Raw genomic sequence first — 279006 nt, 5'->3', positions numbered from 1 at the left:
ATTTATCTAAGGAAAGTTTTAACTTAGAACTAACTCGTATTTCCCTTAAGTCAAAGTACCTCACAGAAACTGGACTTTGCCAATAATGTGCAGCTTTCACTAACTCTGGCTGCCCTGTCTCTGGGCCTCTGGTGGACGTTTGACCGCTCCAGGAGTGGCTTCGGTCTAGGGCTGACCACTGCTTTTCTAGCCACCCTCATTGCTCAGCTCCTGGTCTACAATGGCATCTACCAGTAAGTTATGACTCACACAAATTGAGACATTGCAGTCGAAAATAGTTTGTCATGCATCATCAATTACCAAGTGACATCTGAGCCACAGTCTCACTTCTGTATTTATATTACATGTTTAGTCATCAGATATGAGATTTAAGTAAATTCTGAATGGGTCACTTTCTGATCGTAGCCTAACAGTTGTTGGAAGTCATAAGCGAGTTGTTTCAGTGCATTTCTTTTAATGTTTCTTAGGTATACGTCTCCAGACTTCTTGTATGTTCGTTCATGGCTGCCTTGTATATTCTTTTCTGGTGGAGTGACCGTTGGAAACATCGGCCGACAGCTAGCTATGGTAAGAAACGTTTCCCCATATTTTCTGCTCACCAAACCCTTTTCCTGTCATTCATTTATTTTAGTAAAGTACCTGTTAGATTACTCCTGTATTGTCTTTAGTTTCCTGGAGTGCTCTGCATTAAGCCAGTCAACACTTTTGTGTTCAGAAACGAAACTAAAATGGGGCACACCTACAGATGCAAATGTGAAACTGAAATATCTTGGAACGGTGTCATCAGCTATTTACAGCACTTTAGTGTAAATGTATAACCAGGCGGCCTAAATATTCTAGGAAACAGATCAGATTTGGAGCCAGATTATTACACGCAACAATCTGAGTGAGTATTCAGACAAGATCAGTTTTCTAAACCACATTAGAGATGTGGCTGTTACCATAAGAGGTCTGCGATTTCATAAACTGATTCAGATGTATTCCAGCTTTTAACGTTAGCAAAAGGCAACACAGTGACAAATTTAGCTTTTGTATTTGTTGAAGGACCACATGTTAGCTAAAAAAATGGTAGACAGCTTGCCCTGTAACTTTTATAGCTGTTATATGTTCGATTTGGAAATATAGGAAATTTATGTGGAAAACTAGGGATCTAGACTATACTTTTGTGCATTTTTACAGCACACCTAAATTTGACTAGAAATAGCTTTTCTATCAAGTGCATTCCTTTTTAGTGATGAGTTTGTTAATGGTTTCCAGTGCTGGGCTGAAACGTCATGCCTGGACATCTTAATTAGCTGCTGATTGTAGTCTGAGGCATGTTTGTGCCGTCCCCTCCAAGCCTTCTCGGTCAGCTGTGGCTCTTTGTTTTGCTGACATAACCTCGTTCTTTATCAATAAGGGCGTGAAAGCAGATTACGCTCCTTGTTTTTCATGCTAATGGTCAGAGAGATGGTAAACAAAGTGCTTTACTGGCTCCAAGTGGTGCATTGGACATGTTTTTCTCGAGTGCTTTTTGTTTTCGAGTTGGCACCGGATGATGTTGCTTGACCAGCTGGGATTAGTGCTCTGCTAGGATTTTTCTCAACTTTCTTTATGAAGTGGCCAGTTAAGAGATGCAGTGGACTCCCAAACTGGATCTATCTGAATACACTGAATAGAGACAGACCAATGATGTGTCTGTGAATTTCTATTTTGTAATCTAGAGATGGCTATATCTTCTAAGTATAGCTCTAGAGTTAAGATTGTGCAGTAGTAACTAACACTATTCAAACAATGGCAAAGAGAGTATTATAATTACCATTTAAACAGTTTGCACTATACACTGGTTGGCTTTGGATGATTAAATGTTCTCTTTGAGATTGCTCTTTTTGGAGACTGTCCAGCTGCCCATGGGTGAGAGAGTGTTGGCCTATGAAGGGCTATCATATTTTACAGGGCGCCACATCCACACTAGCCTTGTATAATTTGTGCATATACAAGACTCGTCATATATAGTGCATACTAATTATAGCCACAATGTTGCGGGGCCTAGTGGGCTTTAACAGGAGCAGATTCAGCTTTGTGACAAAACGAGTTTTGAGTTGCTCAAAGCACCTTATTGAATGCACACCTGTGGTGCTGGCACATATTCAGGTAGTTAGAAAGGAAGACGAGTGCTCTGACTTCCAATACTTAGTGCATATTAATATTTATTTTTAGGTATTTTGCACAGTGGTACAGTAAATGCATGTTCCTTTATTCTGGGTAATCGGGGGGTGAACGCAAATCAAGTTTCCTTTTTTTTTTTTTTTTTTTTTTTTTCTGTTTGGTTATGCAAGATGTGCAAACACTGCATTTTCTTTACTAACAGACAATCTGTTTCTCCACAGGGCTCAACTGAGAAGCCTCATAATGACTAAGCGGGTGTCCGAGGTCATGAAGTGAGCTTCAAAGAGTGCCAAAACTGAGGGCCTTCAAACTGAGACTCAATATTGGGTGTTCCTGTTTCTGTCAAAGCATAACTTTTGCTGTTAATTATACTCCTCTTTATAATGATGCAAGAAATCAAAGAGCAGGTTGGTCTGAATTGGCCCGGTGTGCCATGAACAGCCAAAAGAATCCCCCTGGCATTCATTACTACCATCAGTGTGTCGGCGTTACAGCTCCTTGCAGTAGTGTTACTGGTAACGGCAGTCTCCTTATTACCTTGCTGCTGGAGTGCCGCTATTGGACTGTACGAAATCATAACTAGCTTCACTTTCACTGAAGGTGAAAGTGTGAAAAGTAGTGGTGAAACTTTGTGTATACGAGTGTTTGTGTGTGTGCTGGTCCCTGTGGATAAGGCCAGGGGAAAAAATGGTGGTGTGCACACAAGAACCGAAAGAGTAATCAAAGGGAAAATATTAAGACCGTGCAAAATACCTAAACTATCCAAAGAGGTCTGTGTACTGTCTATATAGGATTTGTTGTAGTTTTATTAGAAAAAAAGAAAAAGTCTCTCATAAAGACTGACCACCTTGAGTGTTATGTTGAGTACCAGAGAGAGGTTTGATTTGCCAATCACATTTGTGCCGACTGGTTAGTGTAGTATATTGACTGAATTGATTGTGTTTTTATCATACTTAGTTGCTTACGCAGACCAAAAGTAAAACTAGAAACACTGGTTTTCAAGAAATGAAGTGGCACCAAGAATCATACGTAAGTTAAAACATCAAGGCTTCATTTGTATTAATGTAAACTCACAAAAATGGTGTAAAGAAGTCCATTTAAAGGTTTCTAAATGAAAAGGTTGTAAACTTGGGATAACTAAACGTCCAGAAGACATTTTTACTGTGGCCTCAAGGGTTTGCAATCTGTGATTGCCTTTGTATTATAGAATTAAGTGCTTTTGTCACTTCCTCTCCAGTACAGAGTACTCTCTCTGTACTTTATTCATTATGTATTGCTTATCACCTGTAGCTGATTCTGTTTGTAATATAAGAGGAATCAATGGGCTAGTGGGGTTTGGGGGTCTTAGCAAATGAAGTGCAATCAGTTTCTGTGAGTCTGGTATTCTTTCATATTTATTACTTTATAATGTTAAGGTACTCCAGACGACTCATATGCAGTATAGCAACATGCCAGCAATAAACACATTGTTTATACATGTATGTGGAGATGTAATATGACAGCAGACGCTTTTTTTTTTAAAGAAGTCACACAATATAATATTGCAGATGATACCAATGATCATATTCACTGGGAGAAAAAAAAAAACACCATGTTCTGTGTCTTTACTAGCAGTAGTAAATTGGAAAAATAGTTTTAAGAAAATGCTGTGTTGTATTTTGGCAATGTCTGAAGAAGAACATGAGGGAATGTTTTAAAACGTTGCTCTCAGGAGTAAGAGGCTCTTTCTGAACCTCTGTGCTTCAGGGAAGGAGAAACTGAATGAAAGCTTTATTTTGAGGGGAGTGAGATATGTGATAATGTGTTTCTAAGAGGGAGTGTACCCTGTGTGTCTTTACCACTTCATTTATACTGTTTTAGGTTCAATGAATGAAATTCAATAAAATCGTGTGTTGTACAATGGTCTTTTGAGTTATTCATTCACTCTTGACATTTGTGGGCCAGGCATAAAAAATGCATGCGTTTTATTCAATAATACCAAGACTAATTTTTAATGTTTCTTCATAGGGTTTATTCTTATTGTGGTTACATTGAGGTTTTAAAGCAGATGGGATCAAACAACAGGAAGAAGGAGTTTGTGACATTAATTAATATAATGTTCAATACATTTTATATGTGAAACATTATTGATATCTTGTTGCTTTTGGCTAATCTTACTTACATTTGTAATACCTTTGTACAAGTTAAGAATCTTTGTACAGTAAAATGTTGTTTACAGTTATATACATTTAGTGCGTACACAAATAAAAAAACTGATTTTAATTTGTGATGTCAGACATCAAACTCCTCAGAATCCAAATAAATCCTTCTCCCTTTTCTGTCTCTCTGACCTCATTCTCTTCCTCTCGGACGTCTATGAGGAAGGAGTCATCAGAGACAATTCATCCTATCCCCTCACCTATATAAGCCATTAGGATTGACCATACATTTAAAAATGTGTGAAAGCACATACATGATAATCTCTCACCCATCTTTTAATTTATATTTCCAGAATGTATATTCTTACAAAGAAACATACATATTTAAACATATTCCCTGTTACTGTTTAACCTACTACATTGTCTTGCCTTCAAAGTCAAGAGCAAACGTGAACTGTTCAAATGAATGTTTAAAGAACGAACCCTAGCTGGTGCAATGCCACTTGTTGGCAAAGGGGCCTGAACTTGAGATAACAGTGTTAGCATCTTTCAGAGGTTTTTTTTTTTTTTTGGGGGGCAAAAAGCATTTGGTTAAAGTAAACTGATTTAAGCTACTACTATGACTTTTTTAATGATGAAAAATGCATATTTATTTAATCTAAATACATATAGAAGTGTATAGGATGAAATACATACATCCCATCTTCTCTACCCTTTTAAACACTTATTATTCCCGCTAGCATATAAAAAAATACTTGAAATACAGCCTGACATTGTCCAATACAATCAGTAGAATGTTCCTCTTGTGTGTTTGGAGTGAGGAACAGAATGTGTGAATTCATATACCAACAGTAAATTAAGTTGACCAATAAAAGCGAAGAAAAAAGAATTAAGCTGTGTGTTGCACGTACATGAAATGTATTATAGCTATACTGGCTAATTTTGACGCTTCAAAGAACACTTTCATAAATTTGGTTCCAATTTACATCAGCAGATGGCAGTATTGTACATTTTTCAACAGTACCACGTTAGATTGAAGAGGGACCCCTCATGGTCGCATGAACCCTGCCTGCTCCTAGTCAGACTTCAACAGTGACAAGCATGGCATTGTGGATGTCCCTTCACATCTGATACAAAAGCCAGATGTTGGCAAAGGACAAATGAAAATGAGGGAAATCTAAAAATAAACCAGCTTTTTAGCAACGTTGAAAGTACATTTCAGCATTTCTGGTGGTTACTGAACACAAAATCAACAACACTTGTTGAATAAAGACATAAAAGCATAAAGAATGTGTGAAGTTGCATCAGAATTGCACTCAACAGCACTGGATTTCTGGTGGTGAAAGTGTTGTGTGGGCTGAGATTTGAACCTTGCTCGATACATTAAAAATAAATGTTTCTACTATACTTTATTTTGCCCTTGAGCATGACACTTAACCTCGGGTTGCTCTGGAAGTCGGTCCCTAAAAAAATCTGCAAGTTCTTTTCAGTAAAAGTTTACATCAGCTATTCTGTAGGGCAAGAGAAAGGTACAAGCCAAAGATAAAGAACAACAAAATAAATGTTTGTGCGTGTTGGTGGATTTTCCATGTGTTTGTATGGAGATGACTTGCAGAGGCTTTAACAGGCGTTGAGGATTTAGATTGCTCTTTGGCCCTGGGTAAGGCCCCCCACCCACCCCACCGCTCCTCTAATGGAAGATGATTCAGTCGAACGGACGAGAAGACAGAATCGCAATTACCCAGACTTATTGAACTCACCCCTGACATTTCTTTGGCTTCTCACTGAACTAGCACAGGAGTACCAGAGGACAGGGAAGTAGAGGAGAGATGAAGGGGAGTGGGGGGATACAGAGAGAGAGAGAGAGAAGACAGAATATGTTAATGACAAAAGAGACCGAGACACTTAGAAAATATATTAGATTACACAGAGTACACAAGCCTTCTTAAAGGTCTTGCACCTGAAAAGATATAATGCAGCCATATAGAAACATGCACAATTAGACAAAAAAAAAGAAAGAATAAAAACAGAGACAAAATGAATCGCCGCCTTTTTCAACCAACAAAATTATCTTAAATTGGACCGCCAGGCTGTGAAATAATTTCTGCCTCAGTCAACACTGTCACTGATTCTGGGGATTGACGTGTGCATGTTAAACCACAATGGCAATCTCTCTCCATTCTCTCGTTCGGTATCTCTCGCTCATTGTCTCATCACCGTCTCACTCAATCTTTGAGGGTAGCAAGATAATGAATTGAAGAATTAGACCTAATGGGACACAGACCAGCGACGGTGTTACAGGAGGGTGCAAAAAAAAAAAAAAAACAGAGCACCATTTCAGTCCAAATTGCCCGCGATGCCATTCAAATGCCAGTCTGGCATTTAAACATGTCTCACCCCTCACAACTGACCAGGACTTCCATTCGCCTCAGTCAGTCTGATTCAGCCCTGCTTGTTCTAATTGGTTTATGGATTCCATGGTCGATCACAAGACAAGAGCTCTTACAGCAAAGATAGGTGGTGGCAAAGTGCTTTTCGGTAAGGAGGGTCAAGGTCACAGGATTCAACAAGGATTCTGTTATTACAATAATCAACAAGGGTGTAGCTGTGATTATAACAGCATAACAAATATATATTTCTACAATTGATCTAATTTAGGATTCATATCCTAGTTTAACAAATATTAAAGGGGTCTCAAAAATTCTAAATATACTAGTTGTGATATGCAGGTGAATGAAGGGAAGGAGACAATATAGAGATTAGATCAGTCATTTATTACCATGGTACTTTATATCAACAGTGTCATATAATGAAGATTACAACTGATATTCTTTAGGCATTGTACAAAAGAAAATCAAACGCACTTCTCTCTTGTGTGCAGCGGAATGAATTTCACAGTTCTGCGATGGCTGCAGTCAGAAAAGTAAATATCAGGTGATGACACGTGAAGCGTCTGATCCGCACAAATCCTTTACAGTGCAAATGAAATACACATGGCATTACGGTCTGGGATTACCAGTCTGCTGACTGCCGTTAGGCCTGCCACTATTACAACCTAATCAAGCACATGAACACACACTCTAATGGTAGGCCAGTGCCGCAAAGCCTGTTGTCCGGGGATTTTTTTTTTTTTTTACTATATGTCTAATTAACAATGATACAAATGCAAAAAAACCAAACAAATAAAAAATAGGAGAAGGATCATATCATTTGGGAAAAAATGAAAGGGAACAGATTCCATTCCAACTATACTTCGTGTTTTCAGAAATCTGATTTTATTGCCGTTTTCCTTATTGTTAAGACTGGAGTAATACAACTTATTTGGTTTCTTCAAAGCATTTAATTAATTTTTAATTTTATTAAAAAATCACGTAAAATGACATACATTTAGCTTGAGGTCAGTGACCTTGTTATGGGATTCTGCCATGTCACTTTAAGATAAAGAGTTTTTATACTTAGTCATTTGACCTAAATATTTAGCAGGGACTTTCTTTTAATATGTTTCTGGTCCCAGCCCAGCCCCTCAAATGCTTGTATGTACCTGGGACACATAGAAAATTATGATGTGTACTTCCTCAGCGAGCTTTTAACAGTTCACACTCTACTTTTGTGATTACTACAAAACATGTAACCGACAAAAGCCACATTTATGAAAAGAAAATGAATACATTTAGTAAAACAGATATCATTTTAAAAAGCAGTGCAATTTCAAGATAGAATTATTTCCTTTCTTGTGATTCAAAACTGTAAAACCTAAAAATTTACTTGCAGGGAACAAAGACAATTTCATGTCTAGTGTTTTAATTCCAAAATTACAGGCTAATTAATCTCAATTATTATTATTTTTTTTTAACAGTGCACTAATTATTAATCTTTTTTAACCCTGTTTCTAACTCACCCAAGAATAGATCTTTATACAAATAACCAACCATTAGAAAATAATTTAGTAAGCCTAATTACCCAGTCTTTGCATGTTCACCTTTAATACGAGCAGCAGAAGGAAGGAGAAACAGGAGGACTAGATGGAGCACAATAGTCTTTATTTCTAACCCTTTGGGAGCATAACTTGCTCTCGCCCTCAAGTGCGTTATTGCTTTGAACGTTTATTGAGAGACAGTCACGTTCATTCACACATTATCTTTCATCTGTTAGCTCAGCTGAGTAATCTTAAATATTTAGAAAATTCAATTTACGTATATTAGAAGTCGAATTCAGACATGATGACGAAAACGGTTCCATTTATCTTCCAAACACTGTGCAGAGATTCCTCCTTTGAATTATTTTTTGACAAGTGATGTCAAATTTGTGAAGTCAAAGCATAAAGGCATAGGCAGCTTATGTAGCGGAATATTTTAAACTTGAATGAAGAATACGAAGTGCAAAAAAACAGCGAAGTGGAGATAAATAGATTAGTGTGTGTGAAAGATGGCGAAATAACGCATTCCCCGTCACAAAGCAGGAGAGCAGCTGTGGACGGAGCAGGTTCCGCTCGAGTACAGACGCACAAAAGACCACTCCAACTTTCTCAGAGAGGCACTGGAAGGGACACTAGGGGGAAAAAATACCCTATCCGCTCTGAAAATATCTGAGGTAGACATTTCTTCTGCATTCAAACCTTTAAACGTAATCGCAAGAAACACGCTGGGACCTTTGACCTCATATCAGGTCCATGCCTTACATGATTGACAACCTCGTTTCAGGAAGTCCTCTCATCTCAGCTGTGGTCAAAATAAATATCTTAGGGGTTATGTGGTTAGGTTAAAGGTGGGGCACGCGACACAGCCTCTTCTCTATATATACACTTGCTGAACCTGAAGATATGATTAGTGATGCCACACAAGGAGAAAACCCAAGCCCATTTACAAAAAATAAATAAATAAACCCACTATGAAACCTAGATAGAAATGGCACTTAAATTGTGACTGTAAGTCTATCATATTACGTGTTTTTCCTAACCAGCCATACTTTTTTTATTTGATACTTGCTTGTTAGGCTATATATTAATTCGCCAACCCGTCTGACCTTTTGCTGTTGTGTGCACGCGGGGACTTGACAGACTGAGCTATAGTGTAACGTGCTTATTACGTAATAAACATACTAATTGTTTTACAAAATAAGTGACGCTAACGTGAATCAGCCTAAGCAACAAGTGCACAGTGAGGTGGAAGTGAGAATAGTGTTAAGGGAAGTGATTATTGTGCACATGTCACACGCCACACTTGTCGCGAGGGCCGTAAACAATCACAAGCACGCGGAACAGGTGCCAATGGAATTCAAAGCAGCTAAACTCCCGCGAAGAAACCAGGATCACGCCCTGTGACCCACCCAGGGTGTTCAGACATCGCTACAGGTAACCTATTGAATGCGAGCAAGCGCTGTCTAATGTAACTGATTGTTTCCTATTGTTTTATGTAGGTGTACCCATTTATAAGGCTCCTTCATCTCATGCTAGGGGTTAGAATGAAAGAAAAATTAACCCTATAAGCGTATGGCCATCACGTGGTGTTTATTAGCCACTGTCACAAGTAAGATGTCCCAGCACCTGAAGGGTGCATATACATTTACATTTATTTATATTCAGAGAGGGACCAGCATTAGCCTAACTGTGCATTAAAAAAAGAAAGTCGCTATATTCGCTAAATAATTATTTGAACTTATTTTGCACATAACTTTTTCAACAGAACTAGCACTCTGCGTTTGAAATAATTTGTAAGTAAAACGGGAGAATCATCTTCCAAGCAATCAAAGCTTATTTTAAAAATAAATTCGGGACATTTTAAGTAGCCTATATTTTAATAAATCATATTTTGATTTTTTTTAATTGATTACGTTTATTATAAGATAAATTATTAATATGATAAAACTTCTAATAATCATTTTACCTGTTTAGCAAACTCCCAGGTAAATTTACTAAATGAGCGGAAATCGGAGAATAATTTATTGAAACGGCAAATATAGTTTAATGATCATGTTATTCAAATAGGTTTCTTTCTCTTTTTTTCAAATAAAATGGAAATGAGAACATAAAATGGTAGGCTACTAGATATTATTAACGAATTCTGGACATGTTAAAATGTTAAATTGGAATAGATAGACATAATCTGAACAGAAATTCAGAATTCAGAATAATTAATTGTGTTTTTGTTAGTTTAATCAAACATTCAGTAATGTTTACAAAATTAAGATACGCAGTTAAATTTAAACGAAATATATTCATGTATTAAGTTAAAGGAAGTTGCATATACAATTTTGAAGTCATTAATAGAAAAACGAAAACAATTTAAAAATGTTAATCTCGTACCAGTTCTAACTAAATTACTTCAAAATCAGATTACTTTAGTAGAATATTCATTACAATCATGCTAGCTTCGTTTTAATAAATTGAAGGTAAGAATAAACTGAGCATAACACAAAGTGAATATTTAAATAACATGTGTCCCGACTACAACAACTGACCAACATTTAAATGGCATAAATTTAACCACTTGGAACAAAGACGTTTATGCATGGATGTAGGCTTCATTCATGGATTCCTGTCAGGGTTTAACAAAATACAATACAGACAGACTAATGCATAATATTACTCATACATATTTTTTTACAAAAATAATAAAGCTTATATATATATATATATATATATATATATATATATATATATATATATATATACACACACAAATGTTTTTCAATGAGTCAATCAGTTAATTAATCTAAATGAAGTTTAGGCTTCTTATTCCACATCAAACATGAAGGAAATGTATTTATTATAATTCGTAATAGTTTCCTTTCGTAGAAGTTACTGACAACCGGTCACAAACCAATTTGAGAAAATGCGTTTGATCCGTGATGTTAATGAAATATAATCTGGGCTGACACCTCTGAGAGGCACTCTAAATGCGTGTTTTCACGGAGAGAAAATGCTTGGTATTTGTGAAAGTGAAAATGCACCTGTGGCACTTTCTTGCATTTGGAAAGACAACCGACATTAAACGTTTACAAATATTTTAAACATCATCACAGATTTTTTACGTTAGTTGAGGGGGAAAAGGTCTAACCACGCAAAAACGTTTCGTCTCTCCGATTCACTGAAATCTAAGAAGTGGGATGACTGGAGAGAAACAAGGCTAAAGCTTTGACTGTCAATGAAGCCATTTTCTCCAAAAAGGGTCTCAAGATGGGAGCAGCATTCAATTAACTTGATCCCATCTAAAGAGCCTTAATTAGGTTTGTGGAGGACGCCACATGCACGGTGGGTCAGGGACAGCGAGACTGTGTCGACTGAAAGGAGACTTATTTACGCCAGGACGATCAGACGCTTTAGAATTAAAGGCATTAAAACCTATCAACTCTATCCTCCCGGCGTTTTCAAAGTGTCCACTCTGCTAGGATCCGGACCCCGACAGTTCCCTGGCTTTGATGGAGGAATCTGGATTTAAAACAAGAAGCATCAGTCATGCATTTAGACCAATACCCACAGAGGTATTGGTTGCACTTTTTTTGGTATTGGACCAAATATTCAGCGGTGGATTGCAGACATAAGTCGCGTTTCTCAGGTATGGATTCCTTCCAATCGTAACATTTAAAGAGCTTTACAAAAAAAGATATATGTTTGTAGCATCGAAAGTAACTGTCATCGTGTCATTGCAGATCCGAAGTGGTGGTTGGCTGGGTTGGATCCTGCCCTGCATGGTGTCAGGACTCATATCGCTGGTGTGCTTTGACTGACCGTGTTAGGATGAGTGTTTGTGATTTTCTGAGAGCAAGACAGTGTGTGTGTGTGTGTGTGTGTGTGTGTGTGTGAGAGAGAGAGAGAGAGAGAGAGAGAGAGAGAGAGAGAGAAAGCGAAAGAGAGAGAGTTGAGGTGGGTGTGTTATCCTTTGTATCAGGCTGCAAGCTCCATGATCACCAAGGCGCGCGCACACACACACACACACACACACCATCGCGTCCATTCACAAATCGAGTCAGCGCGTCAGCACCTATTGTAGTGACTGAGCCAGTGGCATATACTGTGTGTTGGGAGCACAAGAGAGTCCAAAGACAACACACAGTGGGTCAAACACTAAGCACTTCCAGTCTAAACTGGTACAAAACATTGATTTAAATAAAAAAAATCCGCCCTATACGCTGACTATCACATATTGATAGGCCTAGGAGGCTCTTAGCTTTATACTGGACACTTTGCAAGAGCAAACGGCACATCACCTTCACACCTTTGCTGTGGGACAATAGTTTGAGCTATTTTTGTATTTTTATTTAATAATTATAATTTATATATTTTTTAAGTAGCCTAAGCATATTGACAAGTGTGTCTGTTTGGATATTGCAATTAAAAATAATAATAATAAATAATAGTAAATAAAGAATAATAAAAATTATTCTGAGTTATTTCGTTATTTCCTCTGAATCCGTGCTTGTGTTTACACATTTATGCTTGGAAAACACGTTTGCTTTCCAAGTGTGATTAGTGTTTGCATATTCCTTCTTACAAACAAGAAAATGCTACATAGACTATTCATAACTAATATAATAGTTTAATTCATGTTTAGACATTTTCCCGTTTGGTCAATGTGAATAGCATCAATGAACGATATTTTGTCTATCACGCAAAACAGGCAAACATTACTTCGCATAGCTAAATAAATAAATATAAAAACATAAATTAAACTCTTTGCTAAAGTAGCCTATCCCTATCACCAAAGCTTACTTTAAACAATGTAAACACAGAAAAATATCTTTGATTATCTAAGAACGAAAGTTATTGATTAACCTCAGTAAACAAAAATGTCAGCGAGAATCGGTTTACAAGCAAGGCCGTTATTCTACTTAATTGACACTGTGCCATTAATATTTTCTTCGGTGCTCCAATTGTGGATGTTTTTTAGGTGCAAAGCAAACAGAATGATTCATAAATATATCGCCTTATGTAGAAAATATTAAATTTTTCTGTACGTGTTCAGGAAGATGTAATTGTCAAACAGACCTCAGTTTTGACATAACGGCGCAGTGAAATCTTTTTTTTTTTTTTTGATGAATAAGGATAAGTAAATGAAGTGTCCCCAGGGTGAGCTATATTCTGGAGACCAACATATAGACAAGATGCGCACGTGAACGCCCGTGTGCACGACTGACATGTCACAGACAACACAAAAGACGAAATACTGATGTCATATCAAAGCAAATAAAAACATCAACGTATAGACTTAACCCTATGCACAGGGTTTCACTATTGGTGCCGCTGCTGACATGTTTACCTTAAAGCACCCTAAGAGCCGCTATAGTGTGAAATTAACGTGATATGAAATAACTGCATGAGCCTGCCTGAAATAGCACCATAGTGTAATTCATCATATGATGTAAGATACAGAGCGTAAAATGTTGAATATTCAAGATTTACCCTAGATGCACTTTAGAAAGCTATATTTATTGCTGATGATCTTCTTTTTGCTGTATAACAGCCTCTTAACTGTTATGGGAGGGGACGCCTCATATTGGTTCGTGACATCACAGGATACAGAGGATGAAGCAGCAGAAGTGGAGGGTAAATGAGGAGACAGGGATGCTTCATTTATGGAACATCGTTGATCTAATGCATTGCTGTTTTATTTTAATTAGCCTAGATAAGTTCTGGCTTTAACAATCATAACATGTAGGCTAACTGTTGTGATTTGCATGTCTGATAAGGAATCTATTCTACGCGCAAAACAAATAATTGCGTAAAAAGCAATTCGCTCTTATGCCAGGCCGAGCGTTTCAGCCCTGACTGTAGCAAAAGAGAGACAGTGATAGAGGGCAGGCCAGGGCGCTTGCGATTTGTCAACCGCTCTATTGTCTTTCAACCATTCCGCGCATAGAGTGAGTCTACGAGTCTACGGTGAATTTCTTGCGGGTGATTAAAACCGCTGTAAAAGAATGCTCTCTTGTCATTAAAGCCAAAGCATCCTTGAAGACCCTTAGATTAGAGCCGTGTCCATTCCACTTTTGAGAAAGGCTGTACAACAGGCCAGTGGCTATTGAACCGCCATGGACCATTCACATGGCTGTTGTCGGGGGATCTCCATCATGCAACAATAGGCCATCAATATGAATGTAGCAAATATAAAAAACATGACTAAAAATATTTTGGCCATAGTTTATTCCCCCTAACAAAATAATTAATGTTCACATTAAAACAAAATAACCCACAATGAACAGCAAATATATATACATATATATTCAGACTGTTAATTAAAACAAAAAAATATATATATATTGTTATTAAAAGGTGGGAAATCATGAAAAATATAGAAAAAAACTTGCCTTTTTAAGTGGCATTAAAATAAGGTGGTTAGGCAGATGATATAAACCAATTTGTAAAGAGACTGCACGCTCTTGGCTCGCCACAGAAACTTCCTAATGAGAAATGCAATCACAGAAGGCCTCTTGAGAAACCTCTTTAGTTAGAAAAGCTATAGCTACTGCACTTTCATTATGAGAAGCTAACCACCTAAACCAGCAGCTCCAACAAGGTGATGTCTTTACAAACGTTATACTAAGGGCATGAGGGTTGATGCTAATGTTGATTTCGTTGTGCTATAGGCTGTAAAGGTCACAGCCAGTGTAGCCCAATGTTTAGGCTCCTTAGGCGCGATTAATATACGTAATGACTCTAGGCTGCCTGATTAAGAATAAAGAATGAAATGAATCCGAATCACAATGATGTGCACGATGCATTTGCTGCTCCTTGGTACCTGGAGAGCGCGAGACAGTAACCGTATCTGCAATACAAGGCATTGGGCATTCAGCCGTTGCCAGAGCTCCTAGGCTCTGGTTAAACCTTATGAACGAGTGAAAGAGAAGTTCTACTATTTCTTTTTTGGCGCGACTAAGCGCAAATTAACATTTTTTTAAATACTATATTATGTTTAAAGAGCCATTGGCATCTGTCCAAAGAAATATGCATCCAATCATCATTACCATTGAAATATTGACTGTTCGTGTCTATAGCCTAGATGAAGAACCCTGGGTATGTATTTCTTTTAGTTTACTTTTTCAGTTTTGTATGCAGTGTATAGTGCGTATAAATAGTGCGTAGGCCTACTCATGATTCTGTAACAGGCTAATAATGCCGAAAATCTTTATCGATGTAAATCATGCCAAATTGAATAAAATTGCTCTGAATGTTGAGAAATCTGAATTTCGCCTACTTCTCTTCCATAAAAAGTCATCACACATCAAGAAAACAGTACTGGTTGTTATGGCTTTGGAACACCATGCACACCATTGCGGAACGATGTTGCCTCCGCACGTTTTGGTTGAACACATGGTATTTTAGGCTCCATTACACAAAGCTGCAATGTAAATAATACAATAAGATGTTTTCCCTTCTCAGTAAATTTAACAGAACTCAATGATATCAGTATAGTACAAAAAAATAAAATTAAATAAAAAGATCGGATTTTAAAATCTGTAGGTTCGTGAGTGCATTCGGAGAGTTAGTTGATGACCAAACCTGGGTAAATGATAGCCTACAAAAAAACATGCACAGCACACATAGTTACCCTACAAGTAAACCTCTATGATTAAAACGTGAAGACCGTGTTCAGTATGCAGGCTGCGTTTTTGGCACTGCCTGAATTTGTATTTTGGTGAAGTACTGTGTCTTTAAATGTGCAAGGATGAGTGTTGTCTGTTACTCTCGAATCAGGGTCATGTGACTAGATCTTGACTATTCTATTGGTCAAAGGCACGTGTCTAGGATACCGGAGTGTAACGTCACTGGGGGCTCGTATTAAAAATAAGAACAAAAATCCGGAGTGAAAGTATTTCAGGAGCAGTTAGGAGCCCCACTTCTCTGTCCTCAGAGTGGCCACTAACCTCCCGATAGTTGCATTGCGCAGAAAACAAATAGCATCCAACTGGCAGGTTACGGTTCATCAACCTTAAACAGAAAAAAAATCGTGATTGGAAGGCGTAACTATGTTTTTCCTTTGTGACCACGGTGCGCAAAGGTTTTTTTACTGTCGCTAAAGCTCACTGACAGATTTTCTTGCTCAGTTCTGAAATTTTCCTGAAGTGAACAAAGTGGACGGAGTCGCCCGTGGAGTGGGGTGCGACTGCCTGAGTGCTGGAGAGCGATAAAGGGTTAAGGACGGAAAGTGGAAAGTGTGTCTCAGCATGGATGAGAATGAGCAGAGCGCAAGAGACGCGGAGCAACGAGGAGCGGCGGACGAGTCCAACAGTGCCATACGACCCCTTCTGCAAGCTCCAGGGAACCTGCAGCTCCCGCACCGCATCACAAACTTCTTCATCGACAACATCCTGCGACCGGACTTTGGCCGCAAGAAAGAAGCGAACATCACGCGCGATGAGGGCAATCTCGGCGCGCGAGAGAATCTCAACCCTACGGGTCCTAGCACGGGACAGGTGGTAAGTACTGTACCAGCGGAGGGGACTTCTACACACACCAGCAGCGGAGGAAAGAAGGCAGAGATAGAGAGCGAAGAGCCCCTGAAGACCCGCGGGGAGAATGTGGATCAGTGCCTGGGTTCAGAGTCGGATAGTTCACAGTCCAATTCAAGCGGACAACTTAGCCAGCCTATGCTGTGGCCCGCTTGGGTTTACTGCACACGATACTCGGACAGACCGTCGTCAGGTAGTACGTTTTCCCTTATTTACTTTTGCCATGTGCCAGGAAACCTGTTAAATACATGCAAAGTACAGAAAGTTCTACTCTGCACTATATTCTGATCACGTCCATCCAACATTTAGAGGGCTATGTAATTTAAAACAAACTCAATAAGCTGTAATAGCCTAAAAACCGCCAAATACTTAAACACATGATTAATTTTACTAAAGATATCGGATGAACCAAAATCATATATTTTTTTAAACATTTAGGCCCAATACTGGACCAGTTACGATGGGATTTTATGCTATCTAAAAGTAGCCTGAACGATGCTTAAGATCAAATCAAAACGTGAAGAAAAGTATACAAAAGTAATTCGAACAAAATTTACGTCAAGACGACCAAACTTAGCCTATTGTTTATGAGTTATTCTTAATGGCCTATTTGAATTTTCTTTCATTTCAATTCCATATCGTTTGCTTGCGGATTGGGAATGATCGCCTAATGTTGTCCACCTATTTTTTTTTTATCCTTTTAACGAAGAGATTGAGAAACAGAATGTGTCGAAATGGATCGGCTTTTATAAAGAAGTAAATAAAATATCACAGAAACGCAATTTTAACGTTGAATAGTTGTACAGGAGAGGTTTTGCCCCGTGAGCCTTTCGTCTTTGTTGATATTTCATTAGCATATTTTTGACAATGGAGCAGGCCTCGTATCTACTATATTGTGAGTAAGCAGTTGCTTTTGAGTGCTTGTTTGTAGTAAAGTAGCCTACATTTCCTAACTTTAACATTTAACTAAAATTGTAGTTATATAATTTCAAAACAAAAGAAAGCGATATGTGCGTAGCTACATAGCTAATAGCGCAAACTCGAGCAAGAATCGTCATTTAGACTAGTCTGTCGAAATTTCTTTAGGCTAGTCTACTTTTAAAAATATCTACGTTCAACCTCTAATCGCAACAAAATTATCACCTCTCATTCACGCTACTGCTTAAAATAAAGAGAGGAATGCTGTCTAAAAACCTACTTTTTTTAGCTAAGAGAGGGCGTATTTAATAGCCTACTACCATTCGAAGTCTATCATTTTATTTTCGTTCATAGAAGTGAATCAACTTAGCCTGTTTCGTACATTGTGGCGCCAGATTTCGCGTTGAAATGTATGCTACATTAAAGTCAACGTCTTCTCTTGTTAAAAGCACGCTATTTTTATCCAAATGGTCACGAAATTATTATTCAACTGCATTCGGAGCGTTTTAGCCGTGGTAAAGCAATTTTAATTTTTTTTCTTAGACTGCTCTCGACTAAACACTAGCCTAGTTGTGATGTCGAATGGGTTAATTTCACGTAGCCTTTCATCGCCATATTACCTCACTCATAGCATTTACATACCTTACATACTTTTTTTTTTTTTATATAAAAATAAAATGTCCATTGTGGAGCAAGGCGAATCCCTGATTAATATTTTGCTTCATCTCTGAGGTTTCCCGCATTGGGTTACCTATTAATGTAGCCTCCACTGAGCGACATGCACATGCAGAGAGAGAGAGAGAGATCCATACTGCTCACACCCAAATGTGACGCAAAATAAATTAATAAATAAATAGAGCCTACGTAAAACAGATTTATAAATTATAACTGCGTTGAAAATGTTTACAGCCCCCAACTCTTCAAGACCACTCATGAACACACAGAAAATATTGGTACAATTTGTGTTTCTTTCTTATAACGGTCTGTTATTTCCTCCACACACGCAGGTCCTAGATCTCGTAAACCAAAGAAGAAAAACGCAAGTAAAGAGGACAAACGTCCGCGGACGGCCTTCACGGCGGAGCAGCTCCAGAGACTCAAGGCCGAGTTCCAGACCAACCGCTACCTGACCGAGCAGCGACGGCAGAGTCTGGCGCAGGAGCTGGGACTCAACGAATCACAGATCAAGATCTGGTTCCAGAATAAGAGGGCCAAAATCAAAAAAGCCAGCGGCACCAAGAACACTCTGGCATTGCACCTGATGGCGCAGGGACTGTACAACCACAGCACCACGTCAAAGGAAGACAAATCAGACAGTGACTGAGACAGAGAAAGTGGGGAGGGGTGGATGCGATGGGTGGGGTGGAGGGTTTGGGGGGGGGGGGTGCAAGGTTATATTTACAATGCAATAATTAAAAAAAAATAAAGGGCCAGTTAATAAATATACCAGCATTACTGATGTTAAATAGAGGCTATATCGAATTATGTCAAAAATACATTTATTGAATACAATTCTCTTATAATGTAATGGTCATATAATTTCAAAAATAGGCTATATGGGTGTCGTTTTTTGCACTTGGGCAGAGAGAGTGGCTCTCTTTAAGAAACAAGTGTTTTTATCGTTCTTCTTTGTCATGCTGTCACTAGAACCAAGCGTTTTCCACGATTAACACAACGGCCGTTTATGTAATAGCCTACATTTATTAGTTATGTTGAGAGAAAAAAAGCGAAAACCTTGCTTAAGTCCAAAGAGTCTTTTCTGCTGCATCCAGGCAACTGTGAGTACTATGAAATGCATCTTATTTCCAAGTATATCGTATTTGATTTGATGTTTTATACTAAATGGACGCAGCAATCGTCGGATGTCAGCAGGATTTTTTTAAACAAACAAAAAGAAAAAGAAAAAACACTGTTCTTTTTATTGTAAATAAATTCACAATTTTAGCCTGATTAATTATAATGAGTGAATTGGGTATGATGGGGTGGGGGGGGGGGGGGGGGGGGCTCAAATCCGTCGTTAACAACAGTGCATTATGTTGTATAGGTTGTCTGGTTGGACTACCATGTGAAATAGCCTAACATATACGAAATAACATTGGATTAACCTTCATAGCCTGGGCAAAACATTTCAACTAGGTGCGCTAAATAAATAAAGAAATGTACCACAGCGTCTTAAATCGCATAGGCCTACATAGTTTTTATAAAAGAGCAATATAATCATCTTTTGTAGCAAAGTATGTTTTAATCATCATAATGCTGCCTATAAACGTGTAGCACTGACAATGATTTCGCTTATGCGCACTCTTGACAAAAGCCAGGGTAAGCGCCACAACACATCACAGAAATATAAACAGATATATAGATATACAGTTTTCTCTCTCTCTATATATATAAACACACACAACTATGGAATAAAAAATAAGCAAACCAGCTGTTTACTGTATGACAGATGTTAAAATACTGTTTTAATGTTGACTTCATATTTGTTATGTATTTATATAGATTATATTAAGAAAAAAAAAACTTTATTCAATGACCGGTGTTGCTTTTTATGTGAGAGTAGATTTCTAAGGTGTTTAAATTGCTTATTTATATTGCAATAACTTCTTTATGTGAATGAAGCGGTATTGGGGCCTTTGCATGAAAGCTGCAAATTGTCATATTAGGGCATATTCACGCGTGTTTAGAAAAGTAAAAAAGGAATGATCGAGATTTAAGTTGCAGACTGTATCCATATACCAAATTGTGGAGTTTTTACTTTTTGAATCTTTTTTTTTTTTGTTTTATACCTAAAAGAGTGTGTGACTATATAGCCACCAAACTTAACACACTTTGCCTTACAAGTTCAAGTGCGAACTTAATAACACAGAACTGTGCCGAATCAGAGAAACAGTATTAGTTCAATTGCATACGAGCATATCTATGAATATGGCCTTCTATCTGATATACGACCTAATGAATTTACTCATCAGCGAAGATCTATCTATAAAAGCTATGTTGAAAGCTTAAATGAAAAAAAATAATAGTAAAAAATGAGATAATACAATGCTATTTTTATTTTGTGTTTACAGGTAATGTTTGTTATATGTGTAAATAATTTGTATCACGTACGTATTAATTGTGTAATTAACTGCCTCCTGAAATCTTGATAAGAATTAAATAAACAATAAGAATAATAATTCTCAATGTTTCGTTAGCTTCTTTATTTTCTTCTACTGTGAGATTGAAGAACTATCTCGCGCTCTAGCCTTATCTTGCTCTTTGGTTGAAAAGAACGTGCCACAGTCTAGTCTCATCAAATGGGAGCTGAGCCCAGCGGACATGACGTCACACCGTTGGCACACAAAGCTTTACCAAATCAGGAGTGAGTCGCTAATGCACCAGCAGTAAGGCATTTGAGAAGCACTGCAGATATCCATAAAGCTTATCCAACAATCACCATCAAACACATGTTCCTTTGGGTGTTTTTTCTTTTCTTTTCTTTTCTTTTTTTCTTTTATTTACTTTTTTTGAAATCTCTGCATCTGTAGCCTACTAAATCTCTGCATGGGCGATTTTTTGTTGTAAAACTTTACCCTGTGCATGCACCGTGAATGGGACGAAAGAAACAGAGTCATTGCCAGAGAGACTGATAATTAATGGATGACTTTATTCCATAACTAGCCTTTGAAATCACTCAAAGTAGCCTATCGATGGCAAATTTACAAACACTGTAAAACGTATATTTGCATGTTTGCTTCAAACTTACTGAAATGTTTACACAAGAGAGAAAAAAACTCCCAGCCATGCTTATTCATAACAAAATTAAGAACATCTATGTTCGGGGAGACGGGGACTGTGTACAGCTTTTCAGTTGGGGAAAAAAATCTATTCATTTTATTTTATTTTATTAATAAATAAAAAGTTCCCATTACGTAGCAAACAAATTAGACTATTACTAGTTTTATTTAGACCTGGGGCAGAAATTATGATTTTGGATAATGAATAGGCCTACAGCTTTTTTAGAAAACACAATTTCTAATAATTCCTGCCAAAATATAGCTAATAGGAACAACCTCTGCTTTTGACGAAAGCATTAATTAATTAACAACCGTTGTTGGTATTATTTAAAACCACTGCTACGCATTTATTTTATTTTATTAATTTATTTTAATTTACAGGGCGCTTTATTATAAACCGGACAACAACAACAACAACAACAAAAAAACTAAATTTAGAATTCAGAAAAATTACATTGATCATTTAAAATCACAAACATAACCTTCAATCACCAGACGAAATATACAAGCCTATATCAGCGTAATAAGGAGTGTCTTTGATCAAAAGTGTTCCGCAAATCAAATAAGCTAACTGTAGCCTATATTCAAAATATAAAAGGGTTGAGGGCAGATTTTTTTTTTAAACCATTTGAATGAAATAGTAAAAAGTAGGCCTACACTTTTTGATCAAATAAAAAGTAAATACATTTTTTATTTAATGTAGGCTAATGAAAACAAATGCATTTGTGTTAAAAACTAAATGTCACTTGTATTGTTTAGATGTGGAGTACAACAAACTTCATATAAACTTCTTAGACCACTTAATACAACATCCTAAATTATTAACAAACCAACTATAAACTGAATAGACCATGTGATACAATGCTCTACCATATCTGCAGACCAACAATTATGTTATTTATATACAAAATAAACTGAAAGCAGGAAATTTGCCTTTAAAAAGACAAAGTGACCTAACAATGTTTTTCGGTGACGATTCAAACCAATGTTTGCCTCAGAGCTGCCGGAGATCCCAGCCATTCAACAGCAATCAACACAGCACTCAAGACATGCCCTTTTTATATCAGTTAGGTAAGTCACTCAAACAGTAACTTGACTTTCCCTAAAATATGTAAATGATCTTCATTTAAAAAAAAAAAAAAGAATCATCTGATCATGGTCTACCTGTCCTCTGGGGGGAGGTGAAGGGGGGCACAGACAACTGGCATTTCCCATGCACTGACCTGCTCAATGACAATGCCTCATCTACATTTCTTTTCTAGCGCCACTTGTATGAGGAAGTGATGCCCAATGGTCGAGGGGAGAGGTCCCTGACTGGCTTTCAATAGAGCAGAAGTATGTGTGTTTGTGTGAGCAAAGTAATGAGAGAGACAGACAGAGAGTGAGAGAGAGAGAGGGAGAGAAAGAGATTTAGAGACAGAGAGAGAGAGAGAAAGAAACCCCAAATGAAGGTCAAAACCTCCTGTCATGGCTGCAGGTGGCTCATTTCCTCTGCAAGGAACAGTCCCCAGTCCTGCCCACACCTCCTTCAGCTCTCGCTTTCTTCACCTTACACCCACATTTAACTTCCTCCATCGCACACACATACACTTTATTTATATAATTACCCTTCAACTTTCATCTCAAATTCATATACGCTGCAGAAGGTAGTTTAAGTGTAAACTGCGCACACAGAAAAGCTCATCAGAAGATTGTAGAGTAAGAAAGTACCCTGTTGTCAATGACTGAAAACTGCAGTCACAACAGGTTGTATTTACACTGCTAAGATACAGTTCTGGTCACGTCAGAGTGCTTTCATTAAAGGCGCCATTCATTTATATGTTATCAAATTATACAAGTTTCTATCAAACTTCAAGTTGGCCTGATATCATGGCAACTCAGACAAACAACAGAAAAGCCTGAGGTGGAGGGAAAGTATCAGAATACGGATGTCTACTCGTCTGCTTTCCATACAAAAGATCCACACACCCTCGACCCCCCCAAACTCTCCAAACACTCCCACTGTGCTTTTCTGCCCCGAGTTCTCCAAACCCTTCCTATGGACCACTGAGGAATGCGCCTGCGAGGTTCGGAAACGTCATTAAAGGAGTGAGGGATGCAAATGGAGGACAAAAGGGATGACATCAGGCCGATTTCACACCAGGCCCTCGGATGGCCAGACCCAAGCCAGGGTCCTCACTACGCACGGCAGATCAAAAAGACTGCTGCACATACGCAGACCGGTCCGGCAAAGCAACGAAAGGGATGGTAAAGAATGCTAATCCGCAGGACAAATATATTTTAATCTCGTTACAACACAATGGTTAATGCTGCAGCTAGTTGATGGGAAAAGAGCATCTTATATCTGACCTCAACTCTAGTGTATCTGATACAGGTGCACACCTATATAACAACTTTAACTCTCAGACTACACAAGACTTTCACTGAGATTCAGTGGAAGACCATTCAAGCTACCTTCAGATGCTTCACAGAACTTCCCCTGACTAAATCCATAATGAGAGAATATAGTAATAAGATGGAGTCAGTTCCATCATAACATATTTCCAAAGTAATATCATAAATAAATCCATTCAGGACCATCTTCTTCCACAGCGTACTGTTTTTAGAAAGCAACACACACACACACACACACACACACACACACACACACACACAGAAATACACACATACACAGGGGTTGGTTTTTCATTTAGGGGAAAGCTCCACTGGTGGTGTCAGTGACCTCTACTGAAACCCCAGCAGGACTCTGACATGCAAAGGAAATGAGTCTGAGTGAATGAGTGTGAGTGTGTGTCTGTGTCTATCTCCTGAGCACCTTGGTAACTCTTGATCTCTCATGTATGGAACTCCGGCACTGGGCTCCTAAGAAGTCAACTCAGAGGACAAAAGGAAGCAGAGGCATTGAAACTCCAGTCTCTTGCTCTTTCTCGCTCCGTCTCTCTCTTAAGTCTCACACACACATACCAGCACCACCACCACAAGGGTTACACCAAATAAAATTTTAAAGAAGCCTAATGAGAAATATTAATGTCATGTAAGGCACAAGTATCAGTCACTGAAGTTAGTGACTGGCATGTGCACCCGTTAACAGTGAGTTCAGAGTTAAATCAATATGAACAGCTCCAAAGTTTAAAATAAGTTCATGGAGACCACAATATACAGGTTTTTACCTGTCCACTAAAAAGTTTAATTAATATATAAACAATTGTACTCATGGAGACATAGATGAATATCTATTACACTATGGTTCAAGGGTCAGCAGGATTAAAAAAAAACACTTATTCAGCAAATATGCTATAAAATGGATGTGACAGCAATGAAATTCATAATATATACTTATTATATTATTAATAAGTGATTTCTTAAAATAAATTAAGTTCTCTTGAACCTTTTATTCGTCAGTTTCCACAAAAATATTAAGCAACACAACTGCAATTTTTTCAACAATGATAATAATAACAAAATGCATCATGAAAAGCAAATCAGTAGAACGATTTCTTATGGATCATGTGACACTGAAGACGGAAGGAATAAGTTACATTTTATCATATATTTAAGCAGAAAACAGTTAAGTAAATTGTGAAAATACTCCAAAATATTACTGAATCTGCCTTGGGATTTGGTATTAATAAAACAGCAGTGCTAAAAAATATTCCATAAGTTTCTTTTACAAAAAACAAAAAAACTAAACACTGATTGGGCCTTAATAAATAAAAAATTAAACAAATGTATTGTTATTTAAAAACAAAAGTACAATTCAAGTATTCTGATGCAGACATGTTAACATTTACTGTAGTAAAATCTTTTAAATCACTCAACTGAGCTAGTGAAGGTTACATTTAAAGTTTGTTCAGTGTCTAGAGAAGCACACCACAAAATTATAATTAAAATAACTACAATTTACTAAAAAACTTTCAAATCTGACTTCAATGCAAATGAGACCAGGGCAAATTTAAAATCTTACTGGACAACTGAGAAGATCTGGATGTTCTTCTGTTTACTTCTGTCATTAAACAGGGAGACATATCATTAATTCAATCTAATATAAAGTTAATCAAAAGCTCAAAAGCGTCATTGTGGCACTTCGCTTTGGAAACAAACTGAGTGGCTGACCTTTCCGGAATGGTTACTGTCATCTTTCTAATACAGCACAGCGACTTTTGACCTTATACTGTACAACATTTGGAGACATAATTGGCTGTGACTCCAACTAACCATGAGCAGGACAAAATAACCATTTAACATATTCTATTCAGTTTAAAGGTCTACAAATATTAAGCGAATGATGTGTGTATGCTAGCTCCTTCCTGATATAAAAAACATGTCAGTACATGTTTAAACTTAGTTTTAATGCACATAAAAATCAAAAACTAAATGCCTGTGGATTTCCTTTTTTACAATTGAGCATACACTACAAGCACTCATTATAAATGTAAATAATAAAATCAGTAGAGTGCATCTAAAATGATGGTGATTAAGAAAAGCTGTATTTCTGCAGCATATGGATGAGCCTTTAAGAAATAATAATAGGAAAAAATACACATTTATCAAACTTGAGGCTCAATTATATCTTGATATATTTATCCGGATAATACATAAAGATTTCATTTATTAAAATGACAAGTGATATATATTTAAAGAAGACATTTGTCAAATTAAACAAGCTTGAACAAACAGATTAAATCTGACATTAAGAACAATTCTAACATTGTTTTATCACAGTGTTGATCATTTGGGCAACTTGTCAAAAGAACTATAACTTATTGTAACATCAGCTTAAGCAAAAAACTGTTAATATTATACTGATTTTTACAAATTTCCTATATATCTGTATTGAAGGAGGATAAAAAGGCACAACTCTGTTCTGCTTCAGTGATTGTGGAAATAGTGAGAGAAAGAAAGTAAGAGCAGAGATCAAGTACTTTATAGAAAGTGAGGGAGAGAATAACAGTAAAAAGAGATATACATACAATCACTATTATTATTATTGCTACCTGTATCATCTCTGCAGGCACATCAGCTCTGTTCCTCTTCACTATCCTGTGACAAACAGACAAATTCACAAAAAGAACAGCAGTGAGACACACCAGTGCAAAATACGACCAATGCAGAATTGATATTCAGTAGCACCATATAAAAGTACAGCATTCAAGAGTGTAATTTTCAGTCCGACATGCAGTGATCTGTTCATTTGAACTGTCGAGCTCCATTTTATCATAAACTCAAACTGGAAAACAGGGTGGGTCACATGTTTTCCACAGAATAACCTTCACATATCCTCTTAACATACACGAACACATTCAGTGAGACTCAAAATCAGAGAGGGCAGAGACAACACGTCTGCTCCATTATAGTATAGTCAGGGGGAGTTATATTACATCCTTCGTGGACCTGCCCTGCCTCTCTCTGCTGTGCTGGCAAAGCCAAGCAAAAGACAGGCAAACAAACTGGCTCACTGTTTAGACTGTTTCCTGGTTACTATGATTTAATTAGACACTTTAGTGAGTTAAACTTTGCCATAGTGTCTAAAATAACATGCTTTGTCTACAAATGTAGAAACTTAGTTATAAGGCACATAACTACAATCGGAGTACCTTCATAAAAAGCATAATTAAGGAATTAATGGCTCAGCGAGGCAGGAGAAAATGCAGTAGATGATTCTGCAGTCAGTCAAGTCAATCTAAGGCAATGTAAAGTCTATATGAAGAGTAGATTTGCGAATTTTCAAAAATGCAATTTTTTATTATGTTATGTTTTTATTGCGTTTTATTTAGTGCTGTCGAACGATTTATCGTGAATAATCGCATCCAAAATAAACATTTCGGTTTGGATACTACATGTATATTTATCATGTAAATATAAACACATGCATGTATATATTTAGGAACACATGTTATGTTTGCATATTAAATATTTATTCATAAAATATAAGAATATAAATATATAAATGTATATACACGTAAATATTTTCAAAATATATACTGTTTGTGTGTGTGTGTGTGTATATATATATATATATATATATATATACATAGTTCACACACATATATATTATTTAAAAGAATTTACATCAACAAATTGCGATTAATCGTTTGAAAGAACTAGTTTGATCATGTTAGTTAATGAAAATAAACAAACTGCTGTTTGATTGAGATTAATTGGAATGCACAATTAAAAAACATGATTTTTGAAAATTGTTAAAAACTGAGTTATCCGTTTTTGCAAATAAACTCTTCATATATATATTTAATTAAGTGCAGATGGTGTATATATTTTAACGGCCCCTGCAGAACACAGTCCAGTAAAACAGTTCAGTCGAAGCCATGCTCAGAGAATGGCGGGGAATGTAAACACCTGACCAAATGTACTCGTTTTCCAACAGCAATCCAGATGCTCCGCTCTCAATCATCTGCCATGTGGGAGTACAGCAGTGAAAAACCCTGACTACTTTCATTCATCACAAATGACATACATATGACAGACTTCATTAAAACATTCGTGACGTTTTGACTGCCATGAAATGCATTTACTAAAGCATCCCCCGTATGAGGTAAAATACTCCTATCACATTCTTCATGGTTGCATACAGTGGTGAAGAAAGTGTTCAGAGGTGTCTGATATGCATGACTGAAGGAGAACATCTAGTTCGTTTTTCATGTTTCATTTTAACACAAAGCTGGGCACTTTTCAAAACATGGGCATGGAAGAGCTTGCGTTGATAGAGTCAATGTTAAAGGTTTGAGACATTTAGACTGCAAAGGACACAAGATTCCAGTCCATTTTACCTCAAAAGTGACAAAACATGGGAAAAGGCGAGCGGGGAAGATGGGTGGGGGAATTGGGGAAATGGAGGGGTGGGTGGAGAATCGGTGTTCTCTTGGCAGCTCAATGCGGCTGCCATTTTCTTGGCTCTGAGTGGCTGGTTCGAGGGCGGGGCAGGAGCAGCCATAACGACCCCCCACCACCCGCCTTTCCTACAAACCTCCTCCATATCAACTGTTCCACGGTCAGATTCATCTAATCCGCTCCGAATCAAACCTGACAGAACACTCGACCATCACAGACTCTGGATCTGTTGAGTGAACTGCCGCATGATGGCAAAGCAGCAGGAGCGGTGCATGCACCCGCACAGGAACAACAACAGCGGCACTTCCTGCACTTTCAGTGAGCAAACTATGCCCACCGCCAACCATAATGAAAGGAAAGCCACTGCGTACACACAACATTCACACCAGCATTTCAGAAAGATTTTGAAATTGCAATATTCCTGTGACCAAATTTTTCACCTGTCATCAGGTTTTGTGTATCTAACTCCCAAAAGGCACAATCATCATATTTTACCAGAGATCTTGACTCAGCATAATACAAGAAAATAAGGACAATGATGTCGTTTTTAAAATTCAGTGCCTTCTCCATCTTAACAAATACATATTTTTTCACATTAGATATAAATCCTATATACTTTTTTTCCCCCATCAAATAATAATATAAAATACTAGAAATGACTGACTGATATAATTGACTGTAGCGTAATATTTTGATTAACTAGCATATATTATCAATCTAAATATAATGCATTTGATATGACATTCATAATGAAGGTCATTTAAAACTTTATCCCAAAATTAAAGTTTTTTTTTATCAATACCACCCACAAAGGCACTACAAAAAAAAATATATATATCAAAATCAAATGTAGCATCATTAATTTGTTTAATAAAAATACTTACAGAAAATGGGATGTCTCACAACGTGGTAAACAGGATCATTTTTTGCTGACTTGTGTCAGCCAGGAATGATCCCAGTTTAAAAGTTTCAGGAAAAAAAAAAATTCTAAAAATACTTCTCTCAGACTTCTAAAATCCTCAAACTACAGTGCAATTGTTGACCAAAGTTAACACAAAAAATTTAAGAGAGAGAGTTGAAACACTATATCAACAACATGAAAAAGGTCACATTATCCATTTGTTAACAGCAGAGTCTAGACAGGTCAAGGTGCATTATGTTTCTTCCCAAATGCCCATCTCAATATCTCCAGACTCCTCACATGAATCTCTTCAGAAGGAGGGGTCAGCAGTGGCCAAGTGCAGGCTAATCAGGGCAGAGGGTAGCGTGACCCCCCAGTGTCTCCACTTGGCTAATCAAAGCCCCCAGTGCTGGGTGTCAGGCTCTGGGCTGCAGAGGGCAACGGGGACAAAGATAAATGGGGAGGGGGGGGTTGTGTCCACTGTCCTTTGTCTCCATTCAGAGACAGAGACAAGCTTCCACTCAAACAGATGACATTAGGGCCGGGTTCTTTTACTAAGGACGCCCCTGATTTCAGAACGAACGTACAGACAGACAGACAGACAGACACACACACACACACACACACACACACACACACACACACACACACACACACACACACACACACACACACACACACACACACACACACACAATGCTGCTTTCACACCCCTACACCATCTGGGGCCTTCATATCCCAAAAGGGCTGAGGAGGGAAACCAGGGTTTAGCACACCTCCTCTTTTCTCCCTCCCTCCCTCCTTCCTTCCTTCCTTCCTTCCATCTTCTCTTCTTCATTACTCGGGGCCTGTTTAAACAGACAGCCAGGACAGACACGGCAAACATACTGAAAAGCTTCTCAAAATCCTCATGCAAATCACAAGCCAATCTGTGTAGAGAGAGACAGAGGCATTTTGGGTTTGGGTGAAAATAATTAACTCTCTTTTCTGTGCTATTTCCACCAGACACAGATGAGTCTGCGAGGCCTGTGCTGCGGAGGGTACTGTCCAAGTCTTCTATGCTAAAATTAGTTTTATTAACTTACCATATTGCACAGAGGAAGATTGTCATTACAGCGCAGCCGGATCACGCCGATATTAAAAGTGTATATATATATATATGTTGTTTCTATGTAAATATAGTGAAAAAATAGCATTGATGCTTTAAAGCAATTCATTTGTTTAATCAAGTGTCTTCAAAATTGCATTAAGGCATTGTTAATAATGCAGCGTTTATTTCTATTAAATAGTGTCCAGTTACCAAGAGAAATATAATATAATATAATATAATATAATATAATATAATATAATATAATATAATATAATATAATATTATATAATATAATATAAGAATAGTGTATAAAATAAAACACGTAAAAACACAAAATGATGCACAGATCATTTTAGCTCAAATATTTAGTTTTTAGTTGCTCTGTCAAACCATACAATATATTTTACAAAAAAAATCACAATAAGACAACTTGCATGACTTCTTATATTGAAGTTGACTGTGAAATACTGTTGATTGAAAGTTGCTGTCATTTTTTACCAACATGTCAAAAGTCTGTCAAGTCAATTGCATTACCTCTTTTGAAGTATAATTTTTTTTTTTTGCAGAGTTTGATGGACATCCACACAGCTGGAAGGCCAAAGACAGCATGTGTTTTCTTACTGCATATTTGCCTGAAGCACCCAGTTAATGAAAGTCTGCGGCAGCATCTTTATTAAAGCGGCATGAGCGGAGGGGGAAAACCAATAGAGAACATGAAAATAGCTACAGATCCTTTTTTTGTGTGCTAACTGACATAAGATTTTTTTTTTATAACTCAGGTTGAAGCATGTAATATGTATGTAATATTTAGTTATACATTTCTATAAGCACACACTGTGATAAATGAAACAGCCTTTCATTGATGATTTCTAATACGCTCTCATTAAAAATAAGGATTATGATTGGCTAGAGAGGATTGCGTCATTTTAAGGGCGGTGCCAAACCATCCTCTCTGCATAAGTTTAGAAACTTCTATCACAACATTACAGAATCACTGATATTACAGAAAGCACAAAAGCCAAATTATAATGGATTACCTAAGAGATTGTGGCACTTGATTAAGTGTCACACATATTCTAGACATTTATTACGAAGTATAATTCAGCATGAACAATAAATCAATCAAACCCTTATTTACTGTGATGCTTACTGGTTGGACAGTGCATAGATAAACTATACTGCTAACTGTGATAAGTGCCAGTTTTAAATAGTACAATTGCATAGAAAATTATTCTTTATCAGAAGCACTAATACTAGTTTTAGCTGTGGTTTTGTTCATATAATAGTAAGTAAATTTTTTCCTTACTTGACACCTTTGATTTTTGCCATGTCTATTTTTTCCTAAAGTAACCCAAGGAACAGAAAAAAGTCTTATTTTATGCATATTTATTCACTCATTAGGCACTTTTGACAGTATCTGTTCATAAGTAAAACAAGTACACACATTCCAAAGCTGCCAGAATCACCAAAAAAGTATGTCAGAAATGACGCTAAAGTTGAAGGCAGATGCTTACTGGTTGGACAAATGTAGATAAACTAGACTCTAATGCTGACTATCTTGAGAGGACATTGATGCATGCTTATATAAGACTGCTTGTTATGGAGGACTGCTTGTTAAAGATTCATCAGCAAATAAGTGTCTGCATTTCGATGGCATTTTGGGGGGGAAATTGAGGTGTTGCGGACAATTGTTCTTCATTTTATTTTTTTGTGAGACATACACTGCTTACAGCTCAAAATCACACACCAGTGAAACATTATTTTCTTGTTTGCAAAAACTCATTAAAAAATGTGCACTGTGTAATTTACATTTTCAGAATGGAGATGGAAATCTTTTTAGATGACTATATTATTTCAGTAAAAAAAAAAAAGAAAACTCACACTTTATCCTTAGCATTAAACATTTAAATGAAGCTCGATTTCAAATCGCTTCCCGTTACAAAACTCAGAGATATAAAAACAGACTTCCATCTGCAGAGACCATCTAAGAGTGTTGCATTCTGTTTAAAAGAAAAAAAAAAGTGTTCTTTTCCAACTTCATGGAGCATCGCCCGGAACAAGTTGTTCTTCATGAACTTTCTGCCACAACTAGAGGCCAATTATGAGCACGCAAATGTACTGCTATATATAAGTGTTAATGTTAATTACAGTTCAACTATTTGTATTAAAGTTGACACCTCTTTTGAACTCTACCTTTTAAATATGTGACTACTACAGTAATGAGAATTTAGGGGCAAATGTGCTTAATTGTTCTGAAACTGCAATGCAAACCTTTCTTTAGTGTTTTGCAAATGCAAAATTAAATTAGTCATGTTTTCTTTTGAATTTTGGGTGAAATGTAACAACAAACATTTTGTGTGTGTGTTTAACATATTCACCTTTGATGTCTAAGCACTTATTATTAACATCAAGATTTTAGGTTAAAATGTATATTTTTTTAACAAGGCCAAATAGTAACTTAAGGACCTGTTCACCTGTTAATTTAAAATGGTCTTAGAGTCTGATTTTTTTTTTTTTAAAGACAATTTAAAAGTATAAATATTTAAATGTAGTGTCTCCATTATTACAAGGTCAACAAGCAGCAAGTAATAACAGAATTAGCTAAATGTTTTAGAAGGAATATTTCACACAAAAAAATACAATTCTGTCATCATCTATTCACAGGAGACATACATTTGATTGGCCACCCTAACATTCTAAACATTCATTGGCTATCCTCAAAGTCAGAGATAAAACCATTAATAAAACCATATATTCATTTATATATTTAATGGAAGCAATGACTATTTAAGGTTTGACAATGTTTCAGTTTAATTTTTTTTATTTTACTCTGATCTGTGCATCTCATACCTTTCAGTGGTTTAAAAAAAAAGCATGAAAATATATAAACTGGGAAATGGTAACTACCAATCAGTATTTAAAATATAGAAACCACAATTTACATGATTGTTTCACTGAAATTGATGCGACTGGAAAGTTTTCAGTAACATTCTCGGGCTTAAGCCGACTTGAAGTTATTGTTCTAAAACCTAACTTTCCTGAGGAGATTCGAACGTCAGCACAGGTTCATGAATACAGAGTAAGGTCAGCAGCAGTTTATTCCCCGTGTGCCACGATACACCAACATTAGCCAGACTCAAACTGTGAGGTTCATTCTGCTAGCCTTGTTATAAGAGAAAGGCTGTCAACTCTGAATACATTGCTGATTCACTCTCACCTGAACAACAGCAGCATAACACAACACAGCATGACTAATCACCCAATATCTAACCCTCCTTCCAAAACACATTCATGATAACATGTCCACAAAAACATATCATTCCACTTCCCCCATTAAACTAGTAGTGAATACATAAAAATGACAGACAGAGAGGCAGACGGAAAGAGAGAGAGGTCATCACTAATGAGGGAAGCAGGTGATCCCTGCAGTTCAACAGTGATCCTATAAGCTTCCTCTGTGTTGCAGGGGTTAATCCCCTTTAGGCACTAATTGATAGGAGATAACATGATACTACAGCCAAGGCCCTGTTTGGTGCAAGCCCTGCACTCTCACACGTTGAGTGTCAGTGGGAGACCAGACGTGAAATTGATATTTGGGATGTTTGCGTGCTTAAGCGCGGCTCTTTCTTATCGAAGAGTTGCAGTGCTCATTTGGTGTTTGTGTCACAGACTCTTTGCTGGGATTAACCACTCAGTCTTTAATCACTGTGACCAGTTCAGTTGGTTTTCAACCTATCAACACATGCTTTAACAGAACAGCATCAAAACCAAAAGAACTGTTAATGAGTCCGAACGCTTTGACTGGTTGGCGAGCCTTAGCACCTGACAGAATTAAAATAGGGGGTCAAGGTTAAATCTTAGCGTCACCTTTTGAGATCAATCGAAACAGCGCTAATGCAAGAATATAGGCAGCTAAACACAGGGAAAGTTGAACAGTACGGTGGTATCAAAAGAACAAATGAAGATGACCCTTTAACTGCTCACATATGAAGCAATATTTGACATATCCACAGTCACAGAGGTGTGCGTTTCTCGTGATTTAATGTCAATTAGTGGCATACAAGAACTGGTCGGCATCGTTCAGACTAATTAAAAGGCCATTAAGTGATCAGCAGCTGTGAAAAAGTAAAAGTGTGTGTGTGAGTGAGTGAGTAAGTGAGAGAAAGACAGAGATGAGATTTGATTAAAATACTATGCCTGAAATGGAATAAACAAACCTTCTTTCTACTTTTCCTTCAAAACCTAATAAATCATTCAGACAGCTTAGGAAACATGCATAGAGCAATAAAAAAAAAAAAAAGGTGAACAAATAACATCCTGCATATAAACGGTTTGCAATGAGGAAAAGAAGCTGAATTCATCTGAAAATGATTGTTTTTGAGTTGCACAAAAGCCTGAACAATGTTATTCAATTTAAAGCTTTTGAATTACAGGCTGATCCAAACATCCACATGAAATCGCAAAAGAGTTTAAAATTCACCCAAGGTGGACAATGCGTAATATAATGCGCTCCCAAATAGCATCAGCAACTTTGAAAAGCCATTAAAGAGGAATAATATTGTACAAGGACACAGCACTTTAAAAAGTCATTCACTGTTCACACCTAACAAATACAAGCTGTGTGTTTTGGCCTTGTATTCTGCAGTCAGAAAGTGAGTTGAATCAGTAAAATACCAGGACTTACCAATCATATGTGCAGGAGTTCATCAATTAAACCAAATGAACTACCCTCAGCGTTGACTGGCATTTCATCTGGCATAGCCTTGAATCAGATAACCGCTGGCCAATGCCAGCGTATCGAATCTACAGTTTACTATCCGGTTCAAATCATTATGAATGCTATGAAAGGACTGACATGATGGCATGAAGTTCCTGTGCCAATTCTCAAGATGAATGTTATAACTTTTACCAAGTATCAGCGACAGTCAGACATTAAACATGCTTTGTTTTAGCATTCTTAAATTCATTTAACAGATTTTATTCATAAAAGGATTCATGTAAAATTCCTAAAATGATAGAAAACCTTCAGTACTCTTGAATATCTCTCTAAAAAAAAATAAGTATTAAAGAAACAGTGCTAATATATTCAGTGTAAACAATAATGCAGATATAAAAGCAAAACATTATATATAAACGAGGAACAAATTGCAAACATATTCCCGAGCAAAAGGATGTGTGACCTCCATTGCAGCAGTACATAACATTTGAGCATTTTCACTGATATGTTTAAAAAAACAACAAAACGTCTTCAAAACTGTAACAAACTACATTTTAGAATCTCTAGAGCACTGAAACAGTCATTATTTCCCCCCACTGTTCTTACCATTTCTGTCCTCGCACAGTATATCCAAAATGACTATAAAGTAATAACCTTCACTCTTCACTCTTCAAAGGTTTATACATTAAACGTTTATTATCTATTATCAGCGCTCAATAGTTATACAAACACAGAGGGCACATTTGAACATAAATCATTCCTATATACAATTTGTTTTACAAACATTATGCTCGAACTTAAAATGCGTTTCATAGGGTTTCTCCTAAACGTAGCTCTACCAATAATCACAAAAACACCCCTCGTAAGTTTCGCATTTGAAGCTTTATCAGTTCCGAGCAAGATTTCAGGGCCAATGGGTCACTCAAGAGGCCGAATCTTCCAGAACACTGTGTACCTCAGATACTGAAGCACAAGGCCCCAGACACTAAGACACAAATCCACCCTGCAACACGCGGACACACACACACACACACACACTGTCAGTGCCACCTTTGGGCTTTATACACGCTCTACACTTCAAGCGTCTCGTTCATATCATATTTGTATCACATGAATCCATCAAATGTTTTTTAGCAACACAAATAGACACTGTTACATCAAAGCAATTAAAAGAGGGTTTTTATTACAATAATAACAACAATAAACACAATAATTACGATAAAAAAGTAAAACTTAATTTTACAGCATGAATACAAGACAACACTGATTTATAAAATCTATTTAAAATATATTTATTTAACGTTAATAATAACAACTCCTGTATTAACACAAACTGACAAAACAATCATTTTAACAATCCCGGGAATGGTTCAAAAATTATTGCGAAAACACTTTCAAAATATACTCTTTTTTGCTAAACGCATTTGATTCAATGAACATTTACTACAAACCGTGCACATAATTTTATTTGCCCTGTTCACAATACAAATCCTGAGACACAGTGACACGATCATCTTTAGAGATACTAACTAATGATAGAGATAGGAATAATTACAGATTACTCTAATGCAGGAGAGCATATAAAGATTTTGAAATTGATGCATTAAATAAATACATAAAATTAAGGACACAGTCAAAGGACTCAAATTCTGGACACAAAATAAACAAATGGTTGAATCCTGCTAAAGCAATCTGTAATTTAATATACATTTAAGTTCAAATTTATCTGGCATTTTAGGTATCGTTCGAATTCGCTACCCGGGGGTTTAAAAAATAAAAAACTAAACACAGCATACTTATATGCCTGAGTAATATACAATAAAATAAAACAAATAACATTTCACAGCGGATTAGAGCACATCATCATTTACCAGTGAAATCCCGAGGGCCTGAAGGCACCAATTTAATTGGATATTATGATGTTACTTATATCAAAATCAGAAATGCGTTTAAAAAGCAGATTAAAATCTTTTGGTGCGTGGTCAGAAAAAAGAAAGAAGAAAACAGTATGATCTAAAAATTTACCAATAACACCTATGCAGGAAATCAAAAGTAGAACTAGAAAAAAAGTGCATTTGCTTTAATTTGAGACGGGTAAACTAGTTAAACTATATTCCATTTAATCTCCTATAAACACAACAAATGCAATCGAAGCAAATTTCGGGAAAATGTATCACATTCGGGTAACAAATGCACATCGAATGACAGAACATAACTAAATATTGCAGGCGATGCCTCAAGTCAGAACTGATTCACGCTGCAAATTCTGGTACTGTGGAAAGGGTATCCATCTTCCTCTGCAAAACTCCTCCCTAAAATGGAGGCAGCTGTCCTAATACATCCAATGTCTCGCTCCAGCACTTGGGTAAAGCTTTGAGAAGAGTCAGACGTTACGCTGCCATCAGCACGGGGACATGAGTAAAAGGAAGAAAGCGAGTAAGCCAGGACAGTCACCAAAAAGAGAGAGGCTCTGTGTTTTGGCTGCCTGCCAGTGATCCCTTTAAAATGCCATTGTGGCTTTGATATTGAATATATGCAAGCAATGCAGGAGAGTGAGAGCCTTGTTCTTCCACACACAAAATCCATAAGCTTGCTCCACAAGACCTGGGGGGCGCTGTTGGACATTACAACAAAAATGGCTGCCATCTTCATTCGGAGAGATAGCATTTCTCATTTCTAGCTTTTTTATCTTCCATATGAAATCACAAAATGATTTTTGGAGTCTCTCTCTCTCTCTCTCTCTCAAGAGTCACCCTGTAACCTTCATATTCAAACATTAGGCTTTTTCTGTGCCAGACTGTCTGTACAGTTTTTTTTTACCTGTCTGTTAATCGACCCGTCTAATCATTGTGCTCAAAGAAGAAATGAGTTAGAAATGTATATAAGAAGCGGGTACTAGAAACTTGGTGTGCCAAGCTGAAAGTGTGAATACTCAGCAACATTTCAAACATTAAATATGACAAAGAAAAACAGAGGTTCGTTTCAGTTAGCATAAGCCGTCTGATGCATACTCGTTAGCCTTCGGGCTTTCATAATCGCACCTTTGCACACCTCTCTGAACTCCTGCCTTTCCACCTCTCTCTCCATGACATGCCCAAATGTGCTTCACAGAGTACTGGGTGCGAAATGCCCTTTTAAACCTACCGGCAGCACGGCAGCACAACCGCTGAACACAGGTATCACCTTTAAGTGTAGCTGCATCTGTGACAGCTCCGAGAGGTCATCAGAAGACTGCACAAATGTTATCCTCCTGCCTATAACAAGAGCCCAAACACAAAGAATTAAAATCAGCCAAAGTAAAAATATACATTTATTGCAAAATGACAGCTATGATAATACCACTCATTGTCTGATACACAATTATACTTCAAGTTAACAGGCCGTTGACTATGTTGCGAAATTGCAACATTTATTTTTTACCTTTCTTTACAGATATCATGCAATTAAATACAAATATTACTTTTTATTTCATAATTCTTCATTTTAAATAAATATTGCAATGTACTTAAAATTTATCAGACGGCTGTAACATTTTTTTTAGCACTTTGAAAGCATAAAATGCCTGATAATACTTCACCTTCAAATACAAATACTAGTATAGGAACATATATAGTTTCACCAACAGGTTGTGGATGTGCATGGCAGATTTTTCATTTTCAAATACTAATCATTATTATAAACAAATGTTTAACGGGGCTGTGTGCTATAGCAACATGCACACACACTTACACACACTGCCTGGCATGCAGAAACAGTTAGGACACTGATAGGCCTGTAAGATGAACTGATATACAGAAGTGTGCAGCGGAGCATTTATAATAACATCAAACATTACAGTAATGAAAACTCTGGGTCAAGTACAAGGAACAACGAACACCTTCTACATGCACCATGCTGCTTAAATTTGCTGAAAATATCGGCCCATCAGTTTGTGCTGTAGGAAAGAAAACTCAACAAAAAAGAAAAAAGACACATTTGTGTGCCACACCTATTCTAAACTGACCATGCGCGCCAAATGTAATACTCTGTTTACAAAATATTTAGCAAATACCTTTAACAAAAAGCATAAACTTAAAAGTTTAAATTGATGTACAGTTACAATTACTATTCAAATAGGAGTCATTCAGTGCTCAGTTTCACAAGTATCTTAAGTTTTGTTTGAATGTCGTATAATGCATTTTTATTTTAATCAAGTTATACATAAACAGAATTTATCAAACCTAGAGGCCATCTACCACTACAAAATAAATTAGAAAATAATTTCACAACCTGGTGTGACCTTTAAAGATTTGTTACATCCTTGTGTTTAGATCATATGCATCATTATAATTACATACCTGCACCAAGAAGAATGAGAAAATGATTTATTTGTCTGTTTTCATTGTAACTTGTAACATATATTTGCTTAGCTGGTTTTTTTTTTTTATTACTGTTATTGCACAACCCCTCTGGGTCAGGGCATGTTACTGTTCTGTCCATGCTGTGTCCCGATTTCTTTCACTAAGACTATTTAAACTGACTCGAAACATACTACAAAGGGACCACTATATGTATATAGTCTTGTGCCTCCCGTGAAGCAGCCATCTTGTTTTGCATATGACTGAAAAGCTGAGTCCCTATGACTGCTTATTTGATATCAATATCAAAGAGAGATGTCTATGTCTGCTGTAAAACTATGAAGGCATGAGCATGCAAAGCCAAACCACATGGGCAACAGATTCATGGTGCCCTATCTAATCTGGACCAATATGAACATACAACAGGTCAAAAGAGGGACTATTAGAACAATTTAAGAGGAAGAAATCTGACCTAACACTCAAAAAAACTTATGACCAAAGATAAACCTAAAGGTAAAGTTGAGAAACAAAAAATCCAAAAGACATCCTGAAATCCTGTTCTGAATCTGAACTGTTTTAATCTACACACCATTGATGAATCCTCACAAAGAACTGCATTTTGCAAGATTCTGATCTAAAGAGAAAAGATATGTAACAATCAATTGGTATCTTTTGAATACAGTAAGGGGAATCATTTGTATAATAAAATATGATAAAAATAGCCAGCTTAATTAAATGCCTTATAATGAATGTTTTTATTATATAATATAAAGGAGAACCAGTTGTCATAGTTTTTACTCCAGTGAGTATTTCTCAGTATTTTCTGCATGTTTTGGCACAGACCTTGGTGTCTTGGTGATACTAAAAAGCTACTGAATATATTTACCTTTGTTTTTTTTTTTGTTTGTTTTTTTTTTTTTTTTTTTTTGATGAAAACTGCCCGTTTATTGAACATACATGAATCTTTTGTGGTAGGGTAGCTATGTTGTCATTACAGTACATGAAGCCATTAAACAGCCACTTATTGACAATTACGAAACACATAAGAATTAAACAGCAAGCATGTTAAAGTTAATGTACAATAACTTCGAACCATTGTTTTGAGTGTCAATATTGCAATTTAGAAATAGTTTAGGTTATTTGTAATATTTTCACAATGTAGCCTAAAAACACACCCCAACTTCACATTTATGAAACGTTTAAAAAAATAAATAAATAACTTTTAGCTGAATAATCATTTTCTATTACAAAAACAAGTTAATAGTTATATTTGTCCGTAGGCCTACACTTCTTCACAAAAACGGCTCTAAAATATGCTGACGATAACGGTATTTTAAAATTCACTAAAAATATAACCTTTTTGTATGAATTATGAACAGAACTCTTAGTAACATAACTTTCGTCTTTGCTCCAACTAGCCACCGTCTTCCTTGTATTTTTGTCGGATGATAAAAGTAAATAGTTGTATTGAGTAGATTATTTGGGAACTTATGTTACAACTTAATTGGCTAAGGCAAGCCAGTTTAATTTAATTGAATTTTTTAGGCTACCATACTAGCTACTGGGGAACGAACCATCCCAGCGCGCGACAGAAGTGCACGGACACCAGTTGCGCGCTGAGAGCGGAGATTATCACGCGTTAGCGCCACAGTATGAACAGACACCGACACGCGTGAGGAGCTGTCGCCGCTTTATTTTTTGTCAGTAGTTTTGCCAAATGCCACTGAAGTCTATGTATTTTCCTAACCATACCTTAGGCTACCCAAAACCCCAAAAATATATTTTTTACTAAGAAAAAGATTTAACGCCAAACCACGGTGAATTAAAACGCAGTCATCCACCGGAAGCGAGATTCTCGCGCGCAAAGACGGGCCTTAAATCGCGGATAAACAGCAGCCGTCCTGGCGCATGGCTGCATGCTTTTAAGCGCACCGTGCACAGTCCAGACACGCTGATAGAGACTCGCACTGCAGCAGTGTTTTGTCATCACGAGTTCACGGGGTTAATGAGAAACCGTGCTCACGTGAGCACAGGTGCGTCATCTGTCTGAAGAGATGATCGCGATAAACTCTTTCTTCCTCCCGCCGAACGACATGCGCTAACATGTAATCACATTAAAATGAGCACCCTGCAGCCGAGCAGCGGTTCACATGCGCCGTCCGGTTTGCTCTGATCAAACGACATCGCACTGTTAACTAATATATTCATGAACAACACAATCACCATAACAACGGCAGACTGTATCAGACAAAAAGATTTGCGCCCCGCCACGATCATCTTACCTGTGAATTAATGAACTGTCTGTCTGGTGAAAAACATGGAATAAAACTTTGAAATGCGCTACAACAGAATCTAGTTTTCAAGCTACGATCGGACTACAGTGTTGGAGGATTGTATAATTCCGCTCTGTCTCCTTTTGTTTTTCTAATGACTGTGAGCGAGACTCTGGATGAACTCCATCACCATTTTTATCAGTTTCAGACAGACTCCAGACACTCTCTGGCCACTCGCGTGTCGTGCACTGTCTGCGCGGCGCGTTCACGAGCCTCGGCGCGCCACAGACTGACAAGCTCCAGACCAATGGCGTCCCGAACTGGAGCATGATATCCAATAACAGCAGCCCAAAAATCATAACCTCTGAATGACTCCCCGGATGGATGCAGAGAGAAAATAATCTTTAGGAAACGCAGTCAAAGAAATATGACTGGAGGTGGGGATGGATCGGGTTTATCCTGCAGACATTACGCTTGCTGATATGGATATAAACTCTTGAGTCGAAGGAGAGAAGGAAACGGCATAATAATGCGTTACTCTGCGCGCGACCGTAGCTTTAAACAGCTGTCTGGTTTGCATCACCAAAGGATTAATATATTTAATCAAAATTGTGTACTTGCTGATGCTTCCAGTTTGAGGTGTTTATATAATTTTATTTCTAAGAGAAATATTTTATAATATGTATTATAAAAGAATAGTAGGATGTTGGCCAATTTACAGCATTTGGATAGCTAACTATTACTATACAATACACGAACAAAGATTTGATAAAATGAATTGTGTTTTTAAACACTCTATTATTTGATCTTAATAATAATAATACTAAATAAAAATAATAAATAAAATACGCTATTGAAAATAAAGTCAAACCCAAAACTTTATTGTTCCACTAAGTAGGCTTCTAGCGATAAAAAACTGAATAGATAAATAAATAAAGTTGGGGTAAAAATCAAATGTAACATTTTTCTTTGTCAAAAAAGAATTATAATACTATGATGGAGTAACTTGAGTGAAACTCGTCATTTACAAATCCAAATTTTTTTTTGTAAGCTAATTCTTCCCAAACTAGTGAAAGTGAATTTTGAAATTAATTTGACATTCTTAAAAATCACATGTTATAGGCTAAAAACAGTCAAATGCCTGCAGGGTTATATGGAAAACTGAGAACAAAAACGAGATTCTGCCATTGCCAAAGTTGCGCATAGAAAATAATACAACAATGAAATCAGTGAAAAATGAAAAAAGTACAAACAGCTGCTGGCACAACACAAATTTGTTTGTATAATTTGGAAAGCTTGAAATAATGTTATGAAAATGTATATTGCAACTTCCATAATGCACTATCCAGTAAAAACAATATCTGAAACTTTCAGGGCTGCCAGCTTTTTAGTTCAACTTGGAGTGTATATTCTCCCTGCGGGGAGAATATATACCTTATGTATAACATCTGTCTGAAGAGTTTTGTTTGACATCTTATGTCATAGCCTATGTTTTTATCATAAAAATCATGTAAAATAACTGTTGCAGGGCTGCAAAACTATACATTTTTGTCAAAACGGGAATAGCAATGTAAAGTGAAACAGTTTCAAGCTTTACTAGTCATATAATTGCAACTGCATATAAAAAATATTTTTACTCAAAATTATGTTTTTCTCTGTTAGTCTGCAGTGCACTGATTGAACATCTGTTTAGAGCAATTTTTCCCATTCGAAAATGAATCCCGCATTCATTAGGAATTCATATCTCACTCCAGAAACTTTTCTGATTTTAGGGTAAATGGCTGTTTACAGCACGAAAAAAAATATTTTTTATTCAAATTCTGAACAGATTATATTTAGCCTAGAAAGTGAGCAAATAGCTCTTAATTTACAATCTCAATTTTAATTTTAATTTACTTAAGTTCACCGCGATCTCACACATTTCCTTTATAATCACTGAACCTTATGTTTACATCGTGTACAGTAAGAGGATCAACAGAGTGCAGAGTGAACGCGGTGCAGCCAATCACAGGTGTTCAAGAAATCAACGGATGTCTGTGATTGGCTACACTGCTCAGCGCTACGAAAACACGTTGTAAATAAAATCATTTTGCGATTTCCAAACTGAAGTCCGTCTATCCTTTAGCTTTATTTGGAGTATACGGTAAAGCAAAATAAGTCAGGCTGGTGTGTAGTGACGCACAGCCCTCACATCATACCCATGATGCAGCGCGGCTCAGTCCGGTCGCCATGATTCTAGCGCTGTGCAGATGTTTTCAGCTCAGACTGACGAGGTTTGAAGCTAAGCTAACGGCCTGAAGCTCTGCACTTAAACCAGTTTCAATGCGCTCATCTACGTTATAGAGATTCCAGAGTCTCCAAGATAACACACAGTCTTGGGTTATGGCGACCAATACCGAGGGTATGATATATTTATATATGCAATATTAATTTACACTTAGTTTAGCTCCCAGCTAGTGCTAACGAGGTAGCTGCTTTTGTTTCATAATTTGCTGAGCTCCTGATCTGTTGTTTTACAGATTGAACACAGATTACCTTGATGCCACGACTCTCTGTTAGGATGCTTTTTATCTCTCTAGTCTATATTATTAATGATCGTCAGTTATTAGCAGGCGTGCATTTACACATTTCTACTCCTTTGCGGTTGCTAGCTAAATTAGCCTTCTGAAGGGATGCAATGAATGCGCAGCCCGTGTGTTGATATGCAAAATGCAACGAATGATGTATACTTGGATAGTGATTTTGAAATGTAAATGGCAGATGAAGAACAGTTGTGCTTAGACCCATGAGGTTGGGTCTGTATGGTTATGTAATCATCTGTAAAAGGCCTTTACAGACAGCAGGACTGTTGTTTTATCCAGGCCAGAGATTCAAATGATGTGTTTTGAGAAGATAGATAGATCTGTCACTGGTATATCAAGTGTGTGTTGTAGTGGTTTATTACAGAGACCAGGGTCAGTTCTTGTAAATGCCTTTAACCTGTCAATCGTACACATCACTGTCAGCTGCAGGGTTGCTGATCTGATTTGTTACATCTGTATTTAATTTTGATTACATGCAAATGAGCTTACTAATGAATATGATTATGCTGTTAATTGGTAGTTGAGCGGCCTAGAAAGTAAATATCACTAGAACTGAACTTCATACAATATTTCAGTTGCTTCTTTAGAATAACATTTGTACTGGGTAATGTTTTTTGGAAAACTGAGCAGATTATATGATAAACAGCTGTTGCCAAATTGATGGTTCACACCAGAATTAAAAATCTGTCATAATTTACTCCCCCCCCTCATGATGAATAGGCTGTGACTGACTGCTGTGGTACATAAAAGAAGAGATTTTTAAGTAATGTGTTTTTGTTTATGTAATGGATTTCAGTGGTCACTGTTCACTGATTGGTTTCCATCATCATCATCATCATCATCATTTCTTTTGTGTTCTGCAGAAGAAAGTCATACAGGTTTGGAGAGACATGAGGGCATGTAAATAATCACAGAATTTTTGCATTCAAAGAGAAATTGCTGCTTCAGAATCTTGAACCCTAAAATCTCTATATAATATATATATATATATATGTGTGTGTGTGTGACCCTGGATCACAAACCCAGTCTTAAGTGGCAATTTTTCGAAATTGAGATTTGTACATCATCTGAAAGCTTTCAATTGATGTATGGTTTATTAAGATCGGACAATATTTGGCCGAGATTCAACTATTTGAAAATTTTGAATCTGAGGGTGCCAAAAAAAACAAAATACTGAGAAAATCACTTTAAAAAATTTCCAAATTAATTCTTAGCAATGCATATTACTAAACAAAAATTAAGTTTTGATATATTAACAGTAGGGAATGTACAAAATATCTTCATGGAACATGATCTTTACTTAATATCCTAAAGATTTTTTGGCATGAAAGAAAAATTGATAATTTTGAACCAAACAATGTTTTTTTTTTTTTTTTTTTTTTCTATTGCTAAAAATATACCCCAGTGACTTAAGAGTGGTTTTGTGGTCTCACACACACACACACACATATATATATGTATTCATATATGTGTGTGTGTCGTTTGCGTGTGTAATGAAAGTTTAATGTGTTTCATTCTCTTGTCTGTGTGTAGACGATGAGTTTGATGAATATAAGCCTGGTGCTGAGAGGTCCAGAAGACGGAGAGGAGAAGATGATGATTTGGAAAGGTAAGTCTTCACTGTAGTTTTCATGGCTCTATTAGGAGGGATGAAAAAGACAAATAAAGAGCAAAAGTTTACCAGAAGCACAATAGCATTCCAGCAAGATTCTTTCATAGGGTTGGGTGATGTCTACAGTGAAACATTGCGTTGGACAATGACATCGGGGTGGTGGCGTCATGATAGTGATGTCGTCAGCCATCGGCAATGGCATCATCTAAGGGCCCAACCCTAGTCTTTGATAAAACTCAAAATGAATCACAACAGCAATGATATAGACTTTATTGGTTGGCATGAGGCCAAGCAAATTAAGTTGTTGCTTTAATATCTTGCTTTGCTCTGCTGTAATTGTATCAGGCATTTCAGAGATTTATTTAATCATATATTTATCAATTCACAGTGATCTGGATGAGGGAGACTTACTTGAAGAAGATTGGCTTTCATCTAAAAAGGTAAACAAGTGATTTTTGTCTTTGGCAATTTCTTACCCCTCTGCTGAAACTTATTTTTATATCTGTTGTTATTTCAGTTTTTTTATGCAATCTTAACTAGGGGTGGGAGAAAAATCGATCGAATGATGCATCCCGATCCTCTCCAACGATTCCGTAGAGAGCTTAGTTTTAAACTAGATGTGCGATGATGCTGAGTTACTTTAGAAACACCTGTATTCTGCTTACTTCCAATTCCTTACAAACATATACTACTCGAACCTTCTGTAAAATAATCATTGATAAAGTTTGGAAAGGTTTAAGCGGATCATTCGTGGGCTTCACTGCACAGGATGCGATATCATATGAGAGACGCGTGCTTTACACTTGAAGTGTGCGATCTCGCCCGTCTGTATTTTCCTTACAAATGCTCTACGAAGTCATAATTTATGTGATTTGGAATGGACTTATATATTTAAATTATGAACCTCACTTACAGAAGGCTGCTTTCAATTTCAAATGCTGACGCGCTATTTGTTTGTGAAGACCGTTCGCGCATGCGGCTGTGCGTGACTCCGTGTAAGTGCGTCTCAAAATGGTTTTATGACGCAAATTAAACACAGTTAATTTTGTTTTAAGGGATTAAACGGACAGGACAAACCACATTACTTCTTATATTTCAAAAGAGCTTACAGCTTAACAGATCTCCTGCTGTCTATGATGTCATAGTAAAAAAAAAACAACCACAGTAAAGATGAAGAAAATTCACTCACAGTTCTTAAAAGGAAAACATTCAGATAAAGTTAAATACTTAAAAGCACTCTTTGAGTTGATCTGGTTCTATGCTACTCATTATTTGCTACTTGCTTGTATGTTTTGAAGTTCTATTAGTATAAAATTCTTAACATACAACTGTTTGAAGAATTTATTTTCAATTTGTAATTATTTTTAAAAGTACTTAATTACTTATGTAAGGATATGTAAATGTAAGGATTTTAAAGTCGGTAAACTAATGAATTAATAATTGGGGGAAAAGTAGATCAAGAATCGTTCTGGAATCGGATCGTGAGGTGACTAGATAGAAAGATTCCAACCCCTAATCTTAACTGATAGGAATACATAAATTGTTTCCAGCAGGTGTACTTAATATTCAAGTCTTATAAAGCCAATGACATATGTAACAATCTCTCCAAAATATCAAGTGTATTAAGCTGAAGATTTTTGATTATATACTTTTTTTTTTTTGTCCACCCCAGAACCCCTCAGAGATGTCAGATGAGGAGCTAAACGATGACCTCTTACAAAGTGATGAAGAGGACCAAAACGCAAGGTGCCCTAACTAAAACCTTCAAATAAAACCCCAGGCGTTTCAAAATCTCTAAGTGATCTTGTATTGCTGTTTTTGGTCACTTCTTTAATTTCTGCACTTCTTTGCTTGAAAAATATAAGCTGTTGGATCGTTTAGACAAGAGACATGAATGAAAATTCATTACTAAGATATGTTTTCAGTTGTTGTGTACAGAATTGAGTTTCCAGATAGACCTTTGTTGTTGTTTTAATGGGATTTTTTTTTGTGTGTGTGTGTCTGAGTACAAGACAGTAGGTAATGTTGTGTTTTTAATGTAACCCATTTTATGCTTGAGGTTATATTGCTTGGTTTGATTTTGTATGCAAGTACTTTTGTCACTGTTTTATGAGCACTGACTGAAAGTGCAATATGAAGAAAATTGAATTGCTATTAGTAACTGCCGAATTGTAAGACATGTCTGGTCATATGATCACATTATGGTGACACCTTTGCCTTGGAAATATGTAGATTAAAAAGATTTGTTTAAAGAAGACTGATATGACACTCATATCAGTGTAAACATGTTCAAAATGGTCTTTTCTTTTGGGTTAAATGTCAAATTAACAATTGTGGATCTTCTAAAATGACAAAATTATAATTGGTGTAAGTTATGAGAGTTGATGCTACTGCTTGCTAAATCTAATGATGAGATGCTCTTTATGTTTCTGAGTTCCAAAATAGTCTACAATATCCCAGAATAGCTGATATTAAAAGTATTTTCCCCTTTTTACTTTTTATTATTGTTGCCTAGAAGAACGTATGCTTAAAATGAATCTAAAATACAGCATTACCAAAACTGTTCACTTTTCAATTTGTGGGGTCAAAATTGCCTTCACCCCATAATTTATGCAAAGCTTCAGTGCTCTAAAATCAATAGAGCAGTTCATCCATAACATAATTAGAGATGACTTTGAACTAACTTTGACACCTTCTGCCCTAATCAAACGGCTTGCTTTCTTCCAATATAAAAAAAGAGTTTAGAATTGCAATTTTAGGAGACACGCTTCACTTCAGTCTCTAGTTATCGTTGTAACCCAAGGGCAAGATCAACAAATTCATCACTTTATTGTCCAGAGTTGAACACATGTTTGTCTGTTGGTGTCTGTGTGTCTAGTGCTCAGGGTGAGGTTGTGAGTTTAAACGCCACACTGGGTCTGGGCTCGTCTGGTCACCTGCAAGATGAAGACCCTGATGGAGGCGGATATACCGAATACGCCTATGAAGAGACCGAGGGCAGCCAACCGGGTTTCTCTCAGGGTGGGGAGTATGAGGGAGAAAATGAAGGGGTGGAATACACAGGAGACCAGAACTATGAAGTATATCAAGATGAAGTGCTGGAACTACAGATCGACGAGCCACTGGATGACGATTTCCAAGTACGTAACGCTTTCTCTTGCTATCTCTGTTGCTTACCCACTCTCCGTAATCCCCCAGCACATTTCCTCCACGTCTGCAGCCTGACACCTCATGCTTTGTGACCCTCAGGCTTCAAGGTTTTGTTCAGGGCGAGACTCTTTTCACAGTCTTTGTTCAGCAGATGTCCTGCCAATCCATGCTGGCTAATGGGAAGAGCTCTCAGACAGGATCTGATAAAGTTGGCTGTAGGTGAAAAGATTATTGACCTTCTTTAAAGTAGTCTTTAGCAAGCATGACACGGGCTCATGATTGATGAGTTGTGCGCTTCCTGTACATGTTTATTCATTTATTTTCTAAGATCTTAAAGGCGCAGTTCACCCAAAAATGAAAACTTCATGCGCTATGAGAATTTGAGACCCAAATCATTCAGATCAATTTTGATTTTTTTTTAACTAAATCATTGAAAAGATCCTACTAAAAATGACTTGTCATTTATAAATCGGACATCAGATAAAGTAAGATTAAAAAAAAAGAGGAAAAACAAGGAACTGGAGATTCTTGAGTCTTGAGTAGACTGGATGCTGTCTGAAGAGATTGAGTAAAAGCCAATCTGAGTAAAAACCGATATAACCAGCTGTCATGTAGCCATTTAAGAAAGTGTTTTTTCTTTATATTATTTGTTTAACTATTATTGGTTTGTGGTTTATTTAGTTCAATTTGCTAATTAAGAAATTGTAAACGTCATAAGGGGCGGAAAACCGAATGGCAGAACGCCGGAAGAAGGGAAGTGGGTCAGACATAATTTTTTGACCACTTCATATGTTTTGTTTGTAGAATTCTTTTCCTTGGAACAATAATTTAATTTGCATCTTAATTTTAATGCGTTTTTTGTTGGTCGTTTACTTGTCTAAATAAATGAAACTGAAGAAAAGGCAAACGATTCCCTAAATGAAGTGTGTTCAGAACGAGGCCCGCTGCAATGCTTCCGTGGCCAAGACTAAGGCCGAAACAAGCTGTCTTAGGTCAGATGCAGGGTGTTTTTTTTTTATTTTCTACAAAGTCTACTTCTGTTTCCAGCTCTATGCTAATTAAAGGCATATTCAAAATTCCTTAAAGTGTGATTGTGTCAACAGTCATGGGAAGGGATTTTGTTGTACATATGAAGGTGATAAACTACCTTTGCCAGCTCTTTGTAGCCTACCTGCCGAGGCTAAGCATTTTGTTTACACTGTTATCCAGAGTTAATGTGTGGAACGGTTTAAAGGATTACTATTTGCCCTGTATGTGGTCAGTTCCTGTGCTGTGTGCTGGAAACATGTCATAGTCATTTAGGTCTGTCCCACTTTGTGTTATGCTTGTTCTGAGCACATGAGACCGTGATCACAAAAATAATCTTCCGTTCATCACCAATGTCAGAGCACAAACATTTTGGCTCAAGGCCATCTTCAGTGTGTTGAACAGTTAATCCCTCCTCCCACTTTCTTAAAATCATTAATTCCAATGATGTCCTCATTCATTAGCCAATGTTCAGTCACGGTCAAGTGAAATACTGGACAATTTCCATTTGTAAACAAATCATCACATCCACCTATACACTATACAATACAAACCCATTATATCGGATCCTATATTCATCCCATAAATATTTATTAATAAGGATAAATATGGGATCCTGTATAATTGAAAAAGTGTACAAAGCTTTTTTCTTGTATGTTTTTGTATTACATATCTATTTAATTGAGGCACTACTTATTTGTATGTGTACTAGTATGCATACAAAAATATTTTTTTTGTGTGTGTTAAAAGACACACAAAATAGTCTGGAGCTTAGAAACATTTTGGCGAAGAGTGGTCATGAAGCATCAGGGTCAGTCACTTTACACAAAGACAGAGTCTGATAAAATCCTGCAGGAGTCAGGACTCATCAGACTGCTCCCTTTGTCCTGACTTTCACTGACCTTTAATGCAGGACAGATGTCGTTGATCATTCTGCCTGTCCATGTGATCGCTTGATCATCGTGTCCGGGACAGTGCTGACAGGTGCACGGAGGCCTTGGCCTCATATCACATTTCGCAAGTTTGTCTGTTATGTTTCTGTACATTATTTTAAAGGCTTATTCGTACTACTGAGATCTGGATTCACAGTAGCAAAATGACCTGGAGAGTGTTGTAATAGCATACAGCATGCATTTTCTCAAGGATATGACTGGAAAAAAACTGTCTCTTCAAATATAAGTTTGCTTGAGCACTGTTGACTTTCCATAGCAGTGAAATTTGTGTTGTCTAAATGCGTTATAAAAGCTGCCCTCTGATGATAATTTCTAGTGAATAATGTGCTAGCGCTTAAAGGTGAAAAGTTAGTCTCTTTAGGCATGTTGGCAAGAGTCTAATATGTACATGGCTAGAAGTGAGAAGTAATGCTTTTTGTTAGTTGCATGAGAGAGCAGTGAAGAAACAGACTTCTACAAAAATGCAGAGTGGGACATGTCCCAAATAAGCTAAGAGGAGGGGAGCTTGTTATTTGAAGAGTAGGACACATGTTGGGGTTTGACTGAAAAACAAGTCTGTAATTAAAGTTGGTTGTACGCTTTCTTGAATCATTGGATCAGTGGCTCGCAACCAGGGAGCCGGGGACCAAGTGGTATAGAGGATGACTTTAAAATATTGAAATTAATAAATTGATATTAATATACTAAAATAATCGAACTAATTTAAAATTCTAAAAAAGCTTATAACTACTTTTATTATATTATAATTTTTTTTGAAGAACAACATGAAGTTCTTGAAACTGGAATCACAAAATGAATTGTGGTTAATAAATGTAAAATATGAATACTTTGTTTCTGCTAATAAGAATACAGAAATACAGAAAATCTTAAACAGGGCATTCAGATATTGTATTGGACAATGCAGGATCTTCAAGTAAATAAAGGTTAAAGAGCCCCTGCTTTTAAAATAATTGAATTTATTTGAATTTAATAATGCACATTAATCACATCATTTATAGATATGTTAGTTTATAACATAAAAGATGTTTGATACCAAAGTTCTGGTACGAGGTAAATCTAAATTCACATGAATGTCTAAAAAAAAGGCTATACAGCTTGGCTTTTTAGCTAAAGTATTTGCTGTAAATGTGCAGCAAAAATGTCTGTATTGTGGGTAGTTTTAATTTAATAAAGCCCACTTTTTCTTTAGATCCGTAGGTTTAGTGTGTTCGGTGGGTTACAGATTTTCAGATTCACACACCCAAAATAAATTCTGGATTTAAAGAGTGAAACGTGGACTTCAGCGGAGGGAATGGGCTGCTGGCTCAGTGGGCTTTAACAGGTGGCTTGTAGGTGTAGCAGGGGGAGACAGGACCTGTGGGGGCTACAGAAGCAGGAGCGTAAGGAGCGGGACAAGACCTGTGGTGGTGGAGGACGTGAGGTTCAGCAAGCAGAAGTCGTGTGCTCCCGTCTCTCCGGATGCTTTTGTACATTCTCTGCTCGAGCGTGTGTGAGAATTTGCTTCGAGTGAGATGATGATATTTTCCCTGTCAGTGAGCTACGTGTGCGCCAGAGCTTTCTTTCTGTCTGTTTATGTGTGTGTGTGTAAAGACAACACAGTCAATGATATTTTCACCACCACTGAGCCGTGTGCGTGTTTATCTCCCATTCTCTGTGTATCAAGTCAAACATTTACATCTCATTGAATTTCAAATATCAGCAGGAATGGTAATAGGGCATAGTAATGAGACTGGGCTCCTACTGTTATGCTAATTTAGGAAGACTCCCCTTCAGCGCCCCCCTCCCCAACTTCAGAATGCTGCACTGGGCCTTTCTGGCCTCTCTCTCAGATATGGCATTAACATTTTCATTCCGAAGTGATTTGGCTTCATTCTAATGTTTTATCTTCATCAGTGTCGTTTGTGGCATCGAACAGGTTCTGGTTGTGCCGACCCATGACACGCTCCACAGCAGGTGTTTCAGTGGATGATGTACAAGAGATCAGTTTAGCCCTGATGTTCATGTCCTGCTTCAATTTCCACTGAATGGAGTAAATATTTGATTGCTCTTCACAGGTGGATGAATACCCGACTGAGTATAGTGAAGAGCAGGCTGACCGACAGGAAGTGCATGAGGAGGAGGAGCATGAGGAGGAAACTGAGGAGCAGGACAACTCTCAGCTCACAGAATTAGAGGAGGTAAAGATTGGCTGCGTCGGAGAATGTTTTCTCCTGTCCTTCATGAAGATGCTCTGAGGTTTTGTGTGTGCTGTATGCTTCAGGTGGAGAATGAAAACGATCCAGAAGCTGAGGCCGAACCGGACGCCGACGCGAAGGAGGAGTCTGATGAGGAAGAGGAAGATCTTGAAGAATCTGGCCGTCTGAGATTTAAGACGGAGCGCAAAGATGACACCGTGGTCAGACTGTCTGATACCACCAGTAAAAGGAGGAACATCCCAGACACACTAGGTTAGTCGTTAACAAATGAAGCAGCTTTTTGTGCTATTATAGGTTTAAAAACGTCATATAGTTATGTTTGGGGCATCTGAAAAATTATTCTGAATGCTACAGTTTTTTTAAAGCATTTCTGATCTAAATTCCAATGTATTTTTGTGATTTGGCCACACCACTGTGACTGACTAGTCTACCATTTGATTAGTCCATCGTGGCCCATTCCCTACACTTCACGGTCTTCTTTTCAGTCAATAAAGGAGACCTACCTGGTTACTTAGCATAATTAATTGCATAATGCAATTAATGTTCATGAGCAAAGCCTTTCTATTTTCTATTGTCCCTTTGTTTTTTTTAGTTGATGTTTTTGAAGTAATTTTACATTTGGCGGTTAATATTGTGATTCCAAATTCCAAACTTTCTTTAAAAAAACAAAACAAAAAAAACAACTGTCATTGTCTCCCAATGTTATGTAAGTGCATATAATCAAAAATGTTATTACATTAATATTAGTTTATTATCATTATCCTAAGCAGGACAAAAAATGCTACAGTGATCCTTCAGAAGAACTATTAGATAAACTGTCTTACACGAGCAACAGCTTCATTTTTCAGTATCTAATAAGTCTGTATTTGTATTCGTCTCTCCTTTCAGAGCTCTCTGATGCAGCTAAAGCAGACCTGCGTGAGTTTGAGGAAAGGGAACGTCAGAGGAAGCAGGGCCGGTTTGGAGGACGAGGGAGAGGAGCTGATGGAGGGAGGGGAGGAATGGCAGGTAGAGGTGGGATCAGGGGAAGGGGAGGAGCAGGAGGACGAGGAGCCGGAGGAAGAGGAGATTTCCCTCTGTTTGGAATGGGAGCTTTCCGTGGCGATGGAGTTGGAGGACGAGGGAGAATAAATGAGCAAAGGCCTCCGCTGATGCAAGTGAACTTAGGAATGCAGGTGAGAGATTGATGACTGAAGAGACGCACACGTAATACTGATGCTCCTACTTAACCTGTTCTAATAACACTAATACAGTTGTGTGATAAGATAGTGTTAATTAAACATTAGAGATGCAATAATTATCAGCCAAGTTCCCTGGAAAAGGCCAGAACTATTGTCATTTAAAAAAAACTTTGCAGTCTGTAATTTAAGAAACTCTCTCCTCACAACTAAACTTTATGAAAGTATAAGCATTAGTTTCATGGTGATTACAAACATTTCAATGAGGGTAAATTCAGGCCTAAAATGGTCCAGAAATAATATAAGAGATTTTTCTTTCTTCAGGTAAAAGCAAAATGTATTATAATATTAGGGTGAAAACTAGAGTTCATTAAAGTTATCTTTGAAAGAACTGAATGAAGACCAGGTGAACCAAATGTGTAGAACATTGTGTTGAAACTGTTCCATGAAAATTGGACTGATTAAAGGCTGATTTATACTTCTGCGTCATTTTCCGCGTCGACGTCCAGTACACATGCAATCCGCTAGTCTGCAGTGTCCACGGGCATGTTGCTGGAGTAACCCGCAGACCACGGCAAAAACCGTCGGAGAAGCATTATAGTCTTGAAGGCGGCAAATAAATAGCAAGTAATATATGTGTGTATAAGAAGGTGTAACATTCAAATATATTAAAGTGCATCTATGCGTAGGCTATGGTGTAGGTCCAACGCAGAAGTATAAATCGGCCTTCACTTTAGTTTTGACTGATTTGATAACATTTCCCTTCTACTCACACTGTTGTATTCTGGAACCTTGTCAATTTAAATATCACTGAAGTATTGATTTGTCAGGTTTATGCTTGAAGCTACTGTGGACTAGACAGTGGTCAATGCTATTTCTCAAATGACCGAACTGATAATCAGTTGTCCTTGCCTCTGATCCATATCGTTCCCTCAGCATATTGATGTTGTTGTTAGGGAAGTCATTTAACCCTTAACATTTTTCCTTGTTGGTTCAAGTGCATAAAAAAGGGCAGGGCAGTATGACTGTATGACAGTATGGGCAGTATGACAAGATATCATATATAATGGTTTGCTGTATCATATGTTGCAGCATTTAAATATTCCCATGCAGTTCAGGTCTGCTTACAGTTGCTTGAATGAGAAAATCGTTAAAAGAATTATTAAAGGCTATATTATAGCCATGTAAACATATTACATAAACAGAGTCTGTTGAATGGAGTTCTCTTTCATGGTTTATTACATTTAAATCAAATTCAAGGTCAAATACAGTCAAAAAAAAGTATTCACATAAAACTGTGCAGTATGTTTTAAGTTAATGTAAACATTTGGGAGAAAATGGAATATGTATCATATATTGAATCTACGGGTACAATCACACACAATTTTTGGAATTGACAAAAGCATTTACTTACAGGTGTGAGTCTCTGAATGTCCAGTTCACATAGCAACTTATAGTAGCGTCTCGAATACTGTCTGAATGAACATGCAAAAGGGGTCAAGACTATATTCCTTACCATTAACCACCGCAACAGTGACAGAAGTAACATCAAAGATGGCAATGTCCATAAAACTGAAAGTCTTTTCACTGATTTCTGACACAATAGTCCAATCCAGCTGTGACTTCTTCCATCCTTATCCAGTGGCAGCTTTAATGTTTGATTGGAGAGCAGAGCATGCAGAACACAAAACTAATAGTTTTAGATCCACTCTGTTTTTTTCTTTCACATGACACACAGCTCATTTCTCCATCACCAGGTTATCAAAACCCCACATGAAAACACACAACTCATGGTAGACATGGGTTTGAGCAACACAGCGGCTCTCTCTACACTGTATGACATGATGGACAACTAGTTGTCGAGTCCTGTTCTGGTAACACAGTGCATGTTTTCCACATTAAGGACTGACAGCCGTATTCTGCTGCTATGTGATCGTGTCTTATATGTATGGGTGTGCTGAATCTGAAAATCAGAGAGAGAAAATCACTCACTGCGCTTGATCCTAGCGATCTAACAATTCACTCAGCTCATGATTTTGAATTAATTATTCGTTTTTTTTTTTTTTTTTTTTTTTTTTACAAAATGAGATTGAAGACATTGTATAGTGAATGAGAAAGTATCCTTTTATTAGACTATTGTTGCACGTTTCTTTGTGAAATTGAAATATAAAACTAAACTGAAAAAATCCAATAACCAAGTTACACAAATAAAAGAAATCTCTTTATATAACCAAAATAAAGCTTTGTCTGTGCTCTTTCCATTTAAGATGAATTTGAATCATCATCCAAACACAGATGCTGCATACATGCAGCATGAGCAGTTTTTAATCTAAATTAGATTGTATAATTTCAAAATGTGAAGCAAAAACGGAATGGTCTGATTTTAGTTTTGTGAAACTATATTACATAACATATCATAACATATACCTCTGCCAGCAGGTGGCGCTTATGAACAGCAATGATTTCAGTGTTTTCTTGGTTACCGCTGTAAACAACGCAGAGCTGCTCTCTGAACACTAACTCACTTTAATTTGCTTCATTCAGAGGCAAGATGAAAAGAAAATACCGTCTAAACTTTTCTAAAGACCCCCTCAGAGATACATTCCTATAAATCCTACTCCAATAAACGTGTTGTCACATTAAAAAAAATCATTGTGAAAGAACCTGTCGTGAGATTAAAATAAATTATAAGAGGCTTCGAGGCAGAGGAATCATTTTTTGTAATCAAGTTACTCAAATTACTCGAGGAATCGTTTCAGCCCTATTTATATTACTTTATTATATTTACATAAAACTAGGTCTGCAATATTAATGTTTTACATCATTTTTTTATCAAATACCTGTAGTCTTGGTGATCATCTTACTGACCTCAAACATTTGAAAACTAGTGTATAAACAGTAACATTCTTTACAACCGTTAGAAGTGACACCTTTTCTGTTATTACCTTCCTGGTGGTCAAGCCGTTCTCTTGCGATTGGATTGGGCCTTTTGTGGCTATTAAAGATTATGCATCAGTGTTAGATGATGGTGTGTTGACTGGTGTCTTGTCTCACCCTTGTGGAGTGGAGTCAGTTTGCTTTTGAGTAAAAGTCAATTATCACCGTTCTGACTCCCTCTTATCCATGTTGATATATGGATTATGGCAAATAACTTGGCAGGAGTCCATTGAGGAAGCATTACACCAAATTAAATTTGTACTTTGCTGAAGGATTTAGCTTCCTGTGCTTATTTTATTATTAAATATCTGTCGAGGGTGTAATCCCTTTGCGCTTGAGCTGTTCGTTTCGTTCGTTCGTTCCTACTGCACCTTTTTTTTAAAGCTGATTTCCTTTTACAGAGAAGGCAAGCCTTTTCAGGCTTTTGACATAACCTGTCATTCCTCGACATTGATGTGTTCTTTTACGTTACGCTTCAGACAGCGGTATATACAGATAGCAGCACTTCCAAAATGATTTAATTAAATTCCCCTCCACCCTTGACTATGAGTACAAGTTGTCTTCATCTGGTGATGGGTTAATAAGTCTAGTATATACGCTTTTCTGAAAGAGACTGCTATGTCTATTTTTGAGTTAAAGCAGTCAATCCTTCAGTCATTATTTGAAATAGGATATTGTTCTTTTGCATAATCAATGAGGACACAGGAGCACAATGCATGTTTTTTAAGAGGGTACTTAAACATTTTGTATTCCTCCTAAACTCCTCATTTAATTCAGATTCACTCCCAGTCACATGGCTCGTGTGATTGATTACTTGATTAAAGGGGTCGTCTTGAGAGTCAGGGTCACAACACTACAAGATAATGATTTTTTTGAGGTGAAAGAGAAAGAGCTTATGCTATTGATTGATGGTGTTTTTGTTTCGCCTCTTTTTTTTCCTCTCTCTCTTTTCTTTCTTTTAAAGCAGCAGCTCAGAATGACTCCCCCGCTTCAGCATCACCACCATCAGTCTCGTCTGCCTGGTCCCAGAGGCAGTGGAGGTCCCGGGCTATTCCCGGATCCGGGCACCCCAATTCCTCAGCAGCCACTGCAGCTGATGACGCCTCGTCTGACCCACCATTCCCCAGGGCCCAGAGCACAACACGACACACATGTACCACGCTTGTTGAACTCACCACCGCGGCACTCACGAACACATCCCAACCAACATCAACAGCATCAGCAGCATCACCCCAAAAACATTCACATCAACCCTCACTTCAGAGGACCCTCCTCCTCACCCGTGCAAGGTACGGCCCCAGACACCACCAATCTGATTGTTATATACTTGGGTGAATGAAGGCGCTCTATGTATCTGATCTAAGATGACTTTGCAATTGTAAAGTCATACAAGTTTCAGAACTCCAAACTACATCCCCATTTCAAAATATGAAATGTTCTTCTCTAGCCTTCTTAAAAGCCCAGATTTTAAATCAACAATTTTTTTTAAATGTCACTGTTCTCCTCGACACATCCCTTAATGTGTCATTGTCATATTGTAATCAAAGAGATGTGTTATAAACAACTCATATTTGCAGGTAGGTGAAGGAAGTCTTTTATAAACTTAAAAAACTATCCTCAGAGAAACTAAAAAAAGTGCATTTCATGATCATCATGACCTGTGATGTGTGCAATGTTCTTTGTCCAAAGGGTTCTACTGCTGTCTCTATTTGTAGCTTGAAAACCAGATTATTGTATATACAGAAAACATTCAAAGATCATTGTTTTAAAATAGTTTAATCTTTCAATTCCAAATCAACCTATCAGTTGTTTGATTTCTGCGTTTTCTCCAGAACTCTTGTGTGCAGACACATTTTACACTGCTCGACGAGACAGTATTGGTGAGACAGCAGAAATCATGTTGCAATAAGGAGATCATTGCATTGTGTACTCAGTAGACATGACTTTTTTTTCGGCTACAGTGCAGTACCTTCGTTGGAATGGGAGTAGTTCTATATATAATGCTGTGATCAACACTTTTCATGGTTCTATAATCTTGTTGGCTGTTATAGTAAAAATGCAGAAAACGTTTTCAAGAGAGTTCCAATTATAATGCTCATTTCATATGAAATAGTGATTTCATACTGAAATCTCAGACGGCCAGACAGTGATTCATTATTGGATTGTTCAAATATTGATGTCTGGGATGCTGTGAGACTGTGGTGTACACTATAATTTTTTTTTCTTTTGTTCAAGCTTTGCTTAAATGTGACGCCATGATTAAATAGTGCTCATAACCAGCTGTTGACATGGTATTCTCTCCTGAAACGAGTTTAGGCTTGGACCCGGAAACAGTATTCCTTACGTCACGACTTAACAAGCAGATTCCCTGTTCATTTTTAGGCTGTGCACTTTTGGTTGATGCTTACTCGCATTTTCACTCAAGTCCTTAGAGTTTTTTATTTTTTCTCCTTTGGTATGGCCTTCACTCTGTAGGCAGTCCATCAGCATTAAACCAGCTTTTTGAAATGCACACATCTGCGGAGGTGAAATTATTCACAGCGAAATTACTCCTTTTGACTGTCAGTTTATCTCATTAGGTGGCCCAGTCTGCTTGAGAGAGAGATGCACAGTTTAATCAGCAGAACAGCCCTCTCTCTGTGACCAGCTGTGACAAACCATGGTTTAGACACGTGGCAAGAAGAGACTTCTGTGGTGTCTGTCTTACGCCGCCCCACTCTCTCGTTCTGCTTCCCTTTTTCTGACTCGTGCTTTTTCTATTTCCATTTAATCTTAGTTCCCTCAATGCCTCCTGTGCAGAACCAACCGAGGCCTAACATCGCTTCACAGAGACTCCCGGTAAGTAACCTCACATTGCTTAAAGTTAGAATTAAGTGATTTCACTCTGCAAAGAACTGCGGTGTGTTATGGTCGAGACATCATGGTATTTCTTGGTTTGACTAAAATGTAGCCACCGAAAGCAATGTTTGTCTCGCCGTGTGGATGGCATGTCTCTAGAAACTAGGGATGCACCAAATTTTTGGCCGCTGAAAATCATAAAATATACATATAATATATATGGCGCGTTCCGGCCCAATCAGGATAGTTTCACTCTCCTCGTATTTGTGCAGTTTGACGCTTCATTCAGTTTTCCGCTTTATGAATGTGCTTGTGTACCACCGATCACCGGAAAAGCAAAGTGCGCTCAAATAACGTGGTGACAGGATATTTCTATGCAGTATACTTGTTTCTGTTTGCAGTAGCGCTACTGTGCTGTATCATGCTGTAGTATCAAGGCTGGTAAAATGATCCTTTCAGTGACGGTATGCTCTGCTCACATGCTGATAATAATAGCTTAGGAATATACATTATTTGGATAATTAGTCCAAAAAAACAACTTGTATCTGATTCTTTTGCATAGAAGTAAATACAAATAATATATTGATATTTAATATTAAGATAACACTTTACAAAAAGGTCCCATTAGTTAATATCAGTTAATGTCGTAATTTCGTTGGGGGGGTTCCCCCTTTAGGTGGCTCTTATGGTGGGGGGGGGGGCGATAATTTGAGGGGGAAGTCAGGGTATTTTTTTATTTATTTTTTTATACAAATTTTTAAACTACAATCATCCAACCTAAATGTTTCACGTTTAAATATTTTGGGGATTTCAAGCGCAGAAACTGAGTGAATCGTTAGAATTATGTGCAATCCCCGAAATCCCTGAATGTATTAACTAACACGAACAAACCATGAACATTACAAATATTACAGTATTTTTTCATCTTTCTTTGTTAGTTTTAATGATAATACAGTGTTCACTGTTAATTCAGAGTGCATTAACTGTTGACAAGCACAACTGTTGATTTTAATAATGCATTAGTAAATGTTGAAATTAACATTAAATAAGATTAATAAATGCTGAAGAACTGTTGTTCATTCTTAGGTTTTTAACTAAAGTAGTTAACAAATGTTAACTGATGAACCTTACTGTAAAGTGTTACCAGTATCATTATCAATTCTGTCCAGTTTTATTGTTACTTTCAGTAAAAGTGTGGTTATTTTATTGGCTTGTTTTTTTTTTTGTTGTTGTTTTTTTTTTTAGTATCATTTAAAATGATTGAGCTGAATTAAAAAGTCTTCCAAAATGATTTTATATATTTAATAAAATAATAAATAATCATTACAAAGCATTTTCGGTTTTGGTTTTTGAGTGCATCCAGAATTTTAAGTTTCATCCCAGAATTTTGGTTTCGGTTGCATCCCTACTAGAAACCTAAAAACATCCTCGTATATTGGTTGAATTTGCAAGTTGAGATGGAAATGGAGACCGTGAAAACCCAGAACAGATGTAAAAGCCCTTTACTTGCCTGTAAAATGTAGAGCTGCCTATGCTGTGGCTAAAGTGATTACTGCTGAGGAGGAGACCATCTCAGCCCCAGCTCTCTTCTCTTTCCTCTCTGTTAAAAGTACTTTGATTTTCCCTTTTAATATTGCCATTGCTGTCTAAAGGATGTATAGTTTAGTGTTTCAGTCTGGAATATGGCAGTGACAGGAATGCTGTGTAATGCTAAACTTAGTTTTAATCAAAAAATGTGTTGTAAACAAAATTTTTCTAATTTGTATAGAATTAAGACTACATGGTATATTTCAGCTTTTAAAAATGACCACGCCACCAAAAAAAAAAACATTTAACAGCAAAAAAAAACAATGAGTCAAATCACCAAAAATATACTCTTTCTATTCTGAACTTGAATCTAATTCCTGATTGAAAAAGGAAAGTTCGTGTCCATGTTATTTGTCACCTACTCGTGTACAGTGGCCCCTTGTTTGGACACATTGTGGACACCTAAAATGATTGGTCGTTCCTAATCTTGCTGAATAGGAGAGAAGTTCCACACACACTTCCAGCTGTCTGTCTCCCATAGCCAGTCTGGTACAGACAGGACACCATTTAAAATGCCAATGGCATTTTGCAGAGCGCGGCGTTCATTAGCCCTCTGGGCACTTGATTATCATACATTAGCATATGATCACATCTCATCTTACAATAGGCTGATCCACAATTTTTCTATGAATATTTACTACTGCAGAGTTTTTGAATATTAATCTCCATACTACATATTTATATTGTATTTTATGTTCGATACTGCTCATAGAAGTAGTATCGTAAAACTCTTTAATATAAAAAAAAAAAACCCACATAGCTTTGCTTAATTTTACAAGTTAGAAGTTTAAGTTAGGTTTTCTTAATAACATTTAGTGCATAATGAGGCATTAGTTGGATGGATACATTCCTTTTATTTTGTCATAAAGTAACACCAGTAAAAGGATTTCTATGTGTAAATGCTTTTATTTTAAAAAAAACACACTCGTAGAAAGGAATATGTTTAAAAATAGGGTTTTCATATTTTATGTTTTGTGTGTATATCAGGGTTGGGAATTAACGGGTGTGGGGCAAAAAAACTACCAAAATGGACAAAAATCTGCTTGCTTTCTGTGTATAATTTATTCACTGATAAAATGGTCTTTTTATGCTGATAAGACAACCAATGTGAATTTTTCTTATCTGTAAAAAGCATAAACTAATTCAGAAATGGTTGTTAGTTTTTGTCTGTTCAGCCAGAATGTGAAGAGCCTTTTCCCCAAATACAAACGTGTTTTTTGTGTTTTGTTAATCAAAATTAATAAGCAGCATTAAACAATCTGTGCAAACGGACATAAATGCCATGCCAGATGCTGATGATGTTGATGATTAAAAAATAAAAATAACAGGTAGTGTTCTGAATGATTAAAGTGCTTTTTGACATAAAAGGCAACAAAGATTGATCTTTGAGAGTTTGTCCGATACCTGAAGTGCAGAAATGAATAGGTTTGCCGAGTGTGTTTTGAGTCACATGAGGCTTGTCTCAGAAATGGCAGCAGCCTGTGTTTGGTATTTGTCTTTCCCACTCCCTCTCTATCTCCCAGGCAGATCATAACTGGTTACATATTGAACAGATCCATGGGTATTTACGAAAGATTAGCCCCTCGAAAGGACATGCTGCTTTTATCAAACGAATGCAAACTTGCAAAGGTATTGTGAATGTACTTAAGCTCCCATTGTGTTACAGGAGCTGACCTTTTGAATGGAGCAATGAAGTCCCCAATAACAATGTGATTCTCTCTCGCTCCCTCCTGGCCGCTGCTTAGCTAAGCTGCCTGATTGACTTTCTGTTAAGCAACTTGGCTGGCCTTGGTGACACTCACTGGCCGACTGAAGATCAGAGCTGAAAACCTGGATTAAAAGTTTGATTGCATCTTAAGTCATTTATAATGAGTAAAGAGGTGCTAAGCATCACAATTTGCTGGAGTGTGGCCCTTTTGAACGAAGGCTAATTTCTTAAGAGCGAAGGATATTTTTAAAGAATAAAGGAGAGGGGATTCGTATTCAACCTCAGGATTAGTAAAGATCGTTATCTTTCTTTTCTCTGGAAAGGTAGAGAGGGGATTTTGAGTTTTATGAGCAATGGGTTAGGTAAGGACGGAGAACGGATGAAGATTTATATTCAAGGGTGTATGCAAATCGCTGTCTTTCTGCCTAAAAGATTCCTCGGCGGTGTAAGCTGATGGTTATGATCTTAATATGAAGAGTTACATTTTAAATAAGAAGATAAGATGAGCACAAATAAGAAGCTTTTTAGCTTTGAAAATCATGTCAACAATAATATTTTGGTGCTGGAATAGTCAGTGTGATTTTTGATTTGTTTGTTTTTTGCCTTTTGTCTGTCCCCCTCCAGGCTCCTCCTGATTTCCAGCAGCATCTTCAGGGGAATTTTGGCCCACCTCAACGGCCTCTGCCCCCACAGGATCAATGGAGAGGACCACCACAACATCATCAGGATCCAGAGCACTTCTTCCCTGCTGGTAAGGTCAAGTTAAGTGCATAAACCATACCTGCATGATTTAAGATATCTGTTTTGACTTTAGTTATTCCATCCAGTCGTTTACCAGCGACTGAAGCAGTCAGAAATGCTGCTGTAGGTATCTGGCTGCTCTTTTATTCCTTTCTTTTCTCTTTTCTAGAACCACGTTTTTCAGGCCAGCACATGTTTGACCAGCCAGGCCCTGCCCCCCTCATGAATAACAGTGTTCTTCCGATGTCGTGCCAAGGCCCTCCATCTTTCCCCCCACAAGGGGGGCTCGGAAGTCCTGGATTTGGTTCTCTGGGGATCAGGCAAAACCAAGGGCCTCTGGGAGGAGGTATTTTCCAGAGAGAGCCCCCTCCAGGCCCCCCTGGTCCCCGTGGCTTCGTGGGTCACAGACAGCCCTTCTCGCCCCAACAGCAGGGACCCCCCTTTAACCCCCAGCACATGCCGTTTGGTATGCAGGTACGCCAGAGAGTAAGTCAGTTTACCAGATTCTGCATGGCCTTGCTGGCTTGTTGAATCCTGCATGTTAATTTACAGCATGGCGTGGAACTAGCATGAAAAAAATATACAAAATATTGGGCTTTCAGTCTTTTATTTTGCTTTTAATTCATTTAATGTGCATTTTTGCAGTCCTTGAATTTTTATTTGTATTTCTTTGTAAATAGTCTTGTGCTCACCAGAGCTGCATTTATTTAAACATACATACAGTAAAGCAGTAATATTACAGAATATTATTTCGATTTAAAATAACTTTTGTATTAAAAAGTTAGTTTATTCCTGTGATAACAGCTGAATCTTTAGCAGCAACTACTCCAAACTTTAGAGTCACATGATCATTCAGAAAACAGTGTTTCTTTTTTAAGATTATTTTATGACCGTAAAGATAAAAAAAAAAAAACAGCGTTTAGTTGAAATGTAAATGTTTCCTAACATTATAAATGTCATTACTGTCACTTTTTAATCATTTAATGTGTCCTTGCTAAATAAAATGATTACAAAAAAAATCTTACTGAGCCCAAAATTTGTGAACATCCGTGTACATGACAAAAAGACAAAGCTAAGGTGTTTTGGCTGGGTTGGAAACCATTGTTAGGTGTAGTGGAGAAACTGCAGTCCTCATTTTAAGCAGCAGACAAGACTGCCCTCTTGTGTTAGCACTGTTTCAGGTCATGGTTATTTGAGGTCACTGGGTTAGTTGTTACACATTAGAGGTCTAGCTATCTTTCATGAAAATATTTCCTCGTGATTGTCATCAAACACAACTTGGTATAATTTTTTTTCTTGACTTGAGATATAAACTGGTTTTGGCTGTTAAGTTCAGTTAAATGTGACATTATTGGTTTTTAAGACTACTGAAATATTACACAGGGCTGACTTCTAGAGTACTCCCATTCTCAATCACGACTGGCCTATATTTCAGTGTAAATGTCCTCATTTTGGCTGTGTTCTTTGTGTTTTGTGGTATTCAGGGTCTAATGCAGCAGCCCCTACACCATGATCTGCCACTGTCCCATCAACCCTTGCACCAGCAGCACAGACAGGACTTGCCCCCCCAGGGTCTGCCTCACTCCCAGCCTCCACCCCAACACCAACAGCACCACCAACACCACCCAAGGGACCAACATCCCATGGTGCACCTCTCCCAGCCCCTCTTCCGCCAGTCGATTCAGAGTGGCCACAGACAGATGCAGTCCCGACCACAGGGCAACCAGCAGCGAAACAACCATGCCAGACCCAAAATGGTTAGCCATTCAGATGTGTATATTTTACAAAGATGACGAGATACATATATATTTTAAATAAACATGTATTTAATTAATGTCTGCTCAAAAGGTTTTGCTGTACTTCTATGAATGTCAATGCATTTATCTGACCACCTCGTCCACTTCCTCAGACGCCTCCATCTCCACTGCAGCAGATTCCTCCTCAACGCAACAGCAATCTCCGTGAGCTGCCCATCGCCACAAGCAACAACAATAACCGCCCGCCAGTGCCTGGTGGGCAAGCAAAGCCTGTTACCAGGGCTACACCGAATGTTAGGCAAGGGCAGGCTGCTCGTGCTGGACCAGCAGGAAGAGGAGGATCTGTGGCACAGGGGCAGGGGGCTGCCAAAGCACCAGAGCAGCCCAATGTGCCCGAGATGAAGAAAGAGTGTCCAGCTGCACAGCCAAGCACCACTCCAGAGGTAATACTGCGTGACATGTTCATGTGGGGAGGGGTTAACTCTCAGCATGTTTCCAGACATAGACTTCTGCAGTTGCAAGTATTTTAAATGCAAGAATTGTTCTGTTTTAACTGCATTTTTCCACTGCAATAGCCTCAAGGGTTCGTTTATGTGCAGCATAGTCCTATTATTGTTGTGGCTGATTGTAGGACTGTGCAATTTGATTTTGATTTTGATTTTGGTCATATGGCCAAATTATAATCATGTTTAATAATCATGATTACAATATTGACCAAAATAATCGTGATTATGATTTTTGTACTAATCGAGCAGCCCCAGCTGATTGTCTCACCTTTTTACTGTTTTTGTACTGATACTTGCTGTGAAAGCTTTGTTTTAAACCGAATACAGAAGCAAGCGTAAAATTAAGAAAATATTTTGCCATGAAAATAGCCATAGGAGTTGGCATGCCATTAAAAAACAGACAAAGATCTTTTGAAAATGTATGGCTTAAATTTTAGCCAATTAAAAGCAAAAAAAGAAGTCACTTTTTCAGTCACTTTAGTCCAACTTGTACAAAATCTTATCAGTAAATGTATTTATTTATTTTTGTATTTTATTTTTTTGGAAGTCAGAAAAGCTTGATTTTGTCCTGCATGTAAACATTTGAAAAGGGATAGTTCAGCCAAAAGTTAAAGATTATTCACTCTCATTTCTTTCCAAACCCATACCCTTTGCTCATCTTCAGAACACAAATTAAGATCTTTTTTTGAAATCCGAGAGCTCTGTGACCCTGCATATACAGCAACTGACACATTCAAGGCCTAGAAAGCTAGTAAAAACATCATTAAAATAGTCCATAGACAACTTATGAAGTGACAAGAATACTTTTTGTGCAAAAATACATTGTTGAATTAAATTTTGTCTTTTGTGATTGAAATTTTGTGCACAAAAAGTATTCTCATAACTTCATAAAATGACGACTGAACCCCTGATATGACCTGGACTATTTAAAAGGGTTTGGAATGACATGAGGGTGATTAATCAATGACAGAATTTTCATTTTTGGGTTAACGAACCCTTTAATTGGGTGACAGTTGACCTCTGGTATGTGCACATAAAGAAGTAATGTGCACACTGTTTATTCCTTCAGATATGTTGCGTATACTTGGGCAGAGAGATGAACACTGGAGCTTGATTACACTAACTACACTACACTGATTACACTAAAAATAAGCTTAAGCTTACTGTATTTTGTCAGTGCACATTTTTTGTTCACAGCTTTTTCATCAAGCCCCAAAAAACGTTTTGTTCATCCTGAATTTTTATTTGTCATTGTTAAGGACCCAGATGAAGATGAGGAGACGCGTCAGTACAGACTGAAGATTGAGGAACAGAAGCGTCTGCGAGAGGAGATCCTCAAGCGCAAAGAGCAGCGCAGGCAGATGCAGGCTGGGATGCGCAAAAAAGAACTGATGGAACGGATCAGCGGCCAGAACCCAAACCAGACCCCACAAACTCCGATTGCCACACCCAACCCAACCCCAGCAGCCCAACCCCCACAGCCGGTCCCTTCGCTGATCTCTAACGGAACACCCCAGAACCCTTCGACAGGTCTTAGTTCCCCTCGTCCAAATGTGAAGGCCCGTCTGCAGAACACTAAACCTCTGGCCCAGACTTCAGGTTGGTCTGGGCCGCAGAAGCAGCCGAGCGCTGGTCCTGATGCCAGCCAACAGGGCCAATGGCAACCGCAGCAGAAGAGGACCATGACCCCACAAAACACTCAAAGACAAGGTGCTGCTCAGACCAGCCCACTAGAAGGGCCACTGGGTCAGCCTCAACCTGGAGGAAAGAGAACAGTGATGCAAAGAGCTAGCAGCATCGAATCTCCTCAGGTTCCACAGAAAGTACGTGTAGTTAAGCTTCAGGGAGAGGTGAGTGAATTTGTAATCGGTTTAAACCCTAAATGTGCTCTTTAAAGTTCATATGCCACTTTTTTGTCTTTGTCCTTTGGGGGTTTTCTTGAAGTAGTTGTCAGCAGAGCTCTTTATAGAATAAATCAAAGAACTTGTCGGAACGCGACAAGGAGGATTTCCAATTACTCTAAAAGTCAAGGTGTCTACTTTTTTGACCACTAAAGTTTTCAGCGCTAAAAACTCTTTAAGGCATAATGCGATTTTCTCTTTTTGAAAGAATCGATACAGAAAGTGGTCTCTATGTGATTTGTGACACCACACTTAATTGATGGAACACTTTTACCTTTCAAGTCCATAAATGGCACTATTCTGGCGTCATTAAAGTGAGTCGCTTGGCATTTGCGCCTTTCCTTTGAGTGACAACACATCCAGACGTTGTAAAGGTTTGTGTCTTCTTTAAGTCAAGGCGCTGTTGCATGTGACAACTGGAGAATGGCACAATGGAAGTTTATGTGGAGTCATTTAACACTAAGACTGGAGTTTGAGGTGCTTATTTACAAATCTGACAAGACATTTTCTCCATCTCAACCAAGAAAAAAAGGACCCAAGGATGATTTATGGGCTCTAAGAGATGATTTGCTGCATTGAATGAGGAGAAAACATCCCCTTCCAGTCTCCTGCCTGAAGCAAAAGCTAAATATTTCCTTTGAGTGTCGGATCTCTGTGGATGAAGATAACTGTGTGTCAACTTAGTTAATAGAAAGCTACATGCAGCTATCTGAAGTGCCGTGGCTCTGACTGACAAAGAGGAAGAAGGGGGAGGGGGTGTCAGACCGAGAGAAGCTGATCCTCTAGGTGCTTCTCTTCTCCTGCTGTCAACCTCAGCCGCCTGACAATGTTATCTCTCTTTCTTGTTCTCCTTTCTAACTTGCGCTCGCTCGGTGTTGCTCTCTTCATCTATCTCGTCTCGCCTCTTGCTTTATCCCTCCATCAGCTCATCAATGAAGTGTGTTAGAATAGGTGTCAGTCGGGGGACATCTGCAATTAATCTTCCTCGTCTATGTTGATATCGGTGTAATAATACCTGCGAGAGTCTGGGAGAAAGAGAGATGGCGGTTTGGGCGGATTTGTATTTTTCCCAGCTTAGCCGCACAGATAAGAGCAAATTAAATTTTCATCAGAATGAATACAAAGCGTGTGCCGTACAAAAGCAGCATGGGGGGATGGAGGTGACGGGATGGGTGGGGGAGGGGGAGGTGCTTGTCAAGTGTCGTCACCCCGCCCCGGTTTATCTGATCGATGTAATCTGAAGGTGTGGATTTTGTATTTGGTTAGATTAATCCATTAACCCCCTCAGATGGAGACAAAATTGAGATAATGCATGTGGGTTTGAAAAACACGGATGGGGAGAAAAGGATGAGTGTAGCAGGTTTGGCAATAATGTCTTTGTTGTAGACTGAAGGAATGTGTTTACAGGGCACATGTGACCCTGGAGCACAAAACCGCTGTTGTATATTTGTAGCAATATCCAAAAATACATTGTATGGGTCAAAATTATTGATTTTTCTTTTATGACAAAAATCATATTGAGTAAAGATCATGTTCCATGTAGATAATTAGTAAATTTCCTACCGTAAATATATCAAAACTTAATTTTTGATTGGTAGTATGCATTGCTATGAACTTCATTTGAACAACTTTAAAGGCGATTTTAAAAAAATATTTAATATTTATATTTTCTATATTTTAACAAATCATACATCAATGGAAGATAATATATTCGGCTTTCAGATGTATAAGGGGCCATTCACATATCGCGCCTAAAAACGCGTGGAAAACGCTAGGCGTGTCGCTTTTTCCTTCTTTCCAAAGCGCTCGGGCAGATGCGCTCCTGAGGCGTCTGCCTTTGCTAAGCAACCATGACGTGCTCTCTCCATGAAGATGCGGAAATTTCAGCATAGGATAAATGGATTTGCAGCACTAAAAATCACTCGCAGTAGCTCTGCTTCTAAATTTATTTCAAAATGGCAATCCATATACAGCTATGAACAGCTGTTCCTTCATCTTGGCTCAGTTTTCAACGTTGTTACGGGAAAGGATGAAGCTGATTGGTTAGTTCTTGTCACATGACCCGCGGTGCGCTTGCGGCATTCTGAAAAGTTGAGATGTTTTTAACTCGATGCGGTGCGGACGCGCCTGGAAAAAACGGGCGCGTCGCTTCCATTATGAGCGCGCATGTCGCGCGCCTACATTGGAAATAACGAACTTGCGCGCGCAAAAGACACGATATGTGAACGACCCCTAAGGGTGCTTTCACACTTGGTACACTTGCCTGGTCTGAACCCGAGTTCGATTGATCCCCCTGCCCCCGCTTGACTGTGTTCATTTTATAATATTTGAGTCCGAATCGCGGTTCGCTTGTGTCATCAAGTCAGCAGCTGTTTACCCCGTTGCTTGGTCACGACAGTGCAGGAGAATTTACTGAAAATGCTCTAAAGAACGTTGAAGGTGAACATAAATGAGATGTACATTAAAAGCGGTTCACATGAAGTGTGCCCCAGACCACCGTTTTTAAGCGGACTCGGGTACGGTTCGCGGGTGAGCATCCGAGTACGGAAGACAGCGTTCACATCATCCAAACGAACTGAATTCTGATGTCAATCGACCCTGTGTGCGCACCAAGAGTGCTAGTGTGAAAGCACCCTAAATCTCAGGCTTTACCAGCCTGAATATACGTGTTGCTGTCGGATAAAGAATACATGCTGATGTTTGTTTCTCTTTTGTAGTGGCCGATACTCAATTTAGGGGTGCACCTATACAATACTGGTCTGGCTGATACAGCTAACATACTCGTTTTTGTAAAATGTTCTTATAGCAAAAAGAGATTTTGCACGCTGTATACAAACATATGGAAGCATATGGGTAGCATTATTCAATTTGGGGTGTAATATGCAAAATGACAATGCAATATGTAAAATGGCAATGCATTTCTGTATTTACATTTACATTTTCCAATACATTTGTGCAACGTTTGGTGCAAAATGAAAATGAAAATTAAATTACATAATTTTCATTTGCCATTTACTACACCAGTGTTAATATATAAAATGAATATTAATTTTAACGCTTTATAAGTTGCAAAATTAAAATGAAAATGTATTACAGAAATGATTAGATATGTCTAACATGTTAAAGCAAAAACTGTGGCAAAATGATCATTTAAATGCTATTTTTCTTAATTGCATTAACACTCACAGTCAAGACACTTACGATTGCATTTTCATTCGGTGTCCCGCAATGAATGTAGCAAAATTCAATGAGCACATTGAAAATGCATTCCGAGCCGATCACGTGTCCCCGCCCTCGCGCCACGTCAATCATTGTGTGAACAAGGCGGGGCTTACAGAAGGTCAGAGACTCGAATCTCAAGAAGAGGATTCAATCAAGTGAGACAACATGGACAAAACAGTTGGTCCGTGTATGTTTTGATCATATCGGTTTATGGCTTCAATATTTCATTCGCACTTGTGGGCGGAGCTGAAACGCTGCTTTCATCTGATTGGTCGAATCGGATCGGTTTTCATCTGACAGCCTTCAGCTCGGTCTTGTCATTCTTTCAGGCAGAATAAGAGTCAGTGCGAGTGAAGCACTGAAATGTCTGAAACTACGCTCACTGTTAATTAGCATAATATTTGAATCAGATGTAGCTGGGCACATAATTCGTGCTGCTGAGACCTGCAAATTATTTCTAGGTTGTAGTATTGTATAAATATTGTCCCACTGATAAAAACAGTGCAAATAGTTCTGTCCCTTTGGATAACAGTGAAGTGGAAATTAAAATCAATAATAGACTGAACAGTTCCATGTCTGTAACATTTACCACTCTCATCTTTTAAGTCATAAGGCACTAGGTGTGTGTGTGTGTGTGTGTGTGTGTGACATTAATAAATAATTGTAAAAATTAATATAGTTACATTTCTAAATAAAAATAGTAAAATTAGTCCTTGCTGCTCAGTGCTCATGTAGCCTACCCCAGAGCGCCCTCTCGCGGCTGGAGACGGTAATGTTTTCTCTTGGTCTTGAATAAATGTGACATACAGTCCAGTGCGACTTATATATGTTTTTTTCCTCGTCATGACGTATTTTTGGACTGATGCAACTTATACCGAAAAATACAGTTAACATTATTATTATTATTTATTATGAGAGTAATTGACACAGACTAGAACTTTAATGTTTCACCCAATTCAGCTTATATCTTTAGACTCGTCCGACTCGTGTTGCTTGTATAACTGGCCAGACTTACCTTCCCCAAAAATCCTATTTAATTTTATTTCATACATTTCACTATATTTATTTCCACTTCACTGTTATCCAAAGGGACAGAACTATTTGCATTGTTTTTATCAGTGGGACAATATTTATACAATACTACAACCTAGAAATAATTTGCAGGTCACAGCAGCACGAATTATGTGCCCAGCTACATCTGATTCAAATATTATGCTAATTAACAGTGAGCGTAGTTTCAGACATTTCAGTGCTTCACTCGCACTGACTCTTATTCTGCCTGAAAGAATGACAAGACCGAGCTGAAGGCTGTCAGATGAAAACCGATCCGATTCGACCAATCAGATGAAAGCAGCGTTTCAGCTCCGCCCACAAGTGCGAATGAAATATTGAAGCCATAAACCGATATGATCAAAACATACACGGACCAACTGTTTTGTCCAAGTTGTCTCACTTGATTGAATCTTCTTCTTGAGATTCGAGTCTCTGACCTTCTGTAAGCCCCGCCTTGTTCACACAATGATTGACGTGGCGCGAGGGAGGGGACACGTGATCGGCTCGGAATGCATTTTCAATGTGCTCATTGAATTTTGCTACATTCATTGCGGGTCATTGAATGAAAATGCAATCGTAAGTGTCTTGACTGTGAGTGTTAATGCAATTAAGAAAAATAGCATTTAAATGATCATTTTGCCACAGTTTTTGCTTTAACATGTTAGACATATCTAATCATTTCTGTAATACATTTTCATTTTAATTTTGCAACTTATAAAGCGTTAAAATTAATATTCATTTTACATATTAAAACTGGTGTAGTAAATGGCAAATGAAAATTATGTAATTTAATTTTCATTTTCATTTTGCACCAAACGTTGCACAAATGTATTGGAAAATGTAAATGTAAATAAAGAAATGCATTGCCATTTTACATATTGCATTGTCATTTTGCATATTACACCCCAAATTGAATAATGCTACCCATATGCTTCCATACAAACAAACATGGAACAACACATTTATTAATCCGTGTTAAAGTTGATAAAGACAACTGTTCAATGTTTGTTACATGACATAGTAACAAACAGTGTCTGACTAGGGTCGAGATGTGGGGTGATGATATCATAATTTCACAAAATGAACAGATTGGCTGTACACATGAAAATGCAAGCAGGGCTCAACGCTAAGGATTTTTTTCTACTTTCACTGTAGGGCCAGTGGTTCAAATTATTACTTGCCCTGCCAACATTTTCATTGGCCCTGCTGAAAAAAAGAAATTGCTGCCTTTATCATCATTTTTGATCCATGTTATCTTGGATTCTAATAAATAAGCTTATATGAAACAAATATGTTAGATAACAATTAAAGTTTACAATTTAGAATTTTGATACTAAAACTACTAGCCTGACATATATAAAGTCATTATTAAAGACGTGAACAGTTAGTAAATAAGAACAAATGAACAGTTTAGGAACAATAGCACAACTGAATATATAGAACAAAGATACAAATGAAATGATGCTTTTGTATTTTATGTTTGTAGATGTTCAGGTACATAAACTGAATAATCACATCTAAAATAACATTTCCATATTCTTCACCGTGTTGCACCTTGATTTTTCATAGCCATTTGAAGTTAGTGTAACCACTACATTTTAATCATGAATCGATAAAAAAAATTATACATGTAGCTTGTGCTATGTTTGATTGAAATTAGTCCATATAATTTCAAAATTTGAAGCAAAATCAGAATGATCTGACTTCAGCTTTGTTAAATTATGGTACATAAAACACCTGCATGAAACAGAAACAGCTGATTGAGATGCAGATTCACTCTCTGACAGCAGGTGGCGCTTATATAACAGCAGTTTTAACTTGGTTACTGTTGTAAACAAAGCAGCGCTGTGCATATTAGCACTACTTTAAATGCATTTTACCAAGGCAAGATGCAAAGGAAACACCATGTAAACTTCTGAAAACATTCAGTTCCCCTCAGAAGCACATCTATTTAAATTCAATATTTAGGATTTTCATTCTATATTTTGAAGTGATCTTGCTCTGCCTGCTAAAGTATGTTCTCCTCTTTGCATTCTTTTACTGGCCATTTACAGACTAAATATAATATTAACGTTATATTTCCACATAAATTACATTTTGAAAAAATATTGCGATGCAGTTTGTTTGCAAGCACAGAACAGAGATAACCTGTTCTGGAAAAAAAAAGGTAGGTAATACCTTTACTGCTCTAATAAATAAATTAAATGTGGATTAATCATTGATAAAGCTACAAAGTTACTCGCCAAGATGGGTATTTTGACATACTTTTGTATGTATTTGTCCGTTAGCGCAAGAAAGACGTGGAAAGAAACTGAACTCGGGGCTCGGGCATCAGAGACGCAGATGTCTGTGCTGTACACACAGAACAGCACACGTGTACTGAATATAGTTGTCTTTCACGCCTTGCTGGAATGCTTTTAAGTTGCTTTAATCTTTTCATTAGCAAGGCTTAAAAACAGATACAAATTATAAACTTTTTGTGATGATGCGGCAGTGGCCCTATTGGGCCGGTAACAAATCCGTCAGCTGTCCCGAGTGTCTTTCACGCTGGCCCAGGGCCATCGAGCTGTCCTTATTTTGGAGCCTTGGCAAGATTGTTGGTTTCAGATATATCCTCTCTGGGACCCGGTTTCAAAAAATAGCGTTTTCACACTCCCAAAATGCCAGATCCGCCTGGACGATACGATACAAGATTTTTGTGTATACAGCTAATCCGTGTGGACGGGGCCTGAAACTCAATTCCTAGAGGGCCACAGCTCTGCACAGTTTAGCTCCAACCCTAATCAAACACACCTGATCCAGTTAATCAAGCTCTTCAGATTTGAAGCTGGCTGGAGCTAAACTCTGCAGAGCTGTGGCCCTCCAGGAATTGAGTTTGACTGCTGTATAGTGTTTGTCCACACCAAAAAAAAAACATTGACAACAAAACAAACAGGGAGCAGAATTTCCAATAAGGATGGCTAAGATGTAAATATTAAACCTAAATTTGCATTTAAACAAATTCAATTCTTAAAGCAGTGAGCTGATTGAGTGCACAGTGGCACAGACACGCAAGTGTTTTAGTGCACATCTAAACAGTGTTGGAAAGTTTGTATTTAAATTGTCTTTTTTTAATAGTATATTTGAATAGCATATTTACTAACAAGGAAAGAGACCAAGAGAGACCATTTTTTCACTCAGCACACTGTTCGGATTAAAACTAAACTGTATGATTAAGTAAAATATTAGCGGTTTCATATTTTCTCAAATGGTGTCTCTGTGTAAACCTACTGGCACAGATTTGTTCAACTGTACATTTAAGTTAGCATGTAACAGTCAGATGTAAGTTTAGCACGTGCAGGATTATAATACATGAGCCAATGTGTTAAGTGATATTAACAGATTAACAAAAGTTCATATATATTATTTGTATTTTTTGTGTCATGAATGTTATACTAAATCAACTGACAGCAGGCAAAGCAGAATCCAAGTAAAAGATAATGAGAAAAATGTATTCTGTGACTTGTTTAAAGAACTATACATATTAAATTACAATTAATAAACTGACTTCCCTCAATTAGCCTGTAGGTTTTAATGGATCGAGATGTCAGAAATGAACATTTGACTCATGGGACTGTTAAAAAGAACTTTATAAAAATTTACCATTTTTATATACAAAAATTATTCAAAGTATTCAATGAGAAATATCTTAACATTACACTTTGGTCCCTCGGTGCATCTTACCCCAAAGGTCTAATCTTACTTTTTTAGTTAAAAAAGAAATCTATATATTTTTGCTCACTGTAATGATATGACCTTTGTAAACATCAGGAAGAAGGAGGCAGGAACCGGCGCACAATCAAAACATTTTAATAATTCAAAAATAAATACAAAACAGCACACCAGCCTCTCGCAGACGGCTGGTGCGCACAAAATAAAAAGCAAACATAAATAATGTCCCAGGCCTGGTCCTCTCTCGTCCTTCACGGTCGTCGCTCCAGTTTTATATCCTTCCATCTCCTACGTGGGACTCGATACCAGCGGTGGGGCTCAGGTGTAGCTCATCTCCAATCACTACACCTGGCCTCACTCCTCGTTCCCACGCCTCTCGGCCCCGCCCCACTCGCCACACTCACATATCTAAAAACATTAATGTATCTGTTAATGCAATCCCACATTAACATATAGACACACAATCCGTTTACATTCAACATAACACACTGTCATAGATCAGAGTTTTCCAGTGATCCAGTTTAAACTAGTTAACCTGAGAATTTCTGTGACCAAATACATCTCACAACTGTTGATATTCAGATGACAACATCATTCTTAACTTGGTCATTTGAGCACAGCAGTTCATTCAATGTGCTGAGATTTTGTGCTGTCTGTTGTCAAGTGAATGGGAGACATCTTTCCCAGTTTGTCTTATGAAAAGTGCCCATTTTGTGAGATTTAGTGGTCCTGTGAGCAACTTAAATCTGGCCATTTTCAAGGCCTTCTACACCTAAAGACTGCCAGTGGCCATTCGATAACGCAGAAAAAGGTTTTCCTGAAGATGAGGAAACAGAATGATTGAGAATTTGGAGGAAGAGCCAGAGGCAGTTTATCTCGACAGGTCCACATCCATGGCATTGTGCCCAGAGATGCAGTCATCACTCTTCTCAAAGATGTGTAATGAATTCAGCTGTACCTTATCCTTCAAAAATGATCTGTGTCATCCCGAAATCCGAGCTCTAAGACTGCCGTTTTATTTATTACCTTAAAAAATGGTGGTGCAGTCAGACTTCAGCATGGTGGACTGTAATTTTAGTTATTTGGTGTGCCGCTGGAGATGTTCTTTCTGTGTGGGTTGTAAGATGTGTCTGCTCTGTATTCAGCAGGCAGATGCCGGTCCCAACACTGGTCCCCCACAGCAGCAGCAACAACCAATCGGTCGGCCTGCCCCCCAACAGAGACTTGGTCCCATCAGAAAAGTTACCATGGCAACTGGTGGTGTACAAAATCAACAACAGGCTGGCCATGGCACGGCAAACCAAACGAACCGGGTATGACATTGAATCTGGATTACTCTCGTAAGCCCTTAATTGGACAGGTGCACAATGGGATTTTGCACAGCTGACACTAAGCCCTGATACTAATGGTGCTTTCAAGTCATGTCCACATGAATGTATTTACCACTTTTTTATTTTTTATTTTTTTTTTAAAGCCATGGCTTTCTGAATTGGGAACGTCTGAATTAATGCATTATGGTGGAAGCTAATTGCTGTTAGACTTAAGAAGTTGTAACTGTGAAATGTTTTTATGCATTTTGTGCATAACTGCATTACTGTTGAGGAAAATGTTCAAACTTGCCAGAAAGCAGCACATTTAACTTGTTTGATGAATCTGACCAAAAATTCCCCATCTCCCATCATCCTCTGAGGGGCACCACAAGAGTGAAAAATACACCACCGAATGAAATGTTTGGGGTCAGATTTTTTAAATATTTTTTTTATGATTCATAGAACAAGGACGCATTAAATCATAAGTGGCAAAGTTACAAAAAACTTGCAAAAGCATAATATACATCAAAGAATCCTGAAGCAGCATGTTCACAACATTAATAATAAATGTTTTTGAACACCAAGTCAATATATCAGCATGATTTCTGATAGATCTTGTGACACTGAGAATTTGAGTAATGACAGCAAGGGAATGAATATAATTTTTAAATATATTAAAATGAACCAGTTATTTCAAATGCATTGTAATATTTAACAATATTACTGCTTTGCTGTATTTTCGATCAAATAAATGCATCATTGGTCTAAGAGATGTTCAAAACATCTCACTAACCCCAAATTTTTGAATGATTCTTTACATAAGCATCATTTACACACACATTTAGCTCTTTGTAGTTATGTTAGCGCTCAGAAGTTTCATGTCTTTGGCAGAATTCAGAAAAGTGAATTTGCTTGTGAAATTGGTCATTTTTCATATCAATATAATTTGATTTATTCGTTTATTTTGACCAGAACTGCTGCGGTCCCTGCTGGACTTGTATGGTGTTGTCCAGAATATACACTTCAGTCTTTGTTAGGCTCTTTTTTTTCTCCCTGTCATAAAGAGCTGCTCTAAGTGGTTCTCTCAGCTCTAGTAAAGACGGCAGATTTGGTTTCCTGCTATGGCTCAGCTGTGTCACTGCTTCTCCCAGGGGACTGGTAGCTGTTTTGGAGGAGAGCAGGAGCAGTAATGATATGGAACCGAGTGCCAGGTGTGATGATATTGACAGGCTGAAGCAGGAGAGATGAAGATCCCTTGGCCTTTTCAGCACGCTGCTGTCTCTGTACAGTAGTCCATTCTCAGGGGATAAATACAGTGCTAACACGTGTCAGTCAGTCACAGCAGAGCGCTCACGCCGTCTCAGTCCGGCTGTCTTGCTGCATCTGCCTGAGCTCTCATGTTGAGTCAGATATTCCAAACTCTTTCTGCTGTTTACTGCTATAACCGTGGCCTTGTAAATCACTCACTGACACTGGAACCCAGTGTCATGCTTGGAGCAAAAGTGAATTGTATACTCAGTATTTGTAAGTGGTGAGAGAGCATCTTAGCTCATAGCATTGGGAACCCATAAGGGATTTTTCAGCGTGCCTGCTGCACTTAGCCAGCCTGGCCCTTCTGATGACGCCCTTTCATTTAAAAAGGACTGTATGGAATGAAATGAAATGTCTTTACAAGAAGAAATCTCTTTTCACCAACATAACCTCTTTACACATGTTCTCTTTTGGAAAGTCGTAAAAAAAAATTTCCCTTCTATTTTCAATTCAAGTTTACCCAACTATGACAATTTCCATTTTTGAGAACCCCACAGAAATGTAAAAAGAATCCATTAGAAGGATTTCTGATGAATCATGTGACCCCCAAGATATGATTGACTGACAATTCAGCTTGTTATTGTCTGCAATTAATAACATTTAAAAATATATTCAAATAGAAAGTCGTTTCAAATGATATATCATATTTTTTTTTTGACAATTTTTGATCAAATAAATGCAGTCTTTGTTGAGCGTTAGAGACTTCTTTCTAATTGTAGTGTAAATCTCCAGAATTTCAGTTCAAATGAATTTTAAACTAATATTTTTCATGATGTTCATGTTTAACATTCAAAGTAGCTTAACAAGGAACAGTGCCTAAAAAAAAAAAAAACTTTATTGCCTTCTAAAATGAGAGGCTTATGCTGAAGCGTTATCTGTCTCTGGTTTGTGCCCAGCACAGAGCTTTGCTTTCAAGGCCAAAGAGCTCAGCTTCAGTCTCAACAGACCACAACATTTTCATTCAGCAGGTTTTGTCACATGGCCTCTAGCAGACTCCAGGCGTGACTTAATGATGGCCTTTTTCAGAAGTCTCTTCCCTCTAGCCGCTTCACAGTCTAATCAGTAAAGTGCTGAAGAGATTGGTGGACTGTCTTTCCTACTTCAGACAAAAGCACTCTGTATTGATGTTGCAGCTGGTTTCCTCACCGCAAATACACACATATTCACTATATGAACTAGTATTCTGTAGCTTTGATTGTTTAATAACTGGTAATTCAATCAAGGCTACAGGAAATTACTTACTTTGGTTCAGCTTGCTTTTTGTAACTGTTTGTTCATATGGTTAAACAAACCATTGAAGTCTAACAGTGCCTCTGATGATATAAACATTAGTATGAATTAGAATATGTGTCTGTTTTTAAGAGCAATTACTGACTTGCCATATTTCATATAAACAGCTGTGCAAAAATAGCTAACGAAATATAACAGTGAATTAACGAAGATGCTTAGTTCCACCAACATTATCTTTTTCTTATTTTTCTTATTTTCTTTTTTTTTGTCATCGAGGTTGTTAGCTGGTAGGGTGTACCTGTTCATTGCTCTTTCCATCTTTATTCAATATTCCCCTTCCTGATGTCCCCAGGTGGTAGTTCGGGGTCGGGCGCGAGGCCGTGGTGGGGGGCGTGTGATGATGCAGCAGAGCCCGAGAGCTCAGGATTGTCAGAGAAGCACTGTTTGCATCGAAGGTTTATCCACCACCACAACCACCAAACAGCTCATGAACCTTCTCAACTCCATCGGCCCTGTTGAGGTAACTCTCTTATCAAGACACATTTCCTTCGTTACTTTTTATTACTCCTCAAGCATCAGAAGGGGGGTGTATGTGTGAATTTTATGCATAACTTGCTATTGTGTCATTGCTGCAATACCCTGAGCTTCCAACAACAAATTGATGATGGCGCCACCTGATGGCCAAAGAGCATGAAACAGTGTGTGTGTTTTTTTTTTTTAAGTATATGTGTTTACAGTATACATTACTAAGTGTCAACTTCAAACTGTTTTGAAGACAATATGTTCAGAACAAAAAATAAAATTCATATTTTATATTAAGTTGGTTACACTTTATTTTAAGGTGTCCTTGTTACAGTGTAATTATACATTTAAGTACGGAGTAATATTAATGAACTACATGTTCTTACTATATGGTTAGGATTAGGGTTTGGCTTATGGGTTACTTGCATGTAATTATTTGTAATCTGTTAATATAATAGTAAGAACATGTAATGTGTAACAAGGACACAGAGTCACTTATGCTCAGAGAAACATTCAGGAGCACAGAAACTCTTTTATTAGTAAAACAGCTGAAGTAGTGAAATCATTATGTTACTCAGCTGAGTGGTGCTAATGTATCTGGTTTTGAAGGAATTAAACTCACAGCTTCAGGATTAGTTGAGACATGCTGCACAGGTAATTCTAGATCTAACAACCCATAGATAAAGTATCTAATGGAAATATTTGATTGGTCCAGTTAAAATTTGCTCTGCAGACCTCAGTGACAGCATTACCTTTGACCATTGTTTTTGTGGGAAAATACACAGCTAGGTGGTTCTTCACCTCCATGTTGTGTATTAAAATCATTTAATGCCCTCCTGACTGTAAACTACCCTTCACAAAATAACATGATTTGGAAGAGAACGATTTGCCTCCTGACAGTGATCCCAAGAATAAACTGGGTAGAATATAGAGTAGTCCTCTAAAATAATATTGCAATAGCGCCATCTAGCTGTGTGAAGTCAGGGCTTGAGGTGTAGCAAACAAACACGCAGATGAGCTTCAGATTTAGATAATAAACCCATCTGCTAATACACAACTTGATGGTTATTTTGTAGATGTTTACAATGGTGCCGGAGCAGCGGAAGGCCATTGCAAAGTTTGTGAACCCTCAGCATGCAGCCAGTTTTCAGCACAGCTTTCACAGGTACACTTTTAAATTCATCTTAAACTGGATTGTGCTGTGTGTTTATACACAATGCATGAAAATTAATGAAGTCATTGACATTTTATGGATAATTTGATTTTGGGACTTTTTTTCTCATATTTTTAAGAATGAGGTCTATTAACACCAAGACTAAATATTAATTTGAAATGTCTGTTGCAAATAAGATTTTGAATAGAAACTGTGGATTCCTATGGACTTATGTCTGTTTCACATTATCAAGATCAAATATCAAGGTCTCTTCATATACACTACCAGTTAAAAGTTCTTGAACAGTGGGATTTTTAAGAAATCTCTTCCAAGAGCTCACCAAGCCTGCATTTATGTGAACCAAAGTACAGCAAAACCTGTAAAATGTTGAAATATTTTTACCATCTGAAATAACGGTTTTCTACTTTCTACTAGTGATTTCAAAGCTGAATTTCTAGTATCATTACCCCAGTCACTTGATCCTTCAGAAGTCATTCTAATATTCTGATTTTGCTGCTCAAACATTTCTTATAAACTTGCAGTGCATTCAGGCTATACATTTATTTATTTGTATTTATTTTTTTCACCATTAAGTGTGTTCCCTGGGATTCGAACCCGTTGCCTTTTGAGCTGCTAATGCAATGCTCTACCACTGAGCCACAGGAAAACTCTCACTGTTCAAGAACTGACTGGTAGTGCATGGTGTGGATATCAAGGTGTATTTTCTGTTGGTGCGATTGGCTGAAGCAGATCACAGTCATTGTGCCTAATGGTTTGTGAAGGCAAATGAAATGTCAATCAGCAAGTGTTACTCATCCAAACAAGAACAAGAGCTCTACTGTGACTCCACTGATTGTCATGTTTTGATGGAGATGCCTCAGACTAGCTTGCCTTTAAGTGTCTCATTTCCATCACATGTTCCCTTGATTACATAGGCACATGATAGATTTGTCTCACATCGATGTTTCCATTATCGACGGCTGAGGATCCAGTCAGTTCGACAACAGACAAGACGACGAGAAGCGAGCGAGAAGAGAGCGACTTTTTCTGAAGAGGCTAAAGCTTTGGGTGCTGTCGACGAACTCGTGCCACATGCATGAAAGAATCAAAAACAAAGAGCCAAACACCAGCTGTGTCCTGCTGGAAATGGCACAGCACTGATCTCACATTGTCAAGGACTTTTTGGCATGAAGCTCTTGCTGTCGTTTCTGTACTTTCATTTATATGTGGAGAGATCAGTAATGGCCTGAACCAGCAGCTGAAAAGAGAGAAGAGAAGGTGGTATGAAACCAGGACATGTTGTTGCCAGCTGATAATAGTTGCTCTCAAGATAATCTTTTGAATGTCTGTTTTTGGTCCAATAGGAATTCTTGAGTTACTGTAGAATGACTTGAAGAAAGTGTTAGAGGAATGGTTTGGCCTGATTGAGGAATGTTGCGTATGCTGCAGTAGGTTTTGTCAGCTGTAGAGGGCAGCAGATGTCTTCGGTATGTTGGGGTATAGCTGTGGACATCAGAGCCAAAAGCACTGCTTGCTAGAGACATGTCATCAGAGGCATGTTTATTTGAATAGAGTTTTTTTTTTCTAGTTGCGTATCTTTTAGAAGCCACTGTAATAATGCAGGCGTCTCTTTTTGTGCATTTGTCTACGACTATTCATGATCTTAAGTTTATTCATTGTCCCTCTCTCCGTTCTGATTGCATCGCAGTTGGGTTTTGTTCTAGAGAGCTGGAGTGAACACAACAGCTGGAAAACAATTATTGACAATAAATGGCTTTTATATTTTGATTTTAGGTTTTGGTGCTAGAATTGCATATATTTAGATTCTTTTAATCGTCGTTAGAAATGGCTTCTGAGAAAGTATTAAAGGCAAGCAGAAAGTCCCCTTCTTTGGTAATACTCTTCTTTTAATGTTTAGTTTTCAGCACATGTTGTGTGTGGACGAGGATTGCTGAGTCGTGGCCTGTGTGATGATTCCATAGGATTTTATCGAATGCTTACAAGACGCAGGATGTCCTGTGGTTATTTGTTTGTGAAGATACTGTTTGTAATATGCTTATAACGTTGGCTCAGTTAATAGTTTTGAAGTTTGTCAGATGACTGAATCTGAATTGTGAGTTGTTAGGGATGTGAAGGGACTGGTCAAGATCAGCTTCTCATATCCGTTATATCCATTTTCCTACTTTATTTTTCGCTTTAGATTTTTGTAAGGTTTTTTTTTCTTCTCAGTCTCCTGTGAATATATTACACTCCTAACATTTCATGGCTTCAATCATGAGAATTTCATGCCTCAAATTTTTATTATATCACCCATTATTATTTACAGTAATAATAATAGTAGTTTGTGGTACTGTGCAAGCATAGTGCTTGGTCATATCTAATTGTACAGCTTAACCTAACAGATAACATTACTGCATAACAAAATCAAATTATCTTTTAGCCATTTCAATAGAATAAAATATGTCTATAGATATTAACACATCCAGGTCTGCTATTTCAAAGGATTTGGGAGCAACTGTTATCAGTGGTCACTTTCTTGTATATAATGAAAAAAAACAAAAAAACCTTGTGTATGAAGCTGTCAAGTCGTTGTTTTCTCATCTTGAAATCTTTCTGTGTTTGAAATGGTTTGAAAATACCTACTACTACGTGACTGGTGAAATTTCCTTTCTCGATTTGTTTTTATATATCGATATAAAAAGTATTCCTTGGTCATTTTACAACAGTTTTGTTATTGGAGAACTTATTATTTGAGGATATTTTAAAGATGAAAAATAAAAGATGGTCACATATATACCATGTAAATACGGTTATGTGAAGCCAGCTGTCTTGATCACCATTAACTGTTGTCTGATGTTGTTTTGTGTTTGAAGATTCCCTCTTGCGTATTATTCTGAACACCACATTTCCTCCCTCCTTCTGAATGTTTCTCTGTTGCCAGCCGTACAAAGTGATTTTGTTTCGATTAAGGTGCCACAGTTTCTCTCGAGTCAGGTGAATTGAAACATCTGAGATGTTTTGTGTGTTCTGGTTTCGAATGCTCACTGTGTCCAAGACTTTGGGCCGTCATGTCTATGAAGTTAATTTGTAAAGCTGCTACCCTTCAGCAGCCTCTTGTTTTAAGATGCTCTTGTAATTTGCTGATATGCCATCTTCTATTATAATATAATAGTTGGTTCTGGTTGATTACAGTACCTTATTTGTCTTTATGTTTGTGTTAATAATTTGCTCCATGAGTTTCTAGGAATTACAAAGATACATATAATGGGTAAGATAATGAATAATGTTATAAAGTGCATATGGATCCACTTAAAAATGATATGCTTTTTTTTTTTTTTTTTTTTTACTTTAACTTTTCTAGACATACTCTGTTTAAAATTGGTATAGGGCACAGATTTTTTTTTTTTTTTTTTTTTTTTCAGTTGCACACATTTATTTATTTATTGGTTTTGAATGTATTTGTCAAAAGAGTTAATCCTATGGATTTCAAATGTTTTATCTAGTCTGAGAGACTTTTAAAAATAAATATCTCTAGGTATAAATCTTCTAAGACACATAATATTTATAAAGAGTCTTTTAAGAGAGAGAACTCTGATTCATATTGAATCTTTTAGTAACTTCTTTGTAAGTGTAGATAAACTTTGGGGAAACAGTCCCTTTCTGATCTGTAATCACACATGTGACAAATTTAAATTTTCAGAGATTGTCTGTTTTTGGCAGATTTTTTTTACAAGCTGTGTAGTCCAAAATAATGGAAGCGGTATTATGTGATCAAATCAAGAGTAGGCTAAATGTTTCCTTTTTTTTTGGGTCTTGTTTTGTTTCTTTATTTCTGTCAACACTCCCAGTCTTTTATTTGATTTTTTTTTACCGCAGATCCTGCTGCAGTAGAGCAACTGGCCTCTTTATAAAAACACCAGTATTGCCTATTGCTTCAGAATTAAATTATAATTATTTCTCATAATGGTAGATGTGCCCCCCCCCCCCCTATAATTACATTTGAGACTCAAAAAAATTCTGGTGCTGGTTTTGTTTAATCATTTTGCCTGTTTTACTCACTTTTTGAAGCGTCAAACACGATGCACTGCTTCCCGTTGGCAGCAGTATGATTATTTGTAACTTGTAATTAAACCGTTTTTTCTCTTTTTCAGGACCGAGCTTCCAGGAGCACAGAAAGGAGGGTTTTTCATAAAACAAATGCTCTGCACCCGTATTCATTCTAAAATGGCATTGGTTTTCAAAAGGACTATTTAGAAATGTACAGATTGTGTGGTAATGGATAGCGCAGTGGATAGCGAATTGGACTTCTAATTTAAAGGTTGTGGGTTCCTTACTTATGGGGTGGTGTTGGCGCAGTGGATAAGACATGCCTTTGGTGTGAGAGACCCGGGTTCGAATCCACTGTGAGACACCAATGTGTCCCTGAGCAAGACACTTAACCCCTAGTTGCTCCAGAGGCGTGCGACCTCTGACATGTATAGCAATTGTAAGTCGCTTTGGATAAAAGCATCAGCTAAATGAATAAATGTAAATGTTTGGTGTTGTAGTAGCAGATTGCTTGAAGTAATAGTGGGTGAAGCAGTTTTATACATCAGTTTTGGAGTCATTCTGTGGTGTGATCATAGCATATATATGTTAAATCACCTATGAGTGACCTGATGAGAATAGTCATATGTGCTCACACTAGCAAACAACCATTGCTGCTATCACTAATAACTAGGACAGGACTGTGCTTTAAATATATATTGTGAAGTCTACAGAATATGTAGGATTGATTCAGTCTGGATCAGCGCTCTGTTGATCTGGTACAGAATCAGGTTCATGGCTTCTTAGCAAAGCTTAGCTGCTTAGTTTTTGTTGAACTAAGATGTTAGATTTGTGCCTGTGTCTTAGATTGGTGTAACGATTGACGTTCCTCATACATTCCCAGTTCTCCTGAGTAGCCCAGTGCTGTGTTGAGCTGCTCGGAAACTTCTGAATAGCTTGAACTTTTTAAGTAAAATGACTTTGATATAATAAAAATAATTGTATTGATTTTTCGAGTGACACTCCACACTCTGTGCTTTTGAAAACCACTGCATAAGCAAATCGGACGAAAACTGAAATATCGAACTGATGTGAAAAACCCTCCTTTTGGTTTCAGTTCTAAATAATGTTGTGTCTGTCTACAGTAGAGCTGCCTCCAGACGATGCTAACTTGTCTTCATTTCTCAACAGGTGCTCTTCAGTTTAACTGGTGCCAGATATCCCTTCTTTCGTGTTTTTTCTCTCTCTTTCTGTATCGTTCTCCCTCTCTCTCTCTCTCTCTCTCTCTCTCTCTCTCTCTCTCTTTCACTCACTCTTTTGGGGGCTGGATGGGAAAGCGGTTGTTGATCTCAATGTGGTGTTTGTGTGAACATAATCCTTCTGTATTAAAGCAGGGGGACCTTGCTTCTGGATTTCCTTACTGTATTAGCCCACGTCCGTGGAAGTTTTGCGTCTCTGGGACCACACCCTTCTGAGTTCCAAAGTTCAAAAACTTGCACAAAGCCCAAGAATGATCTGTACACTCTTGCCAGCTTAGACACACTTGTTGTGTTGCTGAACGAAAAGAACACATTACTTGGAAATCATTATTGTTTGGGGGAAGTGATTTATGCTGTGTTGATCGCCGTTTTGTTGTCCCTCGATCTTGTATTAATGAAACCGTTTTGAAGTGTCTGAAATGTGTACACCAGACTGTCCTACATGTTGAATTAGCAAGAATATAAATGGTGTTTGTTTAGTAAGCTTTCACGGAGCTTGTCAAATTTAAACCGATCAAATGCCTTGACTGTACTTGTTATGAATAATAACTTGAAATAAATCCTTTTCCTGGATTTGATCTTCTCTATTGCCCGTGTTGTTTTTATGGACTCATAAATGAATGACTTTTGACACTCACCTTGCATCTGCTCTCTGAGAGATGTTTGTTATCAATTGTGAGACGCTCATTTATTAACTTTTGTCAACATTCCTTCAAATGTTTATGTTAGTGATTTTTAATAATGTTGTTAACAGATACACATTTTGATCTGGATGCATTAGTAAATGTTAAGACGAATAAATGCTGAAGTTTTATTAATTGTTAATTCATGTGATCGAATGAAACCTTATTGTAAACTGTGTCCTAAACTATCTTTACGCCACACCACACCAAACTGGTCTCGCCTGTAGTCTCAGTGTTTTCTTTTAAAATGCAAGTTTAATGGAACTTGTAGATTTGGTGAAGTGGTTGTCTTTTGGCTAAATATTTCTGCAATCAATGTGAATGATTGGAATTTAATGATAGGCAAGCTGTATTTCCTTCTTTTCCTTCTCTTTTTGTTTGCAAATGCCAGCGAGCGTTTGTTGAAACGGTTGCTCTCTCTCTGCAGACACAAGGCCCCTCTGAAGGATTAGTTGGTTTTATTTACCTGCTCCGAGGAATGCTTTCGCCCGGTTGCTTTTGTGTCTGTGTAAATGCTCAAGGTCAGGGCCGAGAGTGAGCCTCACCAACAGCTCTAAAAAGCAGCAAAACCTGCAGCACAATGAAGTCTTCTCAAGAAATGGTAGTGGAATTTCTATTCGTGTTGCAACAGAGTTCAAAAGCTCAAACTTCCATTCACTCACTAGTTAACACCCCTCAAAGTGTCCGTGCACACACATGCACACATTCATCATAAAAGACAAAAAATGGATATGGTTGTATATGTTGTTAGCGCAACACAAAGACGGTGAAGACACTAACCTAGCCCATCTTTTATATTTATTGATCCTTCATGCTGATGTTTTTGGCATTTGCACGTCAGTCAGGCAAGAACATTCCCTTCAGACTTTAGTACTGTTCTCAAAAGCCATTTTATCCACTGAGCTCACATTGATAATATTATTCGGCAGACTTCACATGAATGATATCGAGGTCTGGGAGGTGCTTGTGAAAGTTTTTAAATGTTTTGAATCGGTGATTGTGACATTTGGCTCTCAGCTTGTCAAAACAGCACCGATTCACTCTACTATAAATGTGAACAGCTTTTGTCATTTCAAAGGTGAAAGCTTATAATTGCTTATTTATTCATTTCACACAGATTGGGAATGTCTGATGTCTGGACCTGTGAATGGGTTCGGGGCTCTCATTTGCTTGCATGCATGCAGAAGCCACATTATAAAGTTAAAATTAACCAAAGGAAACCTTAGTGTTTGGGTTTACTGAACCGTAAGTGATAAAAGACATCGTGCATCATGTAGCCTGTTAGATGTGAAGTGGAGCGCTTTCTCTCTTTCTCTCTTCTCTGTAGGGAATCTTCACTAGAAAATCCCAATTACACGAAGACTGGAGAACTGTGTTCATACGTTTATTCGCAGCCATGGGGTGGTGGGGACTTTGTTCTATGTCATCCAGGTGAATTTCTTCAAAAAATGTGTATTTGATTGCGTCACATGATGTTTTTGACGGGAATTTTCGTCTAAAGCACGCAAACAATGGCCTTTTTAACCTGCGTGAGAGGTTTTCAGATGTTATTTGCGAAGGACTGTCCTCTTCATATTTAACATGGGACCACAACTTTTCGCAAGCATACAAAATCCAGATCAAAGAGTTTTTCGCGTCTTACCGACAGCCGTTTTCAACGATCGCGAGCAGGTTTGTTTCAATGAACTTCTTGTTTCTCCCACTCGAGTATTATGCAAGTTGAATAGCCCGATTTATGTGTGTGGGAAATGGAAACATTATTGGTCGACTGTCAGATAGCGTTTTTATTGTAACAATAAAACACAAATTGTAGGCCTATTTAATTCTATGCATTTAAACAACCTGTAGGCTATATCGTTTTTCTTGTGCCATGTGTTGAACATGACAGCAGTGAACATTACCAGCCCAGTACATATTTGAAGAGCAGCTCTTGAAAGCCGACTATTTAAACAACAGCAATGACATATAATGAAATATTTATGGGCGTTAATAATAATAATAATAATATCAATAATAATGATTATTGAAATGATAGGTGAAGATGTTTAATGTCTGCATTTTCAGAGGATATTCATGAAACAAAACAAAACAGTTTGGATATTTTCTTTATCTCATTCATTTATAATAAACATATAAATAATAAATTCTATACATTTCCTGACACCTTGCCTTGATGAAAGGTAGGTTAACTGGTATGGCCACTCAATCATATGCTATCCAAACTGTGCATCAGCTGCATTTTATTTCTATAAAACTATTTACCTATTACAAAATATGAAAAGAAAAATACATTTTAGTAAATGTACAGTAGTTGTTCATTAATTTGTTTAACGAAACCCTTTGTTCTTTACTGTGGGACTATTATCGTTACTGAATTGTCAGAATGTGCATTTCGTATTTTCTTCAAGAAATACAAGAAACAATGAAAGCAGAGAAGAGTGAACCAGGACGTATATGTCTGTCCCACTCTGACAACCAAAGCAATGACAAAATGATAGAGAATTCTAAAAGAGAAAACAGCACAAGACTGCAAAGACTCTGCACCTATTTTAAATTAAAATATATTCTCGTATCTTACACTATTTCAAATAACGAAAAGTGATTAGGTAACGATCGGTCAAAATCCTAATGTACAATTCTGTGTATAAAAATATAATTTCTGGAGCCCCACGGCGTTTGCTTACCCCTAAAATATAACAGTCATTTGCACATATGCACAGAATGTTACAACCTGTCATGAAAGTTTCTTTCTCTTTTCTTACTTTTCTTGCATTTTTTTTTTTCCTGTTTACATGAGATATACAAAAATAGATTCTGCACCGCTGGATGAGCTCACACTGCATTCGAATCCGTCTGTGTGCCTCCAGCCTGAGTTCACGCGAGAATAAATTATGCAAAGAAAACTTTTAAGGCTCCATTTATTCTTTGAAAATGACATTTCTTTTAAAGTCATTGTAATAAATATCCCAACTCCTCTCGGGGCCTTTGTCTCTCTCTCTCTCTTTCTCTCTCTCTTTCTGTATATCTCTCACTCTCTCTCTCTTCCTTGTACTAATATTGTCTTGTATCCTACATTAGTGTGATTTCTCTTGCTTTATTTCCACACGAGGGTTTCAGCTTGAGTTTACTGACATCCCCAAAGGATGAAGCACGTGGCTGTCCAAAAGCCACGTCCCCATGTGATACAGGAGCTTGGAGTACCAGTGGACTCCCTCCTGTTGTAAAGTCGCATTGGACTGACTGATGAAGTTTTGGGGGAACAGGGCCGATGACACGCTATGATGGAGCCTGACGGGCGCGAAGGCCAAATGCGCGAGACTGTGGTCCTCTATTACGGCGTAACAGGACGCCAGTATTCTGTCGACCACAATGGTTCCATGCGCAGTCACTGGTGCGAACGAGCCCTGGTGCTCCTCGGTGTATATCCGCTCCACGATGACAGATTTAAGGTGACCGCTATCATCAACAACCATCACCTTTTGTCCGGCTCTGACACTGCTGGCAAACGCGGCGGTCATGGAGTGCAGATCATCCGTTGAGTTGTCGAGGACAAAAAGGAGGTGAGCAGCGGTGAGGGTGATCTTTTCAACGGGTTCTTTCGTTTCTATCACGTAAAACACGCGTCGCGTCGCGGAGTCTCGGTCTGTGAACATGATGAAGTCGCTGTACACGAGCTTCCCTTCGCCGTCCGCCGCCAGCACCTTGTCCCCTGGCTTCAGGTCCTTCACGGCCTTCTGTCCTCCGTCACTGAGCGAGACCAGAGCCGAACCGGGGAAGCAGCCTCCAGATTTCGCCGCAACCGAATTTTCTGTCGAGATATTAAATAGCAATATTTATTATGCTGCATATCGAGAAGTAACATAATAAGTGGCATACATTTTCACTCTTAAAAATAAAGGTTTCTTCAGAGCGATGCCATGGAAGAACCATTTTTGGTTCCACAAAGAACCATTCAGTCAAAGGTTCATTAAAGAACCATCTCTTGTAGTTATAATCTGAAGAACCTTCTTTCGCCACAAAGAATCTTTGGTGAAACAGAAAGGTCCTTCAGATGTTAAAAAAGGTTCTTCTGGCATCGTGATGCACCTTTATTTTTTTTATTTAGGGTTGGGTTGATATTGGTGAGGTTGGCCAGTCAAAAAAGCTCAAGAAACATGCGCGTGAGGCAGCTAAATCTGCCCCAAAGTCGCCTCACGTAAGAAAAAGTCTGAATAAACAAAAGAAAACGTGGCAACGGGAATTAGGCTGTAAATCGAAAGCTTTCCCAAAAAAACAATGTCCTTGTGTGAGATGGAGGAAAGAGTCTGGACTGCTCTAATTAAAAACCAATAAAGGCCGCACATTGTCATTCTAATGCAGCTTGTGTACAGAGCACTCTTGGAAAAGGACACTTCTGCCTTTCCTTGCGCCTCTTTCATATTTGCTCAGGTGCAGAAACTTCTATGTGACAATTCACACTTATAGAATGAGAAAACCCCAAGCAGGCTCAAACAGTATTTACTCAGCCCAGACACTTCTCCAAGGCTCTAATGGTGTAGAATTGAATGTTAATTAGAAATGCTAGCGGTAGTCAATCAATGCCCTCTTCTTCTTTCCTTTCATTTTTTAAACCACCCTGCTCTCCGTTGTCAAGCTTAATGACAATAATTCGGGTCTTGTGGGATCTCTTCACATTCCGATCTCTCGGCTCGGTAAACAGAGCTATAGAATGGACTTTTCGTCTAATCCTCTCATAAGATTCTAGGGCATGAAATAAGATGGTGACAACTGAGAAACAGATTTGCGCGAGCTAGTTCGACCCGGCTCTGTTCAAAGCCTCTAATGTATTTGTAAATGTGTTTAGAATTTAAATGATAAGATTTGGTCAACGCTTGTGAGGCTTTGCCAATATGTTCCAGAGAAATTACTTTCGATCAATGTTAAACTAAATAAAATCCTGACAAGAACTGCGTCGTAATTGCGCAAGTTATTCCTTCGTCGAATTTTTACAAGCGCGCGTGTAAAAAATACTATCCTCAGTTTTTTGTCATAGATCTGTAGTAAAATGTTTGTACAGTGTGTGTTCTGTTGCAGTGAGTGAGCTTGTGATGACTTGATAAGCGCTTCCTTCAAAGAAACAGAGTGGGGCGATGTAAGATCACTTCATACACTGGCTGGCAAGTCTTTCTGTGTTCAACACAACATATCTGTCCTATAGGAATTTCATAAGGTTTAAAGGCAGATTAAAAACAATTTGTAGGCTTTGATTGCTTATCACTTGATCATTACTTATAAATCCTAAAATATACAGTAGATTTATTAATTAGAATGTATTATTTGTTAGAAATAATAATTCCTTTGCTCTGTTATTTTTATGACACTAATACACTACACTTCTAGTAACAACTTTTTTTTTTTTTTTACTGTATCAGTATTTAAAATGAGTGTTAACTCAGCTTTTTTTCACATGAAATCGAGTGTGAAACATTGTGCTCATCACTTCTTTATTTTGCCGTTCCAGTCAAGCTGCCATGGTCTTACCTGCTTTAACGGAGCAATGGATGTGGGCTTTGGATTCATAATAGACCCAGTCAAATCCAGCTTCCACAGCTAACCGAGAGAGAGTCCCGTATTTGCTCTTGTCTCGATCAGAGGTGGTGATATCAACAGCTCTTCCCTCGTAGTGGAGTGATTCTTCAAAATGGTGTCCGTCCTCATCCCAGCCCTCTGTCACACGCAGCTTAACCCCTGGCCACTGGTTCATTACAGAGATGGCCAGTGAGTTCAGCTTGTCTTTGCATCTCTAATAGAATAGAGAGAGAACAGGAAGAGAGGTAATTAACTCAGTTTTAATACATTTCTATTCATTCATCCATGATGCCATAAGCACATTTTTTACAAATTTATAAATAATGTTCTGAATCCCCCAAAAATAACAGCATATCTTACATAAAAGCTGTTTGCACCCTCTTAATAGACCCACAGGACTAATTTATTTAAAGCCATAAACTGGTTCAGTAGTATCTTATCATTTTCTCTAAACTTCTCAAGGATCACAGCTGGCCAGACATCATTTGTTGACAATAATTCTGTAATTTCCCAATAGGTATGTCTAGACAAATAAGCAGACTGTATGAGAAACCCTTGTTTACACCGGAAATAATTCAGCCTTGCATGCAAGGATGGTCTGCCCAAAGAGCTTAATGAAAAATTGATAAGATATTGCATTCGCTTCACTGATCTAAAACATATAGATCCAACCATGGAGAGGTGTGACTGCATCTTGGCCTCTTCTCTTTCAAAGGCCTAAATACATGCAATGGTAACTTGATATGAGATAACAATACTAAAAAAGGGATGTCTGAGTTATAGTGGTTTTGTACAATAACCTTAAGGTTTAGAGCAGTGGCTTTGGCAGACGGTGCAGGTAGCTGTGGAATATTAGGCCATGTTTGGGTGGTGCACCCACTATAACCTTTCCCGGGACCTTGTGTGGAGATGCCTGGCCTTCTCCAGGACAACTCTTCCCAACACTTAACCAATATGTCAAATAAAACACCACAAAAGACTCTTTCACTGCGTCCCAAAGGAGAAGCAACTACTCATTATTCTTGCAGCACAGGTTTGCTCAAGGGACGTGATGTGATTGCTTAACCGCCGGTCTTTCAGAGGTTATATAAAATCTATTCAAAATATGCTTGCAAATTGTGACACTAAGCCAAATTAATACCTGCAATAATTCACACACATATCCTCCTAGCTTTGACTTGCTTGCTCTCTCCCTCTTTCTCTCCCCCCTCATAAGTGCACACACACACACCATTCTTAGTCTAACATACACCAGACTACTGTCACCTCACTTTCTACTTATTTGCTTGACCCTCTAATTTTCATGTGTGCAGTGAAAACCACATGCAACTTATTACACCAGATTAGATTCCATCATAAAAAAAATAAAAAATGAATAAGTCAATTATATATATAAAAAAAACTGTTTCAATACTTGGATCTGTCAAAGCACCAAAAACTTATTGCACTTCACAGATGCATGCATCCTCTTATATGTGGCTACATGCATTAATTTCATATTGAGATACTGATTATTTGTGGAATATCTGTGGTCTGAATTGAAAATGACAGAATGGTACTTTTCCCTAATTGAAATAAAACGGATTTAGTGATTATACTTGGAGTCTGCTGCCTTTTTAGATCTACTTGTGGCACTTGAATCAGAGAGGAAATACAAACGAGGCACCGAAAGACACAACCTAGCACATTCTGAGCAAAACTGCTGGGGATTCAAGAGCCGTGAAGCCTAAACTCTTTATTAATTCATTGGGTCGTGTGCCGCAAATCAAGCCACATTCTGTTCAGCCACCATGAAGCGCAGCGGGAACCCCTGTGCCGCCGCTTTGTGCTCCACACGAGGTTTGTTCAACAAGCCGCCTAGTCACAGTCAGCTACTAATCTCCTCCCGAAATCAACTGTTTTAGAGGAAACACTTATCAGCTACCTGTCAGAGCAAACAGCCTCCTGGATGCTCTCGCAGTTGCGCCTAATTTCGCGAGCAGCACCGTTAAGCCCAATTGATTACACAGCGTGTTCAACCAACAAACCATCTCTTCCACTCGGGCGCGCTTCTCCAAAACATTTGTTAACATGACACCTCGTTAACTCCCCTTGAAAGACTGAGACGTTCATTTGAAGTTACAAGATTGCATGGGTAGTTTTCCTATTTTAACGGCAGCGTGTGTGCCCGCGGGTCATCGCACACTTATAATCACATTCACCTTAAGTAGAGTTTGATATAGCCTACATCTGAGAAAACCACACCAGAAAGGGGTTTCATCTTTTTTTTTTAAGAGCCAGAAAAAGGGGAAACTTTATAATGCACCTGCGCAGCGCGTGTAAATCCACTTTGGTTGACATTTGGAATGTTTAAGCAAACCTCGTCCATGCGATAACCAGTCATGACTTAGACTTTGAACCGAATAGTTATTCAGCAAAGACACGTCCGATATGGACTAACAAATATATTATATTCAGACTAATAGCTTTATAAATTAGACGGAAGCAATCCTGAATATGCATAGTAAATGCATCGAAAATATAGCCTATATTTTTCTTCTATAGTCTTCTAAGCAGCAATGTAATTTTTCCTTTGCATTGCAAAGGGTCAGAAGTTCAAATGATCCCTGCTAATGCGACGAGAGTGGAAAGCCATTTTGAGGACAGACAGCCTATTCCCGATTCTGACTGACTTTTTTCCCCCCAGAGCTTTGCTTTCAAAATAAAATAAAAAGGCCTTAAAAAAGGGGGAAAAGAATGACAGAAAAAAAGATAACAGATGGAGTGTGAGACGGCATAAATAGCCTACCCGGACCAAAAAAAAAAAAAAAAAAAAACTTTAGCCTATATAATTTTTGAGTAGGCCTACCACACAACATTAAACACAGCATTAAACAGAAAATAAATAGATCTAAGTCTTACTAGTAAAATAATGCACTCTTCTCCGCATCTAAGTGATTTTTACATATAGACACCTATTTACCAAAATAATAGCACATAGTCTACCCTACTGCAATTAAAGTAATGTTGCACTAGTCTACTCCTGGAGTGTACCACATAAAATGTATTTCAGGCTTTGTGCCGCTTGCTGTTGCTTATATAGTCTATCGCTCAGTTGTACAATAAATAAGCTATAGATTATACAGCATTGCCAGCAGATGAGCAAACTCCCGAATAATATCGAAAAAAGAGAGCTGGGGACACTCCGGCCATTGTGTCTGATTCTGATCTGTCACTAAGTGGTACCGCCCTGGCCCATTAATAAGCAGGAACAAATTGAAGAGCATCCTTCGAGAAATGTCAATATTTTCATGCCCTGATAAGCAGCATCTGAGAGCGGGTGGGCTGCGGTCTGACTAAGCGATCCCCTGAACATGTAGCCTATGCTTAAATTCGTTCTATATTTAGCTGTCGTAAGACTGACATGTTCTGACCACCACAGTCCCCTCGGATCAGGTGCTGCACCTATCTAGAAGGATCTCCACGTTTTATAAAACAGATAACGCGCGCCCGATGTAGTCGGATGAAAATGTAGGGGAGACCGGGGATGGTTGTAACACTTTTTTCTTCAACGCCTAAAATTACCTTTTTCTTTTGGCTACAAGTCTAAAACTTCTAGGCAAAGTACCCACATGTTTATACTACAAATGGCAACAATTTAAATGTATTCAACTATATCACAGACTTTGTGAGATGATGACAAATACAAGGTGGTCCTTTGTTACAACCTACCCCACTACTGGGGTAGGTTGTAACACATACTGGGGTAAGTTGTAACAGGTAGACAAAATATACAAAAACTAAGGGTACTCCAAGTGATTTGACACAAAAACAGTTTTATTTTAAATGAATGACTGCAACAATAAATATGTGTGAATATGGGGAGTGTATGAGCATATTGTGTGTTTTTGTGCATGTGTGCCTTTGTGTGTGTGCATGTCTGTACGTGCACATTCATATGTGTGTGTGTGTGTGTGTGTGTGTGTGTGTGTGTGTTCTTGTTTTTGTCTCATATCAGGACACAACTCTGTATAATGACATGGGTATGACACAGGTATTACAAGGAGAGGGTGACTTATGAGGACATAACCCATGTCCCCATTTTTCAAAACACTTATAAATCACACAGAAAGAGTTTTTTTTTTTGAGAAAGTAAAAATGCACAAAGTTTCCTGAGAGGGTTAGGGTTAGGTGTAGGGTTGGTGAAGGGACATAGAATATACAGTTTCTACAGAATAAAAACCAATACACCTATGGGATGAACACACTTTTCACAAAATGTGTGTGTGTCTGTTTGTGTGTGTGTGTGAGCAAATTAACAGACGTATGTTTATCCCCACTCCAGAGAATGAACAAATGAAATGCATTCTTTACCAGTCACAAGTTCTAGTAATTCTGTAGAATTGTTAAAATCACAAAAATGTTCTTGGTTGTATGTAAGGGCCATCCCCTTACATACAACCAAGAACATTTTTGTGATTTGTAACACTTTCAAAACATGTGTTACAACCTACCCCGCCACTGTCACCCACTGTTTAGCAAGCTGTATTAGCATGGTGCTTTGAAATTGGCAGAAGGTTGATACACCATTCTTTACTAGAGAAACTACAGTTTGACCTGATATAACTCATACAACATTATCTACAACGGTAGAAGTACTAAACAAAATATTATCTTGTTAATTTTTTTTACTTTCTGACCTCAGAATTAGATTTTCTGCTGTAGCTTCAGGAGAGATAGCAACACAGACTGGAAAACCTCCATGTGGGATTGTAAAGGAAGCCTGATGAAACTGAAATTGTCAAATGACTCCTATCTTGCCCCTGATTCATGGAATTGGTAGTGTTACAACTCTCCCCGTGTTACAACCATCCCCGGTCTCCCCTACAGGCTACATAGAAAACAGAGAAGCGCATAAATATTTCACGCAACCTTCCACAATGAGGGTGAGCAAGGAGGCAACCAGCCGGTGGTCTCCTGATGGCATTTCTCTCGCACAGCTTCATTAGAGAGATCCATGCATGCCGTCAGACTAATTCACAGTCCCTGCACGAACTGTAGCTACTTTCCGAAGCTCTGCCTCTCATACAAGCACCGGTGCGATTTCTGAAGCGAAGGAAATTACCTGTGTCATGAGTCTGTCCGCGCCAGTGTTCTCCTCATCCTTAAAGATAATATCGGGATTGTAATTTGGAGTAAGTTCTTTAAATCTCTCCGAATTGCGCGTGATCTTGCCCTCGTATCTGCCGCTGGCCCCTAAGGTCTTCTCCGCGACATTAGGTATGAACTGCTTGTAGGCGAGAGGTGTCAGCTTCTTCGGATGTCTTCTTCTGCCGTAGCCTCTGCCAGGACCGCAGGCCAGTCCGGACACCACCAAGGACAGGCTGAGAAGAGACACCAGCAGCACTCTCGTCTTAAACCGCATTTTGCCGCACGGTGAATCTCGCTGCGGTGTTCTCGAGCGCCCTGCGCGGTCTGTCTAGCAGGATTTCTCGTTCTCGCTGCGCGGATCTCCGGCGATGTCCTTGCCGTCTCCTCAGCTCACGCGTGTCCCTCGGCGCCGAGCCCTACCGTGACAGGTGCGGAAATGTGCGTCTGATAACGCATCGGAGGGTTGCGGCGTGGATGGGGAAGGTATGACTGACCTCGAAATCACAACGGTACTTGAAGCCACAGCCACTTATGCGAGAAGCCTCTTTACTCCTATGTATTATAGCTTCGATCTGAGGTAGGGAGGGACCTGATTGGCTCAACGGGACGAACCCTTCTGATGTTATCCCACAAAACAGACGCGCAAAAACCTTTCAAGAAGGTGGGTTTCAGGGGAGGGACACGGTGAGATGTGAACGCATCAGTTTCCCCCCGCTGCTGTCTGTGAGGCTGCGACATGCATGTGTGCTCAGCCCCATCTGTATGTGACCTGCTAATGGACCAAGTCATTTCGGCTGTATTTATGATTCTGCTTGAGGTGCATGCAAGGGTGAATAAATTGCGCGACTTTTCGTTAAAAGTTTCGTTTATCACAGTCAGTGGAGTCTGTGCTTGTGCACATGAATCCAAATAAATTCTAAAATATCCACAAACAAGGCGATTCCAAACACAATCCAAAACATGACCAAAACACAGATGTTTTCATTTGATTCAAACTTTTCTTTTTCCTTTTCTTTTTATCTCTTTAATCACATACGTATCAGGTTAATCACTTGTGTTCCCATCAATGTCTCAACCTGAAAAAAAAATCCAGATATAGTAGTTTGATTTATAATATGCATATGTATTATACTTGTGCACTGTCCCCTGTATCAGCATCATTTTGCCAAGGTTTTAAATTTAAAGGGTCAATTTCTAAACAATATACAGGATTTCACTTTCATTTAAATATGTCCAAATGTCTATTTACAAACTGAAAACCCAGGAATGTTTTGATTCATTTAGAATAAAATTAAATATTGTTCCTCTCTATCAGCTGCAATTCCACTGGCATAGAGATTGAGAGAGCAGGAGACAGATATTAAGTTGGCTCTTTTGCCCAAAACAGCTTATTTGTGATATTGGAAAGGGCTCTTCCTGTGCACACAAATGCTAAGCTGTCTGTTTGGGAGAAAGATCAGCCTGCAAAAACCCTGTCACCCCTTAAAGTCCACTTCAGTGACAGATTAAGCCATGGTAACCACTGTGTTCCCTGGCCCATAGCAGCGGGTAAGGTATGTGTTTCATTGTCTTATTTTCTCTTGTTTTCACACATTTTCCAGACTGCTCTATCAAAGATGGTGGCTGCTTGTCTTGAGAAATACATTAAGAAGAGCAGGGCCCCTGCTGAAGGTTTTGTTCAATTGAGCATGACACAGGTGATTTGTCGTTCAATTGGTTTGGAGTGTGCAATTTTCTGACAGCAGAATTTTCACAGATGCCATTAAATATTGCCAATTCATGAGTAAATTATTATGTTTAACATGCATCACAAAGGAAAAAAGGTGTTTCTCTTTCCCCCCAAAAAGTCATAATTTTTTATTTAGCTTAACTGGAAACTGATTCTTGGTCAATTAATAAAACTATATTAATTCTCAGGGTGAAAGCAGTGTGAACTTTTTTCACAGAATGTCGACAGCAGTTGAGTAGTTAAACTCTTCAAAAATAACTTTATAAGCGCCAAATATGCATCCAAAAGAGAGGTAGTTCAATTGCTGCTTCTAGCAAATAGTCACGCAGAAGTTACTTTGTCATAATCAATGAGATTATAACCACCTGGTCAGTGTGGTCTAAAAGAATCGAACTCTGCAGAGTATACTAACGTTTTCAATAAGTTGTGATGAACACGTTATAAACTTGGACTTAACTGATATGAAGTGGTTTTGGTCAGCTCCTCTATTACATCTCCACAACTGCATTCATCAGCAGTTAAGAGATCACTGATATTGTTTTTCATCCCTTTATTGTTTTTCAGACTTCATGATTATGCAGACATCCAATTTCAGGTCATGCATTCATGTAATGCATAGCATGAATAAGCCTTACAAACAAACAGTGTCGTATAATTCTGGGACTCATTCAAGATCATGTGCCGCCCCAACTGACTAATCCTTTGAGAATGACCCTAAGCAGTCAGTGTACAGCGAAACGGTCTTAAGGACAAGCACTCTGTGGAGGAACTTGGGCAGCTCTTTGTGTTGTTGTGGACTGCAGGGAGTGGAACGTGGGGAATTTCACAATCGCGTACCTGAGGTTCCAGCTCAGCTCAGACTCGGAGTGTGTAAAGAGTGTTTTATTTGCCTCGCTCAGCCGCTCCCTCTACTTAAACACAGCCTCAGTCCTCTCAAGGCCAAGGCAAGACAGCCAAGCCCCAGGTCAACCCAACACAGCGGGAGAGAGGGGAGAGTCTGAGAGATGCACAAATATGTGCATTTTCAATCGAACAGAGATTTAGGGGGCAAAGGGGGCTGAGCACTAAGAGTAATTTATAAATTCTAGAACGATGAAGAAAAAAGCATGTTATCAATAGCATTTTCACATGGACTTGACACATTCAACTCAGTGCCATTAAAAATGCCATTGTGGAGCCTGAGAAAACCCAACCCGATCTCACGGCAATTCGTACATATTTTACGAGGTGGCTTATTCGTACGAATTTGTACGACCACACTCGTACGATTTTATACGATTTGTCTAAACCCCAGTGACGGTTAGGTTTAGGGGCTGGGTTAAGTGTAGGTCATTCGTACAAATTCATACGAATTGTGCAAAGTGTAAAATACGTATGATTTGGAAAAAATCTTATGAATTTGTATGAGTGTGTTCGTACGAATTTGTACGAATAAGCCACCTCGTAAAATATGCACGAATTGCCGTGAGATCGGGTTGGGTTTTCTCAGCCTCCACAATAGCGTTGGAAAACCAATTTAGTCGCCATCAGCCATTATGTAATACTAATACTATAATGACTAGTGGTAGCATGCTTCAGCCTTTTGCTGTTTTCACTTCTATATGTGTTCCATATTTATTTAGAATATTTAACACTCCTGGAAAAGAGATGTCAAAGACACCAGAAATGTAAAATGGTGATGGACAGCGGAAGAAAATATTATTGCAGTGACATGAGAAAGTTCATGAGAGTAAACCATCTGCTGCAGCATGCTTTGTTCAATTGCCATTTGACCTGAGGACACAGATAGTATCTATTTAATGAACTTGGGGTGCTTGTGGCCTGTGCCATATTACCTGGAGCAACCATAATTTCTCTGCAAATGTAGTCAACGTTCAACACGGCTGACCACAATAACCACTGAAAAGTGAAAGCATCATTAAACACCCACTCACAAGGTAGTATCCATGCAAGTCACCATTGCACCATGAGAAGTGCTGCCTTTCTGCCGAAGTGTTTAGAGACATTTCACAATAATAGTGAACAGTGATTTCAAAACATTCCCGCACTCAAACGTCTCCTGGACAGGTTCCAGGATGTTGCTCACTGAATAACATTACAGCCAATATGTTTCATATTGATTGTAAAATTAATTGTTAACTACATGTGTCTGCACGCTTCAGCTTCTGAGGTGATGGATAAGGATGAGTGTTGTAACGTCATCAAGGATCAGGAGGGGAGCAGAATGATCCCAAACGCTACTGCTGCTGAAGAAGAAGAGAGAAAGAGAGAGAGAGAGAGAGAGAGAGAGAGAATGCAGCAGTTCCTCATCACAGCCTTGGATAATGACCTCATTCCAGTCGCCAGAGTTTTGCGATCGAGGGCAGCATGATTGCACAGGAAAGAAGCAAAGCCTGAAGTGAAGAGAAGAGGAAAAGGTGTGAAAATAAAGCATAGGCTTTGAGGTGAGAATTACATGATGCTATGATGAACTACCTCAGATCTCTCAAGTCTCAAGACACATCTCTTCAAGAGTCATTAAGTGATCTGACCCAGATGGTTTGTCTCTAGCACTAAATCAGCATTACATTTAATCCGAGTACTAGCTATATGTTTAAACCCTTGTAGACATTTTCTGGTACGTTTTGTGCTGTTTTCTTGAGCAACTGTTGTGGTTGTTGTCATTATTTGGCTCTCTGGAACACTTGATTCTGCTTTTTATTTTATTTTGCATAATTAACACTAAACTGTATAACTGACTTTTGTCCCTGGCAACCAGTAGTTTCGAGTTTTATGTATTTAGTTCATTTTTTGTGCAGTCACTCTTCAAATCAGAGCCCTGATCAGATAAAGACGGGACGACTGTACGTTATCCCCTTACTTGTGTGATATGTAGAAATGTAGAAAAGAAGAGAGCAAATAAGAAAAAGCAAGCTCTAAATCCCAAGAATAGCCTAAAACAAATGGTTGAGAAAGTCCAGAACTGTGTCTGTGGGCTTATTTAACATCCTCACCTTGTTTTACAGGCTCTAAAGCTCTGTCTTGTGGTAGCTTCAAAAGCAAAATCAGCTTTCTAAATCTATTTATGGATCTTAATAAACTCCAGACGAGATGTTTATGGTTCAGACATGTCTCTGTGTGTTTTATATTAGGTATTTGTTCAAGGCTCAGATTCATTTCTAACTAATAACCATACAGAGCAAAGGCATTTGTCAGTTTTATGAAAGCCAGCATCAACTTTCTCAACTATACTGATACAAGTGAGAATCTCGAGAAAAGCACCTCTAGATATAGAAACGGCGATTTTATTCATCAGTAAAGCATTACTTTTCAGGATTGGCAGTTCAGCTTTATCGAGGTCGAGTCTGCATGTTCAGATAATAGTTTCCTGTAGATGAGAATCACATTAGAAGCATTCGAAAGGTGTGGTTCAGATCTGTGGAATTTTCCCAGAACACGCAGTGGGGGATTACTGTATAGACACACAGACAAACCTGCACCAGCCTTTCCAGGTGTGTCCTTTTGCAAGAACAAAAAAAATCCACTTTAGACCTCAGCTCTACTGCTAACCTCCAGCAATACAGAATTGAGTGCCTGTTAAACCATCTGACGCTCCTTCTCTGTGACTCTAAACATCTTACTCATGGCTCTCTTCATATCCACCGTTGTTTCGTATGTGGCAGAAGCTCAGCAGACAGACACATGACGCATGCTTGCAAAGCTTGCACCAGGTTGAGAGGCGCTACAACTTTAAAAGAATCACTTTTTCTCTCTTTTCTATTTCCTTTATTTGTTATCTCGCTCATGTAGTCTAATAGCAAACATAGCACTTTTTATAGTCCCTACAACCTTACCAGAGGAAGTTAACCCCACACATGCAAATTCTGAAACCTGTTGTATTGAACCATTCTTGTTTTGGCTTTCACCCTATCTTTGTGTTCGCTGATTTCACGCCTAAATTAATCTCAGCTGTAATCATAAGATTATGTGAACACCAACCTAATACAAACAAGCTGAAACCATAACATGCAACCATCAACCACCAGTTTTAGCTGAAGAAGCCTTTGTGGTTTACTTAATTTACCCACATTTTACAGAAGACAATAAAAATGACTACTCTGTCTACTTATACAGCTTGCAAGCACAAGCGCTTTAATAAATTCATGGAAGTGTTTGTACACTTTTCTCAGTGATGCAACTTGAGGAAATGCAGAGCGCAGAAACATCAAGCATCAAGTTCCCTGATGTAAATAATCAAGAATATCACTGACAATCTGAAGCAGCTAAATCACAAGGAACCTTTCAGTGTTCAATCACACTTCCACTAAACGACATCCTAATATGTATCAATATGGCTCATGTTGGCAGGTGGTTTGATCTGAATGTCTGCACAGGTGGGAAAGCACCTCGGCCTTTATCTTTATGACTGTAACTCCGTCTGACTGAAAGGGGGTGGGTGGGGTGAGTTAAAGCACTTCTACTAAAGTGACCGTAAATGTGAAGACCAGCATCACAAAGACAAAGATCACAAAGAAAACAGACAGGTGTTAGTGTACAGTATGAAGATGAAAGGCAGAGATGTAGGAGAGGTATAGAAGAAGGTAAAAATGCATATGTACACACATTTGATACTGTATTCATGATGCCCTATTTCAATCTCATCATGTTACATTTTTTTTAATTAATCACACTAAATGAATTATTTGTACTTTTGTTGCTCACTAAGGTTTTCCAATGTGATTCCCATGAAATCAAACTCAGCAGCGTGAGACCCGACATATCCGTGGACTGCGTCGCTCCAGCATAAATGACAGGAGGGTGCATAAAACCTCACCAACGTGCCACATTAGAACTGAAGACCCGGCGCAGACTAACACTCACCACTCACAAATGTGTTGAATTTTTCTCCACTCCAGTGCTTTTGTAATATATATGTCTACAGTGGAGAGCAATTCACAGATTTCTCAGCTTTGGGATTACGTGCAGCCCTCAGCATTTGTAATACAATAAACCAAGATATGCCATGCTCTGATGAGTCAAAGTTGTTCTTTTCGTTGTATTGGTTCTTTTTTTGTGTGTGTTGTTGTAGTTACACATTCTCCACATGCAGTGGAGGACACTGTCTCTATGGCCTTGAAGATCCAAGACTGAAATAAGTGCAAGGCATTAAACATCCATGGTACAGTCGTTCACATTAATGGTTTACTGCCTGTAAGTATAACAATGGAGAATATTCTCACAATATCTGAAAGATATTATAGCCAGTGAGCAAATTACATATATTTTTATTTTATTTGTGGTTATTTATTTCAGGATCCATATGGAATGGGGACAACAAGACTCTATGAAGACGTACTGTAAAGCTAAATCCTCATGCTAGAACAAAGCTGCATTGTTACATTTCATCTGATAAACTGTTGTCATATACAGTACAAAACATGTATACTACTTATTTGTAATGCTGTTAAAATTGTTGTTTTACAAAAAACTAATTCCCCCACATTTCACTATAAAGAGTACTATAATATTTCAGCATAGATGTCATAATTTCCTTGGTTTAAACATTGATGTATATCATACATATATCTTCCAAGATTTACACAACAGACTTCGGTACTAAATATTTAGCTTTGGGTTTTACTGCCTTTCTAACAAAATCTGGACTTTTACAGTCCTATTAAAGCTCCATAAAAGATGTTTTAAAAGAGTTTCAATTTCTTATTGGATGCTTTAAAATATACAGTACCTTATTCAAATTCATTATATGAATATAAAAATTCATATTTAAATCTACATTTACATGTATAAATACATGCCCTATATATACTGCAAAACTGTCTCATGTTGTAATCTCTTTAATCTTTCTAGATTTTATTGCAGATACATAAAACATTTTAGCAGATATTTAAAACAAAAAAACGATACAATGAATGTTTTTACAAGCAATAGCAAACCCTGTGTGTTGTTAGAATAACATAAAGTCACCATTTGCCTGGAAAAATAGGATTTTAGGACATGAAATGTGAGAGAAAACACAAGAAAAGAAAAATACGTTTTTTTCTTTTATATATCATTAAATAAGACAGTTGAAGGATCATATATATATATTTGCATTTAAATAAATGTTATTTTATGCCAAATAAGATCTTAATGAATACATTAACTCAAAAAAACTAAAATGTATATTTTTATTTAGTGGAACTAGAAGCTATGACACTGGTGCCACCAACGCACTGATATGGGTTTTTCACTAAATGTTTTTTCTTTAATTTTTTAATTTTTTGTTGTGTCACAAATTGGATTATTTGTGATGAGAATCACATCTCAGGACATTCCCTCTGTTAATAATTCTTCCATCCAGCACCTCTGTTGCTTCCATGCATGCTTTCTTCTGCCATACCAGGAACTGTAATAATTAGTAATAACTCCCTCTGTCAATCTGCTTTCTAGACCAGAGGGTCACTCCGATCTTTTGGTGTCGGCCTGAAATAACGTGTGCTGTGATGCAGGACAGGACACCGGGAGCAGCATCAGACACACAAGCCAATTAGAATCAAGCGTTTCCTGTCTCTAGGCAACCCTGACATTGAGCATGACCTGAAACGGCCAATTAGAATTCATCTCCCTGTCCCACTGACACTTTGATGTTCAAGAAATATAGAATGACTTCCTCTGAAACACATTTACCTCAAAAAAGCCTCCACATCTCAACACCATTACTTAGCATGTTTCGAAAGGAAACAAGCATCTTGAGCAACATTGCTTGGATTATGATGAATAGAAAGTTCCTAAGCGGGTTTCTGATCCCAAAACTATTTTAAGAGTCTTATTTCAGAACAAAATCCTTGCCAAGCAATGGGAAATGATATTTGGTGCTTAATCTTTGAGGTTAATCTTCCAAGAATTCAATCCATTCAAACCTAAATGTTTTATGCCGTATCATAACATATATCTATATGCTTCACATCTTGAGTCTTGAATATGAACATTGCGTCACAGTAAAAAACTGTCCCGACTCTGAATGATGAGTATATGCATAATTGACCACATGTCCCACAGAAATGGGCAAAAGACAGTTAATGAGATCAGAGAGGGCCAGAATATGAGTTAAAGGGACAGAGAGCTGTGGTGAACTGACTACACATGAGAATCTGATGTATGTCATGTATAAAAGCAGCGGCGGGGGGTGGGCTGGGACGAGGATGAGGATGAGCAGTGCAGAGCAGTTTACAGTCTTCTTAGCCAAAACTGTAATTGAGTCTTACCTTGTATAAAATGGCTCTGAGCACCATGCTCTGTGTGACAGATTGAGTGGTGAAGGGACCAATACAATGTGAGCTGTAACATACTTTCTTTGCGTCTAAACTACTACAAATAGCCAATAGGGGGCGATATGGAGGTGTTCCCTAACTGTAGTTAGAGACCCTTCATGAACAGTTGTTGACACCACTTTAATATCATCAGTGGTTAGAGGAAGAATGGGCTTCTGAAACACAAATACAGAAGCTGCATTTTAAAACTAAAACAATAGAAAAACCTTCTGAAAAGAAAGGGTACCTCTTAATGTATTAGATAACAAAACTCTGCTCAAAGGTACAATACACATATTGGAACTCCCTCCTCCCTCATATATATACATGTGTATATATATATATATATATATATATATATATATATGCTTCACAAAATTGCGTAAAGCTGGCGAATTCAAGAATATTTCAAACAATAAAATCATTTCAAATCTGTACAACCTTTTTTTTCTGCTATGGAACACAAAAGCTGACACTTTGAAAAATGCTCTGTATAATTTGACCGTATACTAACAGTCAGTGGTGTCCAGTGTTGTTTTGGACAAACACATTCTTCAAAATATTTTCTTTTGTTTTCCACAGAAGAAAGAAAGGCATACAGGTTCAGAGCGTCATTAGGGACAGAATTTTCATTTATACATAAATGTTTGAGACGTGAACCTATTCCCCTAAATACTCTACAGTTATGATGGTTGAAACGAGTGCACACAGAACATCCTCACAAAGAGACAATACATCAGTCTGCCCAGCGACTGAAAAAAATGCTAGCCGTGCAGACAAGTAGAATTTTTCAGACTTCAAGGTTAGTGTATGTATTTGAATGAGAGAGATGGACGTATGTATTTTTGTGACAAAGATAAATGAGGTTTAGAAAGAGTTGCACCCAACCCTCCAACACCGATCAGCAGACGGATTTGAGTGACAAGAAAAACAAATGTACATCAATCAACAACTAAAGTTGCTTAATGCAGAAAATAGGAAGACGTTTAGCACACAAAAACAGATTCAGAACCAGTGGTGAACCTTTTGAGCTGTTTCAACTTAGTAATGGCCACATTATAGACATTATACAGGCAGCTGTGAGGACATACTACTTCCTGCAGACATAGCTAGATCAGCAGTCTATTGTGTAACTACTTCCACAACAAGCATCCACTTTAACAAGCATAATGCAGCATAGATTGGCAGTTCACATCAATAACTCTTGTTAGGAGCATAATGACACTGATGAGCAGAGATTGGTTCATCTGTGTGGATCTGATTAAAAGCAGAATCAAGATACCTACGAGTACACACACACACACACACACACCACCGTCAGCTCTGATGGTGTGAAGCGCTGTTCTTAGGATGGTGATAGGCCTACTCGCCTTCATTTAGCAAGGACACGTTAGCAAGGGCAGCAGGTAAATAAACCAGCTTGCTCTAAATATAGAGACTACACTCCTGCCCTTCATCCACATGAGAATAGAGAGTGAGACGAGAGGATGATAGACAGAGGAGACACAGACTCCTTCTTATAGAGAAGAAGAAAGACAGTAAAGCAAACCGGTTCTCAGTATCTTAAAAAAAGAACAGAGAAGGAAATGGGTGTTTTTGGACATTGAATGCCACACGTTTAAGGGACAGTTCATCCAAAATGTTAAATTCTGTCATCATTTATTTACCTTTATGTTGTTCCAAATCTGTATGAACCCAAAATTAGATATTTCAGTTTCAGCTGTGTGAATCTATATTATGAATGTTTGCTGTCAGCTATGTACACATTCACTGACCAGTGTGATTTGAGAGTGAAACAAGCTTCAATTTCAGTCTCCTTTTCATGCAAAGTAATAACACTGCTTTTAATGGATTAGTTCATCATGTCTTGTGTCAGAAAGCTATCGGATTTCATCAGAAATATCTTAATTTGTGATCCGTAGATGAACAAAGGTCTCACGGGTTTGGAATGACATGAGGGTGAGCGAATGACTGTTTATAAGGAGCCTGATTGACAGGCGATCTGACCAATCATAACACAGAATCCACCATCTGGTCCAACAGCTACGGCCGTAAACTAACAATAAATGAAATTCTCTACCTATTATATTGTGTTTTACTAATGTCTACTACATCCACCCCAACCTAAACAATATTGCAAAAACAGTTAATATTGTTGTACAGTGTGACAAAAATAATGCTATTCATGTGCGCATGCCCAGTAGTTGCAGCTCTATCTCTTCTAGCCTTAAAAACAAATCAGGAGAGTTGATTAACTTCGGTGTATTTAAACTTGAAAAATTATGTGTTCTGTGGTTGAAATAATATACGTTCTGATGTTTATTTCATGCTTTAAGTACATATGAAAAGACGATCAGTTCATGTGTTTGAATTGAGGCAATACAGTGATCTAACACAACATATTAAAGAGCTACAAAATGCTATTTATTGGTTGACTTTCTTTAAAAATGACTCCTGAGACCTTGTTTCTTACCAGAAGTAACCTGCTCTGTCTTGTCCTCTTTGCTCCACAATGTATTTTTTACTGCATGAGAACATGATGTTTAGTGTGAGAGTTTGTCGGAGACGGCAACAGTAACTAAGAAGGGCTTTGTGAAGGGTTAATTAATGACAGCATTAAAATTTTGGGGTGAAGTATCCCTGTAAGTTCTGGACTCCTCTTACTTTCTGAACAGCTTAAACATTCTTCAAAATATCTTCTTTTTTTTTTTTTGTTAATCAAAATAAAGATATAATCATACATAATGTTGGAGCAGCATGAGCTATTTCTTTAAGTGCACTTGTGCCGAAAATTTGACATAGACAGATAATAGAATAGGTGAAAGGACACAAAAATATCTGTGACCCAAGGCTTCCTCTGCACCACACCATCTGTCCCTCTCTCGCTTTGTGTCTGTGTGAAATATATTCTTCTGCGAGCCTTAAAAGGATGAGACAATGATGTCAGCCCAGTATTCAAATTCAAGAAGAATAAAAGACAGAAGGAAAGAGATAAAAAAGCAACCAATTTGTTAGATGAAACAAGTCTTGTGTGTGATTTAGAACGTCTACTGTGCACCAGCTCTCTTCTGGGACAAAATGTTCTGTCAATCCAGCCAGCCAGACTTTCTAATTATAGGCTACAGACACAAGAAGGTGGAAATCTTATTAAAAATAAAGATTAAAATGTCCATCTGCATATGAAAATCGCTGTCTAACATGACCAGCACTTATTTGCAAGCTCACAGAGCATTACATTGCAAAGAAGCTCAAAACAGTGATATATGTGTTTGATAGCTGGGGATGTGGTGGAGTGAAATGCATGTGCATCAGGAAACAAGGGCCACTGCTCAATACACTAACAGTAAAATAGTTTTTGCACATCAGAGTTAAGACTTTATTTAAGCTGTCAAATCATCCTCATAACACATCACAAAGATGAACCTAAGTGTTTCAACAGGATGAGCAGTGAGCGAAAAGTCTCTTAAAGATTTAGTTTCTTTTGACTATACCAGTTCCGGATAAGAGGGAACTTCACATAGTCCAAAAAGCCCATTAGAAACCAATACAAAATGTTTAGCTGTTTTAGTGATATTTTTTCCCTTTCTCTGTGTCTCTCTGCCATTCTGTCTGCAGCATTAGTCTTTTTCTATAACCTAAACAAGAGCTGTGTGTGTGAGTGTGTGCTGGAGTGAATGAGAGGGCAGGGGCTCAGAGGTGCCAGGGCAGCACAGGGGCAGAGCTAAGAGCTCAGAGACAAGACTGACGCAGGTGTTGGCATCCTCAGAAATACCACACTTCATCTTGCATTCCCTGACTCCATCCTGTCTTCTCACACATCAAACCCTGGCTCTAGGGCTGCAGCAGTGACACACACACACATGTCTGAGCCATATGAACTCATCAGTCTTCAGACACAGTCCTATAGAAATGCTGTAGTTTAGAGCTGAGTTTGCGGTGGTGTCTGTGTGACAGAAGACCCTTGAGGTGCTGCTGCAGCTCAGAGACTTGAGCTACAATGTCAGCTGGGGTGAAGACACATCTCTCATCCACTGTTCCTCTGAGAAACAAGAGGGAGACGATTGTGAAGATGAGCAGAGGGCCAGAGGAGCTGATCTACAGTGAAATATCTATACTCTATAAACATAACATATACAGTATTACAGAAGTCTTACTCACCAAGACTGCATTTATTTGACATATTACAAGTTAAAAGAAAGTTTCTCTTGTAATATATTTGAAAATGTCTTTTATGAGAAAGCTGAATTTTCAGCATCATTCCTCCAGTCTTCAGTGTCACGTGATCCTTCAGAAAAAATTCTAATATACTGATTTTCTGCTCAAGAAACTTTTCATATTATTATCAGTGTTGAAAATAGTTTTACAGCAGGATTATTTTGTGGAAACCATGATACATGTTTCTCGGGATTCCTTAATGAATGGAAAGTTCAAAAGAGCAGCATTTATTTACATTTTAGTTACATTACAAATGTCTTTACTGTCACTTTTAATTAATCAACTAACTGCGCATTACTGAATAAAAGTATTAAGTGACATTTTAAATTTATTGGCATTGGTCTGAAAAATAAAATAGACAAATATATTTAAGCTGTTAAATTAATGATCACGGGTTCTCACAATATCCTACTTGTAAAAAAATAAAATAAAAAATAATAATAATAATATTCAATATCTATCTTTAATATTTATCACATGCTTGGTATCACTCTTTAGATATCAATTAAAGACATTCTGGTGCAAAGATTTTTCTTTTGTTCAATGATAAAAGCATGTTACTGGAAAACAACATGGGAAAGACTTGTACCTGCAATTACCTCATAGCACCTTAATTCGGTTTCTGTTTGAAAATCATTTTCCAGTTGAGAGTGTGTGAGATGTCTGGCCAGTCTGCAGCTCCTCCTTTGTGCTCTCCTGCTTTAATCTCTATTTGATCTGATTTCAGCAGCCGTCTCTAATACGAAGGTACCTGACAGAATTACAGGACTGCTGCAGAGAGCAGCGAGATTCACTTTCTTGTGGCTGACTAAACACTGTCTTTTTTTTGTGGGGGGGTGAGGGGGGCAATGTGGAGCTGTGAAGTTTAGTGGAGATTACCCAGTCTACAGTTTTTATACAAGGCTTTGAACACAGGAAGTGCATGCTAACTTGCTCTACAATTAATTGACCTCATTCTAATGTGATGCAGCAGCATGAAGTTTTAACCTGTAACTTTGGTCTTTGGATCTTTCACATATCAAGTTTGCTAAATCTTTTCCCTTCATTAAAAGCGTTAGAAAACAGAAATATCCTCTAGATCACATTTCAATGTGATTAAGTCAATGAAGTGACATAGAGTCTAGTGATTTAGCCACTGATGTTCATCTATCCTATGGCATAGTCCAATTCATATAGGCTTCTTAATGTGATGCTAATTTGGTATTATGTTTCCAGTTTTACAGCGACAGCAGCTTAATTATCAGCTAAGCAGAAGGTTGAATAATGAGCAGAGAGGCTGAAGTCTAGTATTGAGGGGACTCTGTTAGTTCTGGGTGACAGAATCGTAAGGAGCAATTACACCCACCCAAGTCCTGTCTGACAGTTTTATGCTCTAACATCCATTTTTTTTATATCCTCTACCCTCTGCTCGGCTTTAAAAGCGAGACGTATGAAGAGTGGTTGAAAGAGGAAGAAAAAGCGGAGAGAGACAGCGACGGAGCCATAGATGACGTCACCCTTTGGTCTTTCTAAGGATCCACTCGAGAGAAGAATAATTACTACATATCTGAAAACAAGATTGATTCGACTCTTTATGCCCACAGAACGCTAAATCTTCGGGATGAAGGTGGGCAGAAATGCAGAGTCATTGTATCTCACTTTCATACTCATTACGTGATAATGCCAAATGATTATAATAATTCAGTCAACACATTCATTTTGGGAACAAGTTGTGCCAGGACTGCATTGCTGAGCTAAAACTCTTGCATGGCAGTATGCTGTTCAGTGCTACAAGTTTACCTGTTACAAATGCATTTGTAACCCTTTTTGGTTCCTGCATACCCTTGTGCAGACCCTTTCCTGAAAGACTCTTTCCATTGCTGTCTACACCAGTTACATTATAGAAATTGATGAGCGGAGAGAGGGGCCAAACTCTTAATTACTTTTGCTGCAAGAAAGTGTATCACTGTCTGTTTACCTTTGATCCAGTTTCCCGGCAGTAAAAAGGGTGCTGTACTAAATCAAGAAAACGTATGCATTTAGCCCAAATGCAACCAGATCCACACTGACATTTAACGAGCTGCTTCTTTGAAAGGTTATCATACATTTTTATTTGACAAGTCTTTGGACAGGTTGATCATAGCCACAGGCCCCAGCGCATCTCAGTTTGGAAAGGCCAAAAGAATTTGCATTCTCCAGACATACTCGCCATCTTGCAGAGCTATTGCCTGAGCTTTATCTGAACATTGATTAGTTGGTACTTTAGCAAATTTGGGGTCAGTAGGACATACCCATGTCTGTGATACAAATGACTTTTTTGGTTATGTATGGTGAGAGATATGTCTCCAGTTTCATAAGAAAATAAGAAACGTATAAATAGTAAAGGACTTCAGCAAATGCTATGTCAGAGATTTTGTACTCTCTGACTCCTTTATAACACTTACACTGGGAATTATATGTAATATCATTGTGCACTCATAAGTATATACAAACACTAAGTCAGTCCCTTTTCATGGATGGGAAATCCTTTTTGATATAACTTTGAGGCAGATTCCCAAATTCAAGTCCCCAGGCATTAGAAAGGCCAGGAAGCAATAATAGATAGAGAAAATAACTTTTTTCAACACAATTATGTTTTAAAAATAGAAACATGATATAAAGAACAATCAGCCAAGCAAAATACATATATACAGGCACTCTTTCTTAGGCAATTTTTTTTCACTGACCCTAAATAAACATAAATATAAATAAATATCACAAACCAATAAGCAAATAATAACATTCCTTGGGTGAAAGTTTCCTGAGTGAGAAAATTATTTAGCTCACAGGACTGACCTGTTCACTTTCCTTCTGACTGAATCACTAACCGATTTGGATTGCTAACCAATTCATTGAAAAGACTTAAAAGAGTGATTTGGCAATAACGCGTTTCACAGTATTTCTTTTTAAATGTATGCAATTTGATTACAGTTAATAATGCCAGTAAAATTACATTACTTAAGTTACAAATCCAGTGTAAAAAAAATGAAGTAAAATCATGTTTTGCGAAACAATATGCCTTAGAAATAAATCACCGGAGAATGCTAGCTTAAATGCATATGTGTCCTACAATTTTTAGATGCAATGAAAGGTTGCTTATTATATTTCAAAATGTTTCACTCAGTTTCACATATTTTAGTCTGGCATTATAATTATGGAAATTTTCGACATGAATTACTTTATTTAATATAGACACTTCAAGCTTTCTTTAGATACATTTCTCATATGTGTTTGAATAAAAATGCAAGTGATCATTCAAGTCAATATTAAATGAAAGAACTAAGAGGTTCACTTTGTAGTGTATTTGATAACTTGAAAAATAAACTTGAAAGTCAGTCATTCGTAATCTGATTACTTTTTAAATGCATCAATCAGCAGTATAATCAAATTACAATTTTAAAGACATAATTAGTCATTTGTAGGCTACTGGATAGGCTATGTACAAATACAGATCACAATGTAAATGGGAGAATTATGTTATGGTCGTCACGATCACAATGACAAAATCCCGGATCAACACCGTTCTTATACTGTATAGTTAGATTAAATTAATTCACATTTAACCAGATTAATGGAAAGGCATTTTCATATAGACCTTCATTTATATGTTTTTGACTTTCACTGCACAGTACATGACGAGACTCGAGAACAGTTCGCTATTTAGGTTTGTACGTTAGCAAGGACTCACTAACTTAAATGCTAACGTTAGCTAGTTTTAGCCAGAAATACCTTGCTGAAGCACAAAATGTCATTAGCGTTCTGCTTGAGCAGATGAAAAGTGTAACTTAATGAGAGTATGACAACCAGAAAATGAATGTTTTTGTCTTCATTGTGATGCTTAGGGCCATTCAACGTTTTGGTTGAATTTAGGAAATGGAATAAAATAAATTACATTGCCTATCCTCTCAGGATAACTGGAATTAGTTTTACAAGTACCCTAGGCACATTGTTTTGCCCCTTTAAGACCTAAATGAGGATACTTGCATTTTGACACATATAAGTGTTTATGCAATTGTTTAAAGCCAATAAAGCAGCAAAAATGCTCACAAGCTTTAATAGCAACTGATGCGCGGCTTACACACTCTTCTCACACATAAACAGAGACAGCATACAGCTCTGTTGTTTGTGTTTCAATGGCCAAAAGCTTTCTTTAGATATATTTCATGTCTGTGTGTAAATAAAAATGCAAGTGATCATTCAAGACAATATTAAATGAAAGAACTATGAGTTTAACTTTGACAGACTCGGCAGAGCCAAACGTACTGTGAGGGTCTGTTGGGAACGTTTGGTCGAGCCCCCTGTCAGAGAGATCTTCAACTCCCACCTCTGGCAGAGCTTCGACCGGATCCCGAGGGAGTCTAGAGATATTGAGTCCGAGTGGACCATGTTCTCCACCTCCATTGTCGCTGCGGCCGTAAGGTCTCCGGTGCCTGTCGAGGCGGCAATACCCAAAACCGCTGGTGGACACCGGAAGTAAGCTGTAGTAAGTAAGCCGGAAGTAAACTCCGGAGGCAGCTGACAGGTACCAGCAGGCCAAGCGGACTGCAGCCCGGGTAGTCGTGGAGGCAAAAAATCGTGCCTGGGAGGAGTTTGGTGAGGCCATGGAGAAAGACTATCGTTGGCCTCGAAAAGATTCTGGCAAACTATTCGATGCCTCAGGAGGGGGAAGCAGTACCCTACCAACACTGTTTACAGTGGAGATGGGCACCTGTTGACCTCAACTGGGGACATCGTCAGGGGGTGGAAGGAATACTTCGAGGATCTCCTCAATCCCACTGACTTGTGTTCCATTGAGGACGCAGTGGCTGGGGACTCGGAGGAGGACTCGTCCATCACCTGGGCTGAAGTCATCGAGGTAGTTAAAAAGCTCCTCGGTGGCAAGGCACCAGGGGTGGATGAGATCCGCCCTGAGTACCTCAAGTCTCTGGATGTCTCTATACCCTTTCCAGGCTGCTGGAGGGTTCATGGGAGTTTGCCCAACCAGTCCACATGTGTTTTGTGGATTAGGAGAAGGCATTCGACCGTGTTCCTCATAGCATCCTGTTGAGGGTGCTCTGGGAGTATGGGGTCGGCGCCCCCCTGCTTAGGGCTGTTCGGTCCTTGTACGACTGGAGCAATCAGCGTGCACTGGGACGGTTTGCAGCCGAGTGTGAAGCGGCTGGGATGAGAATCAGCACCTCCAAGTCCGAGGCTATGGTTCTCAGTCGGAAAAGGGTGGATTGCCCATTTCAGGTTGGTGGAGAGTTCCTGCCTCAAGTGGAGGAGTTCTTGGGGTCTTGTTCACGAGTGAGGGAAGGATGGAACGGGAGATTGACAGACGAATTGGTGCAGCTTCTGCAGTAATGCGGTCGCTGTACCGGTCTGTCATGGTGAAGAAGGAGCTGAGCTGTAAGGCAAAGCTCTTGATTTACCGGTCAATCTACATTCCTACTCTCACCTATGGTCATGAGCTGTGGGTCATGACCGAAAGGACAAGATCCCGGATACAGGCAGCCAAAATGAGCTTTCTCCGTAGGGTGGCTGGGCACTCCCTTAGAGATAGGGTGAGAAGCTCGGTCATTCGGGAGGAGCTCAGAGTAGAGCCGTTGCTCCTCCACATCGAGAGGAGCCAGCTGAGGTGGCTCGGGCATCTATTTCGGATGCCTCCTGGACGCCTTCCTAGGGAGGTGTTCCAGGCACATCCCATCGGGAGGAGGTCCCAGGGAAGACCTAGGACACGCTGGAGGCACTATGTCTCCCGGCTGGCCTGGGAACGACTTGGGGTTCCCCCGGAAGAGCTGGAGGAAGTGGCTAGGGAAAGGGAAGTCTGGGTGTCTATGCTTAGACTGTTGCCCCCGCGACCCGGCCCCGGATAAGCGGAAGATGATGGATGGATGGATGGATTATTCATTTCTGTTTTTAAATATATAACAATGCATTTAATATATTTACAAACATTACATTTGTGAATGGGCTGCAGCCACTGTAAGCAGTTGAGATAATTGATGAAGGTGGTGATGGTTTATATTCAATGAGACAGATATGAGTTATCGCTGGCCATTATATGGCAAGTATAGGGAAGCAGAATATGCTCTGTGATTGTGATCTTATTGGTGTTGGAGGGCAGAAAGAGGACAGGGATTGGCTCCCAAACTTGTCTGGCATGGTAATGAGTTGTGATAATGCTATTGATGACAGCATAATGGCTGCCTGTGACCATGAATTAAATCAGATCTGTGATGATATTTGTTCAGCTCTCACATGGACTGCTTTTTGGACAAAAGATAATATGGAGTCAAAGTTAGGCGAAAGGAAAAGAAAGAGATCAGAGAGAGGCACAGAAATAAAGGCAGAAAAAGAAGAATGAGAAGTGGATGACGTAAAGGAACAAGAAGGAGAAGGGAGAAAAGAATGATATAGAAAAATCTGTTAGGACTTGTTGGCATTGTGTAGGCCAAACGAATGGTCAGGACTGTTGTCTCTGTGGTGCTACATGTCCAAGCATAGCATGACACGGTCACTTGTGTTATTCAGAGCTCGCATGAGCTCTTTGTCAGGGTGCGAAACCCTTTAAAATGGTCTCAGGGGTGAAGCCCTATCTTCTTCTAGGCCTGCTTCTATCTCTCAATCTGTGCCTCTCAATCCCAATCACAGGCACATTGTTCTCATCATGTTGTGGAAAAGGCTTTTGACAGGGCACAGTGATGAATCACCCACGCTAGTCTTTCAGCGAAGGAAATAGAGTGAGCAAGTGAGCGAGAGAGAAAGACAGGGAGCAAGAGAGATAGAGCGACGGGGCCTCACAATGTAAGGGCAGCAAAGAGGAAGGAGAAAAGATGGGAAAAAAACATCAACCGCACAGCATTCAATTCATTTCTGTACCTCTTTCATGTCTGGCTCTTTTCATTGGTGCGACAGTGTTTTAAAGTTATTCACTCCTTTTTTTCTCAGGATCAGGTTGAGCAAATAGCAAGAGGCAGAGGCTCAAAGAGGAAGTGCTTTTACCTGAGCAGAGGTGCTGATGGCCGTGAGCTCCCTGTTATGTTGGAGACACTTAGAAAAACAAACCTTAAACAGACCCAATTCCTTAACTAATGAGCTAGCATTCTAATCTCTGTCAGAGACACAAAGAGAAAGCACCACATCAGTCTCTTTTGTGTCATTATTTCAAAAAGCTATATTTAGAGAATACGCGATTTCTGGAGGTGAGAGACATATTTTAGAAAAAGATGTTTAAATGGATCTTTAATCATGCAAATATCTCAAAATCAACATTATATTATAACATTATAACATTATAACTAACTAATAATTTATATAGACAAAAAAAGATATTCGTAAGGATATATGAAACAGTGGTCATGTTTTTATCTCAAGAATGATTTATAATTTGAGCACCTTCAAAAGTTTTAGTTCAGTAAGATTTTTTTACTTTTTTTAATGATATATATAAATGATATATATTTTTATTTGTTTATTTTTGGAAATAAATTAATACATTTATCCAGCAAGGATGCATTAAAAAAGGAAATTTTTTTTTTTTTTCATGATTTCTATTTCAAATAAATGCTGTTCTTTTGAACTTTCGAATCATCAGAGAATAAAATGTATCACGGTTTTACACATAAATATTAAGCTAGGATTATGTGACACTGAAGACACTCAATATGCTGTACTAAACTAGAAAACAGTTTTCAGTTTTCATTGTGTTTTTGATCAAATAAATGCAGTCTTTGTCAACATAAGATACTTTTTTTCTAAACACAATTCTTACCAACCCACATTTTAGTATAATAGATAATAATAATAATAATAATAATAATAATAATAATAATAATAATAATAATAATAATAATAATAATAATAATAAATCAACTCGTCATATTGTGTTGATAAATCTTTCGACATTACATTATCAAGGTAATCACGAATTGATCTGACATTTGATCTGGGCTGGACTGCACTGATGTATAGGATGTAGGATTAACCATAATTTACTGGCCAATTATGGAGCAGTACGAATGCGGGAGGAGCCAGGCTGAAACCACATGCTTCCACCACACCTCCTCAAACCCCAGACTAAATAACATGTGCTGATTGACAAGTCCTAAAATTTGCTAGACCTTCCCATTCTCGGCCTGTTGCCAACAAAATATCCTGCTTATTAGCAAACTAATTTAATTGTTCTCCAGACTTTTAAACAAGCACAAAATGTTAAAGCCATTCACTACATCTCTACAAAGATAAATGTTCTTTAAGTGTGATGCATAGTGAACTTCTCCTTGCCAAGTGCTCCAGGTCATACCTTTTTTAACCATCTGAGTAATTATGCACTTTATTCTTGGGCCATAAAACTTAAAACTTTTGCGCAGGGTGAGTTGGGCTTTGTTGATAAATGGGCTTTGGAGTGAACAGAATGCTTAGCTGGGCTAGTTAAAGCATGCACACTGCACATAAACAGGAAACGGGTCCAGGGCCCTGACTGCCACAGCTGTGGCCAAGGGTTTGCCTAGCGCTTTGTGATCAGATACATATACATATTTCATATCTATTCAGGTCTAATCTCCCAACCCTGAGATGGATTCTGTTTGGAAAGCTAGTGCAAACATTGCAAAACAAAAAAGAATGCTGATAATGGTCACGACTTCCGAAACTTTGCGAACCCAATGAGCTTTCTTGCTTTTTTTAACGGCTTGTCTGAATCGACCTGTTGGGTGCTTTTTGTCTGAGAAAGATATTGCGCGCATAAAGGCCAACAAGGACGCTGAGAGCAGTAGGTTAAAAAGTGAGACGCACCCTTGGCTGACTGGGTTAGAGGGACTGACACCTGGGCAAACACTGCCGAAAGACTCATCTGTCATCAACTCCGAGAGCGAGTTAGAAACTCAGCCGCTTTTGTCGAGCCACAACAAAAGGGAACATATGAATTAATTTAACACTTTGCATTCAGCGGTCTCTGAGGTTGAGCTCTTTTGAGGCCAGTATTATGGGTCAATAAACATCATAAATTCCTTGACTATTTGCTGGACTTGATTTCCCTTATTGCTGTTGTTGTGCTCTCTGATCTCCTCGCTCCTACACGACTCTTCATTCAACGTGTCCAAGACAGACACAGCAATTATCCTGGAGTCTTCACGTCATGCCTCCATTTCAAACCCGAGGCGCTGTGAATTTGAGATTAAGTAAGGCACAGTAGGAGATTACTAAAAAGTCTGAAAACGATGACATGTTTGTATTCTTTGTGCCTAGTCTTTTGTGACGCATACTTGGGGGCTGAGGAAAACTCTTGTGTGGCTGGGAATGCTAAGCCATTAAGGCCTAGATTCCACGGTGAGCTCAGAGCCGTACAGACTGTGAGTGTCACAATTACAGAAATCAGAGTATTAGCGACACGCTAACACCCCTTAGCCTTATTCAGTCTGAATACTTACACTGAGTCCGCTCACAAAAGAGTCATTATATGGAGCCTTATTCCATTAGATATTCCATTTAGTTTGATTCTAGGGACATCTGCAGAAGAACACACACAGGGCTACAAACATGTCAAATATAAATGTACAATAATAATAATCATAATAGCTGTATCAGACATGCATCTTCAAAAAAAAAAAAAAGAAAATTGTGCTTTTCCAATAATCATTAGTGTCAAGTGTGATCACACACTTCTTAAATTATCAAATGAGCTTCTGCATGTGATATGAGCACCAATATGGTAGCTGCTGATTGTGACACTGAGTTGAACATAAATCAGCTAAGCACATCGGGGAATGAGCTTCAGAGACATTTCCATGGCAACACATGCACTGAAATCACAGAGACTGATTGTTTTTGTCAAAGGCCAGCTACACGGACAGAAAACCTTGAGAGACCACGTAGACTAGCACTTTGTGAACAGGTTTCAAGGCTTTCACTTTTCAGCACTCGGACTGCTGTGCATGTAGAAAAGAAACTCTAAGCTGTTTAAGTCAGCCAGTAATCCAGATATAAGTGCAATGTGACATGACCACTGGGGACAATGAGGGCATGCTCATTCATTCATTGTCCTGTCAGCCTGATATCATCTCTGTGTTATCTAAATCTGCTACCAGCAGAGCAATGGGATTCTTATCATCGTTATTAATATGTTTGGACTAATCGGTGTCTTTATTACACCCTAAAGCTGCAGTAACAGGATTTAATTATTTTTGAAATCCCCATAAATCCTCAGAATGGCTGCCATAGATTTATGGTTTTCTGTGAATGTTCCTCCATTCTTAACATCTATATTCACCAATTATTTCTTTTTTTGAACCTGAGTCACTAGACAACACCTGTGGAAAGAGTGGAAACTACACCCCCTATTGCTGCTTGTTATATATATATATATATTCATTATATGAACAATAAAACCTGAAATGATGTGCAAATAATTTAAGTACGTAATAGTGTTATAAAGCACTACTCAGAGTTAATGAACTATGTAAAATTTTACAGTATATGCTTTGTTCAAATATATTAACAACAGAGTAACCATATGCTGTATACTCTTATAATAATAATAATGATAATTCATTACATTTATATAGCGCTTTTCTAGGCACTCAAAGCACTTTACATTGTCAGGGGGTACATCCTCATCCACCACCAATGTGCAGCATCCACCTGGATGATGCGACGGCAGCCATATTGTGCCAGAACAACCACCACACTCCAGCTTACTGATGGAGAGGAGACAGAGTGATGAAGCCAATCAGCAGATATGGGGATTGTTAGGAGGCCATGATGCTCGGAAGCCAATGGGCGAATTTAGCCAGGATGCCAAGGTCACACCTCTACTCTTTTCGAAAGAAATCCTGGGATTTTTAATGACCACAGAGAGTCAGGACCTCGGTTTAACGTCTCATCCGAAGGACTGTGCTTGTTGACAGTATAGTGTCACCATCACTACACGGGGCACTAGGACCCACACAGACCACATGGTGAGCACCCCCTGCTGGCCTCGCTAGCACCTCTTCCAGCAGCAACCTAGTTTTCACAGGAGGTCTCCCATCCAGGTACTGACCAGGCTCAGCCCTGCTTAGCTTCAGTGGAAAACCGGTCTTGGGCTCCAGGATGATATGGCTGCCTGCAATTATATTAACCTTTCAATCAAACTATCCCTCTTTCAAAGGTTGATTTGTTAAAAACAAATAAATTGTAATAGTAATTGAAATACAAAATACAGAAATACAGAATATGACTGTATGCTGTGTGTGACTACCTCACTGCTGTATATAGGCTATAAAAACTGTGCAAAATGAATAGTGGCAGCAGGATAGAGCTTTAAAACAGAGAAGAATCACACTGAAAACAAAAAGTGTCCACTTACCTAAAATGTATTAAAAAGGAACACTAGCATATAGAGAAAAATCATATACCTTTAAATGATTATTGGTGAATAAAATGATTCCACTGCTGAGTCATTTTTGTGCAGTTTTGATATGCAGTACAAGCACAAACAGGAGCAAGCTTTTAAAAAGTTAGCATGAGGATTAACACCCCTCCTATGGTAAATCTCTGTACTGCATGGCGATAAATCACTCCACTTAATTTCATTACATTTTCCATTAATCCACAGCATTTTTGGCAGTCAAAATATTTTGTCTTAATGGTTTCCATACAGATTAAAAGCTTTGCTATTGCCCTTGTGAAAGTTTGAAATATAAGTGATTTAAAGGGGTCATATGATGCTACATGCACTTTTACAAGTTGTTTGAACTGAAATGTGTGTTGGCAGTGTTGTACACAACCACCCTACAATTATAAATATCCACCCAGTGTTTTTTTTAATCTACTAAAATCTTAACTCCTTTCTCAAATCGAGCTAATCTCAGATGCCTGATCTGTGTGGCGTCACAAAAACAGGCCCCGTCCACAATAGTTTGATTGACAGAGGCGTTTCAGCACAGACTCGACTCTTACAGAGTGAGCTGACATCAGATTAAATCACAAGAAAAGAAGCAGTTCCTGGATGCGCCGGTGAACCCCACAGGTATTTTCTGCATTGTGGTGGAGTCTCTGTCGGAGAAATATGCCGAAACCGTCAAGCAGTTTAAGATGATGCTGCTGCCGAAACGGTCTCAAGCCCCCCCTGCAGCGAAGTCCAGGTCCTCTTCAGCGCAGCGTCAGGCGGGATATGCCAGGCGCGCAATCCCCGAACGCGTAGAGCAACATGAGCCAGAGCCGCCATTCTGCCACAGGCAGTTCAGGAAGCACCGTTTTGGTGCGAAATCGGCCTCTAGCAGCCAATGGCGCCCTGCGGACAAAAAGAAGCAGTGTTCCTGATGCTTGTGCCAGGGTGGAAGAGAGCGTGGGATGTGTTCATCGGACCCGCTGTGAAGAGGGCATGTCCCCCCCCCAGAGTTTGTCAACAATGTAAAAGTTGTTACAATAAAACCGCTGTGTCAATAAACATGCATTATATGCCTCAGCAAAGAGCTTTCTTCCTCCCTCTACTATTACCCTCAACTTAAGCGAAGCCTCTCCCCAGGGAAATGCTTCGCAGAGTGGAAGCTCTGGGAAACCAGAGGAGGTGACTATGTATGTCCCCAAGACCACGGATGAGTCACCTGCCATTCGTGTAGCGGTAAATGCTTCCCCGGTGGGTGGCGGGCAACCCCCGCTGCAGCATGTGTTAATGCCCCCTGTATCGAGCCATCTGAGCGTGGCATCCTATTGGCATCTCATTGGGTGATCAACATGGTAAAACACGGCTATATGCTCCAGTTCGCTCGCAGACCACCCTGCTTCGGCAGTGTGATTATGACTTAGGTTTTAGAACAGAGCGCCCCACTGCTATGGGCAGAAATCTCCTCTCTCCTGGCCAAACAAGCAGTAGAGATAGTGCCCGAGGAGCAAAGAATTTCCGGGTTCTACAGCCGTTCTTTTCCAGTTCCGTATAAGGGCGGAGGTATGCGCCCCATCTTAGACCTAAGATTACTGAACAAAGCGCTCGCAATATGCACGTTCAAGATGATAACTGTGAAGCAGATCCTTGCGCACATTCAGCCTGATGATAACTTCATTGCAGTGTATCTGAAGGATGCATACTTCCACATCCAGATAGCCCCACATCACAGGCACTTCCTGCATTTTGCATTAGAGGGTGCGTCGTACCAGTTCAAAGTGTTGCCGTTCAGGCTGTCTCTGGCCCCCGCTTATTTACAATGTGTATGAATACAGCGCTCGCTCCTGTGAAGTTCAGTGGAATGCGCATACTGAACTAGTATGGTCGAGAAACGCTCTTGAGGAACACAAACACAGACTCCTCGCCCACCTGGCAGGGTTGGGGCTGTCTGTGAACATTCAGTAGAGCACACTTCAGCCGTGCCAGTCTATCACATTCCTGGGTATGATACTGGACTCACATCATAATGCGTTCATGTCTCGAGGCACCTTGGTCCAGCACGACCATGTTCGAATAGGGTGCTGCTATGGGCAGATGTATAGTGGTCACTACAGATGCATCACTATCAGGCTGGGGAGTCCTATGCTATGGCAGACCAGCATTCGGTACGTGGGCAGGGGAGCAGATGCTCTGGCATATAAAATGCTTGGAGATGGAAGTGGTTCATCTAACAATGCAGAGTCTCCTTCCATTCATGAAAGCTCGTCATGTTTTCATCAGAATAGACAACACAGCGGAGGTGATGTAAATCAATCACCAGGGAAGTTTGCGTTCATGATCCCTGCAGGGATTAGTGAGACAGCTGCTGTTATAGATGTACAGGGTACTTCTGTCGATTCAAGCAGTGCACGTACCGGGCAGTCTGAATTGCAGCATGGACATGCTGTCCAGGGATGGCATTGTACACAGAGAATGGAGGCTCCATCTGCAAACTATAAATCTGGAATCTGTTTGGCAAAGTTGATCAACCTCTTTGCATCGCAGGAGAATGCCCACTGCCTTCAGTACTTTTCGCTGACAGCAACCCTTCTGGGGGGAGACGTACTGTCTTGCCACTGGCCCAATGATTTTCTCCCGGTCAAGTTAATGCCGCTGGTGCTGCAAAAGATCAGGGAGGAGAGATGTGCATTGATTCTGGTAATGCCCAAATGGCCCAACCAGCCATGGTTCCCTAAACTGGTGAACATTTCACAGCTTCCCCCGTGGCGGATCCCGCCTAGAAGGGACCTCATATCCCAGGCGAGGGGCACCATATGGCACCCCAACCCAGAGATTTGGGACCTGCATGTGTGGAAGATCAGCGTGGAGTATCTCAGCGAGTGCTGCAGGCAATAGCAGAGGCTAGAGCCCCTTTGACGAGGTGCTTATACGTTTTGAAGTGGAAAGTATTTGCTAACTGGTGTTAACAGAAAGGAGGACCCCAGGAGTTGCGATATCTCCATTATTCTGACCTTCCAACAGGAACGTCTGGATGCTGGCAGTTCTACAGTGAAAGTCTATGTGGCCTCTATCGCCGTTTTTCATGACTTGTTAGATGGCCATTCAGTGGGGAAGCACCCCCTGATAACGAGCTTTATCCGGGGAGCTACAGTAGGCGTCTTAACGCTACTGCTCGTGTTAGCTAGCGGGAAACGAGTGGAAGACTTGCATGCCCTGTCAGTGACCAGCACGTGTATGCAGTTTGGCCCGGAAGATTGTATGGTCAGACTTTTACCTAAAGTGCTCTCAACACCATTCAGACCTGTGGTAGTTACAATTCAAGCATTTTTCCCTGATGAGGACAGTAATTCTGTGTCTCAGAAGTGCGCTTTGTGCCCCGTGCGCAGTGTTGGGAGTAACGTACTTTACGTATAACCGCGTTACTAACGGAGTTTAATTTTCAGTAACGGAGTAATCTAATGAATTACTTTTCCCATCTTTGCAACGCTGTTATCTTTACTAAGAAGGTAAAGTGTCGCGTTACTACAATTTGGTTGAATAAAGCGTGGGGTGTCATGCTTTTAGCTATACTTCAGCTGCCTTGAGAGAGCAGGAGTGGGGATGATGACGCCGTTGCAAATCAGATGATGATTGGCTGGGTGGGTGGTGCCCTGCTCATGCTGTCTCACTGCACGGCACGCTAGGTGATGGGAAGTTCGGTTCTTTTCCGCGAACTGGTTCAGTGTTATGGTGATCCGAAAACCAATGCTCCAGATTCTTCGCAGTGGGCGTGTTCTTTCATCATCTGGCTCTGCTCGGTGTACATCTTCAGTTCTCTCTTCACAGCAGTTCAGTCAGTGTACTGTTTGAGTAAATGAATTACTCCAGGATATTGGTTTATTCTGAGGGAGTGTCAGTCATGTTAAAAAAGTTAACAGTTTAAGTAATTTGTGGATTAATGCTTATTGGAGACGCAAACCGTTTCAAACGATTCAGTTCTACTTGGTGAACTGGTTCAACCGATTCACTGAGTTGAACCGGTTAAATCATTAACTCAACAAATCATTACTGCACGCTCTGACAACCACTAAACACAAGACGGCGTCAGCAATAATGGCGTTCTCGAACTGGAAGTACCGGCACTACTTCTCATTAATTGAAATTAAAGGCAAGAATGTTTGTGTAACATGCACGCTATGCCCAGGAAAAAAATATTTTATCCACATCTGCCTCAAGCAACTCAAATCTTATTTACTACCTCACATCAACACATGCTAGCATGTTACTGTACTGAATATTTAAGAGTTGGATAGTGTACTGTTTATTGTGCAGTAACTTAGGCCTAATATACAGTTACAGAGATTTGCACTAATGACCAGGTTTCCATTTGTTTCTTTTTACCCTAGCTTAAATTTGTTTGTCTTAATTTTGCACTTGAATTTTATTTTCAATATTTATTTTTATATGTTTTTATTTCTATGCATATCATATGGCAGGCTGCAATCTATTGAATTCAAATAAATACAGCATTTTCTAAAATACTTATAGTGTTTTTAATCTTCAATCAGTTAATATAAACATCTTATATATTAATTACTTTTTTAAAGTAGGATGACCAACACTGCCCGTGCGTGCCCTGCATGCTTATGTGAACAGAACTAGGCAGTTTCGAACTTTAGAGCAGCTTTTCGTCTGCTACACGGGTGCCAAGAAGGGCAGCGCGCTGTCGAAGCAGAGGCTATCACACTGGATAGTGGAGGCAGTTTGACTGGCTTATGCTTCCCGGGGAACCGCTTGCCCAATGGGGGTGCATGCCCACTCCACAAGGAGTTTGGAATCGTCATGGGCTTGGATGAAAGGAGTTGTCTATTCAGGACATTTGTTCGAAGCGGGCTGGTCATCTCGCAAGACATTTACGAGATTTTATAACTTGGAAATTCCCTGGTTCGCATCACACGTGCTGTCAGTGCAGGAGGAGGGAGTTTGAGCAGTCATTGGACTAGGTTATGAGCAAGCCCCACCTGGTGCGTGCCCTAGCCATGGTTTTGACCAGGTCGTATAGGCAGAGTGAGTTATTTTAGTTATAGCTGTGGTTGATGTATTCATTAGCTATCTAATGTGTCCCCTTATTATGCCCGCATTATAAGCCGGCAGTGCATTCCAACGCACCAACATATTGCTGCATTTTCCCCATATCACACCGGTTCAATGTTGCGCAGGGTTACAAAGGTGTAGGAGCCGATTTGACTCGGTGCAAAGAGGTAAGAATTAGTGCTTGTGCTCTACTGGGGCTCGATGCGAGCTGGGCCGGATGGTTTTTCCCACATGCCGGGGGTTTTATTGTTCCCCATACGTAATGTTTAGAGACCGACTCGATACCAACTCGAACCGACCCGAACCGACCGGTTCAGTCTAAGATTCTGAGTTTTTTTGGTGTTCAATATAGGTGACCCGTCATCTATATTGAGGGCTGTCAGCCAATCAGGTGAGGGCGGGGGCTCCATTGTCTGTTTGCAAGCAAAAGAGTTATTCAAATCAGATTTCATAATTTTGAGGAAAATTGATTTCCCCATAAGTAAAGTCTCGTTGCCTCCTCTAAGGGAACCAAGGTTACGTGAGTAACCGGAGACGTTTTTGACAGGGTAAAAAAAAAAATTATTTACACTACCATTGTGAAATTTTAACCAAACTATGTTACAGACTTTCATTAAGAACCTAAAGAATCATATCAATTTGTGGAAAATGGGCATCCTATGATCACTTTAAGGAATTTCAGGAATCCTGAGATAATGAAGTGCATTTTATTTTAAATGTAGAATTATAAGTGTTGACCCTCATCTATCAGTCTGCTTTGTTATGACATACATCTCTTCAAAAGTGTTTCTGCTTTGAGAAGAGAGTCATATGAAATCATTAGAGTTGAAAAATGTTACAAGCTACTGACACCCACAGCCAAATCATCAGCAGCTTAACTGAGAGTAACACCACTTGCCCATTCTAAGCAAAAGTCATGTGATCAGAAATGGTCATATTTGTAACACCGACTGAGTTCAAGTTTGAGATTTGTCACAATCTGAAAAACCTCCTGCAGTTCCACCTCACACCCCTAGTGGATAACACATCAATAACTATATTAGCTATATTTCACATCCTATGGGGGCATATTGTCACAAAAGGTCAACGTGTATTCAGTAGACAATGATAGTGGAAATATACACATATATTTTCACACTCATCCACACTGTTTATCATCAATAACTCCCAAGTAATATTCAAAATCAAAGCGGACACAAGACAGGAAAAATGCTTTCACACCGATGTGTAGTTAATGGTAAAATACTAGTATTCAGCTTGTGTCTTTGTTTGCTGTAAAAATAATAAAAGACTAGAATCACACATACTCCTTTGCATTACCATAACTATCCCTCTTGTTCTCAACTACAGTGTAAGTGCACTGCAATTTAAAGATGACAGTAGGAATGGGAATCTCTTCTAATGGTTGGATGGGCATCACTGATTGGGAGTACTCCCTTGTCTCCAGCTCAAGAAACCAGTCATAAAAGGATTGGACTCCTCAGACAGCACTGGGAAATAATAATTAACTCTCCTTTGGTCTCAGAGACACAAGCAATAATTGACAAGGCAGATCTAAAGACCTCAAAATACACTTTACCACATTCTCATGATGGATTAACATCTGAAAAGCATCCCAATGAGACATTATTCCAAATACTCGTAATATTTTCAGGAGGTGAAGTGGCTGAGTAGACAACAAAAAGATATTTAGTCCTGCAGATTGTATGGTCTCTATTGCCATATACCCAATTATCATTAATCACACTGTGCAGAATGTCAGAATTTGTGTTACTGGGAAAATGAACATTTACAGATTAATATGAAAAACATAATGAAGAGGACGTGTGTGCGCATGTGTGTGTCAGCACTATATGGTGGAACATATTCGCTATACAGAGACATGCACAGATGCCCTTGCTCTCCTTATACAGCTTGTACATTTTATCATCTCCTTGGCAGAGGTGTGTCACTGCACTGTTCTAAATCTGATCTGACAGAGTGCTGCTGTTTTCAGTGATACAACATCTTAGCAAAGTGCTCCAAAGACGAAGCCATGTTTTATTCATTTCATCTTTATAACCCATGAAAATAGACAGAGATGCAACTTCGTCCTAGTCAAACATGCAGAAATAAGTTTTGACACATTCCCACCAAGCTTGGCCTAAAATAACTGATTTGCATTACTCGTTATTCAACCATTCAGTTTTGTAGCCATCTCACAATATATTTATTAATTCTTTAGAGCACAAATACAGTATATTCTTTACAAGTTCATCCCAGTGCTGAAAACTGTAAAATCTCTGATCTGTTTCCAGCATCTGCTGGATCTTAAAAAGATACATTTGTAATAATAATTCTATTTTTATATGATATATAAACAATATTATTTTAATTGCTGTCTGATAAATGTAATTGCTTTTATAAGGACTTTTTGATATCCCCCCAAAATATACCAATGCAGGTCAGTTCGGTGCATCACTGGTTAACAGTCCTAGAGTACTAGAGTCCAATGAACATGATTCTGAACATTTATTAGATATTATAGCATAAAGTAAATGCTTTAATAAATGTGCACTGATACTGGATGGGCCCAATCACCACTTCCTTTCATCCAAAGCAGAAATTTACACTATACAGTAGCTCTGGGCCACTGACCACCATCAATATTTTATCAGGCCCCAACCCTGACACATAATTTTTTCATGTGACACTTAAGCTGCTGTGGAGATGGAGGTTTCTAGGCATGTAAGAAAAACTGCATTATTTTGTTCACCGGGACAAAAGATTGTTAGAGATACAAAATGCTATTTCTCTTGTTTGTGTACACACATATTTCAGATATGGCATACATATGGTAAATATTCATAAGCATAGCAAGTTGACCTACAGCAAATGTGTGCATCATAAATATAAGATCTCCAGAAGGGAATTAAGGCCAAGACATAGAATACTACAGCATGACTTTTACGACTTTTTACCTTCATTGGTGAGCAATGGTAAAATAAATCCTAAGAGAAGCCAGTCCAAATAAATGCAATAAAAATGAAAGTGATCATTTAACTCACTCTTTTACTTCACTTCACACTTTCCTGATAAAGATGTAATGTCCATTGTCAAAAGGACTAAAGTGAGGTGACACATTTTACTGATGTAGAACTCATAACAATTACAGTCGGATATTTTGGAGGGCGAGATCAAGAAAGAGAGAAAAAGAAGAGTGCTCTGTTTGCCCAACAGTGGTATTTGAACAACAATACCACTGAGAAAGGATTTGTGGTAAAAAGGAGGTGTGGTGGGGATGGGGAATAGGTGGACAAAAAAAAAAAAAAAAAAAAAAGCACAAAAACTTTTCAATAACTGTTCCGAGTGTTGAGGCCTCAGCCCTGCCTGTCTGTTGCCCTGGGTGCGTGTGAAATGCTTCCAGTGAACAAAGTAAGCCATGGGTGCATCCCAAAGGCCTTTGTGGCCAAAGCCTGGTGAAGAGGCTCTTCAGAGCGCCAGCAAACACAGTCTACAGCCTCTCATCACAATTCAGCAGATCCTCCCATTGTGTCCCAACACACATTACACACTTGAGAGGGAAAAAGGAGAAACAAGGCAAAACTAATGAAAAGCTTTGAGTGGCTGCTCTTCTCAGAGCACACCCACACTCTAAAGCCCAAGAACTGCCCCAGACGCACACACGCACACATACCTCACTTGCAGCTAATAATTGCTATTGAAACACTTATTTGCTGTTGTTACCTGCACATCCTGCCACATCAAGTGGGATGGTTTTGCTGTGGTGTTACTTCAGTGACCTCGGGAGGGAGGCGTCCTATTCCTTATCACGATGCATCATGTAAACCAAAGGAAGTCTATTTTCTTCTCTCTGAAACAGGTAAAAAGAGGTTCAGCATCAAGTTAAGTAATTTGTGTGGGAAACGTCAAAACAGGTAATACATGACAAATTGTACTGAGCATACTAATGCAACAGTTTTCACAGAATAGTCCAGCCAAAAAATGGTGCTCGTGAGTATATGTGTGTACACATTCATAACAGCATAAAAAGGACTACAGTTTTAAAATTGGTGCAAAGCATTTTAATTTTTATTGGACCCAATAAAGCAAGAAGAAACATCAAGAAAACTTTTGGCTTTTACTTTGAATTCTGATTTAAGTCCTGTTTTATACTAATACCTGGTACTAAACTAAATTATGATATTATGTTTTTTAAGAAGATACTTTATGCTTGTCTCAGTGATGCAGAGATATGATTTATCATAAGAAATGACAGGCCTAAAATTGAGATTTCTTCCCTCCACACCTCACCATTACACACAGTATATTGATAAATGACAAATATGCTAGCGTTTTATGGGAAATTCAGGAAAATTCATTGAGAATTTTAAGAAAGAAGGGGACGTTCTTGAACACTAAATCAGCATATTAGAATGATTTCTGAAGGACAAAGTGACACTAAAGACTGGAGGAAGGATGCTCAAATGTCAGCTTTAGCATCACAGGAATAAATTACATTCAATAAATTCAAATAGAAAATTGTTATTTCAAATCGTAAGAATATTTTAAAGCATCACTGTTAAGAAATGCATCCTTGATGAACACTGAAAAAATAAATCTAAGCTGTGCACAGTCCCCTCTTCAGAAAGTCTATCTCCACATCAAATCTTCACATATCATGATTAAGGTGCAACAATAAGTATATTAAAAGTCAAATGAAGGAAGAAAAAATATCTGCTTTAAAATGAACTTATAGAAAATCTAAAAAGGTAATTTGCTCAGACCTCGGTAGGACTTGGTAGAAAAGCCTATATTTATTTTTGGAATTAATTTTTCATGCATTATATAAAATGAAGGAAGGTCAGCGAGCCAGTCAGCAGTTAAGAACTTTAAAAATATGCACTGTGTATGAGCGCAGCAGATGGAGGCAGACATGTGGCCCTGAGTGCATTTTACTGTATTTTATCAGGAAAAGAAATATTCTCTAAAAATAGAAAGGATGGAGAACTGGATGGAGAGGGAGGGTTAAGGGGACTCTAAGGTAACAAGGGCTTGCTGTTCTGTGCAGCTTAGCTGTGCAAATTTAGAGACAGTCACCATCATGGAACAAGACCGAGGAAAGATGCTGAGCAATTCTTTCAAATGTTCCGCTAAATTAAAGCTACAACAAATATTTCACAATACATGCTCCTTGAGATATGAATACATTTCAGTGCCATTTTAGTTTGTGGAAAATGTATAAATATCAAAATACTGAGATGTGATATTACATGTAAATTAGTTAATGCAAAAAATATATATTTAAAGATTTTTAGGAAAACTTTTTGACTCAACTTTTTTGAACAGCAGCCATTGCAGCAACATTTTACTATTGATTATTTTACCTATCAGTGATATATTTTGGAATGCACTTTTATTATTATAGGAGAAGAATAACTTGAAGGATACATTTGAGATATTACTATACTGAGGATAAATGTTGTGGACCAATCTGACATCACAGACAATTTACAGACTACAATCAGGGACTACACAAATATTTTCACACCTAATTATGCGCTTTTCCAGCTGTGTTCATGTATGAAACACATCATCTGCCTGAGTATCTTGACATGATTTCCCCACATATAGTTCTGTAACTACATGACATTTTTACTCCATTATCTGAAGCATGTCTCACCAGCTCTCTCCGGTATGTTGGGTCTTGTCTCTGGTAGACTGGAAAAGCTTGTAAAAATATTCTCAACCTACGAAAGAAAAACAACTTAGGTGAAGGGGATTGTCCTCAGAGGACAAATGATGTTTTTGCCTCTCTCTTGAGTGACAGACAACTTCATAAAGACATGGCAGCTCTATCTGTCTTTGGCAAAAATGTCAAATTGTAAAGATGCAATACAATAATGAAGACACCAGGAACTCAGTATTGTCAACAGCACATATTTACATTTTATTTGTGCATATATGAGTACATTTTTAGTCCAATAAACAATATTTTATCCAGTCACCAGTTTCATAAGGGACTGAATAAAACATCACATGAATCATTATTTATTAGCAGCAAAACAAGTAACATAATCCAAAACTTCCACGACCTTCATGATCACACCTTTATGTTTTTCAGTTTGTGGTGGAAGGGAATTCTTGTCTGGTGATGTTCAACAGAGTCTCTGACAATCTTTTTAGCAATGTGGGTAATATGAGACAAAAGTTACTCAATGGCATAGTATCACAATACAAGAACTAGTCTATAACAAAATGCAAAGTCATGGGGATTCATGCGTAAACCCATCTTCAGAATATTATGGGAAATGTCCTCCTAATAAGCCTAGGAGATGATAATCTCCCAAATAAAATAGGTGCAACGCTTGTTTATAATACTTAATATGCAGCACCAGACCAGCTGTGTCCTCATACTGAAAGACACACATTGTTCGCCTCTTGTGAAACTGATGGAAAAGAACCAGCTTTGAAATGTGATTTATGTATCATCTGTGTCATCCTGATAACCATATATTCACATCATGGAGCAGCTCTGAAGCAGCTTTATGGCCAAACTGTGTTAAACAGTTTAAACACCACATATCATTTGATCAAATGGTACCAGTGTTTTTCTGAGACTTTTTAGAATTGAATTATGACTCAGAGTGTCACAATGGACACCAAGATGAGATAAGATGCATTAAGACAGGATGTGGTCGAGGAGTGTTTTTATAAATTAAAGCTGCATCATTTTGAAAAAAGAGTTCACAGTCATCATACATCTTCTAGAATGTTATTCTGAAAGCAGGGAAATATGCTAATCTTGACATTTTGCAACCTTATTTAAATAAGCATCTGACATTATAAACAGAATACACAGGATTTTAGCCTGAGACAATTCTGTCGTGACTTGATTACCGCCATGTCATTCCAAACCTGCAATAATTTCTTTGTACCCTGTGCAATACAAAAAAAAAAAAAAAGATTCTGACAAATGGCTTCATTTTAATCTATACAGTGAAGGTCAAATGTTATTTGGACCTCGGTGTTCTTCCAAATAGCTTCGTTTTGTGTCTCACAAAAGGGTGAATAAAAGATTGGAGAATTTTCATTTAAGAGTGAACTGTGCATTTAAGGACAGTCAAAACGATCAATTGATTCTTTCATTTAACACATGCATTCGACCACAATTTATTTTAAGGTTCAATTCTCACTATTAGCAAACCATTAACTCTGACTTTTGCTGCCTTATTTGTTGCTTATTAATAGTTAGTAAGATAGTTGTTAAGTTTAGGTAGATTGGATTAGGGACATAGAATATGGTCATGCAGATTACGTGCTTTATAAGTATTAATAAACAGCTAATATTTTAATAATAGGCATTCTAATAAGCAACTAGTTAATAGTGAGAATTGCTTCATATACTAAAGTGTTACCATACATTCTGTTAATTTGTTAATTCTTAGGGGTATCAAAGACAATCTACAAAGACTAGATTTGATCTAGCATTGATACAGAAATGAGTGTCTGTAAGTCTGAAAATTATTATGCATGCATGGGAAGCAGCCTCAACAGGTGTAGCAATTCACTTTCAAACACTATATGATTATGCCTTTTAATTATAGGATGCAGCTCTTGTTTAGGTGCATTTTAACTTTTTATTCATTTTCCCCCTCTCCTAAATATTAAGAGTTTAAATGAAATGGCCCTCTATGGGTTTTGAAACCCTGATACTGCATTTACAGCAAATTGCACCTTCACTTGTAAAAAATTACAGTGCTCGGTGTGTATTTAAGTAAGACTGTGTGCCGTTTGGAAAGCAATACGAGCAGACTCCATGACCACATGAAACACAACTTAAAACTGACTTCAAAGGAGCAGTGGAAGAGCAGCGGGAGCAAGCTCTGACAGCAAAAACAATAATTTAATCACATCATTATAAATATTAAGCAAAATTCGGATTTCTCTCATCATCTTTAAAGTGGCTTTTTACGATGTTTACTCGGTGTAATAAAGGGTTAGGATGATTGAGGTGTCATGTGGGTGGAGTCCTCAGCTTCCCCTCGATTAACATCTAAACATGATGTGTCCGTTTATCTCTAAACTATCTGCAGACACTGATCGCTCACACCGCCTGCAGCTCTCAGGTTCATCTCCAAGCTGTTAATCAAATCTTTAATTTAATTAACCCATCTTTGAGAAACTGCCAATCACTTTGTATACAGATACCCAGGTGTTCAAAACAGAAGCCGCATGACAAATGGCATTAGTGTGGAAATGCATTAGTGTCTAATATGTAACAGAGATTTTGAAAGTCACGGCAGCGTAATGCGAGGTCACAATAACACGCAGGTTTACAGATGAGTCATGAATACGGCTGGTGTTGTTCAGAAGCATAGCAATATATTACTGTATGACATCTGTTGAGACCATATGTATTTGTCTGTTTGAATCAATGAAGGAAAAATTCATTTGAGGTTCATGTTTTAATGTTCAGACAGTAGAGGCTGCACTTTATCCTCAAACAAAACGAGAACTTGAACATATCCGACTAAGTAACCAATACCGTGAACTCTGGTATTCAATAGCTGCGAAGTGTAGCATAAAACGGTTTAAGCAGAAACATAATGTGCTCTTGGGAAAGGAAAAAAAGGGATGAGCTTAATCTATCCTGTGTAAACCAGGGAAATTCCTATTGTTGGCAGACAGGCCTCAGTCCTCAGGCATTTAAAGTGCATGTCTTGGCTGCACACGACTGCCTCGAGAACACAGGCAAAATACACAAGCTCAAAAGAGATAAAAAGACAAAAACAATCAGAAGGGTTGGGATTGTAAATCACTGAACTAGAGGATTTCCTCTTGTGAAGAATTTGTTCTTCGTGGAAAACCAAATGGGCTTCTGTAACATGTAAAGACTTACAGCGAGATGAAGAATAATACAGAGAGAGAAAGCGACGTTCACCGCGTAACAGTGTGAGTGAGCATCTCAAAGGCTAGCTCTGTTGTATGCTACAGACAGACCAGGCAAGTCCAGGCTCATGACTGTAAGCATTTAATAAATCTTCCTCTGAGGGAGGAAAGGCCTCCAGAGATTGATGAACTGCTGACAGTTTTATGGCAAAATTACTATTGTTGCACTGGGGGCACTCATCATTAGTAAAATCAATGATAAGGTATGATCTTTTCTTTTCTAACCACACGTTTCAAGCTACCAACAAGCCACCCTCCTCTTTTTCTGCCTTTCTGCAATTTCATCACTAGTCTATCAGCATCTCTCTTCAAATGACATGCTGCGAGTTGCGAGGCCTGTCAAAGCGTTGCTGTGAGTTTGTCTCAGACGTTTGTACACCACTCATGCAATATTGCGTTGATCTTCAGTGACAAATGCTGTGGCAAAACAATTTGGACTAATGACTCATTATGTAGGCTCTCTAATGCATGAGGACAGGCAAATTAATTTAAAACGATCTCTTCAATTTCGGTGCATGCACTGGGCAGTTTGTTCAGAATCGAATCTGGCCTCCTTAAATGTCTGTGTTTGGCTGATAATCAAAAGAGTTAAATAGGTTAAGACAACAGCTTGTAGTTGCATTGACCTGTACAATCTACCTAGTAGCATCGTTTCTCTGTATGAACATTTAACTATGTTTTCAAATTCTGGAAAAATCACTAGTATCAAAATTAACCTCAAAACATAATCAAAATAAACTCATGTCTTTTTGGGATTCAAATAGTTATTCTTATCTAAATAAGATTCAGTATTGTTTGAAGGATTTATCTTACAAATTAATTAATTCATACACACTACATACTCATATAAAATAAAATAATAAAATACAATAATATTATTTTCAAAAATATTTTCTACGACTAATATGCATTTTTATAAGTCTTATTAAATAACTAATAAATACATAAAAAATAAAACTGTAAATAAACAGGATGTGAATTAGCCACAATTTACAAGGAATATGAAATATTTCAGCATGCCCTATATGAATGCTTCTTTACCTGACATACTTTGAATCCAGCTACATTAAAAAAAAATCCCTCTCTCCATAACCACTTGAGTAGACTTTAACAATGGTATATACATTGTAACTGCTATAGTGTTTGCTGAGTTTCCCTCCTCCCTGAGTAGGTTCTCACTGAATAGAGTGAGAGTCCTGTGGACAGCAAGCGGACATAATCTGCACAGGACATGCATCTGCAGAGATGGGCTTAGAGTGGCCACAGATGCTCAAAGCTGGAATCCTTTGCAATTTCAATGATGTGCTTTATATCCTGAGTAAGAGCACAGTGGAAAAGACTTTGCTGTTTCCCTGATTCACACACTCAAATACACACACATACTATGCTCTATTCTCATTCAACTGACAACGGTCCGTCCTTAATGGGGATTCTGCTTCTGATGAGAAGCTGGTCAAAGAAAGGTCTAGACCTACCGCTAAACAGAGAGACAACTAAAGAGACCATTCTGGACAGAGGGACACCACAAAGCATCCCCTCATTAGCAGTGGCCAAACACTCCAAGACAGGAACAGCTGTCTCTCAGAGAGCAGAGAGAGAGCGGGGTGTCAAGAAAGGTCAAATAGACCAAAGTTTAGTGAGCTTCTTTTCACACAAGTAACAGAGCAGCAGTCTTTAATCCAACTGTGGAATGCAACATAACATAATGACATTAATGACATTTAAACTACATGATGTATGTAGAGAGTATTTTGTGAATATTTTCACGGATGAATGGCAACAATTGACATTACTTTTAAAAAACATTTACATTACAAAATGGCTTTAATACACACATTTTTTAATACACAAAATTATTAATTCAAACATTATTTTAATAAGCAAATGTGTTCATTTACATCCTTTTGCCACAAGATAATGGAACATTGCTGTGGAACAAAAATGTGGATGTTGCGCAGTGATGTGAACAGGTCTTTCACATCGTAGCTGTTAAGAGTTTTTCTCAAATGCTTTGGCACATTCTTCAAAACAGTCTTAATCTCTAAACTTAAAGTGCAACTGTCAAAACTGTTAACTGACACATCAGAACCCTTTTGTGTGTCTGCAAAAGGTAGTATCTCATCTAAAACATTTAATTCATGCTTTAAAACCTAGTTATTTTTTCAGAGACAAAACAGAAAGCATATTTGTCATTGTGTGAGCCACACTGGTCAAAATGTTTGGATAAGTTTTTTTTTCCACCATGGAAATATGTGTTATATGCAAATGTAATTTTATTTATTTTTGTGTTACAGTTTTTCTCAGTTGCTTTGGTGCATTTCTCAAATCATCCTTAATATTTGCAAAAAAAGTATGTGCATTTCTCAAAATAATTTGTACAAATAGCACCACACAAAAAAGCTGCATTACAAAAGCCTGTAACTTTGTCAAAATCTTTAGTTCATGTCTAAAAAGTAAGTATTTATGTCAATGAACGTATCAGTGCCATCAGAATGAAAAGTCCTTGTGTCATTGTTCACAAACAAGACAGTCCAAATGCTTACTCATGCTGTCAATATAACAGTGCACTTTGTTAGTATTACCTGATGTAAACTATGGCAACAGTTTGGATGACAGTTACATTGAACAGCAGATTCAAAAGTACAAATTTACACATTATCGTATGTTGGATATTGACTGAAAAAGACTGGAAATAATTCCTAGTTACACTTTTACACTAGTGGTCTAACCAAAAAAAAAATACAACCTTTCCAATGTTCCTTTTTCCAAAAAAAAAAAAAGAAAAAGAAATATGGGCACAAAGATGAAAAAAAATATATAAGAAAGTCCATTGTCAGATTGTGTAACTCTTATCTTGTCCTCTATCTATACATTATGTGTGCTCCAGCTGAAGGTTCATGAGATGAAATGGTCATGAAATGATGAAATTATCATTGGCTGATCTACAGTACATTCTCATCATTAGTGAGAGTCAATATTCACTTGCACAATTCATGCCAAATCTGCCAAAAAGTCTAATAATAATAATAATGTGTAAAAAAAAATGTTCTTGACAGTTTATGACAACTAGATTAACCATTTTGCATTAAATGACTTATACGATGACTAAAGACTAGATGTTTTGAGAGGTAAGACTACTGCACAGAAAACTATATTATATATTTAAAGCAACATGACATTAGTAAATAATAATGTAGGAAACTGCAGATAAATGTACATAAACAATTGCATGAATGTATCAAAGCAATTGCAACATGTAAAAAAAATAACAACAAGAAACTGGTTTTATGATGTGTACAAAAGACTAGATGATGTGGAGGTTTTGAGAATTTCATTTCTGATTTGAAAAATGCACCAAAGCTACTGAGAAAAAATGTACATGCAAATTTAATTTTGTTTTATGCAATTTCATTTCATATTTTTTATATGCATTTTTTTGTACTTTTTTGACAAGAATGTCTGTTTTATCTGTGTATCACACAGCCTACTTCAACTGTAATAATGTATTGGGAAAAGTAAACACTGTAGTACACAAAAAGGAAATGAAAATGTTATTCATACACTACATTTAATTATGTGTTACATGTAAACTGAAATCTCACCATTGCTTATTCATTTTTACACACTGTTATCTTCCCCTTACCATAACACTTTCTTACATATCTTCTTATTGCCTTTCCACAACAAGCAACTTTGAATTTTTACAGTTTACACGTTAACACAAATGTACTGCACAAATATGTATTTATACAGCACCGCACTGGTTGTCATGGTCATCCTTGTTAAAAATGGTAGTGCTTGTGCTGGACAAACTCTATATATATGCTTCCAAACTTGATTGTGATCCCCATTTCTTTACAATTGCAAGTAGGGCTATACATTTCAGGCAATTTCTGGAAACTTTCCAAAGGTTTCTGAAAATGTAAAAAAATAAAATAAAAATAATAAATAAAAAAAAATCCAAAACTGTCCATAAAATTCATAAGATTTTCCCAAAATTCTGGAAAACTTTAGGAAATTTACATTTTCACACACTTAGCAGACATCACAACGATTCCACATCTAATATTTATGGAATTTACATGCTTATCTGATAGATTTTGATAATTGAATGGTTCATTTTGCATGTGATATCTCAAACGATGAAAGAACGTTTAGAAGTGGTGAAGACTTTCACTGAGAATCAACTCTTCGGTTTTGATCAACAAGCCATTAGCATTTACAGTTGCACTTACTCATTTGTACACATTCACACAAAATTTGCTTTTTTGGAAAAATAAAAAAATAAACTATAAAAAACTCTCAATTGCTAGCTGAGACAATAAGGTGATTGAGAAAAACTGTAATATATTGTGGATTTTAGCACACCTTCAAAGCTGTGTCAACTAATCTAAAGAATAAACTGCAACTATCCGTTTTATTATAAGACCCCATGCATCAAATATAAAACTTGTGACTGAAGTATTCATTCAGTTTCACCTTAAGGGAAAACACTGTTTCCGTCTTCTGTTAACAAGTTATTAGTGAACTAAAACCATAGCAAAAGTAAAAGGCTTCCTATATGTTCAATTTACAACTAGTGTAGGCTCCATAAGACCTTTTTCACTTTTATATTGAGTGCAAGATACTTAATAGAATGATATTGTGCCAAGCGGAGAGACATTTTGCCCTTTTCTTGTTGCAGGCTATAGTTTGAGATGAAACACGATGGCTAGAGGCAGGTCAATTTCTGCAATACGCTGATGGACAGAACCAATTTCAGCTTCCAAGACCTCCAGACTGATTATATGGCTGAAGAAGTGGTGTGAGGTTGTCTAGACAGAGGCAACCAATGAAATACCAGTGTTAGGAAGGCAGTCTGTGTAGGAAGTTCTATTCAATTATTTCTCAAAGTAGTAAAAAGTAAATGAGAAAAGTTTTCTTCATCCCTCAGGGGTAAGAAGACTTTTCTATACTTTCCCAAAATAGCTATTTCACAGTTCAGAGCTCCGCAGAATAAACTGGTATTGGAATGCCACAAAAACATTTTTTCATTAACACATTAAACTTAAAAAAAAAAAAAAAACTATGTTATCTAAGCATAATTAAATACTAATAATCAGAGCCTCACAGCTAAAAATATCCAGCCCAGCGCTATACTCGAATAAACCACTGTGGTTTATTCCTCTTTATTAGGAATGATAATAATTATTTATTATGATGACTGATTAAATGACAGCGCACAAAACACTTATATAATGTATGTTTACTGCGGCCACGGCATTTGTCTAATGTTTGCCAGAAAAATCATTCACCTGGCTTGAACTGATCTACAATCCATGTGCATCTGAAAACCAAAAACATTCAACAAAGTAGTTAACATCTTCACAGCCGAATAATGTAATTATTATCTCAGGAAAACTAGGAACCCTATTTGGTTTAAGACGTTTCTAAAATTTCTAAGCCACCCTTTTACTTAATTAACATCAGACAGCAGCTTCACATTTAGTTTCTGAATCTCATTTAAACTTGTACAAACTTGGTGCTTATCACAGATTACTGTGGCAGTTATCCAGGACGTCTGTGTATAAGGAAAATAACATATTCGATTTCTATGCACATGTAAGACTATCAAAAGAGGAGTCTTTACATGACCTCGGCCTGAGGTCACTTTTGTATGTTTTTCAGCTCCAGCAGTTAGTAACTCCATCCTGAATATATATTTTTTTCCCAGAGAGGTGTGTCTATTTACTAAACGGCCCAAATGCAACCCTTACCCTGGCTGGTCTGCTACAAAGCTGAAGTGAAAGATGAAAGCATGGCTGAGGCTGTCACTCAACCCATCCAAGCAACCAGTGTCGGCGCATTCTCATCGTCTGTCACTCATACAGGTGTGCAAAAGAGAGACAAAAGGATACGGAGTGAGAAAGATATAAACAGGTCAGAGAGTAGACAAAGCTGGTCTGGTGTGGGCCAGTTTAACAGTTGTATGTGTGTGTGTCTATGTGAGATGTACAGCATGGGCTTTGATATGTAGCCGCTTACTGAATGTATGTGTCAAGGTGATGAGCAGGAACTTGTTGGGTCCTTGATGGTTTGTTTATTAATCACGAGGCTTGTGGGGTAAGTCTCTCATCACCCTAACAGGTATAATTAAGCATTAAAGGGCACGCAAAGCTTGATGTGTCTTAGTCTAGCTTTTAGGTTTCATCCTTACCTCATCCACTCCTTTTGATGTAAAACTGCATGAGTGGAGTTTTGCAATAGAGGTCATTTTGCGTTAAAACCATAGACTGTATTAAAACGAAGTGATTACCTTTAGACTATTCGGTATTAAACTGCTTGGCTCACTTATTTCTCTATATTCAATTAAATTCAATTCAAGTTTATTTGTTTAGCGCTTTTTACGATACAAATCATTGCAAACGACTTTGCAGAAATTAACTTTCTTCAATATTTAGTAGTATTTTATAAGTGGTGACTGTCAGTTTATGTGCATATGACAGGAATTTTCAGAAAAATTAACACAAGACGTAGTCAACCAGATGATGAACATTATTAATAGCAATTATTATATGATGCAATCACACTTGTAGCAAAAGTTCTGTATGTTGTTTCAGGGTAAGCATCATCTGAGGGTCTTCTATAATCTATATTACGTAACATTATAGATTATAGATTATGTCTCAGCAACTCCTGTATCATTAAAATTAAGAGTTCCCATTTGTAAATACGACTTCGCTTGTCATTCGTGATTCATAATTATGATATTGCCGAACCACTGTTAACCTGAAGGGCAAATATCCATCTTGGGAGTCTTGAGCGCCAACGGTGTAGTGTGGCTCCCGAATGAATGACTATTGAACCGGTTAATTTTACTGAATCAAAAACATACAGTACAATGCAACAAGCGTAGACCAATTTGCGAACAAATGATTCTACATTCTACATGCTCTTTTACAAGTAGTTTGAACTTAAATATGTGTTGGCAGTGTGTGACGTCACACAGACAGGCCCCTCCCATGATAGTTTGATTGACAATAGCGTTGCAACTCAACTCTTACCTTAGACCTGCTCTGAGTGAGCTGTCATCAGTCCACCTCCACCATTGTTTCACCGCCGGAGCAGATGTAGACACAAATGAGTCCGAAGTCCTGTTGTTGGATGTAATAATGAATAGAGCAGTCTTCAATTACTCCCGACATCTGAGCCACTGAAGATGCAGTGGTGTATGTTTGTTTTTAAAGAGAGTGCACCTCCGATCTACATTAATGAATCTATGTTTGCGCGAATCATTCGTGATCCAGCTTCACCTACAGAAGTGAGTGTAAGGTTTTCTAATGAATCTTTGCAAATCAGCTTTCCTAATAATGTGCTAATTAGCAAGTATCACGATAAATGCAGTTAAAGTAAACAGTCCCTCAAAGGCAAGCTCGGAAGAGAGGGGTGGGGTCAGCAGAGCTCATTAACATTTAAAGGAAAAGGCTACTAAACTGCGTGCTCTGAAAAGAGATGTGTTAGAAAAGGGGGAAAATCGTTTTTTACACTACCATTGAGAATTTTTTTTACCAAACTATGTTACAGACTTTTCATTAAGATCCTGAAGAATCATATCAACTTGTGGGAAATGGGCATGATATGACCCCTTTAATACGGTTACGTTCACACACACAGTTCAGTTAATGAGTTAATGTTCTCACCGCAAACCGTCACTCCCATCTTCCGTATAAACTGAACCGTATGTTGGCCCTCTGGTCACTGGACTCACACGCATTTTGAGTTTGCATTAAATGTTTTTTTGTGTTTCAGTAACTTACAAAGATGGAGATATATGAGCTATCTAGCATCCTGGAGATTTCAATCTGAAACTTATGGCTCACTGACTGACTGATCTATTTCTGATATGGTCTTATCATGTAACAATTGAATTGCATTTGTTTTTGATGGTTTTATCCCCACCAAACATTTATTATTTGAAAGATGGCTGCTAGAAGTATCATTCATTGAACCATTAAAGGGATAGTTCACCCCAAAAATGAAAATTCTGTTATTAATTACTCACCCTCATGTCGTTACAAATCCGGTAGACCTCCGTTCATCTTCGGAAAACAAATTACAGTGGTCATATGATGCGATTTCAATTTTTCCTTTCTCTGTGTTACAAGCTCTTGGTCCATAAAGAAGATCTGTAAAGTTGCAAAGACTAAAGTCTCAAACATGGCCCCACATGTCTACGCCACTATGTGGAAATGTAAAGTAGCAAAGTATTTGCTATTGAATGTTCAAATGCAAAGTTTTGTGCATCTTGTGTGTGTGTGTGTGCGTGTGTGTAAGTGTGTGTGTGTGTGTGTGTGTGTGTGAGAGAGAGAGAGAGATAGAGCAAGAGAGAGAGAGAGAGAGAGAGAGAGAGAGAGTGAGAGAGAGAAAGATAGAGCGAGAGAGAGAGAGACAGAGCGAGAGAGAGAGAGAGAGAGAGACAGGGACACACAGTGGAGTCAGCTGTCTTAACCGTCCGTGGCTTGTGTACTGCAAACACATACAAGCTTCATCACTGTGTCTGTCACATGACTCTGTTCCTCTTTCGGACTTGAACTGATGGTTAAACTAAGGACATTATTTACTGTCATTACATTTATTTTGAAAGATGAAGCTTGTGATTTTGGAAAGGGACATTAAATTTCCACCAATGCTTGCGTTGTTCGGCCAATCACAATGCACTAGGTCAGTTGGCCAATCAGAGCAGACTGAGCTTGTCGGAAGGAGGGACTTTGTAGAAACCGACGTGTTTGAGAGAGGTGGGCTATAGAGGACCTAAATTAATGTACAGTATTTTAAAAATCATGTATTTTTTGAACATTAAAGCATGTCAAAATAATCTGTTACACCAAATACACAAAATAATGATCTTGAAAAAAGCATTATATGACCCCTTTAAATTAAGTGCATGCATGCACTTTCTAACTTCTAACTTCATTCATAAATGTCTGCATAAACTAAGAACATATGTAAGCTAATATCAAAGTATATGTAATTGCACAAAATATGACATAAGCGGAAGTATCTGTACCACTTTCTTTCCATATTTCCAAACTGAGTTGAGTGATTCACAGTAATTCCCCAACAGGAGAAAAATCTGCAAGCCTGCTGACGTGATAAAGCTCACAAAGCATGTTCACCCTGCTGAAGGGTTATGTGAACTAGATCTCCTCCTCCACTTCATCCATCCTTTATTGATTTGCAAAGCTGGATGAGAGATGTGGAGGGTGGAACATCAGAGAAAAATGTAAACACGTCACTCTCGTCTGCCCTTGATCTTCCATTTCCCTTGCCTGACACGTGGATGGGCCTGATGGTTCAACAATGTAATGTGAGACAAAACTATCATCCAATCGAAGCTGTCAAGGCCCAAGGCATTTTTCTTCCCCCTGCCAATATTGTTCATAATGTACCTTTTGACATTTGGAGAACAGAAAGTCAGGTAAAGGTATACGAAGTAAAAGGGAATGCAGAATAGGGATTACATAAATGGAAAACATCTTATAAAAAGGCTAACACTGTAGGCCTTTTTTCTCTGGATGGGCATGCTCTCATTAGACTGTCAAGGTTTTTTTTTTTTTTTTGGTAATGTTTACTGCTACTGGCCTACATAATGAATAAAACAATAAAACATCTGGAAGGATGCCAGGATTAAGGAAAATGTGAGCAGAGCATTAGAGAGTTAATGCCTCAGAGCTTTGGATGAATGAGGTGACAAGGAGAACTTGTAAGCTATGGACATGTGATTTAAGACATATTGAACATGTTACATTTTTGTATATTTTTCTTCCATATTCATGCTGTCGAAGATATACAGCTGAGGGGGTGTAAAGTGATGAGAGACGCACCTGTTTACCTCGGCACGGATGGCAGGGTCAGGCTGGCAGCCAACGGGCCGTCACCTCCTAAGGCTATCAACCAGTCATTACAAAAAAAAAAGTGGCATTTTAACACGCCACAGATGGAATCTCATTGAAATGTATAGGTCCATTTTGAAACATTTGATTCTGACATGTGAAATAGGTTTTTCCATAATCAGAGATGCTTGAGTTAGTCTTAGCACAGCTCACAATACTTTTCATAACATACTAATTAATACATAATATAAAATTTTTATTGAAACTGTGGTCATATTTTGTATTTCAAATGACTTAGTGTGACAAATTAAGAGTAAAATTATTGCACATAGTACTGGCATATTACTTTTATTTCTAGTGTAAAGCTTCTCACCTCTTTAGTGTGAATGTACATCATTGCAATTCAAGGCAAGACATTTTGTTTTCTCAACATTAACGATGTGCAACAGAGCATATCAAACTTTCAGCTTCACCTGTCACAGCCTATGTCAAATAGATGCTTCAGATGCTGTGGTATGGATGAAGGATGTTTCAACGGCCCATATCGAAACGGTATTATCAAGCGTCGGTCACATGTCACTACATTTAGAAGCACAGAAGAGGTTGTGATTTCCACTGGACATGTTCAGGAAAATATCCGAAGCATCCAGAGCCTAGAAAAATCAACATTTAGACAGTACATTCGGAATGGAAATAATCTCGACAATTGTGCAGTGGAAATATGAGAGATATGATTTAGAGTACATAAACAACATATACTTTGAACACCATTGTGATAATATTGACTGGGGGCACAGAACAAAACAAATGTACTGTAGAAGTACATGTCAATATGAGCAATAAAAGGCCAAGTGAATATTTGCTATGTTGAAAAATAAGTAAATATGCACTGATAGTTTATCTGTCATCACTGTCTGAAATTACAACACAAGACTAAAGTAGTGCTCTCCTTTGGCACAACCTCAACACGCTTTGAAGTATCAAAGGCGTGCTGAATGACTCGCCTGCTGAACAGTGAGGCAACATGTGTCATTTAGGCTTTTTTTCTTTTTCAAGAACTGTGCTTATCTATCCAATCATTTGGATATGGAGTGTGAGAGAACAATAAACAAAACAAACAAATGGAAAGAACTATCTGTGAATTAAGTCAAAAGTCACAAGAGCATTTGAAACGAGCCAAAATGATGATGGTAATAATCAAAAACCGTCATAATTGAAATATCATTGGCTAGAACATTAGGATTATCGAGGCACTTTTTATTTAGAAATGAACAGTGATTTACATGCATTATAGTATGGAATAAAAACTATTATGTTCTAATTTAAAATACATAAATTACATATATGTAAGTACTTTAAAGGTAGACCATGTAGATAAGTTTATCAAACCTCAAACCACGGTTGTGTATAATGAACAGATCTCTGTAGAATTGCTGCCTGCACTTAGATTGACTCCGTCAAGCAAACTGTTTTGTATAGAGAGATAATGTCCGGAAGCCATAAATAAAACCTATCCAAACTCAAACTCAGGGCACAGCACAGAGAGTTGGAAGGGTGTTGCCCTACGGTAGACGTGGAAAGTCCCCAATTATGTGATAATTCTAGTGAGTGGTTTGGGACATATTTATATTCCTTGCTCAGAGAACTTTTGCATTTACGACATTTCACCACAAACACATTCCATCAACCCGAGGCAAACGTCAGCCTCCATCATTCAGTCATTCATTCACTCAATCACATGAAATAAGCCATGATTAATGTGGGACTTGTAAGGAAGTCTTAAGGCTCTGAACTTCTGCTTTAAATGAGATGAGTTAATTACCCTCTCAGGTTGTTTGTGTATATGTGATGAGGGGTTCAACATTAATGATAATAAATCTATACTCAGTGAAAACACTAATTTTCTATGCAGATTTACTCTATATGGTTTTAACAGTTAGAGGGTTAAAGTAAGCCATCAAACCACCTGAGGCTATCCAGATGACTGTCAGTTCTTTATAAGCTTCCTTTTTCCATTCCAGTGTAATTCTCAACAGAACGAAACCACACATGCCGCACAGGTGAGGTATCACAGAAAACTAACTTCAGTGTACTATATTGTTGGCTTTAGCGCAGCTCTTCCTACACATCCACCCACCAAGAGCACAAGGCCTCCTGCTTTAGGAGCTATAATTTTAATCACTGGCCCCATGTATGAAATCAGCAGGTGTTGGAGAGGAGAACAAGACAAGCTCGTCTCTGGAGGTGCAGGAGACTCTCAAGCACAGCAGGGTCGGCACAGCTCCGTGTGTTAATCCCTCCTGAGCTACAATTTATGGCCATTATGGCAGTCTATTTTCAGCCCCTGTGATGGATTCTGCTCAATTATTGGCCATTATGGGGACGAGATGGCTTCACAAGTGTGTTGCAGATTGCTGGGCACCACTGCGACATTCAAGTGAAATCCACTTGGCACACAGAGCAAGTCCTTACAGACTATGAGAGCGAGTGCAAAGCATCCAGACTTATTATTATATGTCGTATAATTGGAGGTGTGTTGATGGGCAGGAAGTACCATGTGACCAAAAAGACAAATAGTAAAACCATCACTTGCAATGTTGTTGATCCATAAGTCAAAATTATGTCACTGTAGTTTATGGGCAACATAAATACAGAGATGTTCCCTCAGCGGAAGTCGGGTCCGGAATGTATCCTCTGCAGTCTGAGCTCAGCCAGGCTAACTGACAACAAACATTTCCAACAAGCCATACACAGAGCCAGCCAAGACCTGTAGTACTGTGGGAGGACCCTTCAGACAAGTTAATCAAACCGCCTGATCGATTACTCTCAGCCGCCAGGAGATTTATGGGAAATCTTTTGTGAGGTCCAAAGCATGAGGTAATGTAGCACTTAGCAAATGAAATAAAAAGACGCAAAAGCACACAGTGATTTGTATTTCATTTTCAATGGACATGTTCAAACTATTTCGCCTTCTGTCTTTTTACAGACAAAGACTGTTTTCTTTCTCTTTTTTCACAGGTTTACCTAGTCAGCAATGACACAAAAATAGCACAATAGCAAAAACTTTTTGATTAGTGCCAAACTGAACTGCATGGGTGATGATGTATTTTTATTTGATAAGAGTGGCATTATATCAAGGTTCTAAAGGTGCATCTCAATAAATTAGAATGTCGTGGAAAAGTTAATTTTGGTTATTTTAATTGTGATGATTCTGGCACACACTTAACAAAAACTCACCAATACACTATCTCAACATATTAGAATATGGTGACATGCCAATCAGCTAATCAACTCAAAACACCTGCAAAGGTTTCCTTAGCCTTCAAAATGTTATCTCAGTCATGGGGGAGACTGCTGATCTGACAGTTGTCCAGAAGACAATCATTGACTCCCTTCACAAGGAGGGTAAGTCACAAACATTCATTGCCAAAGAGACTGGCAATTCATAGAGTGCTGTATCCAAGCATGTTAACAGTAAGTTGACTGGAAGGAAAAAGTGTGGAAGAAAAAGATGCACAACCAACCGAGAGAACCGCAGCCTTGTGATGACTGTAAAGCAAAATCGATTCAAGAATTTGAGTGAACTTCACAAGGAATGGACTGAGGCTGGAGTCAAGGCAACAAGAGCCACAATCACCGGCGGCGCCAGGGGGGGTCTTGGGGGGTCTCAAGACCCTGCCAAAAAATGCCTTGACCCCCCATTTGACCCCCCAGCCTCTTCCTGATTAAAATATATATATATTCGGGATAAAGATCCATAAATGTTTCTCTTCAAACTACGCAGAACAATAATAAATAATTATTATTTCGACATTTATTCATACACTGAACCGAGAACCGTTTCTGTCGGACGCGTCCGATTCGAGAACCGATGAGCTGATGATAACTGCGCATGCGTGATTCAGCGTGAAGCAGACTGACACAGAGCGCATCTGAACCGAACTGATTCTTTTGGAGATTGATTCTGAACTGATTCTGTGCTAATGTTATAAGCGCGGGTAAACCAAAGGCTTGAATGAAGGGCAATCATCGCCAATGACGGCATTACATCGAGCGCAAAAGAACCGGTGAACCATTTTTTTTTTTCAGCTGGTTTATTTGATCGAATTGTCCGAAAGAACCGGTTCACTTGAGCACCTGCTCCTTTGCCCCTTAAGTGCCCTTTTGTCAAAGCAAAATTTCCTCAATTTTTTTTGTAATAACATAAACTTTTGTGAATGCCTGCCCACGCCCAATCATAATATTAGTACAATTTATTAATAATAATTTAGCCGTAAATAAAATGACCAACATGATGACCGTTCACCTGACTACGACCTCATCCAACCGGGAAGATTCCTCATGCTGCACGCGCATTTTTTAATTGCTAGAGGATATTTTCAACATCGTGGCAGCTGGTAAGTGGTGTTTGGTGTTTCATTCTCAGCGAAGTGATTTTGGTGTTTATTTACTTATTATTATTTTACAAGAACGATGTGATGTGAGAACATGCAGATACGTTGTTTATATTGCAGTGTGTAGCCTGTAGTCAAAGAGTATAGAAGTAACTTCTATACTCTTTGCTGTAGTGTAGAAGTAACACTAGCGTGCTGTTTGAGGGAGAAAAGTTTCACAGGCATCGAGGGGTCTGGTCTTTTTTATGTTATTTGAATAAACTTTTATTATATTACAGTACTTATTTATTTTTAACACGTAAAAATAATTATCACAACACTGGTAAGGCTTATTCAGATTTTCTCATTCTCTGAATTATCATTATAAAAATAAAAACAATTCAGAAATGTGATGCAAATATTTTTTCTACAAAAGCAACAGTGTTTACAACAGCAAGACCACTTTAGCCTGTAAACTCAATAATATCTATCTGGAAATAAATGTAAAAATATCAATGTCAATAAAAATGCATAATATACCTGACATGAAAGTGCAGTGTGAAGGATATGAATAACAAATGTAGCCTGTCATTTGTTTACATTGCAAAGGTGTTTTTGTTGTTTAGTAGCAGAAATATGCAGTTATTAGTCATGTCCACTGTATTTTTTGTTGGTTTTCATGAGACCCCCCTTGAAAAGACCAGGACCTCCCCATTGCCCCCCCAATCAAAATTGTCTGGAGCCGCCACTGGCCACAATACACAGAAATGTCAAAGAATTTGGCTACAGCTGTCATATTCCCCTTGTCCCATTCCTCTGCTGGTGTTGGTCCATTGTGTTTTTTAAAAACTAAAGTCACTGCACCCATTTACCAATACATTTTTAAGCACTTCATGCTTCCTTCTGCTGACCAACTTTTTGAAGATGCTGATTTCATTTTCCAGCAGGATTTGGCACCCGCCCATGCTGCCAAAAGCACCAAAAGTTGTTTTTAATGATCATGATGTTAGTGTGCTTGACTGGCCATCAAACTCACCAGACCTGAACCCCAAAGAGAATCTATGGGGTATTGTCAAGAGGAAAATGAGAAACCAGGTCCATTGAGCTGAAGGCCACTGTCAAAGAAACCATACCACCTCAGCAGTGCCACAAACTGATTGGGGACATGTACAGTAAATAAACATACTTTCCAGAAGGCCAACAATTCACTCAAAAAAATATATTTTATTGGACTTCTGAAGTATTCTAATTTGTTGAGATTTTGAGAATTTGTGGGTTTTGTTAAATGTGAGCCAAAATCATCACAGTTAAAAGAACCAAAGACTTAAACTACATCAGTCTGTGTGCATTGAATTTCTTTAATACATGAGTTTCACAATTTGAGTTGAACTACTGAAATAAATGAACTTTTTCATGACATTCTAATTTATTGAGATTCACCTGTATTATAAGGAACCACAAAAAATTATTTGGACAATGGCTGGTCATCTCCACCATTGGAATAATTCATATAATTTCCACCACTGAAATAATTAACATATGTTCCATTATTCACTACATAACTCTTTCTCTCGCCATATGAGTATACTGACTTCTATGTAAGCTGGAGCTTAATCTTAATCACATCTTTATTAGAAATCCTGTAAGTTTAAACTGTCAGCTATAGGCCAAGTAAAAATCTATTCATTTATTCATTCTAGCCACTAAGTCAAGGGCTTTGAACAGGGCTTTTGTGCTGTGTGTCCATTCTGAAAGGAAAGGCTAATAGCTTAACATCACCTGACTTGATTGGAAGCTGCACATTCTGTTGTTCAAAGAGAACCTATGCGAAACAATCAACAATCATACAATCCGTAGGGAATTTCTACACTGATGTTTCCAATTATTCAGCAATACGTTTTACACTAATCATTGCAAAATCTTCTTAATGATCTTTTCCCACTTTGACGTGAACGTTGTTGTATGCCTGCCACTTTTCTTTGAGCAGAGATAAATCGATGGATTACTTCTCCCTTTTAAGCTGTCTGTGCCTTGCAAAGTTTGCACAGAAGTTCAGCAAAGGTTCCCTATTCAACACATCACACCAACAGACCCCACAGCCCTCGTTTCTTAGGTCATCCACACATTGCATGGCAAGGTGAGTCCCCTCTTTTTTCAGAACAGGTTAAAAGGTTCACAGAGAAGAAAGTTAAATAGAAAGCGCTTTAAACTGGTATTTATAGAGACGAAGAAAACAAACAGAGTCCATGTTGAGAATGAAAACATGTACTAAGATCCATTTCGATGACAGTTGGAAGAAAGCAGCTTTTATGGAGAGACTTGACTGTACTTCTTTTTGAAAACTGTGATTATTTACTTAAAAACACAAACGATGGGCCTCAAGTCATGGGGATTGAGGAAGACAGGTTTTGATTGAACACTCAGAGGATAAATTCCTCACAAATAAATTGCTCCACACCTTTGTCTGTGGCATTAAAGGCCATAGGCTGTGCTTTTCTTGCGCTAATCTCAAGAATGCATCAGTCTATAGAAAAAAAACATGATGGTTTTCCTCTGTCACACTGAGAAAGAAGTCCAATGTTCTTTTTGAAGACACCCACTTTTATTGATGTGATGGGTGACCCAATGATGGGTGTTCAACATAGCCAGTTGTTCTGCACCATATCATATGCCATTTATCAGACATTCAGAATGATCAAATAAGACATCATTACGTTTTGATCACTGGTGAAATGTCTTGTATGTGTGTTTTTCTCTGAAGTTGTTTTTTTAACATCTCAGAATGACCTCTTTGAGACACCTGAGCTCATGGTTCAGGTATGAGCAAAGAAGCGTTGAGGAATTCAGCATTTGACGAAAGCTTGATGATGAGATCCTCCTGCTCACTGTAGGCGGTACATGTGATTTAACCACAAATTCACCTTATTCTTTAAAAGTAAATATTTAATGCTGCAACCATGTTTGCATCGCTGAAAAGTCTTTTAAAGTTAAGACATCCACAGGCCTAATAAAAATGTGAGTTATTTTTGGGAAACAAAAATGAACAGACAGAAGAGTTGTACTGCAACATAGTTATCCAATATTCTTTAAAGTAAAGGTTCCTTAAAACATCCATGAAACTTTTCCATTTCACAGAAGGTTCTTTGGATTATTAAAATTCATGCTAAGAAAAAAAAAACAGATATTTTAAGAACTGTTCTGAAAGGTTCTTTGGGGTGCCAAAAATGGTTGTTTAATGGCATTTCTGTAAAACGTCCTTTTGGAAACTTTATTTTTCAGAGTAAAAACACTGCAAACATTGTAGGCCTACACTGAACATGGTTTTCCCTCCCTGACTAATTAAGTGCAAACTCTACCCCGAAACTGATTTAAAAATGAAGGTTTTCCCAGTGAGGGAATAGAGGAGTGAATGTTTTTTTTTTTTTTTTATGTTAAGAAAAAAGGACAGTTAGTGTTTAATGTTCTGTTTTCACCATTTGTTCACCATTGTGATGAATAATTTAGCTAATTCTTAGACTGAGGTAGACTGTTCTTTGTGCTGTTGTAATTATGTAATGGTTTAAACGAAATCCACAAACTTGACATGATTGTTTCTTCATTTATTTAGTCAAATAATCATTTATGAGTGCATATTAAAAATGAACATAACTGTTTTCAAACCTCATAGCAATTGTTTTAAAAACTTTATGAATCTAAATTAACATTTTAAAAGTAAGCTATTTCCACTATTCAATTCATCACTCGTAATCAGATCTATCTATTGACAATCAGGAGAACGAGTTGAGTTCGTGGGAACGTCACACCGAGTTGAATGGAACTTCGTTGCGTAGCGACCAAGTAAACACTGTTTCTGTGGACAGCGATGCCGCGGGTGAGGTGCTTTGCTTTTCTTTACTCTTTTTGAGGATCATCTCTGCGTTGTTAAGCTAGTTTGAGAGGGTGACTTGTAAGTGATTTATCAAAATGCGTCCCTGCTTATTTTGCGCATCATAATTTAAGATAACGTTTGTCTCCGCTATCTTGATATCTCTTTTGGTTACTGTCCTGATTCCGAGACAGTCAGGTGTAAAGTTAGGTTGCCACGGTAAACAAATGACCGCCATATCAACGACACATTCGCAAATTCTCGTAAGCATAGATATATCAATGCTCGTAAACTGTTTGTAGGCTAATCTCTGTGAGACACAGGTCTAAGATAAATTGACGCTGTAAAATAAACTGCATAATAGTTACTTAAAATCCTATAATCGTGACCGTTTTATGAGGCTGGTGACTAAAAATCTTTTCTGCTTTACGAATTCAGTAATGCTCATTTAATCCTGTAATCATTATCATCATCATCATAACAATATAATCTACCATTGTTGGTGCTTATAAATCACTGGCATATGACGCAACGTTCAATTTAACAACATGCAATCTTCTCATAAAAAAGGAACTTGCTGTAAGACACACAGTCTCAAACTCCCAGACTCTCCAAATCTGTATAACAGACTTCAGCGCAGCTCTTGAACACAGGTTTAAGTTTAAAGATTTGTTTGAACTGGACTGAAGATATTGGGTTAAAATTTGGAAATGCTTCATAGTCATTCGTCTATAGTTAAACCAAGACAAAAAGCCAGCTAGGTCTGTAATTCCTTAGCATTGCCATTCATCTTAGTGGACGATGATCGACTGTTGAAGGACCCCACAAAAGTATGTGACCTGACGGGTGGCATCTTTGCTCATGAGCGCTCCGTTTCAAGAATGTTTGTCATGACTGAGTACTCATCAAATGCAGGACACAGAGAATAAATATCAGCCCATTTCACACTTTTAATAACCATTAAGAAATATGTAGACGTCATTGATAAAAAAAACAACAACAACAAAAAATAAAACATTGAATCCACTTTAATATAATTCAATTTCAGTGAATTATGAAGTAGATTCCTTGACAAAAAGGCTATTTAATCAGATTACACAGTTACATTGGGATTGCCATCAATATGGAAACTTATTTCTTGCCCTCATGCAGCAGTAGACCATTAAGTCTAAACTGGTTTCAGTGGATTAACTGAGTTTGACAGCTCCATGTTCCTTAGGGATTCGGCTGTAAAGCAGAGCGCGGGAGGCTGACTCTAGCAGCTGTAGCACTACAGGACCATATCACACGAAGCGTTCTTGTTCGAAACATTCCCCGTAACCTCCCCATATCAAACGCTTCATGTGGGGCAGCACATGTTAGTAGGAAGCACAGAAATCACAACCGAAGGCAGAGCATCATATGTCCTGAGCAGACACAAGGACAAGAGGAGAGAGAGTATGTGCTGGATCGGGGCCCTCCACCTCTGACTCTTGGTAAGTTGTGATTGTGTTTCATGTTTAGGTAAGCTACTGCTGAAAGCCCACACTGGCTAATATTCATTTGTTGCTGTTGATGCAGCCCAAAGGATGGGTCTTGTGGCAGCTCCTTCAAGAAGACTAACAGCAGAGGAGTGGGCAGAGGTCAAAACCAGGTCCATCCAGGAGGGAGACTCAACCCAGCCCTGTGTGATATGCAGGGAGGACTTTCATCTCCAACCACAGGTAACTGCATTCAGATGCATCGTGCCCACTTATGTGCCCTCTTGTTTTTCAGACAGTTAACTGCTATGATTATTGTTGGTACAAAATGACACTTGTCACAGTGTTGCCAAGTCCATGGTTTCCTTGGATTTGGGTTACTTTATCACTGTTGCCGTCGGTTGTTTTTCATGTCTGTGAGTTGAAGCGATGCCAGTAATGTGTATTTTAGCCCCCAGAACGCATTTTTTACCTCGGGACCCCCTCAAAACACAGTTAGTTTGGACTAGTTTTGAGTAGCAATTGGGTGGGTTTTGTTATTAAAACGTGACAACCCTTTTCGTCAAACAGATAATGTTATTATTGCTAATATAGCGGACTCATCGAAGAATACATTGGCATCATCTGTATTAAGGAAAAAAATGATCACTTCATCCAATGTTTCAGTGAATGAAATAACCTTGACAGCCTTGGAGTTCCACAACTATCAACTTTGTTCTCTCTCACCGAACTTGTGTGTGTGTAGGTGATGTAAAAGAGGAAAGCAGGCATTTGGATCAAAGCAGTGTGAGGCAAGGGAGGGGAGACTCAAAATGTTTCTAAACTTAAAACCTTTTTTTTGCCCCGTTTGTGTTGTTTTACTACTTATACAATTATTTAAAGTATAAAAATTGTTATTTACAATACACAGCATGGTTTTTAAAGGGATGGTTGACCCAAAAATGAAAATTCTGTCATTAGTTACTCACCCTCGTATCATTCCAAACCCGTAAGACTTTATTTAATCTTCAGAACACAAATTAAGATATTTTTGTTGTAATCTGAGAGCTCTCTGACCCTCCCATAGACATCAAGGGTCCTTACATGATCCTACATAAAATAATCTATGTGACATCAGGGTTTCAACCGTAATTTTACGAAGCTAAAGCCGCACCACACCGATACGTTGTTTTCATTTCAAATCAAAGCACAAACAACATAGAAAACTGCGTGGCACAGCTGACACAGAACAGCATACTTCAGTGGATACTCTCCAAAATGGTGCTAGGGTGGCGCGGAGGAGATGAATTGTTGGATAAAGTTGTAATTATTTTATTTTTTCACAAAAAGTATTCTTGTTGCTTTGTAAAATTACGGTTGAACCCCTGATGTCACGTGGATTATTTTACCGATCTTCTTGCTACGTTTCTGGACATTGGTTATTTAAGGACCCTTGATGTCTATGGGAGGGTCAGACAGATCTCAGATGCCATAAAAATATCTTAAAATATCTTAAAATACCTTAGTGTCACGATCCTCAGCTGGCGTGCCCATGAACTCCATTTCCCATAATCCTGTGCCTAAGGCTAATCACTACCAGGTGTTCCCGATTACCACTCCTCTATATATACTGTGTTTGGACTCTCAGTTATTGCGTCTTGCCCAGTCTGACATTTCTGAGTGTTTCCCTTGTGTTTGTTCCTTCCGTGTCTGATCTTGGCTTGTTTATACCGCCTGTCCTGACCTCTGCCTGGTATTGTTTCTCTTTCTGGATATCCTTTGACATTCTCAACGCTGTTATCTGATTACTGCCTGTCTGACCATTCTCCAATAAATATACTGCAACTGGATCCAAACGTCTCTGACTCCCCGTTACACTTAGTCACATGATGTGAATATAAGTCTACTAAGATGTGGCAAAAAAAGACGTAAAGCACTGTGCTTAAACAGCAGTGTTAATTGGTATAATTCTATTAATATATATTAAAATTTGTTAATAATTATTATTGGCATAAACATAGTTTTTTGTAGAGATGAAGATTAATAAAGTGCATGCAAGTAGATCAGTTTATGCATTAACAAAATAATATTGAAAGTCTGAAATATTATTATCTACATAATACAAATTGATTTGAGAAATATGAATTTAATATAAATATATAAAACTAAGTTTGGAACTTTTGTGTTTGTTGACGTAAGCTAGATGCTTCACCTGCTCCTGTGTTTGTTGACTTGGTCTGAGAAATTTACACTTGAATACAGTCTAATGGAGACTGAATGCATGTAGATTATCAGACTGACAGTATACATATACTCTCAGCTGCTGTTTCTGGTGACTAATCTAGAACATCACATCTTTTTGTACATAAACACACTGGCCACAATGATCGATTCATTACCATGCTATATTTTTGAGTAATATGCTGGAACTCACGCATTCTACATTTGGCATTTGGTCAACTAAATGTTTTTATATAATAGCTAATTAAAGGACAGTATTTTATTGTTTTTCTTTAATTATGTTTTTTGTGGTCCTTACTTAGGTGCTACTCTCCTGTTCTCATGTATTTCACAAAGTAAGTCATTACAGATCCTTCCTTCATCATTAATTGGCATTGAGACTTTGATAACACCTTATGAAAATCACTCCGAGGTTGTGATTTAGTTACTTTGTGTCACTAATTTCAGGTGTGTCTGAAGTCTTTTGAGAAGTTCTCAGGCAGGAAGAGCTGCCCAATGTGCAGGACGGAGCAGTATGAAACCAGGGTGATTTACGATGGTGCTCGTCTCTATCGCGAAAAGTGTGCTGTCAGGTAAAGATGTGACCTTCATGCGGCTGGACAATCTACATTGCTCTCATTCCCAATCTTGTCATTGTTTTCTTGTGTTTGCTTTTTATTTGACAAATCTCAGAATACAGGCATTCTGGCGTGGCTACCTTGTTCGCAAATGGTACCGCAACATAAAGAAGTATGTGCCGCCGAAAGACCAACAATTAAGACGAGTATTCTTTGAAAAAAAGGTAACATTAACTGAGACATTATGACAATTTTAGTCTGTTAATTGACACTTCGGTCATTTTTAGTTCATTAATTACATTATTGTTTTCTTGATATAATATAATATTTTAAACTATTAAAATGTTGGGATTTTTTTTATTTATTATTCTGCAAAATCAAGAGAGGAAAGCCCCAACTGAAAAATAATTAATTTTGTACAAGATTTTGGGAGTTGAGAAATTAAGGTTTGTTTCAAAAAGTCATTTTTCCTTGCAGTTTTCATGCCCTCTTTGACCCTTCTGAGTGCAGGATACTGATAGCAGGTGAAGGTGGTTAGAAACTGTTGGTCAGGGACCTCGCTGACACCCCCCTCATTGTCCCACACAGCATTAGCCCAGGGAAAGAAAAGGTTGCCATCTAGTGAGGCATCAACTGTCAAGTATTGGTTACGGTTCTGGAACTGACAGCACTACTCCAGACTCCAAGCCATATTCTCGAACTGCTTTGAAAAGCTTATTTAAAAGCATACAGATGTATGCACTGACCTCTGTGACAGTATCGTATACTGTTGAGCGTTGTTAAATATATTTTTTATTTCCATTTTTATCGTTTAGTTGTTCAGTTGATTGCTAAACAACTAATAGCCAAGTGCTCTCTTGACAAGGCAAGTTAGATTATGAAAAGAGGAAATGATCTACATTTACATCAAATGTATTAATTTAGCAAATACATTATCCAAAGATCACTAACAATTTTAATGGAAAGATAAAAAAAAAAAAAGTATTTAAGCTTTTAATTAGCACATTTCTTTTTATCCATTATCGATGTATCATATGTTTAATTTTGAAGTGTTATTATTATGGTATTTATTTTTTGCATGTGAAGTGCTGCTTGTAATGCTTTTTTATTGTAAAACTCTTTGAGCTACATTGTCTGAAAGGGGTTAAATAAATTAAGTTTAATATTGTTAGTGTAACTTAGAGTGCTTTCAAGGTATATGTTTGTGATTTAGATCCATAATCTTGGTTTTGCTAGTGTCATGATATTACATTGGCATGGTATTAAATGGAATTTTAGGAATGTAACATGAATTTCTGTTTTTTCGCATGTTTGTCTGGACCTTTGGCACACCAGGAAGCAGTTAACCAGCTAAACAAAATGGAACAAAGAGAGAAAGAATGCAGTATGCTTATCGCTTTGCTCTTAGATAGGTTTTCAATCAACTAGTCGCTCGTTTTTTTTCCTCAGGTGCCTCACTAAGTCAACATATTAGAAAGTTAAATTGGTGACATTATGATTGATTGTACCTGCCCTCTCTTTTTCCTTGAATGCAAGGAGGCAGAGTTCACACTGCCAAGTGTTGTTTGTCCTTTTTTAGGAAGGTCTACGTTTGAACTCTGTGGAACGCTTAACGTCTGTTTAATTACTGATCAAATACAGCTATAAAGAAAGCACTGATCTCAGTCGCTGCGATAGCCGCCACAGGATGTATGTGCGTACCTGTGCATGCTTAATCTTGCAGGTCAACTTCTGGGATCGTCCAGAAAGTTTCCTTCATACATCCATTCATACTGCTATTGATCTGGCTGTTCGCAGCTTTTCATTGTCAGCGCAAGACTCAGAATTGATCTATGTTATGACGGAACATCAGTTTGCCTTAAACCCATTTTCATGTAATTCGTTTCCTTAATTAGTTTCAGGAGATGAACGACAGCTTGGTGCGGTCATGCAGCACAGACGTGGAAGCCTTCCTGAGCGATATCGATCGCTCTGTGGCCTCGAGCCACGACATCCTGCGCCGCTTCGACGACAAGTACACCAGTGTTTCTGAAATGGAGGATAAGGACTGGCTGGAAGCTCAAGAGAAGGTTTGTGATAATGCCGCTGCTCCTTCACCCACACATGCAGACGGAGACTGAAATACCAGTCTACTTTTATAAAAGAGCAGCTCATCAATGCCTCTAATCCCTCTCTGCAGTCGCTCCTCGTCCTGCCCTTCGCTCCAACGTGCCGCCACCTGTCCCGGAGCGCTCGAGCCGCACTGGCGGCACAGATGTTCCGATTCAACAGTATCAAACCCTCCAAGAGATGATTGTTTACCTTGCTAATGAATGAGTGGAAATAATCCACCGTGTTTACTAAAAAACACAAGCTGCGCGGATAATGCACGCCTAGCCTTTCATTACATGCGAGCTGAAGACAAGATTTGGCATTTCAGTGGGCCTCATTGTTATTGTGTTGAGGCAGCCAATGGCAGTGATCCACTAAAAAAGGAAAAACGCTCATTTTTTATCTTCTGGATGAAAGGTCGGGCAGATAACTTGAGACTCTCCAACCTAGAGTTAGCAGAGTTCAAGTCAGAACCAACCTGTTCCCACCCAGACAAACAAAACGAACAATTATGAAATGTTCTCGTGCGAAGCGATTGGCCTTTGCTGAATAAAGGAAGCTTGACAGTCAGTTAATGATTATGGCTGCACACCTACCTTCTGTCAGACACGACTGTGATACGAGCCGCACACAGCGGTCATAAATCTGCTAATCATTTTTCCCTGATAATGGAGCAGGAAAACACTCTCATGGAACACGAGGTGTGTGTCTGTTCACGGGCATGCTTTTTCATTTCACAGGAGCCTTTCAGAGGCTTGTTAATAAAATCTGCATGAGGGAATAATAGAAGCATGGTGATTAAATACAAATTAACATTTCTACCAGTCAGAATACATTTTTTTAAATAATTGAGATTTTTTTAAGTTCTTGTAAAAAGTCTCACCAAAGCTGCATTTATTGATCAGACAAAGTAAAAAAAAAATTATTACAAATTGAAATGACTTAATAAGAGTTAATTTGCACAAAAACTGTTTTTTCATTGTGCATTCCAATTAATCTCAATCAAACTGCAGTTGGGTTATTTTGAATAGGTTAAAAAATGACTGAAAATACAGCTAACTAACACAATAAAAACATGAGAACAGTTTTTGCAAATAAACAAAACAAATTTTAACATTATTTCTGTGATGGCAAAGCTGAATTTTGAACAGCTGTTACTCTAGGCTAGTGTTTTTCTTGAGAAAATATTCTAATATGCTGATGGATTCAGATTTTTTCTTTTTGAAGAATAACATTTTTACTTAATTTATTTAGCAATGAAATCTAGCACTAATTAGCACCAAGCATGGCATAGTCACTTACGTTCAATCTCGATCAACAGAATTAATGGTGATAGAGGAATGAAAACAGTAAATGGTCGTCTGATCAACAGATGCAGAGCAGCAATTTAATTGAGTGGCACTTCTGATTGCTCTGAGTGTCAGTGTGGTGTCTTGGCAGCATTAATCACTGTGCATTTTGAATGGTTATAGTCTCTTAAAAGTCAAGAATTGTCCCCGACAGCACATTTTACGGATAGTGCATAATTAACGTTTGATCGTAACAGGCCATGGGTAAAATTTTCAAATGGATACTGTAGGACATATATTATGTAGTTGACATTTTAGCACCTTACTGAAAGCAACTGGATGGACATGCATTTAAGCATTGTGTAATTCTCACTAGCAATATTACTGTTTGTCTATAGTCACGTGTTTACTGCTGCCGGTTCCTAAGACTGAAATGACTTCTTTCAATTACACAATCACACATGATTGTTTTTCTTGCTTCCACCAGGCTGTCCAGCGTGGCGTTCAGGACTGCCCCATTTGCCTGAATCCCTTGGGCTCACAAAATGGCTCATCTAAGGAAGACAGGAATGTCCTGTTATTGTCCTGTTCCCATCTCTTCCACGAACCCTGTCTGCAAGCCTTTGAGCTTTTCTGCCATGAGGTGAAGCCCACATGCCCTCTCTGCCGGTCACACTATTCTAAAATGCTTGTTTCAAATTAGAGCTCAGGATATTTAGTAGATTGTCTTGATGTTCTATGGCACGAGACAAATTAAACATCTTCCACATTGTGATTCTACATCATCAAACAGTACAGTAAAAATGGTCAAAAGTCACTTTATTGTAAACTGAAATGAAATACAAAGTAAACTAAAGACAATCTGAACATTTTGCTTCACAAACATATGCAATGAAACTCTACAAACACAAGAGAGAAAACATTCTGAAAATACATTCACACATGTAAAAGAAGCAACAGGAAAAAATGGAAATAGAATTAAGCTTTCCCTTGGGATCTGAAGATTAGAATTCATGAACGAACGAGTTTATTTGATGTAGACGGGACACTTTCTAGTGAAACGCTGTCAACAGTTCAACAGACTAATAAACTGTTATACCACAGCATCTTTGATGTACTACATTTTTTGTAACTCTTGTGCCAATTTTGTACAGACAAGCAGATTATAGAATATGGAATGAATCTGCATTCTTTTTCTTTCAGTTCTTTTTAGTGTATCACTGCAAATGTCTCTATTTTGAGAAACCCAACACACAAACTGACACACCAGTCCTTGACCTTGTCCTGCATAAAGCAACAGCAATATTCCTTGAAAACCAATTCGATTAAAGCCAAAGAGTAGAATTTAGCATTAAAGAATGTAGTATTATATAGGTAATAACAATATAAGATGCTCTGGCATTATAAAAGTTGTGACATTAAAGTATAATACACATACACACAAAAAAAGAAAAAACATTATAAATTTACTTCAGTGACACAACTATTGACATAATACACTTATTCCCCAGATACCATCTTACAAAATGTTCCTTGTGCAAATCAACAGGAAGAAAAAGATATTTTACATGCAACATATTTAAATCCATGACAATGAAAACCACACAACAGCACAGAACCCACTGAGGTGTCCACTTTTAAATGTCCTTTCCACAGGCTTTGAATCCAGTGTCCCTCATGTGAATCCTAGACCTCTGCAGACTCAATCCATTTCTTAAAATGATTTCTGCCCAAACTTTAATATTCAGTATCAGTGCCCTGATAGTTTCTTTTGACTTTGGCCAGTTCGAGTGAAAAGATACGCCCTGTCGTTTTGGTACGCCATGTTATTGACAATCACACGAGGGATTCACAGTGAATAAGTCAATAAAAAGGTACACAAACTAATAATCGGTCTCACTCACTTGCACATCTCACACATGCATAACTTGTCTCCTAAATACTGGACAACAGGAGACAAAAACAAAAAAGCCTAGAAAGCCTGTTTAAGGCATCAGAGGTGATTTGTTTTGTTTGTTTTGTATAATTAACAACTGAATGACTAACTGTCTGGCCTTTTCCACAGATAGCATAGTATGAACGAGGCTCAAAGGCCACTTCATATCTACATTCTACAAAAATAAAACAAAGAAATATACTGTATATACATGTAAATACACCATTTACATTATTATGAGGCTTGCCATAGTTAAAGAGATGAAAACTGAAGACTGCACAGAGAATGTCTGTTCAGCTTTTACATAAACCCTTAAGATAAATGTCAGGACTGGCCAAAACATCATGATTTGATGTTATTTTAGCCTATTGGTTTTGTCATCAGAATGGGAATGTTTGGAAACTATACTTAACATATTGAACATTAACTGTATAATCAGTAACATTTAGACAAAAATAAAAACAAACCAAAATAGCTTCTATGACACTGTATTTCATAGCTACAAAAGAGACCCTTCAATGAGTCGTGCTGCGCTCTACACGCGTAATGACAACGGACTCCGCTCGGACTTCACAATAAGCTTTCATAGATGTGAATCAGACTGATGTGGCGCTGCAGTCCTGTTTTCACAGCCATTATAATCAAGATCCTACATAATGTAAGAGTTTAGCCACCGATCTGTGTAGACCGGTATTTTGTTCGACTGAACAGACTGAACTGGCTTAAAATCCAGCATGAGAGTGAGTGGAAAAACATACAGATATCTTCATGGATAATCTGCCATTTGCAGAAAGCAAAGCAGCTGCAGAGGTACAGACTAGATGTTGTGAAGGCTGTTTGCTAGTGATGTTGAAATAAGGCAAATATATAGATCCTTACAAGCTCTGCAGTAAAAACCAAGTCAAAAGGATGTATGTTATTGGAAGTATGCTGTCGGTTTGCGTAGTACATGTAGCATAGTATAGGATCCAATGTTGTGAAGGAAGCAGCAGCAGATTTAAGCACAGGGACAGGAAGCATATCCCAAGATTGTGCCTCATCTTCTCCCATATATTTGGTGCAGTTTACTCCTACGACAGTAGAACAGCATTTCTCTGCTGTCTTTTCAATTTTGTACACTACTACAATACACTACACTTCATTACACGTGTTAAATCATTTTGGTGATTTTGCGAAGAGTGACTGGCAGAGGGCAACATCCCAAAACACAATCTGCCACAACCAGTTCAAGTAAACACAGTAACATATTAGGCTGGTTGTTGGTAGTGACTCGAATAATGGGACTCCCATAATCTGAACCTTGCCTACCAATGAAAACAAGAGCAGTTGCAGTGCAAGAAGAAATTTGGCAGGTAGGCTCCTCCACTCTTTGTAATATTGTAATACTACCCAGTATATGCCAATATTGTGAGTAAGGCACATGTTTCGGGGAGTTTCCTCGTCAATTCCCATTACTTAATTCTGTCACGTCCAACAAACCTGAATTGTCACAGTAAAGCATGAGGAAACTAAAATCATAATGCTTCCTCATTTATAATGATCAACATGTAAATAATAATTGATCTACATTTTAACCAAGTGAATGTAAACATATGCAATGGCAGACAAAGAACAACAAGTTTTCTGATTACTAAACTTCCTTACAAACGTACACATCAAAATTCAAGCAATACATTTGACAGCTATAGACTGCTGCTTACTATTAGTATTTGTCATTGTGACTGGCCATCGCGTTTTGCTTGTAGATTTTTTTTAACTGAATTTGTAATGTGCCCCATTTGCATAAGAACCATTTAATTTGGCATTAAAGCATCTATAACTTAAATTGAGATCTACGTTCTGTTAGACTCACTTCAACAATTTCTTTGCCAGTGTTCAATTTGACCACTCTGCATTTGGAGAATGTAGCTTCTAGTATTAGTAATAATATTGTGTGTGCCTCTCTTGTCATTAACAAACATGTCATTTGTGTGCTGTTTTTATGCAAACTAAACCCATTTCTTTTAACAAGGTCTATTTAACTTTACAAAATACTGATCTTCGAGGGCACGAAATGCAATCAAACTATAAATGAGGAAAATTATAAGCCCTAACTGAGACTAATGCATCCTTCATTAAACGTGAAATGATCAGCTTGGCAAACAGCTTAATATTTCCCCTAATCAAACTAGAGAAAGAATCATAGATAAATCAAAATAATAATAATAATCCCTCACTGAAGGGTGCAGTCAGGAGGCCTTTTAGGCGTGCAGATCAGCAAAAAAAAAAAAAAAAAACATGCTTTCACTTAAGAGAATTGAAATGAAAGCATTTACAAGCTGATCAACAAACACTTCTAACCCGAATGAAACATTTGTGAAGCTGGAAGCATTCTGGAGTGAGGTACAGAGGTATTTACACTACACTACTGTATTGTAGGTTGACCTCTCAAAGACTAAACACTTCCACTCTCTGACTAAATACCACAGTACTCTTAAAATGAAGAGGCCAACTGCATACACATGAGTTTGTGTGAGAATGGCTCGATTTTGTTCTCACTGAGTTTTCTGATGCCCGTTGACAGCATGTTTCCCCGACTCTGCATCTGTCGTACTGTTGGACAGATTTAATTTATCCAGACCTGAAACCAAAGAGGTGCGTATTTGAAACATTTGGACATTTTGACTCTTACAGACTGACAGATAATTTAGCATTTCAAAACTAAAACTACAGTATGTATTTTTTGCACTGCCCTGAATATACAGACACAAAGGCATGAGCATAAAAAGAGATTATGTGAGCAGAATACATTACCGAGGGCTTTGAGGAGTTCCTCTCGCACAGCAGATGTGAATTTTCGGACCAGACACAATGTGGTTACCACAGCAAACAGAAGATTGTAGGAAAGTACGATGTAAAAATTTCCAAGCCAATTAAATCGTCCAAAATCACCCAGGAGATCAAACCTTGTTATTCCTGCAGCAAGTAAGACACAGAAAAATTATTTTTGACAATTTTTTGACATTCAATAGGTGGGAGTGTCTTAAAAAGTCTCAAGCATAAATAGAAACAAAGAGTAAAGAAAGGGGAAGATGGTTTGTTGGAAAGAAAGGACTGAAAGAGCAGGTGAGGGCTCGTGATGAAGACACGATAAAAAAAATTCTGAACGACACTTCAAGAACTGCAGCTCCATCTTAATCAGATTACACCACATCATAAAGTATCTTTTCCCACATTCTAGATAAGCAAGTCTGACATTTACCATCTGCTGTCATATTTCAGTTAGAATGAAGCTTGTTTATTGTCATCAGATAATACATTCTTTCTGAAACAACAAGTTGCACTCTGAAATGGGATTTGTAAAGCATAAAAATCTATTTTTTTCCTCCTCTCATGCTTTTGGGTGCTCCTTTAGGTAACATTATAACTCAACCTTTTTCTGGACTACCTCTAAATAAAACATTGGGTACAACAGGCTGACTCCTGAGGATAACTTAAAACAACTTCAGTGTTTCCATCCAAAATCTCAAGCACCATTCAGTTTGTTGAAAGTGGTAAAAAAAAAAAAAAAAAACTAAAGGGTCAAGTTTTAATTCGTGGGCAAAACATATTCATTCTAAGTTAGATGTGCTTAGCTGAAGTATCCACTAGTAAAATCACAAAAGGTCAACAATGGCCCCTTCAAACTTAAATCCTCAAATATAATCATTAGTTACCCCAATAAAAAAAATATTATTTTTTTTTTTAATTTTTCTTCCCTAGGATTTCCACCTTGATAAATCCTTTGCAGTTTTTTTTTCTTTTTCCGCCAGCCGTAAAAGAAGAAAAAACTGCAGAAGGATAAATTAAACGGTTTACTTTAATTAAATGAGCTTTTCTAGACTTGATGACCAGTTGATGAGAGCAATGGCCAGTTTCTGTGCTCTATAACGTTTAAAAGGAATTGTAAAGTGAATCACATTTAAACGGAACAAAATTCTAATGTCAAAAGGTTTCTCTTCTGCATGCCTGATTTTTTGGCTGTGGTCAAATGTACACCATTATTGTAAGTAAACTAATTACATAGAATCTGTAGACCTTCAGACAGATATAACTGTCTATAACAGCTAGTCATTGACAGGAATGTTCAATTAAAACAATGGCATAAAACTCTAGATGAATGGCACTCTCTAACCGATGATTAAATGTCTTATTTAGCTAATTCTTTCTCAGGTGACCCCCTTTAATGGCTTAGTGAAATAAAGAAACCTACATCTCAGAAAGGTAAAAAAACAATCAAGAGTTTAATATTGTTAAAAAGAAGAGTGTTAGGGTGAGAGTTGTTAACGGTGTGTAAAAGTCAGTGCTGTCACACAAGTCAGTTTGCCTTTCCCACATTTTCAACAGCAGGCTCCTGCAGTCTTGCACAAACACACACACAAACACACACACACACACACACACATTTCACTACATTAGTGAGGACATCTTATAGACCTTCCATTGCTTTATATAAGGTCAATGATATCAACCCCTGACCCTAAACATCACCCCCACAATAACATGATTCAGCTTTTCCATGATTTTATCCAGTGATGTCTGGCTCTCTAGTCAGCGTTCAACATGTTTTACTATATTAGTGATAATGAGGACATGTTTCGACAGAGAGGATATTTTGGACCTCACAGATATAGCCAAACCTGCAAATATTTGTACACACACACACACACACACACACAGTATTTCTGCAGGACTCCCATCTTTCCACACGGGGGATGTGTTTGAGTCTATGTGCCAGTAAATGTGTTTTAATTCGTCTAGCAACCTCTCCTTTCATCTATTGAGTGCAGCACAGCAGAAATGTTGATATGTTTCTGAAGCTCCCAGTGAGTCACTGTACTCACTCACTCATTCATTTACACATACACACAAAGCTATTTGAACAGCTGTCTGTAGCTTGCCATGTTGTTTATTGCAGCTATTGTGACGGCTGTTCTTCTGTCCTTTTTCTCACTCCATTCTTGTGTAAAATCTCTATGGCAAATCCCGCTGGAATGTAACTTGTTAAATCTTAACAGTGGAAATGAGTCTGCCTGTATGTTTATACATCAGTGTAAATGGAAAATGTATAAAAATGGTAGTATCCAAACACAAACAAATGTTTAATGCTATGTTTATGGTAACCCAAAAACACAGACGCTTACACTGCTGTACAAAAGTTTGGGATCAGGAAGTTTTTTATGATTTAAAAAAAAATGTTATAATGCTCACCCAGGCTGTATCTATTTGATCCAAAAAATAAAACACAGAAAAAAAAATTTCTTGCGATTTAAAATAACAGTTTACAATTTTAATATACTTTAAAATATATTCCTGTGAAGCAAAGCTGAATTTTCAGCATCATAACATGATTCTTCAGAAATCATTCTAATATGCTGATTTATAATTAATGTTGGAAACAGTTGTGCTGATTAATATTTTTTTGGGACCGGTGATATTTTTTTTTCAGGATTCTTTGATGAATAAAAAGTTAAAAAGGAACAGTGTTTATTCAAAATAGAAAGTTTGGGGTCAGTAAATGTTTCTTTCCTATTTTTCATTGATACTTTTTTTTAAGCAAGGATGTGTTAAATGGATAAAAAGTGATCGTAAAGACATTGTTAGAAAACAGAAAACATTTCTATTTTGAATAAATGCTGTTTCTTTTTTTACTTTTTATTCCTCAAAGAATCAAAGAATCAAAAAAAAAAAAAAAAAAAAAATTAACACTTTCCAGAAAATATTAAGCAGCACAACAGTTTCAACACTGATAATTAATGAGCATATTAGATATATATGATCTCTGAAGGATCATGGGACACTGAAAACTGGAGTAATGATCCTGAAAATTCAGTTCTGCTTCACAGAAATAAATACAATTTTAAAGTATATTAAAAACAGAAACCATTATAAGAAATTGCAATGATATATAATGTGGTCATATATAATTTTTTAGTATTTTGATCAAATAAATATAGCCTTGATGAGCTTAAGTGACTCCATTAAAAAACATGAAAAACCTTACTGATCCCAAACTTCTAAACGGCAGTGTATGTACATATGCAGGTTAGGAGGACCTTACCAAGTGTTCGGGACATGACAGGCAAGGCCGAGCTCAGCACTAGAATGGATACACAGCAACCAATGATCTACAAGACAAGACAAGACAAGACTAAGAAACATTTCCACTGAATGCACCATGACCACATTTTTTGCAAAATGATTAAGAAACAATTCAAATAAAACAACTATTATCCTTGAACTGCTTAACATTAAGTACAAAATGCAATAATGTGTCATTTTTGGTTTCCATTGCTTAGATGCTTAACAACATATTTAGGTATTGAAAAAGACAAGAATTCAACTTCTCAGAATTGGAAACGATTTGACTCCACAACAAATTGTCAATGTTTTATACATTTGGTTTAACCTAGAGTGAACAGGCCTTAAAAGTGAAGCAGTGTTGCAGATCCTACCGTTGTCATGGTAGTGTCGTCCTTTCTGGGTGTGAGCTCCTGAAAGATGCGAAGGCTATAGAAGCCAACCACGGATGAGACCATCAGATAACTGTTCAAGAGTTAAGACGAACCCAGCTGTTTCCTCTAGAACACACTCACAACATTCCTTCACTAAACACACAATCTGTGATCAAACACTCGACCGGAGCCTATGCAGCATTAGATTATCACACACAGCAAAGGATACAATATGAGAATGATTTCAGTAACTGCCTGGGCAACTCCAAATTTGGATAAGGAGGCATTGCCAATATTTCCTTCCTGCGGAAACAAAGAGTGAAAGTTATAGTCAATGGTTATTTTCATAAACTGATTTTATTTTCCTCCACATAAAATATGCTTTCAGAATATGAACATTTTTCATTTGTCTCTCAAAGGCACCGTTTGAGGTTCAGAACTGAGAGGAGTAACTGCATGTAGTGGACGTGTTTTAGCGACGTGCCCAACACACAGGCTCCTGTTACAACCGAAGCTGTGTAATCTAAATAAGACTACAGTGTTGACACCTCAGTGCTTCAGGCAAAAAGCGGCACAAATATTTGGAACTGTTCTGAGTGAACGCTATTATGAAGAAATAAAACATATAAAGCTCAGATTAGCGAAGTTTCCCCTCTCACCAATGAGGACAGACAGAGTGAAATTGGCGAAGTAATGAATGGAAGCAGATGAAAGAAATCTTTTTTAAATTCACCGCCGCTCACACACACATAATATGTGAGCAGGTGTTCAAACAAAAAAGAAGCAGCAGAAGAAAAAAAAAGAAGCAATGGAGCTCTTACAGTAAGAGGCTGCATAGCATGAATGGCTGCCAAAAATTAAGAGAAAAATGTGAAAAAAACAAATGCGCTGGCAAACAAAGTTTTTCAATCTCAGGCCTTTAATATCTTTTGAAGTCATTGACGCGATCTGAAGGTTTAGATTGGAATTATTACAATAAAAGCCAACATTTATTTGACATAATTTATCAATGTAAAACAACTTTAGTCTGGGCTTGACAAGCAAGAAAAATAAAATAAGAATCAATCACCGCTCTCATTCTAATGATGTGTATTTGACAGCAGACCAATTCAAAATCAACAGAGCATAGAAAAATATTTATGACGATCTTTCTAGCCGGATTAGATCAAATCTGAACCAGATTTTATAATGCCAGTCTTGCTTGCTGTTATTGATGACAGGCCTGAAGAAAGTTTACATGTGATTGAAAAACCGCAGAAGCTAAACTAAACACCTGCTCATAAAACATCATCAAACACTCAAACTGTTATATAAGTGAATAGCTAGCTAGTAGTTGGATAACGCTTTATTATAAGGTCCAATTCTCTAACCATGTACTATGAATTTTGCCTCAAACTCCTAATTTTCTGTTTATTAAGGTAGTTGTTAATTTAAGGTATAGTTTAGGATTAGGGATGTAGAATATTGTCATGCTTTATAAGTACTAATAAACAGCCAATATGTTAATTATAGGCATGCTAATGAGCAACTAGTTAATAGTGAGAATCGGTCCCTATATTAAAATGTCACCAGTAGTTGAAATATATATAAATATATATATATTAGTGGTGGGCCGTTATTGGCGTTAACGTGCTGCGTTAACGCGAGACTCTTATCGGGCGATAAAAAAAATATCGCCGTTAATCTATTCTCAAAGTTGGGTTGGGAGCTGGGTCTATACTAAGCAAGCTATTGTGACTTTCAGCTTGATATTTTATATAACCGACTGGCTGAGGCCAGCCTAAAAAGATGCTCAGGACAGTTGACGGGCCACTGCTGCGCATCGTCACGAAAGCTTATCTTTTTCACGTTTTTACACCTTACCGCTTGTCGATTTAAACATTAAAGCATCCAAACACAAGACGTGGAAAAACTGAACAGAACTGGTAACTCATGCGCTGTGTTCGGTGCGGAGAGAGAGAGGGAGAGAAAGAGAGAGACACGTATCACGGACAGCGACACTGAACCGAGCTCTCTTCTGTGTAGAGAAAGGCGTCTCAAAACACTTGAACATCGAATTTGCTTATTTTTGCTCTTGTGCCAACAAATACATACAAAATTTGTCAAAATATCCACCCTTGGAAATTATGCTCGAAAAAACTGTCAGTTATTTCTTAAGTGAAAGTAAACAGTTGAGGAAAAAAATGGGATGTGTATTATATTGGATGCGTTCATCGTCTCTTAAAGTGACTGCGCCTAATTTAGCCACTGGCTGCTGTAATGTTAATCCAAGAAAATTAAAGAAAATCACTCACTGCTCTTGACTGAATTACTTTGTAGTTTTAACAGTCAAACCAAAAATTATTCAGAAACCATGTATAATTTTTGATATATATAGCAAAACTATAATAATGTGAGAAATGTTGAAGGTGTCTGAATAAATGTAGGTTTGATTGTATATTTCATTTTTACATTGAAGACTATCCAGTGCTTTTTTACATTTAATTATTTAGTTTCTGTACCTTGACACCTACAAACTTGAAAGAAACTTAAACATTGGTGTGAAACAGGCGTAATGTTGTTTGCACCTTGTGTTTACAGCTTTTTCAAGCACTTTGTGATACATTTTGGAAACCGGAGATGAGCCCCTTTTCTAATGCACCACCTAGCTTGATGAACCCCTTCTCAAAGACTTAATGTTTGCCAATTTTATTTGGGTAACACACATATTCTGAGTGCCTTCGGCAGAATTAGAATGAGCCATTTTAATCTAGATTAATCTAATCTCACAATCTAATCACAGTGAGATTAATCTAGATTAAAAAAATGTATCTATGCCCACCATGCCCACCACTAATATATATATATATATATATATATATATATATATATATATATATATATATATATATATATATATATATATATATATATATATATATATATATATACATATATATACACATACATACCTGAACTGAGCCTGAACTTTTTTCCAGGGGCGGCACATGCAAAACATGCAATAACTGCGGCAACTTAAAAATGTGAAAGGATACTATGGCAAAGTTATTGCTTTCTTTTTTCAAACTGATTTTCTTTTTCATGAATGTATGGTTGACCTGAAGAATGGTGATGTTTCACTTTACAGCGTGATTAAACGATGTCTAAATCCATTACATTTTAATATTTGGCCACGTGCAGAAATGTTTATTTTGAAATCGTGATGTACAACACATGGCATATTTAGCAATAGGTTGATGTAGTCTCCTGTGTTGGCAAAGGTTTATAAATGATTTACCTTACAAATCTAGTGACATAATGCACACTGTTTCACCAGATGACATTAAGCAATACAAATTCAGCGTGTATACAGAGGAAGAGTTTAACCCCTTTCACACATACAGTCTTTACTGGTAAATTACCATTAAGAGATCATGTGTGAACAGGACCTTTACAAAAATCCCGGTAAATATGTTCTGGCAATCATATCATTCTTATGTAGATGGCATGATTACTCTGAGCTGTTTAAAAAGCTCCGCTGCTTTATAATTAGCTTTTCTATATAAATATGCGCTAGATGGACATCATTGACCATTGTGCCTCGCAGCTTTTTGTCACACTTCTCCATTCATCAGGGCTGCAACTCTACAATTGGATACTATTATGCATGTCTTGTGTTTAGAAGAGCAAAGCATTCTGATTGGCTAGTAATGATAATTTGGTTCACAGTGAAAGCTGCTCGTCTCATACCATTGGTAGGCAAACTTATGGACTCGAAAGTGATATCAATCAACAAGATTATTTTTTTTTTTAATGTAGGATTATTTTTTTCTGCAGACAAAGACTGTATGCCGGTGTGTGTGTGTGTGTGTGTGTCTACACATCCATCCTTGACTGTCATTTAACTTACAGCCATAAACTGACTGATATTATTGAACAGGACAGGTATCTCAAATCCAATTTTCTGCTTAGAGCTGTGTGAGGTGTTTGTTGGCGCTGCTCAACACCTGTGATTTTAAGCGAATTCAAGGAGATCTGTGTGTGTACCTTCCTTCAGGTGTGTCCTAACTACACTGCATGTTTTGATGTGCCTCAGCTTCCTCTGATGAAGGATAATAACAGAAAAAAAGAGCATGGATTAGAGAGGCCTTTTTTTTTTTCTTTTTTAGAAAGATGTTTACTGACAGTTAAGTGGCATCTGTTGACTCTTGTCAAAGGTTCAGAGGTCAAAAAGAGAAATATGATCTCTCTCGCTTTCCCTCTCATCTCATTTCTCATTCCATCATTCCTTCTGCTCTGCATGACACGTGAGATACGAGTTCGGATGAGAAACGGACATTAATGAGGCTGTTTTTAGCATCGACAATAATTCTGAATCCATGGGGAGTGACAGCAATAAGACTTTTACTGCAGTCATTAGCAACAGTGCATCAGACAGCTTAATGCAAGCAGTGCCATTGCATTAGATCTCTTTACCACAAAGCCACATTTACGATGCCCTGCCTTATCGGACAGTCTGGCATTAACCTAGTTACCTTAACTCGCATCAATCTCTCTGAAGAATGCTGCCCTCCCCCGCCACATCCCAAGCCGACGTAAAAACCATCAAACAGACGTGCAGACACCGCTGCTGGGTTGTCGTGGTTACATGAGATCTTAAGCATGGCACAAGTCCAGCTCATCAAACGCATAAACCATTAACCAGCCTGTCAAGAGGGCCCTTCGTCTCTGAACACTGTGACAAGTGTAATTTGGGGGGTTTTCAGTCAAGCGTCATGCCAAGGCAAATATCGACACTAATAAAATAATTCGAATGGGGAGCGGGCACGCTTATAGAGCAGCTCAACGCTATCAAACCATGGCCAGAAAAAGGATATGTTGAATTTCCTTTGTCATGGGAAGATGGTATGGAGCAGGGACAGCAGGTGGGAGTAGTAAAGTTGTGAGATAAGACCATCATCGTATGGAGGAAAAGAAAGAGTGAGAACAAAACAATGTTCACCTTAAAAAAAAAAAAAAAAAAAAAAACAGGAAATAATGTAACTGTTCCCATGGCCCTGTTAATCTATTTACCTGTCCAGCGTTAAACTGACTTGGTCCTATATTCAAATCAGCTGCAGCTTGTAATTTCCTTGTCAAAGAGAAAAGTGACACGGACTTCGCACAGTCGAAATTGTGCAATGATGGTTTCAATACAGAGCTTTGACTAAAAACACCCAGTTGAGACGAATGAGGGCTGTGTCCAGAGTTTCACACACATAGGGTGCGTGAGTGCCTTTGAATTGACATCAAGCAGAGCGAATGGGAGCGCAACTCTGATAAAAAGCATCAAACAGCAGTGACATGATACACATCTCGACCTGCCTTTTCTTCTACAGAACACACCTGAGCATATCTGGAATTCAGTGTGCCACGATGCAGAGCGTGCTTTTTGCTGGACAGCGAGAGAGGGAGCAAGTGAACGAAAAGCGGAGTATTTGTTTACATTTTCAGCTTTGTTGACTTGCATTTTTCTTACCGTTGAACCCTTTGGCAAAGCCGTCTCATCAACAAGCAAGTACACAATGTTCAGGGCAACCAGTAGAACAGAAATCGCCTGCAAGCAGCACGGATGGAAACAAAAATAAGCATTATAAACAGTAGAAAGAAACATCAAAACAACATATGAAAAAAAACTGCATTGAATCAAATGCTTTGTGGTTCGTTATGATAACCCTGCAAAGGCTAAATAAACACGTACCGTTCCAGCAAGCAGGATCAGCATCACTATGGGGTAAAGGAGGTTCTTTTCCCAGGCTGAGGCCTTCTTTCTCCTTTCTAGGACAGAAGGTGAAAGAAACGATTGTAGTTTCTGACTAGCGGTACATGTGTTTACCATGAACTGACGTTGAGCAAATTCCCCAAATCCCTTTAAATCAGTCCATTCCTCTCAGTGTCTGACAGAAAAACTATTTCAAACCAAGATAAAGAGTAAAGGCCAGGACAATAACTATAAAGTAGGGCTGGGCGATAAGGAGCAAAAAATATATCTCGATATATTTTGCTATATCTCGATATACGATATATATCTCGATATCTTTACAGGAATAATAACCCCCAAAAAACTACTGCAAAAACAAATATGGCAAATATTACATGTTAACGGGCCTATGAAACATTTTATTTTTTTCTTCACCATATGTTTTATTGTTATCAAATTCTGTGTTTTAGCATGTGCAATTATTTAAATGCATAAAAACAACTTAATTAGTTAAAAACAATTCTTAAAATAGCCTTATGTGAAATGTTTTTTTCCCTTCAGAAATTCTGTGTATTTACATTTTTCTGATTATCAAATGAAGGCATAAAACATTCATTTAATTTATCTTTTAATTATTTAAAATTAAGCAAACTTTATTTTTTGGTAAACAAAGGGGATTTACTATTAAAAATAAAACATGGGAGAAATGTTGTGTGATTATTCCTTATAAAATTATGTTCGTTTCATTTTAATAGTAGTAGTAGTGGGCTATGTACATTCTGCTGAACAATAGTAATAGATTTCTGTCAAATACTTTTATTTTGACGGGTTTACTTTTACAGTTCTGTGTATGTGATACCACAGTCTATGATGTGATATGAGCTAGTTTTACTCAAATCAAACGGTCAGATGCTCATGAAGTGACTCTCAGTGCAGTTCTGGAGATGTTCCTCATGTGTTCACGTCTTTATTTAGAGAGAGGAAAGACAATGAAATCAGCGCGAGCGTTATGCGAGCTTCCGTGTTTAATGAATGAAGACGCGCTTCTGCTCCATTCGTTGACACAGACACGCAGAACATGCAGGATTCATATTTAAATAGACTTTTCCGGGTTAATATTTGCAGATATTAGTCCATTTCGCGATTTGATGTAAGTGCATGACCGACTTTTGATTAATTCATTTAAAATTTGACCAATTCCGTGACATTCCGCGTTAAACTGTAAATTCCATTTTTATGACTGGATTCCGCGATTCCGTCTGCGTTTCATTGGGCCCTACAGTAGACATCTGCCTGCCGTTCGCCCTACGCCTTAAAACTGATATAATGGAGCCAGTTGTCTTTTTTTTTTTTTTGACTAGTTCTCTACACGCGAGGTGAGAGGGGACAAAAGCAAGGAGGCGGGGGGCGAGCGAGCGGGGGCGAGCACAGCACAGGGAAGGCAAACAAGCAAAGTGGCGGAATCAGAATATAAACAATATATCGATATATACGATATGTCAAAATCCATATCGTGTTTAAAAAATATCTCGATATATTTTAAATATCGAGATATCGCCCACCCCTACTATAAAGATAACGCTAAAGATACATTTCTAAAAATCATTCTCAATATTAAAGAATAGAAGACTCCACACAGCTATAATGATAAAGGCACAGAGAAATTATTTTGTGTGGGAATCACTTTCAGAAAATTTTTTTTTCCAGCTGATGAACGATACAAACATTGACACCCAATCAGAATCAATCCTGGTCTCATGGCATAAACATACCTGTGGGCACTTTTTTTTTAGCGAGACATGAAATACATACCAATAAGTACAAACCACTGGAGTTTCCAAAAGAAATGAACACTAGAGGCAGTAAAACTCCGACCTTTTATTCCTTTTCACACAAATTTACAGTTTCGATTAATAAAGCACCATTTTTGCATAATTACTTGAAGAATATTATTTTATGACTTATTTATGACAATATTAATATGCTGGGAGATTTGAAAACTGATGATTTTGAACATTCGCATCGCACATATCCAGCTGGACACCAATCCAACAGTAGTTTTGTTCGGTAGCTCACGGAGTACGCAGACACACTTGAGAGGCGAGGAGCTCTGTGTAACCTTCTAATCCAGTGTAACCACGGATCGACAAAACAATTCACTTCTGCATATAAGGAAGTTGAATTGGCACGGTTGCATCAACAAATGCATTTTTATATATGAATTCTGAACCGCCACAATACGTACCTGAAGCAACATAATAAAAACACAACAATACATAAACGTTGTTGCACAAAAAGTACAGAGAGGTACGTATTTTTATTAGACCAGAGTGGCAAAAGCAGCAGATAAGCGTGCATTTAGAATTAATACACAATATTGTCTGCTGGGGTGGAGGTTAATATAGTTATCTTTATAGTTATCGTTCTTGGTGTGAATGGGCCTAGAAAGATTATATAAAAAGTATAAACTATTTACATCAGTGTAACATTTTATAAGTTTAATGAACAGGCTTAAATGTAATATTTACATAAAATAAAGCTATCTTAGAATTTTTTAAAAACAGTAGTCTATGTATAAATTAACATTTACCTAGATTAATAAATGCTGTAAAAGTATTGTCCCTTTATGATACCAAGTGCATTAACTAATGTTAACAAATAAAACTAACTGTGAGGTGTCAAACATATACTTGTTTAAATGGTTGGGGTCAGTAAAATTTGGATAGAAACAGACTTTTAGCAGTTAAGCGTTAAACTGAGTGATCATGAGTGATGTGTAAAAAAAAAAGTTTCCAAATTTTTTAAATTTTTTATTAAGCAGCATAACTGTTTATAATATTGGTAATAAGAACTGTTTCTTGAGCAGCAAATCAGCATATCAGAATGATTTCTGAAGGCTTATAATTATACTGAAAATTCAGCTTTGCCATCACAGGAATAAATTACATTTTAGAAATAGAAGACATTCATTTTAAATTGTTTCACAATTTTACTGTACATTTGATCAAATAAATGCAGCATTGGTGAACATAAGAGGCTTCTTTCAAAAACTTGAACGGTAGTGAATAAGAACTACAGCCTTACTGTAGAAAATGTATTGCTTTGTATTTTAGTGTTGATATACAGCTACCAGTTATTTCTGGGTTAACTCAAGTAAATCCACATCTGTTTGAACAGAGGTTTCAGTACAGTTCAGAAGAGTAACAAATATTAGGGATTCTCCTGCTACACCCATGAAGTTAATTCTAGAACATCTTTGCTTGATCCCAGTGTCTGTCACTCCTGTGCCTCTCTGTCCTCTACCCTCTCCTTCTCTACATCTCTCGCTCTGATTCTGCTCTGGCTCGGAGCTTGGCAGGGTTCCCTGCATATGCACCATGCCGCCTCTAAATTAATGACCGCACTTGAAGAGACAGCCACAATAAAGTCTGCATCACACTCCAATATCCTAAGTGCCTTTGTGGCCTCCTCTCCTTCCAACTGCTCGTCTCTTCGGAATCATTTATAATACCCAAAAACACAGGCTGACGTCGAAAATGATACAGCCATACCCTATTTGGCCACAGTCCAAATGACTGTTCACTTTCAAATATGCACACACTTGGCAATTCAACAATATTATGAGGAGTGGATATTGCAGCCCACACATATTTGAAACTGACAGCTCTGACAGAATCAGAGTTTAATTTGGTTTAATTAAACGTTGTTAAAAACATCTCTCACCGAGTTTGTTCCTCTGATTGCGAATGTTGTCCAGCTCTTTGTAGAGATGGAGCTGAGAGTTTCCATGGAAATAAGAGTTTGACATCATACCTGAGAGACAGACAAAGACAGAAGGAGCTTTAGAAAAAGACATATAGAGAGCAAAGAACTGAAACAAAGAAAAACACTATCATTCTGTTTACCTTGGCTTATTAAGAGCTTCTGTAAAAAGATCAAACCACTAGGAAACATCGGGGATGTGAACATAAATCAGTGGTTTGAACTTTGTTATCTTAACTGTTACTCAAGTACCTACTTAATATAATCACACCATCTGTCAGAAAATCTGTCAAGAAGGAAAAATATATTCATTTACTGCAAGTAAAAGCAGTTAAACATCTGAATGCCTGAAAAGCGAGAGTGCGTTCAGTGCCCTGCAGGAGGTTTATCACCACAGTTCAGCCATACTCTATATTTGAACAATTCTATTAAACCTTCGATTTTGCTTTGCTAATTCTCACACTTTCAACATCTGCAACAATTGAGAAAATCTCATCAGCACCACACGACTGCAATGTCTAATGTATTTAACAAGCTCTTCAACAATGTTTTGAAAATTGAACTATTGCATTAGTCCTTAAAAATAAATAGAATTATTACAATATGTTATTAGAAAAAGTCCCACTTTATATTAGGTGGCCTTTCATTTCAATTGATCATTTGATACAATCTACTTATTATTTACATACATTGTACTTTTAGGGTACACTAGCTCTTTTGGTTCGATTGACGTTGATTGCGTTCAGTTCATTTGGATGATGTGAACGCTGTCTTCTGAACTCGGGTGCACACCTGCAAACTGTACATGAGTTAAAAAAGCTTGGTCCGGGGTAGAGTTCATGTGAACGCAATCGTACCAAATCGCAGAAGTGCGATTAATGATGTATTATTTGATAAAAGTGTGTGTTCGTATGTGCGTTTCAGTTCCACTCACTTTCCTGACGAGTGCGACTGACGTGCTGCAAGCAGAGAGCTGTATGTCTCATTTCTGATCGCCTTCAGCGTTCTTACATCATTTGCAGTGCATTCGTAAGACAGACGTAAATGCCAATATGTACCAAAGCTTTGTAAACAAAATGAACGGTTCATAAATGTAAATATATAAAAGTGCAGAGAGCAATGTTATGCATTTTCCGCCTTCCCCTGTGCCGTTGTTACTAAGCAACGGGGGGAAAAGCTGCTGGCTTGATAACGCAAACGAACTGCAGCTCGGACCCAAATAAAATAATGAAGGCAGTCCAGCGGGGGGCAGGGGGAGGGGGAGCAATCGAACTTAGGTTCAGACCAGTGTGTTTTACAATACAATATGAACACAATAAATACTGTACATAGTACTTATTTTTATGTCACCTAATATAAAGTGGGACCTAAAATTTCTAACAATAAATGAAAATTAATAATGTAATTAAGGATTAATTAAATTAAATCATTGACATGTATAATAGTTTTTGTAAAGTTTTGCCTCTAAAGGTTTTTCCTTATTGTCAAAACGTTACACTTTATTTGAAGGTGTGCTTGTTCTTGTTGCTCGTAAGTGCTGAGAAATATTAATTATATCAATTACTTACTATATGGTTAGGGTTAGGATTAGGGTTTGTCTTAGGGTTATTTGTATGTAATTATGCACAATATATTCTTATTACAATAGTGAGTACATGTAACAAGTACACCTCAAAATAAAGTTTTACTATCAAAAATAGCTTATAATGAAAATAATAGGTGTACTTTTTTTATGGCTTATATACATTATTCATACTCTGAGAACAATAATGTTAACCCATTTGACAGGAGCATGTCTGATATGCTGGTCCAAGACTGGAAAAAGTTATATCTTATTAAAAAATTTTTGCCATAAGAGACTTGACAGTGTCAGGATGGAGTCTCAAGACAAGGAGGGAAAGGAGAGGCTTCTGGTGGCATTTGTGAATTAGATTAAGAAATCTAATCAGAATTTCATTAAAAAAAGGAAAATTATGTTTGTAGCATATTTAAAATTCAAATATTAAGGTGAAAAAAAAAAAGTTACTTGGAAAAGTTTAAATTGAATGGACTTGAACACAGTAGGCATGTACTGTACATGTGCAGCCCAATGATTGTGAGTGTGGATCAAATGGACAATGCTAAACATTTGGCTGCAAGCATACACCAAGTGTTTACGTCAGAACTGAAGTATACTTTGGGAATGCGTTACCCCCAACACCAGTAGTTGTATAACTCTAACTGCAGAGTCTAGGCCAGACGTTTGCATGCTGCGACTGGTTCTGACGGAAGAGGGGACTGAGGTTTCTTCTGAACACTGAGTGTGTGTGTGTGTGTGTCAGGAGGTGAGAGCGAGAGGGCAAAACCAGAGAGGGGTTCTCCAGGAAAACCACAGACTTCTGTCTCATTTAGTTCTTATTTATCCGTTTCATGCTGGTATTTTTTTTTTCACAGCTTCAGTGGTTTGTTTGCTCCTCAAAGCAGAGGATTGGTTTGCAGAGCCTCGGGGGACACACTGGCAGATCAGCAGCAATTAGTTCAGTGTTACACCATTACTGGCGTGCAATAAAAACACAATCTTTCATCTTTTCACCGACATGAGGCTGAGGAGTCAATCACTTTGATCAAAACGTGATTATTATTATGATGAGTGCACCACGCCCTGTCTGGTAGAGGTTCAGGTTCAGAAAGAAATCTATTAAAAGAAAAAAAAACACAGCAAGTGTGTTCCTGATCGTGTAACTTGTCCATACCGGTGATTTTTTTAGGGAAAATCTGTACCCTCCAACCAAAATGATGAGAAATAGGAAATGTCACTATTAGCTGATCAGGTCTGGATTGTTCTGCCAAACATGGCCCCGGGCTGCCCTGAGGGGCTAACAAGATGTGAGTGAAAAATGAGAGCAAGAACAACAGTTAAGATATCTGAATGCTGTAAGGAATAACTTTTGATTTCCTGTTATTATTAATAGCGTTTTGTTCACAGTTTAAAGTTGGCATGAAATGAAAATTCACTTTCATGTAATTTATTAATGCATGTTATTGTTAAATAGATATTATTTTACTTTATCTACATTTCATTAAAAAAAATGGTTATATGCTGGTCTCCAATCATTTAGTCTGCCTTGCATTCATTTATGTGTCCACATATCAAAATCCAATCAACAACAGATTAATTAATCCTAGTAGTTGTGTTTCATTGTGGATTTTACCTGTCAGAAGCTTCAAATTTACTGTTATTAAAGATTTTTTATTATTATTAATTAGGTACACTTACTGCATTGTATCATCTGCAGATTTGCAGATATGGTTTTGTTTTTGTAGTTTTGTTTGTACAGTGCATTCATGACATCATCAATAAATATCTACCCAAATTCCCTTAAAAACCTAATTCCTGATGACATAAGCAATGGTGGGGGAAAACACTAATAGATCCGATAGTTTGTTAAATATTTAGCTAATAATTTCAGTAACTGCTGCTGTCCCCATTTCAAGAAGATTAGAAAACTCTTGAATAAATTCCTGCATACAGCCCTTCAATTAAGGTGATAAAGGTAGCAAAGGAGGCTGGCAGAAGGAGAGGAGATGATGTCATTGTTTTCTAAAGAAACTTCGGCCAGTTCTGCATTACATCAGTGGTAATTATGCAAAGCAGAGAGCCATCCGGTACCGAGAGGAGTTTTTGCAAGGTCACCCTGCCACTGCGCATCTGGGCAACAGAGAAAAGTGCCAAGACAGAGGACAAACAAATGCCTGCACCCGAATTGGTATTGAAGCATACACTCAGACCAATGCACCTAAACACAGAGCCTGCAAGACTCAGTTCACAGTGCCACAGTTCAGAAAAAAAGTGCCCTAATGTACACATTATTACTCATGCAACTACATGAATGCATTCAGATTAATACTTCAATACTGTAACCTGCCATAATGGCCTCAACTAATGAGAATAAGCAGAGATCCAGATCAAGGCATTAATGTAATAACTAACACGCTTATGAATTAGCCCATATCAAGGGTCTGCAAGGGAGCGTGTGCATGCATGTAGGATCTAAATGAAGTTACAGTGAGCTGAATAATTGTTATTAGATAGAACACAGATAAGAGAGTAAAGCAAAGGAGACAGTTTCCTCCTGAACTCTTTTTCCCCCAACTTCACCTCAGGTTTTGCATTTATGGGGTGAAAGAAGAAAAGAACGAAAATTCCTTAAATTCCTGATAAGGTAAAATCGTTCTCTCCGTAACGCCTGAGCGAGATCTTCCTGTAACGCAGAGTTTTTGAGCTTTGCCAAAATCACATTCCACATCCCTAGTGGCCTTTTGTCACCCGAACACAGTGACTGCCAATGCGCTTCACATCAAACGGCAATCATAAAGAAGCCAAAATCGTTAAAACAGATTACAATTATTTTATCAGGTGTTCAAAGCAAATCTGCCTTTGGTGCTAACACTACAGAACCAAACATCCAAATGAGAGGCTATTGAAATTCATCCATGGGATTTGAGCAACTGGGCACTATCAGTTAAGATGATCTAGCTTACCTCCGTGAATTCAATAGAAAAGCACATGTTCTATGTTGACTGGCATCTGTACACTCTGTTGCGTGCATGAGTTGAAGCAAAAGTCTAGTTTGGCTTTAAACATGAACACTTCCTGTATTGTGTGTCAGCTAAAAGAAGACATACAAGTATGAGAAAACCTTATAGTATATTTTTAATGATGTTTCACCGGCTGCTTATCTGATTTAAATCAAACAAAATCCTGTAGGAAACACTGGAGCATATGGGTATTATTTCTCAAATACAGAGGGGGGGTAAGGGAGGGAGTTAAAGAAAGTGAGAAAACATGAGAGGGTGGTTCAACAGGGACATAAATCCATTAGATTCCTCTTTTCTTTGCTTTTTTAACTAAAAATAAACCAAAAACAACACTATCTGTACACCACCATTTATTAGTGCGATGAATTAATGCTGTCGAAAACATAAGAAACCACCCAACTAAAGTGATCCTCTACATTTCTTGCAACGTCACCAAAGCTTTGGCAGCAGAATAAATGCTAGAATTTACAGAAGCAAATAATCCGCTGTTATTCAGGTAATACAGAAAACCTGCATTTAAACCTTGCATTTGCTCTTCATATAAAAACAAAAACACTCACCATTGAGTCTACGCTCCATGGCCTCTTCCTGCAGCTGTATACAATAAATTTGCTCATCCAGATCCTCTAAAATCTTTACAGACAGAGAAAGAGAGGAACCAAGAGTGAGGGAGAATAGATGTTTAACAAATGCACACACACACACACACACACATGGTGTAATAGTACTTACTGTGGGTTTGACTAGTAATTGGCCCATCACTGTGAACATGCGTGACAGTCCTACTGGAGTACACACTGATGAGAAGAGACAAGAGGCTGCTTTAAACACACACATGCTCATTTATGCTTTTCAAAAGCAAAAATATGAATGTAACCTTTGAACTAGCTAAAATGTATCTAACTACTGTAACAGTGGCTGAAACAAGTTTAAATAACATCTTAATATGCATCTGTTTGCTCTGGAAAAGATATTTTAAGCCATTTTAATCAGAGGAACCATTCAACCAAATAGCTACTGCTGCCAATGAGATTCAACCTGCTTAAAGTATTCGAAAGTAACAATCTAGTTATGTTTCCACACTTTTTTCAACTAAATTAACAAAAGAATGAATGAATCAATTTAAATGTATGAAAGTTAAAGTGACGTGTGGCCAAGTACAGTGATCCCATACTCTGAATCTGTGCTCTGTATTTAACCCATCAAAGTGCACGCGCACACTGTAGTGAACACACACTGTAGTGAACACACACAGTAGTGAACACACACAGTAGTGAACACACACCCGGAGCAGTGGGCAGCCAATGCTGTAGTGCCCAGGGAGCAGTTGGGGGTGCTGTGCCTTGCTCAAGAGTCTCAGTCATGATGTTGAAGGTGGAGAGAGCGTTGGTTATTCACTCCACCCACCTATGATCCCTGCCGGGCCTAAGACTCGAACCCGTAACCTTCGGGTTACAAGTCCAACTCTCTATCCATTAGGCCATGACTGCCCCAATACAACAATACATGGGAATAATTGCAGAGGCATAACTGCCTCGTTCACAGTTTTGCTTAATTTTATATTGCCAGCAAAATGATTGTGAATACATCATAAATATTCTAAATACTGCACAGCCCTAAAGCACTCTCAGCTAAAATCTCTTCCAGTATATTACTATCCCACAGCAAACTGTGCTAGTATTTTTTCAGTCATATTCATTTTTTTTTAACTGCTGGTCAACAAATTATATTACATAATGTTACATTATACTATATTAACTACAGCCAGCAGGCACAGGTCATCAATATAACTTTGAGAATGAAAATAGTGTTGGCATATTTGACGCCAATTTGGCATTGACTTAACATTGGTTTTTAGTTACACAACCAGTAAAAGCAACAAACATCAACTGACGTCAGTATTGGACATCAGATTAACATTGACATTAGACGTTGAACTGACAATGAATTTCTCACTCGACATCGCACCTTAAATTTAACCAAATATCAACATCTTATGATGTGTGCATGCTGGGTAGTAAACATTATATTTTGGGAAATTATAGAAGAACATATTAGTAATTTAGTAATGAGTACATTTATTGTCAAATTGGATTGAATCAAGAAAACTGTCCTGTTATGGGACACTTTGTCGAGATTTAATTTGTTCTTAATTTCCTCGAAACGGATGAAAATAAAAAGCTAATGTTCAACCAAGAGGTTCAACTCAAAAGGCCAAACTGCAACACTAGCCCTCCAATATGCTTAAAAACCACTTCAACTTCAAGGTCTTCATAAGCCAGTGCTTAATTTTACTCTTCACTGCATTGAAATGTACAGCATCCACTGAGAGCTACATACAGAAGTGATCATTCACTGACAGCACAGTTTCACGTGAACTTACTAAGCAGCAACAGGCCTCCCATCAGAGAGATGCAGGAGTAGAGGTATGGCAGATAAAACTCCCATAAATCTAGAACGAGAGAACGTGACAAGCACAATAAACCACAGATCAATACATAACAGATTACATCACATGCATGCATCCACAACTGCAGAAGGAGAGTTAAGAGACAAACCATAGAGCGATTCCATGCTGGCGGCATCATTGTCGATGAGAGCGGACGCCACCCATACAATGCCCAGGATGAGGAGACCCAGCAGAAAGAGCATGACAAACGTCTCCAGCACTCGAGCCTTTATGCCCTGAAACCAACAAAACACCCGCTTTAATGTTTTCAGGTTTACTTACGGCTGTGATTCAGAAACACACACACACACAGAGATCAGCAGGTGTAAATGAGGCTCTAATTGGAAATTTAGCTCTGGAAGCCCCGGGACTTCCCTATAACACTGACTCAATGTCAACCCCCTTCCCAATATAAAACGCACACACAACAATAGGTCACCAGATGCAAAAAGAAACTAATGACCTTCCTCTCTCTCATTCACTGACACACACACTTATATGAACAGTTATTACCATGTCCGGTCGGAGTTTGCGGCTAAAATGAAAAAGGTGGCAGCTACTGTCTGAGATTAACTCCAGAGGCTCATCTGGAAACTATTAGGAGTTTTTTTCTGGTTCAGTAAGTGCCTTATGTGTGGCATTTAACTCCACTCCTATTGATCTCGGTGACTGCCAGTGTTTATAAACTGCAACACTGTCAAGAGATGAGTCTGCTCTTTCACTGTGCAGAAAACACACAAAAACACACGGGTCCAAAGTTTGGAGTCTGAAAGGGTTTTTTTTTTTTTTGGAAAGAAAGTAATACTTTTATTCGACAATGATGCATTAAACGTATCATGGTTTCCATGAAATTAGCAAGCACCACAACTTGTTTTAAACATTGAAAAAGATCAAAGCAAATCAGCATATTAGAATGATTTCTGAAGTATCGTGTGACACTGGACTAATGGCTGCTGAAAATACATAAAATAGAAAACATTTTTTTAAATTATACCAGTACATTACAGTAATATTTTCTTGTATTTCGAGCAAATAAAAGCAGCTTTGGTGAACATAAGAGACTACTCCTTTCAAAAAACCTTACCAATCTTATACATTTGAACAGCAGTGTACACGTCCATCACTCACAATGACAGTAGATATAGAAATAAACTGATCTACAAGCATTTATAAGCAATAAATAATCAAAAAAATCTAACCATGGAGATGATTTCCCTTCACCTGTCCCTTTCACACATTTTCAAGCGTCTACCTGAAACATGTCTGTCTCAATCCATTAGGGACTTTGTATATGTGCAGTATTTAATAGCTCTTCTTGATATTAAGAGAATCTAGAGCACCTCCAAGTGACTTCCTGATGAACAACATCTGCCTCACATCAGTCTCCCCTCAATGGACTTTGAACCTTTCATATTTAGACTGTGAATTAGCACATTTAAAGAACTGGTGTCCATAAATAACACTGAAAAACTGCAAAAACAATGCATGCAAAGGTGTCACAAGGCTATTTTGTTAAAGTAACTAGTACCGTGCTTTCAATGTATTTGGAAAGCAAGAAAACAAATACAGCCAAGAAAAGAGAGATGCAAAGCCAAGACAAAGAGAGAGATGTGGCAGAAAAGCCAGATATGGCTTGAGCTCTTCTTCTCGCTCCCATCTAAATGTGAGCACTGCTTAATATAGTAACTCTAAAATATTCAGCATCTAGTCCATTCTCTCTCTCACACACACACACACACTCTCTCACTCTTTCACATACACACAAACAGTGCAGTATATTCTAATTGGACAGCTGCTAATATGTTGACTTCCAAGAAATGCATGTATGTGTGAGGGAGACAAGGGGAGAAATAGAGATGCAAAAGCGAGTGTTTGCATTCATGCATGTTTTCTTAGTCTGATTCACTCTGAGAGGGCTCTCCGTGACCTTACACACCCTCAGTCAGTGTCAGGGTCACAAACTGCTCCCTGCGAAACAAGCAAACAGAATATAATAAAGACACATCTTTTAAAGGTTATTAATATTAAGTGCATGTCAGTCTGAAGAAGGAAAACCGAAATAAAGATTTTCCAAAAGAGTCTGACTGCAGGAACAAAGTTCGAATCTCTGATCTCGTACACAAAACACCAGAAAAGTGTGCAGTGTTTCCTTTGTCCACTATGATTTCCTCTCCATGAACTGACTCTCATCAATAAAGGCTTAGCATGAACAGTAGTCATTACCTTCTTTTTAAGCCTGCTACACTGAAAGCAGTGTCAGAGACACAAAACAGAGCGCAGAACACACAGGGGACATGAATCACTGTGTATCAACACACACACACACACAAGCCATTGATGTGCCATTCTGACTAATACGTTAGAAGCCCGTCAAAATGACGAGAAAACAGGATATATGACTTAAGGAAGGCACTTCAGTACTTTTGAAGTTTGTGGGTGTGTTTCATTTTCTTTTTATCCCTCTTCCTACAGTGTCACCATCTTTTTCTTGTTAGCATGAGGTGTCTAACAAATAAGACCTTTGAGAACGGCTTCCGAACTAATCTGGGGTTTGTCAAGAACACAAACAGCAGGATGTTAAAAGTCAAGAGAATGTTTAAAAGAGTGATAAAAATACGAAATGATTCCAAAACAAATAGAAAAGGCAAACAGGCAATCATTTTTAAAAGTATTAAGACACATCCAGTGCAATAGTCAAACTCATAAGTCCCTCTAGTGTGTCGCCGTGCTGATGGTAGTGAATGGTGCACACACATTCATTTGCATTCAAGTAAACCTCGCAAGAAACATCTCAATACACACAAACATTCAGGCTTTCTAAGGCTTTGACTATGGAGGCTATTATCCAATCCAGTGTTGCGCCTTTTTCCCGTCAAAATACAGAAACTCATATGTTGTCATAGAAACGGGTATAGAATGGGGCGCAGGCAAAGTAAATACGCAGTGTCACGGCCTCAGCAAGCAAAGCCTGGGAGCCAGAATCACATCTCAAAAATAAATATCAGCCCTATTGTGGACAGACTACAAAGGAAGAGACTGTCACACACACACACAGAGAGAGAGAGAGAGAGAGATCATTTTAGCATGTTCAAGGTTCATGTCATTCCTAAGGAATCAGTTTACATATTTCAGTAGTGTTATCTCCATGTGCATCGTAGGAAATTATGAGGCCATAAGGATCTTTGCAGTGTTTTTTTTTAAAAACGTTACACTGACTGGGGCATCAGTCTCTTTTCTTACTGAAATCATAATCCTGCCATCTGTTGGACAAAATCAGAACTACAGGCACCCTTAAAAGCTGTGTGTGTACATTCAAAGAGTAATCTAAATAAAATAAATAAGGTTTTTGATGTTAAAGAAATATCTATTATGCTCACTAAATCTGCATTTATTTGATCAAAAGTACAGTAAAAATAGTAATATTGTGAAACATTTTCACAAAAAAAAAAAAAAAATAATAATAATCTGTTTTCTATTTAAATAATGAAATTGATTCCTGTGATGGCAAAGCTACATTTTCAGACTTCAGATCCTTCACATGATTACATGATACATCAGAATTCATTCTAATATGATATTTTGTAATTTGATACGCTTTATTATCAACGTTGAAAAAAACCCTGAATCATCCAGTTCAGTATTTGAAAAGTGCTTCATATTTTTATAGAAACTGCAATACATTTTTCAGGATTATTTAATGAATAGAAAGATTAAATACATTTTTATTTTTACAAAAAAAAATAACATTGCAAATATCTTTACTAACACTTGATAAATTTAATACATCCATGTTAAATGAAAGTGTTATTTCTAGCCCTTTTTATTTATTTTACTTACTTTTAACTTTAACTTTTAAATGGTACTGTATCATGGTTTACACAAACATATTAAGCAGCACAACTGTTTTCAACATTGATAAAGAGAAATGTTTCTGGAGCACCAAATCAGCATATTAGAATGATTTCTGAAGGATCATGTGACACTGAAGACTGGAGGAATGGTGCTGAAATTTCAGCTTTGACACCACAAGAATGTGTTAAAATATACCATATTTTCCGGACTATAAGTAACACTTTTTTCATAGTTTGGCTGGTCCTGCGCTTATAGTCAGGTGCGACTTATTTATCAAAATTAATTTGACATGAATCAAGAGAAATGAACCAATAGAAAACATTACCGTCTCCAGCCGCGAGGGGGCGCTTTATGCTGCTCAGTGCTCCTGTAGCCTACACTTAAGACATAGAGCGGCCTCTCGCGCCTGTAGATGGTAATGTTTTCTCTTGGTTCTTGGTTCTAAATAAATGGGACTTATAGTCTAGTGTGACTTATATATGTTTTTTTCCTCGTCATGCTGTATTTTTGGACTGATGTGACTTATACTCAGGTGCGACTTATAGTCCGAAAAATACGGTACTCAAAGAAGTTTTATTTTTTTAATTGTACAAATTTCACAATATTGATGTTTTACTGTATTCTTGGTCAAATAAATGCAGCCTTGGTGAGAATAAGAGACTTTTTTCAAAAAAATAATAATAAAATCTTAAATATTCTAATTATTTCTAGAGAGAATGAGAAAGAGGGAGAGAAAGCAGTCTTTCTCTTTCTCTAAAGCAGTCACACACTTTCCTTCCCCACAGATTTTTGGTTTTGTTTATTACATTTGATGAAGTACTAATGCAAACACTGGCCCATAAAACGCAGCAGCTACAGCTCACAAGCTTTTAACAAACTACCCAGTTTCATTTCCTCCAGTTACTGAATGTAATTTGCCATATATACGTCCCCGTTTAACCATCTAACATGGAGACTGGCACAAGCAGGCCATTTGACTTTATACTTAAAAAGAAAACATGAAATCTTGCTTTTATGGGCTTCTACGGTTGACGACTTAACCCTTCCCTGTATCAGCAGGGGGCTTTCATACAAGCGGCAGTTTCTGATCGTTTCCTCTCTTTCGCTACACACGCACACACATACGTTCCGCCGGTCATTCTGAGACGTGTAGGCCAACATAAAGCAGTGCTTCCCTCTCTCCTGTGTTTCTGGTTGATCAATGGCCAGAAACAGTCATGGTGCAAATGAGACAAAACGAAGCAGTACGCCTCGCTCCCGTACAAATGAGTGCAGCCCTCATAAACTACAGTAGCAACTAATCTTTATGTAGCTTTGCCAGAAGGGACATAAACCAGGAGCGACTTCAAACTGTGATGAGAGTAAGACAGAGGGCAACTTGATGCATTCCCTCCCACCCTTTCATTTTCATCTGCACGCTCTATTGTGACGTGTGTGTGTTTGCTGGTTTATGGTCTCTATGAGCACCGGTGACATGCCTTGTTTGAGTGACTAATGACATGAGGCTGAATGAGCTGTAGAATTAAGAGAGCTCTGCTTTTGAACTTTTATCTCTTTAGGGTGGGGGAGTGGCTGAAATCAAAAGGGTCGGGCATAAAACCGTGTGTGCTCATGTTTTGCCAAGCGAGGGTGAGTAACAGCACATATCTGGTTTGTACAAATGTGTAAAAATGTCTTTAGCATCTTATGCGTCCTATACATAATATCATTATGCAGCAAAGCCACAAGCTTGCAGAAAACACACAAACACACATGACCACATACCTTTTTGGAACCGGCGAAGCCCTCGGACTCCAGGAAGAAGTAGGCAAAAGGCATCAGCACAAAGAGACAGAGATTTGAAAAAAGGGACATCAGGTTCCACAGGCCTGAAGAATGAGAAATCATTTTGTTCCATATTAAGTTCAGATAACTAATTTAATTTTTTAATTTAATTTAATAACTAACCTAATCAATATGAATTTACATAATAACAGCAAATGGAAAACACCCCCCCCCCCCACACACACACACAATTCCTTGTTCATTAAACATTTAGTTTTAGTTGGTTTAACACATTTAAAATGATTTCATAGATTTTCCCTCAAAAACCAATGAATTAAAAAGTTAAGGGACTCGAACTTCTAGTCTTCATTTTTTTTTTAAACCCAAACATCCTTGTATAAAACAATCCAAAAACTGTTCTCAAAAGCTCAGGGCTGCGTTTCCCAAAAGCATCGTAAGCCTTTGATCGTAACTCCATTGGTTTCAATGATTTTAGGATGCTTTTGGGAAACACAGCCCAGGTCAGTTTAACAGAGAAAGCATCAGCTCAATAAATAGACACATGACACCACCTTGTGGCCATGACTGAAGCTAAGGAGAAAAATGATTCAGCTGTATTGAAATGATTAGAAATAGGAGAAGTATGGCCCCAACAACAAAATTAAACATTACATAGATTGTTCAGTGCACTTTCTATGAAACACACAAATTAAATTTTCGAATTTAGATGAAAAGTATCAAAAGCTAGGCACAAATAACGTAATGCGTATTTGGAAGAACAGTAAACCATCAGCAGAAAACAAGCAGCATTCATTTCTACATGTCAGACAATATTGTACAGTCCTATGTAAGACTACTTGTTAAGTAACACATTAGATTTAAAGTACATAAATAAATAGGTGTGATACTGACCATGAATGAGTGATCCATTGAGCCACTGTATGTAGTAGTTTTTTGGCAGGGAGAGCAGGATCTCATTACTGATGATAGAAAATGGTAAGAGAAGAACAGCCCCTCCAGACACTGCCAGTGTGAATGTACACAGGTACATACTGAGAAAAAGAGGAAACAAAGTGAAAAGTATGTCAAGTACTTGTTATTATGTTAATGATTTTAATCAGTTTTCTTTTCACATTTAATGTGATGTAATTATGCAATAATATGGCGTTACATTAAGAAAACAAGTGACTACGATTCAAGGTACAGTGGAAGATTTTATAAGAAAACGTTAGACTAAAGTTTCTCTGATATTAAGTTGTATATAACTTGATCCTTTAAATGCACAATAAAAAATTAGAACTTGTTATCATGCCCGATATGGTCAATATCAAACAACTCACGATATTCTGTTGACGATGGCATCCTCATCTTCCTGGTCATCTGTTGGCATAAGAGAAACACATAAAATCAAACAATAAAACCAGACACAGGTTCAAAGTGATCTTGTTTTGGATTGAGATCATGTTCCTAGTGCATAGTCAAACAGAGGACACAGAAGCGTGACAGATGGTTTAATATGTCTAAAGTATGATCTCTCTTCATTTAACTGAAAGCTACTGGAAAACAGTACTGGAGAATCATAAATCACAAACATGTGAATAGACCTTTACAATCAACCGGCCAGATGGAGGCTGTCAAGAGTCAAAGAGGGTTCAAGAAATAAAAGAAAGGGTAAGAGAAAGATGAATAGAAGGCAAAGAATAACATCACTCTATGAAAACTAATTTAATAAATTGCAGTAACTGAATATTCAGACCCTTGAAAAAGCCTCTACTTGAGGCCACAGAGCTTTATAGCCATGCTTGACAACAGCAGCTCAGCTCAGCTGTACTTTAATAGAGACAGGAGGCTTAAGAACAACGTACTTTCACCTGCCATCGACGCTCTCCACAGGGCTTAGCTGACATTAGTTATGCTACTTTTAAATAGGAGGGCACGACCTGATCAGGAACTAAATGTGTCCTCGTAATTGTTTGTGTAAGGAAGGTTGGAGGGGGCAGTGCCTTGTGTTATAGAGTTGGAAAATGCTGTAAAGTGCTATAGAGTTCTAAATGGTGTAGACCCCTTAAAAGTTTGCAAGCAAACACACTTTCTATCAATCAAAGTGTCCATTTGCCACCTAGGAATTTGATCTAAACTAACTCTGAGGAGCTCACAGGTATTATCAAGTTATACATAGTAAAAATTAATGTAGATACATTTTAAATATAAATATAGTAATACATAGTAATATACTATGGCACGATTTCACAGACGGGCCTCAGTTTAAGCCAAGACTAGGTCAAAGTTTAATTAGGATTTAAAGTCTATTTTCATGAACATACATTATCTTGAGACAAAACAAGGGCACCGACACTGATATATTGCACACTGGAATATTTTATATTTCCTATGCACTTTTTTTACTGTCCATTGCACTAGTATAAATTATGTTCACAGTTTCTGCTTATAGTGTACATACACTTATTACATAATCCATCTGTATAGTATGTTCATAGTACACCTGACTGTTTATCATGCTATCTATGCTGATAGTTTTTAAAATCTGTAAATTATGTCCAAAGTACTGCCTTATTTGTATATTCATTTTACATTTGAAACATATTGTACACACTGTATATCCTGTACTTACTGCTTATTGCACTTCTGGTTAGATGCTAACTGCATTTTGTTGCCTTGAACCTTACATGTGCAACGACAATAAAGTTGAATCTAATCTAATCTAATATTTAAATATCAATCAGTGCCAGTTTCTTTAATTTGAAACAGAGCAGACTTCCATTTTATTTGGGGACTAGGCTTAAGCCTCGTCTGTGAAACCGAGGGTATACATAGTAAATATTATAAATACTATTGCATTTAAATAGTGCAACAGTTTGATCAGAAACAGAACTTCTTACCGCTTTTTCTCTTGTAGCGTGAGATGACGCAGTACGATACAATGTACAGCACTGCAAACAGGAGGAAGCATACCTAGAAACACATGGAACGAGATGGAGTTTTCAAACACCTCTGTTCTGCAAGAGCTTTTACCTTGTAAACTTTTTATTCATACAATTTTTAAATAAAAGCATCATCTTATATCAACTGAAACTGAGTAGACTAGAAATGTTACCCCAGTAAGATTTTGTGCCCTGTGTGTCTAGAAGTTCACTGATTCAGGAAGCAAGTCTTTTTATATAATAATAATAAAATAAATAAAAAAACTTGCTACGTGTACTACACTAGGCTAACCAAGACGTGTCACTGCACTTGTATCATTACTCTTTTGTTGATTTTGATTGCTTCCATTGTCCTCATTTGTAATGAGATTTGAATAAAAGTGTCTGCTAAATGATTAAATTTAAATGTAAAATTAATGTAAGTCTTGCCTGTATTTATGAGCAGTAATAGTCCGACTGAATGGCAAAGTAAAGTGTCTCTGTTTTAATCATCAATAATATGCTGATCAGTAATCTGAAGCAATGTTATACTGCATGAATAAGCAGAGAGTGTCCAGGAGACTGAAGTGTATTTTAAGAGGACAGACTGATGGATGAGAATATGTAAACATGCCGTTCATGCTTGAACATTTGCTCATATTACACCTTGCTTGTAACCTCACAGAACCACAGAGCACTAACAGACATCTGCATTACATAAGTGCAACTCTGCTCCACCATGAAAATAAACCTACAACACGGTGAAGGATCTGTCGATACAAGGACTTCAGATTGTCAGATATTCATACCCCAGGCTGCTTTTGAAATCAAAAATAATTTCTATTAAAGCATACATAATATGCTTAACCTAACCCTTTGCAGAGTGAAGCACAGACGTTTTGTGAACTCCACTGGAAGATGGCACTCAAAATACACACCAAAACATTTAGCGTACTAAAATTCACTTTTATTTTCACATTTATATTTATTATTAAACATGGCTTCTTTTAAAAATATATATTAACAGTGCATAAATGTTTTTCCATTTCCTCCAACAGCTATACATTTCACAGGAATAATGTTACTCTGTGAAAGCTATAGATCATCATAAACACTTGTGCTGAAAAAAAAAGCATATGGTGCAAAACATTATGTATTCGTACTTCAAACCATTCTAACTGATGCTTCCAAGACGATTACAACTTATACAACTTTCATCTGAACTGAAATGTCAGTTGTTACTCTTAAAATAAATGACTGCTATCATAATAAGAAAATACATTTAAAACTTTTGTTAATGCTTTTCAATGCTGCACTCGACACTACAGAAACACTTTCTTGGTTGTTCAAAATGTGGATCAAGAACAACGTTGACCACTAATTCATTCAGTTAAACATTGATATTCATTTAGAAGGCAGAGGCAGAACCTGGGATCACTATAAACAACAATGAATATTTGTTTGCTGTTCTTACAAGCAAAGGCTGCAAAATTTGTTCAGTCAGACATGCCAGTAAGCTCTAAAAGATTAATTCGTGATATTTAATCACTTGCAGATCATGCAATCCATTCATCTATGACACATGAGAACAGGTTTGCCTACGCAGGAAGGAGAGACACATTACATCTTGACACCCGAAATAAACACTGCAAATCTGCAATGCTCATGTGTACACCAACAACAGTAAACCAGCTGTCAGTGTGGAACCGTTACGATAACTCAACTGATCTAACTGACTTTACCACTTTATAATACTGCTCAGTGAATGCTGCGTCTGCTCTAATTCTACTACAATATGTCCCAAAAACATAACAAAAAACATACATTCAACAATAGTGAATCAAATGTGCCACAATAGCTACAGAAAGGGATCAATTAGCTCAGTACTGTAACTAACGACAAGCTAACATGCTAGCTAGCTAACTAACTAGCCTAATGAACCTCACTCATATACACTACGGTTTCTACTGAGAAATTATGATACATTTCAATTACAGCAAACCCATTAATCTTTCAAGAAATATAGGTAAATGAGGCTTCATGAGAGTTGAATGGTGCACACGCGGCCAGTGTGTTTGTACGTTACTCGAATCAGTTTCTCTGTACGTTACTTACAATGTACTCGCGCACTTGGCTGTGGAAATTCTGCTCTCTAATCGTCACATCGTCTTCTTCCATTCTTCATATTGCAGAAACACATTCATTAGCAACGCATTTGTGTGTCGATTCCATTAGCTGTAAGAGAAAGCGCATCTGTGAGATAAACAGACCACCGTAGCAGAGCTCGACTGACTTGACAGCGCTCGCGCCTCGGCGCCAAATAAACAACCAAAACACAGTCAAAATATACTGCGTCATCATTCAGCGACACGCGACAGGACAAGAGACTTCACGCACACAGGTGCGCTGTCACTGAGAGTGAAGGCAAATTATATGTAAGATTTACATAATTCAAAATTTGCTCAGCGTTGTTTTGGACAGGTCTGATGTTTCCTGACGTAGCTGTAACGTTATACTGAGAAAGCATCATAGAAATATATAAATATGTATTTTACATATACAGTACAGACCAAAAGTTTGGACACACCTTCTCATTCAAAGAGTTTTCTTTATGTTCATGACTGTGAAAATTGTAGAGTCACACTGAAGGCATCAAGAGCTATTTGACCAAGAAGGAGAGCTGCGCCAGATGACCTGGCCTCCACAGTCACCGGAAAGGGCCAACAAGTGCTAAGCATCTCTCGGGGAACTCCTTCAAGACTGTTGGAAGACCATTTCAGGTGACTGCCTCTTGAAGCTCATCAAGAGAATCCCAAGAGTGTGCAAAGCAGTAATCAAAGCAAAAGGTGGCTACTTTGAAGAACAATATGACATATTTTCAGTTGTTTCACGCTTTTTTGTTATGTATAAAATTCCATATATAATTCCACATGTGTTAATTCATAGTTTTGATGCCCTCAGTGTGAATCTACAATTTTCATAGTCCTGAAAATAAAGAAAACTCTTTGAATGAGAAGATGTGTACAAACCTTTGGTCTATACTGTACATACACACACACATACACACACACACACACACACAGATATGTGTGTGTGTGTGTGTGTGTGTGTGTGTGTGTGTGTGTGTGTGTGTGTGTGTGTGTGTGTGTGTGTGTGCTTAAATGTAATCTGGATTATGTAATCACATTCCAAAAATTAAGTACTTAAATTGGATTAAGTACTATTAGATTAAATTATGTTTTACTCGTAATCATCAGACTACATTTACTTTTTATAGATTACATGATTAAATATTATTTATACAATAGCAATAATTTATCCATAATTTATTGATTCTCCCTAATTCATCTTCTTAATTTTTTTTATTTCTATTTCCCAATAGCCAACTGCTTATATACACTCAGAAATTCTTCAGTTTTGTGGACATTTTACATTTACATTTTACATTTAATCATTTAGCAGGTGCTTTTATCCAAAGCGACTTACAAATGAGAACAATAGAAGCAGTCAGGTCAAGAAGAGAACAACAACAGTATACAAGTGCCAGACAAGTCTCAGTTAGTCTAGTACAGAACGCATAGCCAGGGTTTTTTTTTTTTTTTTTTTCTTTTTAATAAACGGAAAGACAAGAAAAGAAGGAAAAGTGCTAGTATTAGTTGGTTAAGTGTTGGCAAAAAAGATGAGTCTTTAGATGTTTCTTGAAAATGAGTAAAGACTCTGCTGTACGAATTGAGATTGGGAGGTCATTCCATCAGCTGGGCACAGTCCAGGAAAAGGTCCGTGAGGGTGATTTTGAACTTCTTTGGGATGGCACCACAAGGTGTTGTTCACTTGTCCAGCAAACTTCTGGAAGGCACATAAGATTTAACCAGTGAGTTTAGGTATGTTGGTGCCGTGCCAGTGGTCGTCTTGTAGGCAAGCATCAGTACCTTGAATTTAATGCAAGCGGCTACTGGTAGCCAGTGTAACCTGAGGAGAGGAGTAACGTGAGCTTTTTTTTGACTCATTGAAGACAACCCTCGCTGCTGCATTCTGGATCAATTGCAGAGGCTTGACAGTACATGCAGGAAGGTCCGCATGGAAAGCATTACAATAGTCCAGTCTGGAGAGAACAAGAGCTTGGACAAGAAGTTGGGTGGCTTGCTCTGACAGGAAGGGTCTAATCTTCCTAATGTTGAATAAGGCAAATCTGCAGGGCCGGGTCGTTGTAGCAATGTATTCTGTGAAGCTTAACTGATGATCCATCACAACTCCTAGGTTTCTGGCTGTCCTCGAAGGAGTAATGGTTGACAAACCCAGCTGTATAGAGAAGTTGTGATGAAGCAATGGGTTAGCTGGAATCACCAGGAGTTCGGTTTCGTAAGGTTAAGCTGAAGGTGATGGCCATTCATCCAGCTAGAAATGTCACTAAGACAGGCTGAAATGTGAGCAGCTACCGTCGGGTCATCTGGTTGGAATGAGAAGTAGAGTTGGGTGTCATCAGTGTAGCAGTGATAAGAAAAGCCATGCTTCTGAATGACAGATCCTAATGACGTCATGTAAATGGAGAAGAGACGTGGTCCAAGTACTGAGCCTTTAGGTACCCCAATAGCAAGGTGTTGTGACTTAGAAACATCACCCCTCCAAGACACACTAAAGGTTCTGTCAGAGAGGTAGGACTTAACCCACAGGAGTGCGGTTCCAGAGATGCCCATCTTTCTGAGGGTGGACAGGAGAATCTGGTGATTAACGGTGTCAAACACAGCAGACAGGTCCGGACATTCATAAGGTCAGTCATTAGTCACTGTCATTATGTCAATCTACACAGCCTCTGACCACTGGATTTGCAATAATCACTTCAAGTTTAAGAAGTGCATACTGATGAACATGTTCATTTTTATTTGAAGTACTACTCATCCTGTTATTTTACCATGTATTACTTTTGTTTATCTTTCAAAAAAAAAAAAATTATTATTATTTTGTCATCTTTCACCTGATATATTTTATTTGAAGTACCCCTGAGGTTTTAAAATAAATATTTATATAATGAAGTATCACAATTGCTTGTTCCTGGTTCTCTGACATTCGTTCTGTTCACATGATAAATACATAAAATATTCCATCTAAAAGTAATCAAAAATTAGTCTCATTATATTACCAAACATTTAATGTAATGGATTACATTACTAACTAAAATTTTGTCATCTAATTTGGAATCAGTAACAGTAACCAACTCTGTACATAAGGAAGCTAGGAAGCTTACACAAAGACCGCTTCCTCTATAGTACTACTGCTTCCACTACCAGTAATAATCCATCCGTAAATGTATCATCTATCGATCCAGTCAATACTACTAGCCTACTACAACTATTGCTAGTGATAATATAATGCTGCTGTAGGCATCAAATATTACGCTATATCAAGTTATGAGCAAATGTCTTAGGCTACTGCTGTCTCCAAGATTAAAAGAGGCCTATATATTAAAAACAAAACATTATACTTGTTATTAAATTAATTCATATTTCGAAGTTACGTTACGCTCCATCTCAATAGATGGCGATAAAGCCACTCAATAGTCTTTTCTCTACTGTCATAACGTCTAACGAAGAAGCAGCATCAATGGCGACCTCCAGCTTCTGCATGTGTGGTTTTTTCTGAGAACTTTCAGTCTGTAATCACGCAACCATTTACAACAAATAAAGATTGTATTCACAGCCAGATATATTTCGCTTAGAAAATGAAGGCAAAGGCACAACCCAAGGGCAAAGGGAAAGCTGGGAGGCAAACACACAAGGATAAACTTCAGAAATTCAGGGATTCAGTTACTAACTTCGTGAAGAGCAAAGGCGTCTCCGGTGAAACTGACAGCGACCAAAGAGGGTTGTTCGTAAGGAGGAAGAGTAGAAAAGAGCTGCGCAAAGAGAAACGTAAATTAAAGAAAGCCAAAAAGAAAAGTCACCACACGGGTCCATCGACTCTGAACAAAAAACACCTGAAAGCCAGGAGCCCGTACGTCATTTTAAATCTGGATATTACATTTGATTATTAAGTTAAACTCTCCCTAATGCTCAAATAAAATTTATTTATCAAATGCTTTATAAAATTACAAATAGTTTCAAAGCAGTTTCATTGTAATAAACACAAAAGTAACAGTGTTAATGTAGCAAAATTAATCTATTAAGGAATAAATTTAATGCCAGCTGTAAAGCAGCTCTACAGAAGACAATAGTGTCATTATTCCATTATTCAGTGTCGTAAAGTGAGTTTTGGTTATTTTTCTTTTTTTTCCCACACTGCGTGCTCATCAGAAGAATGTTTTGAAGCTAATATTTGTGCGTGTGTTCTTATATAGAATCCTGCCACAGCAGGCAAGTATGTTCCCCCTCACTTACGAGAAGCCATGGACAGTAAACGCAAAGCCGAGCTGGAGAACCTGAAGCGCACTGTGAAAGGTCTGATAAACAGGTAAGATACAATGGAAGGTATAGGCTACAGAAATGCACAATTTGAAGAATCTGTGTTTTATAAAAAAAATAAATAGAGTCTTTGGTAAACCAAGTGCAATTCAGCCAGTTTGATAACCCTGTCTGGTGTTGGACAGGTTGAGTCAGCCCAACATGGCATCCATCAGCAGTCAGTTGGAAGAGCTGTACATGAGCTCCAGCAGGAAGGACATGAACGATACACTCACTGACATTCTGCTGGCTGCCTGCGTCACTCCTGCTCTCATGCCTGAAAGGTTAAACTTTCAAGAATGACTTCTTTTATTAACTGACTCTTTGATAATCACTGTATTACATGTATGTTGATTTGAGAAAATAAACCTGCTGATATTTTATTTTAAATGAATATTCTTCTTCTGAGACATTAGACCCTAGAGCATTTAAGTCACATCCACCGAATAAGGCTCAGACCTTCAAACCGTTGAGAACTAATTTTGCCCAGATCTGCAATCTGGACAATGGACGCATAAACACTAGCTGCTGAAAGTCAGAGCCAGTCTGAGTTTACAGGTTTCGCAGAGCATTGTTTGGGATGGGCTCAGATTCAGATTTTTTACCTTCATGATTCCGTCTAGCCAGACGACGTCAAACATGTGTGATAATTTGAGCCAATTTTAGAATACATACAATACGTTTTTTGTGTGTGTGTCGGGTGGGGTGGGGGGGGGCAGCAAATATCTCACTGTGCATTGAACTTTGGGCGACGTAACTTTGCAGATGTTGTTTATCCTCTAACAGCAACATCACGCACTAACTAAAGTTAAAAAGGGAAATCATAATCAACCAAACCTTTAGTCAGCATTCAAGTTACTGTACTGAATCCTGGCTCACTTAACTTCACACTCAAGAAATTAAATATGACCTTAAAACAACACACTAATAAATAGTAAATTATTTTAATAAACACTCACTCTCTCTTCCAGGCTTCTAATGGAGCACATCCTTCTTGTCCGTGTCCTTCACCAAAGTGTTGGCCTGGAGGTATCTAACATTTCACCTCACATTAAACTTCTCATCATGGCAATATAGTCCACACTAACTTACTGTTGCATTCAGTGGCATACTATTATTAGAATCACTGTCGCAGTGTGTATTTTAGCTTGATGCTGCCTAGTTTCTCACTTATTTTCCCTGAGGTTGGAGCTCATTTTCTGGAGACTGTAGTCCGTCAGTTTGATAAAACCTACGGTCAGCTTGATGCCACAGACAAAGAATGTGACAACTTGGTGTCCATAATTGCCCACCTCTACAACTTCTATGTGGTCCATGCTCTCCTGGTGTTTGACATTCTGAAGAAGCTGGTGACACGTTTCAGTGTAAAGGATGTAGAACTGGTTCTGCTGGTGCTGAAGAACGTCGGGTTCGCTCTGAGAAAGGACAATCCTCTAGCTCTTAAGGAGCTGATCTCCGAGGCTCAGCGGAAAGCCAACGCTGAAGGAGAGCGTTTTCAAGACCAAACAAGGGTAAGACACCTTTGTCATGAGAAGAAGCTGTCTTCTGGTGCTTAGGAATTATCATATTGCATTAGCTTTTAATAATTTACTCATGAATCCAACGCAAACTAGAAACCAGGACAACCGAGGCGAATCATAAAGGAGGTCTGCAGTTGGTCTCAAGCACAGACGTTTGTTATGTTGGCTTGCTTGTCAGATTCGGTTCATGTTGGAGACTCTATGCTGGCGCTGAAGAACAATGACATGAGAAAGATTCCAGGTTATGACCCTGAACCTGTGGAGAAATTAAGAAAACTGCAGAGGACTTTGGTGAGAAAATGACTGATGTTAATTTGCATTACTTATTCTGTTTATACTGTTCAATTTATAAGGTGGACTTGCAATACAATGGTTAGAGCAGTTAACTATTTAATATTCATTTGTATTATTAACACTAAAATGAATAGTTGATATTTTGTTTATGCTAAATGTACTTCTCGCCGTGTCCACTAGGGGTCAGACTAACGCTAGTTTAGTGTAGTCACATTGATCTGACTTTTCTACGGTATTTTTACAGAAAGGTGGAATGTGTTTAAAGCTGGTTTCTTATGCACTGAATGTAACATTCTTAACAGATTCAGAGCAGTGCCCGTGGAAGTGACATGAAGTTGAGAGTCTCACTAGACAGTCTTCTGGAAGCGGAGTGTGTTGGTCGTTGGTGAATTGTAGGATCTTCCTGGAGTGGAGCACCCATGATCGACAACCATGGAGACAAGACAACTACCCCATCCTCCAAAGGGGAACAAGTAAATGAAAAAAGAAAACCGTTGTTTTTTGCTTATTTAGAAATGTTTTTATCTGTAATTGAAATGCTCAGATTTACAATTATTTTGATCTGATAAAAAATTTAAAATTATATAGTTTCTGTTTATAAAATCTCTCCATTTAGGCATGTTTTATGGACCTTTATGAGAGTCAAAGTCGATGCAGAAATTGTCATCTGAAATTTTTTGTTTCTCTTTATGAATTCGCAGTACAGTGCAAAGATGTTGGAGCTTGCACGCAAACAAAGAATGAACACTGGCATCAGGAGGAACATTTTCTGTGTTGACTATTTCAAGTGAAGACTATTTAGATGCCTTTGAGACACTTTTAAGGTTTGTCAGCATGCCTGTTTTCTTCCCATGTATGGCAAACCTGATGCATTATGTTTGTAATATTTGTCATGAACCATTATTTACCCAGTTCCTTGGATCCATGTCTTCTCAGGTTAGGATTGAAAAACCAACAAGAGCGGGAAATTGTTCATGTTCTGATGGACTGCTGCTTGCAAGAGAAAATGTTCAATAGATTCTATGCGTTCCTGGCAGAGAAACTTTGCTCACATGACCAGCGGTTCCAGGTAGAGTAGACCAGCAGTGATTCCTAGCCCTCACTGTGTTCTTGTGTCACTAGGTGGCACTGGGTTCACTGCAGTAGGAGCTGCTCTGTCTGTGTCTGATGTGTTTAACTTGTACATTCAGATGTTTTCAGTTCTTTGATCCAGTGGTTAAATTAGCTAAAACTGCTGTTGATATTACTCTGTAATGAGCTGTACGCTTTTTAATAAGCAAATCTATGAATATCAATAATGTAAGTCAGTTCATTAACATCTAATACTGCAGCATTTTAAACCTTCTGTTTTTAGATGACTTTTCAGTTTAGTCTGTGGGACAAGTTCAAAGACCTGACAAACCTTTCCAGTCGGCCCTTCAGTAACCTGGTCCAGCTGGTCACTCATCTTCTTCACAGGAAGTGTCTCTCTCTTTCCATTCTTAAGGTAATATTTGATAAAGTCCACCCCTCTCCAAGAAGCCATTCTTGAATGCATTTGTGGTTTGTATGTAATGTTGTAGTATATATGTGTAATGTTCTTCATCTTCTTTATGAACTGCTTACAAATGAGTTAATGAAGGGCAGCTTTATTTTCGGCCTGTTCTCTTGTTTTCACAAGGCTATTGAATTTGGGGAGCTGGATAAGCCCAAAGTCAAATTCTTGAAGCAGGTTCTCTCAAAACTACTGAAAGAAACCGAGCCAGAAGATCTTGTGAATATATTTGGCAGGTGAGTATCCTTAGTACTACAAAAATGAATAATAGTATATATATATAAATGTTCATAATGTTGAGTGGTTTGCGATTTTGCTAAAGTGTGATTGCTTATTAAAAAATAAGTGTTGTTTCAGAAGCAAATTTCGTGATGGCAGTGTATATTAAATGAAAAATAAAGAAAATTAAATTTGACTTTGTACAAATGTAGGAATCTGTCAGGACAAGTTTTAAAAAAGACCATGTTTGGGAATGTAAAATTGCTTGTGTGTGGCCTAGTGTGTCAATATCTGCCTGTGTGTCTAACATTGTGTGCCAGGATCTCTGGAATCCCCAAGCTGGGAATGCTTCGGGAAGGCTTGAAGCTTTTCATCAATCACTTTCTGCTCCGCAACATCCAGACAGAAGAAACGGAGCAAGCCAAGGTACTCAAGGATAGAGCTGAGGTCGCCACCAAAGCCATGGAGGCCCGGGATGCCAAAATGAAGCTATAGAGCTCTTGCACACAGAAATGTGTACATAATGCATCAGACTCAAAAAGTGTGAATTACCACAGGGGCCAGTGTTTAATCTGTATGCAGACTTTACGACACGTGCCGATCACTGACATGTTACTGCATTTTTGTATTAATTCTGGCATTCTGTACAAAAATGAAACGCAAAATGTGTAAAGTATATAAATGAATTTTAGTGTGTTTTAAACAATTACCGCAAAAGCTCCATGGTCAGTTTTTCTGCTCTATATTTTTATGGTAAGATGTCAACAGATTTCAGATTTGAAATTTGGATATCTGACATTTTGTACGTTTTATTCACTTAAAGATCTATGTACTTCTAAGAAAAAAAAAGTGTTATGCTTAAATGTTTGGTTTTATTATAATGTGTCTTTTTTTAATGGCAAGTCAAAGTCGCTGTTATGAAAAAGGACTAACTAATCTTTCATTTGAAAAATGTAAGTGCAGAAAATGCCCCCCAAAAATTATAAACATTTTTTAAAAAATCAACTAAGTTGTTTAAACAACAATTTAAATATAGATACAAAATAGAAAAACACAGTGGCCTGCTTCATATTCTTAGTATTTTTTGTAAGCCAGAAACATGTCTCAAGCAGAAAAAGAGAATAAGATAATTCATATTCTTTTGCTGCTCATTAGCTTCCCATGCACATACAGTATGTTCAGTGTCTGTTCTGGTAACAGAATTGATTATTGAGTATCTTATTCCATATAAACAATACTGTATTAACTTCATTCAGAAAAGAGTACAAGGGTCCATTGCTCTACTCTTCATGAACTATAGGTTGATTGCAGTCGTCTGGAGCAAATGCACACTGTCGCATGACTGACTAGTATAACATAGCAGAGGGCTACCGTTACATTTGATGCCCTTTGTTAATTCATTAGCAACATCGGCATTACTGACATCAATCCACAGCATGGACTGACCAGAGTGTGAGCTACAATCATATGGGGTCAGGCAGCGGAAACCTCACCCTCGCAGCTCTACAACAAAAGAGCTAACTGTTTAATTATATTTGATTAATTAAACCGTATCGCATCCCTCAATGTCAGCTCAAACAACTTTTTTTTTTTTTCACAGTTTTAAAGCTGGAAAAAGGACTTTTCCACCTTTTAACAAAGACAACATTGTCACCATGTGTGAAGAGAAGCGTATAATGGGGGTCCAGCCCTCTAAGATAAACACAGGTGATTGTGAAGAGTGTGTGCTATTGTCTGTCTGTGTGAGACCAGAGGAAGGTTGATACTGACCCTAGTTTGAACTGGTTATAGGAAGCAAATTGGCTTCGAACTGATAAGACCACAGTTAAAATACTGTTTGTGAGGGTATTGCATGCTCCTGTGCAAAGGCCATGGGACTTAGTGTGCGTTTTTTATCAATTCACCATTGTTGGCTTGTTCTTTTATGTTTTCAAAAATGTAATGTGCAGGAATCTCAGCCAGAAGGTCAAACGAATCACTTGCACTGGCCTATTGATAAATCTTTATTGTGTGGTTTATTATGGAATTTATGAGTTTTTGTTTTGTCTCATCCAGGCCTTCACATAGCTGTCCCACCCTGCTCACTTGTGTGTGGTTTCTTTCCCGGCCGTTAGAGACTGGTAGTAGCACTGATAAGGTTGAGTCCTTTGTACTTCTGCAGCTGGGTAAACTTATTAGGCATTAGTTAAATCAGTAACTAATGTTTCCTAAACTGACTACTACCTGCTTAAGGCAAAAATGATTCTGTAATTAAATCACTGTTTATTGTTACTCAACAGAGTATGGATAACATTATTGAAGCTTTTGTTTATATTTATGGTCCAGTTATCTTTAACATTATGTATTATAGTAAACCATTTCAACATTTGAACAGTATTTTATCATTTTGCCCCTCTATGAAATCCCTATTTCTGTGCTATCCTATGCTGTCCTCTTGTTTCATTATAGCTATTGTAAGAGTAAAGCGAAGGTTAATAGATTAACCATCATTTTTAGTTTCTGCATGCTTTCCTTAGTCACATCACAGGACTGGTAATTTCTGTTTTAGAGTAATAAAAGGGTAAAGAGTAAAAAAAAAGTTTGTTGTAAAGAATTCTTTCACCAAAATCCACAGCTTATTATGCTAAATGTGTTTGGAATATATATATATACGATTATTTTCCACTGAGAATATGGCTAAAGTGGCTTAGTAAATGAAAAACAAGGAACATTTCAAATCACATTCAGTGTCTGAGTAGATAGTTGTCATGGCCCTGGACTAGGAGTGGATAGTGATTATATTTAAATGTCCTCTAATTGATTTGAAGAAGCTCCTTGGCAAAGACCAGATGGATCTCTAGGTTTATTACCCAATAAAGCATGTCGGTATTAATAAAGGAGGAAATGCACTTATGCGAAATAGACCTCAATTAGATTGCAGAAAAGACCATTAAAAAAAGTCTTGCTGTAGAGTGATCCAGCATACTCTCCTTCTTTCTTTATCATTTTCGTTTCATGTCCTTGCAAGTTTCTCTGGTTTAGCCAAACAGGCTCATTTTCGTCATTACTCTGTGAACATGATAGAAACAGACTTCTGGCTAGATATAACATGAAGTGTCTCAAATCAGCAAAAAGGTCAATCTAATTTTACTTCACTTGAATTAAAGTCTAACATAAATAGAAAACCACCTAAAATAGCTTGTGTGATGTGCTCTGATGATGGATGGGCTTCGTCTCAAAGGTTCATTATGGGCTGCCCATTGCTGCAGTGGTGAGAAATGTTTCTCCATATTCGAGTATGCTTCCTCGCACATTTGCACGGATATGAGAGCGCTATAAACAGAGATTCCCATGACCCGGCCGTGCCACTGACAACAGACCGCTTCACATCCAGCCTTCTCTTGCTGAAGCTCTTTCCTTCGCGTTTGTGATGGAATAGCTATCCGAATTCAACACAGGTACAAATTAAAAAAGGCCCTCCGAGATTAGAAAAAAAAGTTTTTATTTAACTGATAAACCTACACAATAATTTACATGCATTTTAAAAGCGATTTCGTTATAAATACATTGTATAAAAATAAACAGATCACATAGGCTATATGGTTCTGGGTGTAGATGAAACAAAGCCAGATTTTGTTTTATCCCACTTGAGTTTATAAATTAACACAGTGGTTATTAAATAGGTACATCTTGATGATGCGAATTATTAGCTGATAGGCCTACTAATCTATTTGGCTTGATGTAATGCATTTTTACCACATGCTCTGCAGCCATAACATCAGGCTTCACCTTCAGAAGTATCAGTAGTCAGTTGTTTGTGAGTGGCTTATACAAACAGCTCATGAGGGCGTCCAGCTCAGCATTTCCATACTGACTGCAAGATGATAACATGCAAATCACATAGCCTAGTTCGCTAATATAGGCTAAGTGTCTTTTTGGAAACGAAGTCTCATGGTTGTGGACTGATATCACTGGCATTGGTTCGTTCATCGTCGGAGGAACAATCCGATGAATTCAGCATGTAATTGTCTCCTTCTTCGTCGTCACTGTCTCTAAAGTCCCGTATTCGGTTTCTTTTCACTGAATCTGTCTTCTGGTAGTCCTTCTCCAGTCCGTCCGTTTTGTCCTGGCTTCCTTTCCCCTTTTGCTTGTCTGTCTCCTGAGCGGCTTGTTCTTTAGCCTTTTTACTGCGCTTCCATTTCATCCGCCTGTTCTGAAACCAGATTTTCACCTGGAAATAGGAACATAACATGCTGTATCATTTATAAATAATTCCGAGTAATCGAATATTATTTGACCTTGCTGATTTTAATAGCCTATTTAAATAAAACATATTTTATTATTATGTAGCCTGTTAATAGACTTTCAGCAAATTAATGAAGACATTTTTTTATGTTAAAAAGCCGATGGTTTACCTGTGTCTCTGTTAGCATTAATGATGTGGCCACTTCAAAGCGTTTTGGTCTCGATAGATATTTGTTCAGCTTAAACTGGTGCTCAAGTTCAAGGAGCTGCTGGCTTGTGAACGCGGTTCTTGGTCTTCTGCACTTCCCGAGTAAGTTTGACTGCGCCTGGCCTGCAGAACAAAAAACGGAGCGTGAATATTGTGTAGGCTACAACACTTCATAAATAAAATGTTTAGGACTGAATATAAAAATAAAGATTCCAAAATTCCAATTAGAATTAAAATGTGTTTTACATGTTGACACCTTAGGAGAACTTCTCAAGTTCTACAAAGATTTTTGTATTCTCCAAATCTACAAACTGATGCTTAAATAACCCAGTCTAACACCGCATCAAGCATTTTCTTAATAATTTCCTTAACAGAATGTTATTTGATGAACATGTACCGCACACTAACTTATTTTTGAGAGTGGCACGGACAGCGGAATTGTTTGTCCCGGTTTTCCACATATTTTTATTATAAAGGCCTATAATCTTGCGCTGCAACATTAGTGTAGTAGCCTATAGCCTAATGCTACGCGCAATGGATTTAAGCACAGAGTGTAGCCTCAATGACACGGCAAGAAATAATAAAAGCTCTCATTCGAAACAAAAAATAAATAAATAAATAGGCTACCTCAAAAGCAATTCCTACTCACACCTAGACTCAATGTGCCACGGCATTGTCAGTACATCTGCTAACATTTCCACCCTATCTGATTTGTTTGGGAGAGGTTTGAGAAAATGTGCAGACGATCAGCGGAACAGAGAGACAGTGTCTGCAGTGCACACAGTTGGCAGGCTGTGGTTTTCACACTCGCCCGCCACTTTCCCTCTGTCCATTATCTGTCCATTTAAACCTCTCTTTGAAAGACAGAGCTCGTTCAGTCTCGTTCAAAGAACAGCTTTACTGACCCTGCACGCGCTTGTTTTATCTGGCTGATGTGATCTGTAGCACTGAACACATTTGATTTGATTTTTTTTTGTATTAAAAAAAGTAGGCTACGTGTTGAAAATAAACAGCGTTATTCTGGAATATAAGTCTTAAAAGTGATCAAATATGGTTAAAGAATTCAGATCAAAAATAATCAGTCATAACAGAACAGCATGGCCACAAAAATGAGAATGGAATGAATTTAGACAGTATAATAATAATAGCCGGATAACAATGTTATTTATTTAGACACATGCATTTGAAATAACTCACCATTGAAATCTGCCATTTTCGGCAGCATCATCCCCGCGGTAGAGACCCTCAGCCAGTGGTCGAGCTGGAAGGAGCTGGCGGTGAGTTTGAGGGGGTCACTGGGGTGGTGATGGTGCGAGCCGTGCGGGTATGAGTAAGACAGAGCCGGGTGCTGGCCCAGCGCTGCTGCTGCTGAATAAGTGTACATTGGGTGACCGTAGAGAGCCTGAGGGGGGATCCCGGTGCTGCTCTGAGGGTGTAGTCCTAACATGCCTGAATGAGGAGAGTTCAGGAAACCCGGTTTGGGAATCAAGCCGCAAGACGATATCCTGGGGGGCGACGGAGACTCGGTTCGAAGAGCCTCGGAGTTCGTGTTCAGCTCCGACACCTGGACGCCCTCGGAGGAGGATGATACTGAAGAGGTGGGCAGGGAGGTGACCAGCGCCAGCGGCGAGGTCTGCACTTTTGGTGGATCGACGGCCAGAAGCGCATCGATGCGAAAGTTTTTGGATTTCTCCATCTGACCCACCTCACAAACAGATTAACGCGTCGTTCGCAACTTTAAAAGGATGTCACGAGTGTCACCGTTCCTCTCCTTAAAGTTATGATCTTGGCTAAGGTGTGCAAGCTAGAAGTCCACTTGTCAACTGCTGCTCGCGAGGGGGTGTGGATCACTCGCGTCATCCTTGTGGATATCCGATTGGACAGTGATTTCAGTGCTCACTGAGCGATTAGTAGAAGTCCTCAAAAAAATACGATTTGTATCGTTTGCAGAAGTTAAGGGTGTGTGAGAAACTGAAAAATAATAAAATATTAAAATTAATAAATAAAAAATGTTACAATATAGCCTAGTTAACACACAGCACACACCTTTGGCATGCTAGATGTCCATATTTGAAGAACATAATAATTGTTTTATAGATATTCTGCATTGTATGAAGAAAAGTGTATTAAGAAATAGCCTAATGATTGATATTCATCGTCCTCTAGAACAGATTGAAACATTTTCATCACATCCCTTAATGAGAGTAGCCTATATCATATCATTTTGTAAGTGTTTTCGACATGTCGTTTTAAAAATATAGAACTAAGATGAAGATGACTAACTGATTGTCTAAAATTGGTAGTAGCCTACCTATTGCTCTTTAGGATGTAGAAAATTTATCCAAACCGGGCTATATTTATATATATTTAAAGATAACGATATTCGTTTAATAAGAGAGAAAAAGGCAATCATCCGACAAGAACTGTTTAGTAGCCTACTGACAAAAAAGACTTTATGGGCATTTTTTCTATTAGATGATTAGGCGTATGAATTAATAAGTGGGAACCAGACGTTTGATATTTAAACATAGGCTACATTGAATTCTGTAAGAGGACAAATTTGTGGAAAGACTGTTCTCACTTGGATTAACTTTACCCCTTAATTAACTTTACTGCAGTGCGTCTATTTATGAACAACCTACGGCTATTTGTTTTCAGCAAAAAATGTAAGCAGTAAAATAATGATGAAACATAAAACAATTAGCCTAATGAAAATACGCATACAAAATTATCAAATATGTTTTGATCAACAAATAGGCCTATATTTTATATATTTTTATAATAGCCTATGTAAAACTCGTGACAAATTCCCCCCCTCTACCGCCAAAAATGCACCGACCTGACATTTATGAAAAATAACCAGTTTACCCCTGCCTGAAAATAGGCTAGTTACTGTGTAATTTTTTTACTTTACAAATGTTTACTCTGGAGTATAAAATACACAAAAAGCAGGATATTTTAATTTGAGAGGAGATTGAAACACAAAACTTCTGCTAGAGAAACACTTTTTACGATCTAATTTTTGACTTTTCCGTGTGACAGTGCATTTAGACTATGACTATTAAGCGGGAAAAATATTTTTAAATCTAAGGCCTAATTAGGCTACGCTATTAACTAAATTAATCTGTGGGCTATTAGCTAATATTTGTTGACATATTTAACAACTTTTATATACGTAATTTGTTTTTAACATTAGGATATTACCAAAATAAATAACCTACCCTACAGGCTAAATTACAGAAACGCCCAGTGTGAAAACAGGAGATTATAATTAATCGTATTATCAAAACAGCAAGGCTATACATTTATAATTGTAACATGTTGGTCCATTAGAACGAATATTAGCCTATTTATTCTACATAGGCCTAGCTCTAGGCTATATGATCAAATGATCGGGTTATGCTGCCTTAAAGGTTTTCAAGTGTCTTCAGTAAACGTTGGATCTCGCATGCACACTTTAAATCGAAATGAAGTAGCTGCACATGGAGGGATGGGGATGTGGGAGATCTGTCGTGGGGTCTGGTCCTCTTATAAGCCTCTTTAAGCTAATGGAGGAAGAGGTCAGAGAGAGAATTATTGACACACTGTTGCCCTTAACCTGTCTACCAATAAAGCGGATTAGTTTTTCTCAATTCATCAGCTAACCCTCCAGAGACCGGCCGCATGCGTTTATTTGCTCTGGGGAAATCAACAAGTCACGGGCCGAAAGAAGAAGAATAACAGGGTGCAGTAATGATACAGTGACCAATTATGTAATAGAAAGCACCAAGCCTCACGTGTAATTGCTAACAACATATGTATAGTGCACGGTAGCTACTGTAAATAGTATTTTGACGATACGCTGAAATACGAAAATAGGCGAGCTAGGCCTATTTGTATGTGATTTACAGCGCCACAAAAACCCTGTGTTATGTTTAAATCTAGCCAATTCTTCTGTAGTTTGAAGTCTGCAACATTATTTCCAATCAAATGCTTTTGTGACTTTAAACGCTACACATTAACGCCGATTTGTCCGTTTCCCAGTTTTAATTTCATTAAGGGATTGCATGAATATTTCTATTAAAGCAGCAGTGAAATATGAAGCCGTGGACCTGCAGCGATCAGTGAGATTTATGGCTCTTTTTCATCACGTCAGGAGAGAGTAAAATTATTATTGCACTCTGAGATAGAAGGGCCTGAAACAGGGACTCTCCTCAAAGCTGTTCAGTCGCTCGGTAGGCTAATTACTTTCACAATTAAGTGGAACACATATCACAATGACAAATCGAAATAGTTTATATATTAATTATCCATGGTAAATGTGTTCATTATGAAAAGCCAATTTAACGGGACCTCCACTGTCTCTTTTATTGCAATAAATATTTTCGATCGTAATGGCACAAATGGGCAGTGTGTTGAAATGTAGGCCTTTATTGCACTGCTTTTAAACACATTTGGGACTCATAATCTTTTTATCAATTTAATTTGTGGAGAACATTTAGGCCAAGGCTACTTACAATGAATGGTCTCAGTATCAAAATGCATTAGTCTAGAGGAAATCCGATTTCAGTGCTTAAAGCTGCATGATTTCGTCCCCTAAGGATTCTGAACGTGATGATAATTCATTTTAAACGCACTGCATATTTAAAAATCCCTGCTTGGCTATATTTGCTTTGAGAAGTCTGATTAGCCTATCTCTTAAGTGATTCACTGGACCAAACAAACCAGTGAACTAGCCTGAAAGCCAGGTGTCTCTTAACCGAGCGCACTGGTGGACTACACTAATGTGATGAATACATACACAATTCAGTCAGTGGTGTAATTTCAAATGTGCCTTAAACGAGATGACCCACAAGTCCCCTCTGTCCGTGACACGAGCCTGTGATTGACGATGTCACCAGATGTCAGGCTAATTCAAATGAACTGATTTCATACATGTCGTGTAGGTACCTCTCTGTTTATTGAAATTAGTGCCCTGGAAAGACTGAGGACCAACTTAAGATTTAAAAGCAACGTCTCTTTTCTAAGAAATGTAGCCTATTAAATGTAGCTATTAAATCAACAACAAACGTTATGATTTAAAATGTAAAAACATTATTAGGCTATTTCTTTGCTCTGCAAGTTACAATGATTTGAATCTGCACATTTAACATTATTTAACATTATTAAGAAACAACAATAAAGAAAGCTACAATGTTGACTTAAAGGTCTATGCCTTTATATATATATATATATATATATATATATATATATATATATATATATATATATATATATATATATATATATTTATTTATTTATTTATTTAAGGGGTGCCATTATTCTCATTTTCTTCCTCTCATTTTGATTAATTTTTCGGAAAAAAAAGGAGAATGAAGGTGCATTTCAATTTATCAACCGATATCCTAGAGCAAAACAGCTTTTAGTGAGTGAAACCTGTCTGTTTCTTATTAATGTTTCTCAAGCTCAGCTTTAACATTTTATTCACTGACTGATGAATGACCATAGATCAAAATGTAAGACTTGTTTTTGTATCTAAGGAGTTTTATCATTTAAACAATGGCTGTAGCCTGACTGCAAATAAAGCACATAGCCCAGCACATAATGGACTTGATGAGTGAGACTTAAAGATTAGGTAAGAATATCATTTTTGAATTGGTTTGTGAAATTTGACAAATGCTCTTTTGGAGCAAGATGTGCTCTGTGATCAGTGTTTGTGAACAAATGATTTATAACCCACATCTGTTAACCCACATTTTAATGTTTTTATTTTTTTATGTTTGAGAAAAACGTATGGCTGCATGAGTTTGTAATAAATTGTTAAATACCCAAAAACTGATCCTTAAATTTAAGCTATATGAATAAATAAATAAATAAATAAATAAATAAAATAAAAATCTTAATTGACATGGTTAAGACCTTTAACAGCCATGGACATTTTCTGTTTTGCAAAAGGGTCTTTAGGATGGAAAATGGTTCTTTTGAACCATCTGGATTTAAGAAAAATATCAAATACACTTAAAAATACGGGAAGAGAGGACTCTTGAGTTTAGCAATTAACCAGCCTCAACGAAGAGTTATGGAGATATATAATTCACAGAGTTGACGTAAATGAGTGACCTTTTTGACATCTTTCAAAATTAGAGACCTTTTGAGATGATGAGACCATTTTGTATTCTGAAGCAGCTCCAGAAGACTTGCTGTAGTGGCTCGTTATCCCCTTTTCAGGTCTAAAAGGCAGGATATGATCAATCAATAAGTCATAAATCCCTCTATAACATATATGAGAAACGGAGTGGTTTTCTTGCGGCTGCTGTCCTAAAAGAATCAGATGCCAAGCCATGAGTGTTATATTCTACAATATTTAGGAAGATGCCTGTGATGTCCTTCTATCTCTGATAGAGATGTACAACTCATACACAATCTTACACCAACACTTCTCATAATAACATGTAAATTTAGCTTCATTGTTTGTGCTTTTGTTTTGGCTTATGTTTGTTGTCAGACTTGCTTTATATTTACTGCACTGTTTTCCTCCTGTTTTATACTGTGTTTCTGTATGTTATAATTTGTCTTGTTCTAAAAGCCAAAAAAATCAAATCAAATAAAAACCCTACACAGAACAGCAACTAACTAATTAACTAACTAACTACTGTAACTAACTAACAGTTAACTATTTCTTTTATGTTTCAAAACTTTATTCACAGTAGATGATTGTTTTTTTTTGTTTGTTTTTCTATGTGTATGACATGTCATGGTATGCTATGCATTATGAGAAAATTTATACAATGGAATACATGTTTTGAATAAAAAATCTGTTTATTTTTATATATTCTATGAACAAAAATAAATATCTACTTATTTATTCATATATATTTAGAATAAAAAACTATTTATCCTAAAGGGATTTGTAAACCTTTTTAAAAATATAATAATAATAATAAAAATAATAATTATTATTATTATAATTTACATTCTGACTTGAGTATACATTTTAAAAATAAGGTTTTCAGAGCCATAGATTGTATAAAAACAGTAGGCATATTGGATAGTCTCCTAATTTTTTTTTTTACATCTCTTACAATCAAAATAGAAAAGAAAGGCTTTTTATAAGACATTTTTTAAGAAGATGTAGAGAATATGATTAAGTTACATTTTCCAGAGATTAGACCCTTTGCACCGAAACTGATTTTCTTTAATTGCTGGGATTCATCCAGGAAGTAATTGTAACAGTATTGACCCCGTATTAAACCAATCGTTTGGGAGGAAATGTAATGTTGTCCAATCACATTTCACCGTGCTACTGGGTGGGCGGGCTCTTCTCATTCTGTGTTGTGTTTGTTTAGTAGCGCAAGAGCAACGATTTCGGTTCTGTTTTCTCTGATTTCCAGTCGCTGAACTGTATCGTTCGGCTGAGCATTCAATAAAACCAGGTAAACAATTCGCATTTCATCTATTAATTCGACTCATCAGTAGAAAAAGCGGCAAAACATCACTGAAATCACTAGAAGACTCTAGAAGCGACCAGAGAGACAGATGACTGAAGTTTGTATCAAGCTCAACTATCATGTCGGAACAGAGTACTACATTGATGGTCAAAATTACTGCCTTAACTCTCGCTAAACGTTGACAGACCCCAATAACATATACGTTTACATATAAATTACTGATAAATGGTGAATTGTCGAGGCGAAACACAACTGACCTGCTGCTGAGTCATTAGCTAGCTAGTCAAAGAACCTTTAGCCGAAAGGCTAACAGAGAAGTTCAGTCGATCTGACTGAAGAGAAAACCACCGTAACCCTGTGTCTTCTACAGCACGAGTGCTCATTTAGACATAAAACATCAAAGAACGCGTTCATAAATTATGATGAACTTCTGGTATTGTGATTCTTTGCTTGTTCTGTAGGTTAGCAAGCTAACTAACGTTAGCCTGGCTGGAGACATACCGTTAATGTATTTGTCTCTTATGAAACACTACCCTTTCTAGAACATTTCTCGCTCAGATGAGACCGCAGGGCAAGGCACTTTTCATCCACACAGATATTTGTATGAATCAAACGTCTATTTCCAGACTTCAGGTTTTTGTTTTTAAAATGTTTCTTGAGATTTTTGTCTATGTTTCGTGCTTTTGACACCTGCTGAAGTGCCAGGTTAGTTTCTGCTGTAGTGACAGTTTCCATTCAGTCCCACTGTGACCTTCTGCCCCTTTTCAGTTATCTACATTACCACATGGATAAAGTTGCTTCAAATATCTTCATCATAACTGCTTGCTTTATTCACAGTAGTATGTATTTAAGCTTGTCATGCACATATTTTTGTCTTCTTGGCCAGTGTTTATTGTTAGTTGCAAACATGAATTCTGTTGTGAGACAGCAGATTTTATTACGATTAGTTCATTGGATTAACATCAGTCTCATGAGCTTTGTTTTTCTGTCTCATAGGCACAAACAGCACTTTGTTGCTCTGCACAAAGGGTACTTGAGTTGATCGCTGCTCGATGGAAAGAGTGTAACAATGTTCAGTTTTGAGGGAGATTTCAAGAGAACACCCAAGGTGTCCCTTGGAGGTGCTAGCAGAAAAGTAAGTTTTCCCTAAATGATGGCTGAATGATCAAAGTGTCTAAATCCAGACTACTTTGTTTACACAAATGTGTCTAGTTCTGTGCATCACTACTTTCGTCTACTATGATTATTACTTGGAAAATGCTGATATGGTATATTTTAGAGTTTTTGGTGTAAAGGATTTTAACATATGGACTACATGAATCTGGCAAAAATGGTTGTATCATTTTGATATTGGATCTATTTTGATATGTCTCACATGTGTGTTTTGTACAGGAGGAAAAAGCGTCACTTCTTCATCGAACACAAGAAGAAAGAAGGAAAAGGGAGGTGAGAATCGTCCATTATGGGATTTTAAAGTGCTGTGTTTTATGGTAAAAATAGGACAGAAAAGTTCTAAATAATGTCTAAAACTTTGTATTATGAGCACTTCTTAATGATGAATCACTTGTTGTATTCTTCATGGATGAAACTGTCTGCTAAATGAATAAATGTAAAACTGATGTAAGTAAAAAATATAAAATAAAAGCTTGGGTTGACTAATTGATCGAATGCAGTAACATTTTCAAGTGTGTCTTGAGAGTAAAAATACTTTTTGCTGCCATTGTACCCATGACGTGTATAGTATTTCTGCATAATATATATTTTCATTTTAGAGCTCGAAATGAGGATATGAAACTTAAAGTTGCAAACTCATCTTTGTTTTTCCACAGGATGAGAGGAAAAGACTAAAAAATGCAATCATCATTCAGTCATACATAAGGGGATACCAAGACAGGAAACAGCAAGTATGTGACAGTGGTTTAAACACTTACTTTCTTTAAACAGAGAGCATGTTTGTGTTCTTGTAGTTGATAGACTGTTTGTTAAATTCCTAATTACTCTTTCTCTTTTAGTATGCCATTCAGAGGGGCTTCTTTGACCACTGTGTGTGTCAGTGCCAGTCAGGATCTGGCCCTCAGCTCACAGACAGTGCCATACTCAGCCAACTTGCTCGCCAGCTTCTGTTTTTTTACAGACTTAGTGAAGACAGACACAGAATGGTAAGGACTGCAGGTTTAAAAAGGTGTTATTGCCAGATGAGGCTCAGTGATGCTTTGTTATTTGCCATTTTAATGTGTTTTGAAGAAAAAAGAAGTTGGACAGATTGGTATTGTTATGGTGTCACTGACTTTATAAAGTCATGAACCTTCATTGTCATTTATGGAGGTTAATGTCTTAACTGTGTAGATCTGGATGTGTCAGAGTTTGGTAAAGCATCATGCTCAGTTCGTGAAGCTGCTGACGGGGCCAGAAAGACAGAGCTGTCTGTTTCAGATCAAGAGGATACTGGGGCACTGTTGCAGGTAAAATGAGATGGTCTTCAGATACCGCTTTGTGTAGAAGCATTCCCAAAATAAATCACAGTCACATGTAAACCTTTAGATCGTCTTGTTGGTTGGCTGCTAAGCATTTTCTCTGTCTGTTTAAGGTTATTGCAAGCATTTGAGGATGACAGTCTAAATGTGGCCGTCCCGATGAGGATGCTGGAGGTGTTTTCATCTGAGAGAACATACTTGCCCTTTCTACAGGATGAAAACTATGTCACTGCACTAATTGAACAAATATTGCACTATATGGTAGAGAAAGGTACAGAGTTTTGCCCCATGTTAGATTTATCTTCATTAGGGTTAACAGATGAGTATATTTAGTTAGAGAAATTACGTAAGATACTCTTTTTAATTTAGCTTAAGTTTGCAACCGTTATCTATCGTAATCATTTTTTTTTCTCTTTTAGGTTACTACAGATCTCTGTATGTTTTAGTGAATCACAAGTTGCCATCGAGTCTAGAGTATAGAGATGCCCCTTCCATTCCACTGGCACAGACATTGCTGGAGCACACGCTCAAACCTCTGCACTTTACATACAGCTCCTGCCCCCCAGATACCAGGTACATATTCACAGAGGTGCATACTGGGAAAAAAAGTCTAATTGATTCAAATGATTCATTGCCTCTTATTCTATACATGCTGAGAAGAGCATTTAGTTGAAGCTGTTAGAGGAATGTCTTTGTTTTGGTGTGTGTGTTGCATGGGTCCCACTCAGTAAAAGGCTGCACACTGACCGCTTATTGCAGACCGTTAGCTTTATCCTTCCAGGGGACCAATGGACAGTAGTTCTCTCACTGCTGTGTTTGCAGAGAGTAGTAAACCCCAGACAGACTCATTGACTCAACATGTAATGTTTACACAACATTTACCCTCCATTCTAACACTCTGATTGACGGACACTGCTGTTTTCTTTGCTTTTCTCTCTGAAGAACGACATGAGCGCGAGAGAAGAAGCTTGTGCATATAGTTTCGTGTTTGCCCTCTTTCTTTCTCTCACTCTTTCTCTCTCTTACACACACACACACACACACACACACACACACACACACACACACACACACACACAGAGGCATGTAAGCAGACAAACCATGTTTCCCCCCAAAACCTTGTGATTTAAATGAACATTTAAAAATTAAAAAATAATGTTTTTTTAATAATTTTACACTACTATTCAGAAGTTTTAGGGGTTAATTTGTAAGGTTTAATTCCAGTGTGGATACATCAAATTATGGTGGTGTCACTTCTATTTATTTTAAAACGTTTTGTCCATAAGGCAATGGTAAAATACATCCTTTAGAATTATTGTATTACTGTAATGTCAGTTAAATAAAATATTTATTTATTTATTTATTTATTTATTTATTATTATTTTTTTTATATGTATGCTTAAATTAGGGAAACTAACTACGTTCTTCTAAGTCAGAGCTCTTCTGTTGGCAAAAGAAAAAGGTTGTTGAATTTGTTGTCTCATAGATGCACAAATAGCCATGTGCATACATGTGTTTGTATATTTATTGGGAAGTATATTAGTATTAAAATTTCTATTCATTGTGATGTATAGAAAAAAGAATTAGGTAATGTCCTTATTGCAGACTGAAACATACAGTACAGTTACAATAAATAATAATAAATTCACAGGTTCTCAACCTTTTTTTTCTTCTTTGATTCACAGGCAGTTTGTTTTTTCAGCCTTCACCGAGGAGTTCATTTCAGTGCCTTTCACTGAACAAATCTATCATTTCTTTGTGCCAGCTTTGTCAGACCCAAAACTAGCTTTCCCATTTCAGAACTTCCTTTGGTCACTTCAGGCCACCATAGCCTCCTCTGCCCAGGCCAGAGCTCAGGCTCCCTGGCTATTTTACTTTGTGCTATCAGTTGGGGAATCAGGACTGGGTAAGCCTTCTGCTTAATGGCACGTTACAGTATCACTAATATACTGTGTGTTAGCAAGGTGCCCGATCAGTGAATAAAATTATTTTGTCCATTTTGTTTATATAGGTTCACTCTCCGAGGAAGGGTTGCTGTTGTACCTGAATGCGCTCCAGACTCTGTTGCCATTGTTGCCAGTGACGGAGTGTAACAGTAGAGCTGACATCAACAGCGATTCGGAAGATGAGGAAGAAATGACCGTACAGCCTCCTGCTGCACAGGTACACACACATTCAGAGAGCTTCACAGTGTGCAAATGTGTTCTTAAATTGATGATTATAATTCTGTCTTATTTTTTAAAGGATGGCAGTTGGATATCTGTGCATTATATAACAGAGGAGTGTGTACAGAAGATGGACACCAAGCAGCAGACTAACGCTCTGCTTACATTAGTGTGGAGAGACTCAGCAAGTGAAGACATCTTCACCATGATGGCCTCCATCTGTCACACGCTGATGGTGCAACATCGTATGATGGTGCCCAGAGTCAGGTAAAATATATGCAGTGGCGACTCCAGACAATTTTGATTGACTTTAAAGGGTTAGTACACCAAAAAAGGTAAATTATGTCATTAATAACTCACCCTCATGTCGTTCTAAACCCGTGATACCTCTGTTCGTCTTCGGAACACAGTTTAAGATATTTTAGATTTAGTCCGAGAGCTCTCAGTCCCTCCATTGAAGCTGTGTGTACGGTCTACTGTCCTTGTCCAGAAAGGTAAGAAAAACATCATAAAAGTAGTCCATGTGACATCAGAGGGTCCGTTAGAATATTTTGAAGCATCGAAAATACATTTTGGTTCAAAAATAAAAAAAATTATGACTTTATTCAGCATTGTCTTCTCTTCCGTGTCTGTTGTGAGCGTGTTAACTGCAGTGTATATCCGGTTCGCGAATTAATCATTTTATTTAACTGGTTCTTCTTGAACCAGTTCACCAAATCGAACTGAATCGTTTGAAACAGTTCACGTCTCCAATAAACATTAATCCACAAATGACTTAAGCTGTTAACTTTTTTTAATGTGGCTGACACTCCCTCTGAGTTCAAAAAAACCAATATCCTGGAGCAATTCATGTACTCAAGTACACTGACTGAACTGCTGTGAAGAGAGAACTGAAGATGAACAGCGAGCCGAGCCAGATAACGAACAATAGATTGACTTGTTCTTGAGTCAAGAACCGGTTGCATCGGTTCTCAGATCACCAGTAGTGATGGGAAGTTCGGTTATTTTCGGCAAACCGGTTCTTTCGGACAGTTCGATTCAATAAACCGATCGAAAAAAAAAAAAAAACGGTTCACCGGTTCTTTTGCGCTATGTATGTGTTCATATATATATATATATATATATATTAGGGCTGTCAAATGATTAAAATTTTTAATCAAATTAATCAGAATTTTCAGTTTTCAGATTAATCATGATTAATCACTATTTTTAATTACACCTGTACAATTTTTTTTTTTCTGAAATGCATACCAAAAGATAAATAACAGGACACAGATACATAATTTTCATGTATTGATTCATCAATATGTGGTTCTTTTTTTCTGAATTTCAAAAGTTTAACATTTACTTAGATCAAATTTACCTGAGCACTATATTAAACCATGCCATTTAACTACAGATAGTGTAAGAGTTTTAGGTGAACCAGTGGTTAAATATAGCCACATATCTATGAAATTATGCATAGAGAAACTCGAAAGAATGAACTCAGAAACACAAACATGCGCCACCATCACATAAGCAGCACTCTGGGCATTCTTGTTTGCTCTGCCACAATACTTTAGGATCAATATTTTCATGTTCTGAAGGCTTCAAGTGCCAGTAAAACCAAGTAAATGCGTATGCTTTCCCAAACAGCTGTAATTTTCGCTGCATTGCATGTAGGCATTCTGCGCATGGGCAGTGTGAAACACAGGACGCTATAACAGGAAGAAGCTCCACCAAAGTCGTCTCTGTTTATCGAGCTTGGCATGAATGTATTTGAGAGTAACTGGGGTAAAACCTTAAGCTTCTTCGGTGTTTTTGTCGCGGCACTCGCCGCTGTTTTTTACTATCTTGAGAATTCAGAGAGCGACAAGACTTTCCTGACCTGAATAATTTGTCACACTGCGCATGCGTGAAATGCATAAAAAATTTGACGTAATTAACAACAAACAACTAATTAACGTCATTAACGCGCTATTTTTGACAGCCCTAATATATATGTATATCCCTGAAATATGAACATAATCACTCTCTTACATCAAGATAATGTAGGCATGATGGACCAATCTAATTAATAAAAAGAGCTGCAATCAGATGAGAACTGGATGCACTTTTATACGTGTATAAAAAGATTCCCCAACATCAAACTGTCAGGTCTAGAAGCAGATTGTTCATTTTTTTTTAATCTTCTGGTTTTCATTTTATTTAACGATAAAGCAACATTGCGATCAGGCAGTTTAGTCTCATCTAACTATGTTTTTTTTTTTTTTATTACCAGAGCAGTTTTAATTGCTGCCACTCATCAATTAGTGTAATGAGCTCTACTCTCAATCACCTTCGCTTTATGTACTTCTGGTTCTGCAGTGTTGACAAAATGAGAACAGGATTCAGCAGATAGAATGAAAGAAAGGAGGAAAGTGATGGAGAGAGACCGAATGAAAGACAGGGAAGAGGAGAACGTCTGGTTTAATGAGGGAGAGAGATATCAGATAAAACCATTGAGCTTTAAAAGGTGGTGTCAGTAAACCAATCTGAACTAGTTTCAAGTTTCCACTCATGCAGTGTGCATCCTAGTCTATACCTTTTCTCAATATCAAAGTTGTATTGTGTATTAAAATCTTAATCAGAAAACAGTCTTCACAGTAGAGGAGGCAGCATTCACAAACCCCTTACATTTTAGAAAAAATCGTCCCACTTTAACCAAAATTTTAACTTTTAAAAAACATTTTCTTTTTCATGTTTTTTTTTTGTTTTATTTTATTTTTTATAATTTCTTAAAAATAATTTCTTTTGAGCATTTCCCCAAAAAAAAAAAAAAAAAAAAATGTTGCTAGCTAATGTTTTATTATATTACTTATAAATTATTTTGGGAGCTTACATTTTCTCTACAAATACTTATTTATTTTGATTAATGACATGTTTTTTTTTTATGTGGGAAAGATACTTTTCTTAAAATTGAGTCTATTTAACACGCATATTATGGTCTAATTAAAATGCTTTTTTCATAGACAAAAATGACAGAACAAAATGAACCTATTTGTAAGACTGTTTAATATTTTTAATAGTTCTTTGAAAATATAGAGTAATCGGAAATAAATAAAGTATAACATATCCTATAAAGCACATTTCAAAGTTGATGCAACTCAAAATTGTTTCTGTGAGACACCTTCTTTCTGCAACTTCTTTTGCAGGTTCTGCTTTCATTCACGCATTAAATAAACCTCTTGGATTTCCATTATGTTTTCCTACATATTCTTTCCTCATACTGTATTTTCCTCCTTTTATTTTGGAGGTATTTTTATATTTTACAGCTCCGTCCAGAAGGAGAAGGCTTTTATCATAAATCCTGCCTTCACTACTTTATCATTATCGGATATCTGTACAAAATAATTAGCTGGCCTAGGAAGATTAATTCCTGCAGGAGTGGATGGGATAGTTTTACAAGAGGTATAACAGCTGGCTCTGATTTACAACCTTTAAAGAAGCGCCCAGTGAGCGTGCAAACTTGGTTGCCTTTAAAACATGATCATATTTTAAAGTGAAGAGTATGGCGGTATTTCACACTAAACAAGGTCATTATAGTATCAGACTGAGTTAGTGTAAATAGCGCACTTGGGTCTTGTCCATGGAAATTTCTCATTAATGTTAAGCTTGCTGTATTTGTTTTGGCTATTTGAAAATTCTATGAAGATGATTTTAAATTGTGATTAGATGCAAAGAACATGCATTTAAAAGACTTGTCACATTATTAATATTAATAAAAGATAATGGAGTTATTATAACAGTGACATTGACTTAGATATAATATAGTTCTATAGCTTTGATTCGATTTCAAACACGTGTAAAACATTTTTTATTATTTTGAGAAAATGAAAACCTGATAACATTTTGCTTTGTGTGTCCATTTTATTTAATTTAGAATTGTTTGTCTACTTCAGCGTTTCATCCATTTATCAGTGAGAGTTCTGCTATTGCTGTGTTATCATTTTATTGTTAACGTTAGTTAATATAGCATATTGGGCAGAAAGGTCTATAAAATTGTAAACAGAAGTGCTTTGTGTGAAGTGGATTTACATCTTACCTTAACCTCAGCTTTAACTGTATCTTCTCCCTCAGTTACTTCTAATTATGCTTTATTTATTCTTTCACGCTTTGACACAAAACAAGTAACCCCCAGAGTGATTTCTCACACCCTGGTGTGACGGCTGTTAGGTTTAATGATTTGGTGCGACCTAAACACAGTATCTAATTTGTGATAGCAACACTACTTCTACGGTCAAGCAGTTGAGGCTGCATTTGTACATTGTACATTGTCTCTCTGGCTGTCATTAACCGAAATGGAGCCCCCACAGGAACCACTGGTCTGTTTACGACCCTGAAGCAGACCGCTAGTTTACTAATGGAAGGTGCCTCACCTAAATAAAGCTTAATGGCTCATTTAATCTTTCCTGTGGTCACATACAAAGACGAGAAATTCCAGCTCACTGGGTTGTTTATATTTTTTTCTATTTTATTAGTCCTGCTGTACTGTTTGGGTTTTATGAGCAGGAGATGTGGTTATTTGAACATTTAGTGATGAGAGTAGTTCCTGTAGCATCTTTGACTAAAAGTGGTGGTGGGTTATGTTCAGTAAGGGTATTGTGTTTATTAATCTACATAATATTTGGTATTATCAACTCTTGTACTTAAAGATCTATATTCTTTCTATCTATTTTTTGTCTTTTTCAGGCTTTTGTACAGTTTAGCCTTCAACGCTCGCTTTCTTAGACACCTATGGCATTTAATCACATCTATGAAGACTAAAATGATCACAGGGTGAGATTTCTAAATTGTTTTTCTTTTAAATGTGTACTTTAATATAATATTAACGATATTAACCATTTTTCTTTTGTCCTGTCTTTTGTGTAGCTCTATGGTTCCCTTGTTGCAAGTGATGTCTCGAGGTTCTCCAATGTCTCTGGAGGACGCCAACAGGATCATCCCCCTCTTCTATCTCTTCAGTTCACTCTTCAGTCATTCACTCATCTCTGTGCACGACAGCGAGTTCTTTGGCTCAGCAGACGGTATTAACATCTATTCTGCAGATATGTACAAATTACTGTATCATAATATATTGAAGCATTTAATAGAATACATTAGAACACATCAGGTCTTTTATTCACTCACCTTCTTTTGATTAAGGTCTTTGTTAATTCTACAGCACTCCTGAAATTTTAGTTTCTCGTTGCCAAATTTCTTTGAAAACTGAATGGTACAAATAATTGACTCTGATTGCTCGGCAGGTCAGAGCCAGACGTCGATGATGCCCTTCTCTCTGGCTGAGTTGGTGACATTGTCTCGGTGTTTGCGGGACGCCTGTCTGGGAATCATCAAGCTGGCCTATCCTGAGACTAAGACGGAGCACAAAGAGGAGTATGTAGCTGCGTTTCGCAGTGTCGGGGTGAAAACTAACAGCCAAGTTCAGCAGCACATTCAAGCTAGGCAGAAACGATGGGTCCAGCTCTTTAAGGTGATTCACTCCATATCTACATCTCACACTCTTATTTCATAGCTGAAATTAATGGCATATTCACGGTCATAAAGTGTTGTAGTTTAAAGGGATTAAATGTTACCAGTACTGAGAAGATTCTCACTAGTATGAACTCAATATTCGTTAACACTGATAATATCTTTAGTGGATGGTGGGCGTCACGTTTAACCGGTCGCTGTATTAGCAGTGCTAACAATGTCTTTGATGACCTAATTAAATGAACTGACAATTAATGAGGCGAATAGTCTCAGCATCTGTTAGGGCCATCAGTGCTGATCAGCCAGGCAGGAAGACCACTCACTCAGGAAATTAATAGGTTGTTTGCCAAGACTAAGTGAGCTGAACAACAGCGTTAGGATATTAGTCAGCTGTCTTCCCTCTCTGTCTTCTTCCATCATCCTCTTCCTCGTCTTCTTGCTCATTATTTATGTGTACAGGATGACCAGATCTCCTGCTTGCTGTTGACAGCTCATTGACCTTCTTTTGTCCTTTCATTTAACTAAAAATCTTTTCAGTAGATTTGTAGAGCTTTTCAACATTGACATTTAAAAATGAAAGGTCATGATTTATAAACCTTTATCTTAGTGATTGATGCATTATAAAAATGAATGTGAGGCAATTTATTTAATTATATGATACATATCAGAGTACATACGTTTCTCCAGGAGCTTGTTAGCATCTGCAGCTTTAAAAGGAATGTTCCTCTTTAATGAAAGAAATCATTACCAGATTTTACATTTGACTCCAAACCTGTGATTAGTGCACTCAAAACAGTTCAGACAGCTGTCTGTATAGACGTAAAAAAAAATATTTTTCCACTATTGGTTATATTGTGTATTCATCAATGTACATGCACAAGAATCCAGACTTCACAATTCATTTTCAAAACCTATTGTTCAGGTTCATGTTGCTGATAATTAAGATCATTAGTCTTAGTTCGGACAAATGTGTAAAATGAATATATGTATAAAAATGTAATATACAAAATAATAATAATAAACACACAATTTATTTAAACAATAGTTATAGTTTTAAAGCAGTGCAGCAGTAAAATGCTTTTTTTTTATTCTTAGGAATTCCAGCTTCAAGCTCAGTTGTCATATCATCATATCAGCAGCCTGTGAGATCGCCAATGTACAATATTATCATACTAATTTAATAATTTATTTTGTTTCCTTGCTGGGAAGTGAATCAATTCCAGCATAAGACCAAAAGCATCCTAATATTTTTAATAAGACTGAATTTGTATTTAACGATAACAATTTAATAGAAACATTGTAAGTTATTAATCATAAGGCTCCCATTTCCTCAGTTATTCAAAAAACAGCTACAGAAAATGAGCAAAGAACATTTACATCACTGAATAACATCATACTTTAAAAAACACTCCCGTTATTATAATCAGCGAACCTGTCTACATTGTATGATGAATAAATCTCTTACATAACATTCTTGCATTGCACATACATTTACACTTTGTTGTTTAAGATGAGAGATTTCACAAGTCAGAATTCAGTCAGCGCGCACTGAACAATAAAAAAAAATCAACTTGTACGAACACTATGAGTGGAATCCCAGAACATGAACAGTTGGAGTCTGAATAAGGAGAAGGCAGTTTTACTCACATGTGACCAGCATAAACACTTTTTGGTGCACTTTGAAATGTTGCCTTTGTTAAAGTGAACCATCCTAAGGAGAGAATGCAACATTGTAAATATTTCCCTGGTTTGGAACAAAGCAAATATTCTAAAGGGTTTAAGAAAATGCTTATTTATTTTATTTTTTAAGTTTGTACTATTTCAGCAAGTGTCTGAATGAATGAACAGATCATTGTTTGGGTTCCACTAGTCAAGTCAGTGCGGTATACAAAAGGCTCTGAAAGATTTCCACAAAAGATGGCGGAAAACGTCTCCTGTCAGCTAAAACGACCCATTAAAGAAGTACAAGCAGGAGAAACGCATTTCCCAAATTGAATGTGCAATTTACAGTCGGCTCTAACGCTGTTGACCCCTCACACACTAATGTTTGCTTCCAGCCATGGGCCGTCCCTCCGGATGTTTTATCACTCCTATTGTCGAGCTATCTATTTAATTGAAAGAAGTTAATTGAATGAAAATGATCAACTAAGCTTGTATTAATATTGCTAATGGAACTTTCTTCTTGGCTGTGTTTGGAGAGGGATGTCACCGCTGGAGTTTTGGAGAGACCCATTAAGGCCTGCACTTAACCCGATGGGCTAATTAACCAATGCTTATTCAGTCCACTTAGACAGGAAGAGCCTTCGGACCCCCTGCCCCATAAACTCACTAGCAACAGAGTTTTGCACTTGCCGTTATTACGGACTCTCTGGCGTTAGCATGTCTCGGTCAGAGATTGATAGGTGTTCTCTAGAAATGGCCAGCCAGACGTTTGTTAGACCCTGTAATCGGAGAAGAAAAAGTAGAGATAAATGAATTTGGATGAAGTTTGTTGACATTATGGGTGAATTACCCAGTGTTTAAAGAGAATCAAGACATAAAAAAGACATTTAGCTCATTGTAATATTTATTTTCTGCACAAGTCACTATCTGTGGATTTGTTTCAGCAAATTACACACTGATTATTTGTGCTGGCTGAACAATGAAAGTTTGTCTGCACATTCTCCATCATATGAGCTAAACAATTATCTATTAAAGAAATGGGTTTACATGGGGCAAATTGATGACAAACACAATGTTTTTGATAAAATTTTTAGTAGCTTAATATTTGAAATTGATATTAGTTTATTTCTATGAGTGAATGAACAGTGGGCTGAACATTAGTTTCTTTTTTAAAGGTGATTACCAACCTTGTGAAAATGCTGAAAGCCCGAGATATTCGAAGACCGTTCTGTCCATCGGGTCATTGGCTGTCTGATGAGGTCAACATCAGAGCAGACAAGGTAAAATTCATTTGCTGATCATATGAATAAATCCTACTAAACAGAGTTCAGAAAGTGTCCGCAGTTTATTTTTTGATCGATAAATAGTAAAAATCCACTGAAAACTTCTTAAGTTATATTTGAATAATTGTAAAGCATTTGCATTTAAAAGAATAAATACATTTTATTATGTAAGTATATATGTTTTTTTTTAAAACATGGATATGCGTTTCTAAAAAAATAAGTTCAAATGTGTATGTGTGTATAAGCACTAATAGCTTGTAGTCATCTAACTTTTTGTTTGTTTGTAGGTGACTCAGCTCTATGTGCCCTCAGCAAGACATGTGTGGAGAACCAGGAGAATGGGACGCATCGGACCGCTTCAGTCCACATTAGATGGTAAGACTTATCCATATATGGAGAACAACCTCAACTGTAGTTTAGTGGAAAACATACACACATAAAAAAGAAGTAATAATGACAGCCAGTCAAGCAATTTCATTCCAAAGCAAGTCCCAATTCTCCCGAGGGTGTTGACGCTAACTAGTACCAGTGTTTCTGGTCTTTTCCATGCCACCCTGGAGCATATGTACATAAAAATTCAATCAGCCTAAGACTGGACACATCTGGCTGCCTGTTTATCTGGACCTTTTTCATTTCCCTAAATGCACTTGTAAGGTAGTGACGAATGGCTCGTGTATTGACCATGCTGTGCCATATTTCTCCACCAAGATGGCCCCTTGATGGCTGGTTTGTGGAGAGAGAGAGAGGTCTGACTAATTGAGTAGAATCATTCCACCATGCAAGCAGCGTATTAGATGAATGACACTTCTCATCTGCTGCCATGGCAGTTTTTTTTCCTGTGGTCGAAACGTTTGTAGGACGGAGTTTTAATACAAAACAAACGTCCCCGTAATGGAAGGAGAGGACAGGTGGATGGGCAAATCGCTGCTGAGTTAATTAAAAGTGTGTGGCAGGAAAGACAGAGGGGGATTGAGTGATCTTTAATGGGATGCTCTGTAAATACTGCATTCAGTAAGGCTGCTAGTAGACCTCACTCAAGGTTGTGCAAGTGTACAGATGCAAAATGAACTAGGTCTTTTGCAGCGGACATCAAGTTTCTTATGTTTACCAAGGAGCCATTAATTTGATCAAAAATACAGGAAATAAATACGCTCTCTGTGTTAATGTATTTACAAATGTAATTTATTACTGTGATAGCAAAGCTGGGTTTTCTGCAGCCATTACTCCAGTCTTCAGTGTCACATGATCCTTTAGAAGTTACTCTTAATATGAAGATTTGCTGCTCAATAAACATTTTCTAGCATTGGCAATATTAAAAAGAGTTGTGCAAATTGTGCCAGGAGAATTCAGGAGAATTTGTATTTACTGTTACTTTTAATGCATCCTTATATCAATAGAAGAAGTATTAATTTCTGTTTGAAAATCTTACAGCAAACTTTAAAACGGTAGTGTATAATTGTAATTTTTTTTAGTTAAGAGGACTAATATAATGGCATTTTAAGGTTGGGAGGAATTTGGGTTTAGTGCTAGTGTATTTGTCAGGATGATGATGAATAGAGAGCTTTACAGATTGACTGTTGCCAGGATAGATGAAGATGGAGGCAGATGAATTCTGTGCTTCTTGAGTCTGTGCTCTGAGCTTATGTCGGTGTTGTCTTTTGTTGTCCATGTAAATTCAAGAGCATATTGGTAAATAAATTGATAGATTTCTAAACGTGAAAAAACAGAGCATTGTTTTCATTATATCTGTAGCTGTTTATTTTATTTTTGCCATTTTCATTCTTTGTGCATTTCCATGCATAAATACAAGGACAAAAAGTGACAAAGATATCAGAAACAGGCTTGTGAAATGACGCTAGAGGATTTTATCTTACCTCACTTGCATTGGACAGTAGATCTTTGTTGAGGATATTTGGCTTAAGAGATATTGTAGTTTTGAAAAGAGATATAGGTTAAAAGACTACTTGAAGAATTAAGGTTTACAGAAATAGTTTTTGTGTTCCTCACAGTTGGACTGGAGCCTCCACCATTGTCAGTATCAGAGGAGAGACATTTGGCAATCCTCACCGAACTTCCGTTTGTTGTGCCCTTTGAAGAGAGAGTGAAGGTAAGAGAGCCATCACTGGTATAGTGTGGAGTGTTTTGTGCACGACACTTAAAAAAATCCAAATTCAGTCATCTGTGAATTCAAAATTGTAATTTGGTGATGACATTGTTTTGTGCTTTAGATATGAAATGCAAGGGAAAATCTAAATGGGAAAATCTAAATGGAATAGAATACATGCCTAGATTCTGAGGCATTAAATGATGTTAATCATCTTTGTTCATTCTGCTTCTAGATCTTTCAGAAGTTGATCTATGCTGATAAGCGTGAAGTGCAAGGAGACGGCCCTTTCTTGGATGGCATTAATATCACCATTCGACGGAACTACATCTATGAAGATGCTTACGACAAATTATCCCCTGAGAATGGTAAACAAGGCAAACCGCTCCCTCCTGAGATGTTGAAAACTCCTAATAAAAAGCATTTAGCGAAACGAATGTGGCTTTCTTAGACATTAACCTTGCTTAGGAATTAGATACAGTACTTCATAACAGCTGTCAACAAAAGCAGTTTAGATGATTCAGGACAAGCCTCGTGAGTGTAAGAACTCACCTCAAGTCTCTTAGAAAGTCTCTTTAGTTGTATAGCGTCAGACTTTTATAGAAAAGGACACATTTCTGACATTTTATTGTATTTTTTTAAACCCTTTTGACAAATTTTGTAACATGCTAAATATATTTGTTAATCTCCATTTCAGAGCCTGATCTTAAGAAGAGGATCAGGGTTCATTTGCTCAATGCACATGGGCTAGATGAAGCTGGCATTGATGGAGGAGGAATATTCAGAGAATTCTTGAATGAGCTGTTGAAGTCAGGCTTTAATCCTAACCAAGGCTTCTTCAAGACAACTAATGAAGGTCTTCTCTATCCCAGTCCCACTGCAGAGATGCTTGTGGGAGAATCCTTCACCCGGCATTACTACTTCCTTGGCAGGATACTGGGAAAGGTAAGACTAGAATTACATGATGTATTGCACTACATTGTAACATTTTTATCTCTTCACCAAGCACAGGTCATCACATAATCCATTTAATCTTCTGCTACAACTGGGCTCTGTATATTTGAATTATTTTACTGCAAATTAATTATTTGATATCTCTAGCAGTGGCTTATCTTTGGGTTTTCTCCTTTTGGTTGTCTGATTTGTCTTTTACTCACATTCACTCTCAGACACAAACGGGGTCATTTAGATCAATGCTGAAGGTCAAAGGTCAGGTTCAATCAGTGGTCTCAGGCTGAGTAGCTTAGGTGCCATCATAAATCCTACCCATTTGATTTACGAGGTCACTGCAGTTTAAAGTCAAGTTTATTTGATCCAAATAATTTTTCCTTTATCTGGGTTCATTTTTGTTGGAAACCTCCATTAAAACGTTAGAAATGTTTGGCTGCGTGTAAATTACTCTACTTTGTCTAATTGTATCAGTTCTTAAAGTAGTTTTGTAACATTAATATGGCTTCAAATATTACAATTTGCAGTGTGCAAGTATTTTCAGAATCTATACATACAGTAGCATTATGTGGTTAATAATAAGTGAAAAATGTTGTGCAATAACTCCATTTTGATAAGTCTTCTGATTATCCTAATTTTGCCCTGTGTTTTCTTCTTTCTACACCTTGAGCTACAATTTATTGTCACAATTGTTTTGGCTTTCTCTTGCGTGTGTCCGCTAGCTGGTATTTATTAGCCGCTAATGTTTTTAAAGTTTCATTAATGCATATGCCCAGGATTGTTTATCGCAAAGCACATTGACTGGGGGAAGGGTAGATGAATTACCTCATGCCAAGAAGCTCGCTGCTCAATTAGGCTACTCCATTAGCCCATGATTCCACTTCTCTGTTTGTGTAGCCATCGCATTTGGCCGTGGACGCTAAATCAGTTAGCACCATAAATAACAGCTCCGTGCCACTGGTAATAGAGTTTTGATCTGTTTTACAGTCACGGGCATCAACACCACTTGTGAAGAGGCAATTCAGGCCACTTATTAGAGAGCTATAATGAACACACACACACATGCACACCTTGTAAGATTGAAGGGACATAACTGAGCTCTTGCCTTGAGGAATGACTGGCCCGGGCCCTTTACTTTCCTGATCTTATTCCATTCAATTGCCCCCGCTCCGTAGTAATGGGCAAAGCAATTAAGGTGACGAGATTAATTTGAATTTGACTTTCAATTAACCCTTCTTCTCTCTCCATAAATATGTGAAGGAGTGGCAGACTGTGAGTGGGATATTGATATTTGTTTAGTGCTTTTATAAAGACGACCTGTATAGATGACAATTGCGTCACTGTTGCTGTTTGGCTGGGCCCACCATAGACACGCACACAAAAGCACAGAAAAACTGTTGATCTTACTTTCTCTGATGTATCGCACTTTTTTTTTGTGCAAATTGTGCTGATTTGTCACCAAGGTAATGTTATATAGCTGGCTTTGGTTGAAGATTTTATTTTAACCTGTCAGGAGTGTTTTATATATTGTATACCATCGTTTTCTAGCAAGAGTGTTTGTACAATTATTCTTAAAAACATTTAAGAAAATGTTTTAATGTGAAAGATTGTAATGTGAAACTGTAAATATTTCTGTCAAACTTGTCTTTTTTGGTTGTGGGGATTGTGAAGAAAATACAGATTTAATACAGTTTAGATTTGGGAAATCTATACTTTTTGCTCATTGAATAGAGTTTAGGCATCATTGAAAATGCTGATTTTTATGTGCAGCTGCTAAACAGTGCTCTACACAGAATTGGATCCCAAGCCATATTTGCAGTTTTAAATATTTTGGCTAATTTGATTTTGCTTTAAGAAGTGTAGTACTCTCAGCTCTATTTAACATACAACTCTAGTCTTCCATTTAGTTTTTTATACGTTTTTGCTCTTTTGTTTTATTATTAGTTTTTCATTATTTTATCATGATTGCTTTTATGATGTTTATAATGCCCTTTTGTCTTACTATTTATATTTTTAATCTACAGTCTAAGATGTTTATCAGTTAGTGAACAAATAAAATCTTGAATTTTAACATGAGTAGTTGCTATTACATATTAGATCGTGATGTAGAAGAAACCATGCTTTGACAACATTCAAAGGAATGCTTGGGAGAAAAAAAGATGTATATTAAAGTATCGAGACCTGCTTACAGCCATTCAAGCTTTGAAGCAAGTTGTAAATATTTACCCCCTGTTGAATTATTTTCACAAGAATACTTCTGCAGTCTGCTCATATCCTCAAATACAAACTGAGTCACACACAGACAAATACCACGTGTTCTGCAGTTCAACAAGCAGTGCTTAACTGTCCCTCTCCAAAGGGCAACAGAGAGGAAAGAGAAGGTCACAACTCGTGATTAATGGCAAGTGTGTTAAATTTTTTATTGATTCTTAATGCTGTAAATTTACAAATTTATTTGGCAGAAACAGAAGGCAGCTGCTAAGTTGTTGGCGTTTACTCTCCTGATGGTGCCACAATTTGCATTAATTGCGTTGCCACTGCACTCACTTATATTAAAAGGCCCGGCCATTCATTAATCCTTTTTATCCCAAGTCATTTTGGCACAATTTCTGGCAATAAACACCCATAAATAACTTGAAGGTTTGAAAAATAGTCTGCGTCGTTCCTCTATATCCTTATTGCGTCTTTTTTTCTTGGGAGCGACATTATTGATAGGTTTCAGGAGGGCGCAGCACATATGTTCCCACAACAGGGCTTGTGGGAAGAATGTTGCTAAGTGGATTATTTTGCATAAAAAATGTCCTGTATTTGATGTCACACAATTAACCTGTGTTTAGAAAATGCTCTGATCTACAGCCTCTGTGTATGTTTTAGATGCATGCATTATGGAGATTTGGGAAATTTATAATCCATTTAGCTTATGTGGTCAAGGGATTTTAGTGAAATCATTTATTCAAGGCCTGTATATTTTAATGTCCTCAGATATGGTCTTTTTAGGACTATTGCGGTACTTAAGCTTTTATGACTCACCATCCTTGAGCTTCTTAATGGAACAACAGTTAAAGAATACAGTTAATGTTTTTTCAAGTTTGAGCTTCTTCATTTGAAAGTGCCCGAATTTGAGACAGATTAGCCCACAGGATGAAGAAATGATTTTGTCAGTTAAATAGCTCATATTGGAGGTTGTCTTTAGTTAAATATCTCTCTCTCTCTCTTCTGTCCCCCAGGCACTGTATGAAAACATGCTAGTGGAATTGCCATTTGCAAGTTTCTTCCTGTCCAAGCTCTTGGGCAGAAGTGCAGATGTGGACATCCACCATCTGGCCTCTCTAGACCCAGAGATGTACCGAAACCTGCTTTTCCTCAAGAGCTACGAAGGTGATGTCGAAGACCTCGGCCTTAACTTCACCGTGGTTAACAATGATCTTGGGGAGGCCCAGGTGAACAGCACTTTTGCTTGTCTTTTCTGTCTCCTCTCTCCTTCTCTTGTTCTCTGGCATTGTTAATGATTGATCTAACTGTTGTTAGTCTTAGCTGATGGAGATAAAGCACATCTCTGTCTAGATCTCTCTGAAAGAACTTCTCTGTTGACCAGCTCAAACATACCTGCTGGGAGAAAATGGTGTCTAGCATAGTATTAGAGCTAATCATCCCACATGATATGTAGCATTGCCACTCCTTAACACCAAAAAAGTAATAAACATATCAAACTATCATATGAAGGGAAATTCCACATTTGTTTCAAGTTTGTGAGATTTTTGTTCTTTTAACAAATGGTTTACATTTAGAAAATGTTGATTTGTCAAACTTAGTAACAAATATTAAATAATAAAATGATACAGACGAAATGTAAAGATAAAAAAAGGAACTTTACCCAGGAACTATCGACTTTGGGCTGGTACTCGGTGTGTTTCCACTGCAGGAACCAGGAACTTAAAGTTCAGGGTAAAAAAACATGCCTCTCAGAAAGTCTCTGCTGGCGAGGTGGTACTTTATTCACAGTTCAAGAACTTTCGGGGGCGGGACTTTGGCGCTAAACATGCTGATTGGTTGAGTTCACGCAGCACTGTGATTTAAACCTCCATTTATTCGGATCATTTTCAAAATATTACTGTTATTGTGTCATGAAATGTGTGTCAATTAAATGTTTTTCAGGTGAGAATGTAGTTGTTTAAAACTCAAATCTATGGTTTATTTATAAAGACAGCGCCTATTTAAAAATGTGCTTTGCCGATTTCGGAGACGGTGAGCTCTACACGATCAGCGGGAGCTCAGTCCTCATGTATCCGCCGAGAGCAGTCTTACCTCGTCTAGTCCTTTTGATATGTGCCGCTGTTGGCTCTGATGTCTCTTTAGTGGTTAAACATAAAATATAATACGTTTTGGGTAAATCTAGCAGGTAATCTTTGGTCTGTATTAAATGTTAAAATGAAAATAAAAAGAGGCAATTGATGTAATATTTCGTTTCATTGTAATGGCTGTATATATACATTTCCCTGAACTTATTATGTTTAAAAGAAAATGAAAGGAGGCAGTGGTATTTGATATCCTATTTCGTTTTTATTGTAAATATACAGTGAGGAAAAAAGCAGTAGCCAAGGCGAGCTGACTGATGTTATCAAGTACACTGCTGTTTGCAGAATTACCAGATTTGTGTCTTTATAAACAGACATCACACTTTAGAAACAGACGTCACACTCTTGAGTCGAATGCGCAAAGTTCGAACTACCAAGGATGCAAGTCCAAAATTTTCGTACTTTGTATTGAGAAACGCGAGACTAGTTTGCCTAATTTTCACAGTACTTTAGACTGCTGTGGAAAGACAGAAAGCAACAGGTCTGGGGGGAAAATAGTTTCTGGGGAAAAAGTTCCTGGTCCAATTGTTCCAGGTAATTTCAGTGGAAACGCTGTATTTGTGGTTTATTGTAATGAGTCGTTTGGGATGCAGCTACACATGGCCCTCTCACAATATATATATATATACGCAATCATGCTGCAAGTATCAGAAGTTCTGCTCTCCGATGTGGTTAGCACTACATGCGTACTGCGCCCAAGTCCAACTAAACCGTGCTCTGGTCCACCTCTTCCAACCGAGCCAGGGCGGCTAAACGAATTTTGGCTAAGCATCAACATACACAAACCACTGTCCACTGTTATTTTTAACAGAAAAGATGCAACGAGACTAGACAGTGACCAGTGTTGATTATGTAACTGTCTCTCATATGTAGTATAGTTATATAGTATACTTTAAATATACATATATACATTAGTATACATATATAGTATATTTTAAAGGCTTGCGCACTCAGTTGTTTGCAAAATGAAGCTTTGTGCTCATGAATCCTACCTCTCTCATGCGGCACAAATGTGTCTGAAAGCTAAACTATAATTTCTTATGTAATTACAGGCTTTGTACTTTGATAAAGATTTATTTAAAGAATACTGTCTTTTCAAAATAAATGAAAATGAGGCAGAATGAGGTTAAAAAGTCAGCGAATCTTGCTCAATGTTATTTTTTTCCGCTGCATACCTGTGTTTACAGTGGAAGTTCGAGACGGCTTAGCCGGCGCATAACGCACTTCATAACCAAACGCTATGTGATTGGCTTGAGGGAAACCGATGATTTTAAACTTCAGACAAGTGCCCCCCGCGAGAAAGAAAACACTTGTCAGTTATGCCCTTCCAGACTGTCTACCAAGCAAAACGAAGTAGCAGAGTTTGGTATTACCAGGCTAGGTAGATTTAGCCTAAGTAGTCATTTAAATAATAGTTGTTATTGATAAACTTGTATTTCCATAAAAAAAAAAAAAAACATTTGTTTGATGACTTTTTCTTATAATAGCTGGGGTAACTGAGTAAAAGTAAACCTTTATTTACTTTCCTCTTCATTAGCGAGGTAAAGGGTGTCCATGTGCACTAATTTCCTCGGTTGCCTTCAGCACTTTCCTCTGCAGCTGTACTGTTCCACTTTCAACAAGGAATTAAATCATCACTGAACCCAGGGTGATGGTGCATGTCACACTTCCATCTATTTGTGCCTTTTTCCAGGTGGTCGAGCTCAAACCAGGGGGAAAGGACATACCGGTAACCACAGCCAACAGTATAGCCTACATCCATTTAGTGGCCGATTACCGTCTGAACAAACAGATCCGAGCTCACTGCCTGGCCTTTCGACAGGGTCTGGCTAACGTGGTCAACCTGGAGTGGCTGCGCATGTTTGATCAGCAGGAAATTCAGGTAGCAGCACAAACACATACTTTACACTGAAAATGTGAGGAAAAGGGACATCTGTCTAGACGCACACAATCAGTCAGAAAAGTGTCAGAAAAGATTATTAATAACAAGATTAGCAGATATTATAATTTTCTTTACTTCTACTTTAAATGCTCCTATTTGTGGTCATTAATTAAATGTAAACAGCTTAGTCCTTCTGTATTTACAGGTACTGATCTCTGGTGCACATGTGCCCATCTGTCTGGAAGACCTGAAGAGATTTACCAACTACTCAGGTACTGCAAGAACACCCATCACCCTTTTATTAGTCACTTCATTTTTTATTTTAGATTTAGCTTGATTTAAGAGCCTTTGTCTTTTTTTCTTACAGAGAAATCAGGTAGCTATTTTGTTTTGTATTCTGTATTTGCTAGAAAGGGAGATCAAAAGCACACACAGGTTAAATGTGAATTTATAGTTTATTCATTAATGAGTAATAAAGCTTAGGTAGTGGGTTTGTTGTTATTTGATTTATATTGTTTGTATTTGGTACCGCCCATAAAGACTGGATTACACTAAACAGCTTTTACCCAAATTTGAGCTTGATTTGCAGTATCATGGAGGATTTGCTGTTAGTTGCCAGAAGCTCATGTCAGTCTGTAGATACATATGTATGATACATGCATTTCATGTGTATAATGTGCACAGAAAAGATTTTTTTTTTTTATTATTCTTTTTTTTTTTTTTTTTACATTTAGTCATTTTGCAGATGCTTTTATCCAAAGCGACTTGGATATAATTGGTGAATTTGGAAGTTTTCATAATACCAAGTTTCAGGCATTTGTTCATATAAGTACAAGCTAGAAAGGGAAGGAATAAGTAAAGAGAAAGACAGGGATTCAGCGTTCCGGATAGGGGTGGGAAGATCATTCCAACAGCCAGTTTTGGTGAACGAGAATGTTCTGGAAAGTGATTTTGAGCCTCTCTGTGATGGTAGCACCAGGCGTCGCTCACTAGCAGATCTCAGAGTTCTGGAGAGGATGTAGATTCATAGAAGTGAGTGGATATAGGCGTGTGCTGAGCCTGAGGCTGTTCTATACGCAAACATCAATGTCTTGAACTTGATGTGAACTGCATCCGGAAGCCAGTGCAAGGAGATAAAGAGAAGTGTAACATGGGCTCTTTTGGCTGCACTTTCCATGTTTGATATTTTGCACAAATTTTAGAACTCATTCATGAAACATTCGTAAATATACGAGTAAATATCTGAGTGATTTGCGCGTAAAGAGAACTTCCCGAAAACTCTTCTCCTGATTCACAAAAACTTTGTAAACGTCAGATGTGATAGTGAAATGTGTGTGTGTGTTAATGAATTCCAATCAGTCGTAAATGGGACGCGCGTGCACGCTCATTCTCAATTACCATAAATCCCGCCCATTAAATCAGACTGACAACTATATATGGGCATCATATTATGACACCAAACGAAGGATTTCAACATGTCTTCTCAAAAGCGAATGAAAAAGAAAAATTTCTCAGCTGCAGAAATTTAAGTTTTGTTATCGGAAGTTCATTCAAAACGCCACATTTTATTTTCAAGCGTACATAGTGGCGTATCAGGTCCTAAAAAAAAGGAAGCTTGGCAGCAGATTACAGATGCTGTTAATGGAGTTTCATCTGTTAATCGAACAGTCCCAGAAGTGAAAAGAAAATGGTTCGACATGAAGCTTGACTGCAAAAAACGAATTAGTTCACTTCGGAAAAATCGTATTCAAACTGGAGGAGGACCACCATCATCATCGAGCATATCTCCATGCGATGAACGCATCATTAGCGTTATTGGCGAAACCTCTCTGTCGGGTATAATTCCCGATGGTGACAGTGATGAAACCCCTTTGCAGGAAAGCACTTCAGCACAATCAAATGGTAAGGCTTCATAATTTTTTTGGGGCCAGCTGACATGGTAAAATAACAAATAATTTTAGAGGAAGTACACAAAGCGGTTTACATTTGAGCAGATTTTACTTTTCTGTAAAGACAGACAAATGCCAACTGTGTCCGCCCGTGAGACCACCGAAACGGCAACCGGATCCGTTCATCTTACGGCTCCTGAACCGGTATATCCAGCAGCATCCCGCAGTGTTGCCTCTGCACAGAAGACGGCTTTAAGTCAGGAAGTGCTGGATAAGCAAGACAAAATTTGTCAAGCTGTGCTGGCAATAAATGATACATTAAAAGAAATAAGTGGAAGCCTACGAGAAATATGTGATGCTATTAAACCGAAGAAATAAAGTTTACTGAAACTATTTTGTGCGCTTGCTTTTTAATGCATACATACTCTTAGAAACGTAGAATTAGTTCCTGTCGCTTTGCAATTGCAGCATGAGATATGTCTATGTGTTGGATAGGCAACCTTGGAGGCACCATACCATGATCAGGTCTAATTATATCCTCTGGGTCTGGCAGACCATGTTCCATGGCAATGTTGTGTAGAACGGAGCAGGCCATTATTATTTTGCAAACCTTTTCTGGTCTGTATAACAGTGTACCACCTGATGTGTCCAAACACCGCCAGCGCCCCTTTAAGATACTGTTTGTGCGTTCAATAACTGACCGAGATTTTGCGTGTGCTTCATTGTATGCCATCTCCTGTCGGCTTTGGGGATTTATCAATGGGGTCATAAGCCATGGTGTCAGGGGATAACCATTGTCACCTGAGTGTAGGGGAGGGGAGGGAAAGTGTCAAATATTTGTCAAATGTTGTGAATAAATAAAATTGTACATACCAATTAGCCATCCGTCTGTTACTGCACCACTGTCCAAACATCTAGCAACTGAGCTTCTCCGAAGAATGAAACTATCATGAGTACCACCCGGCCAGCGGGCCACTACATTAAGTAGTGCACATTTAGCATCACAAATTAGTTGCGCATTTATGGAATGATAGTTTTTCCTATTTAGAAATGGAAATGCATCATGTGATGGCGCCTTAATGCGAATGTGTGTGCAATCAATTGCTCCTATTACGTTTGGCAGGTTTGCAATAGCAAAGAATCTTTGCTTCACCTCCAACTGATGGACAAGGTTATAGGGGAATTTTATATATTGGGGCATTAGCCCTACTATGCAATCAAGAACATCTGGGATGATGCGACTCATGGATGACTGAGATATCCCTGACCTGTCTGCAATCTCCCGCTGGAATGTTCCTGTTGCCAAAAAACCAAGCACAGACAACACCTGCAAGTGTGCTGGAATGCTGTGGGATCGTCTAGTTTGCCTTCTAAGATTGTCCTCCAATATATTGCATAAATGCAAAAGAACCGGTCTGGGTAGCCTGAAACGACTAATTAACCAGTCATCATTCTCGGCAAGTAAGTCTGCGCGGTCTCTGAAAATACGCCTTTTGCGCAGCGATCTATCTGCCAAATCTAGCAAAAGCGCTATATCAGCCATCTTAAATGTTTCTTGTTATGCCTGATTTTGGCCATTTTATAGGAAACAATTTCCGTAACAATTAAGGGGCTATTAGTTTTCCCAGAAAGCAATTAATTATTTGATTAAAGTGTTCCGTTTGCAGATCCTATTATTAGCTCGCATAATAAAAGTAAAAAGAAAAACCGTAGGCCTATGTAATTACTATATATATTTTTTTCAAAATGCTGTGTAAATATGTACCCGATTAAGGTGAATTAAAATGCAGCCGTATTAATGAGCAAAACGTTCAGATGTTAAACGCACTATTTACGCGTGGCTGGGAGCAGGTGTAGATTTCTTTCGTACCAACTAACATTTGGAAAATACGAACGTTTTAATGAATCCAAAAATTTACGCCAAAACCACTTTACACGCGATTTACACAAAAATTTGTTCTGCTCGTGTTTCATGAATGAGACCCATTGTTTAAATTTTTCATGCATCTTCTAGCAGCGAGGGGTATGTTTCTGCATGAGTTTGTTGTCTTTAGAATGACTTAACAATTTTGTCCTGTGTGATCCTCAGTCATGTATGATGTCTAGTCTTTTCAAAGGTGGTTTCAAGTTGTTCCGATTTTAAAAGTTGTGTAGTGTAATCCAGCCTCAAGTGTCAACTTTTCTTCTACTTAAACATGATGTAATAAAAAAGGTTTCAAATTTTAGATCCATGTTTTGAAGTAAAGCACATAGCAGACATGCAGTATTATCTGATAATTCATAAGGGTTAGACTTCGAGTTCCTGCATTATATTCTTAACCTCTCTGTTTTTCTCAACTGTTGCTGCATTACTCAGGTGGTTATTCAGCAAACCATCCAGTGATCACAATTTTCTGGGATGTGGTGGAGAGTTTCAGCGATGAGGAGAAACGCAAGCTGCTCAAGTTTGTTACAAGCTGCTCACGACCTCCGCTCTTAGGCTTCAAGGTCAGTGAGGGCCAAAACCCTCTGAAAATATGAATTGAATGAATTCACTTTTAATCTGTAGAAGACATCTGACACTCTGTTCTGTTGTGTCTGAACTCTTTAAATACAAGTTAATGATTCCTCTGAGCTTGTATGGTGCCTTAAATGGGTTCACTGGAAAAGTGAAATATACAGACATGACCCAACTCAGCTGCATCGATATGACTTGCACCACTGTTATCGCAAATGGAGTTCAGCTAAAGTTCACAACAGCTCACACCTGCTGATGACTTTGTCCCATTTTCTCCATTTTTATTCAATAAAGTTATCAGGATCCCCACCGCAAAGAATTCTACTCGCTCTAAGGTGTGCTGTCTTAACGGAGAAATAATGAAGTGAACAGAATATGTTTTGTCATTAATTTACACAAGGGTGTATGAGCAAACAGGCTCATTGTAACAAATCATTTTCACATTATAACAGCTATCAGGATAGGCCTTATCTGGGCCTCTATTTGTGCTAAAGAGGTTGTGCCCCTTAGCATTGTAATGCTATCTGAGGCTTTGCCAAGTGCCACTGGGTGTGTAAAATCCATCTGACTGATAAAAACGTATAAATGCCCTGTTGAACTTGCAGTGGCTCTCACTTAATGTTGACTGGATCTAGCGGGTAATCAAAGGCCAGAAAATATTGGTGTAAGAGAATAGCATTGGACAGCTTACGAATTATTCTACCAACTTCATCTACCAACAGTTTTCTTATTTAACAAGATTATTATTGTCTCCGTCTCTAGGAAAGTCTTTTTCTTGTTTGTCACAGTGTGAAGTCTTATTACACTCAGCAAAATCCGGAGAACAGAAACATCATTAAATGTGTTTTTATGCCTTGCTTAGACTAACCAAGGACAGTAATTGGCATTTCATTGACTTTATTACAGATTTTAATAGCTGTCATCAGTTTAAAGCAGATTACTTTAGCCTGTGTGAATTTGGGTGGGGGAAAAATCATAGCTTCCGAGCAATTCCACAGATATGTGTTACTGCCAAAATTAAAGTGGGGCTGTTTAATGAATTTGACTTTGGTGCAGACGCTCTGAGGAAAGGAGGAGTAAGAGGAAAAAGACGAAGAGAGACAGATCAAGGGGAGATGGCCTCCCACCTCGTCTGCCTCTTTAGCCAGCTCAGCCTTAATTAGGTGCCGTTAAACACCCCAGAATTCATTAGGGGAGAAATAGCCCTGTCACGGAGAGCTATTTAAAAAAGATGATGGATACCCTTTTCTCAAAATGATGGCTCCCACCGTGACACTTTCTCGATAAGCAACGATACTTTAATACCTTAATTGTTAGAAAAATTGGCCGGTTAAAGCAGGTTTAATCAGGTTCATTTTGGGGTTGAGCCTTGCAGCCACGTGGAGAATTTTTTCATTAGGCCCATCTTGTTGTTGTTCCAGTAACCTTTCACAGATCTGAAAAGTTCTTCTTAAGTATAGATTTTGCATCAATGTGATATCAGGCTGTAGTTTGTTGCATTTATCTGCACAGATGCTGCCCAATTAAAATGTGCATTAGTATTTTTTTATTATTATTTAAACATTTTATTACTACCCAACCGTACAGTACAGTCACTTGACGTAAATTAAGACAACTTGTTGTATTCAGTGGTTTTGTCATTGAACTTATACTGATGCCCCATTTTATTTCTGACCCCCCCCCCCATGTGTTTGCGCTAATTCTAACTGTACAAATGGATTTGAAACTTTGGCTTTCAGTGTATAGCTGTACGATGTGGCACGTCAAAATGATCGCAATCAATGTAGACTCTGTGTGATCCTTTACTGTTTTTTAAGAAACACAGGGTGGGTGAAAAGAACGAAGCATTAAAAATTGGTAATAAAGTCTATATTTCTAATACAAATTTATTGAAACAAACTGTATATATGCTTCATTACATAGGAAAATGAAAGCACCGGTAGCGTCAGCCAGTGATGCTACAAGTTCTATAGCCATTAAGTATAGCCTAGTTACTTTTCACCCACCCTGTAGTTTACTCTTAAATGAAGACTTGCTGAAAATGTACTACCCCTTAGGTCATCCAGAAAACTGAATTTGTTTCTTTGTCAGAACAGATTTGGAGAAATTTAGCATTACATCACCAATGGATCTTCTGCAGTGCCACCAGAAAGAGTGTTCAAACAGCTGATAAAAACATCAGAATAATCCACTTGACTCCAGTCCGTCAGTTAAAGTCTTGTGAAGTGGAAAGCTTAGTGTTTGTAATAAACAAATCCATCAAGATCTTTTAACTGAAAATTTAAATCTGAATCAGGATTGAAATCTTCATGGATCAAACAGTGTTTATTATCAAAATCAGTCCACCAATAGGTCAGTGGGTTTCGATGTGAAAGGTGATGGACTTTTTTTCTGGAGGAAACGTTGTTATTATTATGGATAATGGGCTTTTGGACTTTTTTTACTGATGGATTTGTTCTTTAAAAAACTGGAGTTGTGTGAATTGCATGTGGATTATTTAGTATCAGCTGTTTGAGCTTTCATTCTAACAGAAACATTTCACTGCAGATGATCTGTTGGTGATACAGTGCTACATTTCTCCAAATCTGTTTATATGAATAAACTCAACTTCATCTTGGATGGCCTGATGGTGAGGACATTTTTAAGCAAATGCTCATTTTTAGGTCAACTATACAAGTACACAAAGCTTGCTTCATTTCTAGGCGGTCATAACTGAAATGAATCATAACTTGCAGTGAGTCAGATGTTGATTCAGTAACCGCCCTGAGTGATTCAATGAGTGTGAAAAGATGAAGGTGAAAGACGTGTCAGACTGATTTAACCCAGTAACGTCTGAGTGTTTTTGACCAATTCATTAAAAGAACTGGATCAGAAAAATGAATTGTGCCTTTTTTTTTTTTTTTTAATCTTCACATTTTATCAAGATTGCAATCTCACTTTCACTTGACTAAAATATGATTTAGTTTGTCACTGGAAAAAGTGTTAGTTGAGTATTGTTTTATGTTGTCATTGATGTTCATGAGACTTTCTCCTTGTCTCTAGGAGCTGTACCCAGCCTTTTGCATCCATAATGGAGGCACAGACCTGGAGCGTCTCCCTACTGCTAGCACTTGCATGAACCTTCTCAAGCTGCCAGAGTTCTGTGACCAACAGCAGATGAGGAACAAGTTGCTCTATGCTATCGAATCCTCTGCTGGCTTTGAGCTCAGCTGAGGAATATGTCAACTCCTAGATGGCCTTGAAACCCTGACAAGAGTATTTGGCTTTTGACCAGATAGGAAATGATCAAAATGGACAGACTGTGTGGATCTACGTTGATCTGGAGAAGTTGCTGGGAAACAGACAGGTTGAAATATATGCTCCGTTTTATTTTTACTTCAAAGAAAGTAATCTTGTATATAATGCATTTATAAATTCAAAGCAACATCCAAGAAGGCATCCATCGATCAAAAGCACTAACATTGAACAGGGACATCTGAATGTTGGAAATACAGAGGTAATAAAAATGGCAACGCAAAAATTTAACTTGCAGATTTTCCTTGGTTTTGCGTTTCTAACACCAGAATAGATGTTTTTAGACAAAGTCGTTTTTACGATTTCAACTGCTCTTTGTTGCCGTAGTGCAGCACAATTTCATTGTCTACCAATAAAATGCATGCATTTGCCTTGCTAACCCAAGAACAAGCCAAACAAGTTTCTCAAATATATCAGCATGACTGAAATGTCTCCAGTAAGGTATACAAAACAGCTGGCTTGGTTTTAGGTCACACCGCTTCAGCTATACGAATACGCATGCCTAGATACAGGGCTTGCTAATGGTGTAGCACTCACTGAAAACTGAGCTATTCATTTTCCAGGCTAAAAAAATATTTGATGGCTAATATGCCACCAAAAAAAGAGTTGCGTGAGGTTAACAGGGGTGGTAGCACAGAAAATAGTGTATAGTCGTCTTGTTTTAATCATGTCAATTAAGATGACTTGAATTGGCTGATTCCGAGACATTCACCTAATAGAAAAAAAATTGTAATGATGTATTCCATGCATTGGGCCTTGGCATTATAGCAATGGATATGATCCTAACATTTGTGCAATAAAATAAAAACAGACTTTGCGGACATCCAAGTGGTTCAAGGGGAGGTTTTTAAGTCAAATTGATGAGTGAAGGAAAAGTGTCAAAGCCAAGGATTGTGTACTGGACACTACTCCAACATCTGCTGTAGCACAGAACAATTTAGTAAACTGAAGAGGATTGAAGTATTTCCTGTCAACATCCTCTGGTTGCCTTTTTTGCTGCTACTTGACTGGGTTCAGCATGTCGGTTGCTTGGCAGAGAGCTGATGGTGATGGACATGTGAATATGTATATGTCTACATCTTTTAACGTTCACGTTCAGCATTTGTACAAGACTTTTCATTTCTCTCTCTTCACCTTGTCAGTAATAGCCCGTCTCCCAACATCAGTTAAATGGGAATAGATGACTTCACACAGGTGCTGAATATCTGATTGTTTACGAACACTGATGTGTAGAGTTTGTCTTGATGTTGCTTATTAGAAAGGACAAGCAAAGTTTGTCTAAAGATGTGTGTCTACCGACTTTTAAGTGTATGTGCCTGAATGATTTTTTTTTGGAAGACAAAGACAGGTGTTCAATCTATGTATCGGAGTGTATTGCAATGATTAAATATGTTTTGAGTTTTTATTTGCACTGGAGATATTAGCATCTTTTGTTGAAATGGAATGTATTTAAGAAACAACTGTGGGATGACAATTTCATTTTGAGTTTTATGGCCTTTGACATATAATTAAAGAAACATCCAGTGATGGAACAAGAAAGGAGGCAAGTCCAGACCGCAAATGCATTATCTGTACGACATAAATTAAGGGTGTGTGCGTTTGACATAAATCTAATAGGGTCCTGCTATGAGAGCAAGAGATGGCCGGAGAGCAGGGGGAACTTTTTATTCCTCCTTGGATCATCTCCATATATTCTGGCAGCCTCCGCCTCTGGACTCTTCTCTCTCTGACCGAATCTCCAGCGTTTTAGCAGCAATCTCAGACGGGGGTAATTGGGTCTTAAAAAACCAACTTGTCCTATAGCTATGAAGGATTGCTCTTAATTATGGGGAGATTTATTTGGGCCTATTACCTTATAATGGATTATAGCTCGCAAACTTAATGCCTCTGGTCATCAATCACATCCACGTGCAAAGATATACCAAAGGTATTTTATATAGCTTTTAGAAATGTTATTATTGCACTTAGGGTCAAGTCGTTTCACACCAGAATATGAAAGCTTAGAGATTTCATTTCAGAGAATTCATTAGGAACAATTAATGGGTTTTATAAAACCCTTTACGTTTAACAGGGTCTGACTGCTTTTTTTTTTGTAAAAGGGAGGTAAAGGATTTCTAATGTAGACTGGCTTGAGTTGTTAAAGACGTCGTGTTTTGTAAAACAAGTATTAAATATATGAGTTCATTTAAATATATAATTTCTCTTTGTCATTGTACAGAAACTCCCACTTCAGTAGCACTTCCATACATTTTTGTGTTTTATTCCTATCCATATTCGGAAGGTTTTTACAGATGGGTTTGCTCGTATATAATTATACAACATTTTATTAATTAAAAATGATAAAAAGGGATATCCTGAATCCCCTCTGTTAAAACCTTTGACTCTAATATGTCTTAATGTACTTGGTTACCTTTTTTTTTTTTTTTTTTTACCCTTGGTCACCTGGGGTCTTTTTTTGTTGTTGTTTGTGGACACAAAATCTGATTTTCCATAGATAGATAGATAGGTAGAATTGACAGTAACATGATTACAGTTATCTTAATTTCTAATGTATCAAAAAATCAACAGACGCATATAGACATAGACTGAGAAATTGGTTTAATACATCACTAGAAGACCAAGGGTGCCTCCCTGTGGAGGTTTTGTAGCACGACTAGAAATACATTTTGTATCAGTTTTAATATGCAGTATTCATAAACCAAGACCTCAGTTATTACAGGATAAGAGTCTAATTGAGTTATTGATGTTGGAAAATACACATATTGGTATTATTATTGGCTAATAGTTCACTATAATAGCGTGGTTGAATGGATACGTGAATGCATGATCAAAAGAAAGAAATGTTCACCATCTGCTGGCCAATACTTAGAAATGCAGCACGTTTCCTTGATAATAGAACACAATACAGCTTTAAAGCTGTAGCTGGAAAACCTAAAAATATATATGTCTACATATTTTAATGTTCATGCTGTATTTGTACAAGATTTTTAATCTCTGTCTTCACCTTGTCAGTAATAACATGATATGAGCCATTTGACATTTAATGTGCTTCCTGACAAAATGTCTGAATCAAATTCCAGAACAAACTTTTTGGAACATTCTTTCACACACACAAATAATTAAATAAATAAACACAGGGTCACTCATGAATAATCATCCTTGTTCCTTTTCTTCAACCTTCAGTCCAGACCTTCACAGGTGGCGACAGGAAAGGTAAAGGCAACAAGAATTCAACGCCTGCATCACAACCTTTCTACTAAGATGCAATCATTTGGTTGAATTCTGAAGGAAACATAAACAATACATGCTTCCTCTTCACTCTGCTGACAAACGACTGCAAACTGTCACACAACTCCGACCTCTTCATTAAGTTTGCGGATGACACGACTGTTGTGGGTATCATTAGCAACAGAGATGAGACAAACTACAGGAGCGAGGTGAGCCGCCTGGCCAGGTGGTGCAGTGACAACAATCTCTCTCTAAACGTGGAGAAGACGAATGACTTCAGGAGAGCACACACTCAGCATGTTCCTCTGACCATCAGCGGTGCGGTTCCTGGGTGTGCACATCACAGAGGACCTCTCCTGGACTGACAACACCGCAGCACTGGCCAAGAAATCACAGCAGTGTCTCTACTTCCTCCGCAAACTGAGAAGAGCCAGAGCCCCACGCCCCATCATGTGCACCTTCTACAGAGGCACCATCGAGAGTATCCTGACGAGCTGCATCACTGTGTGGTATGGCACCTGGAATGTGTCTTGCCGGAAGACTCTTAAACAGAGAGAGAGCTGCCCTGCGTCCCAATGTGCATACTATCCATCCTAAATAGTATGTGAGATTAAAATAAGTGTGTCCCAAAGCATAATATGTTGAAAAGACTATACCAGAAGTCCCTCAGGTGGTCTACTATTTAGATTTTTGAAGTGTGGATCTATGCACACTCTAATGGCTAATATAATAACCAAATTGCCAAATTTACCCAGATTTACAAAGCCTTATCGCCGAATGTCTACAGCCCCATTGACTCCCTCTGCCAATGCACTGATGAAATGAACAGTTGGATGTGCCAGAATTTTCTTCAGTTAAACAAGAAAAAAAAAAAAAAAAACTGAAGTACCTGCATTTGGAAACGAAGATGAAGTTCTCAAGGTGAATGCATACCTCAACTAGGGGTCCAATAACTAAAAATCAAGTCTTGGTGTGATTCTGGAGACGGACCTCAGTTTCAGTAGTCATGTCAAAGCAGTAACTAAATCAGCATACTATCATTTAAAAAACATTGCAAGAATAAGATTTTTTATTTCCAGTCAAGACTTGGAGAAACTTGTTCATGTCTTTATCACCAGCAGGGTGGACTATTGTAATGGTCTCCTGACCGGCCTTCACAAGAAGACCATTAGACAACTGCAGCTCATCCAGAACGCTGCTGCCAGGATTCTGACTAGAACCAGTCCTCAGGTCCTTAACTGGCTTCCAGTTACATTAAGGATTGATTTTAAAGTACATTTACATGTTCTAAATCACTCAATGGCCTAGGACCTAAATACATATGTTCACTGAATATTAACCTAACAGACCACTTAGATCATTAGAATCGAGTCAGAAATACCAAGGGTTCACTCAAAACAAGGAAAGTCCGCTTTCAGTTACATGCCACAGTTGGAATCAGCTTCAAGAACAGATCAGAACTGCTAAAACATTAGCCACATTTAAATGCAGACTCAAAACTCATCTGTTTAGCTTGTGCATTTATTGAATGAGCACTGTGCAATGTCCAAACTCATTGCACTATTTTTATGTATAATCATTTTCTAATCTTAACTATTTTAAATTAATTTTAAACCTTTTAAATCAATTTTATATCATTTTCAACGTTTTTTAATTCCATATTTTGTTGTTTTGATTTTCTTCTTATTTTTCTTTTCTTTTCTTTTCTTTTCTTTTCTATAAAGCACTTTGAATTACCACCGTGTATGAAATGTGCTATATAGATAAACTTGCCTTACCTACCTAATATTACCCACAATGCGCTTTGATAAAGTCTTTGTCAACTACAAACCTTTCTTTTACTGTCTAAAACTACAAACATGGTGGATGTGCGCAACTGACGGATACACATACGTTTAGATAAAGGGATTTGAGTTACTAATCAACCTGGTAAAAAATTTTTTATTTTTTATAGGATATTTCATCTACAACAACAATGTGAACTTTTATGAACTTTTATAAACACCCGTTTGGCCATTAATTTTTCAATCTGCTATGCAAAAAAATATGAGCAGAGTTCACCGTGTAAATACCCACGGCTGGCAGATCAAAGTTCCCTACTACTCCATTTCTCTCGGTGGGAAGTTAAATCAAATTAAATGTGGAGGATGATGAGAAGATGATTGACAGTTTACAGTGACAGGGTGCGTGTAATTATGCGACAGAGCGGTCCGTTTAAGACGCAGTTGTATGACCTTATATCCCAAAGCTTGCCTACTCTTCTATACACTCAAAAGTGTGTACCTTTATTTTTACCAAAAGAGTACATACTTTAAGGGCGTAGAACTAGTAGGCACATCATTGGGACGCAGGTTTGTGACACACACCCAGAGAGAGCAGTCACACACAGATCACACACACTATCTATAATATAGAATATATATACATCTGTGATCACACATCCCGACCTCACCCTTTCCTCCACCTGCACTTTCACGTTCTACTTCATAGGACCTCAAGAGCATGACATTCACTAACCTCAGCTTGTGTCATCTGATTATATGTAGCTTGATAGATATTAGTTTCCAAAAAAAAAAAGTTTATTTTCTTTAATGGATTATGTAATGTAGTATGTTCGTTCTATAGCTTAATGGACAGATCTGCTGAATCATATATAAAATGAACCCGTTTCCCTCAAGAAGTCTTTTGACATTTTCTCATGTTACAAACCCATCAGCTGACACATCGCACTTACTGAGCAACCTCCTTCAGCTGTTTGGGTAACAGGAAGTGACGAAGCTGCACATCTCAATAAGAGTCACACATCTGCTCATCCCTGTCTGTCACACAGGGAGCTTGTTATGATCACCTGAGCCTGTTTTATAAACAGACGGACTTCTGACTTCAGACCTCGGCTACTATTACAAACAACGAAACTCGACCTCACCTTCGGTAAACTCAGCGGAGGTCCGAATAAAGCGGCGGGATAAGGACATTTGTCTCCGTTACATAAGTTTGGTGAGTTTCAAGTTGGTTAAAGGTTTTTCGGTATGAAATGAAAAGGAGAAGAAAAACATTTTACAGCCTGTGTCTCAAAACTTTACAGCTGCCTCCCCTGACAGCATCCTTGGAGGGATCGCCTATCACAGCGAAAATAGGATGGAAAAATGACCGTGTTACATGTCATTGTCAAATAGTTTATTTTATTATCTCTGTAAACTGCCGCATGCGTGTGAAACGATTTGAAACTGGCTTAACTTTCTAGACTTTTCTGCGTTTGATCACACCTTTTAATCTTGAGTCAATCAGATGTCATATGAACCTGATATGCTGCGTGGTGGAAATGGTTTCCACTATTAGTTCTGATGGCGTTTATAGAAATTATCACATTGCCCTTTAGTCAATTCCATGTAGAACAACATAAGGACAGGGAAACATCTAGAAAATGACCTGAAGACTGTTCATGCATGTCAGTGGACACCTGTGTTTGGTGGAAAGTACCTGAGGTCATCTCGGTTTTCACTTTTAGGAGACGTACTAATGTTTCTCTTTCTTAAGCTCATCTGCGATATAACAGATGTGGTACTTGAGCTGACGTTCTTATATTGAAAGAATGACAATGAGCTTGATGCGTTTCTTTAAATTAAATACATTGTTGATTAGCCTATTTGTGATTGAGGTCCACAAAACCATTCATAAGGTTATTATTATTAAACATTTTTAATTAAGAATTATCAGAATCTGAAAATTGAATAAATAAGCTTTTTGTTAGGATCAGACAATATTTGGCCGAGATACAACCATTTAAAAATCTGGAATCTAAGGGTGCAAAAAAGAATGAAGTATTGAGAAAATCAGCTGTAAAGTTGTCCAAATAAAGTCCATGACTTGGCAATGCAAATTACTAACCAAAAAGTAAGTTTGTATATTTTTACGGTAGGAAGTGTAAAAAATATCTTAATGGAACATGATCTTTGCTTTATATCTTTATTAAAAAAATATATAATTTTGACTCATACAGTGTATTTTTCACTATTGCTACAAATGGTCTGTAGTCTTTGAGGGTTTGGTCTGCAATTTCAAGCAAACACATTTTCATATTTAGGTATGCTTAATAAGGTCAGTTTCATTTATTATGAGATCCACGGTTGAAAGCTAAATACATAATTCTTACATTTCAGTAGAGTGTAGTGTTGTCCATTTATGGACATTAGCTAGTTTAGCATGGCTTTACATACAATGAATTACTACCTTTCAAAATTATATTTGAATATGCTATTTTGTAGCATAAGTCAGTTTATCAATGCTGTAAAATGGTGAAAGATGTGATGGCCTTCATTTTAAAGTGAACCAACAAAATGTCCCATTAGTTCTGTCTTGTCGATGTGTCTCAAAGAGATCAATGCTTTCAAAGCTGCCCAGTGTAGGTTTTGCCTTTGAGGTGGTATCAGTGTACACTTCACTGTTTACAGTTGTAACACTATCCACCTTGATTTCAACGTAAGAGGAGGCACAATTTATTTAAAAACTCTTTGTTTAAGGTTTCAAGCCAACCACTTCTAGTTATTTTAGCTGTAATAAAATACTTAATTAAATAGTCTCTCGATGTGACTGACACACAATATAAAATGTTCTATCATCGTTGTTATCGTAAACACATTGGTTTAGTGCGTACAAGCATTGCATAATACTTAAAACAGGTTTTAATGTTCTGGCACTATAGTCATTTAAAGAATTTACAGGAGGTACATATACGCTCATGTCTTTTTGTGTTGGTCTCTCTTTAGGACAAAGATGTTGCTCTTTAAAAAAGTCTTTTGTTGCCAGGCAGCTGCTTTAAGGAAGCGAGTCTTTGTTGTAGAATTTACCACAACGAATGTCACTATACTTGTTCAAAGATAGAAAGAGAAACATAACTTTTTAAAGTTTTCTAATAGCCATAAACCGCAAACACCGAAGCAGTGCCTGAACTGTTAGTCACATTGACAAACACACGATCTGTCAAATAGTCTCTCCTCCCGAGTTCTCAGAAGGAAAAATAAAAAAGCAAATTGGCAGATTGTATTGTAATTATATTGGCAACACCTGGCCGACGAATCCAGCTATTTTATTTGCTGATCTGATCTTGCATCCGAGCATCTCTGTAACACGACTACATCCTGATCCTATCAAACTCACTCACTTTTTTAGGACCGTTCCTGTTGTGTACTTCTTTGTCTTTCACATGTAGAAGTCTAATTTAGCCTTTTAAACCACTGAACCAGTTTCTGCTAACAAAACTGGCTGAGCGGTGGTCAGATTCGGTGTAAGTTATTGCAGTCAAGTGATCTGCTCTGAGCGGACAGCCTTCTCTTAGTGCCACTGTGAGAAGCCAGAAACAAGCTCCGGAGAATTCCGCAGCCATTTCACATCTGTTCACACATTTGTGAGCTTGCCCTGACTGCTGTTTCATGACAAGTAGCTAAGGAATGTTCAACAGAGATTTGGAAGAAGATAGAACAGAGGAAAGATGATGATGATGATGAAGGGAGGACTGTTGTTTAAAAGTGTTAACCAAAGGTTAACCAGATTGACTGGGGCTGTGGGGCAGGAATGTTGGATGTGGGGCAGAAGGTGTGGTTTGAAACAAAAGCACTTAATGGTCTAGTGGTGGTTAAAGAGAGCAGATGAAATGGTGGTGGTGTATTGTGAGTATTAAGATTATGTCCTGTTACCAGTGAAAAGGAAATATGCATCTGCTGCAGAAACCGGGCCATCAGTCACTGACAAAATTCTACATGTCTACCGCCCTTTTGTTCTGTCCATTTAGTAAATCATTTTTCTAATTTGATTGTGCTTTTAGTTACCACCAGAACATTTCTCTTAACACAGGTTTATACATTTAAATCCATTCATAATAATTCCTCAGATTGTACCTAAAAAATCAGCACATAAATAATAAGAATAAAAAAAAAATCTAATTTAAATTGTCTAAGTGGCAGTGTTCAGTGTTTATTTTTGTGTGTGCCATTTGTACAGTATATGTTTCTTAGAGACCAAGTAAACATTGCCTAACATTGTTGTGAAATTGAAGTGTGTTGGGCTGGCCTAAAGGTATATGATATAATCTTCCTTTTGGTTGTTCAGCTCTCAGGTTGGTTCAAATCATGGCAATATAAATCATGTTGTGTTTTTCAGTGCCTTGCTAAGCATTATTTATCCCTTTGAGCAGTGAGCAATGTTATCAACAAATGTTATCTTGCATTCATCTAAAGGGAAAGAAATGCAAACCGAGCACTGAGCAGAAGACTGAGTTGTTTTTGTTGTACATATCAATTAAAATTAAATAAAGTGTGGAATAACATGGCCCCTATTTGCAGTCATTGATCATCTGTTTGAACTCTCATTCTGACGGCACCCATTCACTGCTCCATTGATGAGCAAGTGATGTTATGCAAAATTTTTCAGAATCTGTAATAAACTCCTTCTTGGGTGGCATGGGAGTATAATACATTTTGAGAATTGTTAATTTCCATTTTTTTTTGGGGGGGGGGGGGGGTGATCAACTCAACTATTGGGTGAACTAAATGTATTGATTTTAGGTTGTGTAGTTTATTCCAGCTATTACAATGCAGAGGAAAGCCAGTGCTGTGCCATGATCACCTCTGAGCCTGTCCTGAAGGACACTGCAGATATAAATAACACCAATGAGATCCAGCTGGAAAGCTACTGGAACCGGCTATTTGGTCCCTGATTGTTTGGAAGCAGTTGACATTTCGTTCTTCACAATAAGATGTTTCAATCTGAGATGATTCAAAGAAACAGGCTTTAAAAATGGCTTGTAGGTTTTCTGTATACCTGATCTGAAGATGGTTTGTTTATTTTGTATATTTGTATAATTTTTTTTTGTATCTTATATAGCTTGAAGCAGAGAAGGATGGATTATGTTCATATGAAGATGATACAATATTCCCCAAAAGCAAACTGAACCTTATATGGATAACAAATACAATAATAAATCGGTCAGTTTCTGATAAATGCTTTTATGTATGAAATGTAAAGTGGAACAATACTTTCACATGACGAGTTGGTGTTTGAGGTTGTCCGTCACAGTAGCCACCCACCCACATACGTAACTACCAAAAACACACCCTCTGTTTATTATCCCCTTTTACGTCGTCTTCAGCTAGATCTCTCACATCTTCTTCTTTCCAGAGCCACTGCTGAAAAATTATTCTCATCCGGAGGAGTGGAAACCCAAAACCTGAGCTATGGGGGATTATTACGAGATCCTGGGTGTGACGAGAAATGCATCCCATGACGATATAAAGAAAGCGTAAGTACTCCGTGTCCTGTCATGGGCATCTATTTTTACACACGGGACATAGTAGAGCAGTAATGATAACAGTGACTGTGCAGCACAGGGGTTAGATGATCCTGTCCATGTGAGACTTCTCTGCTCTTTGCTGCTTGTCTCTATTAATGTGTGTTCGTCTCAATCCCTCGCTTCTGATGTTCTCTGTTTAAAAAGAAATAAACCTCTGCCCATCATTTGAAATACAAGGAGAAAGGGATTGGAGTTTATGGGTAGACGGGGAGCATACAGCTTTTAGTGGTGTTTAGACACATTGGGTCCTTATGCCCCATGCCTTATTCATTTACTGCCTCCCTGGAAAGGGTGTTTTCCTTTGTTTGTCAGGTAAGCAAACGTCTATTGAATCCTGATTCTGTAGGTCACTGAATTTGCTGATGGTAAAGGGGGGAATTTCTAAAGCACAGAGCTATGGAGGGTAAACACTAATAAAAGATGTGCAAAGAACAAATCCCCTAGTGTATGGACTGTTTGGTTTAGGCCATTGACCCTGCTGTGTGCTGCTGGGTGTGTATCGCTGACTCAGGCCTAGTGTGTAGAGATGCTGACCTGTTGTTACACCTACTGAAGTCGTATTGTGCAGCATGACCTGTATTGAAAGTAGTTGTTAAGAGGTGCATGACTTTGTAATGGATTGATGTGTTAGCATCATGAATGAGGACCGTGGAGTACTTTACAATGAAAAATGAGTCTCCTTTAACTGTTGATTTACATATTATGGGCCCGATTTACTAAACCGGGCAAATTAGAATTGGTGCAATTCCATAAAAGCGCTGATGGGAGGGAAAAATTCTGTGTGTGATTTACTGACAGCACGCACATTAAAGCATACAGACAAAACAGAAAGAGCAGCGCAATCTCCTACAAATGCATCTTCAGTAAGATAGGTGCATATATATATATATATATATATATATATATAATATATTTTTTTTTTTTCCTCAATGTACACACAGCACCCCATATTGACAGAAAAACACGGAATTGTTGAGATTTTTTGCATATTTCAGTTTTTCTTTTTTAATAAATATCATATGGTCCTAAGTATTCAGACCCTTTGCTCAATATTTAGTAGAAGCACCCTATTGATCTAATACAGCCATCGGTCTTTTTGGAAAAGATGAAGCAAGTTTTGGATTTTGATTTGGGGGTCCTCTGTCATTCCTCCTTGCAGATCCTCTCCAGTTCTGTCAGGTTGGATGGTAAACGTTGGTGGACAGCCATTTTCAGGGGCCCGTTTCACAAAGGAGATTAAGTGAAACTGAGTATGTTCACCCTGAAATGAGGGAAACTCTAGGTTTTCTTTTTCAGAATAGGAGGTTTGTCAAACCTGAGAAAGCAGGGTAAGTCAAGCCATTTCTGAAAGAAAGATAACTTGTACTCCGAGTCAGTTACCATGGTAACTTACTCTATGAACCTAAACTGGTCAGGAGCAGGTTTTCTTCAATAAACCCAGAGTTTCTTTCAGGTCTCCTCTATCTCCTTCATTGATGCACGCTGGAAAAATGCTCTTCTTACTAAGAGTTTTTTCTTCAATTTTTTTTCCCCCCTAAGTACAAATATAAAACAAATAATAAAATCAAGATAGATTTTTCTATATAAGAAAATGATATATGATACTTAGTCTTGTTTCCTGGGGCATTTTAAGTGCATTTTACTTAAGTAAAATTATATGCCAGTGTGGTAATAAAAATAATCTTAATGCAAATGGAAAACAAGATTATTCTGAGTGTCTATTACTAAGTGCAAATCTACTGTAGCTCCGCCCTCCATCGACACACAAGGTTAAATACGACACATGTGAATAACAGTTTCAGTGATGTAGGCAGTAATGTTTCGGGCACGGAAAACTAGCTTGTAACGCGATTGATTGGGTTAGAGTCCGGCTTTTGTCGAGCTCCTTCTCACCCATCACATGTCACATTAGAATTTATTTTCAATAAAAATGAACAAAATGTTCTAAAAGTGAAGTAAAGTGCCCAACGAGTGTTTAATAATGATACAACTATTTATAATTGTAATAAATATAATCATTTACAATCTGTTATTATTGAATCCTGTTTATGTAAAACAATACTGAGGTGCAAATGTATCTGCCAGTATAAAGTATAACTAGTATCTAATTATTTACAAGAAGTAATTTATTTACTTCTATTATTTACACTTAGCCTGTTGCAAAGAACTTCTACTTTAACATTGTAAATAGAATATATCACAATTTTCACTGTAAATTTTTTTTCTGTAAATGGCATCTAGAGCTACTTGCACTTAGCCTACTGTAAATAGGATCTATCACTAAGAAATTATGTTAATTCCACTTAGTGTAAATAGCCACTGCCGTATTTTTCTTACTCTATTGGCAGATCATTGGTAAAATAAGAAAATTGCACTTAAAATATCATTATTAATATTATTATTTTATATACAGTACAGACCAAAAGTTTGGACACACCTTCTCATTCAAAGAGTTTTCTTTATTTTCATGACTATGAAAATTGTAGAGTCACACTGAAGGCATCAAAACTATGAATTAACACATGTGGAATTATATACATAACAAAAAAGTGTGAAACAACTGAAAATATGTCATATTGTAGGTTCTTCAAAGTAGCCACCTTTTGCTTTGATTACTGCTTTGCACACTCTTGGGATTCTCTTGATGAGCTTCAAGAGGTAGTCACCTGAAATGCTCTTCCAACAGTCTTGAAGGAGTTCCCCGAGAGATGCTTAGCACTTGTTGGCCCTTTTGCCTTCTGTCTGCGGTCCACACTTAAGAAATCTTGTTTTAATGAGGGTTGGGTATGTGTTTTACAGGTACAGAAAAAAAGCACTGAAGTGGCACCCAGACAAGAACCCGAACAACCATGAACAGGCAGACAAAATGTTTAAAGAGATCTCGGAGGCATATGAAGTCCTCTCAGATGGTACTACCATTTGTATTTTATGTTTTATTTTTTTAAATATGTTGCCATGTTAATTTGATATATATGTCCCATGCCTTGAGATATTTATTTCATGCAGGTAAAAACAGCATAAAACATAAAAAGCTGTTCCAAGATCGATCTATGATCACTCAGTAGTTGAAAGCCTTGATTCATGAATGTTTTAAACATATTGAGGTATAGTGCTTGATTTTTACATAAATGTCATCTTTACAAACCAAATTTTCTGTTTAAAAATGACCAGTTACATTTGCTCCAAATAATACGTTAACATGTGGTGGGAGGAGTGTGTAATTAATATAAAACATTAATGTGTTGATTTGAGTGAAACTAAAAGCAGCATTTTTTTCATACAGAAAATAAACGGCGACAGTATGATAAATATGGTAAAGAAGGCCTATCTTCTAGAGGTAAGTAAAGTTATTCCTGATTTATGTTACCTGTTTTTTTTTTTATTTTATTTTTATTTTTTATGTGGTTTTCCTCTAATTATTACTTGTTGGAAAAAGGAGGCCATTATGATGAGGATTTCATGGGCGGATTCACATTCCGAAATCCAGATGATGTCTTCAGGGAATTCTTTGGAGGCCGAGATCCATTTGCAGATTTCTTTGGTAGGTACATAAGTTAAACTGATTAAATAACAAAAAAATACATAAGGAATAGAAAAAGAAGATGTATTATGTTTTTAATAGCAAAACCACGTTTTACCTGCATCATTTCGAAATAGAGGTTTTTGTCAGTGAAAACAGGAGAGCTAAAAATGAGAACAAAATTCCCAAAGAGAGGAAATGAAGGTCATTTAATCTCTCACAGTGTCTCGGTGACCGTAATGATGTGGTTTGAGTTATAATTAGGTTTTGCATGAAATGATTGGAGCTTGGGTTCATTAGATGATTAGACTTCTGTTAATCTACCATAATTATATTGTTCACTAAAAATGTGTTCTTAACTTGGGTGTGTATTATGGGAATTTTTTCTGCACATTACTGAAAGGACTGTTTTACCTTCTATATGTATACATTCAATCATTTTACATCTGTTTAGAATTATTACGACTATACGACAGATAATCACAGGATGTCAAGGACAAAGAAGCTCCATGAAAGTAGTCCATATGACTTGTGTGCTACATTACAAGTCTTCTGAGGATCATCCATGAATAATGGCTTAATATAAATATCCTTTTAGAGCTTGAAAGACTGCAGTCGCTATAAATTGGCAGAATTGTGGAGGGGAGAAAAGTATCTGAAGATTTAAAAAAAATAATAATAATCTTTCCAAAGATAAAATAACAAAAGGTTTAGAGTGGAACAAGGCAGAGTACTTGATGGCTGAATTTCCATTTTTGGATAAACTAATTTGATGTTGTTGAATAATCTCGTAAAAGCATGAAAACTGATTTAGGAATTCAGTAACTGGTGAAAATAGTTTTGTAGAGCTGATCATACATAACACATATTAGTCATCTGTGAAACACATGCCCACTGACTTTAACTGCTGGGAGCAAATGGCTGAACAGCATGTGTGTAAAACATACAGGCACTCTAAATATGGCGAGGGCGCTCAGACTAGCAAGGGAGACGAGAAGAGACTGTGCATCATCCACTAGGAATGTTCTCAGAAATGGCTTCTGAATAAAAGAGCAGCAAGAGAAAGTGAAGGCTAATAGCTTGAGGCTGCTACAGAGAGTATGTGTGCACATATGAGTGTTGTTTTTTCTGTGAGCAACAAGTCAATGTTCTTAGAATTGTTTCAAATTGGAATGTTTCAGGAAGACCATCCATGATGACAGAAGGTCATTGATGCTTATTTGTGTTTATGTAGCCATGACAAGGTTGGGGGTGGGTTAGAATAACTGTGTGTGTGTGTGTGAGAGAGAGAGAAGATATCATGTGCGGTTTTGCCTGCCAAATGAAACTGCTTGAAGGAGATTCAAAAGTTCAATGAAGGTGCCTGAAAATGGAGAAGCATTGATCTAGACATGTTTCAGCGGGCATAATGCTACATTGCAACACTGGTTCTGAAATTATATGGATGAATAAAAATAGACCTGTGAAGCTCCCATCAACCTAGTTTTTCCATGAATTGAAAAGGAAAACCCAAAATGTGCTAATTTATTAAAAGCCTCAAACGGATGATCTCTGCATGAAAGGATCAGTGAGACCTGAGCAATGCCTGTGGCTCCAGGAAGATTCTCTCTCTTATAACATGTATTGGTTGACAGCCAGCTCACAAGTTTAAACTTACTCTGAGTGGCAAAAGGCTAGAGTTGGTCAATAGATGATGTTTTTTGACTAAAACAAGCAGATAGATCAAACTGGTGACCTTTTATTTAAGCCAAGCCATTGGTTTCTGACCTTTTTGACTCTAAATGCCCCCTATTGTCTAACACAATATTCTAAGGTCTCCCATATTGACTAGGATATTTCATCTGGTATTTCTGCTGTAAATAGACAATGCTGCTTGTTTAAAAAAAAAAAAAAAAAAAAAAAATGGAATAGTTTCGATATTTATTCATGATTTCATTATTATTTACTTTTTAATTACGATTTCCTTTTTTTAATTTTTTTTATAAACCAATTTGTGTCATTGAATTTTTTATATCATGAATTAATTTTCTTGACACTTTTTATGTCTCGCTTATGGAAGATTTAAAAAAAAATCTAAATCTATTCTCAACTTTATTCCAACATATTTTACATGCACAGCCATGATATTGTTTTTCTTTTGATTTAGCTGATGACCCCTTTGAAGATTTCTTTGGTGGGCGGCGTCACAGGGGTGTTAGCAGGAGCAGGACGACAGGTCCATTCTTTCCTGGGTTTTCTCCATTTGCTTCCCCCTTTTCTGGTTTTGATGCAGGTTTGTTAGTGTGTGTGTGTGTGTGTGTGTGTGTAGCTAGTGAAAAATCATATTGGTTTATTTAAACATCATTTCTGTAGGTTTCACCCCGTTTGGCCCAATGGGTGGGGGTGGCTTCACCTCATTTTCCTCCTCCTCATTTGGGGGTGGTGGGGGTGGAGGAATGGGAAACTTCCGCTCCGTCTCTACATCCACCAAATTCATCAATGGAAAGAGGATCACCACCAAACGGTACCGAAAAACATTCTGTAATGGCCTCTAACTGTTTGAATGATGATTCACAACCTCAAGCCTTTTACACAAAACCGCTCTTGTATATTGTTCACTCACTACATATCTATGCAAAATACTCATAAACTGGTGCTTATTTGACTAAGCCTTAACTGCTATCTATGGTAATAATTGAACGGTTAATGTTGGCTCACTCTACAGCTAACCTATTTTGTCATCACAGTATTGTAGAGAACGGTCAAGAGAGAGTGGAGGTAGAGGAGGACGGTCAGCTCAAATCTCTAACAGTCAATGGTAAGGACCAGCTTCTCCGACTGGACAAGTGATCTCTGAACTCTGCAGATGAACATACAAAACATTTTAACCCAAACATTCCTAATCATAACCAACCCTCTCAACCAGGCTGATGGCTACTAAAACACCTGCTCTCCACCAGTCAGCAAGTCAAGAGTAGGTCACGTGACGCATGCATGTGATGTGAGCTTTTAGGTGGCCCTGTTACCCTCTGTGCAGTGAACTGCTGACCTAAACAGGGTGAACTCTCATTCCAATGTAAGCGGGGGGGGTTTGGGAGACTGGGACCATTTATTCCTCAAAAACAGGAGACCTTCGTTCGAACAAAGGCAATTCATTCCTTTCCGTCAGCTGATGACTGTTCTTTCATCCATAAGTGCTTGTTGCCTGTTTGAAGCTGGAGCTTAACCGCTTGTATCTGCTTTCTGCTGTGGAACTGTTCAAATGTTGAAGTCTTAACCTCTCCACTATGGAATATTTAATATGATCTAACCAATGTTAGGAGCCTCCATTTGTTTATAATATCAAGCTGTTTATAAAATACATCTTCATTTGGCTTTACACCAAACTATTGCATAACCTGAGACCTTTCTATTAATAATAATATATATTGTGTGACTTAACATTCTGGACATTTTGTTCTTTGTGAGACAAAAAGCAAAGATGGACAAAGTTTCAGGTTCAATAAATCTCACTTTCACCTGTTTGGAATGTTGCACTCAGTTTCTTTGCTGTTTTTTTTTTTATTTTATTTTTATTTGCTTGGCTGATGTCTCATCACAGCACTTACAAAATTAAAACGAGTAAAACCATTGCCTTCTAATCTGCTTTTACATCACCTTCTGTTTTCACTAGCTTCTAAAATATTCCCACATGCATGTGCACATACTTGATTTATCTGGTTTGTTCTACAATGTTGATTTCAGGACACAAAAACAAGTTTTCACATTTTGATTAACTGCAAATATATGCAATGATCACTTGCTCCTGCAGTCTTTGACAGCCATGATGTGAAAAGCTCAAAGCATCCGCAGATGTTCATGTATCCAGATCTTGTCCTTCTCATATTGATGTAAATAGCCTCAATAATCCTCAAGATTGTGAACACATATGCTAGCGTTAACCAATAATGAATTATGATTATCTATTTTATAACCAAATCAAGAAATGCCAGGATGACAATTGGATCCTCTGTAGAAGTAAAGATTTAGCACTACAGAATCTTTTCATGATGACCTGACACACACAGTGCAGATCATTACAAGATGGGAACTGAGACGCAGCAAAGGAGTATTAATTGATTGCATCTATACATATTTAAACCATTTATTCAACACTTTATTTTTTAAAATATAAATCAGTAATAAAAGATGTAATAAATACTGAGCTCACTATTTTAAATAAACAAAGCTAATGATTTTTGTGATGTATTTGCAGGGCCAAAATGTCCTCACTATAACAATGAAATATTTTGGGGTTGTGTGTCTCCTGTATGCACATGAGCAAATATTGATTTATGCAAAGCCCGCCTCACTTTCCTTTGTATTTTGATGTAATCTGTCTCCAAAATTATATTCAGAAACTGAAAATAAAACATTTTCTTCCTAAAAAAATATTAAGAGATAATATATATTATTAAGGTATTAGGGTTGCCAAATCCAGTTCAACTTTAACCCTGTTTAAACACACTTAAACCAGAAAATGAAAGATATTCAGGAGCACTTGTTAATCAAGACAGGCGTGTTAGATCAGGGTTGGAGCTGTACTCTGAAGAAACAGGATTGGGCAAGCCTGGTGTAGAGCTGCTCTATTTTCTGATTTGTTGTCCAATGGCGCCCCCTGTAGTCTAAATGTTACACGAACATTTCCAGTCACTCTTGCCTTGTCCTTTACCTTTAATAATAGCAAAACAGATTTGACATTTGCTAATGATGAATGCCATTTGAAGGGCTGTTAACCTTTTCTGTAGCGGTGTAATTTCGACTCCATATTGTCCTCTGAAACGCAAAGGCAGTGTCTAATCTATAATGATATTGCAGCGCTAGAGGGCGACATTTCTTCAGTGATAACGAAATGTTTTTGATGTCATAAAATATGCTTACAATTTTATAAAGATGAATTTAACAAAAACATTTTACTCACAAGGTGTAACACGAATGACTGACCTTTTACAAGGACTTTACAAAATAATAATAAAACGGAGCATAACACCTTTTAGCTGTGAACATGTTTACAGTAGGTTAGTTTGTACTTTATGGCTTAAAAATATCACAAACACACTAAATGTAATGTGTATTTTTTTTTGTATGTGAAATTTTCTAAGCCATCCCAGTAAGAAAACAAATTATATACTGTAGCTGACAAATGAAAGCAGGCCTCAAAAATAGACTTATAGACATTCAAGTCAATGAAGACAAAAATAGACATTCATTTCCTTCCTCATTTTTCCTTGTCTCTTTCTTTGATGAATGATCCAAATTTGATCAAAATCATCCACAACTGTGATGAAACCGGAAGCTGAAAACAGTCAAAGCCTGATGAAGAGTGTTTTCCCTCGTGTTTTACTGCTGTCCTTCCAAGGCTTATGAAAGATGGTAAAGATAGGAGTGATGCATGATAAAAACATGAGGCCAGCTCTGGGTTTGAGTTAGTGTCTGTTGAGATGCTATCAGAACGTCAGAATGGTGGGAAGTGTTTGCTGTAGACTTTGGTCTCATTTAAAGATGGGGCTGCTCACTTTCCTGACTTTGTGAATGATTTTTTGGTGTTTTTATCTGTTGGAAGAGTCTCAGCCTTTTCCTTTAGAGATCCTCAGAGACTAAATTTCTCAGTGATGGCCATACTTTTTGTTTTTCATCTCATCTTGTTGCATTTGTTTTCTCCAGGCACTGAAAACATGCTCTATTCACTGTCAACCATTATTAATTCTGTGAGTAACAGTGGCCATTAACATCAGGATACCAAGATAAAGCTAGTAGCAGCCTATTCAGCTGGCTATGTTTCTTCAACACAAGTGCACCTTTGAGAAAACTAACAGACAATTACTGTCACCTTAAACCTCAGACACATGAAAGTTTATGCTATTTGCAGCTCAAACAAAGCACATCTTTGAAACACCGTGTAATTAAAGAAAAACTGAGATTTGAACAGAGAAAATAATTAATAATATGTATATATATATATATATATATATATATATATTTTTTTTTTTTTTTTTTTACAGTTTTCAATTGTTTCCAAGCAAAATATTTATTTCGCCGCTGAAAGTAATTAAATGATAATGGATTAACAGTTCCTGTCATTTCATCCGGGTAACCTCCATATAATAGATAGGCCTAGTGCTCTGAAAGCAAGGACGCATTCAAACAATAAAAACACCACCTTGAATCATTCCCGCTCCTTCATGAATACACCAGGCTCGCGCAAGACTCTCTATTTCATTTCTTTATTTCCCCTTCATATTTAAAAAGTTAGATATGATCTCTCCGCTGCCTTTCATGGACGAATAAACGTTGCTTGTTATTCAAAGCTCGACAACGAAAAGAAACCTAAACGCTAAAGGTTTTCACTCCGCTGAGAGCTAGTGAGCGGGACACTTCTTTTCCACGTGTAGTCCCTGACTGGGATTTAGACACCGCGCCATGATTTGCTCGGATGCATGTCAGAACAGCATCTGAATGCATGCTTTATATTGACGTGCGCCTCCGAGTTCACGGGGTCACCGTGGCGACCTCGCGATAATAACACGTCCAGTCCATAGACTGTATAAAAACAATCATACGCGTGGAAATTGAGACTTGCGCGGGCTGCTTTTGTCTCTGTTTTGACCAGGCTCGTTACGGTTTGGGCCTCTTCTGTGACACGTTCTTCTCTCTTCTGTATCTTTTCCTTCATCTTTCATTTTGTATCATTGTCTTTTGCCATTTCCCCCTCTACTGATCCTTAATCTGTTTCTTTCTTTTTCTTTTTCCCTGCCAGGGATGAAAAAGCTCAGGATAGAGATAGAAGAGCACATTTAGATTTAGGCTATACTCTGTCCTCTGCTCACATGCTAGTTTGAAGTTCCTGTCCCAAGTTATATATAGGGATATGTCACGTCTTTTGACAATAAGAAAGTAAATATCCATCTTGATCTATGTATATACAACACATAAACTTTTCTGTGTAAAACATGCATCAGACATTTACAGATATAAAGGCACTGAAACTAAACAATAAATAAACTGAAACTGCAACAGCTAACAAGGTAGGCTATCTACATTTAGAAGAATTAATATATAGTAACAAACTATCTTATTGAAATGGTCCTCTTTTCCACCACATGGAATGGTAAAAATCCAAGATTATTAAAATAATATCAGATGCTCCCAGTTGTAATTACGATTTTGAGTGCACTGGTCATGGCCGTTGAATGATTGAATCTGATTGGCTGACGAACGTTCTGAGGTGTGCAATTATTTTCAGGGAAATGCACGGCGAACGTAGTTCCAGGCAGCTCTCTTGACCGCATTACAGTTCCATATCACTTCGCACGGCCACGCAGTTTGCACCAAAATGAGTTGTCAGCGTTGCCCTAACGATCTTATCAATTAGCCTATATAGTGTAGCAACAAAAGGTAATAACAGCGCTGTTTAGAGATGCTGCAGCAGAAGACTGTTGAGGGATGCACAGAGGTAGCCTAACTTATACAAGCTCTCTCTTTCTTTCTCTGTGTGCCCCTGTCGCTCTTGCTCTCTTTCTAATAACTTCATTAATAACGGCATTAGAATGCCATCAAAGACTCAAGCCTCCATTACCAGCTTTACAAAAAACGGCCCGTCATCAATTATTCCTTACTCATGTTGTTCCAAATTTGTATGGCATTCTTCCTTCTGCTGAAAACTAAATATAATAAAATAGGCGTAATAATGATAATAAGAATAACAAAATCAACAACCATTATTATGATTTATTAAATATGTGTTATATATATATTTTTTAAACTGTCTTTTAAAGAAATCACATGGTTTTGGAATGACATGGTTGAGGGTGAGTAAATGATGCCACCATATTCTTTCCTTTAATATATGTGACCCTGGACCACATAACCATTTATAAGGGCCAATTGGGCTATTTTGAAATTGAAATGATCAAAATATCTTCATGGAACATGATCTTAATGATATTACTGCAAATATACGTTACCTGTGCTACGGTAATTAAGACAGGTTTTGTGCTCCAGGGTCATCTATATCACTTATAATATTGTTGAGTATGTTATCATTTAAAGTAATTAACTTGTTGATGTTAAAAGAGGATCCATAGTACAAACAGTGACATTTCCCAGTGTCACCTTAGGCAGCTGTTGTTGTGGTTTGGGACACAATGATTCTTTTCTGTAAATTCAAGTAAGACGGTCCGCCAGACAACAAGAGATGTGGTAAAAGGCTTGTGGCTTGTCTTCTAAATGTATTCTATTTTTCATCTTTTCATTGGGGGGTTGTTGGTAGGTGGAGGAGGGTGTTGCAGCAGACGCAGGCCTTTTCCGGAGATGAAAAAAGGTCCGGTAGTTTGAGAAGCAGCATCTGTCCCTTTTCTTCTCCTCTCTCCCCTTTAATTACACAACACAATAGCCATGAGATGTGCCCATAATCTGCACGCATAATCAGCCTCTCTTTTCTCTTTCCCGAGCCCCTATTCCGTACGCTAATTCAATATAAATGTAAATTAACACGCGGAAAGAATAAAGAAATCTCAATCTATTTACATGACTAATCACAATAAACGCGTTCCACATGAAATATGAATGAATGCATCACGATTATGGGGAAAAGGGGTGGTGGGTGGTTGTGAGGCAAGGAGTGCTTTAGCAGCTATTAATTTTTATTTTATTTTACAGTCTTCTCATACACTTCTGTGTATTTGTTGGGTGATGCACAAGTGTCTGTAAATGGCAGGTTATGTGTGATATAAATGAATGTGTTAGACCGAGAGGTGACAATATGGTAGCATTACCAGTTCTACTTGATCCTGAATTAAAATGTCATCTTGCTAAATTGCTAAGAAATGAAAATTTGTGGCTGAATTGATATCTGAGCTGCAACAAGAATAATTAATCACTGGATTTGCAGAAGTGTTTCAGCTTCATGGATTCAAATTCATAGTTAGAGGCAGTTGATAGTAATATAGTATATATATATATATATACTTCTGTGAAACCAAATAAGAACAAACTAAAAATAAAGATTTTGTGAAAAATAATGAAGATATAAAGAAACAAAATAAGTCAATACAAAACAACCTTAATAATGTTTTGTATCATATAACTTTTGTATCAACTTGTTTTTTAATATAATTTAGGGAATTAAGCTGTGAAATGGCAAAGGAATAAGGTCAGCAGAAACAGGTGAAATTTTTTTTTTTTTTTTAAATCTTACAACATTTGTCTAGAAGCAGAAGCTGTTCAAGCAGAGTACATACATGCAATCAGCTCAGTATCTTGACTAGAGGTATTAAACAAGCTTTCAGGAGGAATGTAAAAGCACTATAACTGTAGAACTATTAGAATGAATGTGACTTTCCAAAACAAGCAATATTCCTGACTAGTATGCTTTTTGGATATTACAGGAATTCAATAATAGCCAACCTGATCATGTTTGTTTTATGTGTGTAGGTGAGCACTGACAGATATTTCACATGAATAAAAACAATAAACCCAATTTATTTATTATAAACTGCTAATGTTCCAAATCATTTGTCTGTTTTATGCGGTACAATAAGTTGCAGTGATTAAATTAACATAATTCATGAAGGTTGACTAAATGATTGATTGTGCATTGAATATTATCATCACAGATTATTAAGATGGAGTACACTTTGCATAGTTTTGTCTTGTTGTTACACTGATGTCATACAAAAATGATGTTTTTCTATTTGTGTTTAAGCCCTCTGTCTACTTTTTTCTCATAAGCAATGCAGAAAAATATGAGAAGGAATTGATGCCCTGAAGCGAACTGGATGATGTTAGATTTGAAAGAAATAAATAAGTGCCCAAAGATCACAGCAGAGCCTGTGCCTACATAAACACTGTGTTCCAGCAAACGCAACATCAAGTTTCCTTCTGTTTGGGTTTGCTTGTACTACTAACCAGCCACAGAAATGCACTTCAAACCTCAACAGTCACAGCTTTTCTTTCATAGTGGATAGGACAGGGCTATCAGACTCCTAAATAACCTTATACAATTCATACAGATAGTCGAGTACTTAGGATACAGTAAAAGCGTATAGTGAATACACAATTATTGTTTTGTCAATACACAGATATGGCACACTGATATGCATTATATAAGTGATATTAAGACAGAGTCAGAGAAACTTTAATTGTAAATGACGTTTATGAGTATTATGACTATGAATGTTGGCCAAAATGTGGCTAGTCTATATTCTAAAAACTGAATTATATCATGCTGTGCATTCAAAGTGCATGCACAAATCAGCAAAAGTGAAAAATAATAATAAAAAAATAAAAACATAAAAAGGTAATCAACATTTCATCTGAGCTGTGTATGGTCTTACTCACAGGTATTTCTGCTGACAATGCATTGGAGGACAGCCGCAGACAGAATGCCCTCACTGGTTCTGCCCCGCACAACCGTTACCTTCGAAATGTGGCCCAGAACCCTTCAGAGGAGGAGGAGGAGGAAGACAGAGGCCTGCAGAATCTGGGACTTGCCAGAGGTTTGTGTCTCAGCTGGATGCTGTGCCTGTAGGATAGAGGCCAGGATCACAGGAGCAGAGCTGTTTCATGCAGTGTTGATTTGTAAAGATATTCAGTTTTCTGTTTTTCCAGGTTTCATGAGTGAGTCAGATAATAAAGATTTGCCAGCGTGGTGGAGGTGCTGTCTGCTTGCTCATGAAATTTATTTCAGCAGGCAACTTTCATAGCTAATACAACTGGCTCTTGACTGGTTCAAGCACTCAACAGTATCTGGAAATGAATTTCTATTAAAGGTTCCAACAAAGACATTCCAGTGGAGTTAATGGTTTAAAGTGATTGAATTCTTCTCTTCTGTGAGCCACAGATAATGTCTATAACAATTAGAATGATGTTTTTAAATATTAGTCAAGTTGTTTTGGTTCTTTTTTGTTGTTTTGTTGTATTAATGAACATCAAAGCTCATTAAAGTTCCTCAAAGTAAATCACTTTCATTTTTGTAGGGATTTTTGACACCAGGAGAAAGAAACTATTGCTGAAGGAATCAGACACCAAAAAGAAGCGGATGCCAAGAATGACTCCTCGGATTGGAGTGTGGTTCTAACAGTATTTTGCAGTATATATATATATATATATATATATATATATATATATATATATATATATATATATATATATATATATATATATATATATATTACTGTTCATTTTCTAAAAACGGAGGAGTTATATAAAGAAATGCATATTAGGTAGTCACACATGCTCAGAATTATTCTTTTTAAATAGAGTACATAGAAAGTTTATTTTTCAATGTTCTGCTTTGACATGTTGCATTCATCTAGGGTTGTCATAGTCATATGTCCCACTAAAAAGTTGCAGTCGCATCAGCTCATTGTAACTATTGTTTCTCCATTCAATTGTTATTTTTTACTGTTTTTACTGGATATAGGATAAAGTTAAAAACAATCTGTATTAACCAACCCTATCTAGTGATCCATCACCATGCATGTAATGCAACTGCTCTTTCATTATCTAGGTTTAATGTGTAAAAAGCAATCACACTCTCTTTTGTACTTACTTTATTCATGGTTTTAAGGATATTGTAGGACATTCCCCTGCATTGCTGTGTTACTGAAACCCCCCTAAACATATCACTCATAGGATAATTAAACCCAGCTGAAATACATTTATTCATGTTTTAAAACACTAAACAGAGGTCTTCATTAATTTGTAAAATTATGTTTAGATGACTCACATGTCTGTTTTCAGCACTTTGATACAGTTTTAATGAAGATAATAATTAATTCTAAACATAAAAGTGAGGCATTTTTAAGTTTGTGTGTTTGCCCCACATTTGGTGCTTTATATATTTTGTATTAAACGATGGAGCACAAACTCAGGATTGACATGATATGTAAAAGATGCTTAAAAGCATAACTGTAGAGGTGAGAAGGAGACAGGTTGATGTGGGGAAATAGAACTGGTCGGACTAGTGCTCCAAGAATGGAAAGAGAGAAAGACAAGGGAGAAAAAGAAGGGGAAAAGGTTTTTAAATTATTCATTCACCAATGTGAAAGAACACGTTTTCACCAGTCTGCCTTTTGATCCAGTCTTAAGCACTGTATCAATATTTCAGAGAAAACTGCTGATATGCTATGTCCTTTCAGAACTGACAGCATGGCTTTAATTTACCCCGACTACTGCATGTGTGCGTTTCGTTTTGTTTTTGATAAGAAACAGAGACCCAAATCTATGGAAAATCATAGTTCCTATATTAAAAAGGGAAATAGAAATTAATAGATACAAAGACACATCTTTTTTAGTTTGTTAGTTATAGTCAGTTTTTGCTGATGCTTTATCAATATGTATTAATTCTTAATAAAAATGTATGCTGTTAATTGGTAGTGGTGTGAACTGAGGCAGTTTTAATAAAGCACTGTTCTTTTCAAAGCCATGAATGTCTGTTTATGCTGCACAGCAATAACTGATAAACTGTGTTATTGGGGAAAAACACAATAAATTTGAACTATACTAGAAAATGGCTTGTTTACTTAAAGCTGTGAAGGTTTTTCTTTGTAATACTGACAAAAAGGCTTATTTCTGAAGCGTGTATGTCTAGTTATTTCTGCCTTTTTTAAACATACTCCAATAAAGCCTGAAAATTGCATATTTTGTATTTTCTGTGAATATAATATCACTAATTTGTAAAAAACAACAACAACAAAAAACAACAACAACAACAACAAACAAACATTTTTTTTGTGTGTGTGTATTTCATATAATTGCCAATGCAGCTTGTGGAGTACAGAATTATTCATGGCAAGGTATGTGCACATGACCTGTAGAGTAATTTGGTTGACTGAAGTCTCACAGGGCTTAATTAGATAGCACAGCAGAAGTCATATCGGTTCGCTCACCTTCTCTCCATTGCTTTCAATTTGCAAGCTGTCTCAACTCAGATTAATATAGATCCTGATGGGAAGGAACACTTCAGATTCAGGTATTTGTTGCTGACTGAGAAAGGAAAATGTCAGTGGTGTCATTAAAATCAAATGTAGTGTTTATAAATGTGGCATGTGGATCTTTGAAGAAGGTGGTGTCATATTTTGCAGTAATACTCCAAATACTTACTATCCTGCTGCTTATACTTTGTTCAGTTATGGGCATTATCTCTGATTTTTTAATTTCAACAGGTTTGTCACACAAACAGGGCAAATCAAATTCATGCCTCAGAGGTGAAAATATCATATATAACATGGCAAAGAGTTTAGCCGAAGAGCTCAGAAACACTGATAATGTGACAGCTGACCGTATTAATAGTTTCATACTGCTGGCGTTGCTAACAGTGGTTTTGCAGTCACAGTTAGCAGATCAGTAATAAATGAAGGCTGTGTTTGAGAGGTCTGTGAAGTAACACTAGGTGGAGATGTTTGTCAGTACAGCAAAGAAGAAAACACCAAAGTGGTGTTATCTTTTAGAATGATCTGTAATCCTGGATCACTTTCATCTATCTATCTATCTATCTATCTATCTATCTATCTATCTATCTATCTATCTATCTATCTATCTATCTATCTATCTATCTATCTATCTATCTATCTATCTATCTATCTATCTATCTATCTATCTATCTATCTATCTATCTATCAAAGTATTGCCAAACCAACATTCAAAGTCTCGACAAGATCGTTTTCTAGTTAAAATTGAATCAATTCATTTTACATTTAAATAATAAGCATTTGCTTCATGCATGCTTTCTCAAATCAAATTCAATTCAGATTCAGGAACTGGAACTGTAAGCTTGTTTACGTAGCATCATTTGTTGATTTTTATTCAATGTTATTTCTAGCATTCATTGTGTTCAGTATTTTACAGTTGTTGAAATAATACTGACATAATTATTTTATTTATTTAAGGTTAGGGTTCTAGGCCTAGGGTTAATGATTTATATTTTTTTCATATAATGTTTATCTTGTGAATTCCTGATCACTGACAATACTTAACATGAGGCACTCTCATGTGGAGTCCTCTCAAATAATTGTTTCATGTTTTACAGCTGAACAGCTTCTGCAAGGAAGAATACGAAGAGCTCAAATGCAAAATCCTGTAAGAATAAAATCTTCATCTAAAATGAGCATTTTTATCAGGCTCCTATATTTATGTTCAGTTATTTTACTTTAATAGCCTGGAAAAGGACCTGCCATTAAAGTAAAATGACTGAACCTAAGCATAGGAGCTCGATAAAAATCCTAATTCTAGATTTCAGATGGCACTTAGAGGCATTGCATCTGAACTCTTAATATTTTCTCTAGACTCTGAATTCTTACTTACTGTAGCTTCATTAAACACTGTCTCACATAACATACTGCTTTAACTCTCTTGAATACAGGATTTTGGTTGGTCATCTGCAGCATTTAAGACCACAGTACTGCAGATAATTAAATGATGAATAAAAGTTTCATAAATGTTTTCTGTACACTATAGACAAATATTCTGCTCCACTTAAAGTATACCAACAGGCATTTGGCACAATCTGAAAAATGATTTAAAAGAATGTCCTGCTGTATACTGTGTGATGACTAAGACTGGTCAGTGAATAGCAATCACTGCCGTAGGCTTACAATGTTCAAAAGACATTGTCTTTGTGAGACGGAGATTGAAGGAAAGAAAGATTCACAGAGTAGCCTGCCCCCTCACCACCCACACATCGACCCATCTCAGGTAAACAATGCTCTAACACAGAGCTCCCCTGTGAGATCTTTCTCTCTTACTCCTCTTCCCTTCCATCTCCTCCTGGCCTCCCGAGACTTTTCTCTTTTCTTTCCCTTACGTCTCTTTACTCTCCACCTTTCCTATGTCTCTGCCTGCAGACAATATGCTTCTACATTAGCCCCAATTGGTTTCAAACAGCTTCAGAGATCTCTTTAGCATAGACTTCACATGATGATTGCCATGTGAAACTGCTTTTTATTACCCTTCTATCTGTCTCTGATTAGCTCATTCCTACTGTAGCAGCTCTGGACTACAATGTTCTGTACCATAAATATATGTTCACACAGATTTCACTGGATGCACTAATTTTTCTTTTGGCCAAGATTAAAGGGATAGTTCAGCCAGAAATTACAATTCTGTCATCATTTACTCACCCTCCAGTTGTTCCAATCCATGTTTAATCAAGTGGTTATTTCTTCTGTTGAACACAAAGATAATCTGAAGAATATTGGTTAACAAACAGTTGCTGGTGGCCATTGACGGAATACTATGGAAGTTACTGGCTACTGGCGTATGTTTTCTTTTGTCTTCAAAAGAAGAAATAAACTCATACAGGCTTAAACAACTTGAGGTTGAGTAAATGATGACATAATTTTTACTTTAATAAACAATTAGAAAGGTCACACTTTATTTTAAGGTCCCATTCTCGCTATTAACAAACCATTATCTATGAGTTTTGTCCAATAAACTCCTAATTTGCTGCTTATTAATAGTAACTATTTGTTAAGTTTTGGTATTGGGTAGGATTAGGGATGTAGAATGTGGTCGTGCAGAATATGTGCTTTAAAATTAATGAACACCTAATATGTTAATAATGCTAAATCAAGAGCATGCTAATAGGCAACTAGTGAGAACTGGACCCTATACTAAAGTGTTACTGAATTAAAAGACTATATGTGCACCTACTATATTGTCTTTGAAAAACAGATGAGAAAATCATCTGTTCAATGACTATGGTAACTTAGCTGCAGTATTATTTGTAGAAAGAAAGAAAAAAAAAGAGAATGGCATCAACTTAAAATGAAGTCAGTAAAAGGTGCAGTGTGTTAGCAAGCAGGCTATATAGTAATTTGCTCTTTACTAGTATTAAGATTGTACCCAAATTACCACATTATAATGTCCAACGTCATTAAGCCATTAAGCCAACTCATGAAATAAAGGCTCTAAGAACTCCCTAAATACTGTTATCTGCGCTTGGGCCTTCAATTACACTTTTATTTACTGACCCTTAATTGCAACCATTGCATTAATTTGTTTTTGCATGTCCAGTAGTTAACACACTCATGCAAAAGAAAACGTTGACACAGCATCTCATGTGGCATTAGTTCAATATGAGCAGACATGATTTATGAATGGGTTTAGCACAGTAATTAGCTTGCGGTTTTATGTATGCATGGGGAAACAGCCTGCCGTGGCCACAGCTATATTCACGGTGTGAAGTAACAGCTAGAGCACTATACACTGCTTTGGGAAGTCTGGTCTGGGACTCAACTCAGAACTCTCAAACTCATCATTTCTCAATGACATACTGTATGCTTCAAAGAAAATTAGATATTCAACATAAAAGGTATCTAATAAGATTTGAAACATTTACCTCATTGTGCAGGACTGCGGAGCTCTGTTGGGTGTTACACTGTTAAAAAGAGTGGTTATAAAGATCTGGTCCGATGACCTGAAGCTCCTAAGAGGACAGCGGTTCTTCTGTTCCCTGCATACAAATTCAATTACTGGTTCTTTAACATACATGTCTTAGATTTCCTTTAAATTTGTGTAGCAAAACAAATATGTAAAATCATCAAACACATAGAGGTTTGTGAACAGAATGTCACATTGTCTGCTACTTTATGTATTTATTTTTTTAAATAGAGCATTGCTAAAGAAGCACATGCACCTGCAAGAGTGACAACAGAAATTAAAATCTCAGAGCTAAACAAGCTTAAGAGTTAAGTATAGAAGCTTTAAATACCTTTAGCCTAAAGGTGGACCATTTAGATATTGCTTTTGTGTGACACTTCCTCCACTTCCTGCAC

General features: G+C 37.6%; 9 protein-coding genes, 1 long non-coding RNA gene and 1 pseudogene across 17 annotated transcripts in view; 7 read left to right on the top strand and 4 right to left on the bottom strand.

Annotated features, from left to right (window-relative positions):
• insig1 (insulin induced gene 1) overlaps window positions 1-4045 on the top strand; it is a 5885-nt gene extending 1840 nt beyond the window's left edge. Inside the window, exons 4-6 of the mRNA XM_026267788.1 lie at window positions 67-233; window positions 468-567; window positions 2370-4045. Coding sequence (XP_026123573.1) covers window positions 67-233; window positions 468-567; window positions 2370-2399 — 297 coding nt within the window. The 3' untranslated portion in view covers window positions 2400-4045. The remainder of the gene's footprint in view (window positions 1-66; window positions 234-467; window positions 568-2369) is intronic.
• Window positions 4046-16077: 12032 nt separating this feature from the next.
• en2a (engrailed homeobox 2a) lies at window positions 16078-20157 on the top strand. Of its 2 annotated transcripts, none has more exons than XM_026267787.1 (2): window positions 16078-16920; window positions 18653-20157. In XM_026267787.1, the coding sequence occupies exons 1-2, from the start codon at window positions 16443-16445 to the stop codon at window positions 18967-18969; spliced, it is 795 nt and encodes a 264-aa protein (XP_026123572.1). In that variant the 5' UTR covers window positions 16078-16442; the 3' UTR covers window positions 18970-20157. The 2 variants fall into 2 exon arrangements, with proteins under 2 accessions (XP_026123572.1, XP_026123571.1); XM_026267786.1 differs by having other exon boundaries at window positions 16078-16923.
• A 16599-nt stretch (window positions 20158-36756) lies between these two features.
• LOC113106152 (uncharacterized) lies at window positions 36757-42127 on the bottom strand. The gene is made up of 2 exons (XR_003292454.1): window positions 41598-42127; window positions 36757-38232 (listed from the first exon to the last, which is right to left on the bottom strand). It is a non-coding gene; the product is annotated as an uncharacterized LOC113106152 (long non-coding RNA).
• Window positions 42128-43781: 1654 nt separating this feature from the next.
• Window positions 43782-87639, top strand: rbm33a (RNA binding motif protein 33a). Of its 5 annotated transcripts, none has more exons than XM_026267783.1 (19): window positions 43782-43989; window positions 45704-45779; window positions 46171-46222; window positions 47455-47528; window positions 48661-48922; window positions 52966-53088; window positions 53172-53358; window positions 53995-54281; window positions 58186-58510; window positions 59998-60059; window positions 63979-64105; window positions 64265-64569; window positions 65580-65852; window positions 66005-66295; window positions 67618-68208; window positions 77391-77558; window positions 80449-80616; window positions 81695-81783; window positions 82707-87639. In XM_026267783.1, the coding sequence occupies exons 1-19, from the start codon at window positions 43971-43973 to the stop codon at window positions 82753-82755; spliced, it is 3528 nt and encodes a 1175-aa protein (XP_026123568.1). In that variant the 5' UTR covers window positions 43782-43970; the 3' UTR covers window positions 82756-87639. The 5 variants fall into 5 exon arrangements, with proteins under 5 accessions (XP_026123568.1, XP_026123567.1, XP_026123569.1 ...); XM_026267782.1 differs by having other exon boundaries at window positions 64265-64581; window positions 77394-77558; XM_026267781.1 differs by having other exon boundaries at window positions 43783-43989; window positions 58189-58510; window positions 64265-64581.
• A 2196-nt stretch (window positions 87640-89835) lies between these two features.
• shha (sonic hedgehog signaling molecule a) lies at window positions 89836-99144 on the bottom strand. The gene is made up of 3 exons (XM_026267785.1): window positions 98412-99144; window positions 93260-93521; window positions 89836-91547 (listed from the first exon to the last, which is right to left on the bottom strand). Exons 1-3 carry the CDS (start codon window positions 98709-98711, stop codon window positions 90853-90855), a joined length of 1257 nt encoding a protein of 418 aa, XP_026123570.1. The 5' UTR covers window positions 98712-99144; the 3' UTR covers window positions 89836-90852.
• A 55963-nt stretch (window positions 99145-155107) lies between these two features.
• rnf32 (ring finger protein 32) lies at window positions 155108-163867 on the top strand. The gene is made up of 8 exons (XM_026267779.1): window positions 155108-155152; window positions 156366-156621; window positions 156707-156849; window positions 159129-159161; window positions 159274-159398; window positions 159499-159607; window positions 161279-161452; window positions 163251-163867. The coding sequence occupies exons 1-8, from the start codon at window positions 155144-155146 to the stop codon at window positions 163464-163466; spliced, it is 1065 nt and encodes a 354-aa protein (XP_026123564.1). The 5' UTR covers window positions 155108-155143; the 3' UTR covers window positions 163467-163867.
• On the bottom strand, window positions 163566-198598 carry LOC113106146 (limb region 1 protein homolog). Of its 2 annotated transcripts, XM_026267776.1 has the most exons (17): window positions 198333-198598; window positions 196197-196269; window positions 194637-194676; window positions 194209-194348; window positions 193297-193400; window positions 187790-187916; window positions 187615-187683; window positions 185964-186028; window positions 185792-185864; window positions 180615-180704; window positions 176892-176968; window positions 176670-176747; window positions 171402-171475; window positions 171173-171263; window positions 170779-170845; window positions 167493-167654; window positions 163566-167319 (listed from the first exon to the last, which is right to left on the bottom strand). In XM_026267776.1, the coding sequence occupies exons 1-17, from the start codon at window positions 198393-198395 to the stop codon at window positions 167234-167236; spliced, it is 1479 nt and encodes a 492-aa protein (XP_026123561.1). In that variant the 5' UTR covers window positions 198396-198598; the 3' UTR covers window positions 163566-167233. The 2 variants fall into 2 exon arrangements, with proteins under 2 accessions (XP_026123561.1, XP_026123563.1); XM_026267778.1 differs by lacking the exons at window positions 193297-193400; window positions 194209-194348; window positions 194637-194676; window positions 196197-196269; window positions 198333-198598 and adding an exon at window positions 188194-188599.
• A 2094-nt stretch (window positions 198599-200692) lies between these two features.
• LOC113106145 (nucleolar MIF4G domain-containing protein 1-like) lies at window positions 200693-208494 on the top strand (annotated as a pseudogene).
• A 1188-nt stretch (window positions 208495-209682) lies between these two features.
• Window positions 209683-212471, bottom strand: LOC113105306 (motor neuron and pancreas homeobox protein 1-like). Its single transcript, XM_026266355.1, has 3 exons — window positions 211848-212471; window positions 210613-210773; window positions 209683-210428 (listed from the first exon to the last, which is right to left on the bottom strand). Exons 1-3 carry the CDS (start codon window positions 212344-212346, stop codon window positions 210147-210149), a joined length of 942 nt encoding a protein of 313 aa, XP_026122140.1. The 5' UTR covers window positions 212347-212471; the 3' UTR covers window positions 209683-210146.
• Window positions 212472-217923: 5452 nt separating this feature from the next.
• Window positions 217924-249536, top strand: ube3c (ubiquitin protein ligase E3C). The gene is made up of 24 exons (XM_026267775.1): window positions 217924-218062; window positions 219074-219212; window positions 219470-219523; window positions 219907-219981; window positions 220090-220236; window positions 220424-220539; window positions 220665-220822; window positions 220971-221124; window positions 222237-222457; window positions 222563-222714; window positions 222796-222983; window positions 227427-227513; window positions 227607-227761; window positions 227981-228207; window positions 231044-231148; window positions 231439-231526; window positions 233161-233258; window positions 233491-233623; window positions 233953-234200; window positions 237431-237643; window positions 240252-240440; window positions 240646-240712; window positions 244686-244816; window positions 247869-249536. Exons 2-24 carry the CDS (start codon window positions 219147-219149, stop codon window positions 248037-248039), a joined length of 3243 nt encoding a protein of 1080 aa, XP_026123560.1. The 5' UTR covers window positions 217924-218062; window positions 219074-219146; the 3' UTR covers window positions 248040-249536.
• A 4584-nt stretch (window positions 249537-254120) lies between these two features.
• Window positions 254121-274871, top strand: LOC113106142 (dnaJ homolog subfamily B member 6-like). 2 transcript variants are annotated; one of them, XM_026267773.1, is made up of 10 exons: window positions 254121-254345; window positions 258522-258642; window positions 261493-261602; window positions 261977-262030; window positions 262130-262234; window positions 264360-264485; window positions 264566-264716; window positions 264940-265010; window positions 272572-272727; window positions 273208-274871. In XM_026267773.1, the coding sequence occupies exons 2-10, from the start codon at window positions 258578-258580 to the stop codon at window positions 273306-273308; spliced, it is 939 nt and encodes a 312-aa protein (XP_026123558.1). In that variant the 5' UTR covers window positions 254121-254345; window positions 258522-258577; the 3' UTR covers window positions 273309-274871. The 2 variants fall into 2 exon arrangements, with proteins under 2 accessions (XP_026123558.1, XP_026123559.1); XM_026267774.1 differs by lacking the exons at window positions 272572-272727; window positions 273208-274871 and adding an exon at window positions 265119-265716 and having other exon boundaries at window positions 254122-254345.
• The last annotated feature ends 4135 nt before the right edge of the window (window positions 274872-279006 follow it).

Source organism: Carassius auratus, chromosome 7, assembly GCF_003368295.1.
Source record: "Carassius auratus strain Wakin chromosome 7, ASM336829v1, whole genome shotgun sequence".
Classification (NCBI taxonomy): domain Eukaryota; kingdom Metazoa; phylum Chordata; class Actinopteri; order Cypriniformes; family Cyprinidae; genus Carassius; species Carassius auratus.
Note: the sequence above shows the minus strand (reverse complement) of the source record. Positions and strands in the feature narration are given on the sequence as shown.

What these genes read in the sequence shown, in the direction of transcription:
- en2a (XM_026267786.1), top strand. Translation starts at nt 16,443, where the DNA reads ATGGATGAGAATGAGCAGAGCGCAAGAGACGCGGAGCAACGAGGAGCG. An exon ending in GGACAGACCGTCGTCAGGTA is followed by an intron (nt 16,924 to 18,652) that starts GTACGTTTTCCC and finishes CCACACACGCAG; the next exon opens with GTCCTAGATCTCGTAAACCA.
- rbm33a (XM_026267780.1), top strand. An exon ending in AAGTGAACTTAGGAATGCAG is followed by an intron (nt 54,282 to 58,185) that starts GTGAGAGATTGA and finishes TTTCTTTTAAAG; the next exon opens with CAGCAGCTCAGAATGACTCC. An exon ending in ACCATGCCAGACCCAAAATG is followed by an intron (nt 65,853 to 66,004) that starts GTTAGCCATTCA and finishes CCACTTCCTCAG; the next exon opens with ACGCCTCCATCTCCACTGCA.
- shha (XM_026267785.1), bottom strand. Translation starts at nt 98,711, where the DNA reads ATGCGGTTTAAGACGAGAGTGCTGCTGGTGTCTCTTCTCAGCCTGTCC. An exon ending in CGGACAGACTCATGACACAG is followed by an intron (nt 93,522 to 98,411) that starts GTAATTTCCTTC and finishes CTATTCTATTAG; the next exon opens with AGATGCAAAGACAAGCTGAA. An exon ending in CCATTGCTCCGTTAAAGCAG is followed by an intron (nt 91,548 to 93,259) that starts GTAAGACCATGG and finishes ATATCTCGACAG; the next exon opens with AAAATTCGGTTGCGGCGAAA.
- rnf32 (XM_026267779.1), top strand. An exon ending in CCCTCCACCTCTGACTCTTG is followed by an intron (nt 156,622 to 156,706) that starts GTAAGTTGTGAT and finishes CTGTTGATGCAG; the next exon opens with CCCAAAGGATGGGTCTTGTG. An exon ending in CGCGAAAAGTGTGCTGTCAG is followed by an intron (nt 159,399 to 159,498) that starts GTAAAGATGTGA and finishes GACAAATCTCAG; the next exon opens with AATACAGGCATTCTGGCGTG.
- LOC113106146 (XM_026267776.1), bottom strand. Translation starts at nt 198,395, where the DNA reads ATGGAAGAAGACGATGTGACGATTAGAGAGCAGAATTTCCACAGCCAA. An exon ending in TGATCCTGCTTGCTGGAACG is followed by an intron (nt 176,748 to 176,891) that starts GTACGTGTTTAT and finishes TGCTGCTTGCAG; the next exon opens with GCGATTTCTGTTCTACTGGT. An exon ending in ACTGAAATCATTCTCATATT is followed by an intron (nt 171,264 to 171,401) that starts GTATCCTTTGCT and finishes ACTCTTGAACAG; the next exon opens with TTATCTGATGGTCTCATCCG.
- LOC113105306 (XM_026266355.1), bottom strand. Translation starts at nt 212,346, where the DNA reads ATGGAGAAATCCAAAAACTTTCGCATCGATGCGCTTCTGGCCGTCGAT. An exon ending in GAAAATGGCAGATTTCAATG is followed by an intron (nt 210,774 to 211,847) that starts GTGAGTTATTTC and finishes TTTGTTCTGCAG; the next exon opens with GCCAGGCGCAGTCAAACTTA. An exon ending in TAATGCTAACAGAGACACAG is followed by an intron (nt 210,429 to 210,612) that starts GTAAACCATCGG and finishes TCCTATTTCCAG; the next exon opens with GTGAAAATCTGGTTTCAGAA.
- ube3c (XM_026267775.1), top strand. Translation starts at nt 219,147, where the DNA reads ATGTTCAGTTTTGAGGGAGATTTCAAGAGAACACCCAAGGTGTCCCTT. An exon ending in TTGGCAGGATACTGGGAAAG is followed by an intron (nt 234,201 to 237,430) that starts GTAAGACTAGAA and finishes TCTGTCCCCCAG; the next exon opens with GCACTGTATGAAAACATGCT. An exon ending in CTCCGCTCTTAGGCTTCAAG is followed by an intron (nt 244,817 to 247,868) that starts GTCAGTGAGGGC and finishes CCTTGTCTCTAG; the next exon opens with GAGCTGTACCCAGCCTTTTG.
- LOC113106142 (XM_026267773.1), top strand. Translation starts at nt 258,578, where the DNA reads ATGGGGGATTATTACGAGATCCTGGGTGTGACGAGAAATGCATCCCAT. An exon ending in AAGAGGATCACCACCAAACG is followed by an intron (nt 264,717 to 264,939) that starts GTACCGAAAAAC and finishes TTGTCATCACAG; the next exon opens with TATTGTAGAGAACGGTCAAG. An exon ending in GAATCTGGGACTTGCCAGAG is followed by an intron (nt 272,728 to 273,207) that starts GTTTGTGTCTCA and finishes TCATTTTTGTAG; the next exon opens with GGATTTTTGACACCAGGAGA.